The 284,434-nt window shown below is 41.5% G+C and overlaps 5 protein-coding genes, 1 long non-coding RNA gene and 1 pseudogene across 11 annotated transcripts; 4 read left to right on the top strand and 3 right to left on the bottom strand.

Annotated features, from left to right (window-relative positions):
* Positions 1 to 63,334: 63,334 nt before the first annotated feature.
* On the top strand, positions 63,335 to 102,930 carry slc71a2a (solute carrier family 71 member 2a). Its single transcript, XM_078272141.1, has 12 exons — positions 63,335 to 63,689; positions 76,033 to 76,122; positions 81,425 to 81,487; positions 81,903 to 82,030; positions 84,764 to 84,878; positions 87,037 to 87,255; positions 87,617 to 87,730; positions 90,050 to 90,121; positions 90,565 to 90,677; positions 95,074 to 95,171; positions 95,585 to 95,748; positions 99,666 to 102,930. The coding sequence occupies exons 1-12, from the start codon at positions 63,615 to 63,617 to the stop codon at positions 99,936 to 99,938; spliced, it is 1,524 nt and encodes a 507-aa protein (XP_078128267.1). The 5' UTR covers positions 63,335 to 63,614; the 3' UTR covers positions 99,939 to 102,930.
* LOC144531627 (uncharacterized) lies at positions 69,205 to 70,113 on the bottom strand (annotated as a pseudogene).
* Positions 102,931 to 103,789: 859 nt separating the features above from the next.
* LOC144531465 (uncharacterized) lies at positions 103,790 to 114,571 on the top strand. Its single transcript, XM_078271620.1, has 7 exons — positions 103,790 to 103,874; positions 105,356 to 105,475; positions 105,569 to 105,928; positions 106,077 to 106,190; positions 109,145 to 109,708; positions 112,097 to 112,213; positions 112,488 to 114,571. The coding sequence occupies exons 1-7, from the start codon at positions 103,793 to 103,795 to the stop codon at positions 113,087 to 113,089; spliced, it is 1,959 nt and encodes a 652-aa protein (XP_078127746.1). The 5' UTR covers positions 103,790 to 103,792; the 3' UTR covers positions 113,090 to 114,571.
* Positions 105,836 to 120,977, bottom strand: LOC144531466 (uncharacterized). Its single transcript, XR_013503220.1, has 3 exons — positions 120,533 to 120,977; positions 119,835 to 120,009; positions 105,836 to 105,925 (listed from the first exon to the last, which is right to left on the bottom strand). It is a non-coding gene; the product is annotated as an uncharacterized LOC144531466 (long non-coding RNA).
* A 57-nt stretch (positions 120,978 to 121,034) lies between these two features.
* Positions 121,035 to 243,921, top strand: shroom3 (shroom family member 3). Of its 5 annotated transcripts, none has more exons than XM_078271614.1 (26): positions 121,035 to 121,552; positions 141,727 to 141,881; positions 174,987 to 175,190; positions 199,082 to 199,207; positions 207,123 to 207,326; positions 208,142 to 208,452; positions 208,540 to 208,780; positions 210,864 to 210,919; positions 211,189 to 211,663; positions 211,901 to 212,149; positions 214,981 to 215,422; positions 215,654 to 215,787; positions 218,123 to 218,272; positions 219,014 to 219,429; positions 220,866 to 221,093; positions 221,291 to 221,501; positions 222,432 to 222,741; positions 226,468 to 226,544; positions 231,146 to 231,237; positions 231,340 to 232,084; positions 232,207 to 232,459; positions 233,132 to 233,277; positions 236,396 to 236,495; positions 236,615 to 236,780; positions 236,964 to 237,085; positions 240,869 to 243,921. In XM_078271614.1, the coding sequence occupies exons 1-26, from the start codon at positions 121,391 to 121,393 to the stop codon at positions 241,259 to 241,261; spliced, it is 6,168 nt and encodes a 2,055-aa protein (XP_078127740.1). In that variant the 5' UTR covers positions 121,035 to 121,390; the 3' UTR covers positions 241,262 to 243,921. The 5 variants fall into 5 exon arrangements, with proteins under 5 accessions (XP_078127740.1, XP_078127739.1, XP_078127743.1 ...); XM_078271613.1 differs by having other exon boundaries at positions 218,954 to 219,429; XM_078271617.1 differs by lacking the exons at positions 121,035 to 121,552; positions 141,727 to 141,881 and adding an exon at positions 152,496 to 152,583 and having other exon boundaries at positions 218,954 to 219,429.
* Positions 243,922 to 246,689: 2,768 nt separating this feature from the next.
* Positions 246,690 to 255,584, top strand: sowahb (sosondowah ankyrin repeat domain family member B). 2 transcript variants are annotated; one of them, XM_078271618.1, is made up of 5 exons: positions 246,692 to 248,236; positions 248,565 to 248,777; positions 249,059 to 249,450; positions 250,427 to 250,614; positions 251,498 to 255,584. In XM_078271618.1, the coding sequence occupies exons 1-5, from the start codon at positions 246,772 to 246,774 to the stop codon at positions 251,949 to 251,951; spliced, it is 2,712 nt and encodes a 903-aa protein (XP_078127744.1). In that variant the 5' UTR covers positions 246,692 to 246,771; the 3' UTR covers positions 251,952 to 255,584. The 2 variants fall into 2 exon arrangements, with proteins under 2 accessions (XP_078127745.1, XP_078127744.1); XM_078271619.1 differs by lacking the exon at positions 250,427 to 250,614 and having other exon boundaries at positions 246,690 to 248,236; positions 251,498 to 251,718.
* A 4,229-nt stretch (positions 255,585 to 259,813) lies between these two features.
* ccni (cyclin I) lies at positions 259,814 to 282,517 on the bottom strand. Its single transcript, XM_078270976.1, has 10 exons — positions 282,279 to 282,517; positions 280,530 to 280,686; positions 269,591 to 269,725; positions 267,612 to 267,686; positions 266,680 to 266,820; positions 266,249 to 266,377; positions 265,958 to 266,059; positions 264,308 to 264,473; positions 262,248 to 262,477; positions 259,814 to 261,937 (listed from the first exon to the last, which is right to left on the bottom strand). Exons 2-10 carry the CDS (start codon positions 280,641 to 280,643, stop codon positions 261,707 to 261,709), a joined length of 1,323 nt encoding a protein of 440 aa, XP_078127102.1. The 5' UTR covers positions 280,644 to 280,686; positions 282,279 to 282,517; the 3' UTR covers positions 259,814 to 261,706.
* Between the last annotated feature and the right edge of the window lie 1,917 nt (positions 282,518 to 284,434).

Here is a 284,434-nt window from a genome sequence, read left to right as displayed (position 1 = left end):
AAAATTGACCCGGTCTGTTTATAAAGCATGAAGTATAAATTATCACCCAATTCTGTGTTACATCATCATCTATGTTCTGTTACATCTTCTAGCCAACTTCTTTCCAACCTATTACCACTAGTTTTACACTTATTTTTTTAATATATGGTCATAAAACCTCATTTATATAAAATTATACCTAATTTCTGAGTTAAAAAAAAGGTGAAATTATGAATTATTTTGACTAACAGTTGAAATCAGAGGAACATATGTTGATGGGTTATCACAGACTGGTAAAAGTCAAAGTTTAGTCAGGATACTGTTTTGAAACCATTTCAGTTTTTTTAATGGCAGACAATAATCACACTTGTTGTCTGTTTTGCCTATTAATAAAGCATAAAGTATAAATGATCACCCAATTCTATTTTACACCTTCTAGACAACATTCCAACTCATTACCACTAGTTTTACATTTATTTTTGGAATGTATGGTAAATAAACTTCATTTACATTAAATAATACCTAATTTTGGGGTAAAATAAGCATCAATTATGAATTATTTTCATTATAGTTAAGATCAGATTAATCTATGTATATGGATAATCACTGACTGGTATATGTTAGTGATTTGTCAGGATATGGTTTTGAAACCATTTTATTATTTTTAATGGCAGCCAATAATCACACCTGTTGTCTTCCTGGGTAAAAAGTGACCTGGTCTGCTTTGCTTGTTTATAAAGCATAGACAATTATAATTTATCACTCAGTTCTGTGTTACCACTTTTATCCAACTTCATTCCAACTCATCACAACTAGTTTTACACTTAATTTTTCCATTCATGGTCAACAGACCTCCTTTACATGAAATTATACCGACTTTCTGAGTAAAATGAGGATCATCAATCATTAGTTGTTTTGGATTAATGGCGGTTATGTGACAATTATTAGCCAGGATATCCCCAGGTCAAAATTAACTGATGCAATTGTATTCACCAACAACGGAGAGCTAACAAAAAGGACAAAACTAATTTACGGAAAATTGTCTTGTCTCCATTTAGGAAAAGACACATCAAAGGTGATATAACAACACATTTACAAAGCTGTAGTTTGAAGTTGTGTATGTGTGTGTGGGTGTTTGTGTGCGTTTCCACATGTGCATTCATGTGTGTGTGTGTGTGTTCATCTGCTGTAAAGCACAATAGTGCCCCATTGCACCACTGGGTCAAAATTGACCCGGGAAGACCAGAAATGCTATACAATTATATAAAACACCCAAAATTCGATGAAAGTAGTGATCATTAAAATTACTTGCGAAGAACATCATTTGGAACCACCCATGTTATTTTTGGTTAATTTGGTTGAAAGAAACCCATATTTCTGATAAAGAAACTTTGAAAAACGGGTCAAATTTGACCCGAAGACAACACAAAGGTTAAATATACACATAGAAATTAAACCATATATATTAGGCTATATATTGAAATGATGACCACCCAATAATCAACACAAACACAACATGGAATAATTGCGATTTCTTCCTACCGTCATTAGGCTATTTGTCCGAAACGGCCCATACAGCATCGATAGAGGAGCCCCTGGCCTCCATTCCCCTGCTTCTTTCTCTACACCTCGTGTCCAGTGCAGTTCTATGTCCTTTTGCAATCCATGACCTCACGTATGGAAAGGGGTTGAACCGGGTAAGAGGCGGGCCGACAAGGCAAAGGAAGAGTAGGGAGGAGATGGTAGAGGGGAGAAGAGACGTCCTGTTTGCTGTACAGATTAAGTTCATCTGGGAAAAGCCCCTCTCACACTCAGCACTTGAGATGGGGACAGTGTTGACCGCAGCCAAGAGGTCATTCAGTTTATCTAGGATGAATGTCCCATTATTGTCACAGTATTCCCTGAATGCCCTGATGATATTCCGCGGGTTATCAATGCAAAACTGCTGGCAGAGCGTCTCAACTTCACTCTCCCCAAACAACGCGTCACCATCCTGTGGCCAATATTGAGGATAAAGCACTTTTAAATCCTCAATTAGCTTGTTGTATCCTGTTTGGTCTTTTCCCTGTGATCTTTCCAGATTTCTTGCCAGGCTCCGAAAAACCTTCCTCTGGTCCAGGGTTTTGTCAGTGAGCCGCCCTCCATGCCTGCACACCCTGAAAGGAGTTTTCCTCGACCCAGCGCTGGCTCAATAGGCTGCATCGACTGGGCCGCTCAGACATAGCCTCGAACACCCTGATCTGTCGGCAAATGGCTTTATGCGCCATTATGATATTGCATTCTCGTTTTTGGAGCTCGAGAGACAGCTCTGACAGTTCTTGCAGTGCGTCATACATGAGTCCTAAATTGTAAACAAAGGCATGGGATGAAAGGCGCTTTGCCAAGCCATTGTAGCTTTTTGAAATGATTTCTGCATATATATTTCTTTCATCACATCACCAACTGCAAGCTCAAGTCGATGCGCAGAGCAGTGCCACACCATGATGTTTGGGAAGCGGGTTTTAAGTCGAGTTGCCACCCCACTCGTGTCCGAGCATCACTGACGCACCGTCACATGTGAGACCGACGAGTGTTTTTGAGAGGAAGGCCTCGTCTAAGTTGGCGTGATCTAAGGCATCCAACAGTTTGCAGACAATGCCTTCTGCGCCAAAATCATCCAACTCCACAAGATCAATATATGTTCTTGGGTGATTCCATCTCTGGCAACTGCATTCGTAAATACACGATTAATGTGCTCTTTTTATTTAAGCCTGTGGCCTCGTTAGAGTGGAGAATCCTCCCCATATCCACACCATTCATTTCCTGACAGTCTATTTCATGTTCAAATCCGTGAGCTGGCCTGTGACACTTGGCCTCCTTGTAAGCGGTGCGAAAAATTCTGGCAGTCGTTTGCACCTGGTTGCTTTGGATATTGATTACTTTACCAATATATTTTCATTTGCTTCATCACAAAATATTTGAGTAATTTGTGCTTTAGTACTCCCATGCTCAAAACCCTTTTTCCTTAAGGCTCTTTGCTTTTCCCCGAGATCCATTCTTTTGCCTTTTCTGTTTCATACCTGCAGTTTTTTTCTGGACCCAGTGATCGCACTTTTTTCTTTTACAAATGGCACAGCCCAGTCCAGTTTTGTCCATTGTAAGCCAGGGATAACTTTTTTTTCTCTTTAAACTGATTCGTCGTCATCTTCATCTCCTTCCCCGTGTGGGTCATCATCATCCCCGCTAACGGCAGGTGCGTTAGCATTAGCAGCATTACTGCTAGGCGTACTACTGCTGTGTCCACCGTGATCTCCACATTCTTGATCGGCGGAAACTATTTTTGCTTGTTTGGGATCCGACTGGCCAGCGTATTTGAAAAAGTTAAGCAAACTTTGTTGTCTTTTTGACATTTTTCATCCGAGTGAAACGAGGCTAACAGCACAAGCACTGCGTGTGTCACTTGAAGTGCCTCCCCTCCCGCAAAATTACAAATCCTACTATGGCCACGCCAAGACCCGCCCTTCAATAGCCGCTTGATTGGTTGGGGTTAGGCATTGACCTGGAGTGGTTAAGGTTAGGATAGCTGATTGGTCAGGGGATAGGACCTGAACAAATCGGGTTACATCCCTCTCCCCCCTGTCTTACCCTGAAAATGCACCTCAAAACGCATCGAAAATGCAAACACAAGATTTCTGTTTAACTTCAATGGGGAATAAAGACTAACACAACAGATAACAACATTGAACACTACACAAACACTAATTTATTTTTTTCATTTAGGCGATTAATTTTTCATAGTGAAACAGGAGGTGCCAGATCCAATAAAAAAGGTTCCGGATCCAACGTCGGAGGTGCCAGAACATGTTCCGGCGTGTTCCAGCTCAAATTAAGCCCTGGTTGACTGTGGTATTATATATCCCTAATCACAGGTCGATTTATAACAAATAGTGACAATCCTAGTCTTTGCTTGCCACAAACTGTGATACGATAGCTAAAGTTAGCTCTAAATTAGCAAAGTCGTAATTCTATAGCTTAATTTAAGTTCAAACTATACATAAGGTTACCCAATACATACTTATGCCGATGCTCTGAAAGGCAAATCCCTATTTTTATTAACAGAATTAAATATTTTAGAGAACTCACAAACAGCAAGAGTCTCTTGTTCATTGATTTGCACTACACTTCGCTCGCATGGGAAAAAATTCAAGACAATTCAGCTCTTGCAGCAGGCAGGCGTGTGCATGTGACAAACAAAAATAAATTTAGATTGTTGCTGTTATAAACACTGCAGCTTCAGGCCCTAATATATAAGTAATAAAATAAAATAAACATGAATAATGTACCTGGTTGTCTCTCTGAGGGGTTAATTAGTTTCATCACCTTCAGGTCATTAAACTCCTGCTCTTCATTCTTTCCTCCAAATACATACAGCTGTTAAACAGAAAAGTTAGATTTTATATTATAAGCCATGACAAAAGTAGACATAAATTATTAATTTGAAAATATTTAGCAGCACACTGACATGGCTGTGAAGGATGAAGGCAGTGTGTCCGTGTCGTCGGGCCGGAGGAATCCCAACGTACAGAGGAACCTTCCATTTCATCTTAGCTGAAGAGACATAATGTGAAATAATTGAAGAACATATCTCAATCCTTTGACTTTCGAATAATTTATATTCACGTTTGTCAGTTAATCTGCAGCGTTTCACTCACAAATACTGAGTTTATGGATTTCTTTGGAAGACGTCAGCATGCCGTCCTCATTTGTCGTTTTGCCACCAAACAGGTAGATATCCTCCATTAAAAATAGGGAAAATTACATGATAATCAAAACAGCAACAAACAATGGAGAAATAATCCATGAATGGCATACATTTTTTATTTTAATTTTTTTAAACAGCTACTTCTATTACATCTCCTTTACTTTCCTTTTATGTTCTTTAGTAGTAGTACAGCATATGCACTTTACATCTGCAACCCATAAGGACCCACTGTGTTTCTTATTCAGCTTTATCCATGATTTTAACTCATGAAGCCCCTAAGTGACACTGATGGAACATCTTGGTAGTGGTGTGACAGTTTGTCAATTTGTTTTTCCATGACAACATTTCCAAGACAGCTGTGTGCATGGTCAACAGATATGACAGAACTAGCTAATTTTTAAAAGCATTTTTTTTGTTTCTAAGGCAGTGGGGCAACGAGCCCACACCGGGCCCTTATGCAGGATTATCAAGACAGGCCCCCCTACTGCGCACTGCATGTTATGACGGCGCAATGTCCACGAGTAGGCTACCATCAATAGGACAGGATAGGATCATAGAGACAGCATATAAGAGATGAGATGACTGACAAAATCAGGAGTAGCCTACGCGCACCACAACAACAACAAAAACACTAGTGAATGCGCACCATAACACATAAAAAAACACACAAGGGCAGTCCCTCCAGGATTTCGCGGCCTTTTTTTTTTAGATGGTTGCAGCCCAAAATGCCTGATTTTGCGTGAGCTTTTGTAAAAAATTGCAATAAAAGTCTTTATAATCTATCATAATGTCTTTGTATGTTTGTTGCAATGAAGTTGCGGAAGACAGTGAAAGTTGCAAAAAAAGTTTTTTGTATAGTAAGGAAACTTGTTTTGGGGAGAAGAATAATTATTACTATTAATTAATTACTCTGGGCTGAGATTTCCTAGGAACCTTACCAAAAAGGCTCAGGATGCTGCAAATATTGGTATAATATGAAAATGGCTGGTGGATTTAAGACAAAAAGTAATAATTCATTGAATTAATCACATTTGAACATATCTGTCAGTGGCTTGTTGATCTTTACATTGTTAGTTAATTTGGCCTGGGACACACATTCATACGGTTTGATAAAGTAATGTTACTTATTGGACTTTAACTTATCATTGCACTTACAATAACGAGTGTAGCTGTCCTCAATTTAGGTCATTGTGTCATCTCATCTGCGGTTTTTCCTGCATCCACCGTGTGTTCTCTTAATACATCCATGGTGTGATTGTATGTGTTTGTTTGTTTGTTTGTTTGCTTGCGTGCGCGTCAGTCGCGGGGGGAACTCAGCAGCCCCGTCCGGTGCAGAGCCGACAGGATTGAAACAGCAGCAGGTAGGACCAGGCTAGCTTTCAGCGACTTTATAGTGAAAAATCGAGGGGAACTTAGCAGCCCCGTCCGGTGCAGAGCCGACAGGATTGAAACAGCAGCAGGTAGGACCAGGCTAGCTTTCAGCGACTTTATAGTGAAAAATCGTTACAGCGTACAGTGATGTTAGAATGTATACAGGTTGGCAGGACGGTCTGAAATGTTTTGCACGGTCTTTCGATGTACGTTTTGTTGGTAAATGTAAAGGTCTCTGAAACAAGGAAATTAATTTGACCTGTTCTCACTCCCGCTTGGTGAGTGGCTGCATGTGGGACTACTGGGATTGTCGCGAGTAATAAAATGCGATAGGGGGCCCCGGCTGTCAATCAATATTGACCTCCAGAGGACAGGTCATGTCACGTCTTGAAGTTTATTCCCCCCTAAAAAAACAGTAGTGCGGTAGTAGCTGCTAGCTGCCCTGCGGTGAGTGTATTCAGCCAGGCTTCTGGGATAACCATCCCAATAACAATCCACGGAGCGGCGATGGTGTTACTATGTCCTCCAGTTACTGAAGGCTAGCTTTAGCTTGCGCTTGGAGCAGCAAGTTCATCTGCCTGTTGCCCCTCTGTCTCTCGTTCTTTCCAACTCTTGTGAGGCTAGTTCTTCGTCTGTATACTCGGGTTCGAATAAATAAGGACGACCATCAAACTCAATAGGCTCTTCCGTGTGTTGTATATTTGCTATATTCTCCATAGTTACATTACTCCAAGCTTCTTCCCTTGTAAACAACTCCGCTCTTCACTCTTCACACACTACGCTCCGATCTGCACACTATTGTTTACCTTTTCCTGCTATAACTGAATTCCCAGGAGACAGCGCGATGCTACAGCTAAGCTTCAGTAACACTATTACTGTGCAAGCCACAGACATCGTTTATCCCGTTTCCATGTAGTTACATAGTCACTACCACTACAGTGCTCAATTACCTATTTTTGAGGGGGAAATAATCTAAACTTTTTCGCTGTGAAGGCATGATCTGTCCTATACAGGACATCCACCAGACCACCGGACCACCGGGTGCTCGCGGATTTTTGTCGGCTGCGGGAGGGGGACGAAGGCTGCTTGCCTGGCTAAGGGAACTAGCTACCACACAGATCGACACTGACAAGCCTCCTACTCACCAACACCAGATCGATCACACACAAAATGGATGAGCTACAAATACACACGGAACTGCTGCGTGATGATGTTTTACAAAAGCCTGGCTGAACACATTTATCACAGACAGCAGATAGCAGCTAACAGCTAACAGCTAGCTACCCACCGGCAGGATCAAGACAGGGTAGGTGAATTTAAACAATGTCTGAGTTGAAAACGCATCTTGTTGACACGTAAGGGCCCTGTTCATGTGGCACAGACATATTAATTGCATTTTGTGTCTGTTAAGAGGCACAAAGGCACTCTAAAACTTGCCCCGACAACTGCCGTTTTAGCTCAGGGGATGCTCGTAGTACGTAGCTGCAGCTACTCCGTGTTGCCTGCACTGATTCGGGTCTGGGTTTTTTTCTATCAAAAGTACTCGCTTAGCTATAGCGATCAAGATTAACGTAAAAATTGGCCGGAATTCTCCTTTAATGTGAAACCTTACTAATGATTAGTAAACATTATTAATCATAATTTAATTTTTTTGTTGACCTGTTTGGTCAGGCGCCTTTGTCGTTGTTATTGATGCTAAAAGCCTCCTTTAGCATCTTATCTAAACAGGCTTTATCTAAATGCGCTTGCTTGGGACTATTGGCGTCACTATGTCACTTAGGTTAAGGAAAAGATTGTGGGTGGGCTTATAAAAGGTAAGTTTCCTGAACAAGAACGGGACAGTTGGGTTTAGGAAAAGAATGGGACAAGAACGGGACAGTTGAGTTTAGGAAAAGAAGAACAGGACAGTTGGGTTTAGGAAAAGTGTCTCTGTGGTGAAAGTCCTGTATTGTTTGACCCATCCACCACCCAACCACCCTCCCTACGTGGAATTTCGGCCTTTCATACTACTCGCTACCATTGTCGCTCTTAATATTACATCATCTACATAATATCCTATATAAATGCAATCCGGTTAGAGTCTACGGCTGCTGCCTGGCAACGTCCATGTAATATTTTGAATCTGCTGCAGCATGGTGCAACTCCAGTGCTGTGGCTCCGCTCCTACCAGCCTGTACACCACAGGCTGCTGCTATCCACCTAGTACATTCTAAATTACGTGGTTTGTAGCTTAAAATAATAAGCAATATGTCACGATTAATACAGCAGGTTTTCCTAACTAGTATCACAAATGTTGACTGGAGAATGAGACTTTGAAGATCATGTTGCTCCAGTGCTTTCTCTTCATTGATCTGCCTCACTAATCTGACTGTACACTGTGTCTGTGTCTCTGTTTTGTGTGTGTGTGTGTGTGTACTTTATCATGGTGTGCAGTCAGTGTTTGTCCACTGCAGGCCGCAGGTGATTCTCCCTTCACCTCCCATTTTTGCCACACCAAGTTCTCTAAAAAAAGGAATAAATAAAAAGTCAGAAGTCAGAGACTAATGAATAACTGTAGCGATCACAAGTCAGACTGTTTAATGTTTTATGTTTTATAAGAATTTGCAACTCATGAAACACACTTGTATGTGTATATCTGTGTCGTATCCGTGCCTCTAATTTTTTACTCGTGAAACACAATGCACAAATGAATGCAGAGCGATTTGTATCTTTATAGGTGTATCTGTGTCCATTCCTCTAATTGGTAACTCATATTTCATCATTTGTAAATCAACTTAGTATTTTTCAATGGAAATATATTTGTAAACCTCTTTCTATTTGTGTGGATCCTTTTGAGACAGTTTTGTTGCGCCATGTGATCACAAACAACTTGTGTCCCAAGTGACGATCCCAGTGCTCACCAATTACCGCCAGGTAATGCAAACGCAGTTAAACTGCATGAAGACTATGAAGAAGCCTTGTCAGATTTGTCCAGGGTAGGTTGATATTATTAGGCAGTGTGTTTGCAAATGGCTTTGTGTTCTTATGGCGGCAGTCACTGTTTGCTACTTTTTGGAGTGTACTAACGTTAACGTTTTGCCTGATCTCTGTATGGAATTGGCAGTCTGAAATGTTATTTAGCACTGCTTAAAACTGTCGGCGATCTCAGCCGATATTATATTATAGTGGGCCCAGTTGTAAAGCTAGTACATATATATTTGGTATCATATGAAACTAGACGACCTAAGGAATCCATTTATACCAACCATGTCATGCTTGTCGATAAAGGGGCTAAATAAAATAATAATAATAATAAAACCATGTTTTACAGATAATCTGACTGACCAGATGCTGTCCTGAAGCACCTGTTTGATGAGGTTTACCTGGACCCACCAGACTCTCCTCTCAGTATAAGGAACCATCAGGAGGAGTCTGGTGGATCTAGGAAAAATCACTTGCTTCCGGACAGCATCCGGTCAGTCAGATTATCTGTTAAACATGGCAGATTCAGCGTTATTTTATTTATATGGTGTCACATTTATGTCATATAACACGAGCGAGATAAAACATGCTCCACGAGCAAATTATATAATTTCACACACGCAGTCGTGTCGTATGATCGTTATGAATTTAACGCAGTAGACTTAATTAACTTGACACAGGGTGAGTCTGATGGTGAGCCTGCCCTTTTCAGCTCTGAGATTTTCTCGCATTGCACAGCGCTGTGAAGGAATAATCTCAGAGATTATGATATGTTCTGCCTCTGTTTAGAAGTGGTGAATGTAGGCTACAGCTCACAGCAACTTAATACTGTATAGTGTCTGGCTTTGCCAAATTTGTGTGGATCCTTTTGAGACAGTTTTGTTGCGCCATGTGATCACAAACAACTTGTGTCCCAAGTGACGATCCCAGTGCTCACCAATTACCGCCAGGTAATGCAAACGCAGTTAAACTGCATGAAGACTATGAAGAAGCCTTGTCAGATTTGTCCAGGGTAGGTTGATATTATTAGGCAGTGTGTTTGCAAATGGCTTTGTGTTCTTATGGCGGCAGTCACTGTTTGCTACTTTTTGGAGTGTACTAACGTTAACGTTTTGCCTGATCTCTGTATGGAATTGGCAGTCTGAAATGTTATTTAGCACTGCTTAAAACTGTCGGCGATCTCAGCCGATATTATATTATAGTGGGCCCAGTTGTAAAGCTAGTACATATATATTTGGTATCATATGAAACTAGACGACCTAAGGAATCCATTTATACCAACCATGTCATGCTTGTCGATAAAGGGGCTAAATAAAATAATAATAATAATAAAACCATGTTTTACAGATAATCTGACTGACCAGATGCTGTCCTGAAGCACCTGTTTGATGAGGTTTACCTGGACCCACGAGACTCTCCTCTCAGTATAAGGAACCATCAGGAGGAGTCTGGTGGATCCAGGAAAAATCACTTGCTTCCGGACAGCATCCGGTCAGTCAGATTATCTGTTAAACATGGCAGATTCAGCGTTATTTTATTTATATGGTGTCACATTTATGTCATATAACACGAGCGAGATAAAACATGCTCCACGAGCAAATTATATAATTTCACACACGCAGTCGTGTCGTATGATCGTTATGAATTTAACGCAGTAGACTTAATTAACTTGACACAGGGTGAGTCTGATGGTGAGCCTGCCCTTTTCAGCTCTGAGATTTTCTCGCATTGCACAGCGCTGTGAAGGAATAATCTCAGAGATTATGATATGTTCTGCCTCTGTTTAGAAGTGGTGAATGTAGGCTACAGCTCACAGCAACTTAATACTGTATAGTGTCTGGCTTTTGCTTGGTATTTAGTATTTAGTGTTTTTATTGAGTTTCCTCTTAGCGAAAACAATAGATCCTAAAAAGTGTAGGGCCTTTTTTTCGCCAACCTTATTCCACACAACAGTCGCGATGTTCCTTTCAGCTATCCGCTCATGCTCCAGGAAAATGAAGAAAAGTTAGTTTGGTATATCCAGCAATCATGTAGCTAATGGCTTTTGTGTGACATTTAGTGTTGGCAAATGTTTTTTTATTGAGTTTCCTCATAGCGAAATAATAGACAATGAAAAGCGTAGGGCCTTTTTTTCGCCAACCTTATTCAATTCAATTTTATTTACAGTATCAAAGATACTTAGTATCAAAGATAAGGGGGGTGAGCCAAACCATCTCCAATGAAAAGGAAACTCTATACTGAGTTCAATAATACCTCACACAACACTCTCCCTTGAACATTTCAAAAGTTATGAAAGTGGGCGTGGCCTGGGTACATGGGCGTGGTTAAAATATAGGGGCGGCTCAGTATCACATGTAGACCACACATTATAAGTTTCATGTAAATTGGATGATGTTTGTCATATAAGGCTGATTTCCTGTTGCCAGCAGGTTGCGCTATGACCAAAAGTCAATATTCAATTCAATTAAATTTCATTTATAGTATCAAATCATAATTATCTCAAGACACTTTACAGATAGAGAAGGTCTAGACCACACACTATAATTTACAAAGACCAAACAATTCCAGTAGTTCCCCCAAAGAGCAAGCATTCAGTGATGAGAAAAAACTTCCTTTTAGAGAGAAACCTTGGTTGGTGAGGAAAACTTCCTTTTAGGGAGAAACCTCGGACAGACCCAGGCTCTTGGTAGGCGGTGTCTGACGGTGCCGGTTGGGGGTGTGATGAACAGTGGCAATAATAGTCACAATAAAGATAATGGAACTATGACTAGAAATAGTAGTTGTAGTAGTTCATGGTGTATAGTTCTATAAGGGTTGGTAGATGAATCTGACAACTATGAAGAGAAGCAGAGAAGAGAAGGGGTGCCATGTCTGAAGCTATACACCCTCCCCCGCTGGTCTAGGCGAACGCTGCAACTCCTCACTTCCTAACTATAAGCTTCATCAAAGAGGAGAGTTTTAAGTTTACTCTTAAATGTGGCGATGGTGTCTGCCTCCTGAACACAGACTGGGAGCTGGTTCCACAGGAGAGGAGCCTGATAGCTGAAGGCTCTGGCTCCCATTCTACTTTTAGAGACTCTAGGAACCACAAGTAACTCTGCATTCTGGGAGCGCAGTGCTCTAGTGGGACAATAAGGTACTATGAGCTCTTCAAGATATGATGGTGCTTGACCATTTAGAGCTTTGTAGGTCAGGAGAAGGATTTTAAATTCAATCAATTTTACAGGAAGCCAATGCAGAGAAGCTAATACAGGAGAAATATGATGTCTTTTCTTAGTTATTGTCAGAACACGCGCTGCAGCATTCTGGATCAGCTGGAGAGTCTTAAGGGACTTATTTGAGCAACCTGATAGTAAGGAATTAGAGTAGACCAGCCTGGAAGTAACAAATGCATGGACTAGTTTTTCAGCATTGTTTTGAGACAGAATGTACCTAATTTTGGCAATGTTATGAATGTGAAAAAAGGCTGTTCTTGAGGTTTGTTTTAAGTGGGCATTAAAGGATGTATCCTGATCAAAAAATAACTCCTAGATTTCTGACAATAGTGCTGGAGGCCAGGGCAATACCATCCAGAGTAGCTATATCTTTAAATAATGAGGTTCTGAGGTGTTTAGGGCCCAGCACAATAACTTCAGTTTAACATCAGAAAATTGTAGGTCATCCATGATTTTATATCTTTTAGTTTAACTAACTGACTGGTTTCGTCTGGCTTGATTGATAATTATAATAGGGTGTCATCCGCAAAACAGTAAAAGTTAATTGAGTGTTTCCTAATAATATTGCCTAGAGGAAGCATATATAAGGAGAATAGAATTGGTCCAAACACTGAGCCTTGTGGGAACGCCATGGCTTACTTTAGCGTGCCTGGAGGATTCATCGTTAACATTCACAAATTGAGATTGATCAGAGAAATAGGATTTAAACCAGCTTAGTGCGATTCCTTTAATGCCAACTAAATGTTCCAGTCTCTCTAACAGGATGGTATGGTCAATAGTGTCGAATGCAGCACTAAGATCTAGTAAGACAAGTATGGATCCAAGTCCTTTGTCTGAAGCAGTTAGAAGGTCGTTAGTAATTTTTACCAGTTCCGTCTCTGTGCTATGATGCAATCTAAATCCTGACTGAAAGTCCTCAAATAAACTATTTCTATGTAGAAAATCACATAACTGATTAGCGACTACCTTCTCAAGGGTCTTGGAGAGAAAGGGGAGATTAGATATAGGTCTATAGTTGGCTAAGACCTCAGAATCGAGGGTGTTTTTTTTCAGAAGAGGTTTTATCACAGCTATTTTAAATGACTGCGGTACATAACCTGTTAATAAAGACATATTGATCATATCTAATAATAAAGTGTTAACCATGGGTAACGCTTCTTTAAGTAGCCTCGTTGGGATGGGGTCTAAGAGACAGGTAGATGGCTTAGCTGAAGAGACCTTTAACATTAATTGTTGAAGGTCTATAGGATAAAAGCATTCTATATGTCAGGTCTTGTCATTCTTTCTAGCGGTCCTGCGTTTAAAGGTGAACCATTAAAAGTTGAGGGCAAGAGGTGATGAATTTTATCTCTAATTGTTATAATTTTATTATTGAAGAAGCTCATAAAGTTGTCACTACTCAGAGCTATAGGAATAGATGGCTCAATAGAGCTGTGACTCTCTGTCAGCCTGGCTACAGTGCTGAAAATAAACCTTGGGTTGTTCTTATTTTCTTCTATTAGTGATGTGTAATAGGCTGATGTGGCATTTCTGAGGGCCTTCCTATATGTTTTCAGACTGTCTTGTCAATCTAAACGAGATTCTTCCAGTTTGGTGGAACGCCATTTACTTTCAAGTTTTTGCGAGGTTTGTTTTAATTTACGAGTTTGGGAGTTATGCCAAGGTGCTAGTTTCCATGGCTTAATCATCATCTTTTTGAGGGGAGCAACAGAGTCTAAAGTCGTCCATAGCGAGGCCGTAGCACCGCCTACAAAATTATCAATTTGGGAGGGACTAAAGTTAACATAAGAGTCCTCTGTTATGTTAAGGCACGACATTGAGTTAAATGCTGTTGGAATATCTTCCTTAAATTTAGCTATAGCACTGTGAGATAGGCATCTAGTTTAGAAGCTTATCTAATTTCGTATAGTCGGGTAGTAGGAATTCGAAAGTTATTAACGAATGGTCTGATAACAAAGGATTCTGTGGAAATACTATTAAATCTTCAATTTCGATGCCATATGCCAGCAGAAGGACGAGGGTGTGGTTAAAACAGTGAGTGGCCTTATGCACGCTCTGATTGAAACCAATTGAATCTAGTAGTGAGTTGAAAGCAATACTAAGGCTATCGTTGTCGACGTCCACATGGATATTAAAATCACCTACAATAGTTCAGTTTACTTTATTATCCCAAATGGGAAACTTGAAATGCAGTCAGGAGTGAAAGATAAAAAGAAACAAACACATTCAAGCAACATACAGATAGAGGCAACTGAACTGAACTGAATAAGTACTATGTCTGATTTAAGGACTACACATGATAAAAACTGAGAATTCAGATAGAAATTCAGAATACGGACCTGGAGCTCGGTAAACAACAACAAATATAATTGGCTGTAATGTTTTCCATGTTGGATTTAGAAGATTAAGAACAAGGCTTTCAAACGAGTCATAATTTAGTTTAGGTTTAGGATTAATTAACAGGCTTGAATCAAAGATGGCTGCAACTCCCCCTCCTCGGCCAGAGCCTTGAGGAATTTCAGTATTAATATGACTGGGAGAAGTGGATTCATTTAGACTATGACTAGAAATAGTAGTTGTAGTAGTTCATGGTGTATAGTTCTATAAGGGTTGGTAGATGAATCTGACAACTATGAAGAGAAGCAGAGAAGAGAAGGGGTGCCATGTCTGAAGCTATACACCCTCCCCCGCTGGTCTAGGCGAACGCTGCAACTCCTCACTTCCTAACTATAAGCTTCATCAAAGAGGAGAGTTTTAAGTTTACTCTTAAATGTGGCGATGGTGTTCTGCCTCCTGAACACAGACTGGGAGCTGGTTCCACAGGAGAGGAGCCTGATAGCTGAAGGCTCTGGCTCCCATTCTACTTTTAGAGACTCTAGGAACCACAAGTAACTCTGCATTCTGGGAGCGCAGTGCTCTAGTGGGACAATAAGGTACTATGAGCTCTTCAAGATATGATGGTGCTTGACCATTTAGAGCTTTGTAGGTCAGGAGAAGGATTTTAAATTCAATCAATTTTACAGGAAGCCAATGCAGAGAAGCTAATACAGGAGAAATATGATGTCTTTTCTTAGTTATTGTCAGAACACGCGCTGCAGCATTCTGGATCAGCTGGAGAGTCTTAAGGGACTTATTTGAGCAACCTGATAGTAAGGAATTAGAGTAGACCAGCCTGGAAGTAACAAATGCATGGACTAGTTTTTCAGCATTGTTTTGAGACAGAATGTATCTAATTTTGGCAATGTTATGAATGTGAAAAAAGGCTGTTCTTGAGGTTTGTTTTAAGTGGGCATTAAAGGATGTATCCTGATCAAAAATAACTCCTAGATTTCTGACAATAGTGCTGGAGGCCAGGGCAATACCATCCAGAGTAGCTATATCTTTAAATAATGAGGTTCTGAGGTGTTTAGGGCCCAGCACAATAACTTCAGTTTAACATCAGAAAATTGTAGGTCATCCATGATTTTATATCTTTTAGTTTAACTAACTGACTGGTTTCGTCTGGCTTGATTGATAATTATAATAGGGTGTCATCCGCAAAACAGTAAAAGTTAATTGAGTGTTTCCTAATAATATTGCCTAGAGGAAGCATATATAAGGAGAATAGAATTGGTCCAAACACTGAGCCTTGTGGAACGCCATGGCTTACTTTAGCGTGCCTGGACGATTCATTGTTAACATTCACAAATTGAGATTGATCAGAGAAATAGGATTTAAACCAGCTTAGTGTGATTCCTTTAATGCCAACTAAATGTTCCAGTCTCTCTAACAGGATGGTATGGTCAATAGTGTTGAATGCAGCACTAAGATCTAGTAAGACAAGTATGGATCCAAGTCCTTTGTCTGAAGCAGTTAGAAGGTCGTTAGTAATTTTTACCAGTTCCGTCTCTGTGCTATGATGCAATCTAAATCCTGACTGAAAGTCCTCAAATAAACTATTTCTATGTAGAAAATCACATAACTGATTAGCGACTACCTTCTCAAGGGTCTTGGAGAGAAAGGGGAGATTAGATATAGGTCTATAGTTGGCTAAGACCTCAGAATCGAGGGTGTTTTTTTTCAGAAGAGGTTTTATCACAGCTATTTTAAATGACTGCGGTACATAACCTGTTAATAAAGACATATTGATCATATCTAATAATAAAGTGTTAACCATGGGTAACGCTTCTTTAAGTAGCCTCGTTGGGATGGGGGTCTAAGAGACAGGTAGATGGCTTAGCTGAAGAGACCTTTAACATTAATTGTTGAAGGTCTATAGGATAAAAGCATTCTATATGTCAGGTCTTGTCATTCTTTCTAGCGGTCCTGCGTTTAAAGGTGAACCATTAAAAGTTGAGGGCAAGAGGTGATGAATTTTATCTCTAATTGTTATAATTTTATTATTGAAGAAGCTCATAAAGTTGTCACTACTCAGAGCTATAGGAATAGATGGCTCAATAGAGCTGTGACTCTCTGTCAGCCTGGCTACAGTGCTGAAAATAAACCTTGGGTTGTTCTTATTTTCTTCTATTAGTGATGTGTAATAGGCTGATGTGGCATTTCTGAGGGCCTTCCTATATGTTTTCAGACTGTCTTGTCAATCTAAACGAGATTCTTCCAGTTTGGTGGAACGCCATTTACTTTCAAGTTTTTTGCGAGGTTTGTTTTAATTTACGAGTTTGGGAGTTATGCCAAGGTGCTAGTTTCCATGGCTTAATCATCATCTTTTTGAGGGGAGCAACAGAGTCTAAAGTCGTCCATAGCGAGGCCGTAGCACCGCCTACAAAATTATCAATTTGGGAGGGACTAAAGTTAACATAAGAGTCCTCTGTTATGTTAAAGCACGACATTGAGTTAAATGCTGTTGGAATATCTTCCTTAAATTTAGCTATAGCACTGTGAGATAGGCATCTAGTTTAGAAGCTTATCTAATTTCGTATAGTCGGGTAGTAGGAATTCGAAAGTTATTAACGAATGGTCTGATAACAAAGGATTCTGTGGAAATACTATTAAATCTTCAATTTCGATGCCATATGCTAGCACAAGGTCAAAGGTGTGGTTAAAACAGTGAGTGGCCTTATGCACACTCTGACTGAAACCAATTGAATCCAGTAGTGAGTTGAAAGCAATACTAAGGCTATCGTTGTCGACGTCCACATGGATATTAAAATCACCTACAATAGTTCAGTTTACTTTATTATCCCAAATGGGAAACTTGAAATGCAGTCAGGAGTGAAAGATAAAAAGAAACAAACACATTCAAGCAACATACAGATAGAGGCAACTGAACTGAACTGAATAAGTACTTTGTCTGATTTAAGGACTACACATGATAAAAACTCAAGAGAATTTAGATAAAAATTCAGAATACGGACCTGGAGCTCGGTAAACAACAACAAATATAATTGGCTGTAATGTTTTCCATGTTGGATTTAGAAGATTAAGAACAAGACTTTCAAACGAGTTATAATTTAGTTTAGGTTTAGGATTAATTAACAGGCTTGAATCAAAGATGGCTGCAACTCCCCCTCCTCGGCCAGAGCCTCGAGGAATTTGAGTATTAATATGACTGGGAGGAGTGGATTCATTTAGACTAACATATTCTTCATGGCACAGCCATGTTTCAGTAAGACAGAATAGATCAATTTGATTAATTGATATCAATTTGTTTACTAGTACTGCTTTAGAATACAGAGATCTAATATTTAATATTACTCTATGATTTACAAAGACCCAACAATTCCAGTAATTCCCACAAGAGCAAGCATTTAGTGGCAAGGTAAAACCTTGAGTGGTGAGGAAAACTTCCTTTTAGGGAGAAACCTCGGACAGACCCAGGCTCTTGATGGGCGGTTGTCTGCCGGTACCGTTTGGGGGTACGATGAACAGTGGCAATTATAGTCACAATAAAGATTAAAGCTGCAAGCAGCATTGGATTGGCCCTCGCGCCTTTGCGCGCGTTGGGGTTACTGGTGGACGCTGCTCCTTTCGACCGTGCATTTGTGCCGCACTCAGACAATGCAAATTGGACAATGTACAGTAAGTTCTGTGTTCATCGATAAATGCTCAAAATGGCCACCACGCCCCCCACACCTTTTGACAAAAAGTTTTTCTTTTAATAACTTTTCATCTTTAAGGTGTTGAGATGGTACAGACCAAATTTGAAGTCCATCGGATGAAATCTCTAGGAGTTCGTTAAAGTATAGCACCTTGACTTTTAGGCCTACTTCCTGTTGCCACTAGGGGGCGCTACAACTTTGAGTCAATTTTGTCTGGTAAATGTCCTCAGAGTTAGAGTCTTATGAATCGTGAAAAGTTTCGAGCCAATTGGGCAATGTACAGTCAAGTTACACCCACTTCCTGTTTCGATGGCGAAATGCACAAAATGGCCGCCCCGCCACGGCCATGCTCTATGACGAAAAGTTTTTCTTTTAAAAAACACATAACTTTTCATCTTTAATGTCTTAAGATGGCACAGACCAAATTTGAAGTTGATCGGATGAAATCTCTAGGAGGAGTTCGTTAAAGTACGACATGTGGAAATAGCCAAAATCGTGTGATTTTGGCTATTTCCACATACCGAAATTAGTGTTAATTTCGAACTTTCAATTCAAAATGGCAGACTTCCTGTTGGGTTTTTTTGTGCGCCTGTTCCTGAAACCCTTAAAACACAAATATTCACCAGGCTTGATGCGACCGCCAATTTTGGTGAGTTTTTGAGTATGTTAAGCCCCTCAAAAAGGCAATTCATTTGCCGGATGAAGGAAAAATAATAATCCCTTCAGTTTCAATAGGGCCTTCTCCACTGTCGGTGCTCGGGCCCTAATAATTCCTTCAGTTTCAATAGGGCCTTCACCGCTGTCGGCGCTCGGGCCCTAATAATTCCTTCAGTTTCAATAGGGCCTTCGCCACTGTCGGCGCTCGGGCCCTAATAACGAAACTATGCCTAGAAATTGTAGTTGTTGTAGTAGTTCATGGCATAGTAGGGCACTTCCACACAACACAACACACAACTTCCACACAACAGTCACATGTTCCTTTCAGCTATCCGCTCGTGCTCCAGGAAAGTGAAGAAAAGTTAGTTTGGTATATCCAGCAATCATGTAGCTAACGTTGGAAGCAGGAAAAGAGTCAAAGGCTAACCTAACCCCCCCACCCCCTCCACACACACACACAAACACACACTCTTGTAAAGTATTCTGCATGTAGTGTCCCAAACAAGGAGAGTGTGGGATTTCCACCTTTCTGGTCTACAAATCCCTGCCTCTGCTGAATAATTTCTGAATAAATAGTTTCTGAAAACATTTTAAGTGAGAAATAGGCCATACGGTTGCTGAATCTGTCTTCATTTCAGATCGACAAAGGTCAGTTTAAAAGATTTTCGTCAGATTTTGAGAGGCGTTCGTCACTCATCCCGTTCGTTATTTCCAGGTTAGCACTCCACCAATCAGAGTGAGTCCAACTGCCTGCCCTCCGACCCAGCAAGTCAGGTCAGCCAAAATGAAGGACGAATGGACGATGGCACGGAACACACCGAATATGTCGAGTCACTGACCGCGCCAGACTGTCCGACGGCCGATTATCGGGTTGGTGTGTCAGGGCCATTAAATTAAGCGCTGTAACGTGAACAGTTTATAGTGCCATAGAACGTTAAAATCCAAGTAGCAGTTGACAAGGCTTCTTCATAGTCTTCATGCCGTTTAACTGCGGTTGGCATCCATAAGTGTTGCATTACCGCCATCTACTAGAGAGCGCTGGGATCGTCACTTGAGACACAAGTTGTTTGTGACCACTCAATTTTCAGCCAAAAGCATTTGTACTTTAAAGTAAATCTTGAGATATTTAGAATAAACCTTAATTAAAACTGGGAAATTAAGTGCTACTTGAACTTATACATTAAAATAAAAACCGCTTGACAACCCCTTTAGATTTTTTCTAAATTTTATTTAAATATTTACCTGTGTTTAGAACATGGAAGTCTTTACAGAAGTTTCCATCTGCTTCATAACCTCCAAACATGAACACCTGATCTCCAACCAGAGCAAATGTCTGATCACACCTATACACACACACACACACACACACACACACACACACACACACACACACACACACACAGTGAAACCGTTACCTGGTAACTTTCTTTTCAACGTGCGTTGGATCGTTACCGGACTCTGTGCTACAGCTGGCTGGCTTCCAGCTGTTCAGAGTGAACCATGACACAGAGCTCTCCGGCAAATCAAGAGGTGGTGGAATCTGTTTTTACACTAACAGTGGTTGGTGTAATGATGTAACAGTGATCCTACAGCTGTACTGTTCTTCTGATCTGGAAACTTTCTACATAAAATGCAAACCCTGTGAGTTCACTTCATTCATAATTACATTCCACTGCAGGCCAACGTGCAAAGCACAGCGCATGCTCGCCGACTAGATACTGTGTGTGGAGCAGACAAACCCTCCCTAGTTATTGTCCCCAGTAACTCTAACAAAGGTAATCTCAGCCATGAACTTTCCAAATACAGAAAGTTCAATAAATGTGCAACCAGAGAGGAGAATATTTTGGATCACTGTTACACTAGCATTTCATGCCGTTTCCTTTGCTGCACTGAGACACGCAGCCCACGTCATGATCCACCTACTTCCCTCTTACAAGCAGAAACTAAAACTGTTGCCACCGCCAAGGACAAGGGCAGACTGCAGCGTATCATCAGTTCTGCTGAGCAGGTGATTGGCTGCAATCTGCAGCTCTACTCTAAGTGTTACTTACATGGCAATAAATTCTTTTCTGATTCTGAAATAAATCCTCCTTTTGTGAAACTAATAATAAGTGTCTTACAGGGCAGGCGGCAGCGATCCACTAGTTTTTACTGGCGTCCAGGTGAGAGATGCTGAAACAGAGCAGAGAGAAAACAAAAACTAAATAACACAAACAAATGACAGGCTGAACCTTTTGAAAGCTGAACATTTTCAGTCTTTGTAAGCTGTAAGTTGATATGAGGAAGAAAGTAATTCAATATAAAAGCTAATGGAGGGTTTCGAAATTGATCAGCAGTCATGGAGAGTATTTAGGATTTGTAGTAAATATGGTAAAATATAAAAAAAAAACAGAAGTATGATCCATTAATCAAGACGATGATGTTGTATAGACCTGTGTTGAAGACCATGAGATCGTCGATTGGATTCCCTTTGAAAATGCCTCCGTACACGTAGATGTTGTCTCCAATGGCAACAGAGCAGTGTCTTAGGGTTTTGAGGGCCACACCCCCGATTGCTAAGCACTCCCAAGTCAGAGACACTGTTAGAAAATGGAAATAGAATAGCAGTGCGGTTAGGCTTAGCATAAACCTAGCTAGATGTGTTCTTTTTCTCCACCTGCTGTAAAATCCTCACCAATATCAAAGCTGTAGACTCCTGGGAGACACTCAGTGGCTTCAGGGCTGGACACTCCTCCAAACAGATACAGCTTCCCTTTGACAACACTGTAGGAAGCAAGATTAAGCTATCACAGTAAAAATGCATTAGTGCAATTCTTATATATTATCACTGCTTTACTGCACAACTACACCATGTTCGGACTAGTTTTTTTTCCAAGTTTCGGTAAACTCCTTTGAAAATAGCGTCACTTATAGTCAATATTCGATCTATGAGTGGTACAGATTCTAAGCTGAGGGAATGCATTATATATGCAAAGGTGTTGAGCTGTAACATTACATTACATCCATCCCCTGGCTGGCCTACTAAAACCTATTGGTCACCATAGGTAATTACTCATCCTCTACAACTAACCTGTGGTGTACCGCAAGGTTGAATTTTAGGCCCAATTTCATTTTATATCTACATGCTCCCACTAGGGCAGCAATTCCTAACGCCCGGTCTCCGGGCCAGTCCCGGTCCGTGGACCTGTTAGTACCGGGCCTTGAAATATTCCCAGAATAATGGTCTTCTTTAGTTTTTTTTTCGATTATAATTGTCTTTTTTTAAATGCGTTGTGTGCTCTACAGCCATGTTATTTATCCCAAAACATAAACAATAAATAGCCAAGACAAAAATGTGTTTGTTTGAGCGGCAGCCTTCTGATCGCTTAGCGGCTTATTGGTTTTCGACGTATGTATCTGACCGGACTGCAGATACACGTAAAGTGGCAGGTGCAGCATAGGTGCAGAGAAGAACGGGCCCCAGCAAACTTCCAAGGCCAGTTTAATTGTGGACTGTTCCAGTAAAAGAAAGGGCAATTACCAACCCAAAAATATTGGAAAAAGAAAAGCAAGTCAAGCTTCAATCAAAAATATGATGCCTCATATAGGCTATGGATTTAAGGCAACAGGCAATTCCGTGGCGCCGAATCCATTGTGTGTTGTGTGTGGTGAAATATGCAATGAAGTTGGACACTCAGCAGCAAGTTTGGATATTTTCTATCTGTTCTTGTGGCTGCCAAGCAATCTGGGGTCTCAGTGATATGGATATCATTCTTTAAATTGGTTTTCAATTTGTGTGCATTGTTTTGGATGCATATATATGTTTTTTTATCGAAGCCTATGAAGAACAGCTTGTCTGATGCATAGCTAAAAACTACAGTTACATGTATATCAATAAACAGTTCATGCTCATATTGAAATAGTTTTGTTCTTGTTGGTCTGGTCTAGTATTTTTTTGTTTAGTTTAAGCTCAATCTCTAATTTTATACTTTTAGAAATGATTGGTTGAAATCACTGTGAGTTGCTATTGTAGTTCTGAAATTGGCTCTTGTTATGTAGATTCATACAATTAGCCTTTGTTGTCACCTGTTGTTGAGCGAGTTGCAGTTGAAGTGATTGTCTTTAGTGGTTCTGGAGAGATTTAACTCAATAACTCAACTCAAAATCAGAAATCATCAGTCCCCCAAACCCCATCAGTCTCATTGAGAGTGACCTTGGTCCCCTGTCTGACAATCTATAGTCCACTGCCAGAGTGAGAGTCAGATTTAAAGGTCCAATATGTAATATATTTAAAAGTTAAAGGTCCAATATGTAATATAGTTGCTGTATTAAATCAATAAATGACCACAATATGTCATCAGATATAAGGAAACATTCTAAGTTTAAATACTATCTTCTCTGACAACAATGCTAAAGCCAGTATTTCTATATTGAAAATATATTCAATATTGAAATTTCCATTCATTGACGGAATGCCTGTTTTTATTTTGGCCTGTGTGTTGTTGTCAACTGCCCATTTTGACACCCGGGTTGCCAGACATGATACGCAAACAGGCAAAACCAACAGGCTGCAGTGATGGTAGCAGCAACCTAACAAATTGGATTAACAGAGATAGATTCATTCTACCTGAACTAAAACAAACTTGTCATCTTTCTAAACAGTTGCATGACCAGAGTCGTGGTAAAACACGGGTACATTTTGGAGATGCATTTAAAAGAGATAGCTTAGAGCACAAAAGGACGCAGACTTGGCTAATTTTCCTCCTTAACAGGTAAGCATTGAGCTTCATTATTTATATCATGGCTAACATAGTAGGGATTGGCATATTCAGTCATTTTTCATGTGCTGGCATTAAATATATAGAGTACTCATGTTAGTTACTCGCAAAACAAAATGAGACACAGCTGGTAAAGTAATCCCGATTACTTTCTAATACTGCCATGCTAACACACGCTAACTGCTAACGTTACCAGAGGACCAGGCAAGCGGGCCACAGTAAGTAAGGAAGTAAGTAAAGTTTATTTATATAGCACTTTTCACAGATAAAAATTACAAAGTGCCTCACAATAAAGTGAAATACAATAAATAAAAGACATGAGACTACAAAGGAAAACAAATATCAGACAGCCATAAAAACCCTTGTCTAACTAAAAGCCTGTTTGAATAGCAAAGTCTTCAACTGCTTTTTAAAAGAATTTGAAAACAGAATTTGAACAAGGTAAAGAGAGGGGCAGTGAATTCCACAGCCTGGGTGCCACTGCCTGAGTGCAGGGGACCACTAACAACCTCAGACTACGGGAAGAAGTGTGACAATGTATCAGGTCAGATATAAAAGGAGCTTTTCTGTGCTCTAAAAGTAAGGAACAGAATTAAAAAAAAAAAAGAATTCTAAAATAAAGTTAGTACAAAAAGTAAGGACATTTGTGTTTGGTAGATTATTTCTCTGTGGTAACAATGCTTTTTGGCAATACATCTTATACCATTGGAAACCCTGTTTAGTTCCCTTTCAAATGGTGCCCCATTTTTAAGGAACATGCATTTGTGGGATGAACAGCAGCGCTGAGTATGTGGCTGTGTATGGTTCTTCCACACGCTACTGAGGCACCTGTTTGTGAAATGAATAAATTGTTAAATTGCCAATATGTCTTGTTTCTTCAAACTTCAATCATCCAATCCACCAAACGAGTCAATGGCAAAATAAGCTGTTTGGCATTTGGCAGAGAAGATTTGGCAAATTTTTCATGGGCGCAACCCACATACTCAGCGCAGCTGCTCATCCCACAAATGCATGTTCCTTACAAATGGGGCAGCATTTGAAAGGGAACTAAACAGGCTTTCCAACGGTATAAGATTTATTGCCAAAATGCATTGTTACCACAGAGAAATAATCTACCAAACACAAATTTGTGTGCTAAGTTTAGGTGTTAACAGCCTTGCAGCAGAGTTTTGAACAGCCTGGAGATGGTAAAGCTCTTTCTTGTTCAAACAAGTAAAAAGACAGTTACAGTAAATTACAATAATCTAAACGAGACGAGATAAAAGCATGGATGATCATTTCCAATTCAATCTTTGACATGGAAGTTCTAAGTTTCAAAGGGTATGTTCCTCAGTTGGATGAAGCAGTTTCTAATTAACTGAGTGATAATCCAAGGACATCGCAGAATCAAAAACAGCACCTAGCTTTCTTAGGCTCGGCTGGACAGACAAGCCTAAGGAAGGTCACAAGACAGAACCCTGAGGTACCACACATGGTAACCCTGTAGTTTCAGACATGATCTGGTTCACAAAAAGACTGAAAGTTCTGCCAGAAAGGTAAGAAGTAAAACATTTTAAAAGATCCAGACATCCCAACCAGATCATGAAGTCTGTTGATCATAATAGTATGCTCAATAGAGTCAAAGGCAGATGAAATCTGATCGCAAACACCTGATGCGGTCACATGATCTCCAGCTGTGCCGATCGGTCAATCACTGATCGCACATGGCAGTCACCAACGGTAGTGGCAGCTCAGTGTTTCCTTCAACAGGGGAGCATTTCCACCCGCATCCTGGAGGAAAACCGGCAGCGACCACCAGGCACGTTGTCCGTGCTGTGGCCAGAGCACCCCCATCGAGGAAGATCGCCTCATCCTAACACGAACACTAGTCTTTTCTTGGGATTTTCAGGGCCCGGCCCATGAACAGAAGCCGATAGTCGGTATAAACGGGGGCGTTTGTAACTATCCCAGCTGTCAAATAGCTGTTTACAACCACCGTCATGGACATATGACAGAAACTGCAAGTTTGACTTCCTCATAATGGAAACATGGATGGGACACAGCTTACATTCGCTACAGGTCACTTTGCAATGTATGTAACGTTATGTTATGTTATGGAATATTCTTGTGGCTAACGTTACCATCGCCAGCTTCAAGGTTGTGATAATATGATCGTGTATAGACAAGCTGTAAAACGGGGTCTGGAAAGTGGTAGTACTGAAAATCTCAGCCCGCCGAAATTCTTCCCATGCTTCTGTTCAAGGGCCGTAGCCGACAAACTGATAAAATATGACGGTCAGCCGGGTACAGATCTGCAGTAGAGCGCGGGCTTTTATAACCGTAAACATAGCAGCATCTAGCAACTCTGCTGCGGAGTAATGTCTGCCAGTACGAGACAAGCATCTAGCTAAAATTGTGGGACATTGGTTTTAGGGGTTGGCAACCCCTGTGAACTTTGACACTGGGGAGGAAGGCCCAGGAGAGACGACGCTCTCCAGTATTTAGAATTTGGACTGCAGTAACCATTTAAAACGCTAGCTGTCAGTACTACATATTGGACCTTTAACATTTCAACCACACATCAAAAAAGTTGTCCAGTCCTGTTTCCTTTAATTAAGAACCATCTCCCAATCTCTTAAACCCGTGCTTTCATACTCCAGCCTGGAAAAAGTCATTCATGCTTTTATCTTTTCTAGACTTGACTACTGTAACGCCCTCTTTTCTGGCATCTTGCCTCCAACTAGTTCAGAAGGCAGCAGCTAGGCTTCTCACTGGTTTTAACAGACAACATCACCCCAATCCTGGCTTCACTCTATTGGCTTCCTGTTTGTTTTAGAATTGATTTCAATTTTAATTTCATATTAATTGAATTCAAGATTTTTAGCTTCATAGCTAGCTACATAGCAGCGATGTTAACCCCATATGCGCCAGTTCGCAGCCTTAGATCTTAGATCTTCTGGCCATTGCAAAGTCAAGGCTTAAATCTAAAAGTGGCCGTGCTTTTGCCATCAGGGCCCCTTATCTTTGGAACGATTTGCCCCAGGAGATAAGGCTCACAGAATCAGTGAATAACACTTCCTATGAAGCCTGTGTCTATAATTTATTATAAACACATTTATAATGTGGTATAATATGCTTATAGCACTGTATAAGTAAAGTTATAAGCACTCATGAATATTCATAATGATTTATAAAAATAATTATAAAATTTTTTATTTTACAATGACATAAGGTCAAGTATCATAATACTTAACTCAAAGGACAAATCTGGCGCAAAATCAACCTAGGGGTTAATATGTGTACAGAGTTGATTGTTGATTTGTTTTCATGCTATGTGAATGTGACCAGTTTTATCGCAAACTGCTAATTATCTTATAAAGCTAGTCGTCGGGGCACGGATAAAGTAAAAAGAAATCGCTATTTCTATACCACTAACAAGGCTCAAAATAGCACCACACTTCCATGGTAGCATAATGAGGGTATCTGCATGTAAACCAAAGCATTGAGAACTTTGTATGTGTACAGACAGTTTATTAAAAAGATAGAAAGTTGAGAAGCACGTGATGGGCGGCCGCTATGGTTGTAAGAAATTAAATTAAATAACCAGGTCTATTACTTTTTCTTCGACGCCAAATCGTTTAGTCTGTTGTCACGGTGACTCGGTGAAACGCCTGCAGGCACAAAAGAGCGGGTCTCATTGTCACCTGGGCTGTCTCCTCGTTCGGAGAAGTTTGCTAGCATGTCTGAGGCTAATGGAGTGGTGGCTAATGTGAACATGCTCTCTAATATGGAGGAATTAATCGACCGGGTCTTGGAGAAGCAGCTAAGTGTGCTTAAATCAGTGATATATAGCACAGTGAAGGAAGTGCTGGCTGAAATGAATGCCTCACAGCAACACATCGGGGCAGAACCTGAGATACAGGAAAGCATTGTATGTGAGCTGGACCAATCTGACTGCGTCACACTCAAGATCCAGCGACTTCGGACGCCCGAGGGGATGCAACACGAGCTGGCACTGCACGCTGAACGCAACTCGGACTCGTTCATCTGCCGCACTGCCCTCGGAGTGACCTGCAGGGGGAGAGAGTTCGCTACAGTTGCAGAGCAGGGTGTTTTCTGGCTGGAATTAGAAGAGGAGGAAGACGCGCTACATACATGGACCGTCCCGCCCCGCAAGGAACCAGAGAGCGACCGTGGAACTTTGATTTGATACCGGGGGCCGCGACTGGAGGACTCAGCACCTGTGGACTAACGGTATTTGGGCCACTGTACTGAGTTTGACTGGAAGACGCTGTGTGTTTTTGAAAGTTTTGAAAATAACTGTTGGAGCGGCTTATTGCTCCAACTAGATTGGTCTGTTTTTCACACAGCTTAGTCCAGAAATTGTTTGAAGGTGTTTATAATATTGTTCATGTTTAACACAATAATTCACTAGACCTGTTTCAATTAACCTGTGACTTAAGACAGGAGGTGTAGTTTTGAGCTGGAGTTTTGCGCAAACTACGTTTGATGTGGTCACGCATTTTACAAATAGGGGAGGGGGGTCTGCAGTCTCAGAGGGTTAGGGGATTTATTTGACTTTTTATGTTTTTGTCACACCTTGCTCAGAGCTAACAGTTCAACCTTTGCTACAGATTTGCCAGCAAAATCCGGTAGGGTACTCGAGACACGTATGCGTTTCAATTTTGAAGATGGCTGAGCTCTCAATCCTTTCAGTTAACATCACGGGGCTAAATGGGCCGATCAAACGAGCAAAATTCCTGGATTATTTAAGAAGGAAAAACATAGACGTGGCACCTATACAAGAGTCACACTTACGTAAAAGAGATGTAAATCATCTACAAAATGAATACTTTAAGGTTGCTGCCTCATCTGGTGACGACACCAAAACCAAGGGCTCCATCATGTTGCTGTCGCGGAAATCCGCACTTACCGTAAACAAAAGCAGTAAAGACTCTTCAGGCAGGATATCTTATATATGTACCACAATAAGGAGTAGGAAAATAGCCTTTGTCTCGGTATATGCACTGGCTACATATGATGAAAGTTTCTTCCCACGCCTAACCAATGAATTGCTCTCTCTCAATGAATATTTACTAATTATAGGGGGAGACATGAATGCAGTACTAGATTTAAACCAGCATAGATCAGGGGTCAATAACACGAATGCCCAAAAACACATATCGGACATGTTTAAAGCAGTTGTGGAATCCCACCATCTTACAGACATATGGAGGACGCACAATCCTACTAGCAAGGATTACACCTTCTTTTCCACACGTCACCTCACCCATTCCCGCATTGATTATATTTTGTGTTCCAGTGAGCTTAAGGCAATGTTCCACACGATAGCAATAGAACCAGCAATTCTGTCTGACCACAATATGCTGATAACCACATTCCGTTGTTATATGTTAGGAGAGATGTAGGAGATGGCAATTTAACAATTCCCTTCTCCTAACACAGCTTTTGATACAGAGTTTAGAGCCAAGCTGGCAGAGTTTATATCAATCAATACTGACTCAGTTTCGGACCCGGCGTACATCTGGCAAGCCACTAAAGGATTTATTAGAGATTTCACATCTTCCTTGGCAGTCAATTTGAAGAAAAAAAGAGAGGCAAGGATTGCGGAGTTGGAAGAACGTTGTAAATCGTTAGAACAGTCTCTAAAGACGTGTTTTTCTAAATCTACACATGCACTTTTAGTCACAAATCGAGCAGAGCTAAATGATTTGCTAAGGAGGAGAGCTGAATTCATAATGCACAAAGTGAGGCAAAATTACTATTTTAATGGTTGCAAACCAAGCAAATTGCTTGCTCTGAAATTAAAACAAAGCAAATCCAGAGCTGCTATCAACAGCATCCACACAGACAGAGGTATCGCAATGAATCCTAAAGATATCACCGCCACTTAAACAATCCTTTTATTAAAAAGTTGTATGAATCCTCCTGCAATCCGGATCCGACACAGTGCCAAAAGTTCCTGAAAGCGCTAAACCTGCCTCTTCCTGACCCAGAGGAGGCAGAACAACTGGGTCAACCTCTAACGTTAGAGGAGCTTAAATCAGCATTAAAAACAGCTAAGAAAGGGAAAACACCGGGGTTGGACGGAATTCCATCAGAACTTCTGCTACAATACTTTGACACACTAGGACCTACCATCTTACAAACTTTAACCTCAGCCATAGAGAGGGGCACCTTCCATCAACAAACCAACACTGCACTAATTTTGGTCATACACAAAAAGGGCAAAGATCCTACGGAGTGCTCAAACTACAGGCCCATCAGCCTCATTGGGACGGATATTAAGCTTTATTCCAAAGTCTTGGCACTACGCCTAGAACGCTTTATTGAGAAGCTAGTCAACCCCGACCAATCAGGGTTTATACCAAAGCGTCACGCTGCAGACAATATACGCAGATTATTCCATGTAATAGAAAAAGCCAAAAACCTTCCAACAACGGCAGCAGTTTTATCACTGGACGCAGAAAAGGCTTTTGACTGACTAGAGTGGAACTACTTGTGGCAAGTAATGGAGAGGCTTGGTTTGGGAGCCAAATTCATTGACATGGTACGTACTTTATATGCGAATCCCACGGCCATAGTCTCAACCAATGGCCTGCATTCACAGCCATTCCCCGCGCACAGGGCTCGCGACAGGGACAGGGATTCCATGTTATTTGCGATCTCTCTTCTCTCTCAGATTAAATCCAATAACAACTCAATATCGTTATTTGCAGATGATGTTTTGCTGTACATCTCTGACCTTGAGGACTCTGTCCCAAAAATTCTTAAGATCTTTTATTTGGCTCAATCTCCGGCTATAAAATCAACTGGAATAAATCGAATCTTCTGTTGAACAACGGACAGGTGACATCAGCTATTAGTGATACAATACCAACCCAAAGAAAAATTACATATTTGGGCATCACCATTCACGCATCGCTACAGCGAGTTGTCAAGGACAACTATGAAACTATACTAAGTAGTGTTCAAAGGGATCTGGCCAATTGGTCTGCGCTGCCGGCATTGCTACGGTCCAAGATTGCTGTCGTTAAAATGAACATAGTTCCTTGTGTGAATTTCTTAAGCACAATGATCCCCTTACCCCCACCAATAACTTTCTGGAAGAAACTTGATACTGTAATTCGGCAATATATTTGGAATAAAAAAACAACCTAGGCTAAAATACTCTACCCTGCAACGTACCACAAACACAGGAGGCCTGGCCCTCCCCAACCTTAAAGTGTACCACAGAGGTTTTCATCTAAGGGCCCTCAGAGTGTGGATGGACCCCTCCTCTACAGTCCCATGGAGAGAAATAGAGCAAAACCTCACTGGAAGTCTAAGACTGCAAGACCTTGCCTTTACAAGTGTGTGCCCAAAAAAGTGTATGCTAGCCTACTAACACATTGACCAACTTTAAACAGGTCGAGGAGCAACTACGCGACACCAATAAGCGCCATTTGAACATCCCAATTTGGCACAACATACACTTAATGTCTGGTAACAAACCTTTTGTTTATAACCAGTGGAGTGACAGAGGTATTTATACTCTAGGCCAGCTATTCAATGATGAAAGTATGTTAAGTTTTGAAGACCTGAGAGCTAGCTTTGAGGTCCCTAGGACATCCTTCTTCCTTTATCTTCGCTTAAAATCAGCCCTAAAATGTTATGGAGTACCATGGGGGAACAGTCTTGAGATGCACCCAATCATTAAATGGCTTGTTGATTATCCAGTGAGAGGATTAGTGTCCAGGATTGATGCTAAACTGGTGCAAGTATCTGTAGGAGAACTCCCAATAGTGAAGAAATGGGAGCAAGAGCTGAGCCCGGAGGGGAACGTAATTAATTGGGAGACAGTTTGGGACAATATTTCCTACTGTTCCAAGAACCCAAATCACCAGCAGATCCACTTCAACATATGCCATAGGACATATTGGACTCCTCAGAAGAGATACGTCTCTAAAGCCATTCCTACTCCCTATTGCATGTTCTGCCAACCTGAACAAACTGGAACTTTCTTGCACCGATTTTACTTAATTGGTCCAACGAATTTTTTTTTATTGAGTTACTGCAAATAATTTGCCATTGTTGCGCATCTGTGCCTACAATGTGATGACTGGCAGATAAATAAAATACTATTCTGTGTCAGTAGGTGGCAGTTTAGCACAATAATGACCTTGTTGATTTAACAAAATAGAATTACTGCCACCATGCGCGCGAAAGGTGGCAGTGACAGGATGTAAGCAGTAGGGCCGAGATCATTAATGTAAGCCTGCAACAGCGATGGATACATTTTTAAAAAGGAATAATGCAGATTCTGATGCATTCTTATTAGGCTACAATGTAACATTTCTGGTTGGTGGTATGCCACGGGATTTTTTTTATGGAATAAATGTGCCGTGGCTCAAAAAAGGTTGAAAAACACTGCTCTAAATTACACCTACTTGGGAGACCTACCATTTGGCTAGCTGGATCAACCACGATCAAGAAAATAATGCCCCCCCTCCCCCACTCGCTTTGTATAAAACAGTGGTCATCGACTATAGACCTATGGAAAAATGCAGCAGCACAAGTATCAGTCTTAATGACCTCAGCATCACAAGAATTAGAGGAAAGCGACTAGGCAAGGTGATTCCTGTTCTTGTTTTTTGTTTATTTGTTTGTTTGTTTTCCTTTTCTCGAGACCGCAGATGTTGGGGGGTGGGAGAGGGTTGTTGTTCTTGTTCAATTGTGTTTGTCTGTTCTGTATGTTCAAAAATATAAAAACAATAAAAAATTGATCATAAAAAAAAAAAAGAGTTTATAAAGACAGTACCATTCACATATACAGGCAGGCGCCATCTTGGGAAAACAGTCACGACCAGTCGAACGATGAACGCCGTGCTTGAGCTATTTTACTGGTCGCTATCCATTTAGCATATGAGGTAACACGAGCTAACTGTACACTATCCATTTGGCATATAAGCTGAAACAAGCTAACTTTTATGTCACCTTCTTCTTGTTAAAGTTGTGGCAGACTAGATGCAGAAAATGCATATTGCTACCATCCACAGGTCATTATGTAGAATTCCATTGATTAACCTTCCAGTAGGATGGAAAAAGCTCTAGCACTTTTTATGCTGTTCCGTCCCTAATAATAGTAGTTTACCTAAGAGTGTGTCCTTCTCTGGCTGATGGAACTTCCCCACTCTGTGGAATCTCCTCCCATGTCACATCTTCAGGAGAAACTACAAACAACAACAAAATCTCTGGTTATTGGTTATTACATTCAGTCACAGCAGCTGAGCTTTATAACAGCAACAGTGTTTTTGGGTTTACAGAAAGAGCCTCTGATCACAGTTTTCAAAGCTGTAATTCTGCTGAACTACCTGTGATGCACTATGGAGGACCAAATCTGACTTAATGAGGCATGAAAGTTTGAATAAATAAATAAATAAATAATAATAAATACGGTAGAGTGTAATGTATGTAATGAAAGATTACAAATTGCCCTAAGGAATGAGTTTTTTTCTGGGAATTGTTGGGTCTCTGTAAATTATGGTGTGGTCTAGACCTACTCTATCTCTAAAGTGTCCTGAGATAACTACTGTTATGATTTGCACTATAAATAAAATTGTAATAAAAAACCATATCAACCCGTTAGACATAGACTTTTCTACTATCTGGTGATAATATGTTGGCGAGTGGATTCACATTTCTTAATTTAAAGAAGCAGTTTGAGAGGTGTAATTTTCATTAAATATACCTTTTGACCTGTCTAAGATATTGTCTGCCCCTCTCTCCTCCAACCCCTCAAAATCTAGATTCCACCAGGCTCATCTGTGCGGTGTTCCATCAATTACAGCCACTCAAGACATTGCTTGTGATTCCACCAGCACCAACGCTGCACGTCCTAGAAGCATAATAGCGGCGAGATCGTAAAGTTGCTAGTGGCATGCCGCTGTGGTACAAGTATAGTATGTGGTACAAGCTGTATAAGCCGATCCCCTAAAGTAATTTCATATATCCTTGCCAATGTACTCAAAGTTAATGTTAAAGCTAGCCTGAGCTAACATGGCTATTGTTAGCCTAACTACCATAGTTTTAAAAGTAACTATATGTAACTTTTAAATGTTTCTGAAACTGCAACTTTTCATCTGATGATCATAAATGACCTGTAACAGCAAACAAGTCTAACAGTGAAAAGATCACTATTTTTACGTAATTTTTATTTATGCCTTTGCCCGAATCCAATTTTTCCGGCAAAGTCACAAAATGATTTATGGCAGGCAGAACGGCTCTATGGTAACACATTTTGATGGGTCACAGAACCGGAAAAACCTGTGTCAGTGAGTATCCAGCCAGATAAAAGGTAGCTGGAGATTTCTTTATATAGGCCTAATTGTATTATAATTTTATTTTAGAAGTGATCTGTTGTAATTATGGCTAATACTGAGGCAGTGCCATCACAGAAAAAAAGGAAACTAAACAAAGAAAAACTAAAAGATAAAAGAGAGACAGATGATGGCCAAAAAACCGAGTTAATCTCGGCCGGGCTTTCAAACAGATGGAGACAATTACGGGAATGTAAATGATTCAAAACAGACACCGAATTGGCCCTCAGGTATGTAATATTTATATTTCATTCAATAAATGACTTTACAATGTGGTTGTACGTCAGTAGCCTACATTAAATTACGTCCCTCTTCTATTTAGTGCCCGTTTTTTCTTTAGTCCGTGTTTGTGTTGGCCTACTATTTTCTTTTTGTACGCCTGTACTTGTGACAAATACTAGCAAATACAAGGGCTTTCATCAGTGGGTCATATACTAAATCCCCATTGTTTTAACTCACTCTTTGATAGATAGGAACTTAACAGACAATTAACTAGATGAAAAACGCAAGGGCGCAAAATGGAACCAGTAACATCTCTATTATAGAAACACACGTGTATATAGGACTTTGTATAACGCCCTAATCACTGACTTCATTGAAAAGACCCTTGCAAGTTATTAAATGTGAAAAGCAATAATCATAAAATTGAAAATCCAGTGAAAAGACCCAGTTTTCTTTAGAATACTACTGAATCCCAAAACTTACAAAAAAAGTAATCTTGTGCACATGAGTTTGGTGCCCTATGGAGTTATTATACAGTATTTCCAAAAATAACTTCTGTTATCGGCTCCAAATCAGTGAAAAAGTTGTGAAACCTTCAGCAGAAACTGTATCGTGTCGCAAACAAACGATATATGCCAATAAAATGGGGACCCGTTTGTAAAAACTTTGCTCCACAGCACTACTGGTGGTCAAAAACTCCACAGGGTAAGTTAAACATCTACTACGCGGAAGATAAAATAATATAGTTTTCAGATCTTCTGGGCCTCCGTAGGATACAGTATAAACAGGACTTCATGTTTCATTTGTACCTGTTAGCATGTAGAAGTCGCTGAAGTAAAGAGTGTCCTCCTAAATAAATAAGAAAATTAGCAGCGATTACCATCCAGATTCCATGTTTCAGCCATGTTTTGTGTGTAAATGTGAAGCAGGCTGTGGTCAAATCTTTATGAATTAAAAAGGTTTTAAAATAAAATTAAAAAAGTCACCTCTTGGTTAATGCTAGAGGCTCCTCCAAACAGAAAGGCGATGTTTCCTGCCACAGCTACAGCGTGGCCATGTCTGCGACAGAAGAAATGGATAGTAAGAAGAGGTCTGTCAAACTAATCACAATCAACCACCACACAAAAAAACATTTATTTTCATATGAATATCACTCCACATAAAGCCTTGAATGAGTTTACTGTAATGGCATACAGTGGAATTAATCATAAGTTTCCGTCATTCTCTCGGTTATTAACACGTCCTTATAAATGGCCAAATAGGTTGTTTGTAAATGACTCCCAAAACATTTATGACTCTATTTAACGTTGTTGAACGGTTGCAGTTTCAAACATGTGGTTAACATTGTGAAACGGGGGGGGTCACGTGACGGCGCCGAGCAAGATGGCTGCTTAGGCTGGAGGCTGCGGCACCACTAGTTTACATTTCGTGTGAATATATAGCCATTCGCAATTTATCACATTGCTTTTTCCTCATAAGTTGCTCATTATAAGCCTCTCCCACTACCGAGATGCCAAATCCCCGGAAAAACGAAAATGCGTCTCAACAACAGCAAAGCTTCAGGGCTACCGCTAGCTCAAAAGCTGCCCAGGCCTCTCCTGTATCGAGTCCATATCCACTGCTAAAATACACGCGCTTCTGCAGAAACTATCAGACAAATAAGCCAAACACTTCACAGACATCCGCAAGGACGTCTCAGAAACGAGAAGAACTGTCGAGGCGATTGAGGGTAACCTAGCTGACATGCTAACCAGGATAACTAGCTCGTCTTGATATGCTGGAGGTGGTGGAGAGGCAGCGCGGCCTCTCGCCCCCGGCCTCGGCTTCTGAGGTTGAAAAACTGAACGCCAGATCTGGAAAGGCGAGTAAATCTACGCATTTACGGGTTCCCGGAACATGTTGAGGATAAAGATACCATATCGTTTTTGAGGGTCACTCTCCCCGAAATCCTTCAGGATGACTTCCATGGGGGCTTAGATTTGGAGCGTGCTCATCTACCAGCTAAGCTCGGAGCCCCCCCAAGGCCTTTCATCGTGTGGTTCCTGAGGTTTCAACAGAAGGAGCGGGTGAGACAACTTGCTAGAGAGATCGGGGACGTCCGCTGGCAGAACCATAAGATAAGCTTCTATCAAGACCTCTCTAAGGCCACACAGGAGCGACGACACTCCTTTTTGAAGTGTAAACGTCTGCTTCACTCAGCCAAGATCCCGTTTGGCATCGGCTATCCTGCAGTGCTCTCATTCACAACGCCAAGTGGGATAAAGCATTGTTTTGAAGATCCCAAGAAGGTCTTGAAATGCATCAAAAACCTTTGACTGTCCCTGTTGTGTTCACGTAATACATACTGTATACATATATACAGTTCTAGTTATATTATTCAGGATGCCTGTTTTACGTTGCACATTTTTGACACTGAGAAGCCACCGTAGATGTGCGCTGTTTTGTTTTGGGTTCCAGAAATAAACGAGAGTGTTGAAGCATTGACAACTCTCTCATAACAACATAACATTGGCGACGAGGATGGCTGATGCCCCAGTTTTCTCTCTGCCACCTCTGGACTGTTTTCTTCCCCTCCCTGGCGAACCTGTCGTTCCTTGGAATCAGTGGAAAACGTCTTTTGAGCTGTACCTTTTAGCCATTGGATTGGATAATGTTGCTAGCGCGAGGAAGCGCGCTATCCTACTGCACTTGCTGGGAGCGGAGGGGAACAGGATTTTCAACACGCTTGACGGTACTCTGGACACTTAACAATGCTGTCATTACGGCTTTGGCTGGACATTTTGTGAAGTCACAGAACACCCTCTTTCGACGGCTGGAGTTCAGACAAAGATGTCAGCGCCCTGGTGAGTCTGCTAGCCAGTTTGTAGCAGATTTAAAAGCCTTAGCACAGCACTGTAATTTCGGCGTCATGAGGGATGAACTTATTCCAGACCAAAAAAATCTAATCCCAGAGTTCAGGAGGAGTTGTTACTCAAAGATGCAACACTGTCACTAACACTCGCCTTACAAGTGGAGGCGGCAACTCAATGTGCTGCTAAAATAGCAGAAAACAAGTCTCATACTGCCGTTATGGAACAGCCAGTGCAACAGTTATCAAAATAATGTGCAGAAACCTAAACACTTTGCTAAATGGTGCCGGTCTGCTCCGGCTGACTACCCTGAACAGTCACATGACCTGGCGGTGCCAGTGCGCACCATAGGCCCCCACCCAGGGACCTTCTCCTGGTGCCCCGTATACCTGGATGGCTGCTGTGTCCCTCTTCTTCTAGATACTGGGGCCAAGGTGTCACTGCTGAATGTTGACACCTGTAACCTACTCTTCCAAAACAGACAGCTGCAGCCCCCATCCACTGCTCTCTGTGGCTACGGCCGCAGCAAAATCTACGTTGTCGGTCAACTTTACCTCCCAGTGGACCGATGGACCCAGTGGACCCAGCGGACACCTCTACAACCGTGGACCGCTTCCCATTCCACATTACGGGTTCCCCTTGGCAACAAAGCCGGCCTGAACTGTTCATTGGCCTTGGGTGCCTCACCTCATTCACACACAAACCACTCCTGGACCACAGCGTGCCTCCCGTGGTCCAGCCCCTTCAGCGTGTACCCCTGGCTCTGCGGGACGGCGTTACGCATGAGCTCCAACGCCTCCAGGCTGATGGCATCATAGAACCCATTGATGCCTCTCCGTGGGTGTCCAACCTCGTCATCGCCAGGAAGAAGTCAGGTGGACTGAGAGTCTGCGTCGACCTTCGCAAGGTCAACAAAGCAGTGGTGCCTGACAAGTACCCTCTCCCGACGACAGAAAAACTCACAACCCACTTCTACGGCTCCCTGGTCTTTTCTAAGTTGGACTTACGTCAGGGCTACCTACAAATTCCTCTGCACTGGATCTGGACTCCTGAATGCCAGGCAGGTTTTGACAAACTGAAGCGTCTCCTCACCACGTCTCCAATCCTGGCACACTTCCAGCTGGTCTGCCCCACATTTGTGACCTGTGATGCGTCTGCTGTGGCTCTGGGCGCCGTTCTGTCACAGCTCCATGACGGCGTGGAGAGGCCCATAGCCTTCGCCTCCTGGGCGCTCAGCCCGACCGAACAGAAATACTCAGTGGGTGAGAGGGAGGCCCTCGCCTGCATTTGGGCGTGCGAGAGGTGGCATTTGTACCTGTATGGACGGTGTTTTACCCTACCGACAAACCACCAGGCCCTGACAGCCCTGATGTCCACTTCGGGCAGAGGACACAGGCCCCTTCGCCTCTACAGATGGTCAGACCGCCTGCAGCAGTATGACTTTCAGCTACAATTCACACCTGGCAAGACTAATGTTGTAGCAGATTTTCTATCCCGCCCTGCCGCCACCCAGTGCTCTGCTGTCTCTCCAGAGGATGAGGAGGAGGAGGTAGTGCACCTGGTCCACTGAAGGACACTCCGTCCGTGATCTGGAGTCCGCCTCAGCAGTCGAGCCCGTCTTCAGCATGCTTCGTGACTACATCAGACATGGTTGGCCTGCCCGCGTCCCACCAGAACTGGAGCCATACTATCGAGTGAAGCATGAACTGTCATGCTGGGGTGAGGCCTGTATCGCACGTGGCCTGTGCTGTCATCCCAGTGGCCCTCAGAGGGTGTGTCTTGCAAATGGCACATCAGGGACACCTCAGCATCGTCAAAGCCAAACAAAGGTGCCGTGACGTTGTGTGGTGGCCCACCATGGACCGTGACCTGGAGGGACTCATCCGCTCCTGTGCAGCGTGCCTCACCAGTGGGAAGACTGGGCCACCCACTTCAACTCCACTACAGCCAGTAGACTGGCCGTCTGCACCATGGGACCGCTTGTAGCTTGATATTTGTGGTGAGCTGTACAATGTGCCACACCACCGGAGGTTCCTCATGGTGGTCTACGACTTGCACTCCAAGTGGCTTGAGGTGGCTCCCATGGGTACGGTTACCTCTGCTGCTGTGGTCAACTTCCTCGACCAGCTGTTTTCCCGCTGGAGCTTGCCTCGTGCAATTACCACGGACAATGGTCCTCAGTTACTGTCTTTGGAGTTCACCACCTTCCTCGCCAATAAGGGTGTTACCCATATCCGGACCTCCGTCTATCAACCCCAAGCCAACGGAACGATTCGTGGAACGATTCAACCAATCTCTGAAAAATGTACTGCGTGCTCACCTGTCTGAGGGATACTCCCTGATGGCCGCACTGTCACAGACCCTCCTCCACTACAGAGCAACTGCCCACTCTACAACAGGGGTCTCCCCTGCTGCACTGGAGGGGGAGCTTGTGCTTCCCCTGTCAAGACTCCGTCCACCAATGGCCGCGGGCCCACGGCCATGCCCAGCAGCAGTCAAGTCTCACGTCAAGAGACAACTTGTTCCATGAAGCGGAGGTTCGATGAGAAGCACAAGGCTAAGTGGCCTGCTATCAGAGTGTCAGACTGGGTCAGAGCCCGCCGGCCCCACAGAGTTAACAAGCTGTTATCATTCTGGTCGGCTCCGTACCAGGTCAGTTGGCAGCTCGGCCCAGCTTCATTTCAGCTGACTGATGGTTCCCGTTAGCACGCCAGCTGCTTGCACAGAGTGTCCTCCCCTCTTCACCAACCTCACCTGGCAGGGGTGGAGCAGAGCAACCCAGCAACTTATTTTAGCAACATAACAGTCCCCCGCCCTGCGCGGTGGTGCGCCCCCCCCCCCCATTTTTGCACCTTTCAGAGTGTCTCCGGTAAGACAATGTAATCTATGTTTCTATCTCCGTCTCCCCCTCTGATAGATATTTAGATGAACATTTCGGGTTTGTAACACTGGAGGCTGGAGATGTTTTCCTTTTTATTTATTTTTTTGCCCAATTTTTGCATCACTACCTGTAATCTACCTCATAGCATAGATCTACCACTCTATCCTCATGACTGTTATCTTTACTGTTGTTTTTATAGGTGCATTCTTTATTACTATTTGTAGACCATGGGTGCATTATTAACAGGTAGGCATTTTAAATTTTTGCCTGGGTTGCAGGTCATGTATGTCTGTCAGGTGGGGGGCGTCTTCGGGGGTGCCGTGGTCTGTTAAAGGTGTACCACACTGTTATAAGAACAGGCACAACTCGGTGTATGTGGCACTGGAAAGGGACTGCTGTATGTATGAGCGGTGAAGATGAAGGTTACTCAGATCCTGTAGTGATTTTTCCCATGTTTCCCACTTTTTGAACTTTGAAGCAGGAAGTTCTGTGTCCCAGTCTGGAACGTCGACAGAAAGTTCTCTCAGCATTGCTCGCCCCTGAATGGTCACTGGTGCATCTAAGCCTAATGGGTCAAAGAGGCTATTGATGGTAGAAAGCACTCCACGTCTGGTAAATGGCTTGTTGCTGATTGCTACTTTAAATGTAAAAGTATCAGAGTCAATGTCCCAGCACAACCCAAGACTTCCTTGCACAGGCAGAACTTCATCACCAAGGCTCAGGTCTTTTAGCCCTGCAGCCAGATCTCCAGGTTTGAAAGCTTGCATCACTTTGACACTATTTGAGGCGATTTTGTGCAGTTTGAGATTTGATTCTGCTAGTGAGGCTTGAGTGCGCTTGAGCAATGGCCAGAACACAACATATTCCATAAAGCTAGATGACCCTGTCACATTGCAGAAGTGTGAGGCAGCTGTTAGGGACATGCATAAAGGTAGATCACCAGGGCCGGATGGAATTCCACCTGAATTTTACCTCACCTTTTGGACATGATCCTTTATTCAATCAGAGTGGGATCATTTTCTAGGGATGTTAATTCAGCATTAATTTCACTGCTTCTTAAACATGGAAAGGATCCAGTTGAGTGCTCCAGCTATAGGCCCCTTTTGCTTTTAAATGCAGATTTAAAGATTTATGCGAAATTACTGGCCCGGCGGCTTCAAGGCCATATGACAGAACTGGTTCATAGTGACCAGACAGGGTTTATAAAGTCTAGACTTGCTACAGATAATGGTGCTCAAGGCTTACGTTCCCCTACTGCTGTCCTTTCACTTGATGCAATGAAGGCCTTTGACCGCCTTGAGTGGCCATTTCTGTGGTCGGTGTTAGAGTTTATGGGGGTCAGCTTGCAGTTCATTAATATGATTAAGGTGCTATATAATAACCCAACAGCTGTAGTGCTTACGGGCAAAACTAGCTCTTCTCCCTTTGCTGTCTCGAGAGGATCAAGACAAGGCTGCCCTCTTATCCCTCTGTTATTCACCCTTTCTCTTGAACCACTGGTGCAAGCCATCTGTGGCTCACCCACAATCTCTCCAATTTCCATTAGGGGAACACGCCATCACGTCTCACTTTATGCTGATGATGTTTTATTGTAAATAACCCAGTGCAATGTATCCCACATGTTTTGTCAACCTTTAAACATTACGGCAAACTTTCTGGTTTTAAAATAAACTGGCAGAAATCATTTAAATCAGGCGATGTGTAATGCTCCCATCCCTGCATCTATTCCAGTCACTAAAAGCTTCACTTATCTGGGGATAGATATCTCTTCCTCCATACAGACAATCATTAAAAACAATTTTTGTAACACACTTAACAAAGTTGTGGCAGATCTGGACAGGTGGATTAACCTGCCAAATTCACTTCAGAGTCAATTTAACTTGATGCTCCCCCTTCCCCCGCCCCCTCAATATTGGAGTAAATTACAGTCAGCAATAAATAGATTTCTGTGGCATGGCAAACGATCTCGCATTAAGCTCACCACTATGCAGCGAGAAAGGCAAGCTGGTGGCTTGTCCCTCCCAAACTTCAAGTTCTATGAGTGGGCCTTCACACTTAGACCTCTCCTATCCTGGTTTCAATCTGATGCTCTAGTGTCTTGGCGAGCTTTGGAGGAGCGGATGATAGCTCCATACTCGTTTACTAACATTCTGCATTCCAAAATCTCACCCCATCACTGCCGTTTGAGATTTGGTCTTATGATTTCACATTTGCTACTGATATGGAGGAGGGTGGAGAAATTGGCTGGTTGCTCTTCTGTTTGGGACCCACACTCTCCAATATTTAACAATGAGAGATTGTTAATTGGCGGTCGTCCTATTCGATTTCCTGATTGGGAAAAAAAAAACATTTGCACACTCGCTGATATTTCACTTTTCAGAACATATGTATTAAACATGGTATACCACGTACCTCCTTTTTCTTTTATTTGCAGCTGAGATCGACTTTAAAAAGCAATGGTGCCCCTTTACAGGCCCCTCTTACACCACACCCATTTCAAAAATTGTTCCACTCTGCTGGGAGTACAAGGGGTTTTGTGTCGAGACTATACTGGTTCTTGCTGCGGTATGCTTATAGACCTCTGGCGTTAAACACGGTGTGGAGGAGAGATGTTCCAGATTTGGAACCTACATTTGATTGGGATAAAGTGTGGATCAGTGTGGGCTTAGCATCCAGAAACCCTGATCATCAGCAAATACATTACAATTATATACACAGGGTATATTTACAGTTGAAACCAGATATTTACATACACTTCAGAAAAAAACACAAAATCTTTTATTTCTTTACTGCCATACATTAAATCAGAGTAAACTTTTTCCTGTTTTAGATCAATACATATTAACATATTTTTTGCATTTGTTAAATGTCAGAATCGAGCGAGGGAGAATTTTTATGTATTTTTTTTATCACTTTCATCAAAGTCAGAAGTATACATACACTTCCTTAGTATTTGGTAGAATTGCCCCGGAAACTGTTTCACTTGGGCCAAACGTTTTCGGTATCCTTCCACAAGCTTTCTACAATAGTTTGCTGGAATTTTGGCCCACTCCTCTTGACAGAACTGGTGTAACTGGGTCAGGTTTGTAAGCCTTCTTGCTCGCACTCGCCTTTTCAGTGCCGCCCACAAATGTTCTATGGGATTGAGATCAGGGCTTTGTGATGGCCACTCCAATACCTTGACTTTGTTGTCCTTAAGCCACTTTGTAACTAATTTGGAGGTATGCTTGGGGTCATTGTCCATGACCACTTTGTAACTAATTTGGAGGTATGCTTGGGGTCATTGTCCATTTGGAAGACCCATTTGCGCCCAAGCTTTAACTTCCTGGCTGATGTCTTCAGATGTTGCTTCAATATATCCACAAAATTTTCTTTTCTCATGATGCCATCTATTTTGTGATGTGCACCAGTCCCTTCTGCAGCATAGCAGCCCCACAACATTATACTACCACCCCCATACTTCACAGTTGGGATGGTGTTCTGAGGCTTCAAAGCGTCGCCCTTTTTCCTCCAAATATACCGTTTATCATTATGGTCGAACAGTTCAATTTTTGTTTCGTCAGACCACAGGACATGTCTCCAGAAATTAAGATTTTTGTCCCCATGTGCAATTGCAAACTGTAGTCTGGCTTTTTTATGGTGGTTTTGAAGTAATGGCTTTCTTCTCCCAGAGTAACCTTTTAGCTCATGGTCGTACAGGACTCGTTTTACTGTGGATAATGACACTGTCTTACCAGTTTCAGCTAGCATCTTCACAAGGTCTTTTGCTGTTGTCCTGGGATTTTGCACATTTTGCACCAAAAAACGTTCCTCTCTGGGACTCAGAATCCGTCTCCTTCCTGAGCGGTATGACGGTTGTACATTCCCATGTTTTTTATACTTGCATATTATTGTCTGAACAGATGAAGGTGGGACCTTCAGGCATCTGGAAATTGCACCTAAGGATGAGCCACACTTGTGGAGGTCCACAGTTCTTTTCCTGATGTCTTGGTTGATTTCTCTTGATTTTCCCATGATGTCAAAGAAAGAGGCTCTGTGTTTGAGGTGTGCCTTTATATGCATCCACAGGTGTGCCACCAATTAACTCAAATGGAATCAACTAACCTTAATTAAACTTAATCAGAAGCATCTTAAGCTCAGAATGGAATCATCTGGAGTTTTCTTTTTGTTTAAAGACACAATAAACTTAGTGTATGTATACTTCTGACTTTGATGAAAGTGATAAATAAAATACATAGAAATTCTCCCTCGCTCGATTCTGACATTTAACAAATGCAAAAAATATGTTTTGATTTATTAATTTTTATTATAAATTTTTATTGATCTAAAACAGAAAAAGTTTACTCTGATTTAATGTATGACAGTAAAGAAATAAAAGTTTTTGTGTTTTTTTCTGAAGTGTATGTAAATATCTGGTTTCAACTGTAACTCCTAGGAAGCTTCATTTGATGAAGGTTATTGACGATCCTACATGCACTTGTTCCTCCAAAGTGATAGGCAGTTATTTTCATGTTTTGGGAGTGTACCCCAGTGGCCGACTTTTGGAAGATGGTTGCCTTTAACCTCTCTAGGTTGTTTAAGATTAGATTGCCCTGCTTGCCTGCTACACTTATTTTGAATGATTTGTCAAGGCAGGGTTTGACACTGAATAAGAGAAAAGCATTGCTGGCTGGACTTACGGCTGCAAAAAAACTAGTTGCCACACGTTGGAAACCTACACATTCCCTTTCTTTTCGAGCTTGGGTTTTAACATATTTGGATATTGTTTACTTGGAGTTGTCGACAGCTAGAGTCCACGGAGCAAAAGAGTCAGCAATAGAGGCTTGGCATTCACTTTTAACTACCCTCCGCGGGATTCAGGTTTAATATGTAACCGAGATGGGGTTTTATTTAGTTAATTATTTTATTTTCATTTTTTTTTTTATCATTTTTTTTATCGTAGTTGTTAATCATACGTTTCTGCATATATCTATAGGTAGGTATGTGAATATATGTTTTGTGCTCTATTTTTGAGGCGTATACATACCTGTACGTACTGTCTTTAAAATGAAATAAAAATTTGATCACAAAAAAAACATTGTGAAACAGAACTTCTTGGTTAGGTTTAGGAAAAGATCATGGTTTGGATTAAAATTGGTACGCTTGTTACGTAACTTATGGCAAGTACGTAAGTTAAGTACAATATGTAGGTGAGGTAAGTACTGTATGTTATGTCAATTAATACAATTGAACCTTCATTTTTGGTTTCACATGGGACCCAAACAATCTTTTCCTGGGTGAAAGTCCTGTGTTTGTTTAACCCATCGATCCACTCCGTCCTCCTTCCTACCAGATTTTGTCGTTCTTTATACGTCACCTCACGACCTCCTGTCGAGACGACCTGTACGGCCATTTTTTTAGTGAGGACGGCCTGCTGTTATGACCCACCTTGGACTTGGGGCTTCTCCCCTCATCTCTTTCTCCAGCCAGTGACCGCTGGCTAATGCCATCTTCACATCTGCTCTCTTTCAAAAATAAAAACACACACACACACACACACACACACACACACACACACACACACACAGGATCATAATCCCTGAACTGTAAGGCAAAGAAGCAAAACATTTTTTACCCCTATTCCTACAAATGGCATAAATCATATTGAAGTCAATATATATAATTAATATATTAAGTTATTTAAAAATCATTCTTCTCTCTTTTGATATTTCATGCTGTCAAATTCTTGTTGGTATAACCTGACATGTTCTGTTGCAACTGTGTTAACACAAAAGCAAAGCAAATTTATGTCACGTTACTCGCATGAGTTTGAGCTTCTATGAGATGGTGCAACAGATAGATAACAGATATCAACCTTAAATATTTGATGCATTTCACCTTTAGGTGGCTACAGCAACACTATTTAAATGGCCATATCCAGTTGCAGATGAACAGAGTCAACAATTTGTGTTTGTCACAAACATAACAAGTGGCCTTGCTGGAGGTATTTTTTCTCTAAATCTTTTCTAGTTACTTTAATAAAACCAACATTAGCAGAAAGCAACCTACCTGTTGAGCTTTGTTTCGGTCAGGATTTGGTTTTCTACTTCTTTGTTTTATTGAAGCTACACTGAGTCACAGATGAGTCATCTCAGCTCACAGTCCAACAGCTGTCCTCTGTGTCTCAGTTTACAGGTAAACTACACTTTACCCCTGCAGGTACACTGTTGCCTAGCAACATTTCCAAACACACTGCCCACAAGAGCAGGGGCCCGTTTCAGAAAGCAGGTTTATGAGAACTCTGAGTTTGTTGACACTGAGATGAGGGAAACTCTGGGTTTTCTGTTTCAGAAAGAGAGGTAACTTCACCTCAGAGTCAGTTACTATGGTAACTGAGCCTGTGACCCTAACCTGAGGCCTGTACTACGAAGCAAGATTTGGCGTTAACGAGGTAACTTCAGGTTCAACCCAGGGTTTTCTGTACCACTACGGTGGATCACTTGTTACCGGGTTCAATCGCCGTTGTAACTTATGCTAAACACCTAACCTGGGGTCCGTTTCAGGAAGGAGGTTTAACAAACTCTGAGTGTAACCCTGATGTCTGAGTTGATTTACCCTGAGATGGGAAACTCAGAGTTTTCGATTCCAGAACAGCTGATATGAGTTAGTTCAATCAACTCCGAGTATGTTCACGCGCGTGCACCACCACAATAAAAAGGCAGCATGAATGGAGCCATGATACTACGATTCACCATGGTAACAACCACAAACAAACGGGTCGGTGGAAATACTCATGCGCACAAACAACGAGTTTGAACATGTATTTCGTTAAAAAAGCAAGACAGCAGCTGTTGCTGCAACAGAGAAAGAATTGGTGTGGGAGAAAATTGCTGCTCGAGTCAATGCGTAAGCATTAACAGTGTATTTATTTCATATTTAATCACAGTTAACTGATAGCTAATATTACTGGTGAAAACTGGAATTGCATTACAACTATAATTTCATTTAGGTGCAATCCTGCGGGCGAAAAAGTAAGCTATACTAATCCCATTCTGAGGCTGCAGCACCATGATCATTAACAGAACTATAATTTATATAATAATTTATTTCTTTTTAATGGCTCTCACTGGTTTGTGTCCAGGGAACAATACAAAAAACGTTTAAAAAACGTTTCAGAGCAAGTCACACTTTTCTGACTGCTACAGTGGCTTTACTATTACAGTATGATCCGCATCACCAATAAAGAAAACTGCCGTTTGCAAAACACGTAATGCGACACAAAGAATCTGCTTGGATGTTAAAATCTGTCCACGATGGTGGATGTTAGTGATATGAGGATGGATAAAGTATCTACATATCTGATGGACTGTGAAAAAATGTGGAAATGAAAATACATTTAGTCGGGACTCAATATCATCTCCCGACATAAACTCTCTGTGAAAGTAAAAGCTTTTTCATCAACGGGATCGTTGACAAAAGGACATGACATGTTTGAGAAAAAAACGTTTTATAATCTGCCTAACAATAAGTTTTATTTATTAAGTGTTTATTCATGCAGATAACAAACTGCATTAAAATGTGCCTGATACAGACTGAATGAATGAATGAGGAAATGAGTGAGAAGAAACCTCGAGTTTCTCTCAGTCTACTCCCTCTGACACTGTATGAGAGGGAGGAGACTGAGAGAAACTCGAGGTTTCTTGAAGAAAACCTGCTCCCGACCAGGTTAGGTTCACAGACTCAGTTACCATAGTAACTGACTCTGAGGTTACGTTACCTCTCTTTCTGAAACAGAAAACCCAGAGTTTCAGAAAACCCAGAGTTTCCCTCATCTCACACCCACAAACTCAGAGTTTTCACTAAACCTGCTTTCTGAAACGGACCCCTCGATTGATAACGGCGTCACCGTTCTTAGAAGATCAGGCGGAGCTTGGTGCGCAGAGAGGGAGAGAGAGAGGGAGAGAGAGAGATGGAGAGAGGGGGGAGAGAGGGATGCGCTCATAAAAGTTAAAACATTTAGAGACCGACAACCCCGTTAACATTCCCTGATGGGTATTTTTATGAAATATATAGATTTTAAAGGAAGGGAATTACATATAGGCTATCGGCATCTTGAGCCATGTGCTGAATTATGTTATTTTTTTAGATATTTTTTTTGGGGGATTTTCCCTTTATTGTACAGTGACAGTGGATAGACATGAAAGAGGGAGAGAGATGGGGTACGACACGCAGCAAGTCAGACTCGAACCCGCACTGCTGCAGGCCTCAGCTAACATGGGGCGAACGCTCTTACTGGGTGAGCCAGAGGGCGCCCCGAATTATGTTTTTATATATATTTTATTTGCTCTCACGATCGCTTCCACTGCCAGAGTTGCAACTGAAATAATAGGCTAAGTTATGGTTTATAGAAAGCACAAGTGTAATTATGGTCAGATCTAGTGCCTGACTGATGGGGAAGATATTGATAAGCATTGTGATTTACGCATTTACAGCGTTGGCTATTTTTTGCCAGCTTTCCTCCTGTTTTAGGAAGCAGCGACTGTATTGCGTTTTGCCTGCAAAACCGTGTCTGTGTTCTTCATATTTATGTAGAATTATAATTTGCTCTTCTTATATAAAATATGCGGTTCTGGTAGATGTTTGTGATTGGTCATGCTGTGCAAACACCGCCTCTTTTATGTGAATGCGCACGCCGCTGGATTGGGAAACCCTGGGTTGACTGAACTAGTCCACCATCGTGACACAGGTTATGCGGGACTGCGGTTGTTAGGGTTAGTGAAGCCGGGTAACTGAAATCAATCCAGGGCATGTTGAGCTCTGAAAGAAATAAACCAAATGTAACCACTACCTGCACCTGTCACCTGAAGACAGTGCTAAATATCAAATAGGAAAATAAGGGTTGACTTTTATTCTAGCTCCGATGAGGAGACTGCTGAGCTTTACCTGCCTAATTGTTGAATTAGACCTGCAATATCTACCCCAAATAACACATACGACAACAGACTGACAATTTTAAAGGAGGTATATTGAACCCAGTAAATCCTACATCATTCACAGCACAGTATCTTAACAAGGTAAGTAAATTAAAGTGAATACTGCATCATAATACTTTAGTACCTATATCATCAACTCAAAGTTGGATTCACAATACACAGTCCTTTTAAGTACGTTTGTTGATTTTTATATTTGTGACGTCGGTTATAAAACATAACCGACGTGGTTTTATTATAGCCCGATCATTAACTAAACCCATGAAGAAAGACTAATAAAGCGTCCAGTGTATGATTTTAACAATGTGTGTGTCAGTCAATCGTAGCGGTCTGCGTCTGCATAATCTGTGCAGTCAGCGTTACAATGTATATTTGTAAACATTGTTGCAACGCCTCTTCTTATCTGTCTCGTTTTAACCAGTCTTTTGCTGACACCTGTGTTAAAAATGTATTGTTGTTATTTGTATGTCGCTTTGGACAGAAGCATCTGCTAAATTCCATAACCATAACCATTATTTCAGGTACCAAAACTGATGACCTGCTGTCCCCTGACTGGGTTCCATCTGTCTTCTCTCACACCCCTGCCACCAAAAAGAGGAAAAGGGAGACAGACATGGAAAGGTTTGACTTTGAATGTTGTATAATAAGGCTGTGTCTGAAATGTTTTGCTGCATCTAGCGTTGTTTTTTTTCTATTATGCGTCACTCTCCTATTGAATTCTTTCTTAACAGTTAATTATTAGTTTATCCCTGCACAGCAAAGTATAACCAAATGTAATACATATACAATAGTAGTTCTATATATGTGATACAAAAAAATCTCATTGTGTCCTTGTAAACAAAAGGTACGAGCAGCACAGTAGAATCAAAATCAAGAGGATGGAGGCAGAAAATAAACAAGATGTTATGGATGTCCTCTTGGAACTGTCGTCAGGAGAGCCTGTGCCGCAACAGTGTTTCAGCAATCACTGCAAAGATGCCACTGCAAAGCAACAGCAGGAGTGTGACGACCTCAGGTAGGAAAACCGCAAGCTGAAAACCAATCTAGGAACACTGGACGAACAGGCTTTAGCAAATGACGATCTAAAAGTGAAAGCACTGACTGGACTCCCCACGTTTGCCAAGCTGCAAGTAGTTTTATGTAGTGTTATTTTATGTCTTCCGACACACGCAACCCTCTCTCCTTTCCAACAACTTCTTTTAACTCTTATGAGGATGAAAATGAACCTGTCCCTTGCTCTACTTAGTGTTCTCTTCCAAATCTAGCGACAGCAAGCAGAACTTTTAGAACAACCCTTGACATGCTACATGCAAAGCTTGTTATATCATTTTTATTTTGGCCACAGAGAGAAGAGCTTCGGCTGTCAATGCCCATGATATTTCGACAAACTTATCCTAGATGTGTCGACAAACTTATCCTAGATGTGCCTGCATAATTGACTGTTTTGAAATCTTTATAGAAAAACCCAAAGACTTCAAAGCAAGAGCACAAACATATTCGACCTATAAACATCATCACACCATGAAATACCTAATAGGCATATCCCCACAAGGAACAGTCATATTTATAGATAAGGGATGGGGAGGCAGAACATTAGACAAACGTGTCACAGAAAATTCTGGGTTTAACGTGGCAGAGTCTATTAGTTTGTATAATGCTGAGCTGAAGATCCCAGCTTTCACTAAAGGAAGGAAACAATTGAGCCCAGTAGAGCTGGAGTCCACACGTGGACTTGCCTCAGTAAGAATCCATGTAGAAAGAGTTATCGGTGAAACAAGAAACCGATACACTATACTACAAAGTACTAGTGGTATCCAGATGTGTGAAGCTGAACACCCCAAAGGGTTTACAGTTTTAGACAAAGTAGTCCATGTGTGTTGTGCCCTTCCAAATGTGGCACCCTCAATTCTGGTTAAACATTAATACAATGCAAATATACAATGATTTATTTACACAAACTACACACACAAAAAAATCATGTATGTACACACATTATTTACATAAATGTATTACATTTTAATTTTGATTACTTATGTGCATTGTCAATTTATTAATCTTTAAATGTGTATATGTATGTGTATGCATATATGTGTGCACATCTGTGTACGTATGTATGTATGTATATATAAGAAAAAAAAATTAAGAAAAAAAAAAACTATCAGCACAGGTCAGGGATTAAGCCTTTGGGAAAAATGTAATTTATAATACAGTAGATAGTTATTCACCCCAAGTGAAGGAGTTCAAGTACCTTGGGGTCTTGTTCGCGAGTGAGGGGACAATGGAGCGGGAGATTGGTCGGAGAATCAGCACAGCGGGTGCGGTATTACATTCAATTTACCGCACCGTTGTGACGAAAAGAGAGCTGAGCCAGAAGGCAAAGCTCTCAATCTACCGGTCAGTTTTTGTTCCTACCCTCACCTTTGGTCATGAAGGCTGGGTCATGACCGAAAGAACAAGATCCAGGGTACAAGCGGCCGAAATGGGTTTCCTCAGGAGGGTAGCTGGCGTCTCCCTTAGAGATAAGGTGAGAAGCTCAGTTATCCGTGAGGAGCTCGGAGTAGAGCCGCTGCTCCTTCGCGTCAAAAGGAGCCAGTTGAGGTGGTTCGGGCATCTGGTAAGGATGCCCCCTGGGCGCCTCCCTAGGGAGGTGTTCCAGGCACGTCCAGCTGGGAGGAGGCCCCGGGGAAGACCCAGGACTAGGTGGAGGGATTATATCTCCAACCTGGCCTGGGAACGCCTCGGGATCCCCCAGTCGGAGCTGGTTAATGTGGCTCGGGAAAGGGAAGTTTGGGGTCCCCTGCTGGAGCTGCTACCCCCGCGACCCGACCCCGGATAAGCGGACGAAGATGGATGGATAGATAGTTATTCAAGTATATTCAACTATAATAATTGTCCCGGACAAAAATAATAATACATTTATAATTTTAAATTAGAGAGACACATTTAGAACACAAATACATTATATACAGCTAAATTCTCATATACAGCTAAAAAAACAGATTAGAAATAACTTGGGGTTTAACTAACCACGGTTACACAAACAAAAATAATGAAACAAATATACGGTAACCCAGTTAGTTAATTAAACAAAGAAAACTCACAAAAAGCCAACAATAAATGGGCAGGACAATCAAACCTAAACTAAATAACACAAGCTAAGACAAAAACATTAAGATAACCAAAGGGCAAAACTAGACCAAAAAAATTGACACAATTAAGGCCAAACAGAAATAAACCAAACGTTGAAACTAAGAAATGGGCAAAAGGAATCTGGAAAGGAAGAGAAAATACCATTAACCAGGTTCAACTTCTATTTTAAAATTCCATTAAAAACCGTTGGCTTACTCACCAATTAGATGGAACATTAAAGAACAAACAAGAACAAAATCACCTCCCAGGGCAGGAGGGACAACAAGAGTCTCCTGGTAGTGCTTTAAAAAAAAAAGGTGATTATTACCAACTGTTTAACTTGGAAATATATGAAAGGTGCCTTTCACATACCTGAGGGCAACAAACACTAGCCTACAGCCACAGCAGGGATAGATCAGGAAGCAGAGACAGGACAAAGGAGCACAGTTGACCTACGTAGCCTAGCCTTGATTAGGGGGTTGGCCACGGGAGGAGTCAGGCCAAGGCTGCATTCAGGTCCACTACATATTTACCTGCACTAAGGGAAGTCTTCCCACTACAGTCTACCCCCTGGGGCCTGTTAATCGGTTGCACGTTTGCCGAGCCAGGATGAGAAGGTGAAGCTATGTCAAGCCAGGTGTAGATAGCTGGGATAAGTGCACGTCCACGACTTTCTTAAATAGACCACGGTATCAATCACAGATTTACTAATGCAGAAATGGAGAAGACGCGTGCGGCATATGTTTCACCCGCTGAGCAGCAGCTTTTAATGGAAAATTACGAGGAGGTGAAACATATAATATCTCATCTCTCATCTTCTTCGTCCGCTTATCCGGGGTCGGGTCGCGGGGGTAGCAGCTCCAGCAGGGGACCCCAAACTTCCCTTTCCCGAGCCACATTAACCAGCTCCGACTGGGGGATCCCGAGGCGTTCCCAGGCCAGGTTGGAGATATAATCCCTCCACCTAGTCCTGGGTCTTCCCCTGGGCCTCCTCCCAGCTGGACGTGCCTGGAACACCTCCCTAGGGAGGCGCCCAGGGGGCATCCTTACCAGATGCCCGAACCACCTCAACTGGCTCCTTTCGACGCGAAGGAGCAGCGGCTCTACTCCGAGCTCCTCACGGATAACTGAGCTTCTCACCCTATCTCTAAGGGAGACGCCAGCTACCCTCCTGAGGAAACCCATTTCGGCCGCTTGTACCCTGGATCTTGTTCTTTCGGTCATGACCCAGCCTTCATGACCATAGGTGAGGGTAGGAACAAAAACTGACCGGTAGATTGAGAGCTTTGCCTTCTGGCTCAGCTCTCTTTTCATCTCAACGGTGCGGTAAATTGAATGTAATACCGCACCCGCTGTGCCGATTCTCCGACCAATCTCCCCCTCCATTGTCCCCTCACTCGCGAACAAGACCCCAAGGTACTTGAACTCCTTCACTTGGGGTAAGGACTCATTCCCTACCTGGAGAAGGCACTCCATCGGTTTCCTGCTGAGAACCATGGCCACCAATTTAGAGGTTCTGACCTCATCCCAGCCGCTTCACACTCAGCTGCGAACCGATCCAGTGAGTGCTGAAGGTCACAGGTCGATGATGCCATCAGGACCACATCATCTGCAAAAAGCAGCGATGAGATCCCCAGCCCACCGAACTGCAACCCCTCTCCACCCCGACTACGCCTCGATATCCTGTCCATAAATACTACAAACAGGATTGGTGACAAAGCGCAGCCCTGGCGGAGGCCAACTCTCACCTGAAACGAGTCCGACTTACTGCCGAGAACCTGGACACAGCTCTCGCTTTGATCGTACAGAGATTGGATGGCCCTGAGAAGGGACCCCCTCACCCCGTACTCCCACACCACCTCCCACAGTACCTCCCGGGGCACCCGGTCATATGCCTTCTCCAGATCCACAAAATACATGTAGACCGATTGGGCATGCTCCCAGGCTCCCTCCAGGATCCTTGCGAGAGGATTGTTCCTCTTCAACCTGAGGTTCGACTATCGACCGAACCCTCCTTTCCAGCACCTTGGAGTAGACTTTACCGGGGAGGCTGAGAAGTGTGATACCCCTGTAATTGGCACACACCCTCTGGTCCCCCTTTTTAAAAAGGGGAACCACCACCCCGGTCTGCCACTCCTTAGGCACCGTCCCAGACTTCCACGCAATGTTGAAGAGGCGTGTCAACCAAGACAACCCCTCCACACCCAGAGCCTTAAGCATTTCTGGACGGATCTCATCAATTCCTGGGGCTTTGCCACTGTGGAGTTGTTCAACTACCTCAGCAACCTCCACCAGGGAAATTGACGACAATCCCCCATCATCCTCCAGCTCTGCCTCTACCATAGAGGGCGTATTAGTCGGATTTAGGAGTTCCTCAAAGTGCTCCTTCCACCGCCCTATTACCTCCTCAGTTGAGGTCAACAGAGTCCCATCCTTACTGTACACAGCTTGGATGGTTCCCTGCTTCCCCCTCCTGAGGTGGCGAACGGTTTTCCAGAAGCACCTTGGTGCCGACCGAAAGTCCTTCTCCATGTCTTCTCCGAACTTCTCCCACACCCGCTGCTTTGCCTCTTTCACGGTAGAGGCTGCAGCCCTTCGGGCCCTTCGGTACATTGCAACTGCCTCCGGAGTCGTCTGGGATAACATATCCCGGAAAGACTCCTTCTTCAGTCGGACGGCTTCCCTGACCACCGGTGTCCACCACGGTATTCGTGGGTTACCGCCCCTTGAGGCACCTAAGACCCTAAGACCACAGCTCCTCACCGCAGCTTCAGCAATGGAAACTTTGAACATTGTCCACTCGGGTTCAATGCCCCCAGCCTCCACAGGGATGCACGAAAAGCTCCGCCGGAGGTGTGAGTTGAAAGTTTGTCGGACAGGGGCCTCCTCCAGACGTTCCCAATTTACCCGCACTACCCATTTGGGCTTACCAGGTCTGTCCAGAGTCTTCCCCCACCCTTTGACCCAACTCACCACCAGATGGTGATCGGTTGACAGCTCCGCCCCTCTCTTCACCCGAGTGTCCAAAACATACGGCCTCAGATCAGATGAAACGATTATAAAATCGATCATTGACCTTTGGCCTAGGGTGCTCTGGTACCAAGTACACTTATGAGCATCCCTATGTTCGAACATGGTGTTCGTTATAGACAATCCATGACTAGCACAGAAGTCCAACAACAAACAACCACTCTGGTTTAGATCAGGGAGGCCGTTCCTCCCAATCACGCCTCTCCATGTGTCTCCATCATTGCCCACGTGCGTGTTGAAGTCCACCAGCAGAACTATGGAGTCCCCGACTGGAGCCCCATGCAGGACTCCACTCAAGGTCTCCAAGATATGCAAAAAGGGAAATACGGCTGTTGTTATCAGACAGAGAAAAAAAGCCCAACAGACAATAGCGGACTGACTGAATGCGTAAGGATTTAAAAATATCTACTTACTAGTCACTCCACATTTTTACAAAGTTTTAAACTGTGTTTTAATTGCTTTTAATATGCTTGTTTTATGTGTTGTTTGTATTGCTGTATCTGTTTTTATGTGCTAAATGTGCTGGTTTTACTGTAAAGTGTCTTTGAGTAGCCTGTAAAGCACTATATAAATAAAATGTTTTATTATTTAGCCTACTTTGCCTTAAAAGTGAGCAGAGGGAATTAATGTTCCTCGGGAAATTTACCCTAAGGACTAGGCTTTATTTCAAACCCGTATTCACAATGCGAGAATATGTTTTACAACCATATGCACAAATCTCTATAAGCTATGTCTAATTCTAAATATCTTTCTACAATAAATGTTCATACAGAACAAACATGACTGGACAAAAACTAGAAAAAGAAGTAAGTGACTTCAAAACACACTGTAAGCATATCTGTAAAACAATATAGCCTATTAGTCAGGGTTTTTTTCTCACTCCCAGATGCGTGACAGCACCAAAATAAAAAGATTAAGAAGCTTTGTAGCATTCCAACACATTCCCACTCCCATCTCGTAAAACACGGACATTTGGTCAGGTGCCATTGTCGTCGTTACTGACGCTAAAAGTCTCCTTTAGAGTCCGCTGCACGGTGTGGGAGGATCCCCCTGCCTCTCCATGTTGCACGGGGCAAATTTCACGGTGTCTCCGGTGCCAGTGCAACCATTTCTTACCATGTAAAGAACTGCAATAGTGGGATTTACATCAAACTTGTGACAGCAATAGTGACAAGTAATTCATGTTAATAAAAATAAAGCAGAAAACATTCAGAAGACAACAGAATAACTGTTAAACACGTTTATTTATTACAGGATTAATTTTAGCCTGGCTGATAGCCTGCTCTGGAGCAGGCTAGCTGCAAAGAATACATCTCCATGGTTACTTGGCTGGGTTTAATTCAACCTGCTTTTGTGCAACCAAATCAAAGCTAAATTCATCCAGGATAACTTGAATATCCCGGCTTAATCCCTTATCCTGGTTTTGTGCAACAGGCCCCTGGTTTCTAAATCGTCGGCCCGACGATAAACACTGCCACGGCCTGAAAACGGCAGGAACATTAGGCACAGGTACCTGAGAGTTTGTAGCCCCTATTGCTCTACTCCCCGCGGCCTGAGGTAAATGATGGTGGTTTGGGTGATTCCCTGCATTGGTGCAGTTGGTTCTCCTCAGATTGGAGGGGAACGCATTAGTGGTACCTGATATACCATACTGTGATATACTAGTAAGAGCTAATTATGTTTAACCATGTTTCCAGCTAATTCATATAGCTGTATTGTATGTAACAATTAACCTTATTTAATATTGTATTTGGCGTTTTCTTTTGCGGGAAATTAGCCATTCCAGAACTCACCACCCTATCTGCAAATAAGCAGGACCCAAGACATTTGTAATTGTTTTAAAGAAATGCAAACAAGCCAGAGTGTTTTTTTCTCCTATCCCATAATGTGTGGTGTAGCAAGACCTTTCTCCTGCACTGACACAGTGCTGGGAAAATAGGTCTGGCAATGCGGAATAAACATGTTTAAAGCGTGGTACAAAACATTTTTTTAGTCTGAATTTTTATATATCTCAACCGTTTCAATTATATTAAGGCTTAAAGTTATGCATAATTAAGGATGTGCCATTTTGAGTGATAGGTAGGTGTCGTAACAGGTGGCTATCATTGCCTGAAGGCTATATTCAGCCCACCTCACCTTCATTCAGTCGGAATTTCTGAGTTCCAAGACGGAAATTTGAAATGAAACGCCCCCTGAAGTTGAATTTCCGACTCGAAAGTTGGAGAACCTCACAGTACTCCAAGCAAAGTCGACTTCAAAATCCAACATGGCTCCTCAGTGCAACAACAGTGCAAGCTGTAGTAATATACAGTTTAATAGTACTTCTGTCTTATTTGTGTCTCATTAAACCACACAGTACTGTCCAACTTCTATCTGCCAACATTTTGCTACCATATGGCGTCTGGCTTGGAGTGTATAGAGGGTCGGCCTTCAAGCACAAGATTGGCGGTTTGATCCAGGCCTCTTCTGTCCACATGTCAAAGTCTTCTTGAGCAAGACACTAAACCCCAAGTTGCTCACCGGGCACTGTATATGTGTGTGTGTCCACTGCTCCCAATGCTTAGGATGCGTTAAATGCAGAGATTGGATTTCACTAAATTGTACTGTTATTGCTAATAATGGCTAACCTGGCTAGCGCAAACATTTCGACTTGTTGTTGGTTGTTTTAACAATTCAAAGAAGATAAAAAACGTTTTAGAAACTGAGTGCTTCGATCATAAGATAAGGAGAGAAGGCCATGTCCGGTTCCGTATCAGCTACATTCAATGCCAGAGAGTAGACGTTTAGAGTGGTTAACTGCGCTAAAACTGAAGCATCCACCGAAAAAGGTGTATGTCTGTTCGCACCATTTTGTTGACAAACGCCCCACGGATGACCATCCCAACCCGGAATTATACCTTGGATATCATAGACCAGTGGTGAAGAAGAGACGTACAATTGTTCATGTCGAAGCGACAGGTAAGCCACTTTCAATGTTGAATTGTGTAGCTGGTTAGCAATAGCCCCACTTCACAGCTAATCTAGTTAGCAAGTTAGCTACCTCCGCTTGTTTTCATTTTTACGAGCTCCACCGGCCTGCTACAAAAATATTTGTGTTATCTGTGGGCAGTCTAACCTACATTTTTATGAACAATATGCCCATTATGTCGCTGGATAAAGTAAATGTGTTAAGAATTAATGCTTTATGCCTTTGTCCACCGAATGTTACTGTAGGTTTAGTGCTATCAATTCCACTGAGGGCTATCGTAGAGCTAGCTTCTACCGTTATGTGGGCCAGGTAGTTGTTAGCCTGAGCGAGGAACACCATTTATTATAAGCTTTTACTGTAATGTTGTCAGTGTGAGAAAACATGGACAGAAACTGTGGAGTTTAAAATGTAGCCTATGTTCTCTGTTTTTACAGCAACAGCAGAAGTGACAGACCAGGAGGATGAGGGCATACCTGAGGTGCCACAATCAACACACAGCACTGTTTCGACCCATTGGGAAGATCCATCACTTTGGGACCACAACTATGGTGAACAGCAGGGTGTTGACGAGACGGCCAAAGATGCCACAAGACAAACTGAAGATTTTAGCTACTCCATGCTTCAGAGTGATACCGATTCGTTCCTCTACACTGGAGTCTCACTGGAAACCTTCAACTCTGTTGTTTCCACCTTAGATGGATTTACTGAAAGGGCTTTTGTTTTTTCAGTGCGTGATCAGATACTAATGACATGCTGGGTGACCTTGGTAGGCAGTTTCATGTGTCTCAGAGTGTTGCCAGTAAGGTTATCTCATTCTGGATTGATAAAATGGAGGAGGTCTTGCACCCTCTTATTATCTGGCTCCCAAGAGAAACCATTAAGGCCACTATGCCAACTGCATTCAAGAAAAGTTTTCCCAACACCACCTTTGTCATTAATTGCAGCGAAAGTTTGTTACAGAAGGCGAAAAATCTTGACTCTAGAGGGGAGTCCTACAGCCATTAGTACTCGCACAACACAGTCAAATACCTTGTTGCTTGCCAATACCTTGTGGCTTAATCATGTTTATCTCAACTGGATATGGAGAACGTGCCAGTGACAAATATATCACTATGAACTCTGGTATCTTGGACTATTTAAAGCCTGGAGACGAAGTTATGGCAGATCGTGGGTTCTTGATTCGTTTACTGTTTGAAAGAAGGGTCAAATTGGTTCTGCCTGCTTTCACTAGAAGGGGTGCTCAACTAACTGAGGAACAAGTCACAGCAACTCGCAGGATTGCAAATGTATGGATTCATGTTGAGAGGGCAATCAGGTAACTTAAAGTATACAAGATCTTGTCTCAAGTGATACCAATAAATTGAAAAAATCCTCAGAATCTGTGCGGCCCTCGCCAACTTAAGGAGTGATCTCATCTGTGAGTGATAAGTGACAACAGTGATGTTCTGATGTTGTAGTTGCATCTGCACGCACACACAGACACACACACACACACACACACACACACACACTTTACACATCTACATAAATTGCTCTTGTATAGTTCATATTGACACTCGCTGCCTTTTGTAGTTACTGTTTATATTTACTCTTTGTATGACATTTGTTGTTCTTCTTTGTGTACAATAGATTTTAACAGATTTGCATACAATTGTACATGAACAACATTCTGTATTTGTAAATATTCATTTATGTACAACAATACTTATGCTCAGCATTTTTAAATGTACGGAATTGATTGTGTAACAGCACTGTTAACAGCAGCAGCACTTAACAGTTGTTTAGTGATTTGAATAAAATATTTCTGAGGGATATTTTCTATGAATTCATTATGCTCATGTATCTGTTCTGCAGTTTCAGTCGCTGACCAACAAATTCATCCACAAGCTGGGACAACATTGTTGAGAAATAAAATCTCTTCAGATGTCCTACCCTCTCCAGAACATAGGGCTCATAAAATGGTACAGTGAACATAACTGTGTCATTTGGGCTCCAGATAAACAATTTGGCCACCTTCAGACCGGCACAAAACATGCCTAATTGTACCTGCATGTAATATCCTCAGCTACCTGTTTTCTGAAGTTGTGGTACTCCATCTACTAGCTTGATATCACTGTAGTTATGGTCAAGTTGATCCAAGAGGGTAGAATGGAGTTTACTTGGGACGGGACATTTTATTTCGAGTAGGACAGATGAGTCAATTACCCTATCTGGGCTGTCTGACAACCATGGCTCTGTGACACTAACCACGATGCCCCTATGTGTAATACTCGTGCCTTGCTCACAAAGTGCATTACCAGCAACCACCTCATTCTCCTTACCATAATTTGTGGCATAGTTGTCACGAAAGGAGGGGTAGAGGTGCTCTGCCATGAACTTAGCCCGAGGGGGCTGGGATCACAGATCCAGCGGAACTGTGGAACCCTATTGTTTTCCTAAGGATTATTAGGTTTCCAAGCCCGAGGGGGCTGGTAACCGCGTTTGCAATGCAACGCGGTTCACAGATTCGGCGGAGCAGTGGAACCCTATTGTTTTCCTAAGGATTATTCTTATTTTTCTGTTGATAAAAGTCACGCTACAGCCTAAATCGTACATGGTGGGGGGGTGCCATTTTCAGGACTGGTGCAGATCCCTGCAAGGACCTCGGACAACAAAATGTCCACCACTAGGTGGTGCTATAGCAGAGCTACGCGTTTGGCCCTATAACTCCCAAACCGTACATCGCACATTACAAATACACATAACCACGTGTTCCCTGAATTCAGCTGAATCTCCTGATATAGGCCACGCCCATTTCCGCCTATACTTTTATGCGCAAAAAAAAATCGCGATTTATCGCAAACCTACTTTTTCTAATTCCTCCTAGACCGTGCGACTGATCTGCACGAAACTTGGTACGTAGCATCTCCAGACTGACCTGACGAAAAGTTATAAAAAATATTTTTTATCGGATAAAAATTGCACAAATCACATACGAACAAATTAATGTAGCTATACGAAAACACAAACTTTGCCATATCTCGGCCAACATTAATGCTATCAACGTGAAACTTTAGAGTCTTGTTTTCCATGACCCTCAGGCTCATTAACAAATTCAATGAATATTGGCCACTAGGGGACGCTACAAGTACAAAACGTTTATAACTCATGAACGGCTGATCCGATTTTTACGAAATTTTGAGGGTATCATCTAGGGCCACTCATGTGGCCACGCATATAGTGGGGTACTGATTCGTCAAAGTGGGCGTGGCCTATGGGAACCAGATTTGGATTCACCACTTACAGTAATGTGAGCAACTTCAAATTTACAGTGTAGATGTAGAATGGTTCATGGACCTCACATACCAAATATTACGCATGTGGACCGCTAGGTAGTGCTATAATGACGTCAAACGTGTTTTTGCCTATAACTCCCACATTACACAACACACATTAGAAAACCTTACATCCACGTGTTCCTTGAATCGAGCTGAACCTGATGATATAGGCCACTCTAAGAAGTTTTTTCGCAATATCGCACAATGTGCAAAACCAACTTTTTCTAGTCCGTGCAACCGATTGGCACAAAACCTGGTACGTAGTAATTCCAGATGGACCTGACCAAAAGTTATCAAAAGAATTTTGCTACTCGCAATTTACAACCAAACAAATTTTCGTAGCTAGCCACAAAACACAAACTTTAGCATATCTTGGCCAAATTAATAGGTACCAAAACTTGGTATTATTGTTCGACATCCCACTCCGAGGCTCTGTACCAAATTTGGTGAAGATCGGCCATTAGGGGGCGCTATAATGAACATAGACGCGTTTTGGCAAATAAGTCAATGCATTTAAATGGGAACTTTGCAATGGCAATATCACTGCTGCAGTAAATTCTATCATCACAAAACTTGAGATTATTGTTCAATGTGCCACTCTGCGGCTCTATACCAGATTTGGTGATGATCGGCCTTTAGGAGGCGCTATAATTGAGGTAGAAGCGTTTTGGCCTTTTAATCAATGAATGGGAAATTTGCTATTGCATTTCACTACAGACTGGCGCTCGCACTTAGTGAAATGTCCTAACTTTTTTTTTGCTTTCACGTCATCAGGGGGCGACTTGCGCCGGGGTGGCTTGGACCCCGTCATAACTGCTTGCAGTTCTAGTTTGATCTTGTCTCTATTCTTATTTTCTGAGTTTACAAATCAAACGCACCCTGTCTGTCTGTTTCTGTACCGTTAGGAACCGGGTCAGTCAGAGTACGACCGGTCCAGGTCTTTAAAAACCCGGAATGGATTCAACCGGACCGCATTGAGTGAGTCAAGTGCAGTCGGTGAGATGGGAAGTAGAGCGACTTGACTTCCAAAATAAATGTAAAGAAAGTCAAGAAAGGAAGGGGGGAAAGGATAAGGTTAGTTTGGTCATCAGATAGTAGTAGACCTACATTAATCCAGGACCACCAATCAGTAAATACAACCAAATCCCTTAATTGTTTATATTCATATTTCTATTAAGTGAACATTTTAAGGGAAAAATGTAATGTTATATGCTAAATGTGCAATAAAAAAATCTTTTGAAACATCAGTTAGGGCTTTTTAATGTTAAAGTTCAGGGGTACCTGTGTTCTTACAAACCCCTTAAATCAGAAAACCCATAAAATATCCCTTAGTATATTACAAACCATGAATATACCTATATATTATCTATATTTGTTAAATAAAGGTTCTCTTGCTACCTAGCACCTTGATTTAGATTCTGATGAATTTTCAGGTGTAAACTGTTCATTCATGAAGGGTATTTTAGGCTAATGTTCTTTCTCAATGTAAAAGATCAGTCTATAATCCACAATCAATTACCACAAAGAATTATTAGGGGGTAATGTGATGTTTCTGCAACCAAACATTGTTAATAAGCTCAGAGAAGTTGGCCTATTGCTTGTACATTTTGATTCATGAACATTAGATTTGGTCAAAATAACTGTTATATGTAAAAGAAAGTCACCTTTTGATCTAGAAATACTCAACCCAAACCGGAAACCCTGTCTTGGTTCTGTTTAACTAGACGTTGGTCTGAGATTTTGTCAAATTGGTCAAAAATAACAGTTATATTAAGCTTGTACAACAAAGAAAGCTTTTAATTTAAAAAAAATAAAATATCAACCCAAACCGGAAACCCTGTCTTGGTTTTGTTTAACTTGACATCGATCTGACTTTACCAGGCGAGCTGCAGACTGTCGGTCGATCTGACCTGACGGCGGATCTGACGGGAGGCATATGGCGTTTTTAGTGAGTTAACACTATCTCAACACGGTTTATAGTTTCATTGTCATCATATAGGGTATTTATTATATTATTATTATTATTATTATTATTATTATTATTATTATTATTATTATTATTATAGCTCGGTTTAGCCCCGGGCTACCTAAGGAGGCACCCTGGAAGAACCCAGAGAACCGCGGATATCTACGCGGCATGGATGCTTTGTGACCAGCGGCAGGTGTGAAGAGATGCCGGGGGAGCCACCTTCGGGACCTAGCCAGGTGGTGCTAGTCAAGAAGATCATCATGAAGGACGGAGATGCGGTAGGTGGATGACCCGCCATGTTATTCTATTCTATTCTATTATTCTATAATTTGTTTGAACCTGTAGGCCTACTACTGTTTGTCTTAATTAATATAGCATATTTGATGTTGTTTTAAAGTTCTGTATGCTGCTATTATTTCTGTAGCCTATATTTATGTTTGCACCTCAGATACCCATAGGCCTACAGTTAGTAGCTTCAATTTGTGTAAAAATAAAATAATAATAATAGTGAAAAAACGGTCAGTGTGTGTATGACATAACAGGATGTTAAAACGTATTAGCCTACGGGCTCATTCATAAGTTTGGTGGTAGGGTATTGCACCTCAAAAATAACTATAAATGGGATCACTTGACATAGCCTATAGGCCTAAAGCTACTCAAAACAGATACAATGTTCTCTTTTGACGATTGCTAGCGTTAGTAAACCACTGTAATAGAATAGATCAAATGTTACAGATGTTAAAAGGAATGAATGACTACAGCGAAAATCAGCCCAAACAGAGCAGCTCTGTTCCAAAATGGCTGTTTCTCGGATGGAGATACGTGTGTGTTGGTTGTAATGGTATAATGTGGCCCACGACAGCTCAGCCTAGTGTGAGGATGATGCGGTCAGGATGGATCCATTATCTATTACATAACAGCTCTCTGCCTGAAACACAACGAAGGCAGCAACAACATCCACTGCTCAGTCAGCGTCCATTTTAACATCCTTCATGAGAAACATTATTATAGACATTATTTAAGACCACCTCTAAACAACGATGTAGGTTGTCAGTCACTTTATTGGATTAGACATACAATTTCAGTTAAACATGAAACGTCCTATTGAAATGACCTTTATCTCAAATATGGCAAATGGTGTTGTTACAGCATGAGCTAAAATATTCTCTGGTTTTTCTCCACTGTGAGGATTTGCTGCTTTTCTCTGTTAATCATTTCAATTATAGGCTAATATATTTCGGTTTTGGAGAACCTTTGTATTCATTGGGATCTTGGAAATTTTAATGGTCTTATTTATGTATTTATTTAATTTTTTACAATTTTTAGACATTTTATCAAATAAAAAAAATAATAGCTCAGTTGAAATTTTTTTTTGGACAGATTAATCAATAATTTAATAATTGCTAGTTTCAGCGCTAGAAACACCATGAAGACAATCAAGGTAGATGAGAAATTAGATAATAAAAACAAAGAGTCAATCAGTCTGATATGCACGGAACTTTGCATGTAGAATCTCTGGACCCTCATGACAAAAAGTTATCAAAAGAATTTTGATAATCTAAAAAATGCACAAGTTGTAGAGGAACAACTTCCTGTACGTGGCAGTCAAAACAGGAACTGTTGCCTATCTTGGCAACAGTTATTCTGAATTAGATGAAACTTGGCACAGTTTTTCCCCATGCTCCACTGAGGCATCCTGCCAGTAAACCCGACGTGCTGGGAGGGGCGAGGGCCCGTTCATCGCTACTTAGGGGTCCAAGCCCGAGGGGGCTGGGAACCGGCGTATGCAAGGCAACGCGGTTCCCAGTACCAGCGGAGCTGGGAACCCTATTGTAATTGCTAAGATTATTATTACAATTTTCTTAATTTATGAACAAACAAAATTACGAGGCTCTGTATCAAATTTGGCGTAGATCGACCATTAGAGGGCGCTATAATCACTGTAGATGTGTTTGGCCAATAACTCAATGCATGTAATAATAACTGTACTACAGACTTTGCAGCTCACACCTCGTGATATTTCCTGACGTTTGCCTCCCCACCGTCACGCCTTGGGTTTCGCTTTCGCATGCTCCGCGGGTCGTCGGGGGGCGACTCGCACCGGGGAGGCTTGGACCCCGTCATAACTGCTTGCATTTCTATTTCTAGTTTGCTTTGTTTTTTATCGTATGAATTCTTTGTTTTCTTTGTAATGCAGACTGTCGGAGCACAAAAAAATGAAGGTGTTTTGAGGAAGTTTTTTCAAGTGTCCCACTGAATCCGTGTTATGAATACAATACAGTTCAATTCAATTCAATTTTATTTATTGTATCAAATCATAACAAGAGTTATCTCAAGACACTTTACAGATAGAGTAGGTCTAGACCACACTCTATAATATACAAGGACTCAACAATTCTAGTAATTCCCCCAAGAGCAAGCATTTAGTGCGACAGTGGCGAGGAAAAACTCCCTTTTAGGATGAAACCTCGGACAGACCCTGGCTCTTGGTAGGCGGTGTCTGAAGGTGCCGGATGGGGGTGTGATGAATAGTGGCAACAACAGTCACAATAAAAGATAATGGAACAGTGACTAGAAATAGTAGTTGTAGTAGTTCATGGCATAGCAGGGCACTGCAAGGCGTTATAGGACGTAGCAGGGCACAGCAGAGCATAGCAGGACATAGCAGGACGTAGCAGGACACTGCAGGGCACTACAGAGCGTAGCAGGGTGTAACAGGGCATAGCAGGGCGTGCAGCAGGACCACAGCAACAGCTGCAACCATGATTTTGGTGCCACCCTAATCCAAGAAAACATGCTGGGCGAAAAAAAAACATAAGGACTCAGGGGAATAAGCTCCCCAGAGCTAGGTTAGTGTTAATACAAAATGGTATGAACTGTAATGTCTATTTTGAAATACATTTTCTATTGATCAATACATTGTTAGCGATGGTGCAACGGCCCACCCCTACACCCTGTGAACCGCGTATTAATTGCAGTATAACCATCAAAGGGTGAAATACAGTTTCACTGCCGCTACATGAACGGAGAGGAGCAGAGACATGGAGCAAGACGATGTCGTCTCTGCAGCTTATTCAGTTAACAGGGATAGCAAAGCTGTTAAAGCGGTCGCAACTGTGTACACTTTTCAAAACCCCACGCAGACAACGCTTGCTGCAGTTGCAGATTCACTTCAATATAATATAATAACGAGACACGCTAACGTTATATCATGTGCTCCAGTAACAAAGACAGAAAGACAACAAATTAAAACTATTTGTACACGTGCCCCTAAATAGATTTAACAGTTCACACATCCATTTTTAGTCGCAAATGCGAGTGAAACACTCGCACTGTCGAGCCCTGCATAATTTCCGTTTAAAAAAAAACAAATGCAGGACATCCTGGTAGCTCACCTGGTTGAGAGTTCGCTTTATAAACTGAAGTCAACTCTGCAGGATGAAAAAACTAATATCCAGGAGTACATTGGGAAGATGGTCTCAAGTAATGACTTGTTAAGTGAATATCTCAGGCAGCAGAAACCCAATGATAAGGCGGCAGGAGGAGAGGAGGAACCATCATGGCAGGACAAACCCCTGCATGGCATGTATCACCGACAGATAGAAGAAGTGGCTGATATCAAAAAATCATACCAGGAAAAGGCTTGTCTGAAAGATAGCACCACAGAGGCAGTAATCATGGCCGCACAAGAACTGGCGCTTAGCATAAGATCAATAGAGGTCAGGGAAATACCTTACCAGATAGGACCACATTCAATTAAATTTTATTTATAGTATCAAATCATAAGAAGAGTTATCTCAAGACACTTTACAGATAGAGTAGGTCTAGACCACACTCTATAATCTGCAAGGACCCAACAATTCTAGTAATTCCCTCAAGAGCAAGCATTTAGTGCGGCAGTGGCGAGGAAAAACTCCCTTTTAGGAAGAAACCTCGGACAGACACAGGCTCTTGGTAGGCGGTGTCTGAAGGTGCCGGTTGGGGGTGTGATGAATAGTGGCAATAACGGTCACAATAAAATATAATGGAACAGTGACTAGAAATAGTAGTTGTAGTAGTTCATGGCATAGCAGGGCACTGCAGGGCGCTACAGGACGTAGCAGGGCGTAGCAGGACGTAGCAGGGTGTAACAGGGCATAGCAGGGTGTAACAGGGCATAGCAGGACCACGGCGACAGCTGCAACCATGATTTTGGTGCCACCCTAATCCAAGGAAACATGCTGGGCAAAAAAAAACACATAAGGACTCTGGGGAATAAGCTCCCCAGAGCTAGTTTAGTAACAAGCATTTCTGGGACATGGATGCACACAAATAGAAAGAGAGAGGCGAGAGAAGCTCAGCGTGTCAAAGGAAGTCCCCAGGCAGTCTAAAACTATAACAGCATAATTAAGAGAGACAGGTTAAAGAGAGGAGCCTGGTTGGGCTAGAACTCTCCCCAACCGGATCGGGCTTTACTGGCCTGCCTCCCTCTACTTTGATTATAAACTTAGCACAAAAAGTAAGGACATTTGTGTTTGGTAGATTATTTCTCTGCGGTAAAAATGCTTTTTGGCAATACATCTTATACCGTTGGAAAGCCTGTTTAGTTCACTTTCACATGATGCCCCATTTGTAAGGAACATGCATTTGTGGGATGAGCAGCAGCGCTGAGTATGTGGGTTGCACCCATTAAAAAGTTGCCAAATCTTCTGTTTTAATTTGCGAGTTTGCGAGTTATACCAAGGTGCTAGTTTCCTTTGCTTCATCATCTTCTTTTTGAGAGGAGCAACAGAGTCCGTAGCGAGGCCGTAGCACCGTCTACAAAATTATCAATTTAGGAGGGACTAAAATTAACATGAGTCCTCTGTTATATTAAGGAACGGCATTGAATTAAATGCTGTTGGAATATCTTCCTTAAACGTAGCTATAGCACTGTTAGATAGGCATCTAGTGTAGAAGCTTTTATTTAATTTCGTATAGTCGGGTAGTAAGAATTCAGAAGTTATTAGAGAATGGTCTGATAATAAAGGATTCAGCGGAAATACTATTAAATCTTCAATTTCGATGCCATATTCAAGGTCGAGGGTGTGGTTATAACAGTGAGTGGCCTTATGCACACTCTGACTGAAACCAATTTAATCTAGTAGTGAGTTGAAAGCAATACTAAGGCTATCGTTGTCAACATCCACATGGATATTAAAATCACCTACAATAAGTACTTTGTCTGATTTAAGGGCTACGTATGATAAAAACTCAGAGAATTCAGATAAAAATTCAGAATACGGACCTGGAGCTCGGTAAACAACAACAAATTTAATTGGCTTTAATGTTTTCCATGTTGGATGTTGAAGATTAAGAACAAGGCTTTCAAACGAGTTATAATGTAGTTTAGGTTTAGGATTAATTAACAGGCTTGAATCAAAGATGGCTGCAACTCACCCTCCTCGGCCAGAGCCTCGTGGAATTTGAGTATTAATATGACTGGGAGGAGTGGATTCATTTAGACTAACATATTCTTCATTGCACAGCCATGTTTTAGTAAGACAGAATAGATCAATTTGATTATCTGATATCAGATTGTTTACTAGTACTGCTTTAGAAGACAGAGTTATGTCTGTTCTATCATTGCAGTGGTAGATGTAATTCCAATTAGGTTGTTAAGTATAGCTCCTCTTTTTTTACCTTTGATTTAACTGATCTGTGTCGGGGGACAGACACCGTAGTTATGGAACTATGAGTGGGCGACTGCTCCAACGGAAGCACAGAGAAGCGCGTAGCACTGCACCTCTGATTACTGATTTCAACCTTGGGTTGTCATGGTTTCTGACCGATAATAGACTCGGTCAGATTTCTTGATATGAGAGCGGCTCCGTCTAAAGTGGGATGATTGCGTCTCTCCTAATCAGGCCAGGCTTTCCCCAGAACGCCCTCCAGTTATCTACGTAGCCCACATCATTAGCTGGGCACCACCCCGACAACCAGCGGTGGGAGGATGACATGCAGCTGTACACGTCATCGCTGATCAGGTTTGGCAGGGGTCCAGAGAAAACTACTGAGTCCGACATTGTCTTTGCATATGCACAAAGTGACTTAACATTAATTTTAGTGATCTCCGATTTGCGTAATTGGGTATCATTACCACCTACATGAAGTATGATCTTACTGTATTTACGGTTATCTTTATATCCTTTAGATAGGATTCCCCATCACCCACTCTGGCCCCAGGGACACACACGACCGCAGCTGCTGGAGCCGCCAACTTCACGTTTCGCATTTTAGAGCTCCCAATAACCGAGTTGGCTTCTCAGGGGGTGTATCACTGAGTGGGGAGAAACTGTTAGAAAGGCGAAGATGTTGGTGGTTAGCCATAGGCTTCAGTTTAGAGCGACCGCCACCATGTGTGCTCCCCGGTTTAGAGCTAACGCTACTCTTCCTTCGAACAGTCACCCACTCGCCCGGCTGCTTGGGGCCTGCCGGGGGACTGCTAACAGAAGCTATGGTATGTTGGTCCGCACCAGCTACGGAGCGCTGGCTAGCTACGGAAGCATATGATTTTGATTCCATGGTGCGGAGCCGTGCCTCAAACTCACTAAGCCTTGCCTCCAGAGCAGTGAATATACTACATGTATTACATATATCTTTATCACTAAAGGAGGCAGAGGAATAGCTAAACATCTTACACACTGAGCAAGACAGAGCAGGGGAGGGAGAGGAATTAGCCATTGCTAATGGCTAAGCAAAAGTGGCTAACAGCGTTTTAACAATTGTGAGATCAGCGAGGCAGTCGCTGTAAGAGAAGAAAAGGTGCTTGAGTATAACTAGTGTAGTTTAAATGCAATCCAGGCACTTAGCTGCTAAATTAAACAATAAAGCAGAGTTGAGTAAGTTTTTGCTGGAACAGCAAAGTAGCGTCCATGAGACAGGAGCACCGGAAATGAGACAATACGCTTACCGTAAACGTCAGCACGTAGAAGGACCTCTGTGTGCACTGTGAATTGGCAGGTTGTGTAAAGATGCCCCTTAGACAGTCCATAACATAACAGTGGGGTGTGAAATGCAGGCAGGTACAGCTACATTAAGCGCCATTACCAAGTGGCTGGCATAGTGTACAGGAACATCTGTGCTGAGCATGGGCTGGAAGTCCCAACGTCAAAGTGGGAGGCATATCTAAAGTTGGCTGAGATCATGTGGGACTTCCAGATCCAGAATGATATGACTATGGTGATGGCTAACCCACCAGACATCACGGTGGTTGACAAACAGCAGAAGAAGGCAGTTGTGATAAATGTAGCAATCCAAAGTGACAACATCAACAGCAACATCAATAAGAAGGAACACAGGAAGCTATGAAAATACCAAGGGTTTAGAGAGGAGTTAGAAAAGATGTAGAAAGTGAAGGCAACAGTGGTTCCAGTGGTAATCAGAGCACCAGGGGCTGTAACCCCCAAACTAGGTTTCTCAACAGTGGCGGTTTTTGGCACGGGCGAACCGGGCAGCTGCCCGGGGCGGCATTTTTTCATGTCACATGGTGGGCGGCATGAGAACTTAAAAAAAATAAAATAAATAATCCTCTGCGCCACAAAGCGGTTTTCTGTTATCAACCATTTCACTGTGTGGGGAATTGGCAAATCGGCGCCCCCTGCAGCTGCAGACGCCCTGCTTGCACCCCCTACTTTCACAATGAAATGGACTAGTCCGTAACGGTGCGGGCACGAAAGATAAACACACGGTAACAGGAGAACTGGGAAGTACACAGAGATGGAGCAAGACGAGTCTAAACCTTTCTTTTATGTCAATGGTCTAAACGCGAAAATGAAACAAAGTTACCCAAGCGGCTCAAATAAAAGAAAAAAGCGAAAAGACATGTTTTCGGCAGTAGCAGGACCTTCATCAGCTCCCGTGGCTGATGATAGTGGTGGTGGTGTCGGTGTCAGCGGCAGTGGCAGTGGCATACACAGAGGAGGAGACTCAGGAGGAGAGGGACAGAGATGAGGGAGTGAGGGTAGAACCTGCGGTAAGCATAACTCCCCTTAAAACACTTTTCCCCTTGATAAAACTGAGCCAAAAACTGAGTGGTGGACAAACTGTTGATGATAACACTACAACAATAAAAGACGTAGGCATGTTTTACTGTATGATTGCATTAGTAGCCTATATAAACGTTGCACATCATGCAAACTTTCTTAATGAGAATTGTAGCTTTTCTATCTGCATTGGCAGACAATGCAATCATGATATACCTCTTCAAATTAAAGCACAGGGCCTCTTGAAATGATAAAAAATATATATATAGAGAGCTTGTTTTATGATTCATGAGGAGTATACCGTTTTATTGTATTAATAAATGGCACTCTTTTGAAGTATTTAATGTGTCAACGCTCACTGATTCTTGCTTACTGATTACATGGCGTTAGTAGTTTTAAGGAGTAGGAGTTGCTATACATATTCAGAGGAGCGCAAGGACAGGTGGTATTTGTGATCTTATGTGGTAGGCCAAAATGCCAGGGCCGATATTTGGTCCCAGTCCGTCTCTGTCAGTCACTGTGGCTCAAGCAGAGAGGAGCTTTTCCAAACTAAAGTTGATCAAGTCATACCTCAGGTCAACCATGTCCCAGGAACGGATCACTGGCCTTGCCGTCATCAATATCAATCACTCAATAGGGGAGCAGATTTCATAGATAACATCATTGATGATTTTGCATCAAGGAAGGCCATAAAGGTCAGGTTTTAGTTTTAGTTTGTGTTTTCTGTTCTTAGTGCTATAGTGTAATAATTAGATTATCTTTAGTGTGTCTTCACATTTGTGTGATGAAGGATTTGTGCTTTTTAGAATATTTCTATATTTTATTTGTATATTATTCTTAATATTTTATATTATTGTTGCTCTCTGCTCTTGTTAAATTTTTTATGATTGTATATATTTTTGGCACATTTATGTATATAGTGTATTTATTTTAAGTTCTGATAACCTAGACATATTTTGTGCAGAATTGTGTTCATTGTCTTTTGGCAATGTTGGAGGTGGAGATTGTGCACCTTAAAAAGTGTGTTTCCTGTCGTAATTCCATCCATCCATCCATCCATCCAACCATCCACCTTCATCCGCTTATCCGGGGTCGGGTCGCAGGGGTAGCAGCTCCAGCAGGGGACCCCAAACTTCCCTTTCCCGGGCCACATTAACCAGCTCCGACTGGGGGATCCCGAGGCGTTCCCAGGCCAGGTTAGAGATATAATCCCTCCACCTAGTCCTGGGTCTCCCCCGAGGCCTCCTCCCAGCTGGACGTGCCTGGAACACCTCCCTAGGGAGGCGCCCAGGGGGCATCCTTACCAGATGCCCGAACCACCTCAACTGGCTCCTTTCGACGCGAAGGAGCAGCGGCTCTACTCTGAGCTCCTCACGGATAACTGAGCTTCTCACCCTATCTCTAAGGGAGACGCCAGCTACCCTCCTGAGGAAACCCATTTCGGCCGCTTGTACCCTGGATCTTGTTCTTTCGGTCATGACCCAGCCTTCATGACCATAGGTGAGGGTAGGAACAAAAACTGACCGGTAGATTGAGAGCTTTGCCTTCTGGCTCAGCTCTCTTTTCGTCACAACGGTGCAATAAATTGAATGTAATACCGCACCTGCTGTGCCGATTCTCCGACCAATCTCCCCCTCCATTGTCCCCTCACTCGCGAACAAGACCCCAAGGTACTTGAACTCCTTCACTTGGGGTAAGGACACATTCCCTACCTGGAGAAGGCACTCCATCGGTTTCCTGCTGGGGTGAGAAGTGTGATACCTCTGTAATTGGCACACACCCTCTGGTCCCCCTTTTTAAAAAGGGGAACCACCACCCCGGTCTGCCACTCCTTAGGCACCGTCCCAGACTTCCACGCAATGTGGAAGAGGCGTGTCAACCAAGACAACCCCTCCACACCCAGAGCTTTAAGCATTTCTGGACTGATCTCATCAATTCCTGGGGCTTTGCCACTGTGGAGTTGTTTAACTACCTCAGCAACCCCCACCAGGGAAATTGATGCCAATCCCCCCTCATCCTCCAGCTCTGCCTCTACCATAGAGGGCGTATTAGTCGGATTTAGGAGTTCCTCAAAGTGCTCCTTCCATCGCCCTATTACCTCCTCAGTTGAGGTCAACAGCGTCCCATCCTTACTGTACACAGCTTGGATGGTTCTCCGCTTCCCCCTCCTGAGGTGGCGAACGGTTTTCCAGAAGTACCTTGGTGCCGACCGAAAGTCCTTCTCCATGTCTTCTCCGAACTTCTTCCACACACGCTGCTTTGCCTCTTTCACGGCAGAGGCTGCAGCCCTTCGAGCCCTTCGGTACCTTGCAACTGCCTCCGGAGTCGTCTGGGATAACATATCCCGGAAAGACTCCTTCTTCAGTCGGACGGCTTCCCTGACCACCGGTGTCCACCACGGAGTTCGTGGGTTACCGCCCCTTGAGGCACCTAAGACCCTAAGACCACAGCTCCTCACCGCAGCTTCAGCAATGGAAACTTTGAACATTGTCCACTCGGGTTCAATGCCCCCAGCCTCCACAGGGATGCACGAAAAGCTCCGCCGGAGGTGTGAGTTGAAAGTCTGTCGGACAGGGGCCTCCTCCAGACGTTCCCAATTTACTACCCGTTTGGGCTTACCAGGTCTGTCCAGAGTCTTCCCCCACCCCCTGACCCAACTCACCACCAGATGGTGATCGGTTGACAGCTCCGCCCCTCTCTTCACCCGAGTGTCCAAAACATACGGCCTCAGATCAGATGAAACAATTATAAAATTGATCATTGACCTTTGGCCTAGGGTGCTCTGGTACCAAGTACACTTATGAGCATCCCTATGTTCGAACATGGTGTTCGTTATAGACAATCCATGACTAGCACAGAAGTCCAACAACAAACAACCACTCTGGTTTAGATCAGGGAGGCCGTTCCTCCCAATCATGCCTCTCCATGTGTCTCCATCATTACCCACGTGCGCGTTGAAGTCCCCCAGCAGAACTATGGAGTCCCCGACTGGAGCCCCATGCAGGACTTCACTCAAGGTCTCCAAGAAGGCCGAATACTCCGAACTCTTGTTTGGTGCATATGCACAAACAACAGTCAGAGTTTTCCCCCCCACAATCCGCAGGCGTAGGGAGGCGACCCTCTCGTCCACCGGGTTAAACTCCAACGTAGCGGCGCTCAGCCGGGGGCTTGTGAGTATCCCCACACCCGCCCGGCGCCTCACACCCTGGGCAACTCCGGAGAAGAAAAGAGTCCAACCCCTATCCAGGAGTATGGTTCCAGAACCAAGACTGTGCGTAGAGGTAAGCCCCACCAGATCTAACCGGTAGCGCTCCACCTCCCGCACAAGTTCCGGCTCCTTCCCCCACAGAGGTGACATTCCACGTCCCCAGAGCCAGCCTCTGCTGCCCGGGTCTGGTCCGTCGAGGCCCCTCACCTTCACTGCCACCCATGTGGCAGCGCACCCGACCCCAGCGGTTCCTCCCACAGGTGGTGGGCCCATGGGATGGAGAGATGTCCGCCACGTAGCTTTTTCGGGCTGTGCCCGGCCGGGCTCCGTGGCAAATCCGGCCACCAGACGCTCGTTGACGAGCCCTCCATCTGGGCCTGGCTCCAGACAGGGGCCCCGGGCTTCCTCCGGGCAGGGTCACTTCATCCCTTCCTCGATGTTTCATAGGATTTTTGAACCATTCTTTGTCTGGCCCCTCACCTGAGACCACTTTGCCTTGGGAGACCCTACCAGGAGCACAAAGCTCCAGACAACACAGCCCTCAGGTTCATAGGGGTGTTGTAATTGCAATAGTTAAATAACTGGATTCTCTTAAGTGTGTGGGGGGCGCTCGAAGGGGGTCTCGCCCCGGGGTTTAATTCAGTGTAGAACCACCCCTGTTTCTCAGTAACAACATCTTAAACATGGTTAAAATGCTGACAGATAAACGGTGTGAATTGTGGCTGTATTTCACTGTAGAGGATTCAGTGGAACAGCAGGACGTAACAGTCTGCCACTAAAGCTTTGAGCTAAAGACACAAACTAGCACTGGTCACTGCTGTTGGCTGAAAAACAACATAGATGGGACTAAATGTTGTGTTTACTGGTAAACTGGTAAACCTCGTGGTGCATTCAAAGTTATTGTAAAATACCGATCCGATCCGTGAGTTTTGTGATCCGTTGCACCCCTATTTGAAAGGGATGGGAAATTATATTACAAGCCATTATCTCATTGTTTCATTATTAAAATGTGTGGTATAGTTACATAAGAAATGAATATCTCCAAATATAGGTAGTTTAAAACATGGCAACCGTATAGTCAATTTCGGCAACCAAAAGCTGATGCACGGTTGCCAAGCCGGCAGCCACTTTAAAAAGTTAGCGTTGAGCCCTGTAATATATTTGATAATTAGGAATATTTTTGCAGACTTTAAAAAATATCTCTATCCAGAGCCACAGAAGACGTACAACTTCTAACCATGATGATAAACTGATCTTCATGTGTAAAATTGGTGTAGTGCTCTTTTAATCGTCACATAGAGTCACATTTAAATGTAATTGTGAATGTAAAATGTGTGTGTGTGTGTGTGTGTGTGTGTGTGTGTGTGTGTGTGTGTGTGTGTGTGTGTGTGTGTATTTCTGCTCCAACAGGGTATTGGCAGGCCTAATGTGTATCATGCGGTGGTGGTGATCTTCCTGGAGTTTTTCGCCTGGGGATTACTTACAACGCCCATGCTCACTGTGAGTAACACTGTGGGTTGGTGGGAACATCTGGGCTGTTCACACAGAGCAAATTGGCGAGGAATCAACTCTAAGGTGTAAGGTAGTTAAGACTGGCCCTAACCCTAACTATAAGTGTTATCAAAGAGGAGAATTCTAAGCCTTCTCTGCCTACTCTTAAATGTGGAGAGGGTCCGATTCTACTTGTGGAGACTCTAGGAACCACAAGTAACTCTGTATTCTTGAAGGCACGCTGAGCTCTTTAAAACATGATGGTGCCTGAATATTAAAGGGGTGATAGAATGATTATATAGGGTATTTCACACTGTTCCTTAAGGTCTCCTAATAGGGTATGTTGAATTTCAGAGGTCTCATTCGGAGGAGGCTATCTAGCTCTCATTGATGACTATCAATGAGACTCGCGGACAAGAGGCGTTTATTTCCCCGGTCATTTGTTTAAATAACTCAACACACATATCCATTATAAGATTAACTGGAACCTGTGGTAAGACATTGCGGGCGTTACGAGCTCGCTGACCACGCTCTCACTCACACACACCGGCCATTTAGCAGGAAGAGGGGAGGGAGAGCTGCAGGCCCTGGAGCTCCGTCAGGGCCTCGGCATTTGGTAGTCCAGTAACCAACCCAAAAACGGTGACTTTGCGCGGGTATGGAGCGCCGCGGGTATGGAGCGCCGCGGGTATGGAGCGCCGCGGGCTGCCGGCCGTGACGGAGATCCATCTAGCTCACAGTGGGCTGGGGTCTGTGAAGGAGGACACGCCGGGCAGCGAGGCAGCACCGGCCACTGTCACGTTAGCCTGCTGAGCTCTTGCTGACACACAGTCGGACAAACTTTACAATTAGCCATCAATTTTCGTAAAACGGCACATATTTGACCTCTACATAGTTGATTTCTCGCATAAAAAAGTCTCAGAAGTGAATTTAGTAACTAAATAGCAGACGAACAATGTATACAATTTCTGAGATCTGCGTGACCTAGATTCAGAAGACTAAGCTGACCTCAGGTCAGTGGTGTAGCCTATCTAAATGTTGGGGCATGACAAAGACTAGAAACTAGAGCCAAATAAGGGACAGCCACATAGTTGACATCAACTATGAGCTTCGTTGAGATTCGCCCGTTTTCAGCAGCAGTTTCAAATTGTGAGATTTGCAGAGGAAAGAGGTGTCAATGGGATTTTGAGATTCTATGTATGTCCTATTTACCCTCCAAACTGTTGTTTTTCAACTATGACAAGGTAAAATCGGTTTTGCATTCTGTCACCCCTTTAAGAGCTTTGTAGGTCAGGAGAATTTTAAATTCAATTCTGGACCAACCTGAGGAAATGCAACAATCCAGCCTAGAAGTAACAAATGCATGACCTAGTTTTCTGCATCTTTCAGACATGATGTGCCTGAAAGTTGACACTAAATGTTTGGTGAGATTTTAGTTTTGATGATTAGATATTTCCTGATTTAACCATTACTTTGTTTATATTGTATTTTTTCCCATTAAATTATATAATATGTACAGTCCCTTTATTATAGTAACTGTTTCATACAGGTATTACATACTGTCTCTGGCAGTCATCCAGAATTCATGGAGCCTTAGTTATATACTTATGTTATGAGTTATGTTCGAGTTCTTACATTGTTATTGTAAACACCTGCTGATTAAAACTGAGATGGATGACTGAAACACATCCAGTGTAGACAGGAGCTAACACAGTGGCTGGGGCAACATGCTGATGGGGTTAGGATTGTCAATGCACTGATATGGCGGCGCGTGCACAACACGAGGCTCGACGTCTCTCCAGTTTTTGCAATTTAGTGTTTATTTACCTGACTATCTTACTTGTTTTCACTCGAAACACTCGAGCGGACCGAGTCTACAACAGAGACACACTATTGGATATTCATCAAAGTTGCAAGAACTTTGTTTTGGATCACCCATTTAACTTCGACCAGCTCCCTCCGGAGTTGATCAGATCACCTCGACCAGATGAACAACTCATCCCGACCGGAAATGCTCGCCACCAGCTATGAGACTGTAAACAAAGAAGGGGTAAGCGCGGTGGAGTGTGAGCTAAGCTAAGGCTAAACCTCAAACCAAACCTCACTCCCCAGCATCTTTCTTGCCAACGTGCGTTCTTTGTTGAACAAGCTGGACGAACTTAATATCTGGACCCTCACACAGAAAAGACTTCTGGACTGTAACGTCATGTTTTCCACCGAAACTTGGCTTAACAACGACATCCCAACCAGGGTGGTGGAGCTAGAAGGCCGTTCTGTCTTTAGGGCGGACAGAACAGTGGAGGCTTCGGGTAAGAGCAGAGGAGGCGGTTTATGCATTTATGTAAACAAAACTTGGTGCACGGACACTGTTGATGCCCATTGCTCTGCTGAACTGGAATATTTAATCGTCAAATGCAGGCCCTTCTATCTTCCACGTGAGTTCAGCTGCATTGTTGCTATTGCTGTGTATGTACCACCCGATGCCAACAGCAAAGCAGCAATGAAAGAACTTTCCATTGCCATTAACAAGCTTCATACTCAACATCCAGATGGGGCTTTTATTGTCACTAGGGACTTCAACCTTAAAACTGTTCAACCTAAATTTCACCAAAATGTCTCATGCTCCACAAGAGGCAGTAAAACCTTGGACCATGTCTACACAAATGTGTCTGGTGCCTACAAAGTCACACCCCTCCCCCACCTTGGTCAGTCTGACCACCTCTCTTTTGGCGCTTTTCCATTACATGGTAGCTGCTCGACTTGCCTCGACTCTACTCGCCTTTTTCGGTTTTCCATTACGAAAAAAAGTCCCTGGTACCTGCGAACAGGTACTTTTTTTTAGTACCACCTCAGTCGAGGTTCCAAGCGAGCTGAGCCGATACCAAAAGGTGACGTGAAAGCAACAGAGGGGGGTGTCCTGAACAAATCCGCCATTTTTAAATAGTTTAGCCAGCTGTGTATAATTTTGCTGCCTCCAGCTTCATTTGAAACAAAATGTGTCTTCTGGCTGTGGCAACAACACACCTTCCACGTTCTGTGTGTGTGTCGCGTTAGGTCACGGCAGTTTACTGCGGCGTCGCTATGACAACCAGCCATGCTGAGGCGGTACTAAAATCTGCAATGGAAAACGGACGCACAGTGAGGCGAGTAGAGTCGAGGCGAATCGAGCAGGTACCATGTAATGGAAAAACGCCATTTGTTTCTCATGCCTAAGTATACCCCAGGCATCAAATGCGTGAAACCAACAACAAAAGCCATTAAGCTCTGGATGGAAGACGCAGACTCCACTCTACAACACCAGTTCCAGCACACTGACTCCCAAACCAACATTCACACATACACCAACTCTGTCCTGGATTATATTAACAAGTGTGTGGAGGGAGTTACACATAAAACAATGAAATTATTCCCTAACCAGAAACCCTGGATGAACAAAGAAGTTTGCCTTCTCCTCAAGGCTAGGGACGCAGCCTTCAGGTCGGGAGACCAGGAGGCCTACAGCTCAGCCAGATCCAACCTGAGAAAAGGAATATCCAGGGCCAAACACACCTACAAGAAAAGGATTGAAGAGCACTTCAACTCCTCCGACCCCCAGCATATGTCTGAATCAAAAGGTAGTCTTGGTGTGTGGTCTGAAACATAAATAGAAACAAAATATACCAGTTAGGTTAGCCATAACTACCAAAAAATTAACTAGGCCTTTCTGAGGATGTAAACACAATCAATCACATTAATAATGATAATAAAGCAAATTACTAACAGTAGCCATTTTAACACTCATATTGGTATTAACACTACTTACATCAAAGAACAGCTGACAGTGGCGTCACGTTACAATAGGCAGTAACGCTACGTTCTATTGACAGTGTAATTAACTACTCCACAATATATTAATAAACAGAACCGAATTACAGAACACACAATCAGGTATCCTGACACAGTTCAGCAGTGACTAATAACAAATGACAGTATCAAACACAAACAAACTTCGCCGCCACAGCTAGCCAAATTAAACTTGCTAATTGTGTCTGTAAACTCGATAAACTAAGAGTTTATGAACTCAGAGAAATGTCCATCCTCAGTGTTAAAATCATTACAAGAACATGTAACTTACTGATTGGACATTCTCGCACACAGGAAAGGCGACAACACGTCAGGCAATCCAAGAAAAGTCTGCGGCACAAACACACAGTGGCGAAGGCGAGCTCTCGCTCCTAGTGGTGGGCGGATCGATCAAAATATCGATAATATCGATACCAAGGTTGGTATTGATATTGATCAATACTAGTGTAATGAGATCGATACTTTAGTTTCAGCTTCTCTCCGGGATGCACCGCTGCAGTTTCATTAAAGAGGCGACCTGGCTGTCTGTGTCTGTGCCGCTGCTTTTAAGTGCCACTCCTGTCATAGCGCAGAGCAGGCTCCTCCTCACTCCTCTTGTGATTTGATGTTGTATCGTCACGTGACTCAGCGGCGCCAAGCAAACAAGCAAGCAAGCGGCCAGGCCCGGCAGCGGCCAGCAGCACACACACACAAGCAGGACAGGGACAGCAGAAGAATGACAGAGAGGAAGAGGAGCCCAGTTTGGTATTGTATCGGTATCGGCGATACTGGCCCTGTATTTACTTGGTATTGGATCGATACCAAATATTGCACACCACTACTTGCTCCATGATATATCCGTGTGGTGCTCGAGTACGAGTGTACGACATGCACGCGCCACCAACGGTGAAGTCCGGGTCACTTGTCTCAAGTCTTGAACTTTATTACAAAAGTGGAGGGGACATCTCTGTCGCTTCCTGTAGTCCACAATCAGCTCCTTTGTTTTGCTGACATTGAGATGGAGGTTCTTGTCCTGGCACCAAGATGTCAGGTTAAATGTCTAAGGCCTATGACGGTTGTGCCTTCAGCGAACGAATCGGAATGGAAAAATGTCGAACATTACACAGCTCTAATTAGTGAAACTACTTCTACTAATACTCTGCTAAACATATGTCTATAGACTGTGGTTCTAGACCTACTTTATCGGAGAGTGTCCTGAGATAACGTCTTTTATGATTTGAGACAACAAATAAAATTGAATATAAAAATGGAACAACATGTACCTCCTTGAGTCTTGAAAATGTACTGGAAAGTTTCTACTGGAAAGAATCTTGCTTCTTCATGGTGCAAGTTACAAAAAACATTTTGTCGCATGGTATACAAAGTTTGGATCTTGTGACATATAGGTTTCTTTTTACCTTTTTACCAGTTTTTTGCTGTGAAATCTATGTAGGTATTATAAATATTGGTGTTGTGGCTCTCTTCGTAGGTTTTACATGAAACATTTCCCCAGCACACATTCCTGATGAACGGCCTAATTCAGGGCGTGAAGGTAAGAACTCCAACAATTGAACTTTTTGACTCACTGTAGACATACAATACATAAAAAAAACTACCAGTGATTTTGATTTGCAGTTCCATAACCATAGGGGACAGTTAAACATTAATATTAACATTAGTCCCTAGCATGGTTAGGCGCCAATGCTGCCTAAACATTCAAGTCTTTAAAACCCAATGACATCACTATGACATCATCAGGGTAATTTTCTCAGGCATTATTTAACGGGTTTTACAGGCGGAGTGGTACTAACCATGACTAGTAAACTCATCTACATGTTTAAATGATTAGCTAATGTGGAATCTTGTTTTATATAAGACCCAACAACAGAAATATATTTCACTGTTGCAGACACATCCATTTGCAAGGATTGTTTATTTTGTCACTGACGCCGCCTCTTCATGTAAAGGGTCTGCTGTCATTTATGTCTGCTCCTCTGATTGGTGCCTTGTCGGACGTGTGGGGCAGGCGGACCTTCCTGTTGGTCACCGTCTTCTTCACCTGCGCTCCGATCCCTCTGATGAGGCTCAGCCCATGGTAGGACTCGTTGTTCTCTGTTGGCACAACTGGTGAAAATTGCAAAGATTCAAAATAATTACTCATATGCACCACTAGGTGGCGCTATTGCAGAAAACACGTGTTTGGCCCTATAACTCCCAAACCGTACATTGCAGATTCAAAAACCATATATCTTTGCGTTCCCTGGATCCAGCTGAATCTCCTGATATAGGCCACGCCCATTTCCGCCTAGACTTTTATGCTTGAAAAATCGTGATTTATCGAAAACCTACTTTGCCGAACTCCTCCTAGACCGTGCGACCGATCTGCACAAAACTGGGCAGGTAGCATCTCCAGACAGACCTGACAAAAATAATTTTTATAGGATAAAAATTGCACATATTACGCACAAACAAATTTGTGTAGCTAAGTATGAAAACACCAACTTTGCCATATCTCGACCAAAATAATTGCTATCAACGCAAAACTTAGATTCTTGTTTGCCATGACCCTCTGGAGGTGCCCCACACATTTTACAAAAAATGGCCACTAGGGGGCGCTACAGGTACATAAAGTTTATAGCTCATGAACGGCTCATCCGATTTTTACAAAATTTGATGGGTACCATCTAGGGCCACTCATGAGGCTACAGTAAGGTACTGATTGGTCAAAGTGGGCGTGGCCTATGGGACCCTAATTGGTTTTAGCCCTTGGGCACATTTTTGACGGCCTCAATATATACGAAAACTCACAAAAATTGGCACCCACATAAATACCTGGGAGCTTTGCGAGACTGTACAGCGATTTGGCCCAAACCTGTAAGTGGGCTCCATAGCGCCCCCTAATGCCTGGAAGGCCTTAACTTGGACATAGTTGCTCCGATCTTCACCAGATTTAATACACATATTGCTCTAATCATTGCGGGCATATTTCCCATTTACCTTCATTAGCTCCGCCCAACCGGAAGGCAGCCATTTTTAATTATGCATTTTTCATGTGTTTTACATTCTTTCGAACTCGTCCTAGGCCGTGATTTCAACTAGGAATCTAAAACTGTCTAAACAGGAAGTTGCGTTATCTTGGCAACAATTATTCCGAAACTTGACAAGGTTGTTCGTCATGGCCGGTTTAGCATCTGTGCCAAACTTGGCGTCAATCGGCTATTAGATGGCGCGGTTTTAAATTTATTTAATTAATCAGCAAAATATTGATATATGGGAAACATACTTTGTCTAACTACTCCTGGGGCGTGAGTCCGATCGGCACAAAAACATGCATATAGACTCGGAGGACAAAAAGATATCAAAAGAATTTTGATAGCTAAAACAATGCACAAGTTATGGAGGACCAACTTCCTGTAGGTGGGTGTCGAAACAGGAACGGTTGTATCTTGCACACGGCTATTCCGATGGACACACAACTTAAGACAGTTGTTCCTCATGTGCCAATGAGGCTGTGTGCCAAATATGGTGTCAATCGGACTTTAGATGGTGCTGTTTTCATTTTTTTAATTAATTATCAAATTCGCTTTATGCAAAACCTACTTTTTTTTTAACTCCTCCTAGAGCGTGAGTCCCATCTGCACAAAAATGTACACGTAGACTCGGTGGACCCTCATGACAAAAAATTATCAAAAGAATTTTGATAGCTAACACAATGCACAAGTTACAGAGGACCAACTTCTTGTAGGGGGCTGTCGAAACAGGAACGGTTGTATCTTGCACACGGCTATTCCGATGGACACACAACTTAAGACAGTTGTTCCTCATGTGCCAATGAGGCTGTGTGCCAAATATGGTGTCAATCGGACTTTAGATGGTGCTGTTTTCATTTTTTTAATTAATTATCAAATTCGCTTTATGCAAAACCTACTTTTTTTTTAACTCCTCCTAGAGCGTGAGTCCCATCTGCACAAAAATGTACACGTAGACTCGGTGGACCCTCATGACAAAAAGTTATCAAAAGAATTTTGATAGCTAACACAATGCACAAGTTACAGAGGACCAACTTCCTGTAGGGGGCTGTCGAAACAGGAAGTTGCGTATCTTACCAGGATTTATTCCAATTGACACCAAACATGACACAGTTGATCAGCATAGGGGCTTGAGCATCCATGCCAAATTTAGAGTGAATCGGCCATTAGTTGACACTGTTAGAATTTTGGTTATTAATCATTCACATCGCGATATATAGGAAACCTACTTTGTCTAACTCCTCCTGGGCCGTGAGTCCAATCTGCACGAAAGCTTAGATATAGACTCGGTGGACCCTCGTGACTAAAAGTTATCAAAAGAATTTTGATAGCTAAAACAATGCGCAAGTTATGGAGGAACAACTTCCTGTAGGTGGCTGTTAAAACATGAACGGTTGCATCTTGGCAAAATTTATTCCGATTAACATGAAACTTAGAATGTGTGGTCTACATGTGATGTTGCGTCTGCCAGTACCCCCGACTGCAAGAAGGCAAGGGCCCGTTTATCGCTGCTTGCAGCTTTTTCTATCGCGTTTTCCACATGGGTTTCCATTGTTTGAGGTTGTGCAGTGTTCGGTAGTACAGAGATTATTATAAGATAATGGATCAAACAAAACACCATATGATAAATCTTTAGATAACTGGCTGGGGCCTATTATATGCATCAAAAAAATAAATCCACAGTTGGGGTTTCAATCATTCACAGGACAGTTACAGTAGTACAAGTTCTCTTTTGCATTGAATAAACAGAAGAAAAAAAAACTGAAGCTGAGTTTTTCTCACACCTGCTTGTCCTGCAGGTGGTACTTCGCCATGATCTCCATGTCTGGAGCTTTCTCTGTCACCTTCTCAGTCATCTTCGCCTACGTTGCTGATGTGACGGATGAAAGAGAGAGGAGTACAGCCTACGGTCTGGTAAGGACTTGTCAAAAAAATAGCCTTAGTGCCCCACGGAATACCACTGCCTCACGCAGAAAGGCAGCCAGCATCCAGCCCGCATGATTCCCCGACCACTGTAATACTTTCACTCTACCCATATAGCACAGATCTGCGCACAACCACACTTGTAGCAGCAGCGCCCTACATTAGTAATACACTGAGTCTCTGGATCAAACTCAGATAACACTTCTGAGGAAAAGATTCACAAGACAACAGTCAATAGCTGACTGACTAGCAGTAGCTGACTTTAGTTTGATAACATTTAGCTTTGGTTTTGGTTGGCGTCAGTTTCTCCATGACACACTGTTATAGTACGTGCACATTCTAAAGCTAGTGCTGCCCTCCCCACAGAATTTGTCGTCAATGCACTACCAGTCATCATGTATAAGTTTACATTAATAAAGATACAATATTCATTTTAATGCATTGATTCAGCATCCCACTTGTATGTAGTTAGGCTATGTAAGCTCAATACGATGTTACAGAAATATCAATGACCAACAATCTGTCGTTCTTTTTGAGGGGCAAGTGGCAATACCTACAAGACTAATCACATTCCATCAACCTTAAAGTGAATGTACCCAAGTCAAACTTTAGTTTAAAAGTATAATTAGGACGGAAACGCCATTTTTAAGATTTACCTGTATTCTTGTTTTCGGTCAAATGGCCTTTTGAATGGGAGAGCTAGGGGCACTACAATGATAGCATCAAAATCACTATTTTTAAAAACTAAGAAGGCTCGACATAACATGAAACTTTGCTGGAAGTATCACCAGGGGCTCTACACATGAATTCGAGCATTGAGAACATTGTTTTTGTACACAGAGTTTACTAAAAAGAAAGGTTTTAACAACTCATTGTAGCTGTTGGTTTTTCGGTCGCCGTCTATCTAGCCAGTCAAAAATAGTCTCAGAATGCAACGTAACAGGGAGGAGAGTAAAGATAGAAAGCTCCTAAAGCTTAGTTCCATATAAATGCACAGATAATTTGTTGTTTTGTCGTTAGTGAAAAACAATATTGACCTTGTAATTGAAAAAGGAGCCTCATATAAGAATGACATTTCCTCCTATGGAGTCCGTTCATTTGCATTCGGAGATCGACACTTTTTGACTGACAAGATGGCTGCTAAAGTGAGTCGTTCAAAACTTTCTTTTTAGTAAACTCTGTGTACACAAACAATGTTCTCAATGCTCGAGTTCATGTGTAGAGCCCCTGGTGATACTTCGAGCAAAGTTTCATGTTGTGTCGAGCCTTCTTAGTGTTTTAAAAATAGTGATTTTGATGCTATCATTGTAGTGCCCCTAGCTCTCCCATCAAAAGGCCATTTGATCGAAAACGAGAATCCAGGTAAATCTTAAAAGTGGCGTTTCCATCCTAATTATACTTTTAAACGAAAGTTTGACTCAGGTACATTCACAAAAAGACCCTAGGTTGTATTTTGGCAAGAGTTACGCTTTAACTGGACTTTGTGTTCATTGCTATAGCAAATGTTAGCATGCCAACATGCTTTACTAAGATAGTAAGCATTAAGCATTATACCTGCTAAACATCAGCATATTAGCATTGTCATTAGGGATGCAAATTTCAAACAATTTCTTTAATCAATAATCATCCGCTTTAACAAACGATTAAACTAAACTGCACAGCCACCAACCAACAACTCAGTGGCATTTTCACATCTTTCTGCTTCAGAGGTCATCAACACGACTTCCTTAGTGAGCCGAGCAACTCTTTTCTTCCTCAGAGGGCTGGAAGGTCTTTAGACTTTTTTTTCTCTTTATAGTCTTTTTTGATTGACAAGATTAAACAATGTGCGTACCAACATGCACCAGTATTTAACTTTAAAATGTATACAAATTTATTCCGGGGGAGCATGCCCCAGGATCCCCCTAGACCTAGAGGGTTGGCGGTCCACCCACCATAGTCTCACCAAAAACCTGTAGGAAAAACTGGTCCCTGAACTGCTCTGTGGGAGTGCCTAATGGACAAACTGGATCACATTAGACAGTTTCATTAGCCTCTGCTATCATTTTGATGCGATTTTCACTTCTTGGCTTGAACTATTTAAATGCAGCCTTTACTGGGTCTTTTACAATTCAACTTCTTTGTGTCTCTCTCCCCTTTTAACCCTTAGGTATCGGCTACTTTCGCAGCCAGCCTGGTAACAAGTCCAGCCATTGGAGCATATCTGTCAGCCTGGTACGGAGACAACCTGGTGGTGCTGGTGGCCACACTGATTGCTCTGGTTGACATCTGCTTCATCCTACTGGCTGTGCCCGAGTCTCTGCCGGACAAGATGAGGCTCAACACCTGGGGGGCGCCCATATCCTGGGAGCAGGCTGACCCCTTCACTGTCAGTAACCAATCATTTACAATACAGTATCTGGTTGAATAATGAACTCATAGCAGGTTGATTTTTCATGTTTTTGGACACAGTATAGAGTGGAGAAATGGGTAAAGGCACCTAAGTGTTCCCCATCACAGTAACATTATTTTAATAATTTAATGATGCTATTGATGCTATAGGAATTACAAATTGAATGGAAGCCTGTTGCTGCTAACGTAATAATGTAGTGGAAATGAGTCAGATGCATTTTACAGACTGTAATATTTAATACCCGTCAAGCAATAACTGAAGACTAACTGATCTTCTGACAGCGCCTGTGTTGTATTTCCTGTCTCTCTGTCACTCTCTCTGTCTCTCCCTCCTTCAGTCTCTGCGGAAGGTGGGTCAGGACCCAGCAGTCTTACTGATCTGCATCACTGTGTTCCTGTCTTACCTGCCGGAGGCCGGACAGTACTCCAGCTTTTTCCTCTACCTGAGACAGGTGAAACACACTGCTGCCTAATGCAGTGTTAATCAAGAATACTAGCATTACTGCGGGTACTAGATACTGTATATTACTGTCATTCTGATTTTGTTGTCAACTGCTTTTTAAGAAATATTTATACCAAATTCAGACTGGTCCAGCTGCCTCCCTGCCAGCTCCATGAACACTTTCTGCCAAATTTGAGTTATTTTTACAATATTTGTATTGTTGGACAACATTATATCAAATGACTACGACATTTTGACGGTGCCAAAAGGGAAATAAACACTCTGGATCGCTGCTATACGGCATTCAAAAACGGCTAAATATCGGAATCACTATCTACGTTCGGGAAGAGCAACCATGCGGCCTCATGCTGAGGTCAAAGAATGTAAACAAACAGTGCACGCCCCCAGTGCCGTGTGAAGTCAGGAAATGACCAAGCCAATCAGAGGCCGTCCTACAGTCTGACTACACGACGCAGTCTGGAACATGTACCAGGACACCCCCATCGACTTCACCAATGACATCAATGGATTCACTGAGTCTGTGGTAGATTTGATTTGTAAAAACAACATAAGCAAGTGTACTCAAAACTACAGTTAAATAATTTCACCACCAGAAACCCTTGATTACCAAAACCATACGAAATGAGTGCAGAGCGATATTAAGCAGAGCGACCTGGAGTGGCTTTAAGCAGGGCAGCAGAGGGAATGCACAGCTCCGTGAGTGAGGAGCGGAAATTCTCACTGCTCACATGCTCTGCTGCATACAGCTGGTTGAAATCATCTGCCTGGTAGAGCTCAGACTGTTGTTGCCAATGGTTTTAAATTAAGTCACTACACTATATAAAGTAATCCCACAAGGATCAATGTTAGGCCCCCAGCCATTTACTTATTTCTTTTCCAATTGACCATGCAATGTCCATGTTTATGCTGATGATACCATCGTGTTGACCATTGGCTTTACAACCAACCAACCAACCAGGCCTTATACTTGTTACAGCCTGCTTTAAATGAGGTAGACATTTTATTAATTTGAAGCTTGTTCTAAACTACAAATAGACAAAATATATGCATTTCACAGAAGCATGGAGTTCCAAATTTGGTTAGATAGTGCATTGTCCTACAAAACTCACATTTAGTAAATTTGCCCTCTCTGTCAAAACGCCGGCTTACTCACCTTTATATGTTCATATACAAAGGCATTTTAGGCAGGCTCCCATGTTACATATCTGAATTTCTTTCTTTTACACAGAGTACTTATGGTTTGCGGTCCCAGAACACTATTTCATTGAATGTACATCAAGCCCGGACAGAGTTGTTTCTCTGAGGCTTTCATGTTTGCTGCACCTTCTACTTGGAATGACCTACAGAAAACACTCAAACTACAGTGTCTAATTTCCTTAAATGATTTTAAATGAATGGTACTTTTATTTAATTGAAATGCACTTGAGATGTCTTTGCCTCTTTTGTGATTATTTTGTGATTGTAAATTGTTTTTATATGTAACAAACTTGTTCTGCTATCTTGGCCAGGTCTCTCTTGAAAAAGAGATTTTATATCTCAATGAGACTAACCTGGTTAAATAAAGGTTAAATAATTGGACACCTCACTCAAAAAGTAAAAAGTCAAGTTAGATACTTTTACTAAAACAGAGATTTCAAAACAGAAAAAAAAATCATTATACAATCCACTACACTATAGGTTTGCTTTAAAGGTTAGCTTATACTAACAGTAGCTCAGTCCGGAAGGGATTCCATGTGGACCATGTACAAAGTGTGAACTGGTAGCTGGAGAGGTGCCAATTCACCTCCTGCGCACTGCCAAGCAAGACACTGAACCCCCAGCTTGGGGTGCCTGTCATGGGCAGCACCCTCACTCTGACATTTATCCATTAGTGCATGTATAGGTCCTGGGCATCTTTGTGTATTTCGGGCCTGTGTGCAATAACTACCAACAGAGTGAAAAAATTTAATTTCCGCTTGAGGGAAGTATGTCTTAATCTTATACCAACTTTCTACTTCAGTAATGTTCACTGTACAACTAGTATGAACTGCAAAAAAGTTACACATATACACACTTATTCTTCTGCACGACTTTAAAGTTCACGTTTTTTTCTGATTTTGGACAGAGATACATGCACATACTTTGGATATTACTTGTTAAACAATGTTGTGTTGTCTTTGACATCCATAAGCTGAAATGTCAGTTTGTATGACAATATGTTTAATCTATTTTTTTTTTAGATTTGTGCACATAAAGTACTTTTTCTCTAAATGGGCTCTTTTGAAAGTGATATGATAATAAAAAACTAAATGTTTATCTGTCCCTCCAGGTGATAAATTTCTCCTCCACAACCATCGCTGTTTTTATTGGAGTGGTGGGCATTTTGTCCATCATAGCACAGGTAACATACACAAACACTCCATAGGATATTTATACCCATTTTACTCATAGGTGCCATTTACGCTTGTCATTTCAAGTGTCAGATAACCACACAGCTGGCCCTACTAGGTATTTGTTAACTGCAAAAGAAGAATAACTTCTGAACGTTTGCAGTTTAGTTAACAGAATGTTTAAAAAGCTAGCTAATAACTATCATACATTTACACAAACACATGGATGACTTGTGAACTGGTTGTTGAAGATGCAAATACAGAATGTGGCATGTGCAAACTGTTTAAATGAAAAGTGTTAATGGACACAAATAATCATATGTGCTCATACTAGTACAGCTTTGACTTACTTTTACTGTTTATTAGAAAAGTAAATGGTAAGGAATTAGACATGTTTCTTACATAAGTACAAGGTTTAAACAAATTAGAAAAATTCTGTCCTCTTCCTCCTCAGACTCTCTTGCTCACACTGCTGATGAGGACTCTGGGTAATAAGAACACTGTCCTGTTGGGTTTGGGCTTCCAGATCCTTCAGCTGGCCTGGTACGGCTTCGGATCAGAGCCATGGTAAGATCTGTGTGCATGTGTTTTCTTTTTTTGTGTAAGGCTGCATTCATTCTGTTGGTGTAAACTTGCTGTAAGATATGAAACGATACTGCTCTGTCTGGCGTACAGTAATGTCAGGGATTCTGTAGGGCAACAGCAAGGAACAATTCAATAGGCCATAGGTTACAGTTGCTGCTATCCACCTACTCCTAATCTCATCATGAAGCCAAATAGAGCATGTTGTAGTGTAAATTAGAGGGAATGGTTAGTGGTTAATATGACATGATTAGTATAGCTACCTAATTTCATAAGCATTGTTTATTGGCCAAGACCAGATAATTAAACTTATAAACTGATGTTTTTGTTGGTTGACATGTTTGTTCAAAGGTGGTGAAAAGGTATATAATTCAGGGATCTCATGTACCAGTAAAATGAGCTCCTTCCTGTGTATTTTCGACCATTCACTAAGCCCAGTGAGAGGCTCATGTTTGTGACAGCTGAATAAGCTGAATTTTACTGATGGTTCAAAAAGCTTTATTGTCCCCTTTGCAGTTTGAAAACATTGCTTGAACACACTTTGAATATATTGAACCACCGTAAGAGCTGGGAAAATAAAGAAAAACAAAATACATTTACTTAACATACATCATGAAGTGTCTCATTTTAACCCCTTTTCCCTTAATTTATTGAAATCTCCACTTGAGTGTTTTTATGCTGTATGTATTTAACTTCCCATATTTATTAACTTTGTTAGACAGACATCAACATAATAAATTATAATGAAACATCAAATGACTATATAAAATGCTGATTCTTTTACACATTCCTTTACATACACTTCACTGTAGTATTTCTACAGTTTCATGTGACGTTACACAACAGGCTCATAGCCAGGCAACGCCAACAACAGGCCGATATGGCAATATGCCTCGCTTGCAAACTTGTACTCTCCAACTCGGAAAAACCATCACACGATCAAGATCGAGATACAAACAATATTAAATGTAACACTAACATACCTTGTGCCCCTAACACCCAGGTGCTAAACAATATGAAAATGCTTCGTTCTCGGCAAGACAGGTGGGCAGAAAACTTTTCACCCGCCGCATGTAAACATATAGGCGTGCCAGAGCGAGAGGAGAGAGAGTGAGAGAGAGAAAAGGAGAGAGAGCGAGAGAGAGCGATAATAATTATTTTGTATAGGCTTCGCCCTCTAAGAGCTGTTGCTATTGGGTTAAGCGCAGTTACATTTCCAGCTCTCAGCTGGAGTGAGAAATGCGTTCCTGGCTCCCCTGCCACTGTTTGCGAGTTGGCTCAGGAGTGGATTGGACCAGGTGGGTACTGCCCGCAGGGCCTTATGGCCACGTCAGTTTGATGTTTGGCGGGGGATACCACAGTGGGGGAGGAGTGCGGTACGGTGGAGCTGGAGCCGGGGCTTGGGGAGGCGCAGCCACAGCCTGTGGGGTGCCATCTCCTCGAGCTGACATCTTGGTGCCACTGTTGTTGCCGAGGCGCCACTCTCCAGGAGGTGTGTTTCCGCTTTCCCTCCACTACCTATAGCTCATGGCTGTCCAAGGTGCGGTCCAAACAAGCCACCAGCGGCAATAGGACCATCTAAGAGCACACATCTGCTATTGACTGGGAGTTAAGACCTGTGCAGGCAGATATTCCGCTATGACATGTGCAGCCAGATGTCGATATAACTCCGGGGGACAGCCAAAAGCTTAGCGGTCATCGCAGAGACAGCAGAGCAATGTTGTTCTGTGCCGCGGTCACCTAGACGGCACACAGGTGCGCGTGGTGAGTGAAGCGAGCATGGACCTGGTTCCGGGGAGATGGGGGTGTGGGCTTCTGTTGGCCGGAAAAAGTGGCCTTCAGAAGCAGGATGGAGGCCAGGCTCTGCTGCAGTGGAGGGACCGCTGGGAACTCTGTTTCCGTGTCGCCTTGGACCCTGGTGAACGGTGCATAGCGAGACATTGGTGCCGTCCGTCTCCCAGGTTCGGAGAATGCTTACTCAGCATTCACACAGGTCGAGAACAAAAACCAGCGGTGGGCAGGGAGCCCGCCTGCTGCGGAGGAGAATGCCGCTGATGCGGTGCTCCCCTTCTGGGACGGAGACAGCTGTCGGGGCTCCATAATCCTCTTCTGTTTCAAGCTCAAGTTCTCCCAATGGGGAGGAGGGAGAGCCGGTGCCGGCTAGACAACCATCTCTGGGGGGATCCAAGTCAACGGACTCTTGCCCGCCAAAGAGATCCCCTTCCGGGATGTCTGGGTGTAGCCGCTAGTGGTATCCTTACCTTACCTGACTGTCTGCCCGACCGCCAGTGTCTCAACTTCAGTTCCTCCGTCTGTAAGCGGGCGCAGAACTGCTGCCGGCCGGCGGGGTGCCAGCCCAGCGAATGGGACCAAGGCACGCCTCGCAGCTCGGGTGGAGATCTGGCGGCAGGATGTAGCCGGTCCGTCAATCAGTACACAGGCGGACAAGTCTTCAAACTGCTTGTCGCTGAAGAAAAAAAGGGAACAGATCTCTGGTCTTGCAGCTGTAATATACAGTAACTGCGGACGTAAGAGAGGCCCGTGCAGGGCACAAGGGCGCGAAAGAAATCTTCACGACTGCGCATGCACTAGGGATAAACCCAATAGCAAGCGAAGTTGATCAGCTGCAGTGGCATTTTTGCACGCATGGAAACTTTTACAAACACCATCTCTAATCATTAAAGTAAATTATTATAGAAAACATTAACATTAATACAATACATCATTTAAAAAGCAACGGAGCCTGCAAGGACAGGCGAGGGCCAGTTGAACATCCATGCGGGTCTCTGAATCGGAGAAAATAATTCATTCAGGTGGGTGGAAGGTGGTAGATGTTAAGCTTATTCGGATAAAGAGCTGATCCACGCAGATAGAGTGTGTTTGTGTGTATATAATATATTACTAGCCTTTATATTTGTATAGTTCTTTTCATACGAACATTTGTAGTGTTTTACACTAAATATATAGCCATACTGTGTATGTAGGCCATAGGCTATTATAAATATATAGGCCTATGTATTTGTGTGTGTGTGTGTGTGTGTGTGTGTGTGTGTGTGTGTGTGTGTGTGTTTGTTGTGTGTTAAATACAACAATTAAAAATGTACAGCCCCCGTACATTCTCATCCACGTTGTGAATTGAATTCAAAGTAAATATATAGAAGTTGTCATGAACACTTTTGCTCCTCTGACAGAGATCGTAAAATGCAGGGTATGACAAAACGATATACAGCTGATGCAGTGGTTCTGCTCATCATATTTAATTGATGTCGCTTTTAATTACGGCTTGGAGGCAGAGATGTCTCGTGTTTGTTAAATAGCTGTTGCCTAGACTCCTCTCTCCTCGGGGCTCTTCCTCGACTCCTCGGCTCAAATCTCCTGTGGGTAGGACGCGAGAAGGGGAATCGAGAAGAGGAATTGGGGATGCTAGTTTTGCATCTTGTTTATTTACTTTCATTTTTCAGAATTGTCAAAATAAAAGCGTTCAGAAAACGGCTAGTTTAAAGAAACGAAACACCAAAAACACTTCTGCAGTTACGGCTTATCGTCATAGGTGCTGCCAAAGAGAACGAAACAAAGATCTTTGAGATTGTAACTTTAAACGTATGCTTAATGGCTATATAACGGCAAATTATATCATGCTAAAAGAGTCAGTTTAAAGCTGCATGTCCCTGGCAAAAAGTCATCATCATTGTCACCAGCTGATCATCTATATCGAAAACATGGAAACAAAGAAACATTGTTCTTGTATTGCAGTGTAGAGCTAGTTTGTCCTAGTATTATAATTATGGTAAAGAAAAAATGTGAGATCAGACTGTTGTAGTATGTGTCACTTTTAATGTTACAAGAGAAAAGTCTTTTAGGATTAGCACTAATCAATGTGGATAAAATGTTATGCTATCTTGGTAATTCAATCCAGTAAAGAGCAGGACAGACTGAGCTGAAAATGCTCCTAAACTAGCATTCAGGACCTCACATGGCTCTAGTTAGCCGCTAAAGGTGGCAACTTGCAACTCGTTGGAACCAATCTTCAAATAATTTAAATGCAGAGTATCGCTCCAACTACAGATCCATGTATGCCGTTTCAGCATGTAGATAAATCTTGACAGGCCTGCCGTACCCAGCTACAGTTATGTTAGCTATGATTGGACAATCTCTGTTCGCATGAGAGGTTAAGCAAACAGTACATATTGTCGATAGATTAGTCACAATTTATATTTGAAAAAACTGATATAAAAAAGAAAAAAAAGTTTTAAATCATTTATTAACTATAACAACTCCAGTCTGTGTAGTCATATCAGACTAATGCCAAAACCAAGATGGACGATATCACAAAGAAGTCAGACATATACATGTGTAACTGTGTCCGTGTGTTTGTTAACAGGATGATGTGGGCAGCTGGTGCTGTAGCAGCAATGTCCTCCATTACCTTCCCAGCTGTCTCTGCTCTGGTGTCACAGTCTGCTGATCCTGATAAACAAGGTGAGAAAGAAATCCTCGCTCTGTTTCATCTCCACTGTCTTCTCTCCTCTTCTTTGACTTTTCTCCTTTCTCTACTCTCTACCATCTCCTCCCATCGTCTGTTTTCTCTCCTCACCTTTGGCTCCTCTCCTTTCACACCTCTTCTCTGTCTTATCTCCTCTCTCTCCTCTCCTTTCGCTCCTCTTATCTCCTCTCCTCTCTCTCCTCCTCTTTCCTTTTTCTTCCCTCATTCTCTCCCTTCCTCAGATCAATAGGTCAGTGTGTTAGTCTGTTATTGTGTATTTTTCAGATAGAGGTTTGTGTTACTAAATAGGTAGTGAAATGAATCCACTGCCATATTTTAGCAGATACAGCGTTGTCCACTATATCAGCAATAACATGTCTTCAATAACATGACCTTTCTCCCCCTGCAGGTGTGGTCCAGGGGATGATCACAGGAATCAGAGGTCTGTGTAATGGCCTGGGTCCAGCTTTGTACGGATTCATCTTCTTCCTCTTCAACGTCGAGCTCAACACCCTGGACCCCATCCAGGGAGAATTCAACATCGACCCCCTGCCTCTGCAAAGTCCCACTGAGGTACAGTGTTATTCAACACCCCAACCATCTATGCCCAACCTCTCTTGCGTTCTGCAGAAAAATGTGCAACATTTCTGGCCTGCATCTTACTTCCTCACGTGTGCAGGTCCATATTTTTCTTCTTTTTGATAAAAGATGTAAACCGAATGACTTAATTATATCTCTGATTGAGTTTTTGTTATAATTTTGGTAAAAGTTCATTGTCAGTCCTTAATATTTTCTGGCTTGCTCCTCTTTGTCATGCTATGTCAGCGAAGCAACACTGCTGTATTTCATTCATGAAATGTTTAAATTGTTCTACTGAGAAGAAGTGCTGAAAACTATATTTATTTTTTTAGATAAACTTTACAGAGTTATGGCTCCAACATTGGTTAGCTAACGTCACCAGTATTGTCACTGTTTCCTGTGGTTGTTTCACAGTAAAGGCCTACCACTGCCTTCACAATAAAACACGTTTAGCTTTATCATTAGCTTACTGCAGCAAATTAATGGTGCAGGAAAGAAATCAATGAGTCTCCTGCTGTATAACGTAAGTGGTAAATAGTAGAGGTGTGGAAACAGTGTTGTAAAAAGCCATGGCCCGCTTGCCTGGTCCTCCGGTAACGTTAGCAGTTAGCAGGGTTAGCATGGCGGCGTTAGCCAGGACCAGTCGGGATCACTTCACTGGCTGTGTCTCAATTGTTTTGAGTAACCAACTCGGTTACTGTGAGTAGCCACACGAATGTTGAAATGACATAACATGCCCGTCCCTTGTAGCTGTGATAAATTTGCCTGAAGCTCATGCTTACCTGTACAGGAGGAAATTAGCCAACTCTGCATCCTTTTGGGCTCTAAGCTGTCTCCATCTTTCAAATACATCTTCAATATTTACCCGGGGTTTGTTACGTCTCTGGTCACGCAACTGTTAGAAACATGGCATTTTTTTTAGGTCGGGTAGAATCTATCTCCGTTGATCCCGTTCATTTGTTTGCTGCTTTCATGGCTGTACTAACGTTACAGCTGTAGCGCGCTGGGTTTACGTTTTTACAGGTATATGCATGCCGACATGACTCAGTGATTGTATATGCTCATATAGACGCCACAAATCATGGGGCACTACCCTTGTTTATTTGCGATGTCTTGGATAAGTACTTCATTACCCACAATCCTGAACAATCCCACAATCCCACAGTGATGCCTCTGATTGGTGGAACTCATGCTGGTGAGGAGGGGTGGTGTCAGTACACGATCTCTCCTGCCTGCACGATCCGTCACGAGGATTTACGACACTGCACGAATCACGATCTGTTCCACGCTTCTGACGTTAGCCTCTGCCGGGAAGCTAACGTTAGTTTAGCTAACAGCTAATTCGGCTAACCGCTAGCTGACAGCTTGATTCAGTCTAAAATAACATTAACTCAAACTTAACACAGGGTAAAGCCGTCTACAGCTGACGTAATAGCCGTTATATATGTTCACATTAGTCACTTAGACATCATACAGTAGAGCTCCTCCAAAAGACCTTGGGTTCCGGAAGTAAATTTCCCATTCATTTCTCTCATTGACATCTGGAAAAATCTGTATATAAAGAGTTTTAGACCATGCCTTAGGCTAACCAGACGGTACGTGACTCATAAGCATACAACATATCATTTCGAATGAAAAAACGAATAGAAAATCCCCAAAAAGTCAAAGGTACAAGACTGTGTACATATTTTCATTTCAGAGCGAAGGAACTACTCATCCCATAAACCACCGCGCACCACTGAATAAAGGAAGCTACGTTAGTTTAGCTAACAGCTAATTTGGCTAACCGCTAGCTGAAACAGCATGTAATAACTTTAAAAGACCCTCAAAATAAAACCTGAAAATAACCGTTAAAAATAACAGCTGTTACGTCAGCTGTAGCCTGCTTTTCCCAGTGTTTAGTTTGAGTTAACATTGTTTTAGACTGGATCAAGCTGTTAGCTAGCAGTTAGCCTAATGTTAGCTTCCCGGTGGAGGCTAACGCCATAAGCGTGGAACAGATCATGATTCGTGCAGTTTCGTAAATCCTCGTAAAACAGGATTATCATCTTGCGCATGCACATGACGGATCGTGCAGGCAGCACAGATCGGGTACTGACACCCCCCCCTCCTCACCAGTATGAGTTCCACCAATCAGAGGCATCACTGTGGGATTGTTCAGGATTGTGGGTAATGAAGTACTTATCCAAGACATCGCGAATAAAAGACATTTATCTCAAAACAAGGTTGGTGCGCCATGAACTTTTGGCGTCTATATGAGCATATACAATCGTTTAGTCATGTCGGCATGCTGGTTTTAAGTCTACCATCGACGGTTACAATTTATGGCTAATACTCCAATTGTCAATGGAGAAATTGCATTGTATTTTTACTTCCGGAACACGCTGTAAGCGGGACTGTTGGGCTTTATTGCAGATTGAAAGACTTTTGATGGCGTCGTGAAGTTGGGTGGGATTATGGGAGTTGTAGTTTTCATTGTTAAACACCATTGCCAATTAAAATGTATTCGTTCAAGGACAAGTTTATTCATTCATGTTTTATCCACGTTACGTTTAGTACTGTGTAGTACCATTTATTCATGTCATTGTAATAAAATAGCTTCAGTTTCCCCCACATAATTATGTTTTTCTTGATTTGATTTATATTGGTAACTGACCAGTTAGCGAGGAAGCAAGCTAAAAACATTAGCCAGCAGCAAAAACCACAGTATCACAATATATTTCACGTCAGTGTCACCTTTTGGAGGTTTTCAGCACCGGGGTGAAAGAGGTTTGTTGTTACGTTACTTAACTGAGTAACGCTGAGAGACTAACTTCGGGGGTGGGGGTGGCTGGCAGAATCTCCCGACTGATGGCCTGGAATTCTCGCCCCCTTCACTATTTTCTAATCTTGGTGCCTAAACTTAACTATCGTTGCCACAGGACAGTCACCTTTTAGTCGGCTAAATATAAATATGAAGACAACTATAAGCGAAGGGGGGGAGAATTTCGGCAGGGAGGAGATTTTCAGAACAACACTGGTCACGTTAACGGAGAAGTAAGGTTACGGATGGCCGGTGTTGTTACCAATGGCACCTGGGGTCTGATATGGTCTGTTCCCCGACGGATTATTAAACTATCTGATACTGCCGTTAGCACCCAGTGTTGGAGTTTGTTCTGGCTGGGTACTGGTTGTAACGATAGTGGCTGGCTGCTAGCTGGCTGGGTGCTAACTGGATGTGTCCCTGTAGGCTGTTTTCCGCTCTCATCCCGACTGAATTATCTTGGTCTATCTAAACAGCTAACGTTACGTGGCGAATTTAATCGCGGGTTAGCTCAGTATATTTTAGTATGCTAATCATACTAAAAATAACTTTAACGTTACCCAACAAGCATTAGCATTAGCTACTTGTCAATGTAGCCCATTGTAATAACGTTAAGCTAGATCGATTGATATTGAAATATCATATGACTACATTAGGTCTCTATTTAATCAATGACAAAATGATGCTGTATTACGGTTACTGAGTATATTTATTTGACATTGTATGATTTCCAATTACTCTCAAATGATCATCTGGTGTATCCTGTGTTTTGACGGAGGTTAAAGTTACTAGAGGGATCAAAGGGTATATGACGTCATTGACAGGCGACCAAACGAAATGTCCTGTGTCATTGAAATAAAATTACAGATTTCTCTGGGTTTGAACATTGTTGGAAACATTTGGGATAGTCTAAGTACACACAGTTTAACAAAATATATAACATAGGTATAGTCGTTTTTTAGACATTTTAATACAGAATTATTACATATTGTACCTTTAAATGGAGAAAATAACAGCAATATTGGATATGCTTTTATAGTCAGTTGTGCTGCCGATGAGATTCTAGAAAATGAAATGAAAAAATTATCTTTGTTTCTCTTACTCTCAGCGCGGCCTCATCCCTGGCCCGCCCTTCCTGTTGGGGGCATGTAGCGTGGTCGTCGCCTTCCTCGTCGCTCTCTTTATCCCTGAGAAACCTTCATGCTCCTCCTCTCCATCCCAGCTGTCCCTCAGCAACAAGCCCCATCTGGATAGCAAGGAGACAATGTCCTCGCTGGCTGGTGTCCACATCAACACACCCCTTCCGGGCAGCGACGAGGAGACCCCTCCTGCTGCCAGCAACGAGGACTTTGAGCCACTGCTGCAGGACAGTATCGTTTGATGGACAGGTGGACCGACCACAGAGTGTGGGGCTTACATAATGGTTTGAGTGATTGACATTTTGTTACAAAGATGAAGACCATTTTTTTGCTGCAGGGCAGAACTAAGTGTATTTCTTTTTTGTCAGAAGATTGCGATTGACAGCAACAAGTTCAAATAGCATTGTTTCCTTGTCAGTAGGTGGTTCTGACATGTTACTTCAGCTACCAGGAGCGGAGGCAGTAACATATTGTGAGTTACAAATATGAATGTTTCTTTCACAAGGATGCAGGAGCAAAGACCTGGAATAAGAGGTCATCGTGATTTGACAGAAGAGACCAAGATGATTATTTGACTGCCAGAATGACGGTGGGGCCAACAGGGACAACACAGTTTAAAGGGAAACCATCGTTTGATTGACAAAAGGAGGGACTAACTGTGTTTTTTTTATGGAATGGGTGTGTCCAGGTTTGGGATACACCCACATAAAAATCACCTGAAGGGAAAGGGTGAAGGGTATTTTTGAATTTTTTAATGGAAGGATTATAGTTTATCTTTAAGCTTGAAATGTTTGATTGATTTTGTGATAAACAAGATAAGGTGTTTTTACCTTCACCTGTATTATTTTGGAACTGTATTTTGATGCTGTGCTTTTTTCTTATTGGTTATTGTACAAATGAAACTCATCATATTTACAGTAGGCAAAACATCAGTGTTGAAAAATGTGAAGAAGTTTTTCTTTTTTTGGCAGAGTTAAGGGATTTTTATTCCTTTTAAGTGTACAGTATCTTACCTGTTATTGATCTCTGAGCTATTGATCGCTTACAAGGAATGAATGTGACAAGCTGAGTGATGAGTCAGCCACCTGAAATCCAATATGTCAAAATATGATTCACTATCAAATCAATAGTTATTTTCAAGGCCAAGTTTCCCGTTTAATTTTAATTTCTCTAAATGAAATTATTTGATAGTCGTCAAAATAACAATACCCTTCACTGGATCGTTTCTACTTGTAATTCACTAGTTATTGTCCCCGTTTGTCATTCTTCCTCAGATCAGCGTGTTTTTAAATCACACTCATCCTGGATTCTCTCAACTTCTAGAAAGTTTTTTTTTTTTTATATCAAAGTCACTTTATGAATGCTGCTGGCAGTGGGAAAACCTCAGAGGTGCTTTAGCTTTAGAGGTCCAAACATCAACAATGTTGAAACCATATTTTGTTATGGTAACTGCAACTTTAGCTTTAGCAGTCCAAGCACAACAGTGTTGGTACCATATTGTTTATGGTTACAGTATTGCTCTCATTTAAATTGTTTAAATTCAGTTAAAAATGATTTGCCAGCCCAACCTGTCCAATGTATCTAATTTGCAAGTTAGATACTAGAAAAACATTTACAATAGATGTAGATTCTCAGATTTAGTGCCAACAGTTGCCATGTATCCATTCATGTATTTTTATGCACATTCTGAAGTATTGCATTAGAAAAGCTGTATGTAATTGACAAAATTCAATAAAACTTCCTCAATTGTGCAAAAAGGTTTTCACACTTTAGGTGTTTTTTTACCTTTGTCGAAAAAGAGTTGATGCTCTAATTGGGCTATGCCGAATAAGTTCTGATGCAGCGAACATTTATCTTACATGACTGATCAGCTGTTTCAGCTGTCGGCGTCTTCCCGGATTTTCCCATAATGGGTCTTCGTCCCCAGACAGCATGAAACATGGCTATAATCCATAACCCACTGTTCTTTACTGTATTATTTTAAACACATGGAGGTCAGCTGGACTGGTATTTGTTTGATTTTCTAACAAGCGTGTTGCAGATATGAGGTTTTTCCCTGACAGCAGTGATATTTCTGTGAATGAACTTATACTTGAAGCATCAGACAGATATTTCACAAGAGCTTTAGAGAAGATAAAGGAACAGTTTGGCAGTAAATAACTGACAGTGTGTACATAGGTATTTCCTTCATATGCTTAAAATGTAAACGTACATGTGAATGATATTATGGTTTGTATATAACTGAAGTATTGGATTGGCTTGTTTGTTGTGGTTGATATGAAGGTTTTCCTTCAGTTTTAGGTCCTGTGTAGCTCAATGGCACTAACATTGGGTTGGGGGTTTATTCCCCCTGTGCAGCTAAACAGTTATATAAGACCAACAGTCAGATTAGATAATGAAACAAAACATAATTTCCCCCTTTCTTTCTGTTATTCACACCTGAGTGTTTACATGTAAATGGACTGTATTTATTTAGCGCTTTTCTAGTTTTAACGACTCAAAGCACTACACTGTGCTGCCCGCTCATCAGATAAACATTCACACACCCATGACACAGCATAGGGAGAAATTTGGGGTTCAGTGTCTTGCCCAAGGACACTTCGAAATTGGACTACAGGGCCAGGAATCGAACCACCAACCTTTCCACCCACCTGAGCCACAGCCACAGCACACCAGTTTCCCAGTAATCTTATTTTAATCTTTGGTCATATTCAATGTATTTACATGATGATGATGATGATGATGATGATGTTGAAACAAAAAGAAACTGGTTATTCACATCTTTGCAACTTATCTACTTTTTTAATCAAATTTGAAAGGTGCTAGATCAGATCAACGTATCTACAATTTGACAGATATGCTTTTTAATCATTTCTCCAATCTATCATCTGTTTTAGCTCTTTCATTAACAACTGTCTTTTTGCTGCCATTATCATTTAAGATTTAAAACTTTTTCATATGTAAACCAGTTTCTTTTGAAATATCCAAATCACATGATTTAGGCCTCTGAAAACCAGGATGAGTGATAATCCAGGTATTTCTTATAAGTAGGATATTAGTGTGCATGTTAACACTCACAGTTATTTAATTAATAACTGCACTCTCAATCCAGGAGCCGTGAAACTGACTCAACAGTGTAAATATTGTACATGAATTGGTTGTGTGTACGTGTGAAGAAATGAATTGTATATGGGATTCACTGTAAGTACACTTTGTCCGTTGTCTTGTCTGGAAATGTACCAGCCAGTTGTTGGTTATTGGAAATTAAAACAGAACAACATTTGGCTTTGTGCTTTTTTTTATTTTTTTTTTTATTCCAGCTGGTTGTTGTTCCTCGCATTCTCCTGAGAAAAGTTTCTCTTTATCCTATTTCAACTGTGGAATGTCTCATCATATTCAAAAACAGTGACTATATATTTTTTTAATTTTCGTTTTTTGTTTTGTAGATTGTACACATTGTAACTGTACACACATTTAGTTAAGTACATTTTAATTTGATAAACTCACAATATTATACATGCAAAAATGTTACTTTGTAAAGGAGATCTGAAGACATTAACGTTGTGCAAATTTTAGTTATAATTTTACCCAACTATTACAGTTACTGTTACAATATTTGACTATTACTATTATTAACAAAATATTCTATGATGCTATGTTATTATTACTGTTATTGTACATTTGATTTGTTTAAATTATTGCTTTTTAGATTGAAAGTATATGCTTGACCTTGGAAACAGCCGATGACAAAACCTCAAGGTCTATTAGTGGAATTGAAGGTTTGTTTGTTCATAAAATGATCAAAAGCTCTCGAACAGCTACTAAACATCTACTAAAATCAACAACTAAGTTAAACTGCATTAAATTTAATTAAAACAAAAACAAAAACTAGAATGGTATAGAAGTACCTCTTGTGTGTTGACATTTGGGCAACAGCTTCCTTGTTAAGGAGATGAACACGAATCAACAGTGACCTCTACTGGGCAATGCGAGTCGTTGCTCAGTTATGGTCCAAGAATCGTCCAGTCAGAGTCTGGAATGTGGGTCATGTGACTTAGCAGCCGCGTAGGAGAAGGATTGAACGGAAACAACAAATATGGAGGTGCCTCTGTTTAACTTCACACCGGAGAGGTACTGGACGGAGGAGAAAGAGAGGGCGCTCATAGCGTTTTTCTCCAGTAAGTCAAACACTCTACAACAGCAAATTTTCATTTAATAAAAGTTGCTGTTTTCATCAATGTGTTGTTGTAAGCTGCAACTAATAGTGGCAACCGTTGCTGGATGAGACCGACGGCTGCTGGAAATGAGCGATGCAGACAGAAAACAGCAATGGCGACTAGCAACTGAAGTCTGGTTTGCAGTTATTCTCCTGAAAAGACGTAAAAAACTGCTTCTTGATTTATGTTTCTTAAAACTTGTAGGTCTGAATTTAAATAAATGAAATGAACGAAGCATGTTTGCTTTGTAATTGAATTTAAATGGCCTGGAAATGGAGTGAAGGGGGAAAATCCATATTAACTCAGTTTTTCATCTTTTTTGTTATTATTACCCTGTACCTAACGTTACATGTAAGGATGACGTCAGTATTCATATTCTAAAGTTACAGAGCTTGAAGTGAATATATTTGATTATTGTGTTCAAATGCACAATATACAATATGTTTTTACATAATGGCACACCTGGTGAGTGAAATTACTATCTTAAGGTAATGATTAATGACTCATGATGCTTCCACATATTTTTCACGTAGAAACATCCTAAAAGAAACACTCATTTGCATGAATAAAGCAACCCAATGAAACGTAATAGTCCAGAAAGCACCCCACACACCACCACTACTGAAATGACAGCCCTGTTCTGATTACAAGCCAAAATACACTGTACTATATACTGTAGGTTATATACTATATCTATTTAATGTTGTTCCTGTATACCTGTACAAAGAAAAATAAAGAACACAAGTGGACTTTTCTGAAACATACAAACAAGTAAATCGCCGACTCAAACGATTTTGATTGGCCTTGAACCAGACTAGCATACAGATTAATGATTTGATTTGAGTGGGTTTCCTTCAGCCATTTTTTAAATTGCATTGAAGATATGTACATTATTCACGTTAAAATGTCTACATTGTCACATTTTTACGATACCTTTTTTCAGATCTTGGTCATTTTTAACTTCATATGTTAAGCGGAGGAAGGATTTTAGTAATCGGACTTCTGGATCCTGAGTTCTCAGAGAAACAAGTTGAGCAAATGTCAGCAGTAACACTGATTTTTAATGTGAAACTGCCTAATTCAGTGTATTTACCTTTTTAAAGCCCTGGGTCCCTTTGTTTTGAAGAGGAGACCTCTGCGAAAAAATTTGGCTCACAGTAAAAACCTAAACGATGAACACTGAAGGAATCCGAACCGGGAGAAACTGACTGCAATGACGGCATTGCTCCGTCTTTTGTTATTGTTTTGACACAATTTCTAGTCCAAAAGTGGAAACTCTTGTTTATCTTTAATTAGAGCTTCAGATTTTTAGGAGCTGCTGAAGTGGTGGTGGTACAACAATGTGAAGGAGTTTCTATGATAAAATAACATTTGGCAGTAACAAAAAGAAATGCTAAACAATAATGCAGAGATCAAGTATCTTGTTTTCTTTTATTTCCCAGAGCATAGTTGTCTGTGGAACCACAAGTCAGAGAGCTACAAGAACCGACAGCTGCGATGGAAGACCCTGGAACACCTGAGGATCCTTCTGTCAGCTCACCCCCCACCTGTTACTTTCACAGGTAAGGATGTGGTCGGCTCCATTGATTTTCAAAGCTGCATTTTGTGTAGGAGCAAAAACATCTAATCTTCCGCTCTTCTGTTTTTCTTTCCAGTGGAAGACATTAAGAACAAGTTTAAGAACCTTCGTACCACCTTTCAGCGTCAGTACAAAATGGTGAAGGCGAACAAGGTGTGCAGGTCGGACGACATGTTCCTGCCGCAGTGGAAGCACTACCAGCAGCTGATGTTCCTGCAGGGCTGCTGGGACCAGGACGACAGCCCCGACGATCAGCCACTCTCGCTGCTGACTGTTCCACAGGAGGAGAGCCAGCCAATCCTCACCTCCCCGGGGCTGAACATCTCCTTCCTCCCCACCTTGTCCACCTCTTCGTCCTCCTGCATCCCCTCCAGCATGATGGTTAAATGTTATTGGACTGAAGAGAGGGAACGTGCACTAATAGCTTTCTACTCTGGTAAACAAAACACAGATTTCAGATTCAGAATGATTAGTTGTTACTACAGAGGAACTGGTGTACAAAGACAAAACCTCATGATGGTTTGGATTCTTACAATGACAGTGTTTCGTAGTTGATGGGTGGTGTTGTGTGTTGTTGTGCACAGAACATAACTGTCTCTGGAACAAGAAGTCAGAAAACCACAACAACCGTCAGCTCAGACTGAGGCTGCTGGAGGCTCTGAGGAGGCAGCTGTCTGACCCTTCAGTGTCTTTCTCAGGTAAATATCACATGTTCCTGCTAGTTTGCTGTTAGGGTTCAATAATCTCTGGAGGTAAAAAATACAATACCAGCAGTATTTGCACATTCAGGAATTCTAGGCACAGTGGGTAACAACTCAAATGAATTAATGAATGAATGACATATTTATATCATGTATGTATATATATATATATATATATTAGGGCTGTCAAACGATTTCGCTGAGGGAGAGGGATCGCTGAAGTTCTATAGTTAATCGCGATTAATGGCATGTTTTATCACATGATTAAAATTCTATTATTTTGCATTTCAGAACTGTTTTTAAGTATATTTTAACAATGGAAAGCAGTTCTTACCAGTGTATCTGGATTGGGGATCAAATGAATGTAAAGAAAGTGACTTTATGAACTTGACTTTAAGATTTGTATTTGTTTATTATTTATTTACTGTAAACAAAAGAAACGTGTGAATCTGTCATTATTGCACAATTCCTCCAAGTACCTAATTAAAAAACTAAAAATCCCTATCCTTAACAGAGTCAATATAGTGTGCAGTAACTTCTAAATAATTTTGATTACTCACTGACGTCCAGTGATCACCGGTTAATGAGACAGCGTTTGCACTTTGCAGCAGTTCCTGTTGGGCTGCTTTCTCCGTGTCGTACAGGCTGTGTGTGCGTGGGGCTGCTGTCCCCCTCGACGGCAGTGTATAAGACGGGTCAGAACATGCCAACCGTAGTACGTCTTAAAGACCCGAGTCTTCTACGATGCTGACAGGTCTGCAGTTGCCACTCATTTTGCAAGAGTTGTAGTAATGTTTTTGGATGTGGTTTCATCAACAGGTCGGCGAGTAGCACTCTCCAAAATACTGCTTTGCCTGAGCCCGCTAGCATCAACCTGAGTCACGTTAACTGTACTACTATGCTTATCTCAAAGGTGGTGGCTCTAGCTTGACGTGCTTCGGTGTTATTTTAATTCGGCTTTACACAATGTGCATATGGTTTTCGACTTGTCTACTGAGCCGTCTGGGAGTTTTGGAAAATTAAAGCGCCATTCAGAATTGTGTTGCTGCTGTCTTTCTCCATCATGCCTGCAGCAGTAGGATGTGTTACAAGGAAGTATGGCAGCTTGATGATAAGTAAAAGTGTGGCAAAGGGTCAAAATAGTAGCCTGTTAGGCATGACGCGAAGCCGAGTGAAGTGTAAAATAAATTAATAAATGGCGGCATGCGATTAAAAAAAATGTACGCGTTATGCTCGGCCCTTAATCGCATCACGATTAACGCGTTAATGCTGACAACCCTAATATATATATATATATATAAAAGAATAACAAAAACATAATTCAACATAACACTAGACCCGTTCGAAAAGGGATAAGTAGAAACCTAGATTGTCATGTCCTACCCCAAACTTATGTTGGCCCAAAGTCGTTATTGCATGTTTTATATTTTGTTCTTATCCTTTACCATCCCATGACCCCCAGCATGGTCCAGTCCCCCAAGTTAAGATCAACTGCTTTAAGATAACAGTTCAACATTCAGGTAAATACACTTACTTATTAATTCCGTGAGTGAGATGAGAATATTGATATCAGTCTGATAAGACATGAGATTGATATTGATTGATATTGATCTTTTCATCTCATTCTCAGAAAAAAAGAAAAATAAACAAATTTCACAAAATGTGGAACTATTCCTTTAAGTAGCCTGCCAACTGCTAAAAAAAACTGAAGAATAAATCTGCTATAGTTAAGGTCCCAGTGTGGGGCATCTACAAACTCTACAAAATATCTACACTTGTTTATCATAAAATGGTCTCATCAGGAAGCAGTGTTAAATGAAAAATGGATTTTTACAGCAGCCAAAAGACATATTAGACATTGTTCTCCTATCACACACACACACAGCTCCTCCCACCGTGCAGTGTTTGGTGTTTTTAGCCCCCAACGTCACCTTCCAGGCAGCGCAGCAATGGTTATGTCAAAGAAGTTATGTTAGTGTTAAGGTGAGGGTTAGCTGCCTGTAAGGCGACGTTGGAGGCTTAAAACACCATCGAGCCCACCGTGCACACAAAATTTGCTATTTGTGTGATCACTGATAGAGGTAAAGATGGAGCCGGAACCGGCACAACAGAGCCAGGGCAGGAATGCGTTTCTATCTTGGAAATTCAAACAGCATTTCACATTAAAGAAAGAGAAGAGAGAACGAAATATAACTGTGCACTGCAATGCAACTTCTGCTTGCCAGCAACCAACTTCCTTTCAGCGTCCAAATTACTCCACCTCCAACCTGAAGAAGCATCTTAAAGTAAGTTATTTTTTGCCAAGGGTAGTCGTCTGCTGTAGTTTTACTGGTCACCTTGCTATTTTATAGTTGACGTGCAACTTCTTTTTTTTTTTACTAGCCCTAGAGCCGTTGAAAGACTAGCCCCGTTTGACATGTTAGCTAACATTAGCTAAAATTAGCTCATGGTAGCATAGACTGCGGTTAGATTTTTGTAGTATGCAGTTCGGGACTACACATACAACAATCTATCTGCTTGTTTAGGTACACATTCAGCCAGTTGGAACAGAAGAACACACCAGTATAGGCCTGTTTAGTAAGCTGTATGTGATGGCCGCATTCCTACTTATAAAATGCAATTCAATATGGTTATTCAGAATACGTTACTCAGATTGAGTAACGTAACGGAATACGTTACAATTACATTTTTGGGCATGTATTCTGTACTCTGTAACGGAATACGTCTTGAAAGTATCCTTCCCAACGATGATTGCATCATTTGATGCAGTGTTGTTATAAAAAATATGGCTTGACTTGGTTTAATTAATTTTACAGAGCAACAATGAACCACTTACAAAAATCTGATAGAAGGAACAACCAACCGTATAAGTTGGAGAAACAAGTATTGGTGGGAGATGAGGTGAGTAGTTATTCATGAGCTCGTGTGACTCCTTTGTTGGTGTTTTGCAGTTGAAGACATGAAGTGCAAGTTCAAGAACCTTCGGACAGTTTTCAACCGTGAATACAAGGCGGTCCAGGCTAGCAGGGCATCTGACAAACCCTACGTGTCCAAATGGAAACACTATCAGCAGCTGCTCTTCCTCTGCGAGTCCTGCGACGACGACGACAGCCCAGACGACCTACAGATACTGATGCCACAAGAAGACATGCATCTGGAACATGGAAACCAAACACCCTCTTCCACCCTGAGTAGCTTTTCCTCCAGCTCCACCCAAATCAACGACATCAAGTTCGATAAACTCTCCGTTCCCTCCAGCGATGCCAAAACCAACACCAGCCCCGCATACCAAATCTTCCTCTCTGCGTCTCCAGATAATCTCAAACAAGCCAGCCAAACAACTGCTTCCACATTTCCCGCCACTCCATCGACTTCACTACCAGACACCAAATCTTGTACAAACCCCTCCCCTCTAAATTTTTCCGGTTCAGTTCAGCCTGACAGCAGACTGAGCACCAACTCCCGCTGTCACTGGAACGAGGCCAAAGTTCAGCAGCTCATATCATATTACTCTGGTTAGTGGCATTATTTATGTTGCTGTTGATTTTTTTTAAGATAAAGGGCTATGTGGGTGTATACAGACCATGCTTGATTGATAAATCCCTCCCTCTCCCGTTAGATTTGTTTCATTTGTTAAGGGACAGCTTATGTTCTTATTAGTACTTAATCATTCTGATGAATCTTTACTGTTGAATAATTGATTAGGAAACACCATCTGCATGTTGATACTGTGATACTTTTTTCCACTTGACCAAACAAATCTTCATCCTTTGGTAAGGTAATTCTACATGTAGTGCCAGTTTTACTGGTTATTAATAAAAAAAATTAAAAAAAAAAGCCAAACACTTGATGAAGTATTTAGAAATGGATCCAGTTCAAACAGCCGAGCCACTTTGGTCCAAACGACATTTAAGTGAGAGGTTATCTGATGTGTGTTTTTGCCTCACCATACAGTTTAACAGACAGGCTTTGTAATGGTGATAATGGGGCAAGAACAGATTGCTCAATACAATACCAGGGTGGGGCTCTCTCAGGAGGAAGTGACCAGTGGGCCAGATGCCTAAAGTTAAAAGCATAGTTATAATACATTCGTAGACCCAAACCTCCTCTATCAATCGGTCTTTGTAATTTATAAAAATATAGCCAGATTTTTTACCATTCCATATTAATGTCTTTGTTATCCTGTCAAACCATTTAAAATATGACAGGGGCACTCCAGAGGAAGAGATTGGATGAGGTAATTCAGCTTGGGAACACAAACCATTTTTATAACATTGACCTTCCAAATGGATCCAAATTAACTTGAACTAGGTCTTATAACTGGGGAGGGAATAAGATACCCAGATATACAATACCTTGCTCTTGGCCACTGAAATGCACCTGATTGGAAGACTGTTCTGATTTGTACCAATTTACCCTATAACCTGAAAATGTCAAGAAAAGTCAATGATCCCGAGTAGATAGGGTATTGATCTGCTAGGTTCGGACACAAAAAGTAATATATCATCCCCATAAAGCATAAGTTTGCGCACTACTCCTCCTACCATAACACCTGGGAAGCTAGTTTTCCCCCTTATGGCTGCTGCCAAAGGCTCTATGGCTAAACAAAACAACAAAGGAGAAAGAGGTGAGCCCTGTCTTGTTCCCCTTCCAAGAGCAAAATATTCAGAAATTAACCCGTTAGTTTGCACCACAGCCTCTGGGTGTGTATACAGGACCTTAATCCACTTTATAAATGTTTAGCTTTGGTGGGCACAAGTCCGCTGATTCAATCCCCCGAAGACGGTTCCCTTGCCGGCTCCCCCTCCTCCCCATTGGGAGGACTGGAGCTCGTAACAGCGGAGGATTACGGAGTCCAGCCAGAGCAACTGTCTCCATTCCAGGAGGGGAGCACCACCAGTGGCTTTCTCCTCTCTTTCTCCTCCGCAGCGGGCGGGCTCCCTGCCCACCGCTAGGTTTTTGTTCTCTACCTGTGCGAATGCCGAGTAGCATTCCCCTAACCCTGGAGATGGACGGCGGTCCTGCCATGGCAGCAGAGCTTGGCCTCCATCCCGCTTCCGATGGTCCCTTTTTTCGGCCGACTGAAGCCCACACCGCCATCTCCCCGAAACCAGGGCCACGCTCGCTGTCCGGGCGTACCCGTGTACTGCCTAGGTGGCCGCGGCACTGAACAATACCGCTTTGCTAGCATGACCGCTAGCTCTGCTGTCTCCGCCATGACCACTAAGCTTTTGGCTGTTCCCCGCTAAGGCTGGGGCATCTGATCGATTTTTAAAATCTTGAATTTCTCAAAACATGTTGACCTCTCTCTTGCTAGCGGCAGGATCTTCCGCCTCTCCCTCTTGGCTCTTGACCGCCTCTAAACTCTTGACGCGACTCTCAACCTCATTCATTCTGGTTACCAGGCCAGAGAGGACCAACTCCATCAAAACAATGGAGCGGAGAATTTCCTTCTGACCTTCTAGCTCAGTGGAGATTTTCTCTTGTGCAGCGGCGCCATTTTGACTCCTCTCAGCCGCGTCTCCACCACGAGCAAATGCTGCTTAATATCTCCACCAGCTGCTAACTTTTTAGATTTCGAAATTGTCTTGCCTCCAGGATGTTTGAGCACAAATATCTCTGGTCAGTATCTTCAAAAGGATAAATATGGAGCTCGCCCTTCTCCCAACTAGTCCGCTATTAGGTCACGTGAAACCGTCTTTGTTTGCTGGTTGCTCAAGTTGCTGGTGTTAGGTTAACAATTGGAGGTACTGTTATTGGAATTGTTGGGTCTTTGTAAATTATAGAGTGTGGTCTAGACCTACTCTATCTGTAAAGTTTCTTCAGATAACTTGTTATGATTTGATACTATATATAAAATTGAATTGAATTGAAAAGGAATAATATTAATGTGCTTTTTCTAGGGCACAGCTGTCTGTGGAACCACAAGTCAGAGAGCTACAGGAATAGGCTGTTGAGACAGAGCCTGTTGGAGACGCTGAGCAGCCTCCTCTCTGACAATGAGCCAGTCCCTTTCACAGGTAACAATGGTGGTTATTTGTGTTATAGTGTTGCCAATAGAATAATTTTACCTTTAACACCAAGAGAAATATTTCATAAATGTGATGAGAGTGTACCAAAGGCAACAAAAAAACACAGGTCTAAAAAGAGGAAGCCATATTTTATTTGATTGGTTTCAGGTTTTACAAACTCCAATTAAATTGTGATCTCAAGACAATGATTCCTCACACCATTTCCCCAAAGTAGTTTCATTGGCTCAGAGGCTAACAGTTTCTGTAATTCTTCATTCTTCAGTGGAAGACATAAAGACAAAGTTCAGGAACCTGCGAACCATCTTCCAAAGAGAACACAAGGTGGTGAGCTCAAACAAAACATGTGGTTCGGAGGACTTTTACCTTCCTAAGTGGAAACACTACCGCGAGCTGATGTTCCTCTGCGACTCCTGTGATGAGGACGAGCGACCAGAAGACCTCCATTTCCATGAACCGCATGAGTCCAGTCTCCTCCACCTGGACAGCCATGCCCTTGCCAGCCATTACTACAGCACTAACCAAACTGCTACCAAACTGAACATCACCTCACGTAGCCTCAAAGCTCCTCCCTCGCCTACTCCCCCAGACTCACAGCACTCCTCCCCCTCCTCTTCCCCCTCTACATCCTCCTCTTACACTGACAGCAGAGTGTCTGGACGCAAGCGAGCGAGCTGTCGCCTCAAGACCCCCTCCAGCGAGGTGCTAGACATCATGAGGACGTTCTGTCAAAGCCAGATGGTGTCAGCGCATGCAGGGTTCCTAAAGTATGTGGAGGAGTGTCTGAACGAGACGCCGCCAGACAAAGTGAAGAAACTGAAAAAGAAGATAATTGAGACGATCCACAGCGTGTCAGAGGAGGTTTAGTGTTTCACAGTTTGTGGAGCTCAAATCAGTCTCACTGAGGTTTTGTTTTTGTCTTATTCTAATAGCTTTCTAATAGCTATGATACAATTTCTCACCAGCTGTCATCTCATTCCATTAGACCTTGTTTTAAACCTGTATGAGGTTCTAACAGGGTCAGCATCTGTCTCCAAAACCTCTGCAATCCACACAGTGAAGAGCATGTTATGATAAAGCCCTCTACGCATATTCCGTGGCAGAATTGCTTTAGCGTGCGTAAACTGTAGTTTACCTGTAGGGAGAGCAAAGACACCAACCTGCCAAACATTTCAGCAACACTACCTTTGGATTTTACATCCCACAGCTAAACTCTGTTTAAGTTTTGACCTTGTGTGTCAGTGACGTTTCAATGTAAACCTAATCAGGTGAAGGCTGTCCACAATGTAACCTTAATGCTACCCATTATGAACAAAAAGCTAATTCCATGTTTTAGAGCTCCCCGCAGTGTAAAACTGCACCATAAAATCACAACACGCTCTTTGTAGGAAGACTACAGCATAGCTGAATGTCAGCAGAGAGGGCTACCAGGTGTGAATGGGCAGATCATAAAGAATGGCACTTACCAACTACAAACACCACCTTAAAATTACACTACAATCTATGCAGGAATGTCATTCACAAAAAATTACATTCAGCCATCTTTGCATTAATAACATAGAAATAATGTACATACTTTAAAAAGAAGAAAAACTAAGGGTCTGTCCCAATCCATCTATAAATTCAGGACTCTCTGTTGTTCCAGCGGCACTCTGGCTGGCAGCATTCCGGCTGTCCGACACGCATGCGCAAAAGAGAGCACACGCAGCACACTGGTGTACGGAAGTAAACATGGAGGCCACTAACGTCACACGCAGCAGGCTGACTTATGGGAGTAATCATGGAGACCGCAGCGCATAAAGTTAGCTTCACTACTTCCATGTCTAACCTTCACAATAAAAGCCCAACTTAAATTTGCTCAGAGCATTTTGCTAAGATGCATTTTACTCAATAAAATAGCTCAATACGCTAACGACATTTTTGCAAACACTAGATATCAAACAAAAAGCCAGACACTATATCATATTAAGTTGCTGTGAGCTGTAAATGTACCACTTCTAAGCAGAAGATAATGTCATCTCAGAGCCTGACTAGGCAAGGCCTCTCTTACTCTGAGCACCTGTCTCACCCTGGGTCCAGGTTCTGTAATTGTACTAACTTATAACACTTAACACATTACCGCTGCCAAAATAACTCTGCTTATTAAATCCATACTTTAATGTTACTTAATAACCATGTAAGCCTGTTTTGAGATTAACAGTTCTGCTAAAGTGTTAAATTTGTTAACGATAATAATAACGAGACAAGACAGCCATCATTAAACGCTGACTGTGGTGATATCAACATGCAATATTGATGAAGAAAAATTAACTAAAATGTAGTTTGCAAAATAAAAATTTCACTTTTTCATCCCCTCTCTCTCTCTCTCTCTCTCTCTCTCTCTCTCTCTCTCTCTCTCTCTCGCGCTCTCTCTTGCTCTCTTAAGCACACACACACTCACATCGCTGGCGCCAGCTATGTCCGTCTCTGTGTTCGGTCTGGTTCCGGTGTTTGATTAATGCATATTTTTGTGGATTGGCTCTCATAACAGGCAACAGTATTTATTATTATTATTATTATTATTATTATTATTATTATTATTGAGAGGACTCGGAGTAACTGCAAAACTACATTTTCAATCATTCAACCAGGGGTTAAAGTGGGTTGGAAACCATCCGAGGAACTGCCCTCGGGCACGTTCGATTAAGAAGTAAATGAATCTATTTGGCAGTTCTATACATTAGAGTTTTATTCTGCACTGGTACATGCCATGAATTCATGAATGTGGATAGTTCACACGTCTGTAATAACAGCAGAACACTTGGAGCGCTTAGTTCACATGTCTAATAACAACAGGACAGTTGAGTGTCTGTTATTTAAACTACTACATTCAGTTTTGAAGTGAGGATAACGTTGGTTTTTCATCAGATAATGATAAGATATATCAGATAAAACAAGTTTCACTAAAATGACCATATTAGTTTTGGCGAGACTAAATTAACTGAAATGTTCAATATAATTATTTTTTGGAATGAATGATTTGGGGACTACTCGCAAATACAGCAGATTTTGATATTGGGATGGACCCTAGGCTGTAATGCTCATCGCACACCAGAAAACTGTTGGAGGAAAGAAAAAAAGACTTTGCTGTTCATTTAAGGCTCAACTTCAGTGTAAACTGGTCTTTGTCTGCGTCAAGTGGGCATTCTTTTTGCATTTAGTTTGCTAGCATGTTACAGTTTAGTCATCCAGTAACATGCTAACAGCATATGCTAATGTAACCATAGGCACAAGTCAGGATTTCACTAATTTGAAACATAAATGACATACATGAATATCAAAATACATTTGGAATGTCAGAATGCTAAAATTAGTAAGTTAGAATAAACACTAGAATGTTAACTTGCAAAAGGTAGCACCTTGATGCGAACAATAGGAAATAGTTAACATGCGTAAGTTAGCATCTCAGTCATAATAGAGGCATGAACCAAAGTGTTAGACAAGTGGACATTTTTATCTGTTGGTGGTCAGACAGGTCAGGATCACCAAAACCACGTTGTTCTGGACCATGTTGACTGACATCTTTGTATGGATACCACTTTTAATGGTAAAACCACACCTGAATTTCACCTAACTTCAATAGATGGACATATTCTTAAAGCACAACAGTATTTTAATACTGTTTTTGCCAAAACTTCCTCCAGAGAGTCTTTCCAAGAAATAAAATAAAAATAAAAAATCACACAATTTTTTTTAACTTCAGCTTCATTCCCTGTGCTCAAACTACATTTTTGTCCTACTTTGTGGTTTTAATGTCACGGTGATGAGATTAATTCCAAAAAGACCTTCTGGCACCATTTAAAATTAGAGTTTATATAAATGCATTTTTAAAGACATGCTTTAATATTCAGGGCTGTATTTACAGTAAAATGTTACTGAATTTAGTCATAAAAGAATGTTACCCTTTTGTTTTCTGAAGTGCTGAAATTCAGAAAGGATGATCGAACAAATGTCTGACCTGTAATGTACCCCTTTCATTTATTAGCGTTAGCCCTTATGTCACAAAACAAATTTGGAAATGTTGAGTTGGAAAACCTGCACTGTCAGTAGGAACTAATAACGTATAATGTAAAATTTTAATCAAACTTAACATTGTAATGTGCTTGCCTTTATTATTGAAGATGTTGTGATGTTAATGGGAATTATAATATTTAAGTAGCATAACTTTTTTGAAGTAGAAGTCTGAAAATAACCTTTTGTTTGATAGTCAGCTTGTTGAGGTTTTATTACTCTTATCTCATTACCAGCTGCTGCACATCTGTAAACATTTTTAAAGCTTAAAGGCCTATGAAAATGCTATGCATGTAAAGACTTTTAAATGTTTAAAAAAGATGTTCTCATTCAATGTCAAACATTTAGGTTTTGGTCAAATCCAAATCTTTTAACGCAATAATGGTTATTTTAGCACCAGCTGTGATTCACAATGTTTTAAAACCAGTTTTTATATAAGAATGATTTATACTGTATCATTTGTTTAAATTTGACTTAGTGCCTATTGGAATCACAGTAACTGTATTCCAGTAAATGTGCAAGAATTTGTCTTCTCAACTTTGGACTTTAAATATATATTATTATTAAATGTACATGTACAAAATATAAGGACCAGCGAAAGGAGTTTTTTCCTTACATCAATAATCATATTTTTGTAATGAAATCATCTTCACAAATCAACGTTACTTTCACCAGGGTTAAAGTGTACTGATATTGAAAATATTTTAAAGTGGGGGTTGCTGGTTAGCTCATCTGGTTGAGCGCACGCCCTATGTACAGTTGGCTGAGTCCTTGTCGCAGTGGCTGCAGGTTCGGATCCGACCTGCGGCCCTTTACTGAATGTCATTCCCCCTCTCTCTCCCACTTAATCTGTCCTATAAATAAAGGCAATAAAAGCCTAAATTAAAGTATAAAGCAAATATTTAAAAGTAATTAAAAAGGTAACTTTACAGGTTACTGGTCTCGCATTCCCAGACCTTCCTCCACAGCGCTGCGGAGGAGGGTCTGGCTATACCACACAGCATTCCGGGATGGGAGAAAAACGTGCTCTGGTTTATTGAGATTTCTTTAAACCAATCACAATCGTCATGGACGGCGCTAAGCTCCGCACGGAGCCGCCGCAAAAAAAGCCTCGGGAAGGAATTCATTTTGGTGGAACGTGTACGTTCAAAAGTTATTTTAGTCGTGCAAGAGAAAACTCAGATTGGACAGATAGTCTAGCTAGCTGTCTCAATTTACCCTGCAGAGATCTCATATATTGACTGGAGTTTAAAATTCCATCACAAAGAAAGCGGAAGGAAACGGACATCAGCGAAAAGACATTCATCCGGTGGAATTTCCTGCGGCACCGGAGCAATCCCGGAAGTGTGGTCGCTTAACTCCAGCTATATACACAAAACTGTGAAAACTACAGTTGGAAGAAAAGGTGTAAAACTACAGTGAAATATCAGAATTCAAAGGATAGTGAGTATTTTCTTCAATCGATCATCTACTTTTTTGAGGCAATAAAATGTATATTCTGTATTGCAATGATGTTTTGAGCGGCCTTTAGGAAGAGTTGAAAGTAATTCTCATGCACACCTCTAGATGGCGATCTAGGATAACATACTACGTACTCTGCTGTCTCCTCAGCTGCTGTCTCCTCAGCATTTGACTTTAAAACTGCTTTAAATCAGATTTATTTATTTCCCCTTCAGAAATAAAAGCTTTGTGGTTGACAAAATCTCAACTCATGGTCCACTTACAGTACTTGCTTTTTGTGGAGCTTTTTACAGTATCACAGACTAGTCCTGCATTTAACCCAATCCAGCCTGATTTACTCCTGTTAAAAATGATCAAGTTAAAGCTCAACCCAAACCTCCTTCACTGGTATAACTCCTTTATTAGAAACAGGATACAGTTGGTTAAGGTTAATAATAGACTTTTTTCTCAGGGGCCAGGGTTGTATTAGCTCACCCGTATTGTACATTGTATACTGCAGATTGTACCACCAACCAGTGTAGCTCCAGTGTGTCCAACCAGTTTCTTTTTAAATACTCAGATGATTCTGTGTTATCGTCCTTGTTAACTGAACGTGAGGAACCCAGACTATCAGGGTAGTGTTGAATGGCTAGTGCAGTAGAATGGTGTGACAACAATGCTCTTATTATCAACACTAAGTGTGTGTACTTTTCTTTTTTTATGCAAAGCTGCTTGGGAATCATTGTAAACTGATAATAAAGTTTGTATTTTACCCTACAATATAAATAGCCTGGTCCTACCAGACTCGTACATTTCATTTGGAAAGAGAGTCTGCCCACTCTCCATTGACAAGTGTTAACTTCCTTGAAGGCGGGTACTCTGTTGAAGTTTAAAACTATTGGATATGCCCAGAGCCACTCTGGATCTGTCATAACCAATCGCTAACGTTTGGTCGTGATGTATCGTAGCATCACTAGCGTTCGCCTTAGCCAACTCCTTCACCACTAACGGAGCGAGCTGGAAAATCAAACTTTTCCCGAACCCCGTGGGAAGGAGGGCCACAACATCATGGCCACCAACAAAACTCAGCAAAGATTGTTCTTGCTCGGGCTTTAACTTCTGGATATTCGGCAACATTGCCACAACGGACCTCTCAGCGTATACATACTGGGAACTATATTCTCAGAAAGGCAAAGCACTGCTACTTCTGCTACTTGGGCGGAGTGATTTACTTGCAGCATCTGAGAAGCACCGTGGTGAGGAGCAGAGAGTAGCAGTGCTTTGCCTTTCTGAGAATATAGTTCCCAGTATGTATATGGTTAGAAGATGGCTGTGTCTCATGTGACATTATTTGTACACGCTGTGACTATACAAATCACAACATGTAAATAGGAAAATGTTGGCATTATTTTGTCACTTATTGGGAGCAGTAGGCTAGTTGGGGCCGGTTACCTCCAGGATCTGTGCTAAGCAAGGCTAGCGGTGGGGGCGTCAGACAGAGTTACAACGCGCACGAAGATCAGAAGGGTATGTATGGACTTATCTAACTCTGGGGGATACAGTGAATAAGCTAAAGTCCCAATAAGTCGCCATGTTCCTTTAACTCTATCTGTGGATGGCTACCTTAGTGGCTACCTTACCTACAGGCCAGTAGCCTGCATCAATGTTGTGTATATTTAAAAATAAATCACTAATAGGCCGATTCATCTTTGCTAATATTATGTTGGACTTGTATGTATGTATGTATGTATGTATGTATATTTTCAGACATATTTAAAATTTTGGACAATAGATATGCCATGTAATTCTGATTCGCTATTCCAGGATGGAACCACTTGGCAGCCATCTTACCTGGGTTAAGTTTTAGAATTGCTTCAGTTGGAACCAATGGGGAAAGAGACTCATGTTGTCTTTATACTCCTTATATTTTTCTACCAATACATGGTTTTAATTCAAAGTAATGACTGTAAGACAACTGTGCCTGTCTAGAACGAAACAAAAAATAGAGATTTGGGTGTTTTTTTTTAATATTATTTCTCTTTACAAACCTGCCCTACGTATGGCGTTGAAGAAAAGCTCATGGAATCAAATTGCATCTGATAGCCTATTCATTATTAGTTACCTTCGGGATAGATGAAGCGGTTGACCTGCAGAGGTTTTCAGAGACAACAGGTAGGCTCTTGTGTCTCTCAGGACCTGGCTGATGATAGGCCATTTTTTTCTGGCCAGATGGCAGCCTTTGTACCCTTGCCCTGGGGGTTGCGACTAATGAGGATGTCAAAAAGGGTGTCTATAACCTAGGTACAGTCAAATTTGTTGAAATGAAATAATATGTCAAACAAGGCTTTCAAACCATTGAGTTGATCATTAATCATTAGTTTCCTTGCTTACACCAGATACTAATATCAATTGAAAGGCTAATATACAACAAGTAAGGCATCTCATTATGAATTTGTGAGCTTAGTTGGAGCATTAGAAAATGCATGACACATCTAAGAACATCATGTGGATTTTCATGCACTTGGTCTTTGAAAAGGTTCTTATGACCTTCAATTGAACTTCACTTCAATAAATCAATCCATAGGTAATATTGTTGGACTTAGATTGAATCTCTTACCTTAATGAACAACAAACTTTGCATTATTAGTTTAAGAGAAAACTGCTACAATGTTAACGTTACTAAACGTCCTATTTGAGGTCAAAAATCAAACAACTAAAACAATGTTTGCTGTTTATAAATGCTGTTAAGAGGTAGCTAGCAATCACCAATAACTGACATCTCAGCCGGTCGTTACTAGGTAAAGTAACTAGTTCACCTACTTTTATAGTTAACGCCATTTAATGTTTTATGTGGCGTTTTCTTTTGCGTTCCTTCCCCGGACTTTTGCAGAGCCACCGACATTCATGGTTCCCAGACGATAAATCACAATGTCTTCGGTTGTCCTTTAACATGAGGACGGAATTTGTTGGTTTAAGTGAAATATCTCAAAAACTATTGCATAGATATCCATGAAATTTCTTTCTTTTTTCCTACATTCCGTCCTTCCTTCCTACCTCTCTCCTTTCTTTCTTTTTTTCTTTTTAATTTCTCATTTCCTTTTTAACTTTTCTTGCCTACCTCTCCTTCTCTTCTCTTGACCCCCCTTTCTCTCCCTCTGTCTCACTCTACCTCACTCCACCTCTTTCTCGGTCTCTCTCTTTTCTTTTCGCTCAGTGAGTCGCAGTAAATTCTATTGTGATGCTAAACTGATTTTCGGAAGAGAGAGAGAGAGAGAGAGAGAGAGAGAGAGAGAGAGACAGACAGACAGACAGACAGACAGATAGAGAGAGAGGTTCGGATTTCTGTTTGAGCATCTTGAAATTGTATGACTTTCTACTCTCAGTAAACTTTTTAACCTTCTCCCCAGACTCTAACTGATAGTTTCGGGGTGTTGCTGAGTATATTTGCCGGAGAATCAGCTCTCTGCGCTTCAGGAATGCACTTTGCAGGAAACGCAGCTCGGTGCTCCGGCACCTCTGTCTTTCCTTTTTCGTATCGAGGAGTTATAAATGAATGAAGGAAATGCGCTTGTGAAGGAGAAATCGTTTTCTGCAGTCCGGTTTCCCCTTCCTCAGTCCGCCGGGCCGCAGCCGGGCTGAGGAGCGAGGAGCCCGGATTGAGCGCTCGCTGGCAGGGACATGGAGAACGGTGTCCAGGCGGGGCTCCAACAGGCGGCGGGCGGAGGAGGAGGAGGCGGCGGCGGCTGGGTGCTGGTGGAGGCCCGGCTGCAGGGAGGAGCGCCGTGGGGCTTCACCCTGCAAGGCGGCCTGGAGCACGGAGAACCGCTCATCATCTCCAAGGTAGTCTACGATACTTTTTCCTCGTTGTGTCATCTCATTATATGTGTTACACATTGTGTGATGTATGATATTTTCACTTTTGACATCTCCTAGCTTACACTACTGGGACCTGTACAGTCAGTGTCTGTATATGACATAATGGGCTAATAGCCTACTTGGCAGTAGTCAAACAATGTAGCCTGTTTATTTTTATTAATCTACAACTTGTAGATTAATAAAAGTCTTGTAGACTACAAGACTGTTTGTTTATAATTTAGCAATGTCAGTGTTGGAAGTAGCAACAATTAAATAAAGGCTACTACTCCATTACAAATAAAACTCATGCATTTTAATTAGTACTTAGGTACAAGTCCTAGTGCTTAAATATAACAAGTAACTTGAATAGCTTCCTTCTGACCAATATTGAGATTGAAATGTAAAGAACATCCAGCCAGTATTGCACTTCCTTAAAGTTGGGTGCCTTAATAAGAGACAGATTTAAAAAGAATGATCAAAATAAAGAGGCAGAGACAGAGATATCCTGATTTTTTGTTATGGGTCATGCTCCGAAAACAGTGGAACCTATATTTCCTATTATGCAACCAATAACATTTAATTTTGTCCTCCCAGCCTGGTGAATTCCCACTTTTTTTTTAAACTTCACGCCAACAGTTTGGATTTGCAGTTATTAAAAAGTGAAGTCTCAGTAGGAATAAAACTTTGGATGTTATCAGGATTACGTTCTCCCTGTGGGATAGGACACATACATTATACTTCAGACCTGTAACAGTTAGGCTATTTGTGACCAATTTAGCAAACATTTTTTACATGTTATAACTGGCGTTAAATTTGTGGCTAGCAGCTGCAGTTTCCCAGTTGTGGTATAGCCTATAATGGTAAATCAAATCTCACAATGCTTTAGTATTTCATCTGACTGCTGTTGATATGGTTTAGTTAACAGGTCCTCACTGTCGCTGCTAAGCTAGCGTTGGCTTCACAGACAACCCTGAAACCTGGAGTTACTGATTCAGAGATTTTAAGGTAATACGCTTAAAACAATGATATGATGTGCTCAAAAGCACTGAAAAACTGAAAGTATCTGACAACTGTTTACTATTCACTATTTGCCAATCACACTCAACGACAAGTGAAAAAAACATAATGCGACCAGCTAATACTAGATTGTTTACCTATAGGCAAAGGCTGTCATTTAAACACCACACAGACACAATTAACTTCCTGTACTTCCTCAACAAAACCATCTTTAGACAAGTCTCAATAATACAGACTCCTGTGTGTCAAAGCCGCATTAATATGAGTCTGTTATACCATTGATTTGTTCCGCGTTATCTTAAACTGCACTAAACCTTATCCCTAGCCCCAACCAGTCATCTCTGCAACATCTAACCATAACCTACACCCAATTTAGGGAGGCAGTGCAATGGGAAGCACATGGTGAACACAATTCAACAGGAAAACAGATTTTGATGCTAGATTGGCATGCAGAGTTCAATTTTGTAGTTGCCCAACTCACTGAATTAACATTAATTAACTACGGCTGACTAAACAATTGTTATTTTAGCTAGCAAAATCAATGGTTGCTGAATATTTATTTCACCTCTTTTAGCTTGTTAAGGCATCATTGATAAAGTGAGCTGTGTCTAAAGTGTGATTAGGATTTAAAAAAGGTGAATCGCTCAGCACTGACTGACTGAATACTATGGACTGATAGTCCATAGTATTTTAATGACTGATGATTTGTCATGCCATGTCTGTAATAAGGAAAGCGATCACTAATGACTCCCTTCTGCCTTTGCAGCCATGGTGGCCTCATTTTATTAAAATGCAAATCCGCAGGCTGGTGTGTGTGTGTGTGTGTGTGTGTGTGTGTGTGTGTGTGTGTGTGTGTGTGTGTGTGTGTGTGTGTGTGTGTGTGTGTGGAGGTTATTCTGGGACGGAGGCCAAACAAGACGGGTATACAAGAATGTGAATTATGTGTCATGCTTTTATTTTTTATTTTGTCTCTCTCAGTTCATACCAAATCTGAAAACACAGTGAAAACGCTTTCAGGTCCTTTTTGTGAAGCTCTCCATCCACACTAAATCTCTTCTTCTTCCGCCTTTTTTCAGCAAAAAGTAAAGGTGAAGAGATTTGGCACTCTCAGATTGTTTATCATCAGTGCAGTACACTTTTTGTGGTTCTAAGCTTGTGTCAGAGGTCACAGTGAAGGTTTCTGTTAAGCCAGGTGGTTCAGCTCAAGTTAAACAGTTTTAATGAGTCTGAAACTGAAGGTCTCATGAATCGCATCAAACTGAATGTGTGCAATAACACTGCCAGGGTTAGGTTAGGTTAGGTTAGGTTACTTTATTGGTACCCGTAGGTAAACTAGTTTTACAGTCTAAGAGGCAGGACATCCTTAAAACTTTGTAGACCACAACACATGCAACACACAAAACATTAAAACATATACAAACAGGTAGTAAAACATAGAAAAAAAGGAATAGAAAACAGTACATGACCAAAGTGCTTGTGCATTTTGTGCAAATAATTTTACTGTTTGTTTAACAGAGTGATTGCCGCTGGTACAAAACTGTTTTTAAATCTTGTAGTTCTGTAACCAGGAACTTTTAGCCTCCATCCAGAGGGGAGATACTGGAATTCCCTATTCAGAGGGTGTAGGCTATCTTCTTTGATAGCCATAGCTATCCGCTGTAGTTGTTTAGCATACAGGGATGTGGGGTGCAGCTGGGGCTCCCCAGTCAGCTTACTTGACCATTTTATAATTTGGTTTAGGCGAGAGAGGAGCTCAGTGTGTATAGCATCGTAGTCTTGCATTGCCAGACCTACCTCCACAGCGCTGCGGAGGAGGGTCTGCCTAGTCCACACAGCATTCCGGGATGGGAGAAAAACGTGCTCTAGTTTATTGGCATTTCCTTAAACCATTCACAATCATCATGGGCGGCGCTAAACTCCGCACGGAGCTGCTGCAAAATAGCCTCGGGAAGGAACATGTTTTGGTGGAACGTGTACGTTCAAAAGTTGTTTTAGTCGTGCGAGAGAAAACTCAGATTGGACAGATAGTCTAGCTAACTGTCTGGATTTACCCTGCAGAGATCTGAGGAGCAGTTAACCATAGTCCCCATAAATCGACCAGAGTTTAAAATTCCAACACAAAGAAAGCGGAAGGAAACGGACATCGGCGAAAAGACATGCATCTGGCGGAATTTCCTGCGGCACCAGAGCAATCCCAAAATTGGAACGTGGTGGATATAGACTAATAGCACCGTAACTAAGGGCTGGTCCAAGGCAAACCTGAGTCAGCCCTAACTATAGGCTATCAAAGAGAAGAGTTTAAGCTTACTCTTAAATGTGGAGATGGTGTCTGCCTCTCAAACCGAATTATGAGCGACTCGTGTTCATGAGATAGCTGCAGGGATGGTTTTACTAGCTGGAGCTTACGGTGTTTACTCTGATGTTTGCATTAGAAAACTTGACTAGCCCAGGCTAGCATAGTAAGCAGGAGGTTAGCAGGAGATTAGCAGAATCAGCAGGAGCAAGTTGATTTCCCGATCATAAATGTGGATCCTGATGAGGGACTCATAGTCACATGCTATTACTTCTAGATTGAAAATGTAGCATGTGTTTGGGATCCTGTCAGGAACGTTCAAACTTAAGCAAAGAGCAAAGGCCTAAAGCAGACTTTACCTTGCTAAAGCATTGTGTGGCAGTAAAGTTGCTGTATAAAATGCTAAAATTTTATACGTAAATAAAATGATGAATAAAAATACCAAAATAGGAGCCGGGTTATTTCTTTTAAAACATAAAGAATAAGCCACAGACATAATGTACACTTTATTCACAGTAAACAACTGTTTCCACAAATGCCACACTGCTACTGGATCCTAACCTCGAGGTTTGGGACCTCCCGGTTAGATTTAGACACATGTTGTATAACTATATTTTGTGTTGCCCTTTAGTACCACTCAACCTGTGAAAACAGTTGTAGAATGTCATCTGTTTCTCTGCCTGTGAAGGAGTTTGGTCAGTTCTGAGTAAATAACATTGATGATGCCATAGTAATGTTGTAAGGTTTAGCCCAATGGTGGAAGGAGGAGGAGACATGGACTCAGTTCTTCACCTGGTGCTTTGATTTATTTCTTCCCCATTCACAGGGAAAGTGCAGTAGTGCAAGGATGAATTATTACAAAAATATATCAAAAATAGCAAAAACCAAACAAGGAAACTAAGTACAAACTATTCAAATTATCATACCAAACAAATATTAAACAATACAAAAGCCTAAATCAGGCCCTGACTATTCTTCCCGAGGAGCCTCTGCCTCCTTCCTTTATACCTGAAGCCCCTCCTACAAGACAAACCAAAGTTAATTGGAAATCAATCAAACCCCTTCATGTTACCTCAACATTCCAAAAACATTTCTGGCTACATTAATACACAATATACCAACTATAAAACCAGAAATTAAATGTTACATGCTGAACAAGTTTCTCAAAACAGAAAGCTTTAGGCACTCCAGTACCCCCCTCTGTACTGGCTTACACTTGGACCGTTCCAGGTCTTCCCCCCCTATAAATTACACCAAACTCTGTCACTTTCTGTTTGCCACTTCGACCCAGATCCCTCCTTGAAGATGAGAACAGGTGAATGAGACATGCAAACATTTGGATGACCTTGGGTAAATCCAATAACCTAAAATAAATAACTTGAAATTAACTGTGTATGTGTCGTATTTATCAAATCATGATTTCTACTCTTTCGACTAGTACTTAAATACACTGAAAGGAAATAACATGAATTGACAAGCCCACTGATGCTAGCCCACATGCTAATGGTAATGCTAATGTTAACAGACATATGCTAATGCTCATGCTAGGGTTAGCTTAGCATGCTAGGACCAATGCTACCACTGGCTTAATTGAAGGCATGGGGTAACCCCATGACAAATGTCATCAGGGTTATCTCAGCTTTGGTTTGGAGACAAATTTATATTACAACGCCTCCATTGAAATAGGTGTGGTTTGAAAGACGTGGGTGTTTTCCAGTTAGGGAGGGTCCAAAAGATACAGTTACATTATGGGAAATGTAGGATTCCGTTTTTAGAGCTTGACCCATACTAAGGATGAAAAGTCAGGATATCTCAGCCTCTGTTGCTTCGAAAACATTTTTTTTTTTTTAATAATCAATTTTTTTAATTCTTTTTATATTTTTGAACATACAACATACAGAACAAACAAATACAATCAAACAAGAACCAAAACCCTCTCCCACCCCCCAACCTCTGTGGTCTCGAGGAAAACAAAACAAACCAATATACAAGAAAATAAAAATCACACCTTGTCTAGTAGCTCTCCTCTAATTCTTGTGGTGTTGAGGTCATTAGGACTAATACTGCTGCTGCGTTTTTCCATAGATCTATAGTCGATGACTTGGCTTTGTTAATCCTTGCTGTAAAGAGCTCAAGCATAACTATGTCTTGGAAGTACGCCAACCACTGTTTTATACAAAGCGAGTAGGGGGGAGCTAGTGTTGAGCTATCATTTTCTTGGTTGCGGTTGAGCCGGCTAGCCAAATGTTCTTCTGTCTCCCAAGCAGGTGTGATTTAGAGTCGTCATTACAAAACAATCGGGTCAGTAGGAATTTGACATCCTAGCACATCAGATATTATTGATGTTGTTTTATTCCAAAACTCATGTACCTGTTCACACTCCCAGACCATGTGCAGGAAAGTCCAGTTTGTTCAGGTTGACAGAATGTGCAATAGGGAGTAGGAATGACTTTAGAGACGTATCTCTTCTGAGGAGTCCAATATGTCCTATGGCATATGTTGAAGTGGCTCTGCTGGTGATTTGTGTTTGGAACAGTGGGAAATGTTGTCCCAAACTGTCTCCCAATTAATTATGTTCCCCTCAGGGCTCAGCTCTCTCCCATTTCTTTACTATTGGGAGTTCTCCTACGGATACTTGCATCAGTTTAGCGTAAATCCTGGACACTAATCCTCTCACAGGAGAATCAACAAGCCATTTAATGATTGGGTGCACCTCAAGACTGTTCCCCCATGGCATTCCATAACATTTTAGGGCTGACCTTAAGCGAAGATAAAGGAAGAAGGATGTCCTAGGGACCTTGTAGCTAGCTCTCAGGTCTTCAAAACTTAACATACCTTCCTCATTGAATAGCTGGTCTAAAGTATAAATACCTCTGTCACTCCACTGGTTACAAGTAAAGGGTTTGTTACTAGACATTAGGTGTGCATTGTGCCATATTGGGGTATTAAAATGCCATTTATTGGTGTATCATAGGTGCTCATCCACCTGTTTAAAGTTGGTCAGTGTGTTAATAGGGCCATAGGCTAGCATACACTTTTTTGGGCACACACCTGCAAAAGCAAGGTCTTGCAGTCTTAGACTTCCAGTGAGGTTTTGCTATTTCTCTCCATGGGACTGTAGATGAGGGGTCCATCCACACTCTGAGGGCCCGTAGTTGAAAGGCTCTCTGGTACACTTTAAGGTTAGGGAGGGCCAGGCCTCCCTTGTTTGTGGTAGTTGCAAGGTAGAGTATTTTAGCCTAGGTTGTTGTTCCAAATATACTGCCGAAGTTTCTTCCAGAAATGTATTGGTGGGGGTAAGGGGATCTTGTACTCAAGAAATTCACACGAGGAACTATGTTCATTTTAACAACAGCAATCCTGGACCGTAGTGACATCACTAATAGCTGATGTCATCTGTCTGTTGGTCAACAGAAGAAGATTAGACTTATTCCAATTGATTTTATACCCGGAGATTGAGCCAAATTCGTTAAAGATCTTAAGAATTTTTGGTCAGAGATGTACAGCAAAATATGATCTACAAATAACGATATTGAGTTGTTATTGAATTTAATCTGGACATTACATATTTTATTTTGACTTATGGCTTGGGCTAACGGTTCAAGAGAGATCGCAAATAACATGGGAGAGAGCGGGCATCCCTGTTGTGAGCCCTGTGCGATGGGGAATGGCTGTGAATGCAGGCCATTGGTTGAGACTATGGCCTTGGGATTCGCATATAAAGTACGTACCATGTCAATGAATTTGGCTCCCAAACCAAGCCTCTCCATTACTTGCCACAAGTAGTTCCACTCTAGGCGGTCAAAAGCCTTTTCCGCGTCCAGTGATAAAACTGCTGCCGTTGTTGGAAGGTTTTTGGCTTCTTCTATTACATGGAATAATCTGCATATATTGCCTGCAGCGTGACGCTTTGGTATAAACCCTGATTGGTCGGGGTGGCCTAGCTTCTCAATAAAGCGTTCTAGGCGTAGTGCCAAGACTTTGGAACAGAGCTTAATATCAGTCCCAATGAGGTTGATGGGCCTGTAGTTTGAGCACTCCGTAGGATCTTTGCCCTTTTTGTGTATGACCGAAATTAGTGCAGTGTTGGTTTGTTGATGAAAGGTGCCCCTCTCTATGGCCGAGGTCAAAGTTTGTAAAATGATAGGTCCTAGTATGTCAAAGTACTGTAGTAAAAGTTCTGATGGAATTCCATTCATGTTTTTAATGCTGATTTAAGTTCCTCTAACGTTATAGGTTGACCCAGTTGTTCTGCCTCCTCTGAGTCAAGAAGAGGCACATTTAGCTCTTTCAGGAACTTTTGGCACTGCGTCGGATCCAGATTGCAGGAGGATTCATACAACTTTGAATAAAAGGATTGGAAAGTGGCGGTGATATCTTTAGGGTTCGTTGAGATACCTCGGTTCGTGTGGATGCTGTTGATAGCAGCTCTGGACTCGCTTTGTTTTAATTTCAGAGCCAGCAATTTACTTAGTTTGCAACCATTAAAACAGTAATTTTGCCTCATGCTGTTCATTATGAATTCAGCTCTACCTCTTCGTAGATCATTTAGCTCTGCTCGATTTGTGACTAGAAGAGTATGTGTAGATTTAGAAAAACACGTCTTTAGAGACTGCTCTAACGATTTACAACGTTCTTGCAGCTCAGCAATCCTTGCATCTCTCTCTTTTTCTTCAAATTGACCACAAAGGAAGATGTGAAATCTCTAATAAATCCTTTAGTGGCTTGCCAAATGTACACCGGGTCCGAAACTGAGTCAGTATTGATTGATATAAATTCCACCAGCTTGGCTCTAAACTCTGTATCAAAAGCTGTGTTTTGGAGAAGGGAATTATTAAATTGCCACGTTCTAGATCTTTCTCCTAACATCACAATGGAATGTGGTTATCAGTGCATTGTGATCAGACAGGATTGCTGGTTCTATTGCTATCGTGTGGAACATTGCCTTAAGTTCACTGGAGCACAAAATATAATCAATGCGGGAGTGGGTGAGGTGACGTGTGGAAAAGAAGGTGTAATCCTTGCTAGTAGGATTGTGCATCCTCCATATATCTGTAAGATGGTGGGATTCCACAACTGCTTTAAACATGTCCGATATGTGTTTTGGGGCTTTCGTGTGGTTGACCACTGATCTATCCTGATTTAAATCTAGTACAGCGTTCATGTCTCCCCCTATAATTAGTGAATAGTCATTGAGAGAAAGCAATTCATTTGTTAGGCACGGGAAAAAACTTGGTATTTGATATGTATCCAGTGCGTATACCGATACAAAGGCTATTTTCCTACCCCTTATCGTGGTACATATATATTATATCCTGCCTGTTAGGTCTTTACTACTTTTGTCTATGGTGAGTGCGCATTTCCGCGACAGCAGACAACACAATGGAGCCCTTGGATTTGGTGTCGTCACTTGATGAAGTAGCAACTTTGAAATATTTATTTTGTAGACGATTTACGTAAATGTGACTCTTGAATAAGCACCACGTCTATGTTCTTCCTTCTTAAATAGTCCAGGAATTTAGCTTGTTTGATCTGTCCCTTTAGCCCCCTGATGTTAACTGAAAGGATTGAAAGTTCAGCCATCTTCAAAATGTACACGTATACATGTCTCAAGTACCCTACCAGAATCCACTGATACATTTGTAGCAAAGGGTGAGCTGTTAGATCTAAACAAAGTGTGGTGAAAACATAAAAAATTAAATAAATCCCCTAGCCCTCCGAGACTGCAGACCCCCTAACTCTCTGTAAGATACGTGGCCGCATCAAACGCAGCTCGCACAAAAACTCCAGCTCAAAACTGCCCCTCCTGTCTAAAGTCACAGGTTAACTGAAACAGGTCTAGCGCTTTCCTATGTTAAACATGAACAATGTAAAAAAACAAACTTAAAACTAAGTCCCAACCATCTATTAAGTTTTGAAATAAACGGTGTGAAAAACGTCCTCCTCCTCCATATCCAGATCTCGACAGAACTTGTCCGCTTCCTTGGGTGCAGTGAATGTGAGCGTTCTCCCTCCGTGGGTTACTCTCAGAGTTGCTGGATAAATAAGAAAGGTTGGGATGCCTTTAGCATGCAGCTTACGCTGCACTCCTATAAATTCCTGGTGCCGTTGGACGGTGAAAACACTGTAGTCAGGCTTAAAGCGCAGCGTTGCGTTGGAATTACGAATCGGGCCTTCCTGCTTTATTTGTCTCGCCCCCTGGATAATTGCTTGACGGTCCTGTTATCTCAGACACCTGAGAATCAGCATGCGTGCGCCCTGTCAATTTTGATGGTAGCCCTGTTTCGTAAGGAGGGGATCCATTTTGGCAACTGATTTTGCAGAAATCCAACTGGGTCATCTTTTTCGCTGCCCTCTTTCACTCCGATGCGCACATTGTTTGTTCTCGATCTGTCCTCCAGTTCGGCTAACTTCAATTCAAATTTCTTCTGGTCATCAATGGTGACTTTCACCATGTTTCTCATCTGTCTGTTGTCTCTTTGCGCCTCGTCTAGTCATTGTTACTGTAGTTCCCTGCCTCTCAAGCTCTGTCCTGATGTGTTGTTGCGAGGTGTCAATTTCTGCTAACGCTTCCTTCACTGCGATGCGGACCGCTGATTGAAGCCCACTTTGTTGTTTTTCCAGGACCTTGGTCATAACCTCCTCCATGCGTCCGCGTTAGCATCAGAATCCTTGCTAGCCGTTGCCATGTTGGCAGAGTTGGCAGAGTTCTGTGCTCAGGTAAACGGCAGGGAGACCTGTTTTTTTGCTCTTGCAGGCATTCCACTAAGTCACTGTGGTAACAAATGAAATGGTTGAAGTTGAATAAAAAAGAACAGACCTGGTTTTTAATGAAAATGCGGAGGTGGGGGAGGAGCCTCAGCTTCGAGCAGCCATGCGATCGTCGGTCACGTGATCGCCCACCTTCGAAAACATTTTTTAATCTGTGTAATGTGTGAGTCTTGGGGGCTTTCACACCTGAAAGTCCGAAACCAAGGTCAGGACCAAGGTTTATGTTTTTTTACATTGTATACATTTGATTTCACACTGCAGTTATGCAAGCGCACTAAAGAACTATACGTGACAAAACTGCATCCTGTCGTCATCACATACGTGAGCTGTGTCTGCCGACAGTTGTAATTGATTGGTTTGTAGACGGGCTTCCCTGTCCTCTCGTATTCTCTCTGTTTCTGAGTTTTTTCAACTGACTGCTGCTCTCCCCATGCTACCAACGCTCTTTTTGTTTTGTCGCGTTGTTGAAAAGCTAGGCACAGGAACTTTACTTGGGGTTTGAGGAGCTGCAGCATTTACATTTACTCCCACTTAACAAATAAACTGCTGATTTATTCTCTGCTCTGATAGCCAGCCGCTGTCTGCTGAGCGCATTCACCGTCACTCTCTCTCTCTCATGTACACACTAAGCACTGAGCTATTTCTTAAGGAACTTCCCCTGTCTTATAACACAAACATAGCATGCCCGAGCTTCCTGTATTTGGTCCGAAAGTCCGAACCATCCAAAAAATGCTTTCACAATAGAAACGAACCCGGACCATGGCTCAGCTTGATCCGGACCGAGACTACCTCTTTTGGTCGGATCAAATTTGGGCTGTTTGTTGACCGTGCATGGTTCGGACCAAATGGTCCGGGAGGTTTCACACCTGTAATTTTGGTTCGGATCAAACTGAAAAGTCCGAAAGTCCGGACCAAACAAAGTAGGTGTGAAAGCCTTCTTAATGGAAGTGGATTACAAAAGTAGCCTGATTCCCATTCAAATTACAATCTTAATATTGACCAAGCCCCTAGCATGGGTCAGATTATGGGTAAGGAGGATATCTTGGTCTCTGTGGCTTAATTTTTTTCCCTTTTTTCTTTATTTATTAGATAAGTGTAAAAACAGACCTGAAACATGGGGACAGATAAAAGGGGTATGCCATGTAACAAAGGTCCCTGGCTGTGTGGTATTTATCTAATCCACTAGACCACCGGGACGCCCTTGCCACTTTGATTCTGTGAAATAGTGGAAATATTCACCTCTAATTATCCTTCAGATTAAACAATCTAAAAAGGAAAAATCATTCTTTGGTTGAATAACTCCCATCCACAGAAAAGCCTTAACTTGTGATATAGGGTCAGAAGTAGATATTGCTTCATTTTAACGAACAACTGTGTTATTCAAAATCAATTCAGTAACAGTACTTTGTCTCGGCAGAGGCATGTCGTTTCAGTCACGGTATGAACAGGCTGAGCCACTTTGTTTGGATATCTCCGTCTGAAGGATAATGAATTTCAGCTGGAATACCGAAGTCACATGCGCGCACGCGCTCACGCAGGCACGCACGCATGCACGCACACACACACACTCTCTCTCTCTCTCTCTCTCTCTCTCTCAGTTACTGAGTGATTCTGTGAGCCTTATTTGGGTATATTTATTTCTGAAAAAGGCAAACACTGTAGGCATGTGCACTGCTCTACAGAGCTGAGCAATGGTTTACATTCAACACTGTTTTTCTTTCACAGCTCTGAGAGGATGTTTCATTTCCTTTATATCAGCACAGCTCATTAGACACTATTTCCCCCATTTGTTGATGAGTTTCATGAAACTTTGTCCCCTTAGGGATGTATGTATATAGGTGATGAAAGTCACTCAGCACATACAGTACTGTACATGAGCGTGAACACTGTTTGAGGACCCTTGTTGGTGCTGCAGTGTGTGGGCCTAAACAAATGATGCTTTTGTTGAAAAGTAATACATGTTGTAATTCAGAAGAGGGTCAGACACACCCTGTGCAAATTTCTTGGCAGTTGTTTTAACATTCAAAGACTTCCAGATAGGTGGGGTTTATTGTTTCAGAACAGATACAGCAATAACAACAACAAAAGTTAAATAAAGGCCCTTTCTGGTGTTAGTGTATTTCTAGCCCTCATGGTTAACCTGACCTGGCCAGTTATCTACAGGCTCCTGAATGTGTGTTTGAGTGTTTGAGACCGATGATTCAGATTGATTTTTTTCAGTTCTTTGCTAAAATTTGAACCAAAAATATATATTATCTGGATAACAGCATCTGATCATGGGACACACACTCATGGGCCTTGGCAATTACAATTGGTATTAATTAGCAAGTCAATTAATTTGCCATCTTTAATGAGCTACAGTAACACCATACCACAAAAACATGGATGTATAATAAAACCTGGATACAGCGTTTAAGGCAGAGCCCCGTTCATTCCTATGAGAGTTGCTCAGTGCGGCATGAAGCCAAAAAGTTAATCTGCCGCATATCAAATTCTGCCCATTGCACACTATTTATTTTTTGGACATTCTGCCTCCTTTTTCTTATGCAAAACATCTATTTTGTATATATTTAGGGCCCGACCGCCAACAGCGGCGAAGGCCAATGAATCACCTTTTTAAGGGGCTTACCATACTCAAAAACTCACCAAAATTGGCGGTCGCATCAATTCTGGTGAAAATTTACGTATTTTAAGGGTTTCGGGAATAGGCGCACAAAAATGGCTCGCTAGCGCCCCCTACAAAATTACAAAAATTGAGCCCCTGCAGTACGTTTAACGTAGACTCAGGAAACATGGTACACATATGAAGCATGTCAAGATGTACACAAAACGTCATTGGAGCCATACCCTAAACCCAACAGGAAGTCCGCCATTTTGAATTGAATGTTCGAAATTAGTGCAATTTTGGCCATTTCCACGTCGTACTTTAACGAATTCCTCCTAGAGATTTCATCCGATCAACTTCAGATTTGGTCTATGCCATCTTAAGACGTTAAAGATGAAAAGTTATTAAAAGAAAAACTTTTCGTCATAGGGCATGGCCGTGGCGGGGCGGCCATTTTGTGCGTTTTGCCATCCAAACAGGAAGCGGGTGTAACTTCAGTGTACATTGTCCAATTGGCTCGAATCTTTTCAGGATTCATAAGGAGTCCGGAGATCAGGAGTCCAACCCTGAGGACATGTAAAGGCTGATATTTACTCAAAGTCATAGCACCCCCTAGTGGCAACAGGAAGTAGGCCAAAAAGTCAAGGTGCTATACAGTAGGAAACAACTCAAAGAACTAATATCAAAATATGACTTTCATCAATTTGTAAATGGACCGACTCGCTTGACAAAAACATCACAGACAGCAATAGATATAAGCTTCTAAAATAAGCCCGGAAAGAGTCTTAAAAACATACAATCTGGTATGTGGCTTATCAGATCATAACATGATCTTAATTTCCAGAAAACTCTCAAAAAAACGTCTAAATTGATATAAATATGACCGAAAGGCAACCAAGTTAACAATTCCCCGCAAGGATCTTATTAAATTTGGGAATGAGTTAGCAAACACAAATTGGGATGAAGTCTCACAACATTGTAGTCAAGTGTGTTATATATATATATATATATATATATATATATATATATATATATATATATATATATATAAGTGTAATATTTCTACTAATATTTTCTACTACAATGAGTAACATTTTAAATAAGTTCTTAAAACAATGTAAAAGGCCACAAAGAAAGTTACAGCTTCCATGGGTAAGTGATGCAGCACGACAGTTAATTAAAAAAAGACCAGATATGACACAGATCTGATGTTATTTAAAGGTTTACGAAATCAAGTAGTAAAAGAATTGCACAACTTAAAATCAAACTATTACTGTATTTTCCGAACTATAAGTCACACTTTTTTTCATACTTTGGCTGGTCCTGCGACTTATAGTCAGATGCGACTTATATATCAAAATATATATAATTTAACATGTTATATGTTATTTCATGCTGAAAACATTACCGTCTACAGCTGCGAGAGGCGCTCTAGGCTTGTGACAACTATATGCTGCTCCTAAAGATAACTGAGAAAGAAAAGAAACTGCAGGCAGTAAAATACGCAGCCGAAAACGGTAATCGAGCAGCAGAACGAAAGTTTGGAGTGAGTGAGAAACTTGTTAGGGACTGGCGAAAAGGTTAGTCTTACTGCAATGAAGAAAACAAAGAAAGCTAGTCGCGCGCTGAAATCCAGATGGCCAGAGCTGGAGGAACGAGTCCACAGATGGGTGCTTGAACAACGTGCTGCTGGGAGAGGCTCGTCAACAGTGCAGTTACGTTACATTAACATACCGGACACCTACCGTATTCAGCCCCTTGTTCTGTGTGATATTGTGTAGTTTAATAACTTGCCTTTCCAGATTAAATGTCTGTTCTTGGTCTTGGATTTTGTGAAATAAATTTCTAAATAAATGCGACTTATAGTCCAGTGCGACTTATATATGTTTTTTTCCTCTTCATGAAGCATTTTTTGACTGATGCGACTTATACTCCGGAGCGACTTATAGTCCGGAAAATACGGTATATGAAAATTCTAACTGAAGCTAAAGGAAATTGTAAAGCAATGTGGAAACAAATAAACAGTCTGATTAAACCTAATGCAAATACAAATAATTCATATGAACTAAAATGTGAATGAAAAGGACATATCAGACCCTGTTCAAGTTGCTAATGCCTTTAATCAATTTTTTATTAAATCTGTACAAGATCTTGCTTCTTATTTTTTAGATGGCGAGCCTAATAGTAGCAACTTAAACATATTGTCATCAGAGAATGAGAATTCCTTTAAAATTAGAGAAGTGAATCAGGCAGTGGTATTGAAAGCTATTTCAGACCTGAATACCAATTTATCCAAAGATAACTATAACATAGACACAACTTTCCTCAAACAATATGCACAAGTTATCATTCAACCTTTGACCCACATTATAAATGTCTATTAAAACTGGAATATTTCCAGATGCTTGGAAAACGTCACTGGTAAAACCCATCTTTAAGTCCGGGAATACCACAGACGTTAGTAACTATCGACCTATAAGTCTAGTTCCGGTAATGTCAAAAATACTAGAAAAAATTGTTTCAGAACAACTAACTCAATATTTAGAAATACATCAGTATATACACCCTCAACAGTATGGTTTCAGACAGAACCATTCCACTGAAACAGCCATCTGCGCATTATTGGAAAATATTGTGCAGCCGCTTGATAAAGGAAACATCGTGGGTGCACTATTCCTGGACTTAAAGAGGGCATTCGACACCGTAAATCATAGCCGTCTTATCTCAAAACTATCATCTTATAATACATCACACATTATCATGGTTCGAGTCATACTTACAGGGTCGAGAACAATGTGTAGTTATTGATCATGCAAAATCTGCCCCATGTGAAATTAAGACCAGAATCCCGCAGGGAACCATACTGGGGCCTGTTCTCTTCAGCCTGTATGTGAACAAGCTGCCTGAAGTATGTCCTGAAGTTGGCATTCAGATGTATGCCGATGACACTGTGGTTTATGTGTCCAGCAAAAGTCCTGTTGTTATCAGCAGTACATTGACTAAAAGTCTTGAGAAAGTGTTTGATTGGCTAAACAAATCATGTTTAACACTTAACCTGAGGAAAACTAAATCTATGTGTTTTTCTATAACAAGAAAGCGGATAATAAATAATCTTAACATTAAAATTAATGGTGAACTCATCAATCAGGTAGAAGAAGAAAAATATTTAGGAGTGATTTTAGATTCTCAACTAAATTTTAAAAGTCATATTAAAAACATCTCAAGAAAAATGAAGGCCAGTATTGTACAGTACTGTTTCAGGTTGATCAGGAGCAGTTTAACATTTGAATGTGCTCATGTCTTTCTGAACACTATGATCCTGTCCCACCTGTCGTACTGCACCACTGTTTGGTCCCAGGCTAGCCAAACTACCCTAAAGCCTATTGAGAGGCTTTATAACCATGCCCTAAACATTTTAGATAAAAAGCCCATTCGATTCCATCACTGTTACATTTTAAATAAACATAAAATCTTAAACTTTGTTAATTTTGTTCATCTTAAATACATAAAGTTGTTCTTTAAATGTTTGACTGGACTTGCACCAGAGCCACTTTGTAAATTTGTGAACAGGCTGGAATCCTCCAGATCCACAAGAGCTGCTGTATGTGGAGACTGTAAAGTTCCATTTTGTAAAACATCTTTTGCCCAAAATGTTTTTTCTGTGAAAGGAGCCAATCTGTGGAACTGGCTTCCTACAAATATAAAGACTAAAATGTCCACCTTTAAAAAACTATCAAAAGCATGGTTCATACAGCAACAGCAGTGTGATCATGACATATGATATGTATAGCTGTGTGTATGCGAGGTGTGCAAAGTTCTTTGTGTAATAATCTATGTTTTTTGTATCTGTCCCTATTCAAATAAACAGAAATAAATAAATACTTTAACAAACTCCTCCTAGACATTTCATCAGATTGACTTCAAATTCGGTCTGTGTCATCTTAAGACCTTAACGATGAAAATGTATTAAATGAAAAACTTTTTGTCAAACAGTGTGGGCATTTTGAGTGTTTAGTGATGAACGAGAAAGTGGCTGTAACTACAGTGTATATTGTCATATCTGCTTGAAATTTCCCACAATCAACAAAGAGTCCAGGCCTGAGAACATATACAGGGAAATATTGACTTTTGGGGCGCCTCCCGCTGGCAACAGGAAATCAGCCTTATATGACAAATATGACAGATTTACATGAAACTTAGAATGTGTGGTCTACTTTTGATACTGAGTAGGCCCCTATACTTTAACCACGCCCATGTACTCAGGCCACGCCCCCCGGTATGGCTTTTGAACCGTTTAAGGTAGAGTCTTGTGTGAGGTATCATTGAACTCAGCAGAGAGTTCCTTTGGATTGGTGATGGTTTGACCCGCCCCCTATGCATTAGCCATGCCCATTTTCATAACTAATTACCCGTTTAGTGTATAGTCTTGTGTGAGGTATCATTGAACTCAGCAGAGAGTTTGTTTTTTATTGGTCATGGTTTGTCCCGCCCCCTATGTTTAAGCCACGCCCCTTTCATAACTGATGACCCATTTAAGGTAGAGTCTTGTGTGAGGTATCATTGAACTCAGCAGAGAGTTTGTTTTTTATTGGTCATGGTTTGGCCCGCCCCCTATGTTTTAGCCACACCCCCTTTCACAGCTAATGAACTGTATGCTGTAGAGTCTTGTGTGAGGTATCATTGAACTCAGCAGGGAGTTCCCTTTTCATTGGTGACGATTTGCAGTGTCTGAGCGTAAATGCACGGTGGCAAGGAGCAGCGTCTGCCAGTAACCCCGACAGAGGCGCAAGGACCCATCCAATGCTGCTTGCAGCTTTAATTGTTTCTGTTTTTATTGTTTATTTCATGTTAATGTTTTATATGTTTGTTTGTTTATGTATGCACCAATCACCAAGGCAAAGTCCTCATAAATGTAACTTACTGTGGCAATAAACCTTCTGATTCTGATTACCGGATGATGTGTGGCCCATAGAGCAGGCGGACTAGAGAACTCTGCTCCGCTCCGATAACTTGAATGGGGATTAAGTGATTTAATCGTGCAGCTCTTCTAGACTTTCCAAATGTTATTGGAGCAAATTCAGATAGTGAAACGAGTAATTTTGTGGGGGTTGCTACACACACACAGAATTTATCCACTGATTTACAGACGTCTCTTTCTCCATGTAAGTTTTTGGAAAAGGTCTTTTTGGGCCCTAGGGCATCCCATGATGAACACAGCACTATGTCAAATTGACTTCAAAGCCCAGCGCATTTTCTGGGGGCCTGAACAAAACCTGTAAATTATTATATTCAACTGGAGTGAATGAGATGAGGGGACGATATGACAGCACTGTGAGTGAATGAGAGAAGGCAGGGCATGTGGGCACTGCAGCATTTTGTGTGTCAACAAGGTGTTGGAGAGAAGAAAGAGTATCAGTATTCAGAATCAATATGTATAGACCAGAGATGGGGACTCGAGTCTGAGACTCAAACTCAAGTCGCACTTAAGTCACACAAATAGCTGACTTCAGACTTGACTCGGACTCGACCCAAAAGACTTCAGACTTGACTTGCGACTCGACCCAAAAGACTTCAGACTTGTCAACAACCTGTTTTCACGCAATTATTGCATTTTAAATTCATGTATTTTGATTTTCTTTTATTGGTGCATATACATTGGGGAAACGTATGACGAGCTGCATGTTCCCTGCCCTTTGTCATAATATGCAACATAACGCATGCGCTATGCCTTATGTGCACGCACTCACATATAAAAAAATGCATTGACGATGGCGACACAAAGTCCTCCCAGAGTTGTGCCTTTTGTCATTAGTTTTGCTTTCAATAACTTCGTAAACAGTGGCAGTAAGCGAACAGCTAAATGCTAGGTGTGTCGAACTTCATCAGGCATCTCAAAATGCACCCAGATAGGTCAGTCACTTGCAATGTGAAAGAGACATTACATTTAGCGTATATTGTCACAGGTAACAAGCTAACCATCGCAAGGTGTTGTGCTAATACTGGGAACAGGCAAATTGTATCTTTATAGTTAGTAGTTGCTGAGGCTCAGACATCCATGGCGCACAGGAGGCGGGACGCACGGATCCATCTCCCCAGGAACAAACTGGGTGGGCAAACTCATATGATGCGTAATTGATCCCGTGGATGATTTGTATGCTATTAAGTGAACAAGGTGTACCCGGTCCACCAAACACTGGGCCGTCTTGAATGTCTTAATTCTGCACATGTTTCTGTTACTGTAGTCCTATTTACTATTTCACTCATGCGTGGCGCAGCAGATCCATGCGCACTGTCACCTGCCATGTAGACGCTGGCCTCACTAACCTCTCCTCCTCTGAGTCGGATCTCCCAGATCTCTCTCAGTTTAACTGAGCATACTAACACTTAGAAAATAAATGGCATTGCAAAGTGTTGTGCTAATGCTGGGAACAGGCAAATTGTATATTTATAGTTGTATCCATATGATGTGACAGACTTAGGTTAATATTTCACCAGGTCTGAGGGCTAGAGGGATGTGTTAAGTAGACCCCATAAAGTTATCCTACAACTGATTTTGATACTGTACTGTATGGATGGTAGCTACAGGACATGATTTTAATTCATAAGATTTAACAATACAGTGTTAGGGACAGATCAGATGGCCAGAGACTTGAGACTTGACTTGAACTTGCCCCTCAAAGACTTGAGACTCTACTTGGACTTCCAAAAAATGACTTGTGAACATCTCTGGTATAGACAAATCAATATTTTGGACAACACTAGTCCAAACTGCACAGATGTTATTTATACCTGGCTGAAATCTGATCAAAATGTAAACCACCTCCAGATGTGGTCTGGATGATCCAAGGCCCACCTACTTTTTATTCTCAGCTTAACTGTCTGACTTCACTGGGCAGTGGGACTGTCTTAGCCACTGTAGAAAAGATGGTTTGTTAGACAATCAATCAATCAATCAATCAGCTGGTGACATTGGTGTGTGCAGAGACATTTTGACAACCGACGCTTTTTGAATAAGCTTATCCACAGATAACAAGGCCGCAAGACGATGTGAAATAAAGATGATAAACACACACACACACACACACACACACACACACACACACACACACACACACACAGTGATATACACATAGATGCAGACAACACTGTTTCCAGTACAGAGATCCAGGACATGTTTAGCCTAGCATAGCACAGGTTTGGGGGCACGGCAGTATGAAACCAGTAGACCTCTGGGGTTATTCATTATTTCTTTTCTGAGCTTGGTGGTCTTGCCTGCTGAGCTTTCCCTCACTCGTAGACTGCTTTTGGAGGTCAGGACTTGACTGCATAATGAGCTGGTGCTTTAGTAAATTACACGCACATTGTGGCTGCAAAAATCATTGACCTCTGTGGTGCACATTTGTGCTATGCAATTTTCTCAGTAAATGTGGGCTTACAGTATGTTTTTTTATTTGCGTGTTTGTGCCTGTGCAGGTAGAGGAGGGCGGTAAGGCAGACAGTTTGGAGCAGCCTCTGCTGGTGGGGGATGAGATTATCATCATCAACGACGTGGAGCTGACTGGATACAGACAGGAGGCCATCACTCTGGTCAAAGGATCGTACAAGACTCTGCGGCTCACCATCCGCAGGTACAGACTCTTTGTGCATGTGTGTGTGTGTGTGTTATGACTTCTGCATGGGCCTAAAACTGAGACCCAAACCCAGCATGTAAGCGTGTCTATAAGGCACAACTCAAGTGAAACTGATTGGTACTGTCAAATTTGCGACCCAAACCAAACCTGACATTCAAAGCCATATTTCTGTTGAATTGAATCCAATACTGACCTTTAGCTCATAGCTCACCTGGTTAGTTTGGCTATTTATAACCCCATCAGGTTGAGGTTGTGTAGCAGAACTTAAATACTAAATACCTATTCTGCACATTCCTATATCGTCATATTAATAAGATAACATTTAGAATACCAAATAGATGGGTTTCTGGTGTTGTTTTTCCACCATAAAAAATCTTCTGTCACCAGGAGCAGCGGCGATTAACGTTGGTACTCTCCTCCACAGCCGAATTGATGCATTTGCATAATGAGACAGTGAGTGGAACATAGAAACTCAGATGCACGACAATATTCAGTTATAATCACTTATATTCACACTAAGGTATGCATGCCCACAGTATTCATCCTTTTATATATGTTAAATATCAGAAATAAAGGTGAAACTAACTTTCTCACTATAAAAGTTTTGTCCCAGCATGGGAGTTCCGTGTGGGCGCTTTACGCTAAATTGATATCAGGAATGTTAGTTATGTGACTCATTTGAACAAAGCAATAATGTTTCTAAAACGTGACAATGTGAGCATTTGCACCGCGATTATATTAACCATTTAGTTTACTAAAAATGCTGTAATTTATGTTTCGGCATCTGTCTTATGCTTTTTAGGTTTACACTGCAGGTTATATGCTAATTAAATGATTAATTATTAAGTCATTAAACATGACACATTTTTTAGCTAGTTTTACCTACAGCATCATTTTGTAAGCATGTGGTATTTATACTGTATAAATCATTTAAATTAATATCAAAATTATAATCATTATATTTGTCAATTAAGTAGGAATACCGTAGCATTAAAGTCACAATTATTTTGTGTTAGGCTACAAGCATCTTTACGCTAATGTTGAATTAAACCTGTATTGAAATATGGGTCTTACATTATTTTATGGTACACTAATAAGATGTAATAAGCCATAGTTTACATCAAATTAGACCAAAACTAGATATAGTGTGGTCTTTATAGTAAACAAACAGTTATACCCTAATTAGACACCATATTCCTGAATTATGCTGTAATTGGAAACTGCATATAATGTCACATTAGACCCAAATTATACTATACTTAGACACTAATTATTAATTATGAAGAATTCACAACTTTATGTTCAGAGACATTTATTTTGAAATTGCGGCGCGTTTACTTCCGCCTCATTCACTTGCCACGCAGGGCGCAGATGGTTCCCACTCATCTTGTTTTTCTGTGCAGAAATCGCTGATGGTAAGTAATAATACTACTGCTATAACGTTCATGTAGCACAATAACTAGATTCTCTGTATTTCCTGACGTCGATGTTAAGCATATTCATTTGTAATACTTCAATACTGGTAAAGACCTATTTCAGTAATTAGTCTGTTAATTAAATGTATTTTATTTTTATTAATTAAATTAATTGTATTATTATTTTATTAATTAAATTAGCCTTGCTGGGTAACGTTACTAAGCTAATTACGTTAGTGTTAGTGTGTTCCGTGTTCCCTGGCTAGCCTAGTTTGCTTGCTCTGTAATTTATTTTTGTTGTGAAGGAATGCAGATCTCATTTACAGTCGTTAAATGCTTTTATTAATGCTGTGACAACTCCTATACTCATGTAACGTTAGGTCCTATTTATATTCTTTGTGTTTTATTACAGAAACTGTAACATCAATAATATTACCCCTATGTTGTAATTTTACTGTTTGTTATGTTAATTATTTAAATCTTCAAGGAATAGGCTAATAATACTCTGTGCTCTCTTCATAGGCAATCGACGAACAGTCCAGTGTCGCGCTGTGACCATACACAGGCGAACTGCAACAGTTCACCACGTTTCACTTCCAGGATTGCTCCGGTGCCACCAAAAAATGACTCTTTTCGGCCAGATGTCCGTTACCTTCCACTTTCTTTGTGTTGTAATTTTAAACTCTGGTCGATTTATGAGGACTATAGTTAACTGCTCCTCAGATCTCTGCCGTGTAAATCGAGTCACCAGCTAGACTATCTGTCCAATCTGAGTTTTCTGTTCCACGACTAAAACAACCTTTGACCGTACATGTTCCACCAAAACAAGTTCCTTTCCGAGGCTATTTTGCAGCGGCACCGGGGCTCCGTCCGGCACTTAGCACCGCCCAAGACAATTGTGATTGGTTTAAAGAAATGCCAATAAACAGGGCATGTTTTTCTCCCATCCCGGAATGCTGTGTGGACTAGCCAGACCCCCCTTCGCAGCACTGTGGAGGAAGGTCTGGCAATGCGAGACTACAATAGGCCTACACAATCAATCAATAAATAAATAAATACATATCTTAAAATACCACGTGTGTTTATATTTACGTGTGTGGAACTCTGTCCACCAATTAGCCATTTTCGTGTCACTAATTACTTTTTAAGAAAGTGTAATGAGATGTAACAAGATCTGACAGAGGGAAACAAGGATGAATCCCACTTTAGATTACGGTATGGTTTTGTTGTAATTTGTTACAAATGACCTTCTAAGAAAGTCTAATAAGATCAAACAGTCCTCGCAGCGTTCATGTTACTGTGGTCGGATAGCAAATGACATTAAAAGGCTGTGCCCGATATTTGGTTTCTAATTAGAGTGTAATTTGGTATAACAGTAACTAAATACAGTATATTTGGGGTTTAATATGGCAATATATGCAGTTTCAAATTACCGCATAATTTAGATGTATGGTGTCTATTGTTACTGTAATCAGGGTACAACTGTGTTCGTTTTCTCTCTAATAAAGATCACGTTATTTCTAGTTTTTTAATTTGATACAAAGTAGAGCTTATTACGTTCTAATAGTGAACTAATTACAGCATATTTTAGGTGTATGTTGTCTATTTAGGGTACAACTGTGCATTTACTGTCTAGTTAAGGTCACATTATTTCTAGTTTGGTCTAATTTGATACAAAGTATGTCTTAGATTGGTGATTATCTTCGTACAAAGAGCCCATATGAATGACATTTTAAGAAGTTCCCTCCTATCTTCGTTTGTTTGTTCATGCTTCTTTCCTTCATTCCTTCCTTCCTTCTAGTCAGCCAGTGTAATCTCTAACCGGTCAGGATCTACTGACATCCTGGTTCATAGTCCAAATCACAGCTAGTTGTCTGGAATAAACACACACGCACAGGCAGGCAAACACTGTTCATTACCTGTTATCTGTCATCATTAATTACTAGTGCTGTATATAGAGAATAAAAGTGAACTTGAATGTATTTAATGCCCATCTAAATGATATCTGTTGGTCAATTCAGTAACATGCTTTATCAAAATGAACTGTCTGATAAGGTAGATTTATTTTCTTGTAGCTGTGAGACAGTTACTGACTTGTGTTTAGCTCTGGTTTCAGCTTTACCAGAAGTTAGCTATGTTTAAAAAAAGTTCACTCACTTCTGCTGTGTCCATGGCATGTACACTACCTTCTGCTAACAATCCCACAATACATTTAATAGATGCAAAAAATACTTTTGTACAACTCTACAGTGTCTGTGATTTTGCAAAATGATGATGATTAGTATGTGTTCGATATCTCAATTTACTGCTCACTATAGAGTAAACTATTGATTAAATGTAGGGAGTAGTGAAAGACTGAACGAGGGAGGGATTTTAGACACAGCCATAAGCTACAAATATTACCTCAGTAGAAACGAAGAGTCCTGGGTTTTGCAGAATTATTCTAAACAGCTTTTAAACATCAAATTACTCTTACTGAATGTTAGCATAATCTATCACTTCTCGTATATAATGCAGTCCCTCCAGGATTTCGCTGCCTTTTTTTGAGATTGTTGCGGCCCAAAATGCCTGATTTTGGGCCACTTTTGATAGAAGTTGCGATGTCTTTTGTATTTTTGTTGCAATGAAGTTGCGAGAGACAGTGAAAATTGCATTTTTTGGGTATACTTCTTTAAAAATAAATAGGAAACTTGTTTCGGGGAGAATAAAACTACTCTGGGCTGAGGGTTCCTAGTAACCTTACCAAAAAGCAGGATGCTGCAAATGTTGGTATAATATGGCTGGTGGATTTAAGACAAAAAATTATAATTTATTGAATTAATCAAATTTTAACATATCTGTCAATGGCTTGTTGATCTTTACATTGTTAGTTAATTTCCTATCCTGGACTGGGACACACATTTATACGGTTTGATAAAGTACTTATTGGACTTTAACTTATCATTGCACTTACAATAACGAGCGTAGCTGTCCTCAATTTAGGTTATCGTGTACGTCTCATCTTCAGTTTTTCCTGCATCCACCGTGTGTGTTTGTGTGTGTGCGCACGTCAGTAGCGGGGGGGACTGAGCAGCAGCCCCGCCCGCTGCAGAGAGCCAACAGGATTGAAACAGCAGCAGCTTTCAGCGACTTTAGAGTGAAAACACGTTACAGCGTACATTGATGTTAAAATGTTGGCAGGACCGTCTGAAATGTTTTTCACTGTACATTTTGTTTTGTTGTCCTTGTTTCTTCATATCAGAAACAAGGAAATTAATTTGGTGACGTACGTGTGTTACGTCAACCTGTACTCCCGCCTGGTCAGTGGCTCTCAGAGGTCGTGGTCTTTTTAGCGGCCGTTGCGGTAATTTTAAGCCAAGAAAGGGTTATGTCAGCTGGGTACAGAGCTTTGCGAGAGCACAAGCTTTTATGACTGTCAACATAGCCAGCATACTTTGCTGCACTGTGGAGTAATGTCTGGCAATGCTAGCATCTAGTTAACATTGACATTGTGGGACATTGGGTTCAGCGTTCTCAACCTGGCAACCCCGTAAACTTCGAGTCTGGGGAGGAGGGGCCTGCTCTCTCTAGTATTTTGAATTTGATCTGCAGTAACCATTTTATATGCTAGCTGCCACTATTACATATTGCACCTTTAAATGTATTTTTTTTAAATAGGTTTTACAAATTGCTCCTCAGTTTGAGTCACACTTCTACAAATCTGGTATGATAAAAGGGTACAGTTTCCACATACCATAGAGTGTATATGAAGATGAACGACACGTCTCCACTTCCTTCCACTGTACAAAAGTGAAGCCAAAATATTCCGGATATGGACGCTGCCATCTTGAGACCAAAGATCAAGACTTTCAGTGACAACAACTGCTCCTATAATTGTTGTGCATCCGATGATATAAAACTTAACCTTTGTACAGAAAAATACTTCTACACACATCTACAACGAGTGCGTCGGAGGGGGACAAGCAGGTCAAAAGTTGCAAAGAAACTCCTGCACACTGTCTAACTTGCCAAAAATATGAAGTTTAATTAGTGACGCCAATTGCCCTGACCCAGTGTGTCAAAAGTGACGGCAAGAGTCCCGACCAAGCGCGTCTGAATATGACGCTAAAGGAAACTTTTTGCGTCAATAACAAACACCAAAGGCACCTGACCAAGCATCGCTTTTTGACGCGATGGGAGTGAGAATGTGTTGGAGCAAACACAGAGGAAAAGGTGAAGATTGCTATCAGCTACAACCTATGGCTATGATCCTGACATGGACAAGCAAGACCATCTCTGCGTCCATCTCTACATCAAAGGGGGAAGCTAGACAAGCATGGAGGAATTGAACAATCAACTGCCACTCCTCTGCTGGACATCCTGTTGGCCAGTATGCAGGTGTTGGACAGTGAGCTGGCCTCCTTGCCTGCGTTGGTTTCCTGCAGGAGCCGTGTCCTTTTGCCGAGACTTGGCCGGATCCTGGAGTGCCTGTTCCATTAAACCATGTGACTCTTTTTCTGATGGCCACATTTTGCTTCATAATGAATCATGCAAGTTGAAGGAGCTGATAGGATAAAAAAACATTCTGGAATTGTGACTCATACGATTACATGTGAAAAATAAAACAGATTGGTGGGGGGTGGGATTTATGACCTATACTGCAGCCAGCCACCAGGGGACGATCAAGATTTTGGCTTCACTTTACCACTTTTCCATTCCGACTTCAGACCTATCTCCGCCCATTATGACGTTTTCAAGGTGTAGTGCAGGGAAATATGATCCACCGTGAGCACGGTGTATTTTATTTTGAAAATTAACCGGATGTTTTATTTTGCTTCTGAGCTTGACTTCCTGTCCCGCCCTATCTGCCCTGTGCTGAATTGCTGCGGAGCTCTCCGGCGTCCGGCAAAAATAGAAGCTCTGCGTATCTGCTCTGGAGGGCTGCGGATCACCGGAGCTTGGACGGAGTCGGAACGCAGCCGTTCCGCAGTCAGTGAAAATACACACATTGACTTGGAATGGAAACCTATTGACTCCGCCGCCGTTCCGGAGCAGATCCGCAGCCGTTCCGCAGTTGGTGGAAATTGTGGGTAAGGGGAGCTGTCACGTCGTCAGACTTTATAGTGTATGAGTCAGACACTAATGCTAGCTTCTCTTGGTCAGTTTAGATAGCATTCTAATCAGGTCTTAGCACAAGGACAGCAATGGTTAGTTTTACACAGTAGCTAGCTAAGAAGTGGATCCCAAATTATTACATAAATTGGATGGATCAATGATGAAATGATGAGTTTCCAGATAAATTGACAGAAATGAACTATGTCCGTGTATTTTTGTGGAGATGGACACATTGGATGTTTGAAAACACAATCAGTCACTGTCAAGTAGCATCTCTTTTCACGTTGATGCCTAGGTGAAAGCCAGGTATATATTTGGGTTTTGGGTGTGACTGCTAGCAACGCTGCTGTTGCTACTGCAGCTTTATTTACTGGAAGACGCATGGAAGTTATGACACAATACAGGACTTTAGACTTCAGACAGAAACACACACACACACACACACACACACACACACACACACACACACACACACACACTGCAGGACAGATTTAGATTGTATAAGCACACATGGCATTATGGGAAGATGTGACAAGGAGGGAAGGCATGAGAATTTCTCCTCCAGACAAGCAGAGAACAGCGGTGTGTGTTTTGGTCTGATCAGCTTCCTATAGAACCTAATGGGGAACCACGAAAAGACGACTGCTCTCAGGTCTGTTTTTATAGAAGTAGATATATGGTAAATACTGTTGAACTAGTATGATAATATCTATTATGTTAATTTGGGCTTGTACTGCTCTGAACTCAGACTAAAAGGTTTGAACAGTGGACCTTGATTTGTATGTTGTGGAAATGTGCAGTGGACTGTGCAGTAGGTCAAACTCTGCAATTGCATACCTGGGCTGCATTCACCCTTGGACTATAGTGTCCTACTGAATTTTCTTATCCAAGCAGACAAATACAAGCTAATTCTGAGCAGAAAAGGCATTTTTACACACAATATGTGTGTCAGATGATGTCTGTAGCACACAGCAGAAGTATTATACAAAAATAGTCAAGGTACAGTAAATGTAAATCAGTAAATGAGTAAATGAATATGATTAAATTCAGGGACGTCGTTAGGCCTATTTTAGGGGCCTGAAGCTACCCCAAAGTGTTCCTAAGCCCCCCCAAATAATAATAACAAAAATAATATAAATAAATATATATATATATATATATATATAATTATTTTTTTTACAGTGCACTCTGTATCACTCACTACTTTGAATCAATCTTCCTTCACCATTCATCTGTTTGTGTCGTCGTGCACTGCAGTCTGTTTTATTTATATTTCACGAACTGTCAGCTGGTGGAAAAGGCAGAGACGGAGGCTCAATGAGCGCCCGCGTGCACATAATGGTATGTGGACGAGCGAGGTAGAGAGTGACTGAAATGAGAAGAGCGCCTGGTGGCATTAAAACAAGCAACAAACAGCAAATCAGAGAAATAAAACGTTGTTTTCGCCGATTTCTCACTCAAAATGGAACTGTAGCATGCATCACACTATCACTAACGTTATCCAAATTCATATTTAGAAATAACAAATAATATATCCAAATACAAAAAAGCTGGAAAGTCGAAAGTTATGGCTATGAAGATTATACACCGTTTCGTCTCGTCTCATTGGTGTAAACTGGCAGCTTTCAGAACGGTGCGTTGCAAATAGCTGCAGGATTCATCTCGTCGCGAGTCTTTGGTTTGAAAGTGAGGGAGAGAGATAGAGAGAGAGAAGCAGGAGTTTGGCAGGGCAGCTGATTTTGACCAAAGCGGCTTGATTGAGGTCATTAACATTAGCAGTCTACAGCAATGGTTCGCAAAGTGGGGTCAAGGGATTCCCAGGGGTCCTTGAGGCGGTTCCAGGGGGTCCCCAGCAAAAAGTGAAATAACTTTTTTCATTATAATTCCATCCATAATTAACACAATGTTTCTTAGATTCATTTATAGACTCATTCATAGACTTTCTGTAATAAAACATCTAAAAGCAAAAATCCTATCAGATGGGGACCCTTGGACAAAATCTAATCAAATGGGGGTCCATGGTCTAGTTTCTGTCAGTTTAGGGATCCTTGATGTCAAAACATTTGAGAACCCCTGGTCTACAGGGCTAAAAAAGTGTGGGGTGTTTTGTTTTCTTAACAACAGGCATTTGTTGGTAGGTATAGGCACTAAGGCACAGCCTAAACTAAATTATTTTATGATATTTATTATATATGCTATATTCTGACCAACTTAACTTTCTGCATTCATTTGCTGTAATAAATTGGACAAGTATGTAGATGTTGTAGGCTAGGCTATACATGAGCATACTGTACATACATATAGTAATCGTTGAAACTTTTATTCCTCTGCCATCAGGTTATTAAATTCAGACAGTAGCTACTTTAAATAGGATCCTCATCAACAGCTTACATGATAAAGTATGCAACAATGGCTATTTATTATTTTATTCTTTCTATAATACTGTAATTTGTCATGGTACACTGACCTCTGTTTGCCTGTTTTACTGATTTGTGCTGGACATTTTGGATGTTGACATGACACTGATTCAACCACTCTACCGTGCAGTAACAGTAATTAAGTGTAATTAAATAGTCTTATTTTGACCTGCAATTTATCTAATAGAGAGAGGAATTACAGTAGGTACAGTATTACTTTATCACACATTTACACGAGCAGATGGATAGCATTTAAGTCATAGCCTAAAGAATAACTCAGCAGGAGCGCAGTCTGGCCTAAGTAAGTTCCCCCCATGCAACTTTGATGTATCTAAAAGCTAACATTAGAGTAACTTTGTAAGTAAGATTTTGCAAGGAAAAGTTTTGCATAGCCTGGGGGTAGGGCTGCAACTAATTTTGGTAGTCGACTAATTTGTTGATTTTTTTTTTCGATTAGTCGATTAGTCAACGATTATTTCACATGTCACACCCTCGATTTCTGCTTTGGTCAGGGCTCCTGTATCGGGCTCCAGTGCTTGTTTTACCTCACCTGCTCAAGTCTGTACACCTGTGAATGTCACCTAGTTGTCCTGTCTCTGCCTTAACATAACTTCAGTTCCCACAGCAAATTCAAATTATGACCCATGAAACATATGAATATGAAGCTTAAGCTTGATAGCTTAATGAAATGTATTTGTGACAATAATACTGGTGGTTGCAATCAAAATAAAAATAAAAAAATTAAATAAAACACTAAAGTGCAAATGTAAATGTAGCACTCTAGAATTTTTTGTCCTGCGCCAGCGACAAGACGTTGCAGTAGAACATCATTGGTCATTTCTATGACAACTTGTAAAACAACGTAGCTAAAATTGAAGAAATGTAACAAAGTATTATTATTATTGTCAATTATAACATTATTGCCTCAGCCCCATAGAGGGTCTCCCTCACTCCTGTTTTTTTTGTTTACACTGAAATAGCAATATCTATGTAATTAGACTTCCATGGAAAGGGGGTATTTAACTATGTAACAGCCAGTGTGGGAAATATTGCGTGATGCCAGAGACAGATGAGCTCACGACGCTCACTCAAGGTGTACATTTTAATTATTTTTATTTTTCAATTTAGCTGTGCACAGCTGTTCTGTGATGAGTGTCTTGCTCTTCTCTTTAATCACTTCCTCTTTGCATTACTCCATCAGATCTGCTCCTGCAGCTGCAGAGTAACAGCCTCTTAGGGACAAGATTTATTAATTTAAACTGATTGTTGCTTCAGAAAGACCAACGTCTGCGAGTGTGTGACAGTACTCTATTTTGCAGGTGTTGTGAAAAGGTGTGTGTGTGTGTGTGTGTGTGTGTGTGTGTGTGTGTGTGTGTGTGTGTGTGTGTGTGTGAGAGACTTTGGCAGGTGTTTGAATGCACCATGTCCAAGAGACAGATTTTTTCTGAAGCAGATGCAAGCTAGTTGTATAGTTGTTTTTTTAATGTGTTTGCATGTCAGTGAGACAAAAGGTGTGTGTGTGATGTTGACACCAAACACAACTGTCAGACACGCCTCACTCACCACACCTCTCTCTCCTCCATACCTGCTGCACTCCCTCTGATTGGTGCATTCTGGGGAGCCCTGATTGCCTGAGAAAGAGTAGTAAACAGACAGAGAGAGATAGATATAGCCACAGCTACTTAGAGAGAGAGAGAAACAACCATGCCATTGGTGTACTCACAACAAGCTGAAAACAAACCAGTGTTTTCTGAGGAGCTGCCAGTCAGAGCTGTAAGTCTATGGAAGTATGTGTGTTTGTGTGTTTTGAGTCTGCATAGTTTCACCGTTTTTAGTGAATTTGTTATATGGACTTAGGACAAATCCCACTCAAGTTCGAATCAGTCTTCAAGTGAAGGTTGGTGGTATGATGTTAGAAACTTTACTATGTAATATTAAAATGACAGCCTATATCACAATTTCATTTTATTTGTATTTTATTTTCAGGTCGTCTAACTGACCTGTTACCTGGCCCATCAGACTTATTACTTAGTACTGATAGAAATGATGGACAACACTACAAAAACAAGAGTCTGTTATCAGTTGTCAATCTACCGATTGTGAGCTCTGGAGAGTTTGACACTTCAACAATTTTTGGCCAACAGGCTTGAGCAGGTCACGCCCGTTTCAGGTTGTTGGGTTCCAACATGTAGGAATGCAGTTTGTTACTGGTAACAAGTGTGTTTGGACATTTCACAAATATTTTTCCTTGATTATCTTTATTACCAATAAAACGTCTTTGTGCGTATTACTGCCATATAGGTAAAAACAGTGACATGGCAGACTGGCACCTCTCTCCAGCTACCAGTCAACACTGAGTCTAGTGTTTTGATCAGTGCTGTTTACGGGCTGTAACTATTTTTTCAACCGGTGGTTGTAGGGACTTCCTGGAGTCTTCTTGTCACCATGAGGTTGACAGGCAACCAGCAAAGCCGTTGCACAGAAGTACTGGGTGGATGGATAGATACAATGTGGTGATTAGCTTGATTTCGAGGTGTTTGTAGGTGTATGTTTGAACTTTGGACAACCACATGCTGTCCCTAGCTCTGTACTTAACACACAGAAATGGGATTGATATTGATTGCCTTAATTCACACTACCAAAGAAAGTGAGCAAGCGCATTTCCCAAAATGATAAACTATTTGTGTGTGTGTGTGTGTGTGTGTGTGTGTGTGTGTGTGTGTGTGTGTGTAGATAGGAGTAGGAGTGGGCATATGGTGTAGATGTTCCCAGTGTAGCATAGCCTATGAGGTTTGTTTTGTGCCTTCTTTTAACTGAGACCTGACACTCTTGAGGGGGGTGAGGTAAGATTATCACCACTCACCTTTGTTTTGTGGCTTCTTTTAACTGAGACCTGACACTTTTGAGGGGGGTGAGGTAAGATTATCACCACTCACCTTGTGTGTGTGTGTGTGTGTGTGTGTGTGTGTGTGTGTGTGTGTGTGTCTTTTATTACTCTTTGCATTGCACCTTGCAGCTGTTTGTGTTTGTACTTTAATCCCCAGTAAGTAGCAGTCTGCACTTCACTGGTTTTCCGTTACACAAAGAGTTTTTGTTTTCCTGAAGGCACAAGATGAAAACTACAAACAGCATCATTTGTAGTGTTTTTCAAATTGGCAGTATTGTGTGTCAGATACAAGATCAAGGTACTTGGACAGTGGCAGCAAGAAGACTAGACTACATGGCAGGGAGTAGTCAACAGAACCATAAGTTGGACTGACATGTGGAAGATTCCCTAAGCCAGGCTAAGCTTCCTCATTAGGTCCACTTATGACACCCTACCAAGCCCCAGCAACCTGCGTCTGTGGTTTGGCTCGGATGAAAACTGCCAACTCTGTAGTTCCCCAAACCCAATCCTGCAGCACATCCTGTCCAGCTGTAAAACAGCGTTGGCCCAGGGTCGGTATAGGTGGCACCACGACCAAGTCCTACGGAAACTGGCAGAGGTCTCGAGACGTGCAGGTTGGAAGCATCCAGAGGCCATTCACCTGCATCACAGCGGCTGATTCATTTTGTTGGCCAAGGAAAGGTGGCACAGAAATACCTGGGTGCGAATGGAACCTGAGGGTGGATCTCGACCAACAGCTCATGTTCTCAACAGAGATCCACAACCCCCCTGTGACCAGACACCGTCTTATGGTCTCCAACCGCCCAAACAGTGAACATGGCAGAGCTTACTGTCCCATGCGAGGGAGGGATGGAGGCAGCCTTCGAGAGGAAGAAGGAGAAATAAATGGGGCTGACAGCTGAGTGCAGAGAAGCAGGATGGTCAGCTGTCAGCTACCCTGTGAAAGTTGGCTGCGGGGGGTTTGTAGGAACATCCACCCAGCGCTTCCTGAGGAGTGTGGGAGTGACTGGCACAAAGTTAAAGAAGACACTCCAAGAACTGGCCAAGGAGGCAGAACAAGGGAGCTTCTGGCTTTGGCTAAGGAGGAAAGACCGGTTGTGGGGAAAACAAGGATCCTAGGGGCAGCTGCAGGGGGCGGTAGAGAGACGTCCCTACCGTGGCTCCACCTTCCTGAGATGTTCCGGGATTAATGGAGCGAAACATCTATGAAGGGTAGCTCCTGACTGATGACACCGATGGCACCGTCAGAGGTGCAACAGGCAGCAATGCCCTGCAGGTAATCCCTTACCTGTGCTTCCACGCAATATAAAATCAATAATCAATGTAAATATGTTGTTTTCCATCATGCATTAGTTCAGAGTTGTAACAAAATTTTGAATGAGAGACAAGATAATCAATGTCTTGATTTACAGTAAATTACAGTGGGGCAAAAAAGTATTTAGTCAGCCACCAATTGTGCAAGTTCTCCCACTTAAAAAGATGAGAGACCTGTAATTTTCATCATAGGTACACTTGAGATCATGAGTACTATGAGAGACAAAATGAGAAAAAAAAATCCAGAAAAATCACATTGTAGGATTTTTAATGAATTTATTTGTAAATTCCTCTGGAAAATAAGTATTTGGTCAATAACAAAAGTTCATCTCAATACTTTGTTATATACCCTTTGTTGGCAATGACAGAGGTCAAACGTTTTCTGTAAGTCTTCACAAGGTTTTCACACACTGTTGCTGGTATTTTGGCCCATTCCTCCATGCAGATCTCCTCTAGAGCAGTGCTGTTTTGGGGCTGTCGCTGGGCAACACAGACTTTCAACTCCCTCCAAAGATTTTCTATGGGGTTGAGATCTGGAGACTGGCTAGGCCACAACAGGACCTTGAAATGCTTCTTACGAAGCCACTCCTTCGTTGCCCGGGCAGTGTGTTTGGGATCATTGTCATGCAGAAAGACCCAGCCACGTTTCATCTTCAATGCCCTTGCTGATGGAAGGAGGTTTTCACTCAAAATCTCACAATACATGGCCCCATTCATTCTTTCCTGTACACGGATCTGTTGTCCTGGTCCCTTTGCAGAAAAACAGCCCCAAAGCATGATGTTTCCACCCCCATGCTTCACAGTAGGTATGGTGTTCTTTGGATGCAACTCAGCATTCTTTCCCCTCCAAACACGACGAGTTGAGTTTTTACCAAAAAGTTCTATTTTGGTTTCATCTGACCACATGACATTCTCCCAATCCTCTTCTGGATCATCCAAATGCTCTCTAGCAAACTCCAGATGGGCCTGGACATGTACTGGCTTAAGCAGGGGGACACGTCTGGCACTGCAGGATTTGAGTCCCTGGCGGCATAGTGTGTTACTGATTGTAGCCTTTGTTACTTTGGTCCCAGCTCTCTGCAGGTCATTCACTAGATCCCCCGTGTGGTTCTGGGATTTTTGCTCACCATTCTTGTGATCATTTTGAACCCACGGGGTGAGATCTTGCGTGGAGCCCCGGATCGAGGGAGATTATTAGTGGTCTTGTATGTCTTCCATTTTCTTATAATTTCTCCCACAGTTGATTTCTTCACACCAAGCTGCTTACCTATTGCAGATTCAGTCTTCCCAGTCTGGTGCAGGTCTACAATTTTGTTTCTGGTGTCCATTGACAGCTCTTTGGTCTTGGCCATAGTGGAGTTTGGAGTGTGACTGTTTGAGGTTGTGGACAGGTGTCTTTTATATTGATAACAAGTTCAAACAGGTGCCATTAATACAGGTAACGAGTGGAGGACAGAGGAGCCTCTTAAAGAAGAAGTTACAGGTCTGTGAGAGCCAGAAATCTTGCTTGTTTGTAGGTGACCAAATACTTATTTTCCAGAGGAATTTGCAAATAAATTCATTAAAAATCCTACAATGTGATTTTCTGGATTTCTTTTTCTCATTTTGTCTCTCATAGTTGAAGTGTACCTATGATGAAACTTACAGGCCTCTCTCATCTTTTTAAGTGGGAGAACTTGCACAATTGGTGGCTGACTAAATACTTTTTTGCCCCACTGTAGGTGCGTTGCTGGAAAGCGGGAGTTTTACTTTGTGCACGTGCATGAATTCATGCGCGGTTATCTTTTCCCAGCTGCAGTTTATAAACACTGTTGCCCATTTCCAATCTCTTTTTCACTCTCACTTAAGTCAGACAGAGTCACAGAACGCAGACTTGGAAGTTGCTGCAGGTAAGCTCGGACCGACAGACATACTAGAGACAGATGCACTGCAAGCTAGCACATCAACTTAACATTATTGTTATTAGCTGACATCAAACTTGGAGAGGAAGGAACACAAGTTTACCTCACTTACACCTCACCTCCAGTGTGTCTTTCTCTTTCCATGAATGGACTACATTTATATAGTCTTAACGAGTTTACACACTCACAGGGAGGGAGAAAGGAGGACAAGGAACGAAAAAATGGGAGCACTAGAACAGGTAACGGCGGCACTTGGGAACTGAGGGCAGCAGGGCTCAGGATCTGGGGACCGAGGGCAGTGGGGCTCGGGGACCGGGAACTGAGGGCAGCGGCGAAGGCGAAACCCCTCTGGCAGCCGGGCAGGATGGCGAAGGCGGAGCCCCTCTGGAGGCCGAGCAGGATGGCGAAGGCTGACTCCTTCTGGAGACCGGGCAGGCCGGCGAAGACCCTCTGGAGACCGAGCAGACCAGCTAAGATCCTACTAGATATTCTCAATCATAAATCTAAGAGCTGACTGACTGGGTTGTCTCATCTATATTAATGACACCACATTATTTTTTAAGGCTGGTAGTGTTTGTGCTGTCAGTGTCCTCAGTAACTCTGCAGTCAGTCAGTTACTATTTTACCAAGCAGGTTTGGCAGCTGTCTTCTGTTGTTCTGCACTGGTCTTACAATTTGCATGTGCTTTGTTTTGTTTGTGTGACTCATACAGAATGCAAAGCTGATCACCCTTGTTCAGTCTTTGTGTTCTGGGAAAGATTTGGCTAAAATGACAGAGATTACTCTGCACTCTACACTCCACAAGATAGTAAAATCTTCTTTCTGGCATGATCCTTTAATTATTTTTTTTATCTTGTGAGTTTGTAGACACATAACAACAGTACAATCACAAAAAAGCATACACATAGTGTCTTTAATATACACTACACAGCCAAAGGTATGTGGACACCTGATTATTTCAGTAATTTGTGTTAGTTAAACATTTCATTCCAAAACCATTGGCATTGATCTGCTGCTATAACAGCTTCCAAACTTCTGGTTTCAGGCTTTCCACCAGATTTCGGAACCTGGCTGGAGTTATCTCCAATTCAGCCACAAGATCATTAGCAGGGATTCAGACTGTAAACAGCCTTGCAATAAACTAAACGCATGTTGGCGCACACACTGTATTGGGTGAGGTTGCCCCGATTTCCCCATTGTCTTAGTCAAATCCAAGGAAATGGTGGACTTGTTTGAAATGTGAAAGAACAACAGTGGCAATAAAACAACCAATGAATCCCCCAGTGTGGCAGGTAGATTGTCCCGCCAATTGCAAAATTCACCCGCATTTGGTGTGGTGGTCAGGTGTTAATTTTAGGCCCTGCCGATGAGACAATGAAATACAATCCAAGTTGAGTATCTTGTTGAGTAACAGATGAATGTGTTATCAGATGACAAAACATTGCCATAATACTCTCTCACCGAATTTTAATCAGTAAATAGTAGAACTACATTACAAAGTAATCTACCTCTGCTTGTATTTATATAAGTCAAAGCAGCGCCTTGTCGGAAGAGGTCACATTGCATTGGGAAAAAGTTGAGCCAGGTGTTGGCATTTCCCTGTGCTGCCGGACTGGCTCAATTCAAATGAATGAAAGAGCTGCGTTTTTTCACGCAGGGTGGAAGTCGGTGTGAACATGAGGTTAGTCACCATCTGATGTTAGGTGATTAGGTCTAGCTCACAGTCAGTGTTCCAGTTCATCCTAAAGGTGTTGGATGGGGTTGAGGTCAGGGTTCTGTGCAGACCAAGCAAGTTCTTTTACACCTAACTGTGAAAACCTTTATGGTGCTGGCTTTGTGGACAGGGACATTAGTCATGTTTCCATCTAATTGTCAAGCAAATTTTAAACAAACTTTTAAAATGTCGCAGAAAAAAGAAAATGCAAATTAGAAGCGTTTCCATCAACTGGTTTAGAGCGAATAAACTAGACTACGCAAAGCGTAGTTTCGTCACAAGTTGACGTTACGCATGGTTTTAGATTGCAAACCGGCTTGCTAAATCAAAGAGTTTAGAAGCTCTTTGGCTAAATGGAGAGAGGTAGCATTGTACAAGTTGGCCACCTGTGCAGAATGCAGCGATGTGGCAGAGACATTTGGTGTCATCGAGACAACCGTTCACCGCTGTGTATATGCGGTGTGCAGGGCCATACGATTCAAGCTGTTGAACCAATTCGTGAATTTACCCGACGTGGCTGAGGCACAGGCTATAGCGCACCGCAACTCCACTACGCACCTTGTGCCACAAGTGTACGGCGCACTGGATGGGACCTATATCCCGATCCTTGACTATAGTCATGTGAGTTACATGTTCGCTACGTCACAACTTATTCGGCAAAGCTGTTTCCATCTCCCATTTTGCGCATTAACTCTTTTTCGAAAAAGGCAAAAACCACCTCAAGCGAGTGTAAAAACGCTTTTGCAATTTTTTTTTGAATTTTACAGTTTCCATCATTATTTTCTAATGCATTACTTCAAAATGCGCATAAAAATATGTTGATGGAAACATGACTATTGTCATGTTGAAATAGGAAAGGGTCAAACACAAACTGTTGACAAAAAGTTTGAGGCTACATATACACTACTAAATTTTAATTTTTTGGCAAACAAGAGTTGTAGCTCCAGTAGCAGAACTAATCTCCGTTCATATTACCACGTTTGAGAATGCATATCACATGGCCATCGCATACACTTGGCATGCACATGCCGATGTAAACAGGAAGCAGATTGTCTGACACTACTTTGCGCTTAAAAATCATGGATGTATTTGTTGAAAATACAGAAAATATTTCGAAAGAGAACAACAATGGCGAAATGTAAGACCAGGGATTTATTTGCTTTGATCGACGACAAAGTGGAACTCTTACTGAAAGGTATGTAAGCCTACCTAACCAATAAGACTGACTGACATGCATCGTCGTTCCCAAATTTCTCCGTTTGTGCCTGTCCAGTAGTAGTAGTGTGGACTTGGGGCGAAACATTGCAAAAGATATTTGTTTTTAAACCAAAACATAGTAGTGTAAATGTAACCTTAACCTTAGATACGCATTTTGACGTCAAAATACGGTGATATGATTTGTCACTTTAAACTACATGAAAATCAGGTGACTGCTTTGAGTTTACTCGTTGACGTGCAGTAGCCGTCTCAGTCTAACACTTGATGGTAGTAGGCTAAAACAGCGTAGCAGCCACAAGCATGCTGGAAAAATAAACCAAAGAAGAAGAGTTCGACCAATCACAGCACCGGGTTCCTTCCTCTTAAATGTCAAGCTGGGATATTGGCTGCTGATAGCAAAACAAAAACATCAAATACAAGTGTTATTCCTCTCTCATTCCTGTTCAGTTTGGTTGGTTTCCACAAGGAAAGACGGTGCTTGCAAAGGTAAACGGGTTTGCTGTAGAAAGGTGAAATTGTGAAATGAATTAATTTACGTAGCCTACCTGTCAACTTTGGAGAAATATTTATTTATATTATTAATAAAGCCTTGCATTTGGTATACAAAGTCTTGGATTTCATTACAAAGGTCTTATATTTTTTTGCCTTTTCTAGGATTAAATTAACAAAATTAACTGTTACTAATGTAGGCTAATTAAAAACTGACCGGAGCCCATCGCTGGACACACCGAAGGACAGAGACACAACGTAAACACGCCTCTCTGACCAGTACTGGGGGGTTAGCGGTTAAACTGAGCGGAGGATGTGCGGAATGTGTCTGTGTGTGTCAGAGTCTGGCTGGCCGCTCTGCACCTTCAATTCAATTAAATTCCATTTTATTTATAATATCAAATCATAACAAGCGTTATTTCAAGACACTGTACAGATAGACCACACTATATAATTTACAAAGACCTAACAATTCCAGTAATTCCCCCAGGAGCAAGCATTTAGTGCGACAGTGGCAAGGAAAAACTCCCTTTTAGGAAGAAACCTTGGTGGTGAGAAAAACTTCCTTTTAGGGAGAAACCTCGGACAGACCCAGGCTCTTCGTAGGCGGTGTCTGACGGTGCCGGTTGGGGGTGTGATGAACAGTGGCAATAATAGTCACAATAAAGATAATGGAACAATGACTAGAAATAGTAGGTGTAGTAGTTTATGGCATAGCAGGGCACTACAGGGCGTTACAGGACATAGCAGGGCACAGCAGAGCATAGCAGGGGGGAGTAGCAGGACGTAGCAGGGCGTAGCAGGACGCAGCAGGACGTAGCAGGGCACTGCAGAGTGTAGCAGGGTGCAACAGGACATAGCAGGGCCTTCAGACAAAGCTCAAGCTAACAGGCTAATGGCTTATTAGCCAAAACACCGAGCGGTAACATCTGCAACGATTGGATCTTACTCTCTTTAACGTTAAAGGTTATCTGCTACTGTAGCAGAGCTGCAAGTAAACGAACTGAGCTGTGTTTTCAGTGTTAAACACTGCTGCAGGTATTCATACACGACTGTTGTTGGTGATTTACAGAGGTGGAAGACTTACTCAGATCATGTATTGCAGTAAGTAAAAACAGTGTTGTAGAGTTACAAATTACTTGTCAGTTACAAGTCCTGCATTCAAAATCTTCCTGAAGTAATTCTAAGTCAAGTCAAAATATACTTAAAGTACCAAAAGTAAAAGTGCTCATTATGCAGTGTAATATATCTTATTTTATTGGATTATATTATGATCCAATAAATTATATTAAATATGACTGATAATTTAAATAAAATGTTTTATTTAATTCAAGTAGCCTACTTGTACATGATTATTTTCTAGGGTTTAAAATGTATACAGATTTGACATTTTCCCCTCATACTTCTGTCGTAATGGGTACGAAGTTGGCATTGAATTTAATTTGAATTGGTATTAAAAAGGTCTAAAAAAGCCTTGAATTTAAGTTGGAGGATCCTGGGGGTACCCTGTAATATTGTTTGTGTGACTTTTTCATTGTAGCCTAGGTTGTACAAACCATCACGAAAAAGAATTATAGGAATCGTATAGTATATACGTATACGTATAGCGGTGGTTTATGGGAGGAGTAGTTCCTTCGCTCTGAGATTACGATATGTACACAGTCTTGTACCTTTGACTTTTTGGGGATTTTCTGTTCGTTTTTTTACTCGAAATGATACGTTGAATGCTTATGAGTCACGTACCACCTGGTTAGCCTAAGGCATGGTCTAAAACTCTTTATATACGGATTTTTCCAGACGTCAATGGAAGAAATGAATGGGAAATTTACTTCCAGAACCCAAGGTCTCTCAGAGGAGGGGTGGGACTGTTGAGCTCTATACCCCAAGGTCTTATAAAGCTTTAATGCATTTTTGTGAACATTAGGGATTTCGTTAGCTGCTACTGTCCCTTCAATCCTATGGGTAAAGATCGCAGCTAGCTGCAGGCCCTGGAGCTCCATCAGGGCCTCGGCATTTTGTAGTCCAGTAACCCAGAACCGGTGACTTTGCGCGGGTATGGCTTCCCTACGTGACGGAGATCCAGCTAGCTCACAGCGAGTCTATGAAGTAGGACAGGCAGGGCGGCGAGGCAGCACCGGCCGCTGTCACGTAGCCTGCTGAGCTCCTGCTGAACTGCGACACACAGTCGGACAAAATTTGCAATTAACCATCAATTTTCGTAAAACGGCCCATATTTGACCTCTACATAGTTGATTTCTCGCATAAAAAAGTCTCAGAAGTGAATTTAGTAATTAAATAGCGGACCTCTGGAGATCTGCATGACCTAGCTAGATTCAGAAGACTAAGCTGACCTCAGGTCAGTGGTGTAGCCTATGCAAATGTTGGGGCGTGACAAAGACTAGGATTTGGGATGCTTACGTCAGCTTCCAGCTTTGTTGAGATTCGCCCGTTTTGAGCGGCAGTTTCAAAATGTGAGATTCGCAGAGGATAGGGGTATCAATGGGATTTTGAGCTTCTATGTATGTCCTATTTACCCACCGAACTGTCGTTATTCAACTATGACAAGGTAAAATCAGTTTTGCATTCTATCACCCCTTTAAGCTCCAGTAAGCTTTAGCTTTTAAAACTTCATACAAGGCCCAAACAAAAGAAGCGTTGAATGCAAAATATCTGGACTCTAGCTCAAAGACTTGAGACTTGACTTGGACTCTAGCTCAAAGACTTAAGACTTGACTTTGCCTTTGCCCTCCTTACATTTGGGTGTGATGTTAATGATCTGACGATTTAAGCTCACTCTGTTAACATAATCTTTGCTAGTATGACTATTCTCCAGCATCCGGTTCATATAATTGATGTATCTTTAGGTATCTTTTTCATTCAGGTTTCTTAATGAAAAAATAAAAAATGTAAATAAAAACAGGAGGATTGAAATCGGAAATGTACTTAGAGACAAATCGATGCCAAGGGTAATTTGAACACTGATTCTTATTCTGATTCTGGTCTTGTAGCAAATTGTAATCACAGTTGTGTAGTTGGCTGTAGGTGCCCCCCTTCCCTTCTCTCTCTCTCTCTCTCTCTCTCTCTCTCTCTCTCTCTCTCTCTCTCTCTCTCTCTCTTTGTCTTCTTCCATTCATCTCCAGTGACTCTCTGTCTTTGTGCTCTTTTGTTGTTGTTTGACGTAATCGAGCTCAATGAATGTTTGAGTTTCTGTGCTGAAAAAAGAAGAGGAAGAAGTCATTACAGGGACAAACCGCCACAAAACCGTATACCAGGCAACTGCTTTATGTGCGTGTCTGTGTGTTTATTAACAATATTGTAGGAACGCAAAAATGTTCACATAGTCACTTTGTGGGAACTCATCTGTCAACTCTGTCATTGCTGAAATTGGGCCATTCTGCTGCCTCTAGAGCAGGGATCTTCAACAGGGGGTCCGGGATCCCTAGGGGGTCCTCAGAGTCAATGCAAGGGGGCCTCCAAATTTTTTGTTATTTAAAAATAATTTCAAAAATTAAAAAGTCTTAACATGAATCCAACAAAATATAGCAAATATAACTCCCCACTGGTGATAGGCTTACTGGCCTATAGCTAAGGTAGTCACTAAGGAGTTAATCCTAAGGATTAACTGTGCCACATGTACGTTTAACATTAAAACATGATTTATAAACTCATGCTAACAATTATTAGGCTATTTTAATAGCTTAGTTTTCTATGCAAAAAAGGTATGTATAAAGGCTCTAGGCCGCCCTACACGTTACTGTAGGCCCAGTTTAATATGCAACTTCATTTAATACAATATATTTAGTCAGGGGTCTCTGCTACGTCTCTCTTTCAGTTAAGGGGCTTAAAAAATGTTGAAGACTCCTGCTCTAGGGAATAACTGTAGGTGTAAATGTAAGTGATTTCAACATACATCACTTAAAGTCAAACTCTGTTGTAGACTAAACAACCAGACCAGGCCACCCTAGCGGTCTCAAGAAATCTAAACCAGTGAAACGCAACGGTCGCGGTTTTACACATCATTAACATTGTGAAACAGTCGCAGTTTGGTTACAGTTTGCTGAGGGGCGCAATCCCCTGCCCCTGGCTGAATCCGAGTTGCTACCACCGCTATAAGGTCCGTCTAGTCCGTTTTCAGGCTGCTGACCACTCTCCTACCAATAGCAAAGAGGCGGGGACGCAGGTGTACTACTTGCTAGTTCTTTGTAAGTAGCTTATTCTTGTTTTGTTGTATATTTCGGGTTAACCTATCTCAAGTAACAAGCTGGGACGACAAGGTAAAGTTACCGACCAGGAACAAGACCACAGGGCTAGCAACGCAGAGTAGTATCCTAGCTTCTTAGCCTAGCTTGTTAGCCTTCACTAGCTTGGTAGCTTCGAGCTAGATGGACATGGTTTCAACAACCGGTCTTCTTTCAGCCCGCCTCAGCTCCACTACGCTCCACCACTTTCAAAGATTTTTTTTGTTGGTCTTATATTTGATAGTATAGCTGAAGACAGGAAAGGGGAAGAGAGAGGGGGGACAACATGCAGCAAAGCCCCACCCTCCACCTTTTGGCCCATTTTTGGATTAGCTGATGTCAGGCACTGCCAAGATGGCGACAGCTGGAGCCATTGGGAACCACCCACTTTGAGCTTAATTTTGGCTATACAATCTGTAAACTGTTCCTGCTTGATGTTGAGGCCCTGTATTGGAGAGGATCCGTGTGTCAAAGTATTGTTTAAAGAACCTTTTGTTAGGTTTAGCAATAGTTTTTAACTGGACCCACAATGCAGACACGTAAACAGAAGGGGGTTGAAAAAACAGTTTTAATGACCAAAAAGTGCAGGTGATCCAACAGAGACGACAGGTGAGGCTCAACGTGGCTGGACACGACTGCAGAGGGATGTATGACCTTGTCAACGACAAACGGGCCAATGCAGTGGGGCGAGATTTTTAGGAAAAGCCTAATGAATGTTATTCCTCTCCCTGCGTAACCTGTAACCTATGTAACACATAATGCATAAGGTATCTGCTGTGAGCGGCCACACGTGAGAGAAAGCTCCAGTAAGCTTTAGCTTTTAAAACTTCATACAAGGCCCAAACAAAAGAAGCGTTGAATGCAAAATATGTGGACTCTAGCTCAAAGACTTGAGACTTGACTTGGACTCTAGCTCAAAGACTTGACTTGACTTGGACTCTAGTTCAAAGACTTCAGACTTGACTTGGACTCTAGCTCAGACACCCCTGCCTTTGACCTCCTTAGATTTGGGTGTGATGTTAATGATCTGACAATTGAAGCTCACTCTGCTGTTAACATAATTTTTGCTAGTATGACTATTCTCCAGCATCTGGTTCATATAATTGATGTATCTTTAGGTATCTTTTTCATTCAGGTTTCTTAATGAAAAAATAAAAAAGGTAAATAAAATCAGGAGGATTGAAATTGGAAATGTATTTAGACACAAATGGAGGCCAAGGGTAATTTGAACACTGATTCTTATTCTGATTCTGGTCTTGTAGCAAGTTGTAATCACAGTTGTGTAGTTGGCTGTAGGTACCCCCCTTCCCTTCTCTCTCTCTCTCTCTCTCTCTCTCTCTCTCTCTCTCTCTCTCTCTCTCTCTCTCTCTCTCTCTTTGTCTTCTTCCATTCATCTCCAGTGACTCTCTGTCTTTGTGCTCTTTTGTTGTTGTTTGACGTAATCGAGCTCAATGAATGTTTGAGTTTCTGTGCTGAAAAAAGAAGCGGAAGAAGTCATTACAGGGAAACACAGCCACAAAACCGTATACCAGGCAACTGCTTTATGTGCGTGTCTGTGTGTTTATTAACAACATTGTAGGAACGCAAAAATGTTCACATAGTCACTTTGTGGGAACTCATCTGTCTACTCTGTCATTGCTGAAATTACTTCACTTCTGGTTTACTATTATTTTCAAACAGGACACAAACCCTCGTCACCTTACTTCGTGCTTTGCTCTCGTCATAATGATTACGGGCACTACTGGGGGCGCTGCCACTATAAATGTAAATATGCATCATAATTGCTGCTTGAACGACTTATGGTGGCATTTTTCAGGCGAGGACATTCAAATTACCAGTAGTCTGGATTACCAGATGTACAGTGCTGAGATAAAACCTGACATCTATTTGAAAGGGTACCATCGCCGCGGGTTAGCGCTGCCCATTACAGTTGTGATTGGTTTAAAGAAATACAAACAAGCCAGAGCAATCTGTGTATCATTTGTTCTTTTTATATTCAATTGGGAATCCAAAATTGGAAAATTAAAATACCATTTGTTATTCTTTTATTCATTTATAAATCCAACAAAAACGGCTTCTTTTTGTACTTGTGTAAAATGTATGTTAGCATACATTAGTCAACAGTAGAAAACGAAAAACGGGCCACGGGCCTCTTTTGATTTGATGAAAACAAACATACAACAGACTGCAGAGGAATGTATGACCTTGTCAACGACAAACGGGTCAATGTTGCTGGGCGAGAGTTTCCTAGATTCAGTGCGTAGAGGAATATTCTTGGAGGATAACCAAACTGACTGACCTCGTTCATATTGTGGTGCCAGGCTCCTGTGCAGATTTGTAGAGCGTTGGTTGTTGTCCCCGGTCCGAAGCAAGGCTGCACGGGTCTTCATCCAGATGCTTTTGCACCTTTGGATGTGATGATGGAATGAGGGGACTGACAGTTCAACCTCTTGGTCAGGAAAAAGAGGGGGCTGGTCCCCCACTGGCGGGCATTCCGTAAGTCGAGCTTGGAGAATATGGTGGCTCCCTGGAGAGGCTTAAAGGCAGAACTGATTAATGGCAAAGGCTACTTCGTTTTAACAGTTATGTTATTCAAACCCCGGAAATCAATACATGGTCTCAGTGTCTTGTCTTTCTTTCCTACAAAGAAAAACCCTGACCCTAGTGGTGAGGAGGATGGGCGGATTATACCTGCTGTGAGGGGGTCCAAGATGTACTTCTCCATGGTTTCCCTCTCCAGGCGAGACAGATTGTACAGTCTACCAGAGGGTAGCTGAGCTTCCGGCAACAGGTCAATGGCACAATCGTAGGCGCAGTGTGGAGGCAACGACAGAGCCCATCCTTGAAAAAAACCTCCTTGAGGTCATGATACTGGGCAGGAACATTAGACAGGTCAGGTGGTTCAGGGGAGACCTCCGAAGGGCTGCTGGCACCAGCCTTAGAGGACAAAGCAGAATCTAAACAGTCTGAATAACAGTACTTATTCCAGCCAATAATTATTCCAACAGACCAGTCAATGTGTGGATTATGCTAAACTAACCAAGGGTGACCGAGACCCAAGGGGATGTCAGGAGCATCAATAATGTTAGGGGGGTTTGGTTTCCAGACAAAATAAGTGTGATTGGGGATGTCTTGTGGGTCACCTTTGCCAACAGTCTACCATTCAGGGCCAGAGCTGTTAAGGGGACCTCCAGGGCTTTTAGCTCTCCACTTGGACAGTGATTTTGTGATCCACAAATTTTTCCTGAATCCACCTGAATCAATTAGAGCGATAATGGGAGAACCAGTCTATCCACACTGAGAGTAGCCTGCACTTGCAACTGGGGTTTTGTTGGGGCTGGGACCGAACTGAGTTTCTGGCTCATCAGTACCCCCACTGCTTCCGATGAGCCAGTTCTGTTGGCCAAACCGGACAGTATGCAAGGAAGTGACCGAGCTTACCACAGTAGAGGCACTTGCCTTCTTGAAGGGAAGAGCTGGAGACTGGGCTGAGTCACCTAACGGGATAGCGGATCGGAATGGTCTGGCAGGTGTGGGTGAAGGGGAAACTGTGTTGGGAGCCAACCTCTCCTGGCGACCTTCACTGAGACAGTTGTCCGGATAGCAAGGGAAACATGAGAGCAGAGGTTAGTGGGTTCATCTTGAGCAGCAAGTTCATCTTTCAGATGTTCATTAAGACCTTCAATACAACATATGCACACAGAGATGAGTTAGTGCCATCTTGGACAAAGGGCTCGCATTAATAACAGATATACCTAAAATATGCCATTTCTACTTAAGAGAGGGGATTAATCTGTTTAAAACCGCTAATAAACAACGGCCATGGCAGTCATTTGTTCTTAACGTTTTCCTGCCCTTTCTTTACCTGCTTGTAGCCATACTAGATAGAGAGAAAAAAAATAAGTAAAAATAATCTATAAACAGAATGTTTTCCTTCATCTAAACATTACAAAAACTAAGGATATGTCCATTGATCTCAGACATCATCCCAATGTCCCCTTTAGTAGTGTTATCAAGGGCCAGGACATAGACATGATGCCATATTACAAATATCTGGGCACCTTGATTGACAACTGGCTTAAATTCGAACTGAACACTGCTTCTGTGTGCAAGAGAGGCCAACAAAGACTCTTTGCACTCAGGAAACTTCCTAAATTCCAGGTGGAGAAAACATTAATGACTTTGTTCTACAGAGCTTTTATTGAGTCTGTTTTCATTGTTGTTGTTGTCATTTTCTATCATCTGCTGGTATGGAAACCTCACCATCAAGGATAAAAATTTGCTTTTAACATGTAGCCAGCAAGATAGTGGGTGTGAAGTTCAGTAGCCTTACTGACATTTTTAACAAACAGATTTTTAAAAAAGCCATGTCTATTTGTCAGGACACCACTCACCCTCTGTACGGAGAATACATGTTATTACCATCTGGCTTACGTTTTAGCACCCCCTTGGCTCTTAAACAGAGATACAAAAACTAATTTATTCCTCTTTCCATTCAGGCACTCAACTCAGCTAAGAGGAGGTAATAGCCTTTGTTTATATTAATGACGGAACTGAACTGAACTGAAAAGAAAGGCCACATTAATCATGAATAGCCTATATACATTAAAATCATTGACACTTGTAGTTCTCTGTGATAAGCAAAGGCAAGTGGGCCTGCTCGACATTCTTCAAGACGTTTCGCCTTTTAAGGCTTGTTGCCTTTGGTTATCACAGAGAACTACCATGACATGGATGAGTGAGAAACACAAACATTGACACCTGTAGTTAGATTAATTCATTCATGGGTGGCTGCAGGGATGTGATTAAGTTCAGTGGACCTTGAGACGATCACTGCCCACTGCATCTTCCGACCACACAGCCAACCAAGCGCCACTAACGGCGGTGTGACCCAGCAACAGAGATTGGAGACTGTTGTGCCCACATCTTTGCAAAGACCTGGCTCCATATCGTGACATTCTGGATCTGGCTCTTGAACTTGATGGGTGGACTGTGTTCCACGCTGACAGAGCACAGGAGTTTGGCATCTGTGATGCTTGGTGCTCAAAGTCAAAGTTGATGGACAATGTTTAGATGCCAAATCTTTAACTTTAAGATACTGCACATATTGTGTGCCCAGAGAATTAGAGACTACAACTGCATTTGGTGCAACTCTTTGTTGTACAAAGACAATGTTCGAATGAACTATGAATTTGACAGGTGTATTTTAAACTGAAGTTTAATTCAAATTAAACTTAAAGACGCAGTAGGTAAGACTTATAAACTAACTTTCTGTCATATTTGCTGAAACTGACCCTATGTTAGAGTAGAACTACATGAAGCAGGTCATTTAAAAAAAAAAAAAATCCAGCTCCTCTGGCACCACCTACAGCCTGTAGTGCGATTTGCAAAAATCCACAGCTCCCTGTTCAGATGCACCAATCAGGGCCAGGGGGGGTTGTCTAACTGCGTGTCAATCTGCTCATGCACATGCATTCATTCTCCCTTGTGGGGCTGAGGGGCTTAGTAGACCGTTTGGGCTTTAGCAGAAAGGGGGAGGGACTGAGAAGTCCTGGATCTTCGCAATCCTACCTACAGCACCTTTAATTTTATTTATAGTATCAAATCATAACAAGAGTTATCTCAAGACACTTTACAGATAGAGTAGGTCTAGACCACACTCTATAATTTTCAAAGACCCAACAATTTCCCACAAGCAAGCATTTGGTGCAACAATGGCGAGGAAAAACTTCCTTTAGGCAGAAACCTCGGACAGAACCAGTATCTTTGTGGGCGGCTTATAGCAGTTGGAATGATGAACAGTGTCAGTTATAGTAACAATAAAGATAGTGGAACTATGACTAGAAATAATAGTTGTAGCAGTTCAGGGTTGATTTTAATCAGGGCAGCATTCAGTCCAAAATGGCAGCCATTAAGTGGCAAAAAGAACGCCAGTGTTGACTCATAATATTATAACCTTTTTGAAGGGGAGCTAGAGTCTGGGCTCACTTTGGGCTGTTTAACTGAAAATGTTGAAGAAAAATGCGGTCTACTTTATCTTAACAGGACAAACAGTCCTCATTTTACTTAATTTACTCCCCCTTGCATTTTCGGGATGGCTTGCCATTGGTATATGGCGCCAATTTGCATGTCAAAATTGACCTAAATTGAACTCCATGCTGCATGGAGATGCGTGCTCCATTACTTAAGCCCCGCGAGTGAATCCACTGATATTTGCGGTTCCATTGGAATAAGTTGACAAGACCTTTCAGTTTTAAAGATTTTATTTGGGGCTTTTATTGCCTTTATTTGACAGCGCAGATTAAGGCAGAAAAGTGGTAGAGAGAGGAGGATGACATGTAGCAAAGGGCCACCGGTTGGAAACGAACCCGTGGCTGCTGCGGTAAGGACTGAGCCTTGGTAAATAGGCCACACATTCTACCAGGTGTGCTGCCAGGGGGCTCCAAGACCTTTCTGTTTTAAATGCTGACCAGGCCTTAACATTGCTGACCATTTCACAAACTAGATAAAATGAAAAAATGTTGCACATGCCCCATGATTGTCTGCCACCATATGTGATTTGTCTAAATCTGTAATTTCCCTGCATTATTCCAGCAAATGTAAATATTCTTGATGACTTGTGCTTCATTTTAGACACATTTTCCCAAAATTGACATATTTGGTACAGTATATTTGGAAAGTTTTTGGCTGCTAGGATTTAAAATAACGCACTGTGAACAAAGTTTGGGCAAACAGAGTGAGGTAACCTCTGGATGTGTGTGTGTGTGTGTGTGTGTGTGTGTGTGTGTGTGTGTGTGTGTGTGTGTGTGTGTGTGTGTGTGTGTGTGTGTGTGTAATGAGACAGAAAGTGGAATGTGTCCCTCCTGTTCAGGTTATTTCAGGGTGTTGTGGCTGCCACACATTCCTCTGACCAGCTCGACAGGTTTCACTTCAATGGGCCTTTATCTGTGCACCTGTGTGTGTGTGTGTGTGTGTGTGTGTGTGTGTGTGTGTGTGTGTGTGTGTGTGTGTGTGTGTGTGTGTGTTGTAGGTTGTGTGTTGTAAGTTTTGTATTGTCCTCTGTATGTATCTCTCTATACAAAATATATCAGTGGAATGTCCTCAGTTAATATGTTTGGGTGTGTTTGTGTGTCCTCTGAATGCATCTCTCTAAGGATTGTAGATATAATGGATCTGCTAGGTGGAGGGAGGAAGGGAGGGAAAAGTCCTGACTTTAATAAGAGATGGATACTTTAAAACTGGGAATGAAAAATGGCCCGGAGATACACCACTGTCACCATAACCCACGCTATACTTTATGTAAACGATATTACTGAACAATATTTATAACAATACCTTTAGTAAAATAGATGTAAACGTAGAACAAGGGAAAGGTTTGCTCTTCGGAGGAGACTGTCTAGAAGGAGCACATATTGGCACAATGGCACTGGCTAAATTCTGTCCACTGCAGATGCAATATCCTCAACCTGCATGAGTAATTAGTACAAATTAGTATATTAGTATAATATTAGTATAATATTAGTATATCCATATAATATTAGTATAATATAACATTAAATAAAAAAGAATAATAGTATAATGTTAGTATAATATTAATATATTAATTATACAGTTGTTAATACATTCATAATTACATATAATAATACCACTGGTATTATATTCACTCCAATTGGACAACACAGCAGTAAGAAATACTCAACCAATATTTATGATTTTTGTAGGTTTTGTTCCTTAAATCTTCCTGCAAATCATTTTGCATGAAAAATGCTATACATTACAATCACATAACAATAAGTTCAACATTACCAAAGTTTCTGCAGCAGGTCTACTTTATTTATTTATTGATTTTTTATGATACATTTCTTATTGTTTTTATATTTTTGAACACACAACATACAGAACAAACAAATACAATCGAACAGGAACCAAAACCCTCACCCACCCTCTGCGGTCTCGAGGAAAACAAACAAACCAAAATACAAGAAAACAAAAATCACACCTTGTTAGTCACTCTCTTCTAATTCTTGTGGTTGAGGTCACCAAGACCGATACCTGTGCTGCTGCGTTTCTCCATAGGTCTATAGTCGATGACTTGGCTTTGTTAATCCTTGCTGTAGAGAACTCAAGCATAACTATGTCTAGTAAGTATGCCAACCACTGTTTTATACAAAGCGAGTGGGGGGGGGAGCCAGCGTTGAGCTATCATTTTTTCGGTTGTGGTAATTTAGAGTCGTCATTAAGTAACAAAACAGTTGGGTCAGTAGGAATTCGACATCCTATCACATCAGATATTATTGATGTTGTTTTATTCCAAAACTCATGCACCTGTTCACACTCCCAGACCATGTGTAGGAAAGTTCCAGTTTTTTCAGGTTGACAGAACGTGCAATAGGGAGTCGGAATGACTTTAGAGACGTAGCTCTTCTGAGGAGTCCAATATGTCCTATGGCATATGTTGAAGTGGATCTGATGGTGATTTGGGTTCTTGGAACAGTGGGAAATGCTGTCCCAAACTGTCTCCCAATTAATTACGTTACCCTCAGGGCTCAGCTCTCGCTCCCATTTCTTTACTATTGGGAGTTATCCTACTTGCATCAGTTTAGCATAAATCTTGGACACTAATCATCTCACAGGAGAATCAACAAGCCATTTAATGATTGGGTGTGCCTTAAGACTGTTCCCCCATGGCACTCCATAACATGTTAGGGCTGATCTTAAGCGAAGATCAAGGAAGAAGGATGTCCTAGGGACCTCAAAGCTTGCTCTCAGGTCTTCAAAACTTAACATACCTTCCTCATTGAATAGCTGGTCTAAAGTATAAATACCTCTGTCACTCCACTGGTTACAAGTAAAGGGTTTGTTACCAGACATTAGGTGTGCATTGTGCCATATTGGGGTATTCAAATGCCACTTATTGGTGTATCGTAGGTGCTCCTCGACCTGTTTAAAAGTCTACCTTTTTTTTAATGTCCCATCCGGGCTGATTGGTTGGTTCACAAAAAGTGACATTGGCGAGCGCATCAACTTTATGAAAAGTTGAACGTTTCAACAAAAGGCACTCAATATAGCTAAATAGCCAGAGCCTCATCATCAATCTCAAACCCTGCTTATCTTATCTCAATTGTCTTCTATCTTACCGCTTCAGCTACAGACCCCACTGGGCTATACTCTCTGCTGCTCTCCCTCTCCACCAGTCTGTCTGTCTGTCTGTCTATCTATCTATCTATCTATCTATCTATCTATCTATCTATCTATCTATCTATCTATCTATCTATCTATCGCTGTAGTCAATAACAAATTACTGCATCCCAGTTGCTGAATTCATATCCACAATGTATTAAACATTTAAACTGAATTAATTTAAATTCCTGAATATATCCAACAGGTTCTAAAAAGAACTACTAACCTGTTCTTATTCTTCTTCTTCACCCTGCCATTAGCCACAAGCTCTCTGATCGGATGTTTCCTTCTTGTCTCTCAAACCATGATGACTTGTTTTTACGTTTTTATTTCTACATCTGTTCAATTAACAAGATACAGCATGTATAAAAGTTTGGGAGATGTTGGAAGGTGGACTTTTTCGCTTATGATGGAGCTACCCTAGCGGTTTCCTTTCTGCTACCAGTCTTTGTGCTAAGCTAGGCTAAACACATCCTCCACCTATCTATTTACTAAGTGCAGATGTATACTGATACTAGATGTTAAATATTGGACTGTTGCTTTAAAGAAGCTATACACTTTAAACAATATATCAAATGCAATGTGAAAACAATGTGAAAGCTGTCGCTTATACTGATAAACACACAAAGAGTGAGTTTCAGCTTATTGTACTTAAGGGAGTATTTCTACATTAAGGATCCTGTGACATCTAAACTATGACCTCTTCACTGTTGATTCCTCAGTTGACCTTTGAACTGCAGCTTATTTCTCACACTCTGTAGACCACTGTGGTGAATATTGTTCATAAAATGACTAAATTACGAATGTGATGAACAGAAAACAGACATGCAGACAGTCCTGTTTGAACCGTTTGGACCTGAACACAGCGGGCCTAGCTTATTTTGGCATGTGGTGTTTCTGTAGGTTTGATGATTATAGATTATCCAAACTGCTCTGGGCAAAAAAATCAAAAAGTTAGGAAAGGAACAAAGTTCCAAAAGTATTGAGATTCTCAATGACGCTGTGTTGGTACCCAATCTTCTTTAGGGGTCAGCCTTTTTTGTTCATGCTGCCCATGGCTACTATTTGAGATTCTGCCATCATTTGGACATCAGCTTGTATTTGAGAATTCACATGATTAGCATATGGATGCAATTTTCTACATTCATTAAAATGTAAATGAGTGTATACAATTCAATAACATCATGCAGGATGAGGAGGGATTTCTCATTATAATTTTCTGCCTTTCTCCTCAGGGAGTTTGAACCAGGATATATTGAGGAATTTAGTACTTCACGTCCATCCCTCCCAGCTCTTCCTCCTCCTTCTCCTCCTCTTTCATCTCTATCGCTGCCGCCACCACCACCACCACCACAACAACAACAACAACAAACACAATGGTCATCCCACCACAGCAGACCATGCTTAGCAGGAGGAGTCCAACTACGCATCAAGAACAGGTAGGAGAGAGCTGAGAACCTACATCAACTGGCCATTCACTAAACCCCTATTGCAAGCCCGGTCCCCACAGTGGTGATTCTAGGGTCTGTTGTGGCCCTAGGCAAGAATTCTTAGGGGGCCCCTCAAAACCAGTGTTTGTCACCATTATGTTCTAAACTCTTTAACTGCTGCTTTTGGACCTTGGCTATGGCAAATGCTGCCACTATGTCCTCCAGATCTAATGATCTTTGCACATTTCGTTCTATTGAAATGAGACCCAGTTCTGAAAGACTCTCCTGGGACAGGAGCTAGACGGACCCGCACTCCAGGCTGGAGTCTCCAGTTCCACTAGCTAGGTTAACTAATAAAAACGTGAAAATATAAATTCCATTAGTCTAACGTTAATGCTAGCTAGCTAAAGTTATTTAAATGTCTCCCCCATAGTTAAGGTTAAATGACAGCATTCATGCAGTTACTGTTACACAACTTAATCTTCATTATCTACTCTACTTACCACTGTCTTGCTTTCTTTTCTTCTCATCCTTATTTTTTCTCTTTCTTTTTTTCACTCCCAGAAGGATAACTCCTCTTCATTTTCTTTTGACTTTCAATTATAAAGAAATTCTATCATGCTTCGACAATAATGACATGGGGCCCCTTCAGATGTCATTGCAAAAAGTAATTTGTTTGTTTAAGGGGGAGGGGGGTTGGAGTGGAGTAAAGTTTGTCAGCCCTCGGGGGCCCCCTAACTGCCTCTGGCCCAAGCAGTTGCCTGTTGACAAGCTGCGGCTCTGGGTCCTAGCCACAGATAGGTAAATGGGAAATTTAAAATGTTATACAAGTAGCGAACTCCTTTAAGGAATAATAACTTGTGTCGGTCGTGTGTGAGAGAGAGAGAGAGAGAGAGAGAGAGAGAGAAGAGAGAGAGAGAGAGAGAGAGAATGAGTGTATGAGATGTGTGTGGTATTTATTGTTTGTCTATTTCATATGTTTAAATATGTTTTCATGCACCAAACCAAAGCAAATTCCTAGTAAGTGCTACTTACCTGGCAATAAATCTTTTCTGATTCTGTACATTAAGTACATCCATGATGAACAGCACCCAACTGCTAGCTAGCGAAGCCGTTAGCAGAGTGTGACTTTGTATGCGAATTAACCTATAGACCAACATGCACAACAGGTCAAAAATATTCTCGCCGGTTACCAATTAACTGTCAACTGTTGTATAAAGACTTTCGATGGTGGTTACTTTTACTTTCTCCAAAACAAAAATACAAGAGCAAAAGGGTAAGGAATTAATTAAACGGTGTTTGTCTGTTCTAATGTAAGCCGTCGAAGCATTTCATACTACATTTTTTGTGGGGTTACCTTAAAAAATCCCTGTTCACTACTAGTACATCCACTGTGTAGAATTTCTTACTGAGTCGGAGCCGGTCCTGGATGCTACTATAACAGAGTTTAGGCTAATGTTAGCAACTAAGTCCTGAGGCCTGGCCTTGACTACGAATCAAGATCAACATGCCCTGGATTTATTTCAGTTACCCGGCTTCACCTAACCTAACAACCGCGGTCCTGCATAAGCTGTGTCACGACGGTGGTTAACAACTAGTTCAATCAACCCAGGGTTTCCCAATCCAGCGATGCGCATTCAAGAGGCGGTGTTTGCACAGCTAGCCAATTGCAAACATCTACCAGAGCCACATATTTTACATAAGAGGAGTAAACTATAATTCTACATAAATGTGAAGAACACGGACACGGTTTTACAGGCAAAACGCAGGAAGTAAAGCTGGCAAAAAAAGATGGCGCTGTTATGCGTAAATCACAACGCTTATCAATATCACTTCCTCATCAGTCAGGCACAAGATCTGACCATAATTACACTTTTGCTTTCCATAAACTGTTGTTGCTTTATATTATCAGTTGCAACCCCGGCAGTGGTAAGCGATCGTGAGAAAAAATAAAAAATATAAAAACATAATTTAAACCAATTTGTGGCATTAACTTTTATTAGTGCACCTCTTTCTCTCTTCAAAGAACGGTGACGCCGTTATCAATCGATTATTGATTGGTCAGTAGGCGGTGCTTTTACACTGGTTGATCTCTAATCTCCAACATAACCTGTTCCCAAGCAGCAAAATTTACCACAGCGATTTAACCCGGTAACAACCACCGTCGTATCCACCGATACAGAAAACCCTGCATTGAACCTGAAGTTACCTCGTTAACGCCAAATCTTGCTTCGTAGTACAGGCCTCTGCTCTGTCAGACTTGAATGTTTACACTCCCTCAATCCCAACTAACATTACTCAAGATAGAGTTAGTACGTTCAGCAAACCCATGGTCAGTTCTCATCTTGAGATTTGATTTGATTTTATTAGGATCCCCATTAGCTGATGCAGAACATCAGCTACTCTTCCTGGGGTCCACAAAAACATAGAAACATTACAATAGATAAGACGTTTTCAAACAAAACAGCCACATGATATAAAAATAAAAATAAGAGCAGTATACCTAGCATTATTCCTTCTTGCAAATATAACTATACATATTCCTCTTCATATACTCATACATATTACACTAAAGTACACTGAACACACACTACTGTGTAGGCAACACTTACGCACTGAATATAGAAAATTTAAATCTTACATCTTTGTATACAATACAATTTTTCCAAGAGTTTGCTAAGAATAGGTGACAGACTAATTGGTTGGCTGTTAGTGCCGGTGAAGGCAGCCCTATTGCTTGGGTAGAGGAATAACTTTAGCTTCTTTCCAAATTTGGGGAAAAACATTACTTGCAAGGCTTAAATTGAAGATGTGGCTTTTCTATTGTAGCATTAAAACTGAAACACACTGAAAATATGAACAATAAAGCATAAATCTAACCTCTTGCTTGTATTTTGACATTTTCCTCATACATGCAAAATGACAGTTATAAACATTTATAAAAAGAGTGACGTAAAGAGAGAAGGAGGGCACAAATTATGTTCACACAAGATGGGGAGCATTCAAGAGAATCATTCATAACATAGACTGTAAAAATAATGGCCATAGCATCGGCCGTTTTGACGGCATTTTGGCTGTCGCCATCTTGGTATTTTAGAGACAGAAGTGACCATATATGGACCTAAGGGCACAGTTTTATGTATGGTTTTAATGGCACTGCGCTAAGTTTAATGCTAAAGAGCGAAAGTTGCCTTCTGACGTGAGTCATCCAGCAGAGTTTTACTGCAGGGTAAAGAGGTACAGCGCTGGTTGAAAATCGTTGACTTTCTCTTTACCAACTAACGCTAGCGCTAGCTAGCTAGCTTGGTTGGCAGAACATTGAACAATACATTTCTAGGCAACCAAAGTGTTCCAACTAACTTTAATGAAGTGAAAACACACAGTGAGAGGGTCAACATTTAGGACAAAAACATGGACAACACCCAAAAACAAGTTCACATCTATTTTAATTTACACAGGGCCATTCATAAGCATTGCAAAGCTTTATTGTCTATTTTATGTGACTATTGTTACTATTAAATGTGACCATAATTTACGAAATGAACATCATGCTGTGTTTAAAAATACTTCAAACTAGCGATTGAGGCCACAAACTTTAGGAAAATGTTTATTGAGTTAATAAATAAAGGCAGAAGTAGGCTCATTTTCCTATAGACTTCTATAGGAGCTGGATTTTTTTTAAACCAGTAGAGTTGCCCCTCTGCTGGAAATTAGATAGAAAGCAAGTTTAAAGGTCTATGTAAGGTATGTAATATATTTACTGTCATGAATCCAAAAATGACCCCAATGCGTCATCAGATATTAAGGAAACATGCTAAGTTGAAACACTATATTTCCTTCCAGTATTTTGTCCTTTTGAAATTTCCTTTCCGTGACGGAATTTCTGTTTGTGTTTTGGCCTGTGTGTTGTTATCAACTGCCCAGTTTGACAGCCAGGCCGGGTTGCCAGATATACATATACCTGTAAAAACTTAAACCCAGCGTGCTACAGCTGTAACGTTAGTACAGCCATGAAAGCAGCAAACAAACGAACAGGATCAATGGAAATAGATTCTACCCGACCTTAAAAAAACCTGCATGGTTCTAACAGTTGCGTGACCAGAGACGTAACAAACCCCGGGTAAATATTGGAGATTTATTTGAAAGATGGAGACAGCCTAGAGCCCAAAACGATGCTAATTTCTAAATTAGCTAAAAGTTGGCTAATTTCCTCCTGAACAGGTAAGCATTAGCTTCAGGCTAATTTATCATGGCTACAAGGGATGGGCATTTTATTTCATTTCAACATACGTATACTCACATTGAATTACAGAGCTAGAGTACCTGAGTTGCTTACTCACAAAAACAATTGAGACACAGCCAGTAAAGTGATCCCGACTGGTCCTGGCTTACGCCGCCATGCTAACCCTGCTAACTGCTAGCTAACATTACTGGAGGACCAGGCAAGTGGGCCACGGCTGTTTACAACATGTAGCCTGTTCAGCGGCTGTAGCTGAGAATGGTGAGTTATTTTAAGCCAAGAGAGGGGGGCTAAAAATTGGAAAGAGAGGACCGTGAGTTTGCAGTGTGTTTAGCGATTGTTGCCATAATTCTGAGCCAATAAAGTGTGTTCAGTCGGGCGGAGAGGACGGCAAGGTAGTGTTATTTTTAGCGGTTCTCCCCATAATTCTAAGCCAAGGAAGTGTGTCTGTCCATCGAGGGGAGAGGATGGCGAGGTTGTTGTGTTTTTAGCAGTTCCTACTGTAATTCTAAGCCCAAAAAGTGTGCCTGTCAGTTGGGTACAGAGCTCCGCGTGAGCACGGGCTTCTATGACTGTCAATATAGCCAGCATCTAACGTTAGCTACTCCGCTGTGCTGTGAAGTATGTCTGGCTTTGTGAGACAAGCATCTAGCAACATTGTTGTGGATGCTGCGGTCTTACCGTGCAGATCCACCTGGCCGTGTGACGCTTCTGTCGCGCCGCATTCCACTTTATTCCTATGGGTCAAGTGACTTTAACGCGCCCGCAAAGCATCCCAGGAAGGCGGCCCTGCATTTGAAAAAATGCTGCGCGTCAAAAAAGCTGGCCGATGCCCATCTTTATGCAAATTAATCCGTTGAACGCGACGCAACTATCCAATAGAAGTAGACGAAAATCTTTCAAACTGACCTTTGTCGATCTGAAATGAAGACAGATTCAGCAACTGTCTTTGGCCTATGGCCTATTTCTCACTTAAAATGTTTTCAGAAACAGTGAACTATTTTCGGAAAATACGAGATCGTATTCTCAACGAGCCGCCATGATGGTCATTTTGAAATTTGGGAGTAGCCAGACCCACATGACGCATTCATCCAATCAGCTGCCAGTCATGGGCGTGGAGCATCAACCATGGATGTATGACGTCGCAACACCACACTTCAGTCGTGTCGCAAAAATGGATCTGCACTGTTAGCCTGGCAACCTCCGTGAACTTCGAGTCTGGGGGGGAGGGGGTGGGGGAGACGACTCTCTCCAGTATTTTGAATTTATACTGCAGTAACTATTTTAAACACTAGCTGTCAGTATTACAGTACATATTGCACCTTTTAAGGCACTTCCGCATAGGCTTTACTTTTCAAACACGGAAGTTTCCCTTGGTTCGGACCAAAGGAAACTCCTCAGAGTAAGTGTTGCTGACTGGGACTTCCTGTCTGATAACAGTTTCTTCCAGTATCGATAAATTATCTTTATTTTTCCTAACCGTGTTAGAAGTGATGTTAATAAGTGACAGGTTTACGGCTGTCAGCTGAGGAGGTCATCACCCCTGCTGATAGGATGTGCTGTCTGTGCCTCCTTTGTTTGTGTGCATGTGTGTTACGGTCAGAGGATTTCTTAGTCTGCCCTATTTGAGACTCAGGGTTCAAACTCAGATCAACAGGAACAAAAAACAGTATAAACAGAATCTCCTCAGATTACTGAGAACTGTTGTACCAGTAATTGAACCTGCCCGCTGTTTATTTTGTGATTTTGCGGCTGTGGAAGAATGATGTATATGGGGATATAACAGAATAGTTAGTTATGTTCCATGCAAATATTATCCTTAATATGATAAAAACTGGGATAAAATACTCATTGACAGATATGTCTTGTTCACGACACAGACCAAAAGTTGAGTAAAGCTGAATGTAATAAAAAGAAATAAACTAAAAATATCATATAATCAATCCCCTAAGGGGCAGCAGGATTCAATTACATTTTATTTATAGTGTCAAATCACAACAGGAGTTATGTTAGGACACTTTACAGATTGAGTAGGTCTAGACCACACTCTATAATTTACAAAGAACCAACAATTTCACACGAGCAAGCATTTGGTACGACAGTGGCAAGGAAAACTTTCCTTTTTACAGGCAGAAACCTCAGACAGACCCTGGCTCTTGGTGGGCGGCTATCTGCCGCTGCCGGTTAGGACACAGAGACACTAATAGACATACAGATATGGATAAATATAATTCATAATAAGTATAGCAGTTGATATGATGTACAGTGGAAATTATAGTACCAATAAACATAATAGACTATGACTAGAACTAATAGTAGAAGCAGTGCAGGGTGTAGAGCAGGACCACGGCAGCAGCTGCAACCACGATCCAGGTTCCATCCCAATCCAAGGAAAACTGCAAGGCGAGAAAACATAAGGACTAAGTTGGTAACAAGCATTACTGGGAAAAGAATGCACACAGATGGAAAGAGAGAGGAGAGAAGACAGTTTGTCAAAGGAAGTCCCCCAGCAGTCTAAAACTATACATGGATTTCTCTGCAACGTCATCACTGCTTGCGCACGCAACCGGGGGGCAGAAAGAACACGTGTTTCGTGTAGCTAGTAGTAGTAGCAGCATAGCACAAGTCAAAATGCCAAGGAGTTGTGTGGTTAATTGTACAAACAGAGCCAGTGATGGGTGCCTGATGTTTAACATACCTAGGGGGAAGCATGCTTTTGCCAAAAAAACGGCAGAGGTTATGGCTTAAAGCCATAAGAAGGGCAGATTGGGGTCAGGCTCCCATTGTATCAATCAGGAAAGTTGCAGCTTGTTCAGTTGCCCAGCTAAGTGATATCTACCTGTGAGGGCTGTATTACTCGAGTCTGGACCATAGACAGTTAAAGGTCCGGACTCGAGATAAGTTTAGACTGCTAGCTAAAGCTACGCCGATGTTTTGCTAACGTTAGGGTTAGCATTATATCTGCGTCCATGTTATCAACATAAAACCTGTGGCGTTAGTGCTCCTTTTGTACCATAATTTTATTGAATGAAATCTTAAGCTTCGCTCCTACGAGATGGGTGGGTTTTTATTACGTTACACACAAGGCTAACTGGCTATAGTTAGCCTGTACGTATGCTAGCGGACATTAGCTAACGTTGCCGAGACAACTGCAGTAGAGTTTCGGCAAGCTAACCACGACAGTGTTGTCGCCCTCTCGCCCACAATCAACCTCTGCTGCTAAAAACAGTCAACCTGCAGTGATGTTTTGAAATGGAGACACACATATCGTAACTTTTCCCAGAAATCCTGGCCATTATTTTAAGGCATAAACCAACTATAGGGGTACACTCATTGGTAACCCTGCTGCTAACATTGGCTGTTACATTAGCCTAAAACGATAACTATAGCCATACATATATATCACAGTAACACTGCAAAATAAAAGACAGACAAACAGATCCAACTAAAATCATGTTTTATTGAGCGGACCAGCTCACCAATCTGGCTTTCTGCCCCTGGTATGTGCACGCACCCTGTAATGTTGGTAAACAGGAAACCCGTGTATAGCAGCATAACTAAGAGCTGGTCCAAGGCAAACCAGAGCCAGCCTACAACTATGAGGAGAAGCAGAGATAGGGAGGGGGCTTGTTGCTTGTGGCTACACACCCTCCCTCACCTAGGCGCTAGGCGAACATTGCCACTCCTCACTCCCTAACTATAAGCTTACTAAATTAAGCTTACTCTTAAATGTGTGGACAGTGTCTGCCTCCCAAACCCAGACTGGGAGCTGGTTCCACAGGAGAGGAGCCTTATAGCTGAAGGCTCTGGCTCCCATTCTACTTTTAGAGACTCTGGGAACCAAAGTAACTGCATTCTGGGAGCGCAGTGCTCTATTGGGGAAATAGGCTACTATGAGCTCATTACGATATGATGGTGCATGACAAATAAGAGCTTTGTAGGTCAGATAAAGGATTTTAAATTCAAACCTGGATTTTACAGGAAGCCAATGCAGAGAAGCTAATACAGAATAAATAGGATCTCTTATCTTAGTTCTTGTCACTACATGTGCTGCAGCATTCTGGATCAACTGGAGAGTCTTAAGAGACTTATTTGAGCAACCTGATAATAAGGAATTGCAATAGTCCAGCCTTGGACTAGTTTTTCTGCATTGTTTTGAGACAGGATATGTCTAATTTTGTCAATGTTACGCAAGTGAAAAAAGGATGTCTGGCCTAGGGCACCAACATGGTCAGAAACCAAACCGTAAATTAATGAATTTTTTTAAAGGTCCCATATTGTAAAAAGTGTGAATATTAAATTTCAGGCATTTTCACCAGAGAGAGAGAGAGAGAGAGAGAGAGAGAGAGAGAGAGAGAGAGAGAGAGAGAGAGAGTTATGACATGCAACAAAGGCCCAAGGCTGGAATAGAACCTTCCTGGTTCAACACTGTAATGTCATCTCTCTCTCTCTTTCTCTCTCTCTCTCTCTCTCTCTCTCTCTCTCTCTCTCTCTCTCTCTCTCTCTCTCTATGTAAGAGTCCTTACAGGCAAACAGTCTATAAATACTGACACTCAGACAGTTTCATCCTAATATGGAGGTCAGGTCCTAGAAGTACAGCCTCATCACAGCCTCAGGGGGGTGCTAATGTGACTACATACATTTTCTCTGGTTGATCTTTCTTGTGCCCTGTTGTGGAATCAAAGTTGAAGTCTATAAGTAAAGAGTTGGGCTCTTTACTTACAATAGTTACAAGACTTGCCAGTCCTTGTAACATTTTGAAACTGTGAAGTTTGAAAACAGTGTTCTTGGTTCCTGGAAAACGTACTGCTCCATGATATATGTATACAATACCTTTTGGAAGAAGTTACATTAAACGTCTTGCAGAATTAAAGTTAGTCCTCAGCAATGGGTGCCTTTGACCAGCAACACCTTTGCAGGTGATTGTAATAACAGAATAATTTAAATGTACTCTACTGTTGGTCTCATAGACTCAGTTAAACAGGCAGAATTACTCTATTCTCCCACAATTTCCTGGGCTCTGGGTGGTTATCAGATACCACTGAGGAGAGAGGAGGTAGAGTGGGAGCAATGCTTGTCTCTTATTGGTCCACAAACAGGAAGTGGGCTATCAGAGCCCCATGAGGCTGGGTGTTAATATGGCGATGACAGACATACTGATTTAAAAACACATACAGTGTATTTCTCTGACTCCTTCTTTCCTTTCCTTTTCTTCTCTTTTTGTCCATTTTTTCTTCCCTATTCTCTCTTCCTTTCCTTCTCTACCTTGCTTCTCTCTTTCTTAACTTTCCTCTCTTTTCCTTTCTATTCCTTTCTTCATCCTCCTTTTTTTCTTCTCCACTCCCCGCATCTTTTCTTTTTTCTGCCTCCTCTTCTCCTCCTTACTTTTCCTCCTGTCCTCCCCTCTTTCCTCCTCAGATGTTTCTTTAGTTGAATCACCACATTTTTCTAAAACATCATCACGTTATTGCACAACACACACACACACATACGCACACACACACAATACAAATAAGCTCCCTTCCAGTCTAGTGTTAGTCCCTGTATTAACAGACCTGTCAATACATTTGGGAATAATAGCAGTGTCCATCCATGTTTTGTGTTTTGGTAATGGATGAGACTACACTGTGGTTTACATTTACAACACATTCTCACTCCCATCGCGTAAAATATGGACGCTTGGTCAGGTGCTTTTGTCGCTGTTATTGAAGCTAAAAGTCTCCTTTAGCGTTATATCTAAACACGCTTTATCTAAACAAAAAGGTCGTGGGTGGGCTTATAAAAAGTAAGTTTCCGTGACAAGAAAGGGACAGTTGTCGGAAAAGTGACACGCGGGACACGAACCCCGGTCTCCGGGGTGAAAGTCCTGTGTTGTTTGACTTATCCACCACCCCAACCAACCTCCCTAAGCGGAATTTCGGGCTTTCATTCTACTCGTTACTCACTCAAGTCACTCTTATTACTACGTCATCTTCAAGCTCTGCTTAGCTGCTGCTCTGCCTGGTGCGTTCTACACACACGCTGAAGAGACCATTTTGCATCGTATCTGACACTGACAGCCACTGCCCAAGCGTCCGTATTTTACGAGTTCAGAGTGAAAATGGGTTGACATTTAATGTGGTCAGTTCAACCTATGGTTAGGTTAGTTTCACTAGTCAGTTAACTGCTAGTCTCTCATTGCCAGACCTGACTCCACAATGCTGCGCTGTCCCCTCCACACATAAACTTCTGGATAGAAGGAAAAAAACGCTAAGGTGCTGATACCCACTGTAGGTCATATAGTTGCGGTGGATGTTTTGCTTAGACAGAAAATCATTCATTTACAATAAAATAATACGTTACAAATGCATCGTTGCATTTCAGATGTTGCGTATGGTAACTTACCATACTTTGGATGTATCGTGAGCTAAACCGGGTATCACTGTCACTGTGTTACGAGCCAAATCATTACGAGTTTGTTGTAGCAATCAACGTAATAACTTAGATTTATATAACGCATTTCATGAAACCTGAGTACTCTTTACACAACAGGGGGACAAAATGAAAATAGTTGGCCAACACAAACGGACGTAAAAGAAATAAAAAACGGGCGCTAAATAGAAGGGGGTTATTAAAAATAGCCATATTACATACGTGAGGGCCAATTCGGGGTCGGTTTTGAATCATTTACCCTATTCCTTAATTGTATCCATCTGTTTGAAAGCCTGGACAAGATTGCCTCAGGTTTTCATCCGTCGTCTGTCTCTCTCCCTTTTAGCTTTTAGTTGTTCTTCGTTTAATTTCCTTTTTTCTGTGAAGGCCCTGCCTCAGAATCAGCCATAACTATAACAGATAATTTGAAATAAAATTAAAATACAATTAGGCCTATATAAAGAAATCTGCAACCTTTTCCCTGGCTAAATACTCACTAACTCTGGCTTTTCCGGTGTTACAATGAAATCTGTGACCCATCAAAATGTGTTACTGTAGAGCCGTTCTGCCTGACGTAAGTCATTTAGTGACTTTGCGGGAAAAATCGGACCTGGGCAAAGGCATGAATAAAAAATATATAAACATAGCGTTCTTTTCACTGTTAGTCTGTTACAGGTCATTTATGATCATCAGATGAAAAATTCAGCAGTTTCAAATACATTTAAAAATTACATATAGTTACTTTAAACGTAATTTGCTCTTATCAGTGTATCGTTGTGAGTACTTCATGCATAGCAATCCCCACTAATCGGTCCCAAAACATCCCAGTTAAATAGTAAATGCCGTAAACATATTCATTGTAAATCTTTATGATCATTTCACGAAAGAACCAGGCAGGCCTGCCTTATTGCACGATCCAATTTTTCTTCAAAACCTGCCATTTTCAGTATGTAGCTTGCTAGCTCTAACTTTGTTATTGTTTCCTGAAGCCAAGGGATTTTGAGAACGGCAACACATACAGAGTCCGCTCTCAGCTAGAATTTGTTCCAAGAACGTTCTGAGAATGTTATCATGCACTGTTCTCGTCATAGAAATTGTATTCCTATGGTTCTCGTAATGTTTTTAGCGGGAAGTTTTCTTTTGGTTCCCAGGATGGTATTTTTAACGGTAGAATAACATTTTATAAAAAACATTCTAAAAATGTTTGGTGATAACCTTCTTAAAATGTTAAGTTTTTATTCAATTGTTAGAAAATTAAGCCCTAACATTTTTAAACATTTTTCAGTGGCACATTTTTAATGCTCCCAGAATGACATTTGAAAATAGGATATGCTTTAAAAACAATATTCAAATGTTTTTTTGGTAACATAAAATATGTTCAATACAAAATTCCTGGGCAACTGATCACTGTGGTCACTAGGATGACTTAGATAATTTACCTAACTATTGGACTATTAACACGAAAAAAAGGTTGATATTCAAAAGTCTTTCAACATAATTACTTTTTTCATTCATTTATTTTTATTTGTGTGTGTGTGTGTGTGTGTGTGTGTGTGTGTGTGTGTGTGTGTGTGTGTGTGTGTGTGTGTGTGTGTGTGTGTGAAAATACTAAACCTGGTAAGCTCTGCAAAAAAGTCATAGTTTTGGGCGACTGGTTAGCTCACCTGGTAGAGCAGGCGCCCATATATAGAGGTTTACTCCTCGCGGCCACGGGTTTGACTTTTGCTGCATGTCATTCCTCCTCTCTCTCCCCTTTCATGTCTTCAGCTGTCCTAAAATGCCTAAAATTGTTTTAACATCTAATATCAATATATTGCTGCAAGGGAAGCTTAATAGCTGATACATTTAAATGGATTCTATTAAGTCAACAATGTTACAAATTAAACAACTCTCTGACATATAAACAAACACAAATGTAAATCACGGTGCCTTTATAAATATTGTACAGAGTAGTCTGCAAAAATGTGTACAAGCTGGACAGAGCATGGTGATATTTCACACTGAAAACAAAGTTAAGTCCCTGTGGCCAGCAGATATGTGCTGAAACAAATGTTTAACTGCTGATGCACACCAAAATATATCAACGTCAAAGAGTATCCCTGAACAAAAGCTGTAGTTTATTTAGAAAATAAACTCCAGAAATCTTTTCAACTTTTTTTTCATCTAACTCCATATTATTCAACTCCAGAAATTTGCTGTAAGGAATGTTTTATATAAGATTACAGATAAAAGATAAAATCATTTTGTAATTTGTTACCTCAACAACATCCCCAAGACATCATCAGAATGTTGCAGATAGAATGTTCTACCTTTGTTAACATTACAGGAACATTTATAAAACCCGTTTGGTCCTAAGGCCTCAATAACATAACATTTTCAGAATGTTTAATTGAAAATGTTCTTCCTTTGTTACTATGTAACATTGTAAGAATGTTTTATAAAAGAACATTTTGTAATCCGTTACCTCAACAACATCCCCAAAACCATTTCAGGATGTTGCAGGTAGAACGTCCTACTTTTGTTAACGTGTCACATTACAGGAACATTTTATAAAAAACCGTTCGGTCCTAAGGCCTCAATAACATACTCAAAAAAATTTTTCGGAATGTGTCATTGAAAATGTTCTTCTGTTATTATGTAACATTGTAACGATCTTTTCTAAAAGAACATTTTGTAATCCTCAACAACACACCCAAAACACCATCAGAAAAAGAACGTTTCACCTTTGTTAACGTCACATTACAGGAACGTTTTATGAATAACGTTCTTTAATCTGAGGCCTCATAACATCCTCAAAACATCCTCTGAATGTTGCAGTTAAAATGTTATGTCTTAGTTTAACATTTAATGTTATAAGAATATTTTTTTGAATTTTGAACATCATTATCATGTTCTGTGAACATCAGATTACGTTTCCTTTAAAACATTATTAGAACGTGTGGGTAACGTTAGCCAATGTTGTGGGAACGTTCCCTGCTAGCTGGGCATCCAGCACAGAAAGCCGCGCGCCAATGTCCTAGTATCCTCTTTTGCCCACCTCTCTCTCTCCATTTTTGGTTTCCAAGCAGATCACAGAGATTATTCTGGGCTGGAGGAAGTTTCCCACGGCAACAGATAAGGTCTCTGTTCAGAGAGACACACCCTACATATATACACACACACACACACACACACACACACACACACACACACAGACAGTAGAACGGTTTGAGCCTGATTTTCTTTTTTTACTGTAATGATTCATGGTAACAGTTTATATATTTTGAACATACCTCCACCAATCAGATTCTGTTTTCAGTCCAGTTTTATAATTTTGTGATACAGATACACTCAGTGTTATCTATTTGTATGAGCTCTATGTTAACAAGCTTACCAATCTATCCTGTAGTCAGCTGTTTTTTCTCAACAGTAGAGTTAAGACCATAGACTGTATAAAATATCGCCATATTGGCAGTGCCTAGCGTCTCCCAGCTAATCCCAAAAACTTGCAAAGAGTTGAAGTGTGGATGCGCTGACGTAGGCCAACAGTCCGTGCTTGCCTCTTGTGATGGCAATCACCTGTCACTCAAAGCTGCAAGCCCTTAATTATGCATCAAGCTACTTTAAGCCTTAACATTTTAAACGGGTGAGTTATAAAAAATATTCATCTACCCACAGTTGTCATTAAGGGCGAAATTTGCTATAGAGACCAAAACCATTTTTTGTAACAGGCTGTAATCCATGCGGCTGAAAAATGAAGCCAATGCAGAAGTGCCAAAAACTGCAGTTGATTGAGTGGCCACTTAAGGCTGGCGCCAAAACGGAGTCAACCCCTAGTGATAAAAAGCCCAACTTTGGTAAAGTACCAGCTGGGAGCAACTGTTCTGCAGGAGTGAGCAACAAGACCAAAGGGCGAGCAATGTAGAGTAGCATACAGTACACCAACTCTATTCCAATGAAAGTAGCTAGCATAGCTCCAAAAGTCGCTATATCATGTGCTATGCACATTTGCAAATTGGTGACATTGTCACGTATCATTTACATAAAGCTTAGTGGCTGTGTCAGCTGACTGCCTGCTGCAAGGCGCAAGAGGGGAGAGACAAACCTGTGCTGTTGGCAGAAAAGCCATAAAATGTAATTATTCTAAGGAGCATGTCCATCCATCCATCTTCGTCCGATTATCCAGTATCGGGTCGCGGGGGTAGCAGCTCCAGCAGGGGACCCCAAACTTCCCTTTCCCGAGCCACATTAACCAGCTCCGACTGGGGGATCCCGAGGCGTTCCCAGGGCAGGTTGGAGATATAATCCCTCCACCTAGTCCTCGGTCTTCCCCAAGGTCTCCTCCCAGCTGGACGTGCCTGGAACACCTCCCTAGGGAGGCGCCCAGGGGGCATCCTTACCAGATGCCCGAACCACCTCAACTGGCTCCTTTCGACGCGAAGGAGCAGCGGCTCTACTCCAAGCTCCTCACGGATGACTGAGCTTCTCACCCTATCTCTAAGGGAGACGCCAGCTACCCTCCTGAGGAAACCCATTTCGGCCGCTTGTACCCTGGATCTTGTTCTTTCGGTCATGACCCAGCCTTCATGACCATAGGTGAGGGTAGGAACAAAAACTGACCGGTAGATAAATTTAATGTAATACCGCACCCGCTGCGCCGATTCTCCGACCAATCTCCCGCTCCATTGTCCCCTCACTCACGAACAAGACCCCAAGGTACTTGAACTCCTTCACTTGGGGTAAGGACTCATTCCCTACCTGGAGAAGGCACTCCATCAGTTTCCTGCTGAGAACCATGGCCTCCGATTTAGAGGTGCTGATCCTCATCCCAGCCGCTTCACACTCGGCTGCGAACCGATCCAGTGAGTGCTGAAGGTCACAGGCCGATGATGCCATCAGGACCACATCATCTGCAAAAAGCAGCGATGAGATCCCCAGCCCACCGAACTGCAACCCCTCTCCACCCCGACTACGCCTCGATATCCTGTCCATAAATACTACAAACAGGATTGGTGACAAAGCGCAGCCCTGGCGGAGGCCAACTCTCACCTGAAACGAGTCCGACTTACTGCTGAGAACCCGGACAAAGCTCTCGCTTTGGTCGTACAGAGATTGGATGGCCCTGAGAAGGGACCCCCTCACCCCGTACTCCCGCAGCACCTTCCACAGTATCTCCCGGGGCACCCGGTCATACGCCTTCTCCAGATCCACAAAACACATGTAGACCGGTTGGGCATACTCCCAGGCTCCCTCCAGGATCCTTGCGAGAGTAAAGATCTGGTCCGTTGTTCCACGACCAGGACGGAATCCACATTGTTCCTCTTCAACCTGAGGTTCGACTATCGACCGAACCCTCCTTTCCAGCACCTTGGAGTAGACTTTACCGGGGAGGCTGAGAAGTATGATACCCCTGTAGTTGGCACACACCCTCTGGTCCCCCTTTTTAAAAATGTGTTCGTTATAGACAATCCATGACTAGCACAGAAGTCCAACAACAAACAACCACTCTGGTTTAGATCAGGAAGGCCGTTCCTCCCAATCACGCCTCTCCATGTGTCTCCATCATTGCCCACGTGCGCGTTGAAGTCCCCCAGCAGAACTATGGAGTCCCCCACTGGAGCCCCATGCAGGACTCCACTCAAGGTCTCCAAGAAGGCCGAATACTCCGAACTCTTGTTTGGTGCATATGCACAATCAACAGTCAGAGTTTTCCCCCCCACAACCCGCAGGCGTAGGGAGGCGACCCTCTCGTCCACCGGGTTAAACTCCAACGTAGCGGTGCCTCACACCCTGGGCAACTCCGGAGAAGAAAAGAGTCCAACCCCTATCCAGGAGTATGGTTCCAGAACCGAGACTGTGCGTAGAGGTAAGTCCCACCAGATCTAACCGGTAGCGCTCCATCTTCCGCACAAGTTCCAGCTCCTTCCCCCACAGAGAGGTGACATTCCACATCCCCAGAGCCAGCGTCTGCTGCCCGGGTCTGGTCCGTCGAGGCCCCTGACCTTCACTGCCACCCGTGTGGCAACGCACCCAACCCCAGCAGTTCCTCCCACAGGTGGTGGGCCCATGGGATGGAGAGATGTATGCCACGTAGCTTTTTCGGGCTGTGCCCGACTGGGCTCCGTGGCAAACCCGGCCACCAGACGCTCGCTGACGAGCCCTCCATCTGGGCCTGGCTCCAGACGGGGGCCCTGGGCTTCCTTCGGGTAGGGTCACTCCATCTCTTCCTCGGTCACTCATAGAGTTTTTGAACCATTCTTTGTCTGGCCCCTCACCTGAGACCACTTTGCCTTGGGAGACCCTACCAGAAGCACAAAGCTCCAGACAACACAGCCCTCAGGTTCATAAGGACACACAAACCTCTCCACCACGATAAGGTGATCGTTCCTGGAGAGGCTAAGCAGCATGTGTGGAAATTAATATTATTTAGTCGCTTTTTAAAAATAAAGTCACTAAGAGGGTCTGAAAAGTTGCTTAATCTAGCAAGAAAGTCGCCAAATTGGCAACACTGATGGCATATCCTAGCTTCTTAGCCTAGCTTTTTAGCCTTCGCTAGTTTGGTAGCTTTGAGTTAGGTGGGCATGGTTTCAGCAACCAGGCTTCCTTAAGCCCACTTTAGCTCCACCACGCTCCACCTCCATGCCCATTTTTGGATTAGCTGACGTCAGCACTGCCATGATTGTAACGTCAACAGCCACCGGGAGACTAAGTTCATATTTTATACAGTCTATGATGTAAACATGTTTATTTCTGCTGTAAAGTTGGGCATTTTACCAAGGGGTATAGGGTTTGAGTTGCTTGAGTTACAAATATCTGTAGCAAATGTCACAGTTATTCATCCAATAGTTGTATAGGTAAGATATTTCACTTAAAACCAAAAATGTCAACCTCATGGTGGCACTACAGGAAAGGTCAGGGGAGCACAAAGTTGATGGGAATTATCATGTGGTCAACATGGATATCTGTACCAACTTTCATGACAATCCATCCAAGTTGTTGAGAATTTTATCTCTGAACCAAAAATGTGATGGTACAGAAAAAAAGGATTACCAAAGTCAGGGTACCATGGTTATTTCATTATTTAATTTCTAGCAAGTAATCAATAATAAAGTAATTAGTTACATTTGTCAAGTAACTTCCCCAATGCTCATTAGTGATTCCTAACCTTTGTCGATACGTCTGCTCTTGCTTTTGGACTCCAGTCTGTCCAGCAGTGATCTAACAATCAATAATAGTCAGCTCATTGTTCACTGTAGAAGCACATGCTGCATCATGAGATGTCTTTCTCCCCGCGGCTTCAAAATCTGCTCAATTACCCACTGTTTTCAGCAACTCTCTCTCTAACTTGTTTATGTGTCCTCCCTCTTCTTTCCCCTTCATCCTCTCCTCCTCACTGTTCTGCTCCTCCTTCCTTCCTGTCTCACCTATTCTCTTTTCATTTCACGGCTGTTAGACAGGAAAGACAATATTATGAAGTTACATTTTTCTCATCCTTCTGACTTTTTTATCTTCCCTTTTCTTCATCTATCTCACCATTTCCTCTCTACCATCTCTCTATCAGTCTTTCAGTTGCTTCACTCATCAGTATCTCCCCCCTAACTACTCTTATCTCCCTCCGTCGTCCCTCCCTTTTTTGCTACTCATTCTTTCTCACTATCTTGTACCCTACCTCCCTTTCTTCCCCTCTCTCTCTCTCTCTCTCTCTCTCTCTCTCTCTCTCTCGTTTTCAGACTCTGTCTCTCACTCACACACCACATCAACAGCTACCATCCCGACCAAGCCAGGCCAAGGATGTTTACTTCATGCTTTTATCATATGGCCTAATGACATTTAATTGCTTTACTTAACGAGCTCAGGGACGAGGACCAACGCAATGCGGCTCAATCCAACCAGCCAGTCCCAGACTGGAACTGGAGCAGAGAGACATATTAAAGGGTGGTAGAGACGGGTAGTGGCAAGTTTTTGCAACGGAGCTTTGATGGAAAAAAGGAATAGGGTGGTTGCGTCGGTCTGCAACTTTTCCAAAGGAGACACAGCAGATAATGGACTGCAGCGTTAGAGAAACATTTTTCTTTGAAAGAGAGGGTTAATTTGTGTAGGGTTTGAGTAAAAGCAGTGTAGATGCAGGTAGAAGAGCAAAAACGGTTTCTAGGTTAAAGGTTAAAAAGGGGTACAGCAAAAGTTAAGAAAAGATATGACAAACGAAGACGGCTGAAAGTCCAAGTGGTGTAGTAAAATACAGTGGAATGCAGAAGAGTAGATTTCATGAGAGGACAAATATTTTGGAAGTTATCTTGTACTCAGGAGAGTATGTAAGGTTACAGTTGAGTAGAGTTTACTTGAAATCAGAAAGTAGGAAAGTAAGTAGAATGTAAAATCCAAACAAAAATCCCAGAGTAAAGGGTGTAGAAATGGAATTTTCTGGGATTTTCTAAAAGAAGACTCAAACAATTAGAGAAGAAGGGTACAGCTTAAAAAAACAGTAGAGTAGAAACTAGAATAAAGTGGACTTTGAATTGAAGCCATGGAGCTGCTGGAAGCATTCTACCGCAGGAAGCTCCGGAAGAAGCCGAAGAAAATTGAGCTGGGCCGGTCGGATGGGGCACTGTGTCGATCACCATCAGAGGCCAGCGTCAACAGCCTGGCGACCGGCCTCATCTCCAAAGTCCTCAGGTTCACCTCCAGGTAAAACAGGTCACAAGTTTAGTTCATTAGTCAGAAACACATTTAGAACATTTAGAGGTCTGATTTAGGTTTGTTCAGGTTAAGATCAGAGTTTTGTTAAAAGAGGCCTGTGGCAGTTTGCTAAATAGTTTTCCCTAAAGAAGAAGCAAAGGAGTTTACGGGACTGTATAGCTGTATAGCTGGAGTAATGGAGTTTGACTTTAGACCCAATTGTTTCATCATGACTCGACTCTAAAGCAGAACAACACCTTAATTAAGAATTCTAATATGTTATTTTCATGGCCTAGGAAAATTCAGTTCCATATGAATCATTACAATAATTTTGTAAATGGACTTTTATAGCACAACCTGAAATGTGTACCTTCTCCTCTTAATGTTTTTTTAATCAAATTTCAAAAGAGAAAGCCAAATAAATGGCAAAAACGTTGTACTAATCATTATAATACATGCATGGTACTAATTAGCTTAAGCTGAATAACCAATCAGATCCTCGCGTCAAAGCAGACCACGACGCAGATTCCAAATGTTGAATTGGCCAAAAAAAGGCAGATGAGGGTTGACGAGTAGTGACGGTGCGTGACACACCACAAACTCTTGGACAATGTACGCTCACCCAACTTGGACCGACGGCAAACAATCTCCTTGTTGTGTCAGGGCCTTAATAAACATGTGTTTATGTGTAAAACATGTATTTGTTTGTGTTCCAAAATACTCACTGTTGACTAGTGAGATTAGAATTTGTGAAATGTATAACATTAATATGATATTTATGACTTGGATGTGACATTTAAGACTTGGACATAACCTTTGTGACTCGGACATGATATCTATGTTTTGGACACAACCTTGCTGATTTTTGAATGGAGGGCAAAGGCAAGACATTTGTTCATTGGTGTGGTCTGAGACACGAAAAACGCTCCCACAGGTTGTTTGCCGTAGTAATTATTACTGGAGCAAAGCAGGAGGTAAGGTGAAAAGGTATAGGAGTGCCAAATTTCCATGTAAAGAGGTATGTTGGGGTGGTGGATTGGTCAAACAAACACAGGACTTTCACCCAGAAGGGTGGTATTTGAGTCCTGTTTGAAAGTAAAAGTGGTGATGGTTTTTTTAACTTTACGAACGTCACGTTCAGCGTCACGTGTGTAACCAGAAGTGAAGTAATGTCTGATTTTAACCCAAACCACTTTTCTAAACTTAACTAAGTAGTATTGGTGCCTAAACATAACCAAACTGTGACGTTTAAAACTGCAATCTTTACGTTCAAAACCGCGACCGACATTCTCACGTTTAGATATGAGGAAGGAAAACACTGCTGTGGGTCGTATTAGAGGGTAGGAACAAATGACCCATATCGTTGTGTGGTTTAAAAGACTTGTTGTGTGGTCCAGGTTTCAGAATTAGACTTGGATTTGAAGCTTAAACCAAATACCATACTGTACTCAACCCAGTCCCCCGAGAGCTAATGGAGAGGGTGAATATCTGTACACGGGTAAAGGCGATGATAACGTGTTGAGGTATTCCAGTCACATCCTGTCATTACCCAGGTTCCTGGATTACACGGACATGCAAGCTTTCATGTCGCTGTCTTCTTCTTACTCAGATACAATCTTTTCCTGTTTATCTGTTGTGTGGCTAAATAACGAGCAGCAGAACATGTCAAATATGACGGAGATGAGGGAAGATTATTGGCATTATTTTCGGCATCTCTCTTATCATAACTGGTTAGATAACACATTTAAAATAATGATGGGGATGTCATAAAGGTTATCACTACAAAAAGAAAAACTTTTTAATTGCTGTTAAGTTATTGTCACCTCCAGCTGATGATTTGTATTTGAAGCCTACCAGGAGGAGGCTTTATGCCCTTTGAGCCACTTGAAGGCTTTTAATTTGAAAAGGAAGTATTGAGTTTCATCGGCAGTAGCTTAACATTAATGAAAAAACATGCAAACTGACTTATTTACTGGATGAAAACAGTATGTGTAGAAACAAATTAAACTGAAAACAACAGAGTGATGAGTGTGACATGACTGATGCAATTAGTGCTGTGTGAATGTACAATATACATAATTTATCAAGACAACATGGAAAACATGTTGAGCTTGCATTAAAAGTAGTCTCGCATTGCCAGACCCTTCTCCACAGCACTGCAGAGGAAGGTCTGGCTAGTACCCACAGCAGCCCCATTGGCATTTCTTTAAACCAGCGGCGCTAAATCCCTGGCGCAATAACGGTGCCTCTGCAAAATAGCCTCGGGAAGGAACTTGTTTTGATGGAACATGTGCTCGTTCAAAAGTTGTTTTAGTCGTGAAACAGAAAACTCAGATTGGACAGTCTGGATTTAACCTGCTTAGATCTTAGGAGCAGTCAACCATAGTCCTCATAAATCGACCAGAGTTTAGAATGCCAACACAAAGAAAGCGGAAGGTGAGGGACATCCAGCCAAAAATGAGGGACACCCAGCGAATCTTCCGGCGGCACTGGAGCAATCCTCTCGACAATCATCGTCGATATAGACTACATTAAAAGCAAATAGCAGTCATGTCACGTCTGATGAACAATAAGTAAGCAGGAGTGAGAAACACAAGGCATTGTGAGGTCTTTAGATCACGGAGCTAACGTTACGTACCAAGTAATATTAGTGCAGTGGGAATGACAGGCTGCGGCTGGGAATCGGAAGAAGGGTGGGAAATAGTTTTAACATGACTTTAACGTTTGGCTACCGAGCCAAAATGCTTATGTTATCATTAGCTCGTTCGTGTTTCCTAACTGCGTCACGAGTTATAGGAGCTTAATGGAGACAGCTAAAGTTTATGTTAGCTGCCCTACAGCTGTCAGAGTTAGCTTCAACTTAATATATTACCTTCTAATAGCTGTATTCTCAGTAACGTGACAATCTGCAAGAAACAGGTTGCTTATAAATCACTAAAATAGTAGTGACAGCACCGTTTGGCTTAGTTATCAATGCCGTTAGCATCGTGGCTGACACTATTGTTAGTTTTTGACAAATCTTTTCGGCTGTGCTTTCTAAAATGATGTCATTTTGCTAACCGTACACTGTTCGCCTTTACAACAGAGCTGCTTCAATACACTTGTTAGATAATTTTTCATTACAGAGTTCTCTGTTGATTTGTGTTTGTCTCTGTGTGCTCGTTGTGGAAAATTAATGTAAACAAAGATGTGTGCCAGAAATACAACGCGCCATGAAGTAGGGCCCCTTCAAGGCCAGCCTAATGTTAGAAGTCCCTCTAGTGGACAGACATATAACAACAACCACATGCTTAAAGTGGCATTGGCAATGCATAAGCCTGAGTAGTGTAGTACATATTAATAACAGGCTGCATTTGAGCATTGAATATTTTAATATTATTTGAATACTAAAAAAACAAACAAATGATATTCGAATGGTATTGACAGCTCTAGTTGTTAATGGGCCCAATACATGTATCTTGAGTCCATTAATCTCTCTTGTTTAACTATATTCGTGGGGTCCAAAAACCGGGAATACAGTATATTTGTGGGGTCAGGACAGCTTTGTGGGGCCAACATGCTGGACAACCACAACTTTAAAGGGCTGTTTGAGGGTTAAGACTTGGTTTTAGGGTTAGGGTTACAGTTAGGTTATGTATACCATGCAGCACTAAGATTTGTAACTAATTCTAGTTTTCGGTTGGCCTTCTTTGCACAATCGCAGGTTGGAGCATTGGTATAGTTTTCTTTTTAAGGCCATACTGTGTAAACTGCCTCCTTACTTATGTTCTCTCCTGACTGAAGTCACCACCAGGAAATGTAATCTTCGATCATATGGGCAAATCATGTATGACATTCCCCGAATGCGAACCGTCTTCCGTGAAAGTGCCTTTAAAGTTTTTCACCCTCATCCTGGTATAAATTGCAGAACCATCTTAAATTAGACTACCTACCAACAATGACACAGTTTAAAATTAGGATAAAGGACTATTTGAGTACTAAATGCACATGTGCTGTTACTGAGCGCTGCTGGTGATTATGTTGAGATGATGTTAAATTGCCAACTGTCTTTTTCTGTTTTATGTTGTCTGTTTGTCACTGTATATTTTAATATGGAACTATTATACTGCTGTCTTGGCCAAGACTCCCTTGAAAAAGAGATTCTGAATCTCAATGGGATTATTTCAAAATAAAGGTTAATAATAAAAAAAATCATATATTATTTTATTTTATTAAAAAATATAATATATATAATATATAATATTATTTTATTATTATTTAATTAATGTGGCTCGGGAAAGGGAAGTTTGGGATCCCCTGCTGGAGCTGCTACTCCCACGACTCGATACCGGATAAGCGGACGAAGATGGATGATATATATTATTTTATTTTATTATTTCTGTCTGTCTATCTGTGGATAGATTTTTTCACTGCGATAGCGTCCCACACAACCGTGCAAGATGCAGTCACAAAACTGTACAGGTGTGTAGTTGAGATCAAAATGAAGGCCAAGTTCAAAGGTGGGGGCTCTCAAGGTGGGAAGTAGCCAGCCATGGCGTCGCAGCTGGTGGGAATGCATGTACACTGATTCTCTTTTTGTATCTCTACCCCACAGACGCAGCGAACCGGCATCTCGTCCTCACTCATGGCATTCAACGAAGCTCAGTGAAGGTCAGCAGCAGTCGGATCAGGGAGGGATGGAAACGATGAGCAGTGCCTGGCACCACAACTACCACACCAGGTCAGTGTTCAAGAAACAGCTCTAACAATAATATTCATAATTTTCCTGGGCCCCTGGTCTAGCTCTGCTCCTCATTTTTATTCTATCTTTGGATCAATTTTTAGCTAGTCAGCGAAGCAATATATAATGTATGTATGTGAATATATAAAAAAAATCAATCAGTAAGTTTTATTATGCAACCATCCTTCTTTTGTTGAAGTGATTTCTGTGTTTTTCAGCATTTCTGTTGTTGCGGTCACAAACGTAATAACACAAGTTAAAAAACACAATGATATCTTCTTTTATACCAACCCGTTCTCACTCCCAACTCGTCACATACTGACGCTTGGTCGGTAGCTCAAAATCACATGCATGTAACTCTGCAGTTACGTCTTTTGACTTACTTACTTAATTCCCCTTCACCAAATGACAGTAAAAAACAATCCTCCACTGCAAAAAGAAATAATGAAGCAAGTCATTTATAGCCTCGGTTTTCCTGAGGAATTAATGGACAGTTGTGGTTTGACATAATGACACCAAACAAACAGTGTTGATTACCAGACTTGGCCACTCACACAAGCCAGCTTATTTAATTTTTTTACTGAACATTCACAGTGTTTGTATAACACTCTAACAAATGTTTCGTTTTACTAGAACAGGAATTTGTTTAAGCAACGGAGGACCACAGATGGAATTTAAGGAGATTTTAGCTTTAGTCATCTGTCTGTTATATGATGTAACCTTGACGTACTGTCTTTGTACCAACACTGATCTCAAACTTTAAATTTGAGGACTTCCATTATGTGGTTTAAATGGATCCTATATGTTAATTATTACACATTGAAATATAGTAGTTGATATAGTAGTAATGATTATTGATTGGCCACATTGAAAACTAAACCTGTAACCCTGGCAGTACTTCTATTTTTGCGAGGACCAATTAGAGGGGGGACTATTTTAGAAACATTTTCGGAAAATCAAGACATTTTGGTCAGGAGCTCCTAAAGGGTAATTTCGAGTATTTTCAACCTGGACAGAAAAAACAGAATTAACCTTTAAGGAAATTAAAACACTTTAATACGGATGTTTTTGGAAAGTGAAGACATTTTTTTAAATTAAGGAAATTCTAGGAAATGTGTGTTCCCAGCTACAGTATCTTCAGTGATATATTGAGTCGTCCCAGTTGCAAGAACTTGTAAATACATACCGGTACTTGTTTTAGTGTTGTGCCTGTTGTGTTTTTTGTAAAGGTGGAGTTGTTGGTCAGTAGGTTTATGTCATCAGAGGAAGTTACATCACTGTTACTGTTAAACAGCAGCGAAGGGCAAATAAAAACCTCTGACATGGCTGTGTGTGTGAGATGGCTGGACAGGTCAATGACGTCGATGCCGGCAGAAATGGGCATTCCTGATGCCCTGCATCCTTACCTCTAACAACCCCCCCCCCTCACACACACACACACACACACACACACACACACTCTAACACTCTTGACTGTCATGTCCTGTTAGTAAAGTGGGAATCTGAATAAAAAGTTTGTCGGACGACTCTAATTGGAATTAGGAAACAGAAGGCAGAAAGTTAAACAGAGATGGTCAGTATGGCTGACAGAAAGAGATGGATGCTGACACAAAAGTTAGACTCAGAGAAGTTACTGACACAGATAAAGAAAAATGCAGACAGAGACAGACGGAGAGTGTCCCATTTTCCAGAGCAGTACAGTAATTGCATTGTATTCAGTTGAAGGACTTGGTGGGTCAAACTGTAAAGTACACACACACACACACACACACACACACACACACGCACGCACGCACACACACACATTTACATTCCATTCAGTTACCTAGAGTGGGTAACTGCAGATTCAGCAGCGCATCACCAACTTTACAATCAATAGTTAACAAATAAAACCCCTTTCAGACATGCACCTGGTTATGTAATTGTTCTGACAATGATGTAACATGTTGCTCTCATGTCTGAATACACCCCAATGGTAATCTGATGAGGTCAGACCTTTCATTAACACTTTAACACAGCACAAGTCTCAATTGATCACATTGATCAAATCACAGTACAGTTTTTTCCGATTGCTAAACGACACTGGGCACAACTGAAGCCACACATGCAAAACTCTAACTACAATCTGCATTACCAACAGTCACCTGAGCTAAACAGTTCACATCACCTGAAAAACTCATTCCAAGCAACACAACTCTTAACAAACATCTCAAAACAGGCTCAGTGAAGCCAAACAATCCTCACTGAGACAACACACACACTGTCACTCAGAACACACGGAGAGTAAAAACACTAGCATCAAACACCAATACAGATAATACAAAGATTTCATCTTTACAGTTATAATAATTTAAGTGACTTTACACTGATCAATATTTTCTATAAGAAAAAAAAATAATTTCCTTTTCTTTTTTATTTTATATCAGTTTTTAGGTAAACAATAATGCATGAAAATCCTCAGTTTGCTCACCTACAGTAAATATATATATACGTTTTTATTTTGTCTGAAGTAATTTACGTAATTACTGGAAATGTTACAAACTAAAGGTACGTAATATATGTAAGTTTTATCAGCACATTGGCTGTCTTCTCTTGCCATGAACCTACATTATCTATAAATACAAATGACTGTGGTGTTCCCATTGCTTACACCTCAATTACTTTGTGAAAAACAGTAAGTGTGCAGTTTTACTACAGTAAAGGAAGTGTTTTTCACATTTTTTATAACTGTATCTAATGTCAGACATCTTACCTGGACATATTGGTATCTTTGCTCTTTTACCTGTTCACTGTTTCTCTCAAACGGCACAATGTATAACTGTTTCAGTCTTATTTGGGGTTTCTTTATTTCTAATATATATATATATATATATATATATATATATATATATATATATATATATATATATATATATATATATATACACAGGGGCAAACGCCCTGCAACTTAAGAAAACACACGCAAATAGACAAAACACAAGTAAATTAAGAAAACAACTTCATTAATTTGACAACACATGCGCAGCATTCAGCAAACGCACTGCAAATACACACAACACAACCAAATACATAAACGCACTGCAAATAAAAAACGATGCAAAAAGAAAAGCACACAAACCCCGAAAACATCCAGATTACACAACGGAAGTTCTCTAGACCTCTAAAGGGAGCAGCTAGTGGAACAGCTGGATTTTAGACCCCACAGGGAGAGAGCGCTCTGCCTTTTTATTAGAGTCAGGTATGGCTGCAGCCTGGAGAACTCCATAGACTGTATATTAAATTTATATTATTATTATTATTATTATTATTATTATTATTATTATTAATAATAATAACATAATATATTAATAATATACAGTCTATGCTCCCGTCTCATGCCCTACCGGCTGGTGCCGTCCCCAAGCTTTTGCTTTTCAAAATAAAAGCTCGCGTCTGGTCCGCTATGTCTTTGTACATTGGTGTGTTGGATGTTTTTTTAACTAAACAGTAAGGCAATCATACTAAACGTATGACGAGCTGCATGTCCCCTGCCCTTTGCCATAATGTGCAACGTAAGGCATGCGCCTATGTGCGCGCACTCACATATCAAAAAATGCATTGCCGATGGCTACACCAAATCCTCCTGGAGTTGTACCTTTTCTCATTAGTTTTGCTTTCAATAACTTCGTAAACAGTGGCAGTAATCTAACAGCACATGCAAAGTGTGTGGCGCCAAGATAAATGATGCAGGATCAACAACGTCGGACTTCATCAGGCATCTCAAAACGCACCTTAATAGGTCAGTCACTCACACTAATGTGAAAAGAGAAGTTACATTTAGCATATATCGTCACAGGTAACAAGCTAACCATCGCAAAGTGTTGTGTTAATGCTGTGAACAGGCAAATTGTATCTTATAGTTAGTGGTTGCTGAGGCTAAGAAATCCATGGCGCACAGGAGGCGGGACGCACGGATCCATCTCCCCAGGAACAAACGCTGTGTCGGGTGGGCAAACTCATGTGATGCGTAAGTGATCCCGTGGATGATTTGTAGGCTATTAAGTGAACAAGGTGTACCTGGTCCACCAAACACTGGGCCGTATTGACTGTCTTAATTCTGCACATAATTCTGTCGCTGTAGTCCTATTTACTATTTCATTATTTCATCCATGCGTGGCACAGCGGATCCGTGCGCACTGTCACCTGCCGTGGAGACTCTGGCCTCACTAACCTCTCCTCCTCTGAGTTGGGTCTCCCTCGCGCTGGACTCAGTTTCACTGAGTGTACTAAGAAAATAAATGGCATTACATCAGTGAGTTCATACTGCTTATTGTGCGTAATTTGGACTGACACTGAGATGCATGTTGTTCTGTAACTGGTGTGGCGCTGCCACTTTTCTCTTGATTTCCACTTCGACATTAGACATTTTTTTGAGTGAAAGAGACGTTACATTTAGCATATATAATCGCAGGTAACAAGCTAACCATCGCAAAGTGTTGTGCTAATGCTGGGAACATGCAAATTGTATCTTTATAGTTGTATCCATATGATGTGACAGACTTAGGTTAATATTTCACCAGGACTCGAGCTCAAAGACTTGAGACTTTACTTTGACTTGCAACAAATTACTTGTGAACATCTCTGTCTTACTTACAACACGATGGAGTTAGCAAAGCAGTTTTGTGTTTATATGTGCGAGAGGGATTTATTCAGATTGATAAATCCCACGGTAAATTGGCTGGTTTACTAAACAGGGAGGGACTAGAAATCCTGTCTGTTTTTTGTATTTCAAGAGCGAATTGCTCCACAATATGAATACAGATTGATCACTTATTTTGTTGGTAACCGTTGTTGTATAATCACAATATTACACTTGAGGAGGCCTATACTTCAGTAATGCGCCTTCGGACCTCGAAATTAAACCCTCTCATGTAATATGGCTTAAACAAACGTCAACGTTAAACGCTGATGCAGTTTTAAATGTTTTATTACCACGAGTTTACAGACGTCTCTGCTGATTGAGTATCACCTGTGACCTGAGCCGAGACACACCCACCTAACGAGAGAAAACATATCTCAAACACAGACTTCATATTTACAGTCTATGCAGTTGCTCTCTCTCTCTCTCTCTCTCTCTCTCTCTCTCTCTCTCTCTCTCTCTCTCTCTCTCTCTCTCTATCTCTCTCTCTCTCTCTCTCTCTCTATCTCTCTCTCTATCTCTCTCTCTCTCTCTCTCTCTCTCTCTCTCTCTGTCTCTCTCTCTCTCTCTCCGTGGGGTCGAAGAGAGCGCATTTATGTATTTGGTTGTGTTGTGTGTATTTGCAGTACGTTTGCTGAATGCTGCGCATGTGTTGTCAAATTAATGAAGTTGACGTTTTTTATTTGCAGTGCGTTTATGTATTTGGTTGTGTTGTGTGTATTTGCAGCGCGTTTGCTGAATGCTGCACATTAAAATTAATGAAGTTGTTTTCTTAATTTGCTTGTGTTTTGTGTATTTGCGTGTGTTTTTTTAAATTGCAGGGCGTTTGCCCCTGTCGGCCACCATATATATATATATATATATATATATATATATATATATATATATATATATATATATATATATATATACACACAGTGTTGGTAAGGATACTTTCAAAACGTATTCCGTTACAGAATACAGAATACATGCCCACAAATGTAATTTGTAACGTATTCCGTTACAAATTACTCAATCTGAGTAACGTATTCTGAATACTTGGATTACTTCCACATTGAATTACATTTTATAAGTGTATGAATGCGGCCATCACATACAGCTTACTACACAGGCCTATTCAGGTGTGTTCTTCTGTTCCAACTGGCTGAATGTGTACCTGAACAAGCAGATAGATTGTTGTATTTGTAGTCCCGAACTGCATACTACAAAACTCTAAACGCAGTCTAAGCTACCACGAGCTAATTTTAGCTAACGTTAGCTAACATGTCAAACAGGGCTAGTCAGTCTTTCAGCGGCTCTGGAGCTAGTAAATCAGCACATATAGGAGAATGTAAAGTCGCACGTCAACTATAAAATAGCAAGGTGACCAGTAAAACCACCTCATATTAATTAAGTATCTATTTATGTTTTATTGATGCCTCTATATTTTTAGCTCTTGTTTTTAGGTTGTTGTGTTGTGATTGTTGGAGCTTGTATTGCAAGACAAATTTCCGTGTACACGGACAATAAACTGCTATTTATCTATCTAAAACTACAGCAGATGACTACCCTTGGCTAATTAAAAATTATATTAAGATGCTTCTTCAGGTTGGAGGTGGAGTAATTTGGACGCTGAAAGGAGTTTGGTTGCTGGCAAGCAGAGGTTGCACTGCACAGTTATATTTCGTTCTCCCTGTTCTTTCTTTAATGTGAATTTCTAAGATAGAAACGCATTCCTGCCCTGGCTCTGTTGTGTCGGTTCCGACTCCATTGTGACTGATCGCGCAAATAGCAAATTTTTTCGTTTTCATATTGGGGCTTCTGGGAAATGCGTGGAGTTGCCTTAATTTATTCAGAGAGTGAATAAACTCGGGAAACTGAAAAGTATTGTCATGTAATCCATTGATTTCAACAATGTAATTGTATTCTAAATACCAACTATTTAAATTGTAACTGTAACAGAATACAGTTACTTAGTTTGAATGCAGCATTCACAGTATTGTTATCCAATTGTTTATTCTTCAACTTTCTTTGGTTGCCTCTAACTTCTGCATATGTTCAGCTACATAAAAATATTCAAATATCAAAATGTTCAGCTTTAAGCACATAATGGGACTTAAACTTTTTTCTGTAATTTATACTTTTTTTAAATATTAAGCTTTTTTTCAATTTAAATTTTACATCAAAGTCAATGGAGCAATCTTCAAATCCTCTTCAGGCTTCTTCCTTTTTGAAATGCTACTCCTCCCACATACTTTCACCTACAGAAATAATTCAAACTTGAATCTGTTTACAAAAGCTATTACAGTTGTTTTCAGCTTAATTCTACCTTTTACAATTTTATCAGTGTTATCACTGTTTAAGTTTAGTCTTTCATTCAGGCTTTTTCTGTGCTTATAATGGAGTGGGTATTGTATGGCGATGACATCACTAGAGTGGGAAGCCTTGGAAATTTGCCTTAAAACCTCTATAACTTGCTCTCACGCCAACAATATTTACTTGTCAAACACAATTTATATGTCAAACCATAGGTATTCTTCTATTCATATTTTTTCAGCCAATGTGCTCATTTGAATTATCTGCCTCAAAGCAACGAGATATCCTTTTCTTATCATCCACAGCAATGTTATTTCGCTTAATCCACTCTTTTTTTAAACTGTGATGTTTGAGTCATTTTTAACTCTATCCACACAAATAGCATGTCTACAGCTTCAGCAAAGTCTTGGGATGCTCAAAGTAATCAAAGTGCTCAAAGTAATGATTGGCGGCACACTGCCGCCAATCATTCTCTGAGATTCTATCTCTCCCAGGTGTCACTTAGCTATCACTATGACAACCAGCTTATGAGCCACACCTGCTGTTTTCTCAACCAAGACACAGCACTTTCCTGCAGACTGTCTGTCTGTCTGTCTGCCTTCCTGCCTACCTGTCCATCTCTCTTTCCCTGTCTGCATTCAAACTTTGTTTGACATGTCTTTCATTCATTAAAGGTTTTATACAACCTTTTGAATATATTAAATATATATTCTTTCAAATTAAAGCTGACAATTCAGTTTAGCACCAGCTTTTACAAAAACTTTTATACAATGTTGGTATTATTTAACTTTTTAAAGACATTGAACCATCAATGAAATGTATACTAATTTAAACCATTCCCACTTTTCCAACTTTTCTCACTACTTCATATTCTTCTTTAGCATTAAAGCCATGTCTGAGTCTCCTTGATAACAATTTAATTTCTCCCTCTCTGTCTCTCAGTACCTCGACCACCGACCTGTCCGGCGGGTTTGACTCTGGTGACAGCTACATGAGAAAGAGTCCGGACCAGTACAGCTCTAGGGGCAGCATGGAGAGCCTGGACCATCCTCTGTCCTCCCAGCTTCACTCTGGAGCTAAGCACCCCCACACCCACAGTGGACCTCACCCCGCCTACTCTTCCTGCCACCAGCTGTCCTCTTCCAGGTTCATACAAACACACCCCTCAGCCGTTACTGTCTAAAAGTTTGTGAAATACTGAGACAGGTTCAGGTTGGGTCTACCCTAGCTTTGCACAAATACTAGGAGTAGGTGAAAACAGCTAGTCAAAATAATCAAAAGAGAAATAACTCCAAAGCTGTCTGATTTACTTGTGGTATCTTGTTATTGAACAGCTGTAGAAATAGAAATGTAAAAATGAGACATTGTGGTTGTAGCAGCAGTTAGTCTTGAAGTAGTATATATCGACAACGTTTTATTTCCGGGATTGTTCAGGTGCCGTCGGAAATTCCGCCGGATGTCCCTCATTTCGGCCGGATGTCCGTCACCTTCTGCTTTCTTTGTGTTGGCATTATAAACTCCGGTTGATTTATGAGGACTATGGTTAACTGCTCCTCAGATCTCTGCAGGGTAAATCCAGACAGTTAGCTAGACTATCTGTCCAATCTGAGTTTTCTGTTGCATGACTAAAACAACCTTTGAACGTGATTCACTTCAATTCAATTTTATTTATAGTATCAAATCATAACAAGAGTTATCTCAAGACACTTTAGAAATAGAGTAGGTCTAGACCACACTCTATAAGACCCAAGATCCAACCATTTCCCACGAGCAAGCATTTGGTGCAACAGTGGTGAGAAAAAACTTCCTTTTAGGCAGAAACCACAAGTGGTGAGGAAAAACTTTCTTTAGGCAGAAACCTTGGACAGACCCAGGCTCTTTGTGGACGGCATCTGTCGCTGCCGGTTTGGACACAGACACTGATGTCATGATGTCAAATCAAATCTCTCGTCATGTTACAGGTCCTCCAACAGCATCGACCACCTCCACAGCAAACGAGACTCTGCCTACTCCTCCTTCTCCACCAGCTCCAGTATCCCAGAGTACCTCGCCTCCACCCCTTCCTTCAGCCCAGAGCGCTCCTATTCACTGGAGACCGTCCCTCAGAGAGGAGGGGAGATGCAGCAGGCTGACATATGTTATGTCCAGAAGGTTTACGATGCCCAGCAGGGCCTATCTCAAGAGCACGAGCTGAGCTCCACCTCTGTCGCGTTGCTCCGCAACAGTAATTCCAGAGGTGGGGCGAGGCCAGGGCTAAGCCAAGATCGGCAAGGTAAAGTTTCTGCTTCAGGAATGGTCTCGGGTAAACTAATTTTGTTTTGATGACATTGTTTGCTTTTCTTTGTACTATTGGTTCCAGATTCAGTAGGTGGGGTCTGTTACCATGGCAGCAGCAGTGGTAGCAGCAGTAGCGGTGATGGTGTACCGGCAACAAACAGACACAGTGTGGGTCCAATATGGGGCCCGGCAGCCAGCCGCAGCTCCTACGAGAGCCTTAAGGGGGCACCGGCTCCACCGAGACGCAGCGACAGCTACGCAGCCATCAGGAACCATGAAAGACCAAATTCCTGGTCCAGTCTGGAGCACGCCCGGTCACTACGGTGAGTAGGGTCTGTCAAATCAGAGTGAATATTGATTCTCAAAAGTCAACCATGATGCGACAATGATAATGGTGATGAGGAGAAAACAATGGAGTTTGTTAGGGCCCGAGCGCCGACAGCGGTGAAGGCCCTATTGGAACAGAAGGAATTATTATTATTCTTTTTCCCGGCAAATGAATCGCCTTTTTGAGGGGCTTAACATACTCAAAAACTCACCAAAGTTGGCAGTCGCATCAAGCCTGGTGAAAATTAACGTATTTTAAGGGTTTCGGGACTAGGCGCACAAAAATGGCGTGGCGTGGCGGCCATTTTGAGTGTTTAGCGATGAACGAGAAAGTGGCTGTAACTACAGTGTACATTGTCATATCTGCTTGAAATTTTCCACAATCAACAAGAGTCCAGGCCTGAGTATACAGGCCAATATTGACTTTTGGTCATAGCGCCTCCCGCTGGCAACAGGAAATCAGCCTTATATGACAAACATCATCCAATTTACATGAAACTTATAATGTGTGGTCTACATGTAATACTAAGCCGCCCCCTATACTTTAACGCCCACTTACTCAGGCCACGCCCCCTTTTATACCCTTTTAACCGTTTAAGGTAGAGTCTTGTCTGAGGTGTCATTGAACTCAGCAGAGACTTCCTTCTTCATTGGCAGTGTGGGAGTAACGGAATATATGTACCGGCGTTACGTATTCAGAATACAAATTATGAGTAACTGTATTCCGTTACAGTTACAATTTAAATAGTTGGTATTTAGAATACAGTTACATTGTTGAAATCAATGGATTACATGACGATACTTCTCTGTTTCACGGGTTTATTCACTCTCTAAATAAATTAAGGCAACTCCATGCATTTCCCAGAAGCCCCAATATGAAAACGAAAAAATTAGCTATTTGCGTGATCACTGATAGAGGTAGAGATGGAGCCGGAACCGGCACAACAGAGCCAGGGCAGGAATGCGTTTCTATCTTGGAAATTCAAACAGCATTTCACATTAAAGAAAGAGAAGGGAGAACGAAATATAACTGTGCACTGCAGTGCAACTTCTGCTTGCCAGCAACCAACTTCCTTTCAGTGTCCAAATTACTCCACCTCCAACCTGAAGAAGCATCTTAAAGTAAGTTATTTTTAGCCACAGGTAGTCGTCTGCTGTAGTTTTACTGGTCACCTTGCTATTTTGTAGTTGACGTGCGACTTTACAGTCTCCTACATGCTGATTTACTATCCCCAGAGCCGTTGAAAGACTGACTAGCCCACTATTTGACATGTTAGCTAACGTTAGCTAAAATTAGCTCGTGGTAGCTTATACTGCGTTTAGAGTTTTGTAGTATGCAGTTCGGGACTACAAATACAAAAATCTATCTGCTTGTTCAGGTACACATTCAGCCAGTTGGAACAGAAGAACACACCTGAATCGGCCTGTGTAGTAAGCTGTATGTGATGGCCGCATTCATACACTTATAAAATGTAATTCAATGTGGAAGTAATCCAAGTATTCAGAATACGTTACTCAGATTCTGTAACGTAACGGAATACATTACAAATTACATTTTTGGGCATGTATTCTGTACTCAGTAACGGAATACGTTTTGAAAGTATCCTTCCCAACACTGTTCATTGGTGATGTTTAGGCCCGCCCCCTATGCTTAAGCCACGCCCATTTTTCATAAGTGGTGACCCGTTTAAGGTAGAGTCTTATGTGAGGTATCAATGAACTTAGCAAAGACTTCCTTTTTTATTGGTAAAGGTTTGCCCTGACCCCTATGCTTTGGCCACGCCCCCATTCACAGCTAATGAACTGTATGACGTAGAGTCTTGTGTGAGGTATCATTGAACTCAGCAGGGAGTTCCATACTCATTGGTGATGATGTGCAGTGTCTGAGTGCCACGCAAATGCACGGTCGCAAGGAGCAGCGTCCGCCAGTAACCCTGACGTGCGCAGAGGCGCGAGGGCACGTCCAACGTTGCTTGCAGCTTTAATTTTAATTGTTGTTGTGAAATATGACGTGCTTGTGTAAAATGAAATGTTACTTAAACTACTCAAATGTTATTTAATCTTATGTATTTTACTCAGGTCTCTGCAGAAAGGTTCCTGGCATCACTCCAGTGGCCCAGTGGCCTCAGGTGCAGGTAATATTTGAATTCTGTCTTTATGATTTCACTCATTTTAAAGCCATTTTAAGCCATTTATTTAATTAACATTTAATTCTGCGCTACCAATTAAAGATTTAGAGAGAGGTTCCTAGAAGGCCCAATATATATTATAATGGTGATAAAATATAGCATTGCATGTGCATTTGCAGTTGTGTAGTAAGTAGACAATTAGACCGAGCTCTGCTATCATTATACTCTGCATTACTCTTACTGTAAAAGCACTGACATCATTAATGTGGGTCCAGCTAAAGGCTCGTACGGCGCTGAGGGTCTGCTCCACACAGTGATAGAGAAGAGTCCAGAGAGCAGCCCCACCACAAAGCCCCGGCAGGGTGGAGGCTTTCCCCAGACCCCTTCCCTTACTGGACCCTCCTCTGAACCTGCAGGCCTTATCTCCCAGTCTGGCTGGCTCATTCTGCCCACCGGCATGTACCCTGTCCCCCAGCTTGAGCCCCACTGCGCTCAGATGCCCAGCGCCAGCCACAGGCCAGGTTCCTCGGGAGTCTACCCAGCCCTGGCCAAGGAGAGCAGCGGACAGCAGCAGCTGCTGCAGGGTGTCAGAGGGAGAAAGGAAGGAGCAACAGAGAGGCGGAGGGATGTAAGGATGTCAGCTACAGAAAACGGATACCAAAACAACACTACTTCTTCACTATACCCCTATTCCTCTTCTACAACATCTGCCTCTACACAGCTTAGGACTCAAGCACACGAGGCAGACAGGTATTTTTGTACTGCTATTTTAACCAACAGCTGTGTTTTGATTGTTATCTCTCCCTACCAGTGGCTGTAAAACGTTTGTAGATGTAGTTAGTTGGAGAATGTTCCCAAGAGTCACAACTTAATGCCAGGCTATTTGGCGAGCAGGGCTTTCCAGATGCTAAGTTCGTTGTGACACATCTGCTATTGCGTATATGAGTCTTGGTCATTAATGGTAACTTAGTCTTCTACTTTTATCAGGCCTCAACAAGAAGAGGTTAAGTCTGAGCAGACAAGGGACCAAAGGCCCCTAAACCAGGGACCTCACGTTCAGAGCTTCCAAGGGTCCCATCTTCATGCAAACCAGAGACCCCACAGCGAAGTGTTCCAGGAACAGAACCAGGATTTCCATATTCCCCACGTCCAATCGACTGCTGGACTCAGACCCCCATCCTCACAAGAGTGGGGGGACCCCTGCATACCTGTCCAGTCCAAGGGAGACAGAAACAGGTACAGTATGGAGGGATGACTGTGTGAATTGACCATAGACTGTATAAAATGTGAACGTAGTCGCTGTCATCTTGGCGCCTCCTGTGACGGCATCCACCTGCCAGTAACCCCCCCCCACTACAGTTATTATAACTAAGCTATGTACTCCCTTTTGGAGCCAGCCTGAACTGGCTATTCAAGCAACTGCTGTTTTTAGCATTTCTGTGTGCTTCATTTTTCAGCACCATAGCTTGTGCTTAGAATTTACATGTGGAAATAATTTCTGATTATGACTTCACAGCATTTTAAGATTTCTGATTCTGTGTCTGTCTTTGTGAACCTCGTTTGAGATGCAATCAGCAGCTCCCCAAAAACATAAAAAAACAATTGGCGGTGAATGAATCAATGAATGATTTAGTTAATGAGTTTGTTTTTCCATCAAGAGGTTTAAAGGTAATTTGTGACCCAGTTTAGTAAGCTTATTGTGAGGCTCCCAGATGTAGAGTTACTGTCTCCCATGTGGCTTTCCTCTTCTCACAGACCTTGTGCCATTGTGAGCCTGTAATGACCTTTGAGACATTGTTTGTGATACTGGGCTACACAAATAAACTGGACTTGACTTCATGGCATATTAAAGCAACTGCTGACCTGGAAGTCCTTCATAGGTCAGTCATCTGCTGATTAAACTCATTTAGCAAGTCAGAATCCTCCAGCTGGTCAGAGTGCTTTAACGTGGTCCAAAGGTGGTGTTTTACGTTTATGTCATACTACCAGCAGTGTTCAAGACAACACAGACTCTGTACAAATCTGTTATTTTGCAGAAAACAAGAGACACACCCTTATAGAGTTCCAAAGAGCCTTATCTGCTGCTGGAGGGCTCCAGGCAACGCAATGCCAAACCCAGTGCCTTTGCCAGAAAATGCTGAGATTTGAAACAACTGGAGAGAAAGTTGGTTTGACATTAGATTTCCACAGCACTGTGGTGTAAGGTCTAGCTACACCACGGATACATTCTGGGATAGAAGAAAAAAATGCTCTGGGTTGTTTGCATTTCTTTAAACCAATCACAATTGTCTTGGGCGGTGCTAAGCTCCTGGCGCAATGATGGTGGCTCTGCAAAATAGTATCTGGAAGGCACTTGTTTTGGTGGAACATTTGACAAAAGAAAATGCCACATACAATATAAAATAGTTTTTCACACAAAACAGTAACGTGGGCTATTTAAATTAGCTGGATATATTGTTAAACGTAATTTGCTCTTACTGGTGTATTGCTGGGTGTACTTCGTCCACAGCAATCCCTGCCAATAGATCCCAAACAGTCCCAGTTAGAAAGCAAATGTCGTAAACATATTCTTTGTGAATCTTTACAATCATTGACCGAAAGAACCAAGCAGGCCTGCATTATCCAAGTTTTCCTCAGAACTTGCAATCTTTAACGTGTAGCTTTCTAGCTCGGAGTTTGTTTCTTCTTCTACACATAGAGTGGGAGGTGAGGGGCAAAGCCTGGCAAAGACTTTATCCTGAAAATGTACTTCCGTAGATCCAAACTAGTTCAACATTAACAATGTGCTACTGGGCCCAGCAACCAGTCCCTCCAGGATTTCACGTCCTTTTTTTTAGATTGTTGTGGCCCACAATGACTGATTTTGCAGGAGCTTTTGTAAAAAATTGCGATAAAAGTTGCGATGTCTTTTGTATTTTTGTTGCAATGAAGTTGCGAGAGACAGTGAAAGTTGCAAAAAAAAAGTTGCGATTTTTTTTTTTTGTATAGTTCTTTAAAAATAAAAAGGAAACTTGTTTTGGGGAGAATAAAATTACTGTGTGCTGAGTTTTCCTAGTAACCTTATCAAAAAGGCTCAGGATGCTGCATATGTTGGTATAATATGAAAATGGCTGGTGGATTTAAGACAAAAAATAATAGTTTATTGAATGAATCAAATTTGAACATATCTGTCAGTGGCTTGTTAATCTTTACATTGTTAGTTAATTTCCTATCCTGGCCTGGGACACACATTCATACGGTTTGATAAAGTACTTATTGAACTTTAACCTATCATTGCACTTACAATAACGAGCGTAGCTGTCCTCAATTTAGGTCATCCTGTACGTCTCATCTCCGGTTTTTCCTGCATCCACCGTGTGTGTTTGTGTGTGTGCGCACGTCAGTAGCGGGGGGAACCGAGCAGCAGCCCCGCCCGCTGCAGCGAGCCGGCAGGATTGAAACAGCAGCAGCTTTCAGCGACTTTAGAGTGAAAAAACGTTACAGCGTACATTGATGTTAAAATGTATACAGGTTGGCAAGACAGTCCGAAATGTTTTGTCTTTCGCTGTACATTTTGTTGGTAAATGTGAGATGTTCGAGTCACACACGTCTCGTCTTCATATCAGAAACAAGGAAATGAATTTGGCAACGTGCGTGTGTTACGTCAACTCGTTCTCACTCCCGCTTGATCAGTGGCTCTCAGAGTCACATACTGATACAAAGTCTGGCACGTGGGACTGCTGGGATTCGTTGAAGTCGCGGGAAACTCCGGTTATTGGTCAAATTTGCAGAAAAGTTGCGGTGATTGGTCAAAATTGCAAGTCGCACCAAATTCACGGTGATTGATTGAATTCGCATAAATTGTTGTGATCGCGACTTCGCGAAATCCTGGAGGGACTGAACAACACAAACGCATATGCTATTTTGCCAGATACATTTCACCTATAAAAGTTGCTTCCTGACAGTGAATGGTTGGTTAGTTCATACAATGGTTGGATGTACTGTATGTATCAGGAGAAGTAGCTGATGTCAGTGATGATTTCCCCTCCTTTACAAACTTCTTGTCCTCCTTTCTTTCCTCCCTCCAGATCAATGGACCAGGCCAGCATTCATTCAGAGCCGGTGGCATCCTCCAGGCTCACTCAGGGAGAACTGCCTCTTACCCACTTACCTGTTCACCCTCAGCCTCAGGATCTACCCCCCTCCGCCTCCCAGCATCCCCCCCGTCACCTCAGTGATTCAGCAGTTCTGCAGTACCAGCACTGGGAAAACAAACAGCAGGACAAAGACAGGGAACACCCACTGACCCGTCTGGAGATTGCCCTTGCCGAAGTCCAGCAATGTGCCAGCCCCAACAGTGTTGTCTCCTCAAGTAGCCATGGCAACAGTAGTCTTGGTAATGACAGCCAGGGACCTGTCCGCAGCCTCTCTGTCCTAGAGAAGGTCAGTCGCTTTGAGCGCCGGGAATGCACCGGAAAGCAGCGGAGTCACAGCACCACCAACGTACAAGACAAGGCCACGCATCTAAGGGTAACTCAAACCAAACTTTGTTTAGTCACCATGTTTTCTTTTGGTGGGTTAACTTAGAGTTTTCAAAACACACAATAACCTAGCAGTCATTTGTATGGGAAAAATAACACAAAACTTAATTTGTATGAATATTTTTGACTTCCCAGAAAAGATTTCCTCCTAAATTTGAAAATCTTGATTCTTGTTGGCTATGATACTTCTTCTGCTTTATGTCTTCTTATTTTTAATCAGATGTCTGACAAAGGCTACAGCACCCCATGTGGAGCAGATGACCTCAGAAACATGCTTGAGAGAAGCGCCAGCAGGATCAAAGCCCACAGAACTCTTAGCTACAGAGGAGGCAGTAGCGAACACACGAAATACAGGTAGAATGATCGCGGGAAATTAATAAAACTATATATATAAATATATAACAAATTATCCCAATAAATGTTGCAATAATAGCAACTGTATTTTTCTTTTTGTGATCGACTTCTTTTTTTTTTACAATATACAAAACATACAACTTGCAACATGAACAAAGTTAGTCTTCCCCTTATGGCTGCTGCCAAAGGCTCTATGGCTAAACAAAACAACAAAAGAGAAAGAGGTGAGCCCTGTGTTGTTCCCCTTCCAAGAGCAAAATATTCAGAAATTAACCCGTTAGTTTGCACCGCAGTCTCTGGGTGCTTATACAGCACCTTAATCCACTTTATAAATATGCTGCCAAACCCATACATTTCCAAAATGTTGAACATATAGCCACATTCAACCATATCAAACGCCTTTTCAGCATCCAGGGAAATAGCAGCTATTGGGGATTGTCTATCAGCTACAAACCATGCAATAATAATGAGACGTCTGATATTATCTGACGAGCTACGCCTGTTAATAAACCCCACCTGATCAGGATGAATTAAAGATGTAAAAAACCTTAATCTATTTGCCAAACATTTTGAAATAATCTTAACGTCTAACTGCATTAGGGAAATTGGGCGGTAATTCTTACAGTCTCCTGGGTCCTTACCTTTTTGAGGAACCAAAGTTATCAAAGCCTGCCTAAATGTTGATGGAAGTTTGCCCTCCTCCAGTGCCTCTTTATATACCTCTAACAGAAGTGGAGCCATTTCAGTTGCAAAACTCTGCTGTGAAGCCATCAGTCCCTGGGGCTTCACCCACAGGCAGGGCCCCCATTACCTCTTTAATTTATTCTATAGTCAAATCCACATCAAGTAAGTTCTCTTTGCTCTTCTGTCAATTTGGGAAGCCCTAGTGGCTCTACGAAGGAACACATTTCTTCATCAGTAGAGGTAGATAATGAGCTACAGAGATCAGTGTAAAATTCTTTAAAAATCTTGTTAATATCTACAGTTGCTGTAAAAACATCTCCAGAATTGGAGATCTAACTGCAGAAATAGTGGAAGCTGATTTCCTCTGTTTTATGTATTTAGCGAGTAATTTCCCTGCTTTGTCTCCTGATTCAAAATAATGTTGTCTTATCTATTATCATTGGTATTTTAATTAAGTCAGGTTTCCCAGGCCATCCTGTGACATTCTTTGTTTAATCCCCGTTTTAGCTGATTTTGATTTGCATTTTTTTGTAAAAATATCACATCATGTTTTGTTTTTTTAAGACCAGACATAACCTTCCTCCTCTTGATTGGATTCCCCATTCCATTAACATTGCAGATGGAAAAACATACAGAGCTTAAGTTAGATGACATACAACTACAGTTTATATTAAAATATCAAAGCCATCTTCTGAGGACATAACAAATACAAGTGGTGATGACTAAATACAACTAAATTCCAAAAACTCACAGACTCACATGTGCAAACTCACATGTGCACCTGAACCTGAACAATGCACTGTTCAACTCCCTTAAAAGTTTGTCTTTTCGGTCCATAATCCGTTCTCACTTCACATGCTCCATCCTCCGTGCACTGCAACCGAAAAAAAGTCCATCCCATGAGAGCCAAGAAAAAGAAAAAAAGGTAACTCAGCCATCAGCAGAGGCTGCACATCATATATATATTTAAGTATATAAGTCCCCTCACGGACAGATCACTCCATATGTTCTATGAATGCCATCACTTTTCGGGGGCATTCAAATTTCTTAACACTTGAAATAGCATTATGTTGTTATACTGCCAGGATAACTTGCCCTTGCCTCTCGCTGCCCGCAACACCAGGTCCCGGTTCGGATGATCTTAGGAATCTCGCCGCTATGGTCCTGGGTCTCCTGCCTGGGGCTGCTGGACAGCTGTTCTGTGTGCAAGCTCAATCTCAATCTCCCCCTCAGTCTCCAGCAACTCCCGAATCAGCTCCCCTGCTTAATATCTCCACCAGCTGCTAACTTTTTAGATTTTGACATTTTCAGCATCCAGAATATTTCTTGTCCCGGCTGAGCACAAATATCTCTGGTCAGAATCTTGAAAAGGATAAATACAGCAGTGCACTATACGGAGCTTGTCCTTCACCCAACCAACTAGTTCGCCATTAGGTCACGTGACAGCCCAGCAACTGTATTTTATAAAATCTCCGCCTTTAAGGTCAAAAATTATTTGCATTCACTTTTATTTTGATTCAACTTGTTACCCATTAGTAAAAACATGTTTGGTCCATGTATTGCAACATTTGATTTAAAGTCCTTTGAAATTGGCTATATTTTCTTAGTACTCTTATTTCAAAAGGTATTTACATTTCTGTATGGTGTTTAGGACCCCAGTAGATCCCAGTTCAGCCCTCCAGAGGAGCCGCAGCAGCTTCCAGCTGGACGAATCCAGGGAGGGTGACAGCAGCAAAGACTTCCCCCGGACACAGGACATCCAAGAGATGCTGGGCTACATGCAGGACACGTCCTTCAACAGGTAAGAGTGTTCCAACAGGTCAGGGTCCTCTAGGGCAGAATCCCAGGTCAGAGTCCTTCACCATGTCAGAGTACTGCAACAGGTCAGAGTCCTCCAATGGTCAGAGTCTCTTAACAGGCCAGTCCTCCAACAGGTTAGAGTCCTCCAACAGGTCAGGGTCTTCCAGCAGGTCAGAGTCCTCCAACAGGTCAGAGTCTTCCAGCAGGTCAGACTCCTCCAATGGTCAGAGTCCTCCAACAGGTCAGAGTCTTTCAACAGGTCAGAGTCCTCCAACAGGTCAGGGTCTTCCAGCAGGTCAGAGTCCTCCAACAGGTCAGAGTCTTCCAGCAGGTCAGAGTCCTCCAACAGGTCAGAGTCCTCCAACAGGTCAGAGTCTTTCAACAGGTCAGAGTCCTCCAACAGGTCAGAGTATTCCAACAGGTCAGAGTCTTTCAACAGGTCAGAGTCCTCCAACAGGTCAGAGTATTCCAACAGGTCAGAGTCTTTCAACAGGTCAGAGTCCTCCAAAAGGTCAGAGTCTTTCAATGGATCAGTGTGCTCCATTAGGTCAGAGTCCTTCAGCATGTCAGAGTACTCCAACAGGTAAAAACTGCAGGTCAGAGTCTTTCAATAGGTCAGAGTATTCCAACAGGTCAGTGTCTTGAGTCTCTCTCAAACACCCTGACAATTGTCTCTAATCAGATCTTATAGGGACTCTTTAAAAGACGCCCAGTCTAAAGTCCTGCAATCCACCTCCTTCAGACGGAGAGACCTCAGCTCCTCGATCAGCCCTCCACCTCCTGCAGCTACTCTTCTCATCTCCTCCTCCAGCAGCAATCAGCCTCCACTTGTCCCTGCCAAGCACCACTCCCTGGAGAAAAAAGGCCCAAAAACCATGCCCAAACCACAGGGCATTGTCATTACACCACAGTCACAACCACCGCTCACTTCCCTTCACACCCCAAAGGAGCAGCATGTGATCAGCCCAGAGACTCGAGGCCCGAGCCCCCCAGCCCTCCCCAGTCTCCCACCGGTTGGACCTCCTGCTCTGATGCGGATCTGTGGCCGCAAGCGGCTGACAGTGGACCAGAAGAAGCAATCATATTCTGAGCCAGAGAACATGAATGAGGTCGGGATTTCAGATGCAGAGACAGATGCCCTCTTCAGGCGTGGAGGAGGTAAATTTAGAAAATGCAGATATAAAAACAGCTGTGGCTTTACACCCCTCATAGTGGTGACAAACCTCTCCCAATACCTGCCACAAGATCTCCAAATAATTAAGTCAATATTACAAATATCACAATGACAAGGGATCAAAATGACTTGGGTCATACACTTGGGTCATACAGCATGTCTTTAATGCACAAACAAGAGAAAAGAATCTAATTAGTCTTGACTTGTTAAATGCATAACAATCAAAAGACAAAAACATACATAAAACATATATGGCCCTATCTTGCACCCAGCACAATTGACTTTGTACACCGACACGTGTATCATTCCTGTTTTGCACCCGACGCACAGCGGACTTTTCCCTCCACAGACTCACATCGGTAAATTAGGGAATGAATTTGCATTCCTGGCGGCTGTTCAACAAAAAGAGGAGGCGTGTTCCGGCGCAAACGTACCCTAGTGCTATTTTGCAGTTTCAGAAACATTCCGCCACAGACCAGGAAAAACCTAGTCTAAAGTCAGTGGTGCGTTATTCAGATGTTATTTTAAGGGCGCATGCTTGGCTGTAATGTAGAGTGTGCACACACGAAGAGCTGCATCATCTATAGTGAGGTAATCTCGGTCTAATGTTAGACTACATTGCAAAAATATCACCATGCATTCATAACCTCGTGATTCAGTGAGAGTGAGCCCAAAACAAAGTATGTTTTGTGACATTTCTTTATTTACATTTTGTCAAAAAGAAAAATCAATAGCAAACGTCAGTCTCCTCGGCTGTGAACCGTTCCTAGCGTGCGCCCATGGATGTATTAAGAGCGTGCGCCTAGCAAATCCGCCATTATAATAGCAATCCGCCATGGAACAAGCGCACCTGCTTTTAAAGGAAATGTGAGATAACGCTCTGATTGGTTTATTGCATGTTATGCCCAAACCACACCTATGAGTAAATTAGCTACTTCAGACCAACCCATCCCGCCAGTATAATAGCATCAGCGCCCAAGATCCGCCCACAAAGCTACTTGCGTTTGGTGTTTGATACTTGCATTTCAGATCATTAAAATAGGGCCCTTAGACAACAGACACAATTATTATTACTTAAAATTGTATTCTAGAAAAACATGTTTGTTTTAGTAAGTATCATACAATATTATTACTGAATCTGGGCTTCAGTTCTGGCAACAGCATTGAAACTATTGCAAAGAATATCCAGCCCAACCAAGACCTTTTTTGATATATAAATAGTAGCTTTTCCAACACACAAACGCATTGTAGAATGTTAACAGTTCTGGGCACCACTGGACATCTGCATGGAAGCTGCTCACAAAATATATTAGGAATGTCAGTATTGTGATGTTTGGGTATCTATTATGGCACATCAGAAACATCAAACGTCTGTATGTGGCTAACCATGGGCATTGACCCTGATCTCCCTGTCTGTCAGAGACCAGCGTGGCAGATCGGCGGAAGATGTTTGAGCTTGTAGCAAGTCGTGTCAGGGGCGGGGCTTTGCAAAATGCCACGTCAAGGCCCAACCTGCGGCAGCTTCAGCACAACGCTTTGGCTGATTACGTGGAGAGAAAGAGAAGTGTGAAAAGAGACAAGGGAGGACAGAGGAGTGGACTGAGGCCCCGTAGTGCCTATCTACAGTCTGAAAACAACGACTATACAGGTGGGTGGAGAGACGAAGGGAAGAAAAAGGATGTGGTAAGGGGTGGTGGTTTCATGGGTAGATAAAGAATGGTGGGTAAAGCAAATATTTAATTGATAGACAGAGTGGAACAAATAAATGAATCACGTGCTTCTTTCCTTCTTTTTCCTGTCTTTGTTCTTCCCCTTCTTCCCTCTCTCTCCCCTCCCTCTCTCTAGTCTCCTCCTGTCACTCCGACACCCTAAGCCTCTCCTCCACCTCCAGCCTGCTCTCACTCCAAGACTCTGGTGCAGATCGAAGCTTCTCCTTCGGAGAGAGGCGTCTCTGCTCCACCCTGCCTCCTGAAGCCGACCTGCGGAGCCTCCAGTCCAACCTTTTCTACCCGGGAAGGGTGACTATTCCAAGGGCTCCTGCGCAACCACCTCTTAGGTAACCAAACCAACTGCATAGAACACAGTTAATTGGCCTTGCTAGCAATGTGGCTTTAAGGATGGCAATGTTGGTCTGTCAGTTTGTAGGTCCACCACTTTGGTCTATACCAAAATATCTCAACAACATGGATTGCCATAAAATCTGTACAGACATTCATTTTCCCAAGAGGATGAAACCTAATGACTTTGGTCACCAGCAGTTAAGTTTTCACTTATCCAGTGACATAACTCATCATTTGTGGTTTAAAGCTTTAGTGTGTAACTTTGTATATATTAATGAACGTCAGTTACATTCAAGCCAACGTCAAATGAGTTGATACAAATTAAGACTATCAGCTCCACACAACTCTCTCTGTATGGCTATGTTCAGAAAATGGTGTTGGCCCTTGACTTTCGCGCGCAGAAAATCAAGTGAACCTCTTCTGAAGAGTACGTTATGTTTTTTTTAAAGATTATTTTTGGGCATTTATTTGTATAGGACAGCTTAGACTTGAAAGGGGAGAAAGAGGGGGAATGATATGCAGCAAATGGCCGCAGGTTGGAGTCGAACCCACTGCCGCTGTGTTGAGGAGTAAACCTCTATATATGGGCGCCGGCTCTACCAGGTGAGCTAACCAGGCGCCCTACTTCATGTTTTTTAATCCTCTGTGTCCTCTTTGGTTAGAAGCTTGGGTGGGAGTTGCGCGCGGTCACGGAAGTCTTGTATCATGTGGATGCACCGACAGTTTTGCTGTCATTACTTAGAATTCCTCATGGAGAAGAGAGAACCTACGCACTATATTAAGTGAAATGTCTCATTGTCATTACATTTTGAAATTCACGTTCACCACTGGATGATTGTAATACCTTACATTTACATTTTAATATGGAGTTGAATTATTACATTATTATTACAATTGAATAACTCCTCTCTGTTTTCTACTCCCAGTGCTCTTTCTGATTCCCTTCCTGAGCCCCAGGCCCAGATCCTCCAGGATATCATCCCTGACGCAGGGCTCAGCAGACAGAGTCAGTCCTCCAGCGGAGACCTGGGCCTGGACCCCCAATCGCTGTCCACAGAGCCTCAACTCAACATAAGACTGTCCAAGCAGCTCAATGGGGTTCTGCAGAGGGCCGGGTCAGCTCGGGACTCCAGGAAGACGGCTTCTGCTGAGAATCTCCTGGAGAAATCTGAGAAGACACAAATGACTCAACACTACCGCTGCCGCTCTTCCCCTACAGAAGAGAGACTGAACCAGGTAACACGGTAGTCCTACCGTGAGCTCACGTTTTAGTTAATATTGAATGCAGCCCAAAATTACTGAATTTACTGTGGATTTTCTGAACCATTTTGTTTCACCAAGTTGTTTCTTTTTTAAGTTATTTTGCAGTAATTTTGTTGCAAGTTGCAAGTTAGCAATAACACTATTATAGAATCAAGAAATTACATAATCAGAATATAAGTTGAGTTTGTTGATGTGAGTGGTGGGTGATTGCATTAGGTGGTAGCTGGTAGTTTGTGCAGACAATTAGCTAGGAATTATAAGCATTATAAGTTACAAAGTATAACATTAGACATAGTTTTAGAAATAATAGCTTTACATTAACAGATGAATTTAATGAAATACAGTATTGTTTACAATATTTCAATTTTGGCCGTCCGTGATAACTGGATAAAAACATTATGTAATAAACCAAGATGCAAAATAATATAGTATACTTTCTAATTAATACATTTGCAAAGCGGTATGAAGCAATATCACTTTGGCTAAAGACATTTAGGACAGAAAGTTAGAAACATCAACAGAATGGAGTGACTTTACAAGGAATCATAGTGAAAGTGTGACCAATATCAGAATCAGAATCAGAATCAGAAAGGGTTTTATTGCCAAGTACGTTTTAACACATACAAGGAATTTGTTTTGGTGTTGTTGGTGCACGTCACACATTCTTTAGATGGAATATTAAACAATATAAGTGTAGGTACAAACAATATAAGTATATTCACACAGTATGTATTAAGTTAAAAATAAAGAATAAATAATGATATAAATAAAAAATAAAGAGCAAAGAGCATTACAGCAGATATATTACAATAACAACAAGATCTTTTCCTCAGGGAGGTTTCGCTTCTATTGTAGGCTGCTTTCAGACCAATTTAGCCCCTGTGTGAACAAAATGCAACCCCCTTGTTCAGTTGACTGAGGCCAGTCGGCGATGCAGCAGGGATATCAATACAGAGGGCTCCAGCAATAAAACGCAGGGTTGTCCAGTGGACTGCAACTGCACCGTCAGGCAAGGAGCTGTGGTGTAGCTGTGAAAGCCATAGTTCTACTGTATACCTTGTGGTCGTTAGCAACAATAGATAAAATATTGGAATAATAACTTCCTCTTTGCGTCTTACAACGCCAGTGTAAAAATTACATCACACCATTCATCTTATCAATTTTTTTTACGCCTCCGTGCCAGCGACAAAAGGTAGACAGGTCGAAGGTAATACATTTTCAGTTTGTCCGTCCATCTGTCAATCCTATGCTTGTGAACGCGATATCTCAGGATCCCCTGTAGGGAATTTCTTCAAACATGGCACAAACGTCCACTTGGAGTCAATGTTTAAACTCATTAGAATTTGAAGGTCGAAGGTCAAGGTCCCTGTGACTTTACTCTTTCCCATTATTGTAAATGCGATATCTCAGGAACACCTTGAGGATATTTCTTTAAATTTGGAGCAAACGTCCACTTGGAGTCAAGGATAAACTGATTAGATTGTGAAGGTCAAGGTCACAAGTGATGAGATTTAATTTCCAAAAGGTCAAAGGTCAAGTTAACTGTGACATAATAATGTTCTGCAAAAATGCTATTTTGGCCATTATTCAACGCAATAACTCAGGAACAGAATAGAAGACATTTGGTCAGATACTGAATTGGTGACACTAATCATAGATCCTCTGTGCTGCCAGGTTGAAAAGTGTGTTAAGCATCCACGTTTCGCCAAAAAATACACTTTTTATAAAATTTCTTCAAAGCATTCACTACATATTTTATGTATGTCTGGACAGACATGGATTTAAACTGCAACAACTGCCAACTGGTTGGCAAAGGTGTACAACTGCAAGGAGGTTATTGTAGTTTAATCTACTTTGGTCCAAAATTAAATATATCATCAACTTGAATGGAATGCCAAGAAAACGTACAGACATTCATGGCCCTCTTGGCATTTATTTGATGACATTTTGCAATTATTGGACATTTGGCCTTGAGTCACACAGGAAATACCCAGAGTCCTCAAAGTTTCCTGTGAGGTGCCAGAGAGCCGGAGACGGTCACTGGGCGCTGTCCGATATGGATGATAGCAAAGATAACACACACACACACACACACACACACACATACTGTACATACATCAGACACCCAACGATAGTTTTTAAAGGAATGCAGTAAAGGATGAATTTGTCTTTTATCTCCTTCAGTGATCAGAGCAGACATAAACATCATTACACTTCAGTCAGACAAAGGGACACTCTGTCCTCTTACACTGCAGGGTCATACAGTCCTGCTTCTACAAGCGTGGATGTTTTTAAGTTTAGCAGCTGACAAGGAATTTAAAATGTCCCTGAACACACAAGGAAGGAACATTTTCTAAACTGCATATGAAACATAGCTCAGGTGCGCCTGGTTAGCTCACTAGGTATAGCGTGCGCCCCGTATACAGAGGCTCAGTCCTCAGTGCAGTGGCTGCAAGTTAAATTCTGACCTGCAGCCCTTTAATAATAATAATACATTTTATTTAAAGGCACCTTTCTCTGCACTCAAGGACACTGTACAGGGATACATAAGACATTTAAAAGCAGCAAAAAAAAGAGAAAAGAATAAAACAACAATAAAAACAACAGAAAGAGGCAGAGCAATTGACATCAAGTGGAGTAGGCAGTTTTAAACAGATGTGTTTTGAGTTGCAATTTGAAATGGGGGAATGAATCAATGTTTCTGAGTTGGGGTGGTAATGAATACCAGAGACGGGGAGCAGAGCTCTGCTCCCCATGGTGTTGAGACGGACGGAGGGGACAGACAGGTGTATGGAGGAAGAGGATCTGAGGGAGCGGGAGGGCGTGGGATCCTGGAGGAGATCAGACAAATATGGGGGGGCGAGGTTGTGGATGGCCTTGAATGTAAACAGGAGGACTTTGAATTGGATACAAAACTGGACCGGGAGCCAGTGGAGCTGTTGGAGGACAGGAGTGATGTGGTGGATGGAGGGGGTTCGAGTTATGATGCGGGCAGCTGAGTTCTGGACCAGTTGAAGTTTATGGAGGGATTTGTGAGGGAGGCCAAAGAGGAGAGAGATGCAGCAATCCAGACGGGAATTGACGAGACTGTGGACAAGGATGGTGGCAGTGTAATATTATTGATGTGGGGTTGCTGCATGTCAATCCCCCTCTCCCTCCCCTTTCATTTCTAAGCTTTCCTATCAAATAAAGGCCTAAAATGCAACAAATAAAACTCCTTTGCTGTATTTTTTATCACACTTGATTGATGCAGTATTGTGTATAGTCTGTGATGGAGTTTCTTTTTAATGTAAATGTAGAACTGTGTTTGATTTCACAAACATGTTTAGTTTGTGGTGGAGAGCTAAAGCTGTTTACAGCTCTAAGGGCACATTCAGACCAGAAAAAGCGATCCGGCGATTCGCCACAGTGTTGTGCAGCGGTGGGAGTGTCACTGAAATGGCCCATTTGTGTCGTCCTGTTGTGTTCTTCAACCCCCCCAAAAGTAACACAAGTAGACTTTATATTTCACAATTACTGTTTTCTGTCAAAGTTTTTATAGATTTCCACATTTTTGAATGATCCCCAGCTGGGAGATTCCCAATGATGTGAATTATGAATTATATGAGATATGGTACAACATGACTCCATCAGGAGAGGAAAAACAAAAGTAGTGGAAGTCTCTATCTAAAAGACTAAACTTGTTTTTGTGTGTTTCAGGACTCCCCTCCAGGTGATGTCAGGATGTTTGGGGTCTTTATCTCTGAACCTGGACATCACTCTCTGGCTGAGGACAGGTATGTCACACATCTATTCAGACCAAGTGATCATGTGACCAAACAGCTGATGGTTCAAATTTCAGAACAGGTTTTTCCTTGTGGGTTCTTACAATCATCCATTCACTTGTTTACAAGGATGGTGTCAGGTTATTTTAAGAGGAATTAAAACTATTTCAAACCAGTCTAACTGCCTCCACACCCTTATATATCAGAGCTTTGTGTGTGTGTGTATATATCACTATGTACTCCGTGTTATTTTGCCAGGAACAGACATTCTTTTAAGATGACTGTTCTCTACAGTACTAGTAAATATTCCTAACAAATATGTCCCTTCATGTCATATCATTTAATTATCATGTTTCTTAGTTCAGTTCAGTAACCTCTATTAGTATAATCAATAAAAGGTAGACTTCAGAACAAAAGACAAAATATAGATGTCAAGTTATACACCAACGCTGAACCACACTTAATTTGGCAATGTCAAACTGCTGTTTGTTTCCTGCTAAAGAACTAGGGGATCATGGGAATTCACATTTCTGCACTGATATTTTAGCTCTCTTCCATAATAGCCTGTTAACAATCAGCCAGGATGTGTGTGTGAATTATATGAGATATAATTCACACATTGTGTGTGTGTGTGTGTGTGTGTGTGTGTGTGTGTGTGTGTGTGTGTGTGTGTGTGTGTGTGTGTGTGTGCTTTAGGCTCTTTTGCTATTTTAAAACTAACTGGTGCCTTATGAGTCTGTGTGCCCTGCTACTGGCACCACAGAGAGAGAACGAGAGAGAGGAGGACAGGAAGTAAGGACTAAGGACAAGGAAGGAGAGGAAAAGAAGGGGATGAACAGAGGAGGTGAAACATAGGATGAACAAAGAGGGGGGGAATGTATGGGAAGGATAAATTAAGGTAGGTGAAAGAGGGAGGAAGAAATAGGGAAAGTGTAAAAAGATGTAGGGGAAAGAGGTGAAAAGAGGGAGTGTAGGGAGAGGAGGGGAGAAAAAGATTAAAGAAAGGATACGATGAGGAAAGGAGAGAGCCACAAGGAATGAGGAAGGACGTGGAAGGGAAGGGGAAGAGGAGGAGGTTAAAGGAGGGAGAATAAGAGTGGAGATGGAAAGAAGAGATGGAATGGAGAAGGTGAAACAACAGAGGTAGGAGGTAAAGAGAGAGAAAGTTTGAAATTGAATTCCAGGCAGCTTTACGACAGACTTTCTGAAAGCTACTGGGGAGATAGATGCCTTGGTATGAAAGTACGAGATGAAGGGGAGGGGAGAGGAGGATGGAGGAAGGTAAAAAATGACACAAAGAAGTCATGGGTTCAGATGACAGGAAAGAAAGAAAAGAGAAGGAGTTAAGGAGAGAGAAGTTCATTGGGAGGAGGAGAGAAAGGTGAGATAGAGGAGTGAAGAAGGGAGGAACTGAGGAATTTCTGGCACTGGCACAGACACTGAAAAATAAACAAAATACCAACTCGGGTCCACAGGGATTTATTCACTTAAAACTCTTAAATATGTTTACTCTCAAAATGTCAAGGTCAGAGGTTACTTCAGGAATTCTGTGGTTGTGTTTACACATATCTGTCTGATGCCTGAATGTAACCAGGAAAATGAATACACCACTACTAGCTACGGAGCAGCCCATTAGATCAGAAATTTGAATGTTCAGAACCTGGACGGTAGTAACAAGTAAATAATAAATCTTATACAGAACATATTGGAAGACCCATAACACATTGTTTTTTTTACTACAAATTGCATGTTCATTTCTGTTAATTTTCCAAATCCTCCATCAGTTTTTAGATTGTTTACCTTACATCCAGGCTGCTCTATGGAGAGTGTACTGCCATATTGTATTAAAGGGCAACTTCTATATTTTTCAACCTGTACCATGTTTTTGTGTGTACTGATGCCAGGACAACCACTCCACTCATAGACTATAAAAATAATGGACCAGAGGCGATTTCTTTAAGACTGCAAGGGAAGCTCAGCTTCCCCTAAAATGTCAAAAAATGAATGGTCAAATATGTACTATTGTGTTAACATTTTATTGACTAAAAATGCTCGTAGACGAGTTCGTTCAGAATCAGCTACATATAACAGGTCAACTGACTCGATTTCCTTCTCATTCCGTATGTCCCACCCACGGACGCTCAGCGTCTCTAGGGGTGAATGGAGGAGTGGGCTGGCATGGACTCCGGGCTTCTGCATGATGATTGGAGGGTCTGTCGAAAGACTGCATCACCTTTTGATTGACAGTGATTTTGTACTATAAAAAGTCACCGAAGCTATTCAAGCTCAGTCCCATCGCGGATTTTGCAAGTGCAGTCGAAAGACAAACTGCTGCAACCTATTTCTTGGTATTTGCTTGGCAGAATTGCTAGCCAATTGCTTATTTACCTGTAATTAACGGAAGAAAGACATTTAGTTACACTGTAGTTTCTACTAGCGTAATGGCTGCCGACATCACAGAAGCTTTTCCAAAACTCAAGAGAATTCACGCTAGTTCTGTTTTGCCCTTAGAGTTCACTCTGACATTTACTGGTCAGTGTCGCCACCTAGTGGCGAGGAGTGCAAATGACTTTTACACCACTAGACTCTTTCTTTGTTAGCTGTAACTGCATACAGTATAAGCATCTTAAGTTAAGATGCTTATTTTTGTAACATGGGAAAGCTGTGTGATTACTTGGTGTTCCTTAAAGACATGGAGTTGGACAGTGCAATGCCTCAGCTTTACAAACTGTTCTCATTAGTGGCAACAATTGGAGCTACATCTGCAGGTGTAGAAAGGAGCTTCTCCTGTTTAAAGCGGCTCAAGTCCTACACCCGTAACACAATGGGCCAAGGCCGTTTAAGCAGCCTAGTTCTGCTGGCCATTGAGAGGACATTAGTCAACTCACTGGAGGCCGGGAGGTTGCTGCTTGGTTAGACTCTGACAGTGCAGAGCCACCTTCTGTCACGCCACGCTTTACTTTATTCCTATGGGTGAAGTCAAGCGACTTTAACGTAAGTTTAAGTTTAACTATTTTCGTAAAATACAAGATCGTATTTTCAACGAGCATCCATGATGGTCGTTTTGACATTCAGGAGTAGCCAGACCTACTTGATGCGTTTGTCCAATCAGCTGCCGGTCAAGGGTGTGGAGCATCAACCATGGATGTATTACGTCACTCCACCACGCTTCAGTCATGTCGCAAAAATGGATCCGCACTGTCACTGTGCAGATCGTCAAGCGACTTTAACGCGCCCGCAAAGCATCCCGGGAAGGCGGCGCTGCTTTTGAAAAAATGCTGCCCGTCAAAAAGCTGGCCGATGCCCATCTTTATGCAAATTAATCCGTTGAACGCGACGCTATAACTATCCAATGAAAGCACAAGGTTGTAGGTCCTTTGTTGTACCACAACGGTGCCTGTGAAACTTTGGTTCCGTTTACAAGACAATTTATTGTTTTTACGATCTCTTCCACGACCACCTCGTAGTCCATAAAACAAACGAAACTAGGATTTGGAGAAAGATATTGACTGTTGGTGTTTCTGGTAAGGATTTGAGATTGCATTGAATAATTTAAATAAAACAAGTTTTCAAAATGGCTTGCATTGTTTGTATAGGCTATTAATATTTTTCTTATATGGTTAAATACATTCCTAAAATGGTTGTACATTTGTGAGAAACACTTAACAGAAGTTAAAATGAACTATGAGCTGCAAACTGACATTTTAATGAAACGCCCACACACGTCTGAACAATGGGAGGCATCGTGACACCACGCTTCAGTCGTGTCGCAAAAGTGGATCCGCAGCGTAAGTCTGTCCTGATGGTGGCTAGAGAAAAGGTCATTAATCTAGAAGGGTCATCCTCTTGGGAGCAGGAATGTGACCATTGCCTCCTCCTCCAAAATCCACAAAGATAACAGTTACAATATCATTAACATTTAGTTTTCCCAAAATATCTTTCTCTGTAGCATTGTTGTTTTTTGTTTTTTTGTGATCTTTTTTTATTGGCCTTCAGACATACAAAACAAATTCCACAACATGTGACAGGTAATAGCAGATGGTGCACAGAACAGATAAACACAAATTGAACAAGAACTATTGTTGTTTTCTGATTGTATAATACTGTTAGATGTTCCTGTTATTACCTCCGCCAAAGAGTTTATGTTTTCGGTTTGGTTTGTCCATTTGTTTGCTTGTTTGGTTGTCAGTATGATTACTGTCCTGCTGGCCTAATTTAATGGAACTTAGTGTGAAGGTGTAGCATAGGCCAAGGAAGAACCTGTCAAATTGTGGAGCGAATCAGAATCGGAAGGCGGATACACAAATTATTTTTCACTTTCGTTAACATTGCGAAATAGTGCTGCATTCATGTGGTGTCGGAATAATCAGAAAAATGTGTTCACAAAAGGGAAAATTCACACTATGGCATGCCTTGGCGGAGGTCTGCACTCTCCAAGTGCCCTTCTAGTTTTGTCTCAACTTTGTAGTACAGACTAAAATGTGACCATACTTCCATAGTTAAATGAAGTTAAATGTACTCTCTCTGACACAGCCACAAATTAAACTTAACATTATAAAGTCTGTTGTAATGTTACTCCCTCCCCTGTCTAAATCTGTCTTTCTGTCTCTCAGACCTGCAGAAGTCCAGCTATCAGGCAGGCTCGTTTCTCCTCAACACTCCCAAAACAGTCGGAACACCGTCCAGTCTGCAGGACCTTCGCAAGGTGAGCAAAATAAAAAAAAACATTCACTATCATGGGCACATAACAAATATATCTCCTAGCACTGTGAGTCCTCTGTGACCCTTCCTTGTGTTCTGATCCTAGACCCAGGCTCCTCCCACACTACTGTCACTTGCAGGGAGCGACAGAGGAACAGCGAGCGCCAACGAGCCCACAGTACCTCCACCTTGGCAGCCTCTGTTGGCCTGCCCTGCCCCCTCTCCCCACCTGGGACTCAGAACCGAGGCAGCGCTGAGTGGCAAGCTAGCGAGAGGCTAAGCCAGGCCAACCTGGATGCCATCACCTTCCCAGGCATCCCGCAACCCAGCACAGATGGCGGTGATGGCAGTAACGCTGCTGGCTACAATGAAATCCGGGTGACAGACAGACAGACAAGACACAGTTTGAGTGACGCCAGCATATTAGAAGACACTGCAAAGGACACATATAGAGGGAGTGCCTTCAGCTTAGAGATGAGAGGAGGGTGTTCTGCGGAAAACACCACACCAGTTTGCCTGCCCCATTTCCAACTTGCATCCCCACTTAACAGGAAGGACAGTGGGAGCATTGTGTCGTCTCCTCCCCCATCCTCCCATCCGTCCATTCCCCAGCAACAGTCCTCTCTGCAAATCTCTGAGTCCAGCCTCTCCAGCTCCACTGACCAGCAGCAACCACTAGAATCCTCCATAGGCCTATTGCAGGAGTCCTTTGACAAGGTTTTCCTCCAAAATCCTGCCTCTCTGTCACCTCCTCCACTAATCAAAGAGAGAAGCATCTTGGAGGACTTCCCTCCACCTCCTCCTCCTTTCCTCGATTTGGAGCAGGAAGCTGGACACCAGATTGTGGAAAGGTTCATTGTAAAATATTTTCATATTTAAACCTGAATTGAAATATATTATTTATGGACCCTATTTGATTTTTCTACCGGTTCTTTCTCTTTTTCCATTTATCTGTTCTCTTCCCTGTATTTAGTCCTAGCATGGATTTCTTAAACAACCCCGACATTCCAGCCAGGAAGTCATCCCTTCCAATGTCCCCTTCCTCCTCTATCTTTCCTTCGCCTATGTCCATCCTCCTTCCTTCCCTAAAGCCACAGCCCTCCACAATCACTTCCATCACCACATCCACCACAGCCAAGGACAGCCTAGGTCTTGAGTACCAGCCCCTACCCAAGAGGGAAAAGACATCTGAGGAGCTGCGAGTGGAAGCGCTGGCCCGGCAGCTGGTGGGTACCTGGAGTCAACAGTTAATTTGAATAAAGGTTGCTGTATCTAGTTCTGACTCTACCTTTGTTGACATCGTTGTGACTTTACCTTTGTTGTTGTACATAGTTCTGATTCTACCTTTGTTGTCATACATAGTTCAGACTCTACATTCATTGTTCTCCCTAGTTCTGACTCTACCATAATCAGTGTCCCTAGTTTTTCCGTCTTCCTTTGCCTTTTCGTACCTACATCTGACACTCTTTGTCGTTGTACGTGGTTTATACTCTGCCTTTGTTTTCATACCTAGTTCTGACTCTACTTTTGTTGTAGAATCCAGTTCTGACTTTTTTGTAGTACCTAGTTCTGACTCTACTTTTGCCAGTGTACCTAGTTTTGACACTACCATTGTCGTCAACGCATTCTCCTGAACGTGTATATGATATTGTATGAAAATTTATGCAAACCAATTCGTATGATATCCTACGACATTAGGCGACCGTTATGTTTAGCAGTCTTTACAGTTAAATTTAGCCGAGAAAAGGTTACTGTGAGCTGGGTATCGTCATTGTGAGGTGCCGGTCGTTTCAGAGGCCGTTGCAGTTGAGTTTAGCCAATAAAAGGTGACTTTGGCTAGATCTGACTCCACCTTTGTTGTCTTATATAGTATATTCTTCCTTTTTCACTGTATCCAGGTGTTGCAGGACCGCTCTCTGGCACCCCTCCTGGACACGTGGGGAGGTAAATCCACTGTAGAGCTTATGGAGGAGATCTTTCCAAACATCAGATTGGTTGGTAAATCACCACGGCAACAAAGGGGCAGTAGCAGATTGGAGGAAAGGTAATTCTGTCATGTGTTTTGCCTTTGAATATTCTTAAAAAATGTTAAGTTGTGTTTTAAATACACTAAGACACTGAGTTTTAGTATCATCAAAACTGTTTTGTGTGTGAATATTTTGATTTATTTTCCTGCAAACATAAACTCTAAAGAGGGAGTTCAAACAGCACGTTCTATGAAATACTCTTTGCGCTCCTGATTAAATCTTGCTAGTCTGTTTGTGATGTAGATATACAGAGGAATTTCCACACTTTCCTCAAAATACAACTCTGTGATGATTACTACTGCTGTCACTCTCTCCACCTAAGAACAACAGCGAAATTCAGGAAATGCAGTACAGTGGATATCAAATAGAAAGCAAATGACAACAATTGAATGCACTGAACATCACCGTCTGGTGACGTAGTTTGGAGGAGGATCACATAGAATTTCCTTCAAAGTGCTTTATGTAACCATATGTAACACAAGGATAAAGACCTTTATCTTGAGTGTGTTTAGTTAGCCATAAGTCCACCATTGCAGAAGGTCACTTCATGCAACTGAAGGATAACATTATCATTGGGGGAAATGGACTTCCTGTAAACCAACATTTGTCATTCTTGTTGTGTTTGCTGACAGTGTCCTTCTCCTATCTGCTGCTGACACAGAGAAGATAAATCACAAACCTCTGCTGTCTCTGAAAATTGTAACTTAAAGTCAGTGGCATCTTGAATGTGTTTGTGTTTGTTGGTGGACATGATGTTCAGGGAAGGAATGTTTCCTCATTAAAACAAAGGCAAACAACCATCAATTTAGAGCCATCATTTCTCTGTTATACATAGTGAGTCAAGTCAGTTGCAGGAAGATAGTGTTTTAGCTTTGACCTCGGTGAAACATATTCTGCAGCTATACTGATTGTAATGTTGCCTATGTACAAGTTGGAAGTAATGTTTTCCTCTAAGTTCTAAAGTTGGAACAGATGTTTTCTTTTGTTACTGTTGCCGCTCCTGAAAATGAGTATATTTAGTTTTGTTGTCCAACAATTACATTGGGTTCAACCTTAGATGTAGCTGGATAGCTAGCTAGCTGTGTAGGAAGATGATGTCCCCATTCTTAATCCCACCTACAAAGCTGTAATTGTTTCGAATACTTCTCCAACCAGATCATCAATGAACAGACCACCAGATGCATTTGAATTTGCAGGAGGTCTGGAAACAGGCTAGAGTGATGATGTAACCTTAAGGTAAAAATAAGATCTCCTGTTGACTAAGTGTTAGTCTATATCCTTGACGTTCCACTTCCGGAATTGCTCCGGTGCTGCAGGAAATTTCGCCGGATTCATGTATTTTCCGTTTCCTTCCGCTTTCTTTGTGTTGGAATTTTAAATTTGGTGGTTTAATGAGGACTATTGTTGACTAATGTCACAAAAACATACTTTGTTTTGGGAATGCATGAATGCATGGTGATATTTTTGCAATGTAGTCTAACATTAGACCGAGATTACCTCACTATAGACGATGCAGCTCTTCTGTCTCTCCTCTCCTGTGCTGCTGCTGGGGCATTTGGGTTAAGTGGCATGGCACATGCAGTTCAACATCACATCTCCTTAAGTCCTCTAATATTTCCTCATTTATGTCATCCAACACATCTATGATTCATGGAAATGTTGTGTAAAACAAGGTCATATTTTTCCTTGTAGTATGGTTTGCAAAAATGGGAACTGCTGGGTCCGTGAGATGAGAGAAGCAAAGTGTATGCGCGGTGTGCACACTCTACATTACGGCCAAGCATACGCCCTTAAAATAGCATCTGAATAATGCACCACTGACTTTAGACTAGGTTTTTCTGTGGTGGAACTGTTTTCTGAAACTGCAAAATAGCACTAGGGAACGTTTGCGCCGGAACACGCCTCCTCTTTTTGCTGAACCGCCCCCCGGGAGCGCAAGTTCATTCCCTAATTTACCGATGTGAGTCTGTTGAGGGAAAAGTCTGCTGTGCATCAGGTGCAAAATAGGAATGATACATGCGTCGGTGTACAAAGTCAATTGCGCTGGGTGCAAGATAGGGCCCTAAGTGTTGACTAACTTCAACTTCAACACAACAAGGGTGCTGGCATTGTCAGGCACAACAGGAGAGACCAGACAAACCGGATCCATGTTTCTCAACAGCAAAGTGTGGGAAGAACCACATCCACAGTGACTGTTTCATTAAACTTCACTAGACAGACGGATCATAGAAGAACTGTGGATTAATAAAAAACATTACTGATCTTAGTTGTAAAACCAACTGGATAAAGGTTTTCAATTTCCACATGATTAAAAGGCTGAAGTCTCTGTCCAGAGGACATTTGTGACTCTTATTTTTTTACTGTCCTTCCTTCTAACCATAACAGAAGAATGTGCATATCAGTGTGTGACAGACAGATGGCTTCCTGCAGTCTAAACAGCTAAACAACGCTGACACCTAGTGGCCACAGTTTGATAGAAATACAGCATCAACATGAACTTTTATTGTGAACTTCTTATGATACTCTGACTGTTTTTAAAAAAAATTTAAATTCATATTTTCATATCAAAAAGTTTGGATGTTTAAGAGGCTGTACTTGAGGGAAACTCTGGATTAGTTTTTAAACTTGATGTGTATTTACATTATCCTGCTCTTTATATCTTCATTACTTTTCCCTGTCTGTTGCTTTCTATGTGATTCTCTTTCTTTTGCTCTATTTACTGATCTTGAAAAATACATCTCCTCTTGGCCATAAACATCAGCAGTGTAAACATCAAATTAATAAACAGATCTTGAGAAAATAGCATTTAAAATAATTTTCAAAATTTAAATTTAGGTTAGAGAGATAGACTTTTATTGATCCCACAATGGGGAGATTTACTTGTCACAGCAGCTCAATGAAGCACAACAAATAAAAATAAAAAAACACATTAAAGGATAGAAATAGGATTGATAGCATAGGATTAATAGGATAGAAAAATACACAAAGAATAAAATAGGAAATAAAGAAAATTAGGAGAGAGTAGTAACAGTAATATGTACACTAAAAATACATTTATTTACAGGTGGAGAGAATATGACTATACAGATGAATATGAAATGGCATATTGATTGTTAAATAATGTTCCTTTCAAAGAATCCAAGATGGCGTCTGTGATCCTGCTCAGAGCACAGTGACGAATCAAGGGAAGGAGACGGATCTGGATGAGGATGGGAAAGACCTTAACACCAGGAAGGTAAACAATGTATTTCTTATGAAGCTCTTCACTCATATTATTGTTGTTATTGTTATTATTATCATTATTATTATTGTTATTAGTTAATATTCTATCTACTTTCTCACCCTGTTTACTAGGTGGAGCTGTGTGAAGCTCTGAGGCGCAATGTGGCTGCTCTGCGACAGGAGAAAGAGGTGCTGTGTGAGGAGGAGAGATGTCACCAGGCGCTGGGGGCAAGCATTGAAACACTGGTGCTGGAACGCCTCAAACCCAACGAGAGGGATAAGTACAGCATGTTCATTGGTACGACATCTGACTGTCTGCTACTGTAAAAAAAATTAAATAAAAAAAAACTAACCCTAACCCCTGATATAACAACAATTATTTTATTAATAATAACTTCAGTGACTACAACTCCGATGTTTTTTTTGGTTATATACCTGCAGTGGGTCATAAACTCAGACGTTGACCTGGTTGTGTTTGCAGGAGATCTGGAGAAGATCGTGAACCTGCTGCTGTCTCTGTGCAGCCGGCTGTCGAGGATCAACAGATCTCTGCACACTCTGGAAAGAGAGGAGCTGACGCAGGAGGACACGGCAGACGAGAGGGTAAGACAGGACAGAATCTACATGTCTGACACTGGTGTGTTTACTTCCCCAAGAGCCTATTTACCTGCCCATCCATCTGTTACTGTGTATTACACAGGACTCATATTATTTGGGTTTAAGGTCTCCTGTGACTTTAATAACTGACTTTAATAACTGTAGGTCGTTTGTGTTTTTGATCCCTTGCAAATCTGCTATAGCTGTACAGTAAATATACATATATGAAGTATTCTAGTTATTAGAAGTCATTTTCAATTTCAATTTTATTTATAGTGTCAAATCACAACATGAGTTATCTCAGGACACTTTACAGATAGAACACACTCTATAATTTACAAAGACCCCCCCCAACAGCAAGCATTTTGTTCAACAGAGGTGAGGAAAAACTTCCTTTTTACAGGCAGAAACCTCAGACAGACCCTGACTCTTGGTGGGCGGCCATCTGCCAATGCAGGTTGGGACACAGAGACACTGATAGAGATATGCAGATATAGAGAAATACGATTCATAATAATTATAGCAGTTGGTATAATGAACAGTTATAGCCACTTTATAACAATAAAGATAATACTATAATATATAGTAATACTAGAACTACGACTAGAAATAATAGTAGTAGGAGTGCAGGGCATAGCAGGGCGGGGAGCAGGACCATGGTAGCAGCTGTAAACACGATCCAGGTGCCCCAAGGTTATAATCGTTAACGAAAACGAAGAAAATAACGAAAACTAGGTGGGAACAAACATTGTCGTTAACTGAAATAAAAATAACAATAACTAACTAAAACTGTAATGTCTGTTTGCAAAACTAACTAAAATAAAATAAAATAAATGTATGAGGCAGTAGTGGTAACCATACTGCAGTGATGGTTTTGTAGACAGTGGTCACTCCCTTTCCTTCGTGTGTGATTATCCTCTTCTCTCCTTTTTTTATTTAATTTTTTATTGTATTAGTGTTTGTTAGTGGTGTCAATACGTTCAATGTAAGAATGTCTCCTTGAAATGAAAAACCTGTCATGTCCATGTTGAATTGCAATAATAATGATTATAAACAAAATAAACAAAAAAAAATAAAAAAAATTAAATAAAATAAGTCAAATTTGAAAGTACATTTGAGAAGTGTACACAAGGAGGCTAAAACCTAGTTTACCTTAACAAGGTAAAGGAGAACGCAAAGCCCCCTTTCCCCGAAACAGAAGCTAACCCCGGTACAGGGCATGGATGTATGGGTACAGGGCCAGGCAGCATGACGGAGACAACCATAGGACAGAGAACACTACAGGCATGCTTTCACCGGCGACCCGATAGCTGCTGGTTAGTAAATACGCAGGAACACCAAAAGCGGGAGGAAGTGTGGGTAATATGTGTATTGATACTGGGATGTCTACACAACTGTGTGAGTTCAATTGACTTCAAAAAGTTCACCACTTTACTTGAACCAAAGTTCAAAACACCTGTTTAGTCTGTTGGCTACTTAGGTTTTTTCCTGGCACACGTCACTTACTGCAGCGTCTTGTGTAGACTGTTTACATATTTGTGCTCATCAAAAGTACATTTTATGTACTGGTGTTATTGTTGAATACATTGTGAATACATATTTATTAAATTGTGTGATGTTTTTGTTGAGTTATTATTACACAATACTTTTTCTGACCTTTTTGAATCTTGCCCCTGAAAAATAACCCATATTACAAAAAAAGACTAAAACTAATAAAAACTAAACTAAAACTAAGCATTTTCAAAAAAATAAACAAAATTAGCAAACCTGCTTTAAAAACTAATCTAAAACTAAACTGAATTTGAAAACAAAAAGTCAAAACGAAATAAAAATAAAAACTAATGAAAAATGCAAAACTATAATAACCTTGGTGCCACCCCAATCCAAAGAAATCTGCAAGGCGAGAAAACATAAGGATTCCGGGGAATAAACTCCCCGGAACTAAGTTAATAACAAGCATTCCTTGGCAAACCAAGGAAAACCTGAGTCAGCCTACAAAGGGTTGGTAGATGAATCCGACGACTATGAAGAAAAGCAGAGAAATGAAGTCACCATGTGTAATCTCAGTTCATGTCATGTGGTTTGAAAGGCAGTTATGGACAGATTGATATGGTAACAACTTGCTAACATTCACATCACCAGACACCCTAAAGACAGCAGTCGTTAGTTAATTGGGTGTGACTATCAGACTAAATTAATTGGTCTAAAGTTGAGGCACAGTTTTATGGTAGCTGGTTCATGATTAAAATTACTGTAAGTAAGAATTTTATGTAGTTACACTAAATGACGGACTTTGGCTGAGACAAGTCATCCATGTGTGTTCACATACTCCAGTATCATTTATTGACAGATATAGCTGAGCTTTCAGAGAAAGAATAACGGTTACAGCCACGCAAGCCACCCCCTTGCTATTTGGATCTTCTGGGGGAAAAGCATGTTAAGTTTGTCTTGAAAGTGGCACATGAGGAAAGGTCATGCTAAACTAAAATCCTCTGTATGGTGGCTGTTTCAGGAAATGTAAGACTCAGCTTGTCAGGGTCAGTTACTACACTGTCAAACATGGCTCTGCATTTTTCAGTCTAAGCTTGAGTTTGCCAGTGTTATCTAGATTGTTTGCTTGAAAGACGTTGAACACACTGCATTTTTTTCCAGGACTGTCATGCTACAAATCACAGTCGTGGATCTGCATCCTACATAACTCAGGCATTTCAGTCACATAGTGCTTCATACAATTTATTGTGCAAATACTATCAAAAATACAAACTCAGCAGATGGTGGCCTATTTTCTTAACAACCTAGAAGGTGGGAAAAAAGCAATGTCAGGCAGGTGTGAAGTAACAATAACATGATTTACTCAGACCAAGAAAGGTCTCTTGTATTACAGTTTATACAAATCATGTAAAAATCAAACATGGCCCAGGATGTCTTCTTTGCTCACGACTGGCGTTCTGTGCCCAGCCCACTGCTGCTACTGGAGGTTATACTATATACTATACTACTATATATATTTATAGCAATACTACTCAATATGACTGGAGATTCCTTTATATGTCTAATGTGCTAACAGCTAGAATGTTAACATACTAATGTTTAGCATGTTACCATGTACATATTTACTATAGTCACATTTTGACCTACAGCTGCCACTTGATGAAAGTCATTAGGATTCATCCTCTGAGGAACATGTATACAAAATGGGAATTTTTCCCAACAGACATGTTGACTTGTCGTTGTAGGTAAAGCACTGGTGTTATTACCAACATAGTAATAACATTATTGATATTCCTTTATTCAAGTGCCCTAGTGCAACTGTCCTTATACAACAGTATGACACCTTAAGAAAAGTTATGCACATTTTTTCATGTGTTTCATGTTACGAATGTCATGCAACACAAGTGATCAGTGTGCCTACAGTGCTAAGTACGAACAGTGAATGAAACAGCCTGCCCGTTAAGCCATGTGTGACAGTGAGCCAGCATGCACAATACAAACACAGGATTACAGGATCCTGAAACTGAAGCAAGTTATTGGAAATTTAACCATCATTTATTTACCTGTGCTTCCAACTGTGACATGTCAAAATGTCCACTGTTAAAACATTTGTTTTGTGCCAATCCGTCCAGGAAGTGGACCCAAGTGACTGCCTAGACTCCTAGAACCACACTGCTGCTGTTTGAAATGTGCAGTTGTAGTCCATTTAGATGTTGACATGAACAGTTGAAAGTATTAGTAATAAACGAAATTGTGTATAAATTGATACATATTTTGTTGTCTTCTCCTCCTGTTCAGGACTCCCTCTATCACAAACGCTCTCTGCTCCTTGGTCAAACCGAAGACGCCTGGGAGCTGAAGGAGAACTTGGACCGGCGGCAGCACGTGGTCCATGTCATTCTGTCTGGCTACCTCACAGAATTGCAGCTCCAGGACTACCGCCGCTTTATCAGCACCAAACCCTCCCTTCTGATTCGCCAGCGGCACATCGACGACCTCATACGGCAGGGGGAGGAGCAGCTGACGCGATTGGCCGAGAGCCTGCCGCAGGAGCAGGCGGAGGCTCACGGTTGGTCGAGAGGGAATTTATTCTCATCATCAAGCCTGGCCCACTGCTCTTCTCCTTTTCCACCCTCTGCTATTCCAGGCCCCGCCCACTTAGTCAGGTCCACCACTGTGACATCACTGTAATGTCACGGACAGGTCACTATTATGAGTGGCAGTGAAGGATGGGGAAAGAAGAAGAGACAATTGTCTCACTAAAAACTCACTTTGAGCTTGAGTGATGCTCTAAATTGAAGGAGCTTTATACAAAGGAATATTAGGCCTGTTCACACTGAAACAACTATGTAGATTTCACATATGAAGAAGAAAGCCTTTAATGTGCCTCGTTTTATCCACACTCAACTGTACGTTACACCTCTGTTCACCTCAACATCAGCAACCAGCGCTGTTTGGACTAAACCACCTGCTGCCAACATTTCTAATAATCGTCTGCTCTGAAAGGTGATTTCTAAGGGCCATAAGGTGTTTTCAGGTTGGAATTGTTGTAAAATACTTCAAAGGACAATTCCATTGTTATGGGTAATTCCCTGCAGTTTTCCAGCTCTTATGTTAAAATACTTGGTATTTTTGCTTTAATATCTAAATATTCTAAATATATTTCTCAGTAACGACGAGATTTAATTTAAAGCTGTAAATGTAAAGTTCAGCTTTAATTTATGTTCCATTTTCCAGATTCCAGATTAGAAAGCCAGAGGACCTCAGTGTCCTCAGTAGTAGTTTCGGCCCTGCATTCACCAATAACATCAGAACTTTTCAGCTGTAAACTCCAAAGGGGTTTAATTAAACTGACCGTAATCCTGGTGCAGACAGACAGGTTAGACAGCAGCCTGAATTAAAAGTAAAAAGATAGAAAATTTATTTTAAAAGTCAGTGAAAAGTCAGAACACTCTGGAATTGTCCTTTGATAACCCTGATGGTGCTTTCATGAACCTCAAACATTTAGACTTTTAGACAGTTTGTCTTTATTTCTACTGATAAGACGAAGTGAGCAGGTGTTTTAGCTCCCAAAGACAAAATACCATCATTTTTAGAATGATAATATTGTCATCTTGTCAAACATTTCAGAAATTTTCTGAAGACCAGGTCAGCTTTCGCACATGTACAGTCAACATATAAAAATAAACTAACACCAAAATTGGAGGGACACTGTTTTTATTTTACTGCTACAAAAAAAATGAAAACTCTCAGAAACTGAGTGCACAGATCCTGAACGGTAGCTGTTCTGATTACTGTCATATGACACTGTAACAATACTACTATCACTACTGTCTGTATGTCTGGAGCTTGTTGCACTTTTTACTGTAGCAGCTTGACTACTGTTTGCTTCAGAATTTACACTGAATGAGAAACATTGTTCTACTTGTGCCTTTTTGAAAGTTGATGTATTGAAACATTTGATGTCAAAAAATGGAGAAGTTCAGATTCCAAAGATTTTCACAGGATGAATTGTTTACACACATCAACTTGGTTTAATTTTGGATTTGAGGTTTTGTTTGGGCCAAAAAATCAATTCTTTTTTCTTCCCTTTGTTCAAAGTTTCAACATTTTACAACAACCACCATTACTCTAACTTCTGAATAATCTCTCAGTCAGATATTTAACCCATAAAATGTCAAGAACAACAAATGCCACAATTTACTATACCAAAAGATATTTAACGTATAAATAAAATAGAAAATAAGCAACAATTAAAACATTTATCAGTCATTGAAATTGCTGATAATTGTTTTGTCAATCACCGAATTCATAAACTGACTAGCTGTGTCATTATTGTTTAAGGTATAGGAGGTATCTTACTGTTTGTAAACATACAGCTCTCAAAGTTGGCCCTTCCCCTCCGGCTCAACGAGCCAGAGAAAGAGAGAGCAGTGGTGGTGGTGGAGCGAGTTAGAGAGTGAATGAAGAGAGGGAGTGCCGTACAAAGTGAGTCAGAGGAATAAAACATTATTTTCTGAGTGTTCCCACGATGACATCACTATGACATTGTCAGGGTTATAGACCTCTTCTACAGATCCACAGTAGACATTACACAACTGTTTTCACAGGCTGAGTAGAACTGCTCATCACAAGTAAACTAATCTTAATGTGTGAAACTGGTTGATTGCCCCTTTGATCTTATTTTAAGGGGCTATCCTCATGGATTAATAATTGTTGGAATCAGAAAATATTTTTTTATGGTCATCAATTTGTGCGCAATGGGTAAAGTACATATGAAAAGGAAAAAGGTGCAACATCAAGACAATGCAAACAATAAAATGATAAAATATTAACAATTAAAAAACAAAGTGTTGCACCACCTTCTTTTCTCTTACTCCTTTTAAGTCACAATCATAAAAATAGCATTTACCTTCATTTGAGAATGCACTGTCCTCTCTGGGCAGTAGTTTACCACAGAACACATTTTCCACTTTGGATCAACTCGTCTGTCTGCCAATGAAGGATCAGGATTATATTTGAATCACACCAGTTTATCCATGTAGCAGGTGCTATTTGGCTTCCCTTCAGTTCAATTTATCTAGGGACTCTAAATGGTTCAAATAGTTAAAGTACTGATCAGCTTTTTACCTGTTTCATTCTACACCAACAGTACATGTTTCCTTTTACTGTTATAGTTTTTGTGCACCTTTTAAATATTGTGTTTGTCATAATCTCTAAACATTACACCACACAATAACCCAGGTTTTACTGTTCATTATTGTTTGTTTGATATTTTCAGAATGAAATTCAATGTTGGCTTTATGAAAGAAGGACAATTAAAGAACAGCTCCTGTTTTTTGCAAAATAAATGTATTTTGTAAATTACTTTGAAAACACACACACACACACACATACACGCACACACACACACACACACACACACACACACACACACACACACACACGATGGAGGGACAGATAATTGGCTGGTTTTTCTGTACAGTAAACAAATATAAATATGTTGCCATGCATACTATAACTAAGAATAAGCAAAGGTTAGCTAACAAGTTAGCTTATATTATTACAGTTTTTGCTCATTGCTTACACACTACAAGTGAATGCTTAGACTAAAGCATCAAAACCCCTAACTTTTGTAACCATGCCTTGCACCAAAAGTACAAACACGTTTTCTGCTTTGCAGTTCTTGCAAAACACTACACACTGTTTCTTACATTAGAAACTTTGTTCAGGAATGAAAACTCTTGCTATCATTGGCAAAACACTTCTCTTCAAAGTGCAAAACACTATCTGAAATTGGCAACACACCCATAGACACAGAAGTGTGTTGCAGAATTGCAAACGAAGTGCAAAGCAGAAAATGTGTCTGTACATTTGGTGCCTTTGTTTAAGGCATGGTTACAAAATGTTAAAGTTAAGCAACCGTCACAACTAGCTGTTATTACAACATATATGCACAAATAATCACAGACAACTGCTCTTTAAAGGTACTATAAGGTTTATTTAACTTTAGCAATACCTATCAATAATCAATAATACTTCAATATACAAACATCCATTATCCAACTACAAGCATAAAAGCAAACCAAACAAGCAGGTGTATGTGTGTGTTAAATTTTCTGAACATAGTCATACTGAGAAATACAGAGATAGTCTTAATAAGCTTTGTAGCAACTCATTTGGCAATGGCTTGAATGTAACGGACATTCATTAATAGCGTTGTGTTTACAGCTTGTGTTTTCTGCCCCCAAGTGCCACAAAAATGACTGCTGGTGTAAATCTGTATACAGCTGTTATTTATATATTAACAAGGGATCAAATGGCCTTGTGTATGCAATGTAATGCAACAAAGCAGCTTTGGCTTAACTATCATATCACAAAAAAACCCATTCAAATCAATCAAATCAGCTTTTTTTGTCTTTTGGCATTTTCGCCTTGATTTGACAAAGTAAAGACAGACTGGAAATGGGAAGAGAGAAGGGGTTATGACATGCAACAAAGGACCCAAGGCTGGACTAAAACCAGGATATTGCGGTAATATGGCGCAGTAATGCCCTGTAACCACTCAGCTACCAAGTTGCTCCTGTAGTGGTCATTTGTAACTGTTTTGGAGGGCACTGACAACAACGTCCCGCTGATTGGGGTCATATCAGAAAACACTGACATGGCTTTGGAAGGAAATCATTCAAATATTTTTTTATTTCTTTATTAGGATTTTTATTGAATGTGAACCGTGGTAGTGCTTAACTAAGCGGCAACTTCCAGGCCTGAAAAGTTAAGCCAACGTGGAAGTGCCTTAAACCTGAATCTCATTTCTGGCAAGGAGCGACTGCACTGGCTCCAAAAAGAAGTCTGTTTCTATTGAAGTCTATGGGGAAATTATCCTACTTCTCACTTGATTTAATAACTCAGTAAACCTTTTACCCTATCTCCCTATGTGTTTTCACTTCATCAAAGTTGAATGGAACATTTTGGTTGACTAAACACCTTGTCAACCACCGCTAGCTAGCTGGTGCTAGCATTAGCTGGTGCTAGCATTAGCTGGTAACTTAAGGGAAAGTCTGCCGATTTTCTGTACTGACGTAGGCTACATGCCGACAAAAAGCTCCTGAAGGGTCCGCGTTTACCCGCGTCAGAAGGGTTGAAAATCGGCGACTTCCCTCTTCAGCATTTAGCTTAACGCAGCACCATTGAAACTGGCTTAGCAGCGTCATGTTCTCCAGCTACGCCCTTTTTCTCCAAATTTGGTCAATTCTGGCTCCAAAATACTAACATGGCGACGGCCAAAACTCAAACTTCAAACGGCAGTCCACAAACCAATGGGTGATGATGTCACTGATGCTACATCCATTATTTTTAGTTTATGTGCTGAACCCACAGATAATTTAAAACAACTCTCTAGCTCTACAGAACCTTCTAGCATCTTTTAGCTCACAATTTGGGTTTTATGGCCCATATTCTGTTCATTCAGTGCACCATCGACACCTACAATTTTGAAATTCAGTTTGGCTTTAAGTGTATTTGGATAGGACATATTTTACTTGTGTTATCACTTTTGTATTTTATCCCAGCTGATCAAGTTAAAATTATTTTCTGCAACATGTAATTGCTTGCGAATATGGTGCCTCCAATAGGCCTACAATACAATACAATACAATACAATATTGTTGCTTAAAGATGGGGACCCGCTCCTAAAGCCATTACTCATAGTGCTACTAGTTGTCAAAAACTCCACAGGGTACAATTCCAATTTTGCAGTCTTGAGATTGATTTACAAGGAAACCTTACATTAATAAGCAAAACACCTAGGCCTATATTTTAGTTAGCCTATTCTGAATTTATCGGCCAATCAGAAGACTTATTCATGAATTGCTTATTAGAGACACTTTCAAAAGTGTTTGTGTAAAACGTACAAAAGAAACTCATTAAAATACACACACACACACACACACACACACACACACACACACACAATTCATTCATTGATCATAGCCTATGCGATTATTGTGTACATTTAGTTGCTGTGCCAATCACAGTATTTTCTATAGTTTACATCATTCAGACATCCGGGTTTCTGCAGGAATGCAGCAGGTAAATACCTGAGCTGGGCGGAGCTATATTCTTCTGACAGAAACAACTCCACGACCTTTGAGACTAGCAGAGAAGTGGCGAGAGATAGGAGGATATACATTCAGAGCAGAATGGCAACAGAATTCACTCAGGACACGTTGTTATATTTCCTCCAGAGCAGCGGGGGCACGGTGAAAAACTCGGATCTGCTTCTGCACTTCAGACATTTCATTAGGGACCATGCGGACCAGAACCGCAACCGGGAGCAATTCAAAAAGTTTGTCAACTCCTTGGCCACCGTTAAACAGATCGATGGCGTCTCTTATGTCGTTCTCAGAAAGAAATTCAAAGGACATGTCACCGGCGGCGGTGAAGGGGGATCTTCCGAGCCGCCGCGACTTTGCGCCCGAAAGAACACCGAACCTTCCCCGGAGAACGCCAAACTGAGTCCGGCTAGGAGCACAGAGAAGCCTCGGCAGAAACTGAGGAAGGTGACAACACCCGCCCCGCCGGGAGTAATCGCCGGCAAAACAATTTTACCTGCGGCTGGTATCATGCTCAACAACAACAACAGCAACATGGAAACAAATTTAAACCTAAAACAGAAACGGCAGCAGGTAATCCGCACACCTGAACTTTGTGGTAGACCAGCAGCAGATCAGGTGGTGAGTCAGATCTCAGAGATAGCACAAGTGAAGACCCCCAGTCTGTCTGAGCCTTTTGCCCCAGATCAGTGTACTAAAGCACAGCACAGGGTGGGTTTTGGGCTGCCTCCTGGAATCACACCTGTGGTCGCTGCACTCAGACACCATGAAGAAACCAGCCAGCAGCTCCCAGTCCCAGAAACCCTCAGAGGAAGGGAGGCCTGTCTGCAGCCTGAGGGAGGTCTTCATCGGGAACCTCCTCTTCATCCCATCAGTCTTCAGCTGCAGGCTGCTCCACGCCACATCAGACTCCGGCAAAGCTATAAATCTGCTGTGTCTTTTGATGAAGATGAAGAGGAAGAGGAGGAGGTCCAAATAAGGCGATGTTCAGCAGGAGGAGCGCGGCCCCTGAGCACTCCTCTCAGAGACATGGGGAGGACCGTCTCTGCCTCCTCGCCATGTATCTTAGACCCACCTGTTTCTCCCTCTGTTGTCTTTTCATCCTCATCATCAGAAAGGAAGCTCCCTAAGATTTACGTTCAGGATGTGGAAAGGGAAACGATGATCCCTCGTGGCCCAGGCTGGAGCTTGGAGTCGGGGGTAGGGCAGAGAGGACAACGGGCTGGGCCAGTACTGGAACCTGGGTCTGTTTCAGGGGAGTCCACCAGACAAAGCCTGCCTTTAGAGGCAGAGCGCTACATGGCGTGCCCTGACCAAGCTACAGAGGTGGTGCCTCACCATGATGCCCACACAGACCGCCGATACTCGCAGCCTGCAGGTGTCCAGCTGGAGCCCAGTCAGGGGCCGAATCAAAGCCAAGGGGAGTGGCTGTCATCTAGCCACAATAGCATCTTCTCCCCCTCATCTGACTCAGGCCCCTCCAGCAGCGACTATCTCTCCCCCAGAGGATTGGGGTGGAACAGCAGCTATGAATATCTACATGCCAGAGCAGGTACAGCAGCAGTCTGCAAGGTTATGTCTGGTGATATTCTATAATTTCCTTATGTCAGAATCTCTTAAAGACCTCTTCTTTTTTGAATCGAGAACTATTTGATGAAGAATAACTAAACACAATTATGACTCTGACTAGACAGACACTGCCAACTTTTGGTATATTTACTATAATTAATATGTGTCAGTCCCAAAAACTATTTTAGATTGATAGCCTACCTTAAAATGGACAAGCTTTGAGGCAATTCCTTTTGAGTTGTAGCTGTAGAGAGCAGAAAACAGTATAAAAAAGCTGCAGAATTTCCCTTTTAATTCTGCTGTGTCAACAGGTGAGACTAGGGGTGGGTCTAAAATCCAGGAAGTATTGGAGCGAGCCCGCTGTGCCAACAGTAAAACAACGGCGCCTTGGCATAATTCTACAGGCCATCTCCATGACGACCAGGAGCCCACAGCTCGTTTGTCACCATTCCATTACTCCTCCGACTATCTCCACGACAACCAGAACTCTACACCCCGTATGGTGCCATGGCACCTCTCCACAGGTCAGAGCTAAAGTTTGTATGACTAAGTTGATAAGTGAAGGGGCTTTTAGTCATCAGCTGTTAGTGGGAAATATCATTTGACAGGTCACATCTCTGTGCTCATAAAAGTATCAGTATCTTTAACAATCTCTAGATTTGAAGATATCTTTGTCATGACTGAAATTATAGAGGGACTGTAGAGGGGCAACAATACTGACGATATTTACACCAACTAATTAGTGAGTCAATCCAAATGTTTTGTACAGCCTGGGAATTATTTGTGCTCAAACTCCACCCCACAGGTGATATCTACGACCGAGAAGAGGCAGAGTCGAGTGAGGGCTCCACCTCTTCGCCGCCGCTGGGGTTGCAACCAGCAGTCGCCAGGCGGCTCAGCAGCCACTTGAGGAGCAGGATGTGCCGCAGTCTGGGAGCCGATCTCGACCAGCTCATCCAGGAGGAGTCAAGAGCAGGAGGAGGAAGTGAGGCGGCCAGGCTGAACCGCCTCCACCTAATCTCCTCCTCACTTAGCCTACGCTACAACTTGTCGTCTTCCTCGCTGTCGTCCTGTTCCACACCGCCTCGCTGCCAAAGCCTCGCTGACCTGGACGAGGGGGTGAAGGGGAGAGGAGGAAGGATGAGCTCTCCCATTGCCGCCTCCTCCACTGCTCGTCATGAAGGCCCCAGTAGACAGGTGAGACTTATAGACAGTACACTGTAGCTTTTTAAATGTTCCATTCAAACCTGCTGTATACTCTTGGTATGGTAGTTTAGCTGATAAGAGAGAACAGGGTAACACTAACACTTATCACTCGAAAATGATTTATGGACAAATCTACAGGTATAACAAACTTTCATTCAACATAATGCATCGATTTGAGGTTGGAAAACCAACTGCATTGATTGGGAGTGATTAAAATGGATTATGTCCATTTAGGTATGAGTACTGACCTGTGTCTATATGTTTTTGTCCCTGTTTTTGTCCCTTTCTCAACTTTTTTTTTAACAGTGTAAAGTTTATATTTAATTGTTATTGACTGAATCAGTTAGTTGGTCCGGATGGTTTGCATTTTATGTGTAGAAATACTCGAACAGTGAGTCAGTAAGCCCTCGTGTTTTCTCTCTCTCTCTCTATATATATACATACATACATACATACATACATACATACATACATTTATTTTTATATTTCAAAAATCTGATTCCAACTCATAATCAAAATAGTTACCTGTGTGCAGAGGCTAGGTATTGAACCTCAAAGGAGTAATTACCAAAATGTGAAAATTTTCACAAGAATCAGAAAACTGTAGAGTATCAGAAGTTGTCTGGTCATATTCTGAGCCTTGTTTACTTATTATTTGATAATATATTTCCTGATTAAAATAATTATAACATTTTTGAGTTCTTTTTTGTGTGAAGACAAATTTAAAACCTGATGCATTAGAGCGATGTGGTTCATTTTGATAAATATAAAAAGCAAACCCAGCTGTAGTTATGATGCACAGTGAGATTGACAACTAGCGAAGACCAATCATTTCTGGTCTTAACCTTTTTGAGATTTTTCTAACAAAACAAAAACATTTACTCTTTTTTTAAATGAAGGACACGATATGATAACACTACTGATTCCCAGGAGGGACATTGATTAAGTTCTTTGCCCCTGTCATCAGTCAATGGTTCCTCTGGAGCCCAGGGAGCACGCCTGGCTGGTGAAGGGGGCAGCGGGTGCCTGGCCCGACATCTACACCCTGTTCAGGGAGGACTCGTCCCTTCTTAACAGACAAGACTTCATCTCCGGCTTCACTGTGCTGCACTGGATTGCAAAACACGGTGACCACAGAGTCCTCAACACCTTATGGTACGCAGCTAGCAGTTAGCTCTGTCAGCTGTAAAACAGGAATGTTTGGTTCAGGTAGCATTCTGAAACTGGAATACTACAGTACTTTGTGGGCTGTAATTAGTTATATCTGAGCTGCTTACATGGATCATTGATATGTTTCTGATGTTTTCTGCATACATGTCAACCTTAAAGTGCTCATATTATGCTTTTTGGCGTCTTCCCTTTCCTTTTATTGTGTTATATATCTTTTTGTGCATGTAATAGGTTTACAAAGTGAAAAAGCCCAAAGTCCACCATCTCCTTACTACTTACCATCTCCAACAGAAAACACTGATCACAAACTGCTCCAAACAGCTCTATTGTAGTCCAGCCTTTACTTCCGTGACGAACGTGCGTCATTTTGTAACACACGTTATAATGCTCGCTTAGCTGCTAGCGTGGCACTCCCTCATACTCTGCTTCTGACTAGCTACCAGTCCTTACCTAGGTACTGCGCATGTGTGACTCCCAACAAAGATGGAACAGAAGTGAGATCCCTCACTCTGTAGCTAAAACAGAGAGCTCAACACACAGGGTGAAAAGAGGAGTTGCAACAATGTGCAGTACAACAAAAATATTATATAGTATAGTTTTTTGAAAATTAAACCATGTAAACCTATTCTGATATAACTTCTAAATACAGTTATGAACCTGAAAATGAGCATAATATGAGCACTTTAAAGACAGACTAATTTGATTGCTAAATATTTTAATTGTGCAGTGAAAAAACTGACACACAATCAAAATGTCAAAATGCACTTTATGAATATTTATGAAATTACTGTGTGAGGGATGTAAAAGGTAAATTAAAACTACTTTAGGCAAACAGGCACTGATCTGCTCTCTCTGGCTGGGGTTTCAGGTATGGAGTCGAGAAAGCTGGTTTGACCTTCAACATGAATGCCAAGTCAACATGTGGCCACACGCCTCTCCATATTGCTGCCATCCACGGCAACAAGAACATAATGCGGTTGCTAGTTAACAAGTTCAACGCAGATGTGAAGCTGAGGGACACGGCGGGAAAGAAGGCCTGGCAGTACCTGAGCAGCACGGCACAGCCGGATGTCTTTCAGCTGCTGGGAGCTCCATCACGACCTGCTGGGGGAGGAGATGGAGGAGTTGTGAGAGAAGACCAGGAACAGCGTCAGCAGACCCCCCGCCGTCGGCGGCATCACCTCTCCTTTGCTTCCCCGGGAGAGAGGCCGCTGACCATGTCAGGCACCACAAGGGTCAAAAGGTCCACATCAATTGCTGCATTCCTCAAACACAAATCGCTGCTGCAGTTTCATGGACATCAATCTGACTCCTCCGTTTAATAACTCAACTAATGGTTTAAGTCGGATTTCGTTCAGAGAGTTCTCGGTTTACCGACCACTCAACTGAACAACAGTTTGCTGGACAGCTGGTTTCATAAACACAAACAAGGTTTACACCTAGGCCTATCCACAGCATGGTCAAAAAGTGGCTAATGATATGCCTCTCTTGTTCCACTGGCAGATACCCCCCAGACGCATATCCTGATGTGCTGACATGTTACCATGGTTACCAAATGATTTGGCTTAATATAAACAACACTTCTAAAGAGTCTCGTATTTTAATGAGTTTGACAGTTTTCACACCACCATACAGGCCAGGGTTCGATTGAACCGAACTAAACAGGTTAGGTGTGAAAACATCTTACTGCTGTACCACCACTTCTCACGGCATTAAAAAATCATTTGTAACATTGTCATTATCTACTGTAATATTCCTACACATAAAATATAGCTAAATGATATCATTTTGTATTTAGAATTTTGTCACAAACTAAAAAGCTCACTATACTGACATGGCTAATATTTAGCTATGGCTAACTCCTCTAGCTTAGCCATTAGCATAACATCAGCCTTCAAGGAGGCATTATTATGGAACCCACGCAACTTCTAGGCAAGACCCGCCCTTCAATAGCATTCACACACTACTATTGGCCAGACGTCGCCATCGACGTCAATGCTTACGCAAAGTAACTTAACCCAATTTGTTTAGGTCTTACCCCCTGACCAATCGGCTATCCTAACCTTAACCACTCAGGGTCAATGCCTAACCCCAACCAATCGAGCTGCTTCGTAGGGCGGGACTTGCCTAGAAGTTACGTGGGGATCCATAATAACGCTTCAAGGAGTTTAAGAGGCCAGCCAGACCAGCATTTACCGTATATCCACAAAATGTTGGATTATAATTAATTTAAGTGGAATCACCCCAATCACTGGATTCGATAATACAGACAAAGTAAATCTGAGCAAAAATTTTCACGACCGGTCTTGACATTGTGGAGAGTTCAAAATAGGGTGTTTGGTGTTTTAAGCCCCCAATGTCGTCTTCCAGGCAGTGCTGCATGGAAGGTACTAGGGTTAGGTGCCTTGAAGTCGTCGGTGGGGGCTTAAAACACCATCGAGCCCAAAATAGAGAAAGCTTTCGTATTGGCTGTTTTGCGCATCTGATTTGCATTGGTCAAGTAGAAACTACTTCTACTACAGGCTACGTGAAAGAGGTGTAGACTCAGCAGCCAGACTGAAGTCTAGCAAACTACCATTTGCGCCATCAGCTCGCCAGCTACAGTAGCTCACCAGCTAGCCCCTCCAGTAGCCACTGTGTCACCAAGCTTCCACACCACCTTTGATATGCCAATTTCTGATTTGACCACAGCACTTATAGTGGCAAAAATTACCAGTTTGTCAGTGGATAGTGGTATGCTGTTTATTAGTGATGTATGGCAGTAGATCAGCACCAGCATACCAACAGTGAACCAGCATATGCTACGTAAACTGTAACGTAATTTTCATTTAATTCAATCTTGCTGCCAAATGAAAATTGGAACAGGATAGCTGCAGGTCTGCTACTGCAGCTTCTCTTAACAGCTACATTTACGTCATTGTGGATGTACAAAACTCCTGATTTTCAAGTTCAATCTCAACCGGAAGGCATTCCCTCTACTGAAGAGGATTATTATTACATTATTATTATTATTACATGAAGAATTATTGTTCTAAGTTCTGCAAAGAAACTGACTTTTACCCAGAATTATCTGAGAATAAATTAACTCCTTTCTGATTCTGAATAATCTCAGAATTCTGAGTTTCAAGTCAGAATTCTGAGTTTCAAGTCAGAATTCTGAGTTTCAAGTCAGATTTCTGACTTTAATTTCAGAACTCAAATACATGTTTACCCCAGGATTACATTTCAGTCAGTCATAGTTTAAAGAGAGCAAGTTTCTCACAGTTGACACTGATTTTATGACAGCAGTTATATGAACCTTTGTTCTTGGTACTTTGTCAGCCTTAGTTTGGATATGTAGCTTGTTCCTGCTGTGGATTAACAGAGCCTACACACTGTCCAAATCCTTATTTAAAAAGGGATTCCCTCCTTTAGTTCAAAGCCTTGAGCTTGGTCCAAATATCTGCAACAACAGGGAGCACAAGCTTCTGCCCCTGAGTATTCTGTTTCACTGGATATGAATGCCAAAGAAAAGATTGTTTGTTTGACAAAGACTGTCACAAAGATGCGTGATAGCTTAAAGCAAGAGGTAACTTGCAAGCACTTGCAGAGCGGGTTGGTTTTCAGTGTGATTATCTGATGTCGTTATGAGAGGACAAAAAAACACAAGGTTGAAGTTTTAGTCTGAAGCTGTCTCACAGAAGACATTTTCAGAATTCAAAGACAGTCGGCAACAGAGAAGCAGCTTTTTAACACTTGTCGCCCACATCTGATCTCTGTTGATGTGTACTTTACATTCCTCATACTGTTTCCAAAATGCAGCCTTAAAACTCACATTTGTTTCTATAAAATTGCACTGAAATTAAATTTAGGGAGGTAGTGGACATCAAACACCTGTACAATGAAATATTACACTGCAGTAGGTACTACTTTGTGAAGCTTCACTTTTTGCTGGCACTGAATCAGAGGTGTTTTAAGTTGGTGGGGTGATTAAGGTAAGTCTGGTTTATTACAACTTGGGTCTTATTTTTGTATATTTGTCCATAATTTCTGTCAGTAATAACATGCTGAGATCTGGGAATGCAGCGACATCGCTAAAGTCTGACAGGTCAAGAAACACGAGCAGTGAGATAGTCAGACAGGCTGTAAACAAGCCCCCATACAAGTTTCAAAAATGATAATCTGTGTAAAAACAAATCAGCATATAACCCTTGTGATAGCACTCTGTTTTTTGTACATGTTAAACAAATGAGATATAATATGTTAAGTAAGCTTTGAATGTGCTGGCAGGTGGATTTTGTTACTGTTGGACAAAGCCAGGATTGCTTTATCCAGCCTTTAGGCCAAGCTAATTGTTTTATATTTATCGTACACATATGAGAGTCGTGTCAATCTTCTCATGTAACTAAAATGTCAAACTGTTCCTATAACTTGATGAGTAGTTCAGTGTTTTTAGTACTGGTAAAAATGATTGACAAGCTACAAAAATAAGAGCTAAAAGTTTTAATGAAATGAAATGATCCTTTAATTTCTGAGCCCATCGCTTGTGATGGTGTTGTATTGGATTGCACTTCATACAGGATTTGTAGTAAATGGTGTAAAACATGTTGAAACACTAGTACTGTCCTTTAACACTTAACCACAAGGATGAACCTGGTGTATTTTCCTTTGAACATGATTGTGGTTTAGTAATGTGATGATGTACAGTATTTGTCACACCAATGTTTACACAATGAGTATTTCATGTGTTTCACAGTTGGAGGTTTTGTGGTTTTAAACAACTTTTTGTGTGGATATAAATGACTTGCCACAAGAGGGTTTCTATTCAGATCCATTCTCATCAAACTGGAAGAAGACAAAAGGCAGAACAAAGTTAAAAAATTTCCTGTCAATTAATTAAATGGAGTGCAAAAAAACCTTTATATTTCCCTTTAACCTCAATCGGTTGGTAAAATAAATAAAAAACGGGCTTGTGATCGGATCTCATTTCCCCGCTCTATAGGCCTATGCAAATAAACAAGTAGGCCTACATCATTTCCGTTTGAATAGGTGTGTGTGTACATTTTAATTGTTAATCTCATGTAAATCATACATTGGAAACGTGCGATGACCAACGAAAAAGCGCTTTGTGTGCCGAAGAACGTAACTTTTCTCTGCGCAACATATTTTAGGAACCTAAAAATAAACCATAAAAGGGCACCTGTGTAGGAGAGCAATACGTTTTGAAGTCACATTTGTAGCTTCTAAGTGAAACTGGAATTTAAGGTTTAGTTATAATAGCTGTTTTATTTTACCGTTTTATGTTCACATAAGAGGAGTCTTGTTAAGTTGCTGCTGATTAAGACCCAACGTTTCCTGGTTTTGCTGCTTCATAATAAAAGCTTTTAACTAACATGATAACGGGGGACCTTTGTTGTTAAGAATTTACAGCCGCTTCTTTGACTGCTCAGACTCGCCGGCTTCCAAATAGCGACAGCAGAACTTGTGACGTAAGAACAGCAATGTCTGTAGCCTAACCTATTATATTATATTATATTATATTTGTGAATTCGGGTTAAACAAGGTTATTGTCCACCCGCGTTCCCCCTGCTACCCACACAGCTGCCTTTTCCAGGCACAGAGCTCCAGAGAGCTGGGGATAAGAGCAGGAGGGTGTGTCAGATCTGAGGGAAGTGGGCAACTGCCCTGATTCTCACTGTGTGGCAACTATTTGCACATGATTGGATTAACTGCAAATGTGTTGCGAAATGTGCACCTCTAAAAGACAACATCAACTGGGTCCTGCATTATTAACCTCATCTTGTCTTCAGTGGCCTTGGTAAAACCTTAATTATTTTAGATTACAGTGTGCTAACATAGTAAAATTGTTCAAATGACCACAAGTGAACTGACACAGAAACCTAGGGGCTGGGTAGGACTGGTATTTAGTAATAGAAGTAGGCTAGTGGTTGGTCTCTGGACTGTGTGCACTGTAAAGATGTAAACACATATGGGAACATCACCTCAGTGACATATGGGTTGTGTTCAGTGGGTCCACCCAGCAGTTGTACCAGTCTGTCTTGTAACTGTAATGTTTTGAAACAGGTAACATGTTCAATCTCTCTAGAGAAACACTGCAGGCTGGAGGACATGTTTGCACATGCCTGTGTGTGTGTGTGTGTGTGTGTGTGTGTGTGTGTGTGTGTGTGTGTGTGTGTGTGTGTGTGTGTGTGTGTGTGTGTGCTCTTGTACATGTGAGAATCAATTTAGACTTTGTGTCGTCATACACAAGCTGAGACTTGAGGCCTGTACTACGAAGCAAGATTTGGTGTTAACGAGGTAACTTCAGGTTCAACCCAGGGTTTTGTGTATCACGACGGTGAATCACTTGCTACCGGGTTCAATCGCCGTGGTAACTTATGCTGAACACCTAACCTGGTCGGGAGCAGGTTATGTTGGAGATTAAAGATAAACCGGTGTGAAAGCACCCCCTACTGACCAATCAATACTCGATTAGCCATGGCGTTCCTCAAGGCTCAGTGCTTGGACCAATTCTTTTCTCCTTGTATATGCTTCCTCTAGGCAATATTATTAGGAAACACTCAATTAACTTTCACTGTTATGCGGATGACACCCAATTATACTTATCAATCAAGCCAGACGAAACCAGTCAGTTAGCCAAACTTCAAGTATGCATTAGAGATATCAAATCATGGATGACCTACAATTTGCTGATGTTAAACTCAAACAAAACTGAAGTTATTGTGTTGGGCCCTAAACACCTCCGAACATCATTATCCTAAGACATAATTACTCTAGATGGCATTGCCATGGCCTCCAGCACTACTGTCAGAAATCTAGGAGTTATTTTTGATCAGGATATATCCTTTAACGCCCACTTAAAACAAACCTCCAGAACAGCCTTTTTTCACCTTCGTAACATTGCCAAAATTAGGAACATCCTGTATCAAAACGATGCTGAAAAACTAGTCCATGCATTTGTTACTTCCAGGCTGGACTATTGTAATTCCCTATTATCAGGATGCTCAAATAAAACTCTTAGGACTCTCCAGCTGATCCAGAATGCTGCAGCGCGTGTTCTGACAAGAACTAAAAGGGGAGATCATATTTCTCCTGTGTTGGCTTCTCTGCATTGGCTTCCTGTAAAATCCAGGATTGAATTTAAAATCCTTCTCCTGACCTACAAAGCTCTAAATGGTCAAGCACCATCATATCTTGAAGAGCTCATAGTACCTTATTGTCCCACTAGAGCACTGCGCTCCCAGAATGCAGAGTTACTTGTGGTTCCTAGAGTCTCTAAAAGTAGAATGGGAGCCAGAGCATTTAGCTATCAGGCTCCTCTCCTGTGGAACCAGCTCCCAGTCTGGGTTCGGGAGGCAGACACTGTCACCACCTTTAAGAGTAAACTTAAAACTCTCCTCTTCGATAAAGCTTATAGTTAGGGAGTGAGGAGTTGCAGCGTTCGCCTAGACCGGCGGGGGTGGGTGTGTAGCCACAGTCATGGTGCACCCCCACCCTATCTCTGCTTCTCCCCATAGAAAGCTTACATATACTTAGGGAGTAATGAGTCGCAGCGTTAGCCTAGACCGGCGGGGGAAGGTGTGTAGCCACAATCACAGAACACAGCCTCCTTATCTCCCCTTCTCTGCAGCTCTTAGTTAGGCGGTTATAGTTCTTGACTACCGGCCAACGCCCTGCCACGCCCTGTTACGCCCTGCTGTGCTCTATGACACCATGAACTATTATAACGATTACAATATCTTTATTGTGACTATTATTGCCATTGTTCATCATACCCCCAACCGGCACCGTCAGACATCGCCTACCAAGAGTTTGGATCTGTCCGAGGTTTCTCCCTAAAAGGGAGTTTTTCCTTTCCACTGTCGCACTTATGCATTCATGCATGCTCTTGGGGGAATCACTGGAATTGTTGGGTCCTTGTAAATTATAGAGTATGGTCTAGACCTACTTTATCTGTAAAGTGTCCTGAGATAATTCCTGTTATGATTTGACACTATAAATAAAATTGAATTGAATTGAATTGAATTGATTGATAACGGCGTCACCGTTCTTAGAAGATCAGGTGGAGCTCGGTGCGCGGAGAGAGAGATGCGCTCATAGGCCTAAAAGTTAAAACATTTAGAGACCGACAACCCCGTTAACATTCCCTGATGGGTATCGTTATGAAATATATTGATTTTCAGCGCAGAGAATTACGTATAGGCTATTTGTCGGCTTCTTGAGCCGTGTGTTGCCAATGCCACACATCGGTTCGAATTATTTTTTTTAATATTTTTTATTTGCTCCCATGATCGCTTCCCACTGCCAGGGCTGGATTGGGAAACCCTGGGTTGACTGAACTAGTTGTTAACCACCATCGGGACACAGGTTATGCGGGACCGCGGTTGTTAGGGTTAGGTGAAGCCGGGTAACTGAAATAAATCCAGGGCATGTTGATCTTGATTCGTAGTACAGGCCTCTGGTTTTAAGGTTAAGATTAGAATCTGATTTAGGTTATGTATTATGTCATAAGTCATTGAGGTCTCTCACAAGTATAGAAATATATATTTGTGCGCAAGTTTTTGTTTGAACAAGCTCAGCAGGTCTTGTGTGTACAAGAAGAAGTGTAGATTCATAATGGGGTTGTCTACTAGGTAGTCAAGATTTCGACCTTGATGGAAAGTGTGATTGCGAGTATAAGTTGCAAGGTCTGATTTAATAGGGATATTGTTTCTGTAAAGAGATATTGCTTCGATTTTTTAAATGTCCTTTTTCATGCTGTAAGCATCACAAACTACATTCCATAATAATTCCATAGAAGCAGAAATCTCAAAGCCTGGAAAAATGAAACCAAAACTAACTCCATGGATAGATACCACTGATGAATACAAATATTTTTTCTTGTAATTTGGATTGACTGACCCTTTAAACCCAAGTTTAAACTTAAGGTGGTCACAATAATAGGAATAAAAACGTCTGACATACAGTATTATTGTAAAGTTGTTCTAGCTAAACTGTTAGCAAACATCTGCGTACTCCCACATCCGGCAGACACAGAGCAACATTATCATCCCATTGTAGTTGTTTTTGTTGCATCTACTGACTTGTACCTACTTCACCTGTATTGTGATGTTCGTGAACTCAGTCATATAATGAAAATGTAAAACATGAATGTTTTTGTGTAATAAAATGAAGACAAAGTACGTTCTGTTTTTATTCTTGTACCTCTTCCTTTATTGGTGCCCCAGTGCATTCAGGGACCTGAAGAAGCCACCAGCAGCTCCCACAGCAGGATAAACAGAGCTTTTTGCAGGAATAAAAATAAAATAAACAGAACTTCAAGAGATAAAAACAGAGCATGTTGTTTGTGGGTTTTTTTTTTAACATCGAAGTGTCACTTGCCTCCCACATAAGCTGAGACACAAACTCAAAAAACACATTTCGGTCTCTTAGCTTATTTAAAATGCTTTAAATAACTCAAGGTTGTTTTATTCCATATGAATATATAAACGAGAACTTGAATTCCCTCTGGGTGCTTAAACACAGAAACCACATGCAGAGTGATCTTTACCAGGGTCTTGTTCTTTGTATGAGGACGTTTGTAAAGCCTGGATGTTTCCGTTCGAATTCCACTAGGGTTTTTGTCATAGCAATGAGTTGAACAAGACCTTTTGGACGGCTGTGGCTCAGTGGTAGAGCGGTCGCCTGCCAATCGGAAGGTTGGTGGTACAATCTCTGGCCTTGCAGTCCCATGTCGAAGTCTCCGTGGGCAAGACACTGAACTCCGAGTTGCCCCCGATGCTGCGCCATCGGAGCGTAAATGTGTGTGAATGTTTATCTGATGAGCAGGTGGCACCTTGCACGGCAGCCTCGGCCACATTGTGTGAATGGTGAATGGTTCCTGAACTATGTAAAAGCGCTTCGAGTAGTCGTTAAGACTAGAAAAGCACTATTTAAAAACAGTCCATTTACATTTACCTTTTACATGTTTAAGATGAGAGCATGTACATTATTAGGATATAATCAATGGACTCAATGGACTCCAAAACAAACAGTTAATGAGAAAGCCAGATTTTAACAGCAACTTCAAAGACACTTTTTTTAGTTTGTGGGTGAATAAAACAACCTGAGAAACGTTCATTCAGTCAAGCCGTCATAACAAGCTGAGGGGAGGGGAAAACAGAGGGGCTTCATAGGAGGGATATTTATATTAGCATCTTATTAACAATCAAACTGCACTTCACTTAAAAAGGTTTTCTATCTTGGTGAGTAATACAGATAATCATCCATACATTGAGACTATGAAGACGTTATAGAGATGAAAACATGCAGACTGAGGAAGGAAAGGGGATAGAATAAAAACAAATATATGAAATGGAAGAAGAGTTTAAGATGTGAAGAACAAATATAAGTTGACAAACAAAGACAGAAATCTTCCACAAAAGGACAGAGAGAGACAGGGGGGGTAGAGAAGTCAATTCTAGTTTTTTTTAAGGTAACTTTTCTATTTATAATTTTTTTAAACCTTTTGTATTATTGTATTTGTTCAACAAATATAATTAATAAGATAGTAGCAGCAGCACGTTTTATTTTTTTGAATGTTAACATTTTTTTGGGCTCTGTTTTCCCGTTGCAGGGGATGATGGCAACCGACCTCAGGATAACTGAACAGCTGGGGGTCACGCTGGGTCCTTTGCACTGTAACCAAAACCATCTTAACCACTGAAATCATCTGTATCACTGCTTTATTTGTATTATAAGATCAATATTTTCTTATTTTCTTCTTTTACTGTACGTTCCATTAAAAGCAGTGATGTAAAGAAGAACTTTCTCCATCAACTCTGATGGGCAACATTTCACAAGGAGCTGCCTTTTACATTGCTTTCTTATGCAAATGGAAACACTGAATAAAATCTCTCTTTCATTGTTGCCTATTGCTGAGGGAGTTGCCCATCACTGTTGCCAAAAGAACTGCCTAAATATCATAGATCAAAAAACTAAATATAGTTTAACTATTTTGAATTGAGGAGTTTAATTTAAAAGTGAACGATGATGTCACTGTGAAGGTGGTTTTGGTACACAAGTTTCTGTTTGGTCTCTAGGAGGCACTGACTGACTGCAGCGGCGGGCAGGGGGAAGACCTGCCTTCCTGTCGGGACAACAGGACGCTGCAGACACCCAGACCTTCTCCTTCTCCTCCACCTCCACTTGTTGTTATTGCCCCCATCAAAGATGTTGCCCCCTCCTGGACAGCGGCGGAAGTGGTGACGTCTTCGTTGTAGAGGCGTTTGATGGCATCATAGAAGTCATCCACCTCCATTTCATCCACCTGAATACACAGAAAGACTTATATTATATAGACTATATATAGACTCAGGTCTAGGGCTGCAACTATTATTTTCATTATCAGTCACTCTCCCGATTACTTTCATGTCTAATCAGTTAATCGTTTGAGAAAAAACCTGTCACGACTAAGTAAACCAAATATTTACATTTGAGAAACTAGAACCAGCAATGCAACAAATTAATTAATCGATTATCAGAATCTTTGTCAATTGATTGACTAATTTAATTGATTCTCAAGTCTCTACATAGTTTTTTTTCTTTTTTTTTTTTTTTTTAAAGAAAAAGTGTGTTACCTTGCGCTTGGAGGATGCCTTGCAGCGCAGTGTGACCTTCTGCAGGTGGTTAAGATGGCGGAGGTGTTTGGGTGGAGAGAGTAGAACTGGGATGCTGCTGTTTGTGGAGGAGATGGTGCTCCAGGGCTGCTGCCTCCCCTCTTCCCCATCAGCAGGTGTCTGTAGCTGGGCAGGGATGGCGGTGACGAGGGCACGGTCCCTGGAAGACTCAGTGGTGGAGGTGATGATCCCTGGAAAGAAAAAGTTACAGAAACACTTTTAAATAACACAGATGAAGCCATCTATAATTTTGGATGCCTCTGTGCCGGGGCCCAGGCAGGTCCGTGACTGGTTCCCGGTGGGACGGTGGTCTGGACTTGGCTGGAATGAAATCGCAGGGCCAACTCAAAATGCCCCTAAGCACCTTGTGTGGAAAATGAGTTGCAATTGTCTAACTATCCACCAGGTAGAGCAGTGATTATGGAGACAAGCGTTTTCTGGCATGAAATCAGCTGTTCTTATCATATTTGATGCGTTTCACAAGGTTTATAACTCAACAACTCGCGAAAAGGCTTGATTTTTAAGGAAAACTGAGCACTTTCTCTCCCTGACCACAAAAGGTTCAAATTGTGATTACTGTTTACGGTTTGTGAAACATGTTGACATGTTTACCGTCAATACAAAAAGTGTCTTTTTCATAAACGTAATCAAACATGAAACTTAAAACAAAGCAGATATAATAAATTTATATAAATAAAACAAAAAAACTAAATAAATAAAACACAAAACTAAACTAGAGTCAGTAGACATTGTTACCCCAGCACACAGGCAGACCATGGGCAGCACCTTTCATTAGTCATTGCACATTTCCAATATATGATTTATGTTACGGCTGTGCAATTATTCAAATGTTTTTAATCGTGATTACGATTTTGGCTCCTAACGATCACAAAAAGAAAGAAAAACTATTATTTTGCACATTATGTAGTGTTTCTGGGCTCACAGTCATCCACTCTCCTCTCCCCTTTGAGGGTGAGCAACTGGAACAGTGACAGGAAGTCATCACTCGTGAACGATATGTCATGGAATGTAATTGTAAGATGTATGATGCTTTTTAGAAACGATTGCAATTTGATAATTTGACATTTGATTTAGCTCCTGTACGCCCACGAACTTCACATGTAGCGTCAGCAGTACAGTTGATTTTATCCAAACTGAAACCTGTCCAATAACAGTTAACTCTAGAGCGTTGTGAAAAATGTAGTCGTTTAACCAGATGAACCATGGTGGGTGGTTCCCAATTTATTTTCATGAATACAAATGTTTAAAAAATAGTTTTTGATTCAACTCTGTAATGTTGACATTGGAAACTAGGGAGATGAGCCTGGTGTGCTCAAATGGCTCTGGGTGTGCAGTCATGCTGATTTGACCACTTTCTAAATGTCTAGTTGACCAATCAGATTGCCTGATCAGATCTAGTTGTTGTATAATGGGGTTTTTCATCCGGCAGCAGGTCTGCCAGCGGCCTCCCAGTCATAGCCATGACACTAACTAGAGCTGGTTTGCAAACATTGTGTATCACAGGGAGGAAGATTCGCTAGGGATCGGAGATTGTTTGCTTTTGTCTGGCTCTCCGATTTGACCAATCATGCTTGCTTTAGACTGAGGTTAGGACTTTAGATTTAAGACTTTTGTTTATGCCACACTTTTATTTAGTAATTTATGCATTTTTTTTAATCTGTATTTATTTCAGTATATATCTATTTTATTTCCATATTTATTTATACATTTATTTATTCATTGAGACTTAAGTCATGTTTTGTCCTCTATAACACATAACCAGGCTATATGCAATATGGAAATAATGTACATGGTCCACTTGGATCATCGGATTTTCATTTTTTAACTAGTCTTCAGTCCCAACAGAAGCTGACTTAAGTGACATCAGTTGGAGACATTTATCAGACTTCACACAGCTCCCTCTGGAGCCAAAAAAGGCTTTATACAACTTTTTAATTTTGCAGTAGTACTCTCTAACACCTGTTAACAGTAAAATGGGTGGAGTTCCCCTTTAAACATACCCAGTGTGCAGCAGGGGAGTGTGGGGTCCTGGTCTGGAGGCTGCAGGGTGGTTTGGCTCTGAAGGGGTTGGTAGATGTAGACAGTGTTTGGAGGCAGGGAAGATCTCAATGTGGACAGACTACGAGCCACCAGCTCTCGACTCCGAATCAACTCAGAGCTGTCGATCTAAGAGAGAGGGAAGAGGAGGAAAGAAGGACAAAAGAGACAAACACAGAATAAACGAGATGAAGACAGCAACTAATACATTTTTTTTTTAAATTATATATATCCTGCAGTGTTCATTACAGCCAATATGAAGATGTCAAACTATGTACTGATGATTTTATTACTCTTTGAGCCTTACCAGGGCCATGCCGTGCTCTTCAAACGTGGCTAAGCATTGCTATCATGAAGTTCACTAGTTTAAATGTTCCTGTTAATTCTCATCTAGCTACGTTTGTTCAATTAAGTTGGAAGGTTAATTTGTATGGAAGTAAATCTGTTTCATCGGATTTTGAAATTAAAAAGCCATTACATTTCTAGCACTGAATCAGAGGTGCAGTGCTACGCGCTTCTCTCCCACTCATAGTCCCATAACCACGGTGTCTGTCCCCCGACTCAGATCAGTTAAATCAAAGGTAAACAAAAGAGGAGCTATACTTAAGAAGCTAATTGGAATTAAAACTAGCACTGCAATGATAGAACAGAATGAGAAAATTAGATGTGGACTATTAAATATTAGATCTCTGTATTCTAAAGCAGTACTAGTAAACGATTTGATATCAGATAATCAAATTGATCTATTCTGTCTCTCATAAAGAATATGTTAGTCTAAATGAATCCACTCCATATTAAATTCAGGAATCTCAAATTCCACGAGGCTCTGGCCGAGGAGGGCGAGTTGCAGCCATTTTTGATTCAAGCCTGTTAATTAATCCTAAACTTAAACTAAATTATAACTCGTTTGAAAGCCTTGTTCTTAATCTTCAACATCCAACATGAAAAACATTAAAGCCAATTATATTTGTTGTTGTTTACCGAGCTCCAGGTCCGTATTCTGAATTTTTATCTGAATTCTCTGAGTTTTTATCATACGTAGCCCTTAAATCAGACAAAGTACTTATTGTAGGTGATTTTAATATCCATGTGGACGTTGACAACGATAGCCTTAGTATTGCTTTCAACTCACTACTAGATTCAATTGGTTTCAGTCAGAGTGTAGTCTAGCTTAACTCCAAGTCTCCAGAGTCGCGGCCAAAGCCGATTCGAAAGACCGCTGTTTAACGGCATAAAATCGGCATATGTCAGACTGACTGGCCGGTCGCCGGTCATGGCCAATCACGTGAAAATCGGCCAATTCCGGTCAATCAGTGAATCTCTAATTATTATTATTGTGAACTTTTGCACATGCCCTGATCAAGATTTTTGCACATCCTTCACAAAACCGTACGGTCTTCTTATCTACTTCTATAACGGTTACATTTTACATATTTGTGATTGTAATATTTCTATTCTTTATTTTTGTTCCTAACTGTTGGAGTACTTTGCTTTATTGTTTATTTACCTTTAATATGTTTGTGCGTACCAAACACCAAGGCAAATTCCTTATAAGTGAAAACTTACTTTGGCGATAAATGTTATTCTGATTCTGAAGCGAGTCAGTCTGATACCTGTGCCTTCCTCAGCAGGTCAATGGTAAGAGCCAGCCAATCAGGGCAGCAGGTCTCCAGCTCCAGGGTGATTAGGGCCAAGGCCAGCATGGATCCTCTGAGCTACAGGAACACATAAGGGACAAACGTGTTCAGGCAGGTGACAAATCCAGATGTACGAAAACCTGAGCCTCAGAGGGTGACTTCCCCCTGTGTTGTGTTCGAAAACAGAACATGCTTAGATTTACCAGTGTTACATCAATACAGAGGAGCAGAGATATCTATCTAAAGCGAGAGTATATGCGTTTCAACCTGTATGAGTGTGTGGTCGGCCAGACAGTTGTAGAGTCGCCATGTGAGCAGAGTGAGGTGCTGAGAGCGGTTCAGTCCCAACATAGAGTTCAAAAACCCAGAACGACATGACAGCACCATCGCATGAAACTATAGAAGAGAAGGAGGAGTTAATCAGAGAGGAAAAAAAGAAAAGATAATCAGCATTACAAGTCTTGCTGGCTAGGAAAGAATTTAGGTTAATGTAAATCAAGTACATTTAAGAAGTAAATAATGTTTTGTTCAATTATTTATTTTTTTACATTATACAGTACTTAATGTTGTTATGATAATGGCTCTATGACAGATGACACTAGGGGGTGAACTGTTGAGTGCTGTTTAACATCTGCAGATGGTAGGAACCGGATTTGTATTAATTTATTAAAACATCACATGAAGAGAGACAGACGTACGATGTGCAGGAAGTCCAGTGCTGTGGCGGTGTGCAGATCCCAGTTCAGTTTGTCCAGGATGATCCTCTCCATCCTCAGGATCTCTGATGGAGAACAGCCACAGCTGCTGGAGGCAGCCATCTCTTTCAGGGAGGGCACACGCTGACACACACACACACACACACACACACACACAAAATCAATCCATGTTGCACCACCAGCTCGGTCCGCTCGACAGGTATCCTAGCATGCTTTGTGCAACGAATTTAGTCACTTCCCATACATTATAAATGACTGCGAATGTTGTCGCCAGTCAGGTCGTGTGCAGTGGGCAGGCCCCATTAAGGCATGTTCACACCAAGGCTTTTTGCGGCAGCATGATTACATACAAAGTTTATGCACAGATGCGAATACACGCGTGATGCTGTGTGGAAAGCCGATCAGTGTTAGTAAAATAGTGTAGCCATCTGTGGGAACCCAGAGCTCTATAGTACCTCATATTTGTACAGACTTGACGAAAAGGGGAGCTTTCTTGGGGAAAAGTAAGTGAGGAGGTAGGCCTACCCTGTAAGTTCTGAAATGATGTGTCTGTTGTGTCGATAGCCCTGATCGATCTGAACTTCATTCAGAAAACAACCATTTAAAAATCAGTTTGCTTGTCATCTTGCAGTTAGGTCTGATAAAGTATGAATTCAGACTTTTTACAAATCGTCATCATGATGTAGTTATTTCGGCTTACTATTTATCTGTTTATTGCAATTAAATCACAGCAAAATTTGGACCTCAAGTAGCGCTGGAAGCGGCAGTCTAATACACATGGTTTTTGCTCCTCCAGACAATGTTATTAATCCAGATGAGATGCTTTTTGACATCTGCATAGTTTTTGTTGCACCTCAGTGTGTATTGCCCGATTGTGTGTGTGTGTGTGTGTGTGTGTGTGTGTGTGTGTTCACCTCATCCTCCTCGCAGGTCTTAGTAGCCAGGAAGAAACAGGCGATAGCAATGCAGCGCAGGTACTTTGGACGGGCCTGAAGACAAACATTCCCATCAATCAGTAAATCAATCAAATGTTTATAGTTATTATAAGTATGTTGGAAGACAACGATTGTGAGTTTGATTAATAATTATTTTGTTTTGTGTTGAACTTCTCTTTAATGCCCTGTACACCCACACAGGTGTTTTAACTTATGTCACCTAGACCTTTTCTCATGTGGCTAAACTAGGGATAATAGAGACCTTTTTTCACAGCAGGCATTTTAACATGCAGTGGGGAATATTAAAAAAGTCAGGTAGAGACGGAGATCCAACCAACTAAGGGAGCTAAAGTTTGTGTAATTTCTGCAGCTAGCTAGCTAGCTAGCTACAGCTGATAAAGTCTGCCTGCGACATTGTCATTTTGCCACCTAGAAATGAACAGCCTGCCTTTGCCTCCCTCTGTCTGAAATCAATCAAACTCATAGTTTTAAAAATAAGTACAACATTTTAGTGGTACATCCCAGTGTTGTAGTACTCGAGATCGGTCTTGGGCTCAAGACCGGTTGTCTCAGAACCAACAGCATTTTTACTTGTCTCGGTCTCAGATAAAGAGGACTGGATTTTATTTCAAGACCGGTCAAGACCACAACTGGCTTTTTGATTATTTTATCAAGGCATTTCTCATGATACACTAAGGCAATAAAAGAGGTGAATGAAGAAGAATTTTAATTTGTTTTCTGTGGGTGTTTTATGGGAATGTGGATCTTTCAGACCAATTTGAGGAGTGCTTTTGGTTAGCATTTTCCGCATTTATCGTGGCAAGCATTGTGTGACTGGTTTGGTCTTGACTCGGTCTCGCCCTGCCTTGGTCTTGGTGATGTCTCCGTTTAGGTGGTGTTGACTACAACACTGGCACATCAGTACACCACTGTTTTCACTGTAAACTGCATATGGGTTACGGAATTATGGTTTAGAACATCAATATCCAGTTTGATACCACTGGTTATTAATAATGCCTACAACACTACTATTTTAAATTTTTTGTACTAGACTGAGGGCAGTAAGCATAAGGAAGAAGTCTGCTCTCTACTGGAACATGTGGGACATCTGTCCTGACCTGAGGGACAGGACATTCAGAACTGACACTTCCTCTTCCTGTGTAAATGCAAACTGTCAGCTATAACAAAAGCCTTGTCATCATTAGTTGTTCGACAGTGGTAAACAAAGACAGAGCTATTAAGAACGTCCCACTGATCCACAGACAATATTTAACCAAACTCCCTCCCAACATAAGGTCTAGACCGAGGGGTTTTGTTTTCCTTTTGTTTGTTTTCAGATGTTAAGCTTGAAGACCTTTTAACTACCACCACAACCAAACTGCTCGATTAAAATATGTTTAAAAAAAAATAAATCTTATTACAAAAGGCAGAAATTCCCAATTTCACAAAAAAACGGTGTCTATAATAATTAGGTTGACACGGATGCATTTTGGGGTGGGCGATGTGGTTAAAATCCTCGATCACGGACCACGGTATATGTAATTCATTGTTATGCACAAAATTTCAGAGAGAAAAAGGGGTTTGAAAGAATGCACCTTAAAAAAATATGCATGTTCTTCTAAAATTGACCAGTGGTCACCACTGTCATTTTACCCGTTTCATTATCTATCAATTAAAAAAAGCAACTCTGGGCGCCCAGATAGCTCAGTTGGTAGAGCGGGCGCCCATATATAGAGGTTTATTCCTCGACGCAGCGGGCACGGGTTCGACTCCGATCCGTGGCCCTTTGCTGCATGTCATTTCCCCCCCCTCTCTCCCCTTTCATGTCTTCAGTTGTCCTGTCAAATTAAGGCCTAAAATGCCAAAAAAAATAATCTTTATTAGCAACTCCACTTGGTAAATATGCTAACACTCGCAGTAACATCTGTATTAAAGTAGAACTGGTGGTATCAATTTACCTTGATGGTAGCAAGGAAGCGGTCCAGGATGCTAACAGCTAACACCAGGGTCTCCGGGTACAGCTGCAGACTGCTGTGGAGCTCTGTCAACCAGCGCACGGCCTCATCCCGCTGGGCAGGGGTAATGTCTATATCCTACAACAAACAACAAGGTTAACTACAACATCAACAGCTTCATCAAGCTAGCTGTTTGGGATGTTTGTACTGACCACTGATACACTTGTTCTTGTCCATGTTTACTAATGAGGACAACAAAATACTTCCTCATACTTATTCATCCTTCTTCATACTTGTTATGACGGCATCATAGTGACATAAGTATGGCGCCAGATGTCATATGTCCCGAACGCAATAAAACATGCTCATATCAACATATCCCAACAACCCAACGAATGAGACAAACGTATACAATGCTTTGTTGGGATGTGCGGTTTAGTTTCATACACAGGTGCCATTATTTGCCTCGCCCTATGTTTTGTTTCATGTTTGCAGCTGCCTGTACAACTCTTGGTTGTTGAATTGGTGCACAAGGACTTATATTGTCAAGTGGCAGGTAATACCTGTGTGTGTGAAATAATATCATTTGCCAGTAAGCATGTAATCGTGACATATGACATACAGTATCTGATGCCATATATAAAGCCCGTTTTTAATATTACTACACTGGAGCAGATAGTCCCCAAAATGCCTACTTTATTACTTTGAAAGCCATTTGCATGTTAAGTGTGAAAGGTGATAATTGGAGATAATCTACAGCGATGCCTTTGATAATCACAATCCATCTTTGGTATTTTGTGATCTTAATATTTAAGCTTTGTTTTTCTGTGAACAAATTTACATTCTGCTATTAGAAGAAAACTTAGTGTTGAAACAGAGTAAATATATATTATGTAAGGACACAGAATGACACAAGACAAAATGTTTTGTTTAGTCAAGAAACTAAGTTTGTCAAGACAACAAATTAAGCTTATGATGAGAAAAATAAATGTTTTCTTCTCTAGCATAGGCCTAAGTCAGCAAGTCTGTTAAGACAGTTCAATTAATTTGCTGATTATTTGTTTTGTCTCAAAATAAAAAAAATAAATAAAAAAAAGATAAGGTCCATCAATCAGTTTACAGACTTTTGCCGGTGGCTGAGCAAGTACTTCAAATTCCGTTAAGTTAACTGCGGTCTGTTCGTCAGTCAGCCTGGCACACAGGTTAGCCAGCCACTGTTCACTCTGCTGCTGCTGACAGAAAGCAGAGACATTTAACGGAAAATGGAGTAAATTGGAAAATCACATCAAATAAATGATACATTTCAAAATTAGATTTATGTACTTTAAAAGGCCTGGCAATCATACCTGATCAAGGCTAAGCTGTTTTTATTTCATCTTCACAAATTTTAGGACCCACTTCCTATGTAGATATAAAGGGCTCATTCTAAGCTAACAAAAACACAACAATTACTTAGTTTTAGATTATTATACACTAATGAAAACATAATTATGAATATTATATGCCATTTCTACCATAAATCCCGCTAAATCCTACACACTGGTCCTTTTATACAAGTGAAACCATTTCTCGACAAAGATAGGAGGAAACAAACAAAGTGGCCCTGAGTCTTGAGGAGCTTCTCTTTAAGACAGCCATGCTATTTCAGGGCAAAACTTGACCTGGTTTCCACTAAAGGGCCAAACAGGGTTAGACAGGACTTAACTGACCCACCTAGTTTTGAATCATTAGTAAAGCCTTTGTGACTGACATACTTCCACTAAAAGAACAGCATAATTCTAAACCAGCTCAACAAACAGACGAAACCTGACCCAAAACATTCCAGGAATTCCATTTGTTAATCATCTGACAGGTTACATCTATCCAATGGAAAAATGATACTGTATGAAGAGGGTTTTATGACATGTACAACATTTTTGTTTGCATATCAGCATGTTAAGCTGGGTTTTTAAGCTGAAGCAGGGACCTCTGATGTTGGTCTGAAGGGGTCAACATGTCCTATCTGACCTGGGTTTAACAGGTTGCAGATACAATCAGCTAAGTTTATGAAAGTTTGAGAAAAAAAAAACATATACAGATATACTGTAGACTTACAAAACAATGACCGTTTACTTCTTGTACTAAAATAACCCTATTGTACTGCAGCAACTTCTCAGTCATAAAACTGTGGTCTCCTCAATTATTGAACAGATTGTACAGTGTACATAAACCTTTGATAAGGACAGCAAATAACAAAAAATATTATGACTTCACATCACTCTGTATGCAATAGGGCTGGATGATGTAACCAAAATCAATATGATATTACATATTTGCCTCAATACAAATACATCAAAATGTAAAATATAAGTTTTCAAAAGCACACGAGAAAAGATTTGACCAAAAACTACCTACATTAACTACAAGAGGTTAGGTGGTGACTCTTAAGTGTTCAGTTTATTGCTCATAGCTGTTGCCCCCCATGTTGAGAGTAAACACTGCCGTGACAGCTACTTTTGAAAAGGTCAGTTCACGTATATCACGTAAAACATACTGTCGTGCTTACCCCTGGTGGTAGTTAGCCATGCAGATAGTGGGGCTTCATTATTGATTCATCGGCTGTACATTTTTTCCCAAGTCATTCATTTTTTTCATTTCATCTCAGAGGTGCTTCAAGTTTGGTTTGTAAAAACACAGACCTCCATAGGATAGCTGGATCCATGTCAGAACAGCTGGTAAAAATGACCAGGATTTGGCTGGTCATGATAGTGTCAATTTTCTGGTCACACAGCAAGACCATGTTAAACCAAGCCTAAAGGTTTTACATACTTTTCTTTCGCCAACATATACAAATTATATAATCTAAAAATTCATCCTTGTAACCCTTCATTTATTTTTAAAAGTCACATAACTAATATTTGATATTTCCTGAACAAAGATGACAACAATTCAGACCTTAATATTCAAATCAATTCTTCAGTTATGTATTTCTAAATTGTCTCAGAGGTGAAATCACTGGTTCAGTGAGTGGAACGTGTAGCACTACATTAGCAGATGGGGTCAAGGGTCAGAAGGCAACCAATCCTGTTAGCCATTTAATCTGCAACTTGATAGCAGCAGGCCAAAAGGTGTTTGAACATCAATCAGGAGGCAAAGAACTAGTGGCGACGAAGCCTGACTGTGGCGTTGCCTCGCGCCTCCTACTCTTTTTGTGCCTTGACAAAAAGTTTCACCTGAACCAACACAAAGACTACAGCCGACCGCCAACTAGCACGTACTTTCTACGTTTGCGTTAGAGGAAATAACTCTCCTTCCCAGCAGGCGGCTGTAATCTATTCATTCAGAAAGGGAAACCGGATATACAAACTGTTGCTATGACACTATAGTCTCGCTTTGCCAGACCTTCCTTCAAAGCGCGCTGAAGGAGAGTCTGGCTACTCCACATAGCATTCGGGGATGGGAGGAAAACGTGCTCTGGTTTAATGGCATTTAAAAGGCGACAGATGCAAAATAAAAATATGAAACGCTGTCTTTGTTTTTCCACTTTTCCAACAATCATCACTTTGCTTTAGATGAAAAATAACACATTTTTAACCGATTTACATGTGACAATATGCTGGCTCTATACACGCTAAAAGTATTGTTTATTTAAATGCCGGTCACAGCGTTCTCGCTCAATACTGGACCAACTTCAAAGACTGTTGTACCCATCAGTCACTAACGCACAAAAACATGGCGAATAGGGTACAGGTTGAAAAAAAAACTAAGTCACCCTCTAAGCAAAGTACTTCAGACACTTCTTTTTGCTCTTTTTGGAGAATCCTGAGGCACTCAAAGGCCAGAGTGTACATGTAGTCCTTCTAGTGCTTCGTAAAAGTTTAGGGTAACTGCATATCCAATATTTGCCTTTAAAAAAACAAACATATCAACCATTTCTGCCAGTACACAGTCACTGTTCTCAAACTCCACACAACTGAAGAGGTGTGTCAACCAAGTTTGTCCAACATCATCCAAATCCTTCACCATTTCAAGAGAATCTTCCTAAGTGCCCCTTATATATAGAGAAATAAGTCTTCTCTGCCTTTTCTGAGTCTGTCTCCTCCACAGTGGGGTTGTTCAGGTCTAGAAGTTACTCGAAGTGTTCCTTTCACTTAAAGTTATAGTAGTTTCTGTCTCCCCCATGAGGAATTCTAAGTAACAACAACAACACCACCACCACCACTGTCGGCAAGTCCAAAAACCTGTTTACTTCTCAAAAGTAAGGTATCAAAGTATTGTTTTGGCATTGGTGCTGAAACTCGGCTATTGGCACTGGCCTATCTAACGCCACGACAGGCATTAACAACCTTCTGGCCACAAATCAGGACAGCTACCTCCACAATGAATGCTTTGAACATGGCCAAATCGGATTCCATGTCCCCAAACTCTTGTAGAGATTTTGCAAACATGGCTTAAGCCAGAATTTTCTTGTTTACCCTCACAACATGTTTGGGTTTACCACGTTTGTCAGGCAGCCTCCCACACCAGGTAATCCAACTCACGACCAGGTCATGTACATTTGACAGCTCTTCCTCTCTCTTTCCCTGAGTGTCCAAGACATACAGCCACGGATGTGATAATGCAAGTAGTGGGGGTGGTTTGTTGTGGACAGTCCATAACTAGTACAGTAGTCCAGGAACAAACTCAGATAATGCAGGCAACACTGTTGTCATAAACAGACAGATGCAAGTGTGTTTGCATCCTTCAGTTTATCAGAATTACTGTGTGCAGATCATACATGCACTCGGATACAAAACCAGACAACAAAAGAGCAACAGGAAGTTGATTGTGTTGGGTTGGCCAGATTAAACTGGCAGAGACATCAACGTGCTGCAGTGACTCAGCAGCAGCAGATCTGGATTAACAGTCAAAGATTGCCCCTATGCTAATTCCATTTAGGCTAATTTGAATAGCTACAGCTTTAGATCAGCTATGAATATGGAAACAAAGTACAAGTAGCTGCAATAGTGTCACATGCAGAAACAGAATAGCAAAGGGGAAAAAATAAAGCACATAGTGGACACAGACGCCTGAGGAGTTAAAACAACATGAGTGAAGAAAGTAAAGGAAGCTAATTAAAGCACAAACCACCATCATCAACATTTAACACATTAATAGTTTGGTCATAAACCAGTCTTGTGATGACAAACTTTCACAGCTTACGCTCTCAGATAAAATGTATTTTTTATTTCAGGATATTCTCGATATTTTTCTATTGGTGTAACTGCAGAACTGCAGGTTTCCCATCTCGCGAGGGATACCTCCCTGTCTATCACATTAGCTCAGTTAGCATGCTAAGCTTGATTGGATGAGGCTGCAATCACTACTTCATTTGACGTTGGGAGAGCAACTGCAACAAGTCCTACACAGGAAATTACTAAAGTACTACTGCAGAGTAGATGTAACATACATGGATAACTTCCTTACTGTCTACTACTGTAGACCATACAATGCAAGATTGTGGGATTTTTTTCCCCCCCTCTCTCTTTTTTTGGAATGCACCAATCAAGTTTTCAATCACTGTTTTGATAACCAAAGTTTTGACAAAAAATATTTGTTGACAAGCTTTTTGTTCCCACAACACATTATTTTGTATTGTATATTGTTTGTGTATATTATCTCTTTGATTTTGGACCTTGTTAAGCACTTTGGTCAACTATGGATGTTTTTAAACGTGCTATATAAATAAAATTGAACTGAACTATTGAAACTGAATGAATTATTATTATTCTTTATCCGGCAAATGAATCGCCTTTTTGAGGGGCTTAACATACTCAAAAACTCACCAAAATTGGCGGTCGCATCAAGCCTGGTGAAAATGTAAGTATTTTAAGGGTTTCGGGAATAGGCGCACAAAAATGGCTCGCTAGCGCCCCCTACAAAGTTGAGCCCCTGCATTACGTTTAACGTAGACTCACGAGGTTCATTTTGCGCCAGAATTGTCCTTTAACGAACTCCGCCTAGAGATTTCATCCGATCAACTTCAAATTTGGTCTGTGCCATCTTAAGACCTTAGAGATGAAAAGTTATTAAAAGAAAAACTTTTCGTCATAGGGCATGGCCGTGGTGGGGCGGCCATTTTGTGCGTTTCGCCATCAAAACAGGAAGTGGATGTAACTCCAGTGTACATTGTCCAACTGGCTCGAAACTTTTCATGATTCATAAGAGTAACTCTGAGGACATTTACCGGACAAAATTGACTCAAAGTCATAGCGCCCCCCTAGTGCCAACAGGAAGTAGGCCTAAAAGTCAAGGTGCTATACTTTAACGAACTCCTCCTAGAGATTTCATCCGATGGACTTCAAATTTGGTCTGTGCCATCTCAACACCTTAAAGATGAAAAGTTATTAAAAGAAAAACTTTTCGTCAAACTGTGTGGGCGTGGTGGCATTTTGAGCGTTTAGCGATGAACGAGAGTGGCTGTAACTACAGTATACATTGTCATATCTGCTTGAAATTTCCCACAATCAACAAGAGTCCAGGCCTGAGGACATATACAGGCCAATATTGACTTTTGGTCATAGCACCTCCCGCTGGCAACAGGAAATCAGCCTTATATGACAAACATCATCCAATTTACATGAAACTTATAATGTGTGGTCTACATGTGATACTGAGCCGCCCCCTACACTTTAACCACGCCCACTTACTCAGGGCACGCTCCCTTACATAACATTTGAATCGTTTAGAGTCTTGTGTGAGGTGTCATTGAACTCAGCAGAGTTCCTTCTTCATTGGTGATGGTGTGTCCCGCCCCCTATGCTTAAGCCACGCCCCCTTTCATAACTGGTGACCCGTTATGTGAAGTATCATTGAACTCAGCAGGGAGTTCCTTTTCATTGGTGACGATTTGCAGTGCCTGAGTGCCGCGCAAATGCACGGTCGCAAGGAGCAGCGTCCGCCAGTAACCCAGACGCACGCAGAGGCGCGAGGGCCCGTCCAACGCTGCTTACAACTTTAATTGTATTTTGAGGTTGTACCAGAATAGGTTTACATGGTTTAATTTTCAAAAAACACCATATTTTTGTTGTACCGCACATTGCTGCAGCTCCTCTTTTCACTCTGTGTTCAGGTCTCTGTTTTAGCTACAGAGTGAGACCTCTCACTGCTGTAACATCTTTGGTGGCAGTCGCACATGCGCAGTAGCTAGGTAAGGATCACATCATCTAGCTAGCGGTTTGTTTCTACAACTTCAGTAGTACAAGGCAGGATTAGCAGGGAGACTTCTTCTAAACAAGGGCACACTTCCAACTTTACGTGGAATACCTGCAGAATATGGACATGTAAGTAGTTCTTTTGTAGATTATGGTGAACTAGTGTGTGTTGTAGCAGTGTTTTGCTATTCAGAACGAGCTAGAATGCTAGCGCTAGCATGCTACGGTTAGCCACCTCATTTCGGGTACTGACGTGAAAAGCACTGCCGATTTTTAACAGCTCACCCGGAGACTGAAGGCAGGACACCTTCAGAAACCCCTATCTCACTCAAAACAGCATGGATTTTTTTTTTCCAAGTTTGTATGCGTGTGGAAGAAAAAAAAAAAAAAAAAAAAAAAACAACAAAATAACACCTCAAATCCCAGAAAAAGTGTTTGTTTTTTTCATAATATGGGCACTTTAAGAACATTTACAAAACAGATGCAGGATGTGGGGTTGTTACTGTCACTACCAAATGGAAGTTTAAAGGTGTCTTCAGATACAACTTAACACAATTTAGATGGAACAAATACATAACAAGATACATAACAGATAGATACATAACACATGTGATCAAATTTATTTGATGATGTGTTAATGTGACTACTACAGGGCCTTTCAGGTGTATTTGGGGACTAGTATCAACATTCAGCAGACTCCATTTCGTATCCATTTACTACAGGGGGTGAAGGTGAAACAATGAAACCAGAAAGAACAACACCTCTGCCAGCAGGCAAAACTAAATCATGCGACAAGTAAACAGATACAAGTAAAACATGTATCTGCGAAAATGAAATCTACCAGAATGTCACAGCTACACAGAGAGGGCTGATTTCACAGGTATGTGACATCCTGTGAGGGCGCGCCTGTAAACTGGAAGAGACTAGCTGAGGGCGTGATAAAACAAAACATTTTGTGATAGTTTGAGGATGTGTCTTGAAACGTGGAAACTAGGTGGGACCAGCTGAGTCTGGTGATGGTGGATGTGATGAAACAAAACATTTGCGTCAGTGGATTCTTTGCTCAGTGACTCACTGTGTTTCGGATACATTGCTGCTTTATGATAACATGTTTTTTAAATGGATAGTTCAGTCCAGTTCTTGATTGGGATTGGCTGAGCCGTTTTAGAAACCGTTGTAAAATGCTCTATAAAACACACTGTGACTGAATCATAATTTCAGTGTTACTTTGCCAATTTGTCCGCCAGGACATGAACGGTCAGAAGTATGGGTCAATTAATGAAAGCACAAAAAAAACAAAAAACAAAGATGCTGATGAAAGAAACAAAGAGAGCTTACGGTACATGTTGCTTCGTTGGAGAAATACCTGTCGTTGCTGCTGCCCAATCCATTAGCCTTTTATCTCCATCCATAGCGGACAAACTAGTTACACCAACAATCTATGGTAAGCGAAGTTAACGATGTAACTTTAGCTTTCTTGAATGTATTTGTAGCCTATTATGCTGACTTTTCTTTACTATGTTAACAATTGCCAGCGATATCATTTTTATCTAGCTATGTATAGCTTGGTTACTCAGCAAGTAACCAGGCTACACTTTAACAAAATGATATCACTGGCAAGTTACAACAGCTAGGTTATAATGTAGGCTAACTGCAACATAATGAGAACTTCATTCTTTCCTTCTCCTAATATTAGGTATACTAGAGAGCCCATGGGGTTGAACTTGATTGGCTCAATGTTGGCAAGGATTTGTGAAGCAGCCGGCGTGCTTTTCACTGCGTCTGTGCGTTGCTTGGCAACCATTCTGCTAAATATCACTGAAAAACTAAATTGCTTGGCGGGAGAATGATTATTAGTTCTCAATAAATCATTGCTTGTATTGTTGCTGTGTGTTTATTTGATGAAACATTGTCAGGTATATGCAGTAACAGTTTTATAAAATCAAAAACTCACTAAATTAGGTAGTATCGGATCGGAGCATAGACTCGCATGCTCTGCGATTCCAGCATTTTAGACGGTATCGGAGGTATTTCCGTTAATGGTATCAGGACAACTCTTATTTAGAGTCTTAAAAAAAAATCTTGAAGTCGTATTTTCTTTTTTTAAATGATAAGAAAATCTGCCAGTTTAGTGAAACTGGGTAACCCGTTTTCAAAAACAAATCTATTTGTGTCAAGCATTTTCGAAAGTTTTTTTTTTTATTCATAAAACAAAGCAAACTGGAATTTACCACTGACATGATTAGTTGATTAACCCTACCAGTTCCATTGTTTATGATGCTGTATTCTAGCTGCTCAACCTTGACCCAGAAAGACGGGTTTGACTAAGTAAATGTTACTTGATGCTATTTACTGGTTATGAAGCTGTTGCAAGCCCATAGTTGCAGTTCTTTAATCTGCCAATTACAGTTATGTAATTCATTTTAACATACATTTTTTTTTAAATGTATCATTCATAGGGCTGCAGCTAGCGATTATTTTAGTAATCGAGTATTCTACTGATTATTCCATCGATTAATCGGATAATAAATACTTTTATTCTTGTTTTATTGAAGAGCAATAATATACAATAGTTTGATTTAATTTTTGGAAAAAGCAACATTTTTATTGCCTACATTGCTTACAACATAATCTCTCAAAAAACTAAAAAACACATTAAGTACACGAAGGGATAGTCAACAAGTCAGCTCTTTAGATCAAATTGTGGTCACCGCTAAGTATTTTCTTGTCTTTGTGTTTGGTGTAGTTTCATCGTCCATACGACTCTGATTTACTTTTGTCGGGTCCGCTTCGTGGAATGGATGATTAAGTTAGACTCAATGTTTTCTGTTGAGATGCTGAAGCATTGACGTCGTGCTATTATTGTGGTAAGCTAGTTTGGTTTTTCAGTAGACACACTGTACAGAGTTTTCGTTTTAATTACGTGTGAACTGATTCCAAATTTTGGACACTTTCTGTCGTTTTCTCCAGCCTGTCTCTTCTTAGCCCCTCACTATTTACGCTCTCTTTCTTCATTTTGTAAACTGCGCCGTCAGTTTCATGGCGCGTGTCGCCAGCAGCGTCAGACCGGTGTGCGACAGTAATAATCATCCGTGCGGAAACACTGTGAGCGATACAACGTTTGTAACATTGTTTAAACGAAGCTTCCTCTCTGGTTTGATCACTGAAACCTTTTTGATGCAGTGTTTCCTTTAGGGTTTTTTTTTTAGCAGTGGGGGTAGGTCTGTGGAGCTGTTCGTTCAATAGTCGACTCGGAAGAAAGCGAACGTTTTGACAATAAACTACATCAACACAACAGTATGTGGGGTTAAACTGGATGGGCCCAATAACCTCTGAATAGTTCTACTTGTTAAATTGCAACGTGAGCGGCCGCCAACGCATTATGTCGGCAGGATCATTTAAAAGGCAACCGCGGCTACATTTTTTTTGGTACAGCCCCATTTCTGATACCATGGTGGCAGAAATTTTGCCATGGTGGGCCGCTACTACAAAATCAACATAGAGGAAACACTGTGATGTCAGCTGCTGGAAACAATTGGCTGTGACAGCACATCATGTATAGAAACGTGGACCAAACTTCTAAAAAAGTCAGTTATGGAGTGTAAAAACTTATGAGACTGCTGCTTCAGTCAAACAGTATAGATGCAGCTATTCAACGGCAGAATCATTGGCCCACGCCGTAGCTCCTAAATCATTTTTTTGTCAATGTTGAGATGTATTTTGTCAGTGCATTAGTTAATAAATGAAGGAATCCAGAGGTAAATCCTCACCTGTGAGGAGGGTTTCTTTGGCACATAGACCTTCCACATCTTGGCTTCCCTAGAGGCGGCCTTTTCCAGAAGAAAAGACAGCCTCTGGCGTCCCCAGGGTTCGAAGAACTTCATTCTTTCCCCTGGTTAAGCCTACCTCCCCACTGGATACAGCTACCTGCACAACGACACAGCAAATTAGAACATCACATATTTTAACTCTCCCAGCTTGATTTATACTTAAACAAACAATGCCTAATAAAACATTGGGGATTAAGAACAGACAGAGGTGTGAACATGGACAATATTTGCTTAGGGTTAGCTGAAGTTGTGATCAATAGCAATTTGGTTCCCAACCTCTTTGGCTTGAGACCACTGAAAATGAAGTGATATTTACTTGTAACCCCTGGTCAAAGTTGCATTATGTTAACAAGTAGTGCCCAGCTAGTCACAAAGTAACTTTTCCCTCTCCAATTGAGTTTTTAAGAGGTCTGACAATGACTCAGTAATTCACAAGAAGCAAGCAAATGGAGCAAAGTAGGGGTTGGCAATATGACCATATACTGTGTGATGATATACATTTGTCAACTATCAGAGGTCATGTTTATACTGTAATTACTATCGCTTTAATATCTGTGTGTGAGTGTATTGGGGCCATAATGTTACAAATCCATAAGCAGGGCTGCTTTACAGCAATGTTGGATTATGATATTATTTTTGAGCCAATGTTATGAAGTTCTTTGATTTGCCAGGTGTGTTTAATTTAGACTAACCGAAACCAGACATTTTGGACTATTTTAACCATTAACGATTACCAATAGATTCCCCAGAAAATGTATTATATCAAGATATATTTCTTACTGGGATATAAAATGATATATGGTATACTAGGATAAAGGAAATGTATCAACATTTCTCATCCCAAGAGCAAAGCATGAACAATTATAAATTTAGTTTAGGACAAATCCATTTTTCCTATGCTGTTAATGACGGAACAAACTGAGCAAGCAAAGCTGACTGATGACATTCTCAAAGAAAAGCTTTTGATCATGTTTGTTTTTCAGAGCATTGAAGATGCTCAATGTTGTGTAACATTATCCCTTCAGTTAACAGTTCTCAATTGGCTAAAAAAGACCCCCAAAAACGCAATGTTAGTAACGTTAAGTTACTCACAGAAACAAACTTTTTGACTTCGAATAAGTTAACGTTAGATAAAAGACCATGTAGAGCTCTATGTATTACCCTGTTTTTATCTATTTTTAAAATGAGCCATGCTCGTAATTCCGTTAATGCTTTACATTTCTGCGTTTTGCTGAATAACAATAAAAGGAATCTTAAAAAGGCAACTATCAGTCACCGTAGAAAGTGTAGCTAATAGAGTGAAATAAGACACCGCCCGTAACGATACTTCTCGTTTTGTTGGGAACTACCTTGAACCTCCTCAGAGAGGACCCACTTTTTAGGAAACCACCAGGCTTTTTGAAGCAGGTGCATTATCGTTACCAAGCGTTTTCTTCCATTATCACCCTGAATGCGACTATTTCCTGGAATGGAGCTAGTCGCTCGCAACTCGCTAACTGACGTGACATCGCGCACAAATTCGTACGTGTCTAACAAATAAATGTTGAAATCGTTGGCTAGTACCCTCAAATTGTGTTATGTAAAAAAAGTTGGAGCGCGTTTACGACGATGACTATGTAAATATACAATATAGGGCCATTTAAATGGCTGACTCAGACCCAGTAAGTAGACGGAGCCTCCAAGCCTTACCTCCCCTGCGAAGCGGAGAAAACCACAGTGGGATTTCATCCGGTCCACTCAATTCAAGGATAAATATAGGGGTGAAATCGTGGACCCGTTCTTCGGTTTAGTCGTCCATCTTGGCGTCCATAGTGCTACGTGGTGGGGAAAAGGGGTTACAAAAATATAAAAATAAAAGAACGGAATATAGACGGATGCGTCTACTTCCGAGGAGGAGGGGGGCCTGGCTGGGGGAAGAGAGGAGGACTGAGGCTCCGCCCACCTACAGGCAGAACTTGAGGCCTAGGATGGCGAAGGAATGTCCCGCCCTACTCTGTCTTACTCTGCCTCTGATTGGCTTACCCTGGTATTCTTATCCTCACTCCTCATGTCTGTCTATGGTCTAACCCTAACCAGTCATGATTTAGGATCTTTGCCTTAACTAATCCAACCAACTAAGGCAACGAGTACTAGCCAATCAGAGGCAGAGTAGGGCGGGACATTCTTTCGCCATCCTAGGAAAACGCAAATTCGCCAACGGGAGGACAAAACAACCATCTGTGGAATATTCCCATTATATTCTTAATATATATTTTTTACTTTACTAACGAAATATACAACATACAAATGATAAGAGCTGGGAATGGCTCAAATAAAATAAAACAGACTATTTAATCCCACACTGGGAAAATTTCTGTGCTACAGCAGCTCAAAAGAAAAAAATTCACACATCAGAATAACACAAATACACATTAAATAGACATAGGAGAAAAAATATACAGAAACAGGGGTGATTCTAGGATCAGACCTTTAGGGGGGCTCAGCCCCTAATGCGAATGTGACACGGACACAGTGCCTTGCAAAAGTGTTAACTAAATCAGTAATTTTATTATCTGATAATCTCTTGACTAGCTACTGAACAACGTCAGCTAACGTTTTTTGACACTATTAACACTATGATGGAACTTAACCTGACACTTTATAAGTCACAGTAATAATTTCACACAATGTTCTAAAATTCTGAAATTTTAGTTGCTTACGTTTCAATTTGGGTTCTAATCTGTGCCATGAAATTACCAACTTCTTCTTTCTTTGGGGACTACCAACATTAAACTTTACAACCGTCTCCTGCTCTCCCTCTGACAGATCAGATAGAGACTCAGCCAAAGGTGGGAGTCTGGCACAACCACCTCCGATTTGCCAACACTATGTTTCTGTTAACCCTTTCCTTGACGGGGTAAAGCCGGTGACAAACCAACCCGATGGCCGACCTTCGGCAGAAAAGGCAGTCGGACTGACTGCCTCCCCGAGTTGGCCAAAAAAAAAGTGCCTCGGAACACACCAAAGCGATGCCGACTGCTGACGGCAGCTGATTGGACGAACGTGTCACATGGGTCTGGTTTCTCCGGAAATTCGAAACAATCTCATATTTTACTAAAATAGTTCACCGAAATGTGTTTCTGAAAACACTTTAAACGACAAATAGGCCATGCAATTCTTCTTCTTTTCAGATCGACAAAGGTCAGTTTAAAAGATTTTCGTCAGATTTTGAGAGGCACGCTAATCCCGCTCGTCATTTCCGGGTTAGAACTCCACCAATCAGATTGGTAATTTGAGTCCGACTGCCGGCAGTGCCTGCCTTCCGACCGAGCAAGTCAGGTTGGCCAAAATGAAGACCAATGGCCCCTCAGACCGACGACGGCACGGAACACACCAAACAGACTCGAGTCACCGACCTTGCCAGACTGTCCAACTGCCGATTATCGGGTTAGTGTGTCAGGAGCTTTACAGGTGCATAGCAACGGCGACAGACACACAGGATATTAAAACTTCAAGCCCTTTGAACCTGTAATTGTCACTAACAGACAAGTTCGCAAACTGTCACTGCACAGCACCAAAACTGATTTAAAAAAAAAAAAAAAAGATATATATATTATTATAATATTTAGGGGGGGGTTGAGATGAAATTTAGGGGGCTTGAGCCCCCCTAAATTCTATTTTAAGAAATAGAAAAAATAGAATGTTATAATAATAATAGCAATAATACAAACATATTTACACAATAAACACCCTTGTATAAACAGACAGTATATATATACACAGATATACCGATGAGTAAGGTGCGGATGAATAGAAATGACTTTTTTTATTGCACAGTTGGAGGTGATACAGACAAAGCAAATTTA

Source organism: Sander vitreus, chromosome 16, assembly GCF_031162955.1.
Source record: "Sander vitreus isolate 19-12246 chromosome 16, sanVit1, whole genome shotgun sequence".
Taxonomy (NCBI): Eukaryota; Metazoa; Chordata; class Actinopteri; order Perciformes; family Percidae; genus Sander; species Sander vitreus.
The sequence above is the reverse complement of the archived record's forward strand: the minus strand, read 5'-3'. Positions and strand labels throughout refer to the sequence as shown.

What these genes read in the sequence shown, in the direction of transcription:
- slc71a2a (XM_078272141.1), top strand. Translation starts at nt 63,615, where the DNA reads ATGCCGGGGGAGCCACCTTCGGGACCTAGCCAGGTGGTGCTAGTCAAG. An exon ending in TTACAACGCCCATGCTCACT is followed by an intron (nt 76,123 to 81,424) that starts GTGAGTAACACT and finishes CTCTCTTCGTAG; the next exon opens with GTTTTACATGAAACATTTCC. An exon ending in TTTTGTCCATCATAGCACAG is followed by an intron (nt 90,122 to 90,564) that starts GTAACATACACA and finishes CTTCCTCCTCAG; the next exon opens with ACTCTCTTGCTCACACTGCT.
- LOC144531465 (XM_078271620.1), top strand. Translation starts at nt 103,793, where the DNA reads ATGGAGGTGCCTCTGTTTAACTTCACACCGGAGAGGTACTGGACGGAG. An exon ending in CCCTTCAGTGTCTTTCTCAG is followed by an intron (nt 106,191 to 109,144) that starts GTAAATATCACA and finishes GGTGTTTTGCAG; the next exon opens with TTGAAGACATGAAGTGCAAG. An exon ending in TGAGCCAGTCCCTTTCACAG is followed by an intron (nt 112,214 to 112,487) that starts GTAACAATGGTG and finishes TTCATTCTTCAG; the next exon opens with TGGAAGACATAAAGACAAAG.
- shroom3 (XM_078271613.1), top strand. Translation starts at nt 121,391, where the DNA reads ATGGAGAACGGTGTCCAGGCGGGGCTCCAACAGGCGGCGGGCGGAGGA. An exon ending in GAGCACGCCCGGTCACTACG is followed by an intron (nt 208,781 to 210,863) that starts GTGAGTAGGGTC and finishes TATTTTACTCAG; the next exon opens with GTCTCTGCAGAAAGGTTCCT. An exon ending in CAGGACACGTCCTTCAACAG is followed by an intron (nt 218,273 to 218,953) that starts GTAAGAGTGTTC and finishes GTCTCTAATCAG; the next exon opens with ATCTTATAGGGACTCTTTAA.
- sowahb (XM_078271618.1), top strand. Translation starts at nt 246,772, where the DNA reads ATGGCAACAGAATTCACTCAGGACACGTTGTTATATTTCCTCCAGAGC. An exon ending in GCCATGGCACCTCTCCACAG is followed by an intron (nt 248,778 to 249,058) that starts GTCAGAGCTAAA and finishes TCCACCCCACAG; the next exon opens with GTGATATCTACGACCGAGAA. An exon ending in AGAGTCCTCAACACCTTATG is followed by an intron (nt 250,615 to 251,497) that starts GTACGCAGCTAG and finishes CTGGGGTTTCAG; the next exon opens with GTATGGAGTCGAGAAAGCTG.
- ccni (XM_078270976.1), bottom strand. Translation starts at nt 280,643, where the DNA reads ATGAAGTTCTTCGAACCCTGGGGACGCCAGAGGCTGTCTTTTCTTCTG. An exon ending in AGACCTGCGAGGAGGATGAG is followed by an intron (nt 266,821 to 267,611) that starts GTGAACACACAC and finishes TGTGTGTGTCAG; the next exon opens with CGTGTGCCCTCCCTGAAAGA. An exon ending in ACTCCCCTGCTGCACACTGG is followed by an intron (nt 262,478 to 264,307) that starts GTATGTTTAAAG and finishes TTTTCTTTCCAG; the next exon opens with GGATCATCACCTCCACCACT.